Genomic DNA, 276,777 nt, shown 5'->3' on the forward strand with positions numbered 1-276,777 from the left:
CAGAGCGAAGCTAACACCAGGGTATTTCCCAGCAAAAACCTCGATTTCAAGGTGAGTTAAGCTTACTTTACACATTTATTATTATTATTGCTTGTTTATTCTCACCTTATAAAATGTACATACATGTTAAAGAACAGTTTGTCGACTCTTTACCCTGGAGGGCAGAGCCGCAATTGGCTTGGTCAGGAGGGTAATTGAGCTGCACTAGAAACACGCACTCACATATACGCCTTGCACTTGGAAGGACACTGTGACGCCGAACGGTCTTTCAATGCGGGTGGTGCAGCATTTCAAAAGACGACGACTCGAAAGTCGAGTTCGGGGCGCGCTGGTGGCTGATGCAACCGCGGATGCAGCGGGTCGTCGCCGCGGTGCACGCGGCCCTCGGTGATGCCCGCCATTTTGTCGTTATCTCAGTAGACAAGTTGGGCCGGCACGGACACCCATGCTCTGCTTCTCTGGTGGCAACCGTGGGGTTTTGGGTTCTAGCCATCTTCCCGATGTTTATCGTGGTCCAGGGGTGCCACGCCGGAGTCCCGTAAAACAGCTTGGGCTTCACGAGGGTCTGATACGCAATCCTTTCCACTCTCTGCGTGCAGCCACGCAAATTTTGCGGGCCGCGAAGCTGAGAGTACGCGCCGCATTCTTACGCTGGACGTCGAAATGGTGGTTCCAGCGCAGATCTCTAGAGATGTGGACGCCAAGGAGGCACTGAGTGCCGCCGATCGTAAACTTGGGCATCCACGGCTGGCGCGCTCGCGAGATGTCCATTGCGACGCATTTCTTGGCGTTCAGCTGCATGCCGTTGTTGGTGCACCAGATGTCGACGAGGGCGAGGTCTTCTTGCAGTTCGTCGACGTCGTATTGGCTGCTCAGCACCGTGAACACGGTGCAGTCGTCGGCGTGCTGCACCAGGTTGGTTTTCAGGGCTGCGGGCAGGTCGGACACGTAGATGTTGAAGAGCAGCGGCCCCAGCACGCTGCCCTGGAGGACGCCGCTCGTGACCTCGCATGGTTTGCTCCGTGCGTCGCCGAAACGCACGACCCTGCTGCGGCCAACGAGGTAGTTTTTAAACCAACCGAGGCCCTCGCCGTCGGTGCTGAGGTGCTGCAGCTTTTGGACACCAGCCGCTGATGTGCAACCCTGTCGAATACTTTCGCCCAGTTTAGGAAAACTGTGTGCACTTGTTGCCCGCTGTTGCTTTCGAGGGCCGCAGTCCAGTTGTCCAGGGGTTTCAGCAGCATTGTCGTGCGTGAGCGTAGCTCTCAGCAGCGCCGTCTCAGTACTTCAGTCGACGTAATTGTGCTGCTGCTCGGCGGGCATCGAAAACCTCCTGAAAGAAAATATAGAGAGTAATTAAAGTGAAAAATGCCTTCAAACCACCGATGCAAGCAACTTTTAAAGAATATATTTAAACTCAATGTTATTTAGTATAATTTATCGTACACCTTTATTGTTTTTGATTCGTGTTAAATCCCGAAATATTATTAAACAAGGCATTGGCATTTCGTTTGCAAGTGTAATTTAGCCGTTCTTTGCATCTATTAATAACGTACGAAAATTAAAATCATTCTCAACAGGTCGGACTCATGATGGAAGACGCCACTCTTCTACAAAAAACCAGAAGCCGGTTGCTGGGTTTACGGAAATTGAAGGATTTGGCAATGGAACTTATCCTGCGTAACTTGGATGCACTTTCTCAAATGAAAGGAAAAACTTCCATCCAAAAAGTATTGTGTATGTATAAAACTTTCGGACAATTCGATTTAGAGGTAAATATTTTAACTATTTCAGCACCAGAGATGACGGAAAACGTGCTGCAGAAGTTGTTGAGGACAAGGCGACCTGAACAAGTAAAAACCATCGAAGAGTTCAACAGCATGAAGCAGTCTGTGTTGGTTTTGCTGAACACCAAGACCCATAAACTCGATTTGGATAGCCTCATGTCATTTTATCCAGAGGGTTTAAATTCCAAGGATGAGTTCTACGAGGTAAAACACCAAATAATCCATGATTCTACTTAATTAATATATATTCCATAGATTCTAATGATGATCTCACTTGTTGCTCCCAACATGAGGCATTTGAAAATGAACATAAAGGACCTCAACGATGGTTTCGCCTGCATTACAATAAAAGTCGCGTGTATGCGATATCTAAGTTTCCTGAAGGAATTGAAAATCTTAGAGATCGTCGGAAGCTCTTCTAACAAAGTGGACTTTGCGCAATTGTGCAAGGATCTCCCCGATTTGCGCGTACTTTCCGCGAAAGAGATAAGTTTGGACTTCAGCAATATGTCCGAGGAAAAAATCAGAAAATCATTTGGAAACCTTACTCTGCTCGAATATGGCTCCTTGTCAACGGCCGGAAAAAAGCAGATTCGGAACGTGCTGCCCAATCTGGACATCGAACATGACGTCGGAGGAAACGGTCTTACTCTCGAAGATTTTATTTTAGACGAAAACTTGCAAATAAGAGAGCGAAAATATCAAAGTTCAGAAGATTACCGCCACGATTCAGATGCCTCTTTAATATTCCCTACCATCAAACACTTCAAGGTAATTTAATAATTATTTATGTAAATTTATATTACTAATTTGATGAATTTCAGTTGGATAGTAATCCGAAAGAGTGGACTGCGTTCTTTAAGACCTTGGAGGGGCCAAACTCGCTTGAGACTCTCAACCTGACCTTAAGGAGTTATTCAGAATCAGCTGAACCCATTTTGCTCAAACTTGGAGCGAACCTTCGATGGCTCTCCATAACAGGAGCTGGTAATCCACGTGTGCAGCTCAACCGCATTTCCGAACTGTGTCCTAAGCTAGAAGTACTCCATCTGAGCAAAGTAGTTGTCAAAGCAAGTGCTTCCAAGCCTGCCAAATTTGTCCATTTGGAAGAAATAGTTTGGATGGATACAGATATGTGAGTAGATTTTTTTAAACGGTGTGTTCAATGTTATTAAAAAATTATAAATTTTGCAGCTGGGATGGTGAGAGTCTTACCACCGTTTTGTCCTCTGCCCCAAACCTGCAAAAGGTGACTGTCGACACTCGCAAATTCAACTTCTGGGATCTTAAGCAAGTGAAGAATTTGATGATTGAGAACAAGATCCTTGGCTCGTTGAGGTCTCTCCAATGGGGGATAAGAGCAACTGCATATGACCGCGTCTACAAGGAAATTGCGGCCATAGTGAAGTATGCGGCCGCACATCTCCCTGAATTCAGGGATTTAAAATTTTGTTACCATCACAACTTCTTCAACGCAGAGAGCTATGAGGAAACTTCTCCCTCGAATTATTTTGGAAAGTTTCTCAAAAACACTCGCTTGCATAAAGCCTTATGTGATGACATATGCTTCATCGAGATTTTAAAATCTTTTGAATGAAAGGATTTTAATACTCTTTCGAGAAGGACATGGTCATGAGGTAAACAAATTGAGGAATTTCTTAAATACAGATTATTGGACGTCGTGTCTTCTTTGATAAAGTTGTTTGCAATAAACTTATGGTCTTATGAATAAATTAATAAATTGCTTTATTTGCCGTAAAAGCATTTTAGGTTGGCAGTTAGAAAACAAACAATTTTTTCTGGATATCAATGATTGTCTTCGTCTCCGAATCTACAAAAGCTAGTACTAAAAGGACATTCATCCAGTCTTTTTGATCTTAAGCACGTCAAGAAATTGATCATCGAAAAGATAGAGCATAATTTTCATATAATACGTAGAAAAAATTAACCATCTTCTTAGTAAACGATGTAGATTTGCTTTACTTGTGCTAATTGTGTTCCGATGGGCCGCTAAGTAACCATCAGCACTTGACGTCGAATTATATTTTAGTCAGAAAATCTAAAAAAATAAAATTGAATCATATGTTTCCGTGTAGCCACAGGTCTTTTTCTAACATTTCAAATGGTTTTTAAAGCAGCCACCGTGCACAGAGTGGCGCTGATCTTATTATTTTAAGAGCCAAATAGAGCAGAGGCCAAGACGCCGCCATGTTTTTAATTCAAATAATAGTGACGTCATGTAAGCTTTTAGATTTCCACAGGTCGCTGAGGGCGTGGCCAGTAATTTTGAAATACATGGCGACGATAGCCTATCCTTTTTTACCAAAAGTAAAGACCCTGTGATTGATTACTCTAAAATACATCAGAACACCGAGTGGAAGGGTATCCAAACACCAGCGTGTTTTTTCAGCAAAAAAACTTGAAACCAAGGTGAGTAATGCTGACTTCAGCTTTATTTTGGAAATATACAGGGATACTAAAGTTGGAAATGCCTCGAAACCGCTAATGCACGCAAGCTTTGAATCAATTTCGTTTCAAGCGTATTTTCTTCTGGGTTCACAAGAATTTACCAAGTGGAATTTAACGGTAAATACCACTAAGTTTTTACTAGGTATTTTGGAATTTACCTGGAAAGTGAAATTTTTATCATTTATTACTATACGTAAGTAGTATATTTTATCTTTGGAGCTAGCCTAAACTGCCACATGAATAGGTGGATGATATTTTGTAAGAAAAAATCACTTGTTAATTACCGCTGATAGTTATCTTCTAGTATTGTAAGATTCTGGTAAATTCCGCTGTTCATGTAGCCTTAATTTGCATCTTATTTACGTACGAGTTTTTAGTAACAGATAAAATAAATCCACTCATCACGGGACGAGCACTAGAATGTACGACGCCATTCTCTTAGAGAAAACCAAATCCCGGTTGCGGGGATTGAAGAAATTGAAGAATTTGACAATTAAAACTATCCTGATTAACCTGGATGCACTAACTCAAAAACAAAGTGGAAATTACATCCAAAAGAAATTGTGTATGTATTTAAAACGTTGCGTAAAATGGATTAAGAGGAAAATGTTGTCAATTTCAGCCCCTGAGTTGAGGGAGGTCGTGCTTCAGGAGCTGCTAATTAACCGGTGCCCTGTTGAAACAAATACCACGGACGTGTACTTCAACAAGAAGCGCTCTTTGTGTGTTTTGATGAACACCAGGACCAAAAAACTCGATTTGGATCACCTCATGTCTTTTTATCCAGCAGACTCGAATTCTAGGGACGAGCTGTACGAGGTAAATTTGACAATAAACCTTTATTCTGACTAATATCAAATTTCTCTATATTCTCTATAGGTTCTAATGGTGATCACAATTGCTGCTCCAAACGTTCGGCACCTGAAAATAAACATGATAAACCTCGACGATTGCTTCAGCAGCGATTTCAACCGAGACTCGTGTATTCGTTTTCTAAGTTTCCTGAAGGAACTGAGAATCTTGGAGATCGTCGGAAAATTGTACGCTCATGAAGTAGACTTTGCGCTGTTGTGCGGGGAACTTCCCAATTTGCGTGTGCTCAGCGCGAAAGCTTTCACTTTCGACGGCAGCAAGATGTCTGAGGAGGAAATCAGAAATTCTTTTGGACGCCTAACAATGCTTGAATTCGGTTTATTGTCGTGGGAAACAAAGTGCCAGATTTGGAAAGTGCTGCCTAATCTGGATATCGTGATCGACGGCGGAAGAAAAGGTTTTCATTTGGAAGATTTCGTTGAAGATGAAAATATCCAAGCAAGAGGGAAAATATATCTTGATTTTGATGATTATTCAACGAATTCAAATGTCTCTGCTGCCGATGTAGATTTCTCCAGCATCAGACACTTGAAGGTAATCAATCATTTTTCGTGTCTCTATTAAATTATTCTCCAATAAATTTCAGGTTACTTGTGACGAGGAAAAGTGGAACATGTTTGAGAAGATCCTGAAATGGCCAACCGCCCTGGAGAGTTTGAACCTTTTCTTAATGAACACTAAAATTAAGGTTGAAGAAATTTTACTCCAATTTGGAGCAAGCCTGCGATGGCTTTTTGTTGGAGGATCTGCAGACGTTGCTCTTCAAAGTGTCCAACTCAACCGTCTATCTGAAGCATGTCCCAATCTGGAAGTACTACACCTGAGTGAAGTAAATGTCAGCGGAAATTCCTCCCAACCTTCCAAATTTTTCCATCTGGAGGAATTAGTTTTTGAAGAAACAGAGTTGTAAGTTTAGTTTTTTTTTAAGAATTAAATGAATTGAAATGAAATCTGCAACAACAGGACTGGAGAGTGCCTTACCACCGTTTTTTCCTCTGCTCCAAATCTGCAGAAGGTGATGATCGACACCTTGACATACAACCTCGAGGATCTTCAGCATGTGAAGAATTTGATAGTCAACAGCAAGATCCTTGGCTCGTTGAGGTCTCTCCATTGGGGGATAAGAGCAACTTCATCTGAAAGCGTCTACAAGAAAATTGCGGACATAGTGAAGAGAGCGGCTGCACTTCTCCCTGAATTTAGAGATTTAAAATTTTCTTACCATCATACCTTATTCAATGCAGAGAGCTATGAGGAAACTTCGTCCTCGAATTATTTTACAATGTTTCGTAGAAACCCCAGATTGTATAAAGCCATAATGGACGATACGAATCTTTTCGACGTTTTAAAATCTTTTGAATGAAACAAATTTTGAACATTTACATTTTAGTGTGTCGATAAGAACTAGAATACAAAGTATTTCAATATGGATCACGGGACCAGATAATAAAATTAGTAGCAATATAAATGTGTAATCATAAAAGAAATTTATTGAATGCTTTTACTGCCGTCAAACCCTTAATAACTGCGATGGTCTTTGGCAGGAGAAGCGATTGATTTTTCAAAAGATATCCCAATTCCTTGACTGAAATTTACTTATTTTTGGCAAGATAAAAATTAAAAATCAGAATTTGTACCTTCACAAGGATCCACACTCTGAGAATTGGCCTTAAAATTGTTTAATTAATATTCGATTGAATAACTGACTGGTTTAAACGGAGTCGCTTTCTCCATAATTTGCGGCGCGCGCGGCCGCGGAAGGTCAGTGTCAAGACGCGAAGAGAGGCAGCTCGCGCGCGCGGCCTCTAAACTGGTCTGCATTGACGCGAGAAAATAAGAGTTGCGGCGGAAAACACAAATAATAATCAATGGTCAGTCTGGAAAATGACGTCGGCTCGGCTGGCTGGTGCGCTGCTCGCTGCCCTCGCGTGGGCCCTGTGCGGCCCCAGAGTGTGGGCCCTCGAGCCCCTGCTCTCGTTCGACGACGCCGCCGACCAAAATTGCCGTCACGACGCCGCCCTCTACCGCAGCCAACTGCAAAACTTCACCCTTTGGGCCGTCAAAAGTGAGTCAAGAGAAATTTGGGGATTTCAACGCTTGCAATTATTGAGGATTTAAAATTTAAATAAATTAATAATATTTGCGTAATTTGGGGATTTATTTTTTAATTTAATTTCGTGCAGTGTCAATAACGCGAGTGATGTGATGTAATTTTGGAAAGAGGAAATAATTAAATCTCGTCGACTTGTTTGCACTGATTTATTTGCCGCGAGAGCGTATTTTGCTGGCCGTGCCGTAATAAACGAAGGAAAGCGTCCGCATGGCCAGCGAGAAAACCAGTTTTGCCGCGAGATTATTGCATCTCGGCCGCGAGAATCGCGAATGCATGCCGCTGTTTTGCAAACAACTCGATCGCAAAGGCCAGCAACCCGTTCTCAGCTGCCGCGAGTTTAAAAGGAAACAAAATTAATTTTTTTCAGTGTACGATGCGAGTGCGAAGGCGCCCGTGGGGATTTTGGCCGGCGCCACCTTCCAGCTGGGCCACTTCGACGAGTGCCTGCAGGTCGGCTCGGAAGAGGCCCCGACGCCCGTGGTGGCGCTGCCGGCGCCGCTCAGGGCCCAGTACTGCGTGGCGCGCATCCGGCTGGAACCTGAGCAGGCCACCTACCCTGGCTTCCACCGGCTCGACCGCCCGCACGCCTTCTCCCTGCAGTACGACCCCCGCGACTCCGCCTGGGAAAAACTCATGGTGCAGGACTCTAATTATTTTATTTAATTAAATGTCAAATTGTTTTTGATCAGGTGCCCTTGGACCCGTCGAAGAAGCCGCGCAACTCGTTCCACTGGGCCACCTGCATTCCCGCCAGCTGCTCGCCGGCCGACCTGAAGGTGGCTTTGGACGCCGCCCTGCAGCCCCTGCGCCAACGCCACGAAGTCCAGCTCAGCGTGGACGTCGATGAAAAACTCTGCACCGTCGCCCAAAGAATGCCGCTCTCCACTGCGGACATCGCAGTCTTGTAAGATAATTTTTAATTTAAATTACAAAACTTATCTTAAAGGCCATCTTTGATGAAATTCTCGTGTACACCAATTGATTCCTCCCAGCATGAAATTGGATATCCTTTCGATATTCAAAAGATATCCTTGGATATTCAAAGGATTTCCTTAAGATATTCATAGGATAGCCTTGGATTTTCAAAGGAAATCCTTGGATATTTAAAAGATATCCTTGGATATTCAAAGGAGAGACTTGGATATTCAAAAGTTTGCCTTAGGTTTTCAAAGGATATCCTTGGATATTCAAAGTATATCTGCGTATCCAAAGGTAAACTTTTGAACAAAATATGTCAATAGATGGATATCCTCGGATATACAACTTCTAGCTGGGCAAATTCCTCCCGAATTTCGTCAAAGATCTCCGCAAGAAATCTTTTTCAACTGCGAATTCATCCTGATTAACCTTGAAATTTTCCTTCAGAACTGTCATCCTGCTGGTTTTCGGCATAGTGGTTGCTGCCACTTTCTTCGACATGGCCATCTACAGGCAAAGACCCTCTGGCGACGAAAGACCACTCAGTGAGCCCAAAATAAAAAAATTAAAACAAAAAATACAATTAGAAATTAATAGCGAGAGGCCAGGAAATTCTGATGGCGTTTTCGGCTTGCACAAATCTGGAGAAGCTGAACAAGCCTGACCCGACAGACGACCTGGGCATCCTGCACGGCCTGCGCCTCTTCTCCATGGTGTTCATCATCCTGGGCCACCGCTGCCTCTTTTCCTACGGCGGGCCCTTCTTCAACCCGGAATTCCTCGAGGAGGTGCGCGTTCCTTGCCTGGCATAATCCCGTTCTAATCCGAATTCCTAAACAGAGGTACCGCAAGATCGAGGACATGTTCCTGCTGAACGGCACGCTGCTGGTGGACACGTTCTTCGTGCTGTCCGGCTTCCTCACCTGCTTCGGCATCCTGCTCGAGATCCACAAGCGCAAGACGCTCAACGTGCCCATGCTCTACCTCTACCGCTGGATGAGGTCAATCTGAAACCACACCCTGACTTTCCTCAATTCTAAATATATCATAAAATCTCAGGTTGACTCCGGTCTACATGATGGTGGTGGCGTTCTACGCGACCCTCTTCTCCAAGGTGGACTCTGGCCCTCTGTGGAAGGCCAGGGTTGGCCTCGAGCAGGAGCGCTGCGTGCAGAACTGGTGGACAAACCTTCTCTACGTCAACAACTACGTCAACGCTGACCAGCTGGTATGAAGACCTGGCTCTTTACATGGAGTATAAACTCAGCACCTGATTCCGTTTTGCAGTGCATGTTCCAGTCGTGGTACATCGCGTGCGACATGCACTACTTCCTGCTGGCCCCGCTGATCGTGATTCCACTCTACAAGAGCCCCAAGCTGGGATTGGCGCTGCTGGCCGGCGTCACTTCCCTTTCGATTGTCATTCCCTTCGCCGTCACCTACGTCGGCGAGTACAGCGGCGTGCTCAGGGTCTACATGAGGTACTTGAACTTCATCCTGATGGAATTTATAATATTCTTGGTTACTTGCAGCCTGCTGGAGGACCCACCTTCGAACGAGGACTACTACGCGGTGTACATCAAGAGCCACAACCGGGCGGCGCCCTACTTCATCGGCATGGCGGCCGCCTACCTGTACGGCATCCTCAAACTCTCCGACATCAAGATCCCCAAGGTGATATTGAATTTCCAACCATGCAAGTAACTGACCTCCTGTCCTGCGCAGGGGGTGATGTGGGGCTGCTCTCTGGCGGCGACGGTGGTGGGGCTGACGTCCATGTTCGGCGCCTGGGTGTTCTACATTCCTGGCCGCGAGTACTTCGCCGGCGAGAACGCGGCGTACGCGTCGCTGCACCGCGTCGGCTGGGCGCTGACCGTGGCGTGGGTGGTGCTCGGCGGCTGCACCACCCGCTTCGGGGTGCTGCAACCCCTGCTGCAGCTCAACGCCTTCCTGCCCCTCAGCAGACTCACCTACTGCGCCTTCCTCACGCACGGCGCCGTCCAGCTCTACACCCTCGCCACCCTCCGACAACCCGAGTTCATGAGTTTCCCCAAACTGGTCAGTGCGCCACGCCCCCTTTTAATTTAATTTAATTTTTTCATTTTCCGCAGTTCTGGATGGCGTCGGGGGACATCACGATTTCGTTCATCGTGGCGCTGTTCGTTCACCTCTTTTTCGAGGCGCCCCTCGGAGCAATCCAGAAAATGCTTCTGCGCAAGAGTAAGAATTCAAAATAACCAAGCCCTTGGTGAAAAGGTAAAAAATAAATTTATTTGCTTGCAGAGCGAGCTAACAGACCAAGGAACGAGAACGCACCGGCGGCGGTACACATGGCAGACGCTCCTCCACCACCCCCTGTGGCCTCAACCCCTCCACCTCCGGAAATCTCATCGCCTCCAGCTCCGAGGGACACAACTCCTGAGATCCCTGAAACCCTGACGAACAGCAAAGCAGTGTCTGAAGTCTGAATTCTTTCCTGATTGATATAATTATTTATTTGTTACCTCCTTGCGATATTTTTGTGTGTTATGCAATTTTAATCGTTTGACATACAATTTTTATTTTTTATTTTTATTGAATAAAACGACATATAATGCAGAAAGCTCAACATTTAATTACGTATTATTCTGCTCCTTTGATTATACCCCCGCGCCGTTGCGCCCGATCACCAAAGTTGCCGGCCAGCGCTGCGCAGCTTGCTGAGACCCAATTTTAATAATTATCTTTATGTATGTAAGATTTAGAGGATGCGGAAAAATAATGCAGTTAAAAAAATTGCTATTTTAGAGTACCGAAACACCAACTATATTTATTGGATTTCAAGACCAAATTTTAATGTTAACAAATTATTTCCCGATTCATTTAATTAAAAAGCACTTAATACTCCAACGGTTTTGTTTTCTTGATGGTCGAGCACTGGTTCACCACATATTCCGGGAAGCGGCAGAAGACGTCGGTTTGGTACATGAGCTCGTCACTAGGGGGAACGGCGTGCAGATTTGGCGTCGCACCCGGCAGCGAGACGAGCATCACAAAATCCTGTTTGGTCGTCGCGTTCACGGCGACAGGAATCGGAATATTTTCCCCAGGTCCGACGGGGATGAAGTCGCTGCTGCACCACATGAATTTATCGTTCAGCTTGTCGTAAAAGCCTTGGCCCCAGATTATCGTCAGCGTCGGAGCCACACCTTCAATCTAATTTAGCGTTTTGTCTTATTCCTTAGAATTTCTCACCTCTGATAAAATTGTAGATCATTTCAAACTCCTGCTTGGTTTCCGCGTAAGGAAGCGAGCCATTCCTCTCCAAACACGCGGTGAAAGATGACGTGTTAAACTAGAGAAATTTATATGAAAAACTGAAATGCTAAGATAGTGCAACAAAACCATTTTCATTTTGATCGGTTCCAAGGTTAGAAAAGTTACTGGAACCAAGTCATCCGCTTTTAAAAGAAAATTTAAAAAATGAAAATATTTAGAGAGGAAATCGTACGTGGAATGCATAAAGATGCATTAAATTTCAAAAAATTGTCAAACATCATGCACGGCGAGTTTAGATCGCGGTCCGCGGGAATCATGCTGCGTTGCTTATGTATCGGTTGAAAAATAAATTTAAAGGTTCACGTTTGCAATAAAAGGTTGAGTGAAATACTTCATGGTTGAAATTGTAATATTTCCAGAAGCGGTCCACCGCCTTCGACTGAAGGAGACACACCAGGAAGTCAAACGCGAACGTTTCCTCGTTCGTTAATACTTTAAAAATAATACTTTATAAAATTTGAAAAGCCAGTAGTAGATGGCACCACAGTTCATATGTAATAGTGATCCTACAAAACAAAGAGTTATCGAATTCCCCGAAGATTTGAAACCTATACCAATGCGCTTTTCAAGATCTTGAGCCCCGCCCCCTTTTAACAGTTCCTCATATTACGCGACGTCCGCACAAGAACATCGACGAGTGAGTAATATTGGTTGTTAGAAGAACGGAACATAAATTAACTATAAAGATTTATTCATCCTAAACCACGAAATTTTAAATGGCGCCATCTGCTACCGTTTTTTTACCATAGATGACGTCAGCATGAATATAATGTACTTTTGTTTCTTCTGCATTCGTAGAGATTGTTCATCATTTCGGTGGAAAAATCAAAGTGGGGCGAGTAATGGTCGTCCATCACGTCACTTATTATGGTACGAAAGAAATAAGTGTTTTCCAAAATGTTGAACTGGGCTGATTTGAACGACGAACGAAACTGATCTTGGTTGTCCATCGCGTTGTTCAATGAAACGAAGTCACTTTAGAATAGTTGAATTTCTGATTCATTAACAATTAAGTTTTTATTTACAAGGAATGGGCCATTCTGGACATCATTTTAAGGTAATTGCGCACGTTGATTTTGGTCGAGTTGTACACCTGGGTTTTTATTATTTAAACTATTAATTAATCCCAATAACGATTCATAGACTTAACCAGTCCTATGTGCTCTGCTAGGCATTGAATCATTTTCTGGAATACGGATTTAAGCATTATATCAAATTTGTAAATATTTTGTGCTTTCACTTTGGCTGCGTAGCTGGTTCTGCTCAAATCGCCAGTGTTCCAAATTTTCTTGGCTTCCTCTTTGTAACACATAAAGAGTTGGAGAGGTTGGAAAAAATACAAAATAAAGATATACTTTCTTTAACATTGAAATTTCTCCTGCAAGGGTGATAATGCATCTTCGATTTGAAGCCGAATCCCATGGGCGCCTTTTTGTAAAAACAAATTTAACTATAATCCCAATATTCTTGGTACAATAAACCTCGCAGATGATCTGTTTCTTTTCCGAGCAGTCTGCCAGCGCCAAGCTATAGGCACATCTGGATCGCCAAAATCGATGTAGACGCACGAGTTGTTCGCAAATCTCGGATCATGGCCCTTTTTCCAGGTCAGGTCACTTTTCAGGTAGTCGTTCAGGTAGCCGGTGCACCATCGCAATTGTCCGCGGCAAGATTCGATATCTCGCCCTGCCGTCCAGGCTTCTGTCCGAAAAGGCAGATACCCTTTCTCATTTGGGTTCCTATTTTCTGGGAGTTTATTTTAAATTTTATTTTCTGAAAAGAACTTTTAAAATCGTTTAACTGTAAGGATTTCCCAAGCAGTATTGCTTGGCTGGATTGTGGACTGAAAGGAGGTCCATTCCAAGGGAGCAGCACCGCTTGTAGGCCTCGTTCCAAGTGCCCTGATGTGATATTTCGTAAATTCAAACGTTTTCTTTTTGGCAATTCCATACATATTCATCGTGCAACTCAAGGATCTTGTTGTCGCAACATGAATGCCAATTCCCGAAACGCCAGGGAACTTTCAATTTAAATTAAATTTTCCTTTTAAGAAATGGAATTCCGAACTCACAAAGCAAAACTCGGAAGGGTTTCTTGAGGAAAAATTCTTTCTGCAGATATTTCTCATTAATTTTGTACAATATTTTCTTGTTTAACATTTGTACTTCCTTAACGCAATCGGGAAGTCCTGTGCACTCTGGCAGATCACATTTACTTGTTGTATCATCCTAATGCCAGACACATTTTTAATCATTAATAAGTTTTAAAATTTTCGTAACCCTGATTTCGAAGGTCTTTTCCGTTCCTTGGCAGCCCAACAGCAGTTTGGAGGCGCAGATTGTGGTTTTTACTGCCAGATTCATGAGATTGCTGGACCACGTGCCTGGGATCGAAACAGCCACGCAAGCCCCTCCTTTTCGAATTCCAAAGATGTCGTATTCGATCGAGTCCGATTCCGATGCGTTATGCAGGCAGTTTTCGAAATATAGAGGACAACTATCTCGAGTCATTGCCGTCCAGTAAGACACACTCTGCATGGCTGCAAAAAGTGTTTTTCGATAGTGCCAATTGATACACATGGTTTGGAAGCCAAGTCAATCAGTCGACGTGCCGAAAAACAGTGAAAACGTTAAACTCTTTGGCGATATTTAGTTTCTTGATCAATAAAAAAGCGATACAAGATTAATGTAAATGAAAATGGTTATTCTTAACCAACGCTTTTTTGTAAAGAAATAAATGTCGAAAGTATGGAAATGTTTAATATTATATAGAATGTTTGGTTAGGAACCGATCAATTATTGCTCCTCAAATACCGATTAATTGGTAGATTAATTATTTGTCTATACGACTATTTTTGCACATCCCTAGAGAGTGGAATGTCGTGCGACGACCAATCAGAGAAGCGAGTGGCCCTCTACCCTGTTTGAGAGAGCAGCAGAAGTTATCATAAGCAAAGCTGCTGGTTTTCGCTCAGTTCTCTGATTGATCGCTGACGTTTTGTGGCGCTTTTGTCAGAAGATATCCACCAAAGTAACGGTTTTACATTTACACCAACTGAATAACCAACATTTAGTCTAAGGAATTGATTGGCACCGTGAAAGAAACTCTAGTGCTATTATGCCAAGTTATTTTAAGGATTTTTACGGGAATTCGGCCTGTCAAAATGGTCCGAAAAAGACATAGTCAGTGCTAAAGGTTTGAGGCCCAGACTGCAGCATGTCATCCAATTTTCCTTCCAGTCCACCTTCGAGAATATATTTTTAATTTGCTTGGGAAATATCTATGAAAAATACCAAATTCTCTCCAAGGAAATAAAAGCCAAATTTGGTTTGCTCCCACGTGCCGTGGATTTCCTTTTCTGCTTTAAAATAAAGAAATGTTTCAACGGAGAATTCTAAAGGGACCTTTTTTGAGGCACGTTTTCCCGCCAATTATTTCAAATAAGGACTCCTGCCAAAATTTAATTGTTACCGCAATCATAGAAATCTAAATTAATTTCTCCTTTACATCTTTTTGGCAATGATTCAGTGACGGACACTTTGGCCTCGAGCATGCCGACTAAATTCGAGAATTAAATAATAATTAATTAAATGATTGGTTAAAGAAGCTCCGATTTTAATTACCTCGCACGTATAAATAGATTCAAAGGAGCAATCCATTGGTTCGAATTTCTTCTTCCGAATTCTGTAAATAATGCAGTAGGGCGGAGAAAATTTTGCCAAATTCAACGTGTAGTTTAGTCGAGTTTCCACGTTGTTTGGGCACCAGGTGAGACTGGAGCACGACTTCGTAGCTCTATTCAGCGGATCGCTCTTCGAACACGGCGCTGCACTTGTCCACAAAAACTCTACGTCAACTGAAGCAAGGATATATTTTTTAATAATTAATCGTATCTCGACCTGTTTTACCATTTGATATCATCCTTAAAGGATCGTTGATTTCGTCCGGCGTGTCGAGCGCTTGCAGGTGCAGTTTCCGGTACAAACACGCCTCCACTGCTCTGCCGTACTCGACCTATTTGAAGTGAAAATACATATGTATAAGAGTTATTACTAAGATCCGGCATACTGATTACTTTATCAAAGCTTTCAAAGATGTGTCTGAATCCAATTTTTTTGTATGCTCCGAACGGCCGGACGCGAACGTCAAATAATTCGGTCATGCCGGCTTTGACGCAAATTGATTATGAAATATATTGTCTAAATTATTATTCACCACGCATTCCTATGATGAAATCTTGAAAAAAGAATACAAATGTTAAAACTGTCAAATTAAGGACAATTGTTGCTAAACCTTCACTTATTGCCGTGTCATGAACGTTCTAATTAAAATTAAACATTTAACAAGGAATAGCGATAAAATAATATCCAACCTTTTTTATTCGATTGTAATTTCTGCAAAATTGATATGGACCCTCGTTTTTTGGACTGGTGGTCATCGTAGGCTTGACTGTAGTTCTAGTTGTCCTTTTTTTCGGGGTTTTGGTGGTTGATTTCTGCCTTTGAGTAGTCGCACCCCAAACCTCTTTAGAAAATATTATAATTATCCAGTCTTGCTTTAGACATTCTAAACAAACCTGCAACAATTACGAGGAGCGAGAGCAGAAACAGGACTTGAATAAAGAGCCTCTTCGTTACAACCACCCTGCAAGAAAAATGATGTCAGTGACGTGAAAATGACGAAAAATTTTGTATTTTCAAAAGGCTTTAAATTTTGATTTTGAACAACTAAAAACAAGTTTTGTTGGTTTTCCATTGAATTTTGAGCAAATTTGGAAAATTTCCTCATCCCTCCAATGACGTCACTGAGACATCACTGTGATATCACTCACGTCACGATTGCACTTCCGAAGACACGAGGAATGAAAATGATGTCAAAATGATATCATATTGATATACCCACGGTGACCAAACGTTTTAATATTTTTCCGTTGATATTCTAAAGAAATCAATATAATATCTCTAAGTTTTTCCAATTTTTGAAAAAATTCAAAAAATTTAAAAATTAAAAATTTTTTTTTGTCATTTTTTCATACTTTTTTAAATTATATTATTGCAAATGGGGCCTACAATTCAGGTGTGCCGGGTCACGATTCGATGTGATGTCAAAGTGATGTCAAAGTGACGTCAAAGTGACGTCAAAGTGATATCAATATGACATCAATGTGATGTCCCAAAAGAATTTGAAACAAAAAAATTATGAAATTAATTAATTAATTTAAATGTTAATGATCAGCAAAGATTTCAATTTTTTTTTTGTTTCAAATTCTTTTGGGACATCACATTGATGTCACATTGATATCACGCGCATCCCCAGAATTTCAAAAAATCATCACGCTGAGCATGTCATATTGATATCACTTTGACGTCACTTTGACGTCACTTTGACATCACTTTGACATCACATCGAATCGTGACCCGGCACACCTGAATTGTAGGCCCCATATGCTATGAAATATAAAAAATATGAAAATATGACAAAAAAATATTTTGATTTTTTTTTAATTTTTCAAATTTTTTCCAAAATTGGAAAATTTTAGAGATATTATATTGATTTCTTTAGAATATCAACGGAAAAATATTAAAACGTTTGGTCACCGTGAGTATGTCGATATGATATCATTTTGACATCATTTTCATTCCTCGTGTCTTCGGAAGTGCAATCGTGACGTGAGTGATATCACAGTGATGTCTCAGTGACGTCATTGGAGGGATGAGGAAATTTTCCGAATTTACTCAAAATTCAATGGAAAACCAACAAAACTTGTTTTTAGTTGTTAAAAATAAAAATCGTGACGTGAGTGATATCACAGTGACGTCACAGTGACGTCATTAAAGGAATGGGAAACTTTCCAAATTTGCTCAAATTTCAATGAAAAACCAACAAAACTTGTTTTTAGTTGTTCAAAATCAAAATTTAAAGCCTTTTGAAAATACAATTTTTTGTCATTTTTCTTGCACTTAAGTGCAATTGTGACGCGAGTGATATCAAAGTGATGTCACAGTGACGTCATTGCAGGGATGGAAAATTTAATGCATGAACATGGAAATCAGTAAATATTTTTATTTTATAAATTGGATAAAACTCCATGTTTTTTATTGGGTTGAAACGCAAATAATTTGCGATGGCTGGGAGATTAAGATTATTAAAATAAAAGTGACAAGCGTGACGGGGCTACTTTTCCGCTGATGCTCTTAACGGTGGAGATTCCTTACACTCAGAATTATATTGTGTGCGATGTATGTGACAATAAAATATAATTCATATGCGTTTTCTTCGTTCCTAATCAAAAAATTTATTGAATTTTCCAGGAAAAAATATTACTGTGATGTCATATTGATATCACCAGGGTGACGTCAAATTGACGTCACTAAATGTCCGTCACAATGGGATCATATTGATATCATTATGATATCACGACCAAAAAATTTTTCTCAGAAAATTATTTTTATTGCATTTTTACAACTTGAGGTTGAAAATGCTATTAAAATAATTTAAAGAGAATTTACTGGGGAAAATTTTTTGGTCAAGACATCACCTCAAGTGACGTCAATATGACGTCATATTGACGTCACTCCAGGTTGGAGCTCGGAATACGGATCCAAAAACTGTCAGTTTTGAAAATGCTATTAAAATAATAGCATTTGGGGAAAATTTTTTGGTCGTGATATCATAATGATATCAATATGATCCAATTGTGACGGACATTAAGTGACGTCAATATGACGTCACCCGGGTGATATCAGGTGACATCAATATGACGTCACAGTGATATTTTTTTTCTTGCAGGGCATGTTTCGTTTTCGCACTGTTCACAATGATTTTCAACGCCGCAGAGACCAGAGCGATTGTTTCCTGTCTGCTTGTGCTTTTGCTGAAATGGGGCGAGAGCAGCGTTTTTACGGAAGTGCTCGTGTTACGCTTCGTGTTGCCGTTGTGCGCGCACACCATGATGCACATCGGACTCATAAAATCACCTCCACTACAAAAACAGGTTTCGAAACAGGACAAATGGTTATGGAGACCATGATTCCATGCAAAGGAAAAATAATTACGCACCCCCTGAGAAAACAAATAGAGGCTTCTCGCCCCTCGTTTCTCTCCCTTTCCAAGAGAATCCTGCCCACCCTTATTTTCCTGCTAGGCAAGTATATAATTCTTAAATTATTTTGAATACAATCTATATTCCGTACAAATATTTAAATCTGCACGAGGCTCTGGAAGTCTGTTTGAAACCATTTTGTGGTGGACGTGATTTTATACGAGTCCGGATGTGCATAAAGGCAACGAAGCGAAACAAGAGCATCCGGTAAAACTGCTGTCGCCCCCATTATTTCAGCAAAAGCACAAGCAGACAGAAAACAGACTCTCTGCTCTCTGGTGTTGAACATCAATTTAAACAGTGTAAAATCGAAACATGTTCGTGGCGATCAGGCTCCTTTTTCAGGTCCTGTTTCTGCTCTCGCTCCTCGTAATTGTTGCAGGTTTGTTTATTCATTCTATTGCAGGACTGAACTTCTTACTCTATTTTCTATAGAGGTTTGGGGTGCGACCACTCGCAGGCAGGAATCAACCACCAAAACCCTAAATAATAAGATCAGGGAATTGACAACTATAACTACAGTCGAGCAAACGACCAACAGTCCAAAAATCGAGACTCAATATCGATTTTGCAAAAAGTATAATAAAATAAAAAAGGTTGGTTCACAATTTTATTGCAATTCCTCTATAGAATGTTTACTTTTTTAATAAGAACTTACTGGACACGGCACTAAGTGAAGGTTTGGCAACATTTATCTTGACTTTGACAGCTTTTGAATTTTTGTACACCCCTTACGCTTATTCAAGATTTCATCTTAGGAGATCGTGGTAAATAATATTTTGGACAAAAATAAATGATATAATCATAATTAATTTTCATTTTCGTCAAAGATGGCATAACCGAATTACTTGACGATCGAGACGGGCCGTTTGGATCCTTCTTCAAAAAAGGCATAAAAGGATTGAGATATACCTTTGACAGCTATGACGAAGTCAACTACACGCCTAAACATACATATAGGGTTAACTCAATATTTGCTTCAAATAGTTCGAGTATGGCAGAGCAGTGGAGGCGTGTTTGTACCGAAGACTGCAACTGCTGGCACTCGACACGCCTGAAAAAATCGACGATTCGTATTTTGACATGAGGATGAAGGGATATGGTAACGTCTACGTTAATTTGAAACTATTAATCAATTGAAAATTATTAATTTCATTCAGGAGTGGGGGATTTTTTGTGGACGAGTGCAGCGCCGTGTTCGAAAAGCGATCCGTTGAACAATGCCACGAATTCCTGCTCGAGCGTCACCTGGTGTCCAAACAATGTGGAAACTCGACTAAACTACACGTTGAATTTGGGAAACTTTCCTCTGCCCTACTGCCTGATTTACAGAAGGTCGACCCAGACACTCGTACCAATGGATTGCTCCTTTGAAGCTCATTTTACGTGCGAGGTAATTCAAATCGGAGCTTCTTTAATTAATTACATATTTTATTTTAATTTAGTCGCCATGCTGGAGGCCTATTTTCCCGTCGCAGAATGAGTGCCTAAAGGAAGTAAATGGAAAATATTGAAAGTTTAAAAGGAATCAATGAAATTTTTGCAGGAGTCCATGTTTGAAGTAATTGGCGGGAACACGTATCTCAAAAAAGGTTATTCTTTAATTCTAAGTAGAAACATTTATTAATTTAAAGGCAGATCATGAGATCCGCGGCACGTGGGAGAAAACCGATTTCGGCTTTTATTTCCTTGGAAGGAAATTGGTATTTTTCATAGAGATTTCCAAAAACAAATAAAAACATATTCTCTGAAGGTTAATTGGAAGGAGAATTGGATGACGTGCTGCAGTCTGGGCCTCAAACCTATAGCTGTGACTGACTCTCTTTGGAAACATTATGACAGTAAAAACATCTTCATTACCACTGATTTCAGTAAAACTATTAAAAATTCATCCCAAACCTGGCGTAGCACTAGAGTTTGATTTTTTACATGGCCAATCAATTCCAGAAGGTCAATTTTGGTTTTTCAGCCGAATATTCCGGGACCCAGTGCATGAAATTAATCACAATTTTTATTCTTTTGAAATTTTAGCTGAAAATGTTTGCGTATTTCGAAATATGGTTTTGATTTTAGAAAATCTACACACGGGTAGACGTTTATTACTGAAGGATATTTGCAGGTAGAGCATCACCGGACTTCAACCCACAGAGCGCTTCCCTCAACCCAAAATCAGAATTATTTAGTAAGTCACAAACCCACTTTTTCCAGCTTTCAAAACTTCATATAGTCACTCCTAATTAAGGCCGTGGAGTGAAAACCAATAGTTTTCGTTGTTCTCGCCGTAAAACTCTGCGTGTTAGGCTCCATCACCATCCCTTTTGCCTCCAAACCAGCGCTAAAAGACACATTTTTTTTGTAGTTTCCCACGTTACGTTTCCACCGATTATTGTGGCATGATGAATGAGTGACAATTGGCTTTTATCTTCTAAAGGTGTGGTTTGCTGGTCGGCCTTAACTCGATTTGGGTGTCCACTTCACTTCGAAAACTTCCTCCACAACGCATCGGAAACGATCGGCGAACATATAAATATCCTTGGGATCCGAAAAGGAGGCTCTTGCGTGGCCGTTTCGATCCGAGAAAAATGGAAAGGAAAGTATAAAGACACGACTCTGACGGTGAAAACCACCCTCTGCGACTCGAAACTGCTGTTGGGCTGCCAAGGAACGGAAAAGACCTTCGAAATCAGAGTTGCAAAAAATATACCTATCTATTATATATTTTGATTCAAAATTTATCTGGTAAGGATGATGAAAGCAACTGCGATCTGCCAGAGTGCACAGGGCTACCCGATTGCGTTATGAAAGTATGATATTGTGAAACGTAGAAACATTGGAAAATATTATTGAGAATCATCCACAGGATGAATGGTTCCTGAAGCAACCCTTCCGAGTCCTGCTTTGTGAGTTGCGAATTAAAATCTTCAAACGGTAATTTAAATTAAATTAAAAGCACCCTGGCGTTTCGGGAATTGGCATTCATGTTGCGACAACAACATCCTTAAGCTGCAAAATGAATATGTAACAAAATCACAGAGATAACCATCGGATTTTTATAAATCTGAAATCAGGGCACTTGGGACGAGGCGTACAAACGGTGCTGCTCCCTTGGAATGGACCTCCTTTCTGTCCACAATCCGGCCAAGCAATACTGCTTGGGCAATCCTTACAGTTAAACGTTTTTAAAAATTCTTTTCAGATACTAATACAAAAAATCAGAAAATAGGAACCCAAATGAGAAGGGGTATCTGCCTTTTCGGACGGAGGGCTGGACGGCAGGGCGGGATATCGAGTCTTGCCGCGGAAAATTGCGATGGTGCACAGGCTACCTGAACGACTACCTGAAAAGTGACCTGACCTGGAAAAAGGGCCATGATCCGAGATTTGCAAACAACTCATGCGTCTACATCGATTTTTGGGATCCAGTTGTGCCTAGTCTGGCGCTGGCAGACTGCTCGGAAAAGAAACAGATCATCTGCGAGGTTTATTGTCAGAATAATGGGATTGGGATTAAATTTTGTAAAAAGGCGCCAATGGGAGTCGGCTTCAAATCACAGATGCATTATCAACCTTGCAGGAGAAATAACAATGTTAAAGAAAGTATATCTTTATTTAGTATTTTTTCTGCTCCAACTCTTTATGTGTTACTAAGAGGAAGCCGAGAAAATTTGGAACACCGGCGATTTGAGCCGCATCAGTTACGCAGTTAAAGTAAGAACAGAAATTTTAATCAATTGGATATTCCTCTCCCGTGTTCCAGAAAATGATTCAATGCCTAGCAGAGCACATAGGACTGGTTAAGTCGAGGAAAAGTAATAAAGAGATAAATTAATAATTGAAACTATATGTTACCCAGGTGTACAACTCGACAAAAATCAACTTGCACGTTTATATGAAAATGGTGTCCAGAACGCTGGATTCCATGTAAATTAAATTCAAATTGTTGAATTTAAAATTTAATTTTCCAAAATTGAAAGTGCCTTAAAGAACAAATCGAAGTCGTACAATACGTCGTTGCCCTTGTCGATCCAAGCCCGTTATGGTGGGAAGAAGAGTAAAATATTCGAGGATGACTTGATTGCTGTTGGGGCGGACCTATTCTTCTCAAGCCACTTTGATTTTGCCACCGAAATGATGAACAAACTCGACGAATGCAGAGCAGTCAAAAGTATTTTTAGTTTTACTTAAGTCAATGGAAAAAACCGTACCAAATGGCACTATTTTTGCTAGAATGCAAAACTGGTTCAGCAAAAACATTGAAACGAATTTTTAAGAAAAATGCTAGCTATTCTGGCTTTCGATTCTCAAGGAAGATTTGCTTTGGTTTCAATGTTACTTTTTATTATGCCAATATATTTTCGGTAAAACTATAACAAAATTTAGAAATTGGTCAGATATTGTAAATAAACGGTGGTGCTCTCTACTGCTGGCTCCGCAAACAATAAATCATTCACTTTAAAGACAAAAACGAGGAAACATTCGCGTTTGACTTCCTGGCGTGTCTCCTTCAGTCCAAAGAGTTGGAACGCTTCTGGAAATTTTATGATTTCAACCTTGAAGTATTTTACTTGACCTATTTTGTCATCGAGACCTTTAAATTTATTTTGCTCCGATTTTTAAGCAAAGCAGTGTGATTCCCGTGGACCACGATCTAAACTCACCGTGCATGACGTTTGATCATTTTTTTATATATAAACCGGACTTATGCATTCCAGGTACGATTTTCTCTTCATTTTTTCTCTATTTTAAATTCTCTTTTTAAAAGCCGATGATTTGCTTCCGCTGACTGAAACTGGGCCTTTTATTACCCTGAAACCGATCAACATAAAATTTGTTTTTATTGCACAAATTTAGCATTTCAATCTTTTATATTAATTTCTGTAGCTCAAAACGTCATCTTTCACCGCGTGTTTGGAGCGGAATGGCTCGCTTCCCTACGCGGAAACCAAGCAGGAGTTTGAAATGATCTACATTTATATCAGAAGTGAGAAATTTGAAGAAATAAGAACAAAACTATAAATTAAATTAAAGGAGTGGCTCCGAAGCTGACGATAATCTGGGACCAAGGCTTTTACGACAAACTGAACAAGAAATTCATGTGGTGCCGCAGCGACTTCATCCCCTTCGGACCTGGGGCGAAAATTCCGATCCCTGTCGCCGTGAACGCGACGACCAATCAGGACTCCGTGATGCTCGTCTCGCTACCTGGTGCGACGCCAAATCTGCACGCCGTCCCCGCCACCGAGCAGCTCAAGTACCAAACCTCAGTCTTTTGCCGCTTCCCAGATTACGCCGTGAACGAGTGCACGGCTAACATCCCATTCGAAACGTTTTGGGACTAAATGCTTTTAAATTATCCGATTTGGGAATTCAATTGTTATAGCATTAAGTTTTTTCCGGCAATCCAAATATGTCTTTTGAATACTTCTCTTTAATCATTTGCACAATTTTGGATCCTAAAACCGTGGTTATTAATCAAAATTCACGAGTAAACATCTGATGTAAATTCACTATTCAAAATAGTAATAACTAATCTAGAAAAAAATGGTTTCACGGATAATGTGATTTGCCTCTGATTGTTATTAAAATAAAATGATTTTCAAAATGCATTCTGCCTTTTCTGATATCTACAATTTGCTGAGCACGGTCTCTCCTGCTCTCTTTTAACAGGAAGCCTGTTTGAAACCATTTTGTGGTGGACGTGATGTTATACGAGTCCGAAGCCTAAAGATCCGAGAGCACATCCGTGAAAACTGCTCTCGCCACATTATTTCACAAGCATAGGCTGACAGGAAACAGTCTCTCTGGCCGCTGGCGTTGAAAGTCACTTTGAACAGAGCGAAACGCAACATGGTTGTGGCGATCAGGCTCATTTTTCAGGTTCTCTTTCTGCTCTCACTCCTCGTAATTGTTGCAGGTTTGTTTATTGATTCTTATGCAGGGCTGGATTCATACCATTTTCCTTAGAGGTTTGGGGTGCAACTACTCGCAGGCAGAACAGAACGAACCATAAAAATCGCAACACCCCACGCATATTTAGGGTCGCGGATTTCAGGGTTGATACATGTTATTACCACAATTAAATTGAAAATAATATTATTAAATATATATAGAGTATACCGCCGTCTCCAATATTTCAAAAATGAAAACATATTTTTTAATATTCTCCTATAGGAAATGCAATAACATTACAACAATATTATCAAAAATTAATTATTTTTGAAAAATATTTAAACCAAGCAATTGTTTCCAAATAATTTTCATTACACATTATAGCGTACACCAAAGCTGGTCTAGAGTAGCTCCAACTACATTTAAAAGTGAGTTTGCTTCATCGTTTTACTTGAGAGCACGCACCATGGCTGAGAGTAAGAAGACAATGGTCTCGAAGAAGCTGAAGGCCCTGAAAGAAGGGCTTGTGACCGACGTGGTCTTCCTCGTCGGTGCGACTGATGCCACTGCGAAGGTATTTAACGGGATAGTTTTAATTTTATCTAAAACCTCATTAATATTTTCAGGAATTTCGAGCCATTCGGTCAGACCTCGTGGTGAGCAGCGAGTTCTTCGTGAGCCTGCTGGACAGCCCTCTGACCTTGAAACGCGACGGGAAAATCAGGCTGAAGAACATTGAGCCAAAGGTCTTTGAACTGATCATCGAGTAAGTGTGATGCGTGACCAATTAACTTGTAAATGTATTTCCTTAAAATTCAAGGTTTACGCATTTGTGTGGACAGCTCGTGTCCGAAGTGGACAGTATGGACACTTGCGTGAAGTTGGCATCGGCCGCTGATGAATACATGATTGACGACCTTGGAACTGTGTGCTCCAAGCTGCTCGAGGACCAGTTCCTCGCCGTGGACAACGTATGGACAGTGCTGAGCCAGCATATCATGGTGGAATCTGTGTCCTCCGTGTGTCTGAAGGTACAAATATAAATTGAATACCTGATTGGTTCTGACGAATGCGATTGTGTAGTTTCTAGGCTCAAAGGCGAACGTCTGTTTGAAGCATCCGAGTTTTCTCAAGGCCAGTGAAGAAGCAGTGAAGCTCTTCTTCAATTTGGATGAGATGAGCATCGAATCTGAGTCGGAACTTCTGAGTGCTTGTCTTAGATACATCAAGACCAAAGGGAATCAAAGGTAAATTATATCTTTATTTAATAATTTAATCAAAGCTGAATCTTTTTTGTCCTCAACAGACAAGTGTTTCGCCAAAGCTGTCTTCCTGGCCTTCGAGTTCTGGCTCTTGACTCTGCTGACCTCGCCAAGGTGTTTCCCATGCTCACCCCCGAGGAGAAGACCAGCATTGTGGTCTGTAAAAGCCCTCTGATGGCTGCAGAGAATCCTCAGCTCGCGTCTGGCCTCTGTCCGATTTCAAAAGGGAGATCGGAAATTATGAAAGTTCACCAACCACGTTTCTCTGATGGTGTAGCCTATAACATAACCGACTCTGTATTCTATGTGTATGAACCTTACTGCTAGGCTTCACATGCACTTTTTCCGAAAAGAAGCGTCACAATCACTGGCTTTGAGCTCATAAACACCAAGGAAGCTGCGGAGTACATACATTGTCTAATTTTAATTTATAACTGATTAATCACCGCATGGTTAAAATTTAAAATGCAGCGTTTTAAAATGAGAAAGTTGTAGATATTTCCTTTTCTTTTACTTCTGTTCCTTATGAATTCTACAAAGGTAATATAAAATTTTTATACCACTGCTTAAAACGAAATTTTAAAATACTACAATTTTTATTTGCATCTAAATAATATTTTTAGTTTAGAAAAGAGATAAATTAGTTATTCAAAGGGAGTTTCGGATAGTTTTGAATGTATTTTTAAGCTTTTTAGACTAAGCTTATGATTGGCCGCCATTATTTCGACGCCATATTGACTTCTGACCGGCGGGAAACCTACACAGATCCCAACCTGGCCCCCGGTGGGAATTACGACTGCGCAGAAGGTTTAAACTTGGGTCACGCATGCGCAAAGATGAGTTTCAGACTTCCTGTGAGATTTAGAAGCGATCTGATCATACTGCGCATGCTTAAAATTCGCACAAGTTTACTGCGCAGCTTCTAAATGGGCGATTAATATTCAAACAACTATGGATTTCGACGCCATATTGGCTTTTGACCGGCGGGAATCTACACAGATCCGCCGGTGAGAAAAATAAAATTTAAAATGCGTATATGCAACCTGTTTCTCATTGAAGTCCTGCCGGTTGCATATATTTCTTTTCTTTTAGCTTAATGTAAATCATTCAATAAAAATTCAAATTGATTATTGCAAAATTTATCGATATATTTAGGCCCTATTCGATTTCTAAAGAAATTGGATGCAATTAAAATATAATTTAGGCATGGAAATTCAAATAGAATGATTCAAATGCACAAAATTCGCGTTGTCTTTTCGCTTTTTTGCTAGGATTTAAAACCGAGATCGTTTCTCTTTCTCTTTAAGCGCAAAATTTGTGGATTTATTTTCGTAACAATTCGGCGGTGGCAAATGACGCTTATTATTATTGAAATAATTAGGGTTTAAAGCGTTTAAAGAATAAAACGTAAATTTATATGAGTCTTTTAATGAAAATTTGTTAATTTTTTTGTCTCGGTCTCAATAATTTGCAAGATAATTAATTATTTTTTCTTTTGAACTAAATATTTGCCCAACAGACACCTCTCAGGCTTTTGGTAGGCTGGCACATCAAACGAACCCTGCATGGGGAAACCACCTCTGTGTCCCAGGTAGACTTAAAGGACGTGGCTGCGCCCTCCGGCTCTCTCACACTGGCGACAAAAAACCAGGTTTTGTCCATCGGTTGGATTGCTTCCCAGTTTTCACAGCATTTATTTTACTCGCATGTTTCTGCAGCTGCGATTAAATGATTTCCTTTAAGCGGCACTTTATCTGCGCTCGAATATCCTGCTCTGCATTATTTTCGAAAAGCGGTGGGGAAGGGAAGGGACACGGGTGCGTGCTGCCAACTAGAGTGATTATAACGAGAGTGAGATGCGTAGGCCGACCGACGCGACTGTGTCCTGCGCACTGCCGCTTCCCTATCTCTCCCCATGTTAAAATGCGCGCACGCGGTTGGCGCTACAGCTAAATTCATGAAGCCACCCGCGGACTGATTGGTGTCAATCGAACGCGCACGAGTCGTTTTATCACATAACTCGGAACCGAGCCTGAAAACAAAAGCGCTTTCGAGAATTCCACCGCTGAAATCTGCCCATTTCGCTGCGAGCTCCGACAGCGACGATCGCACCCGAGCGCCAGCGGCTGTCGGCGAAGCACGCATCACCATGGCAACCAGACAACAAGTGACGTCACCGAGCGATTTCATTGGTCCGCCGTCAGGCACGTTTTAAGAATGTGCAAACGCGGCCTGCAAATAATGCAGACTGCAGAGTAGAATTATGGATGTATTTAAAGTGTCAAAAGATAAAGTTACATAAATGAAAGTAAATAAGGAGATAATGTTTTTTACTCCAATTTTCCCCTCAATGCGTTTTATGCTTTGCACTCAAAGAAATCATGTAATAGAATTTTTAAAATCCTTTTAAATATTAATTTTGATTGATGGGTGAGACAAAAGACATTCAAACTTAAACATGTTGAAGCATGTCAACACATTTCAAATAAAACATCTGAGAAAATGAACAGTAGTTGACTGAAGGCCACGCTGAAGTTAATTCTCATAAATTCTCTTAATGTAAAGTCTTTACAAAATGTTCAGACTGTGTTCTTTTTATGGGTGTGACAGAAGGGCAAACGATGGTGCTTTTTTCCCAGTCAAAGATTCAGCCCTTTGTTCAATTTGGATTAAGAGATCGAAGAGGGCTAATTTTACCCCGACACGGTTCAGCTATGTTTGTGGAGTAAGATTTGAACATATTATACTACAATTATTCAGTATACTAACCATTAGAAATAACATTTAGTAATAATTTAAAATTTATGTATAATAAAAATTAATAAATATTAATGATGTTAATTATTCAACACATGAAAGAAAATTTTCATATCAATATTTTGGTGCAAATTTTAATGATTAAAATATTATATTTAAAAAAAATGGAAAAAATTGATTGAATAAAATAACCAACAAATTGCAATGTATATCATGTATAATTTATTGAGCTGAGTAAAAATATTTTCTTTTTAAAATTTTTTAGTAGCTTACCTGAAATTTTTTAAAAAGAAAATTATACAATTTTCAAAAATCTATACACTTAAAATTATTTAAGGCCCACTTCTCACCCACTGACTGGACTAGTGGCTCAAAGCCTAAACTTAAGTTGGGTACGGTACCTGCTCCTGCAAATGCAAAGGGTTACACACCTGAAGCGCAAGCCAAAGAACAGAAAAGCCTGGCCAGGAGCAAACGAGCTAAAGCTCGCAGGGACGAAGCACAACATCAAAATGCAGACCAGCAACGATGCAAGAGGTTTTGTCCAGAGCAAGAAATGGACTTTGACTCGCCAATTCCCTTGGGGGAAATTCCTGTAGTGTGTCAATCCAAAGCCATGTCAGGTCAAGCGCTTCCATGGGAAATTGAGCTATCAACAGGTAATATAGATTAAATCTGTATCAAAGATATATTGAGTAATTTCACATTAAAATAAGGAATAATCAATGAACCCCCAAAAGAAAGAATGGAAAGTAAGCTGAATCCCCAAGAAGGAATTTACAACAAAATAGAGGTCATTAATTGGCTTGCCGAAGGAGATTCGAAGGACACCAGAGAGCGATGGGAGCTCCTGGCCAAGTGCCAAGCCTTGGAAAATCAAGTCAAGGAACTCAAGGAGAGCAGCACGGCTGCAGCTGTTCTCGAAAAAAACTTGAGCAAAATTTACTCAAAGGAACAACTGGATTTGCTGAGTGAGCCCATTTTCCGCAATTTAAGAAACAATAATGAACATTGATGTCTTACAGAAAAGCAGAATAAAAGTGGTGGAAGGGCAGCTGTCAGTGCCTGGTCTGACTCAGCAATACTCGAAGGTCTAGAGAAAAAGTTTATTTTCGGAACATCAGGATATCAGCACTACTATGATTGTGGCCATCCTACACCAGCGATTAAGACAATCCAGGAGCGGACAAAAGATTTCACCCTTCCTCCTGGTGTAGAATCTGGCGCCATCACTGTTCTGAAAAATCGCATGGGGCATGAGACCTCTGCTGACAAAGTGATGATTTTGATGTACGATGAGATGAGCCTAACCATGGGAAGGCAGTACGACAAGTCACTGAACTGTACAACCGGAGAGAGTACTCTGCCTCTTCACACTGGTCCTGCAACAAAAGGTTATAACCAAAATTAATTTAGTTTCCAGCAAAATTGTGGTCGCAAAGTTTTTCGTTTTTTAAACGGTTCAACAAAGGTTGAATTCTTTACTCAATTCATTTAAATAAAAAAAAATTAAGTAATACTTGATAAATAAATGACAATAAATAGCAATGCCATAATTGAAAAAATATTAATTTTAATAAGGCATGGTTTGGCTTGTGGCTGGACTCCGAAAGCGAATCAAGCAGCCAGTTGCCTACCATCTTACGCCAAACTCTGTCCATGGAAGTGCCATTCGCGCCGTAAACGAAGAATTGATCAAACTGATTGAAAGTGAAACTGGTGCAAGAATCGAAGCATGTGTGAGCGACATGTGCGGCTCCAATTTGCATGTTTGGAAGCACTATGGTATTAATGCAACGCGGTAAGCTTTAGTCAAATTACAATTGAACTCTGCTTCATGATAAACACTATTAATTGATTTCAGTGTTGGAGAGGTGAAATTCGATTGCACACATCCTTTTGATCAAAATCGAAGGCTTGCACTTCTGCCGGATGTGGCCCATCTATTAAAAAACATCAAAAGCTCTCTCACAAACAATGGAGAATTTACGCTGTCGCAAGAACTAGTTAAAAAACACAAATTGGAGAGCAATGTGATTTCATACAAGTATGAATTATAAAAAAATAAGTTTTTTTGATTAAAATATTTGATTTTTACCCCAGGCACATCCTTTATGCTGCAGAGGTCGAGAGAGACGACGAGCTAAAAATGGCTCCGAAGCTTGCAAAGGCCAAGTTAAATCCAAACACATTCCAGAAAATGCGTGTGACAAACAGTGTGTGGGTGTTAAATACAACCACTGCAGCCTCTTTGGAATTTCTGGCCAGCGAGAAAAACGAGAAAGGTATGCTTACCACCGCCTGGTTCTGCAGAAAAATCGACAGGTGGTGGCAGCTCCTCATGTCCAGAGGTGGTGTGGCCTTCAGTCACAAGAACATGGAGAAATTCAATGAAGCCTGCCAGAACCTGGAAGAGTTCATGGAGATTGTAAGAGGTGAATTAAAAATTTAAAAGAGAGAATTCATGTTATTCAATATTGTGTTTTTTTTTCAGGAATTTACGTAAAAGGAGGCTGGAAACCTTGGCAAAGGGGTGTGCTCATCGCTACAACAGGAATCCTCAGCATTGCCAAAAAGCTAATTGACTCTCAAGAATTTGATTATGTTTATGGGAAAAGGTTCTCCTCGAACCCAATCGAGAACCTTTTTTCATTGATTCGTGCGAGGTACCCCATTCCTACGGCCATTGAATTTAAGCTTGCTTTGAAAAGCATTATTCTCACACAATATGCAAAGACTATCAGAACCTCCAACTACGAGGAAGACCTGACAGAAACGTTTGCAAAGGATGGCTTTGGCAGAGAATTGGATTTTCTGAGAGCAGGTAAAAAATTATTAAAGGATATCTTACAGAACATAACTAAATTTGGATGAAGATGCCAAGAAAAAGCAGACAATGCAAGTTGTTCCTTTAAGAACTGACTGGGCTTCTACCAAGCCACAGGACCTTTCAATGAAGAACAAGAACGTCCTATACTATGTGGCAGGCTACCTACTGGACTCGATCATGGTGAACGTTTTTTTTAAATATTTTTAGTAAAAGTTCTCTAATTAAATAAGGATATTTTAGGGGAGTTACAAGACATGTGAAAAATGCTTTGAAGGGGTGACGGTGTCAGCGTTTGACGCTCCTTTCACTGCTTACACTAAAAGCAGGCAGTTTACTGAGGGCCTATTGCTTTTTATCTCCGTCTCATCGTTCGAGTGGATCATCGAGGTGGAGAAACTTTATCAAGCAGCTGCAGCTTCCTTAGGTTCAACCTTGAATTCAAAATCAATCATTGCCATGATTTCTGGAGAGCTCACTGATAAAAACCCATTTGGAAAGTGTCATGATCTAAAACAAAAATTCCTCTCGAGGTATGTCGTGTTTAGAATAAAAATCCATTGCGCTCACATGACACGAGCTATACAAGAGAAAAAGAGCAATCCTAAGGCGAAGGGAAGTGCCACGGCAGGAGGCCATCAGTTCGCCCTTGGCGACTCTTAGTCTTGCGTTTGCAAACATTGAAATGATGGAAAAACCAATTTTGATTTTGTTCTTTGTTTCATTAAACATATTTCTAAGCAAACCTTATTTAATTTTAAAATTAAACAAAAATACCTCTTTCGAGCTCGGGCATCTCGTCGTCGGTCGACTCGGAGGTGGAGAAGTGGTTCTTCTTGCACTGCTTGAATGCTTGCGCGGGCCACGGCGGCCGCCTGCATCGCCGCTGGTGTCGGCGGCACCGGCCCACCGGCGCCTGCTTCTATAAAATAATAATATATAGGTCATAATCTTACTTTTCTAACAATAAGATCAGGACCAACCAACACAAGGCACGAAACGATGGGTTACAAAAACAAGAAGAGCAAGAAGAGATTGTTATGTTTTGGTGTTCTCACTATTGTTTTCTTTCCCAAGCAGTTGTGACACACGGCGGACCAATGAAATCGCTCGGTGACGTCACTTGTTGTCTGGTTGCCATGGTGATGCGTGCTTCGCCGACAGCCGCTGGCGCTCGGGTGCGATCGTCGCTGTCGGAGCTCGCAGCGAAATGGGCAGATTTCAGCGGTGGAATTCTCGAAAGCGCTTTTGTTTTCAGGCTCGGTTCCGAGTTATGTGATAAAACGACTCGTGCGCGTTCGATTGACACCAATCAGTCCGCGGGTGGCTTCATGAATTTAGCTGTAGCGCCAACCGCGTGCGCGCATTTTAACATGGGGAGAGATAGGGAAGCGGCAGTGCGCAGGACACAGTCGCGTCGGTCGGCCTACGCATCTCACTCTCGTTATAATCACTCTACTGCCAACTGGCGGTTAAGTGGTCAAGCTTTTCGAGGCTCTGACTTATAGTGCTTACTCAGAATTTGTGGCGCCATCTTCCGGTTGAAAACTCAATCAGTTCGCAGCTCTTTTTTTAACCGACTGATTGTGATCGTGCGCATTCACTTTACTCATTTCCTTCGGCACTTTTTAGGTTACACAAAAAAATGTATAGCAGGTTAAAATTTAAATATCTATCCTTCCCTTCGAAAATTGGTTAATGCTTGACAATTAGATTAAATTGAGAAATTCAGTGAATAAACGCGCGCTGGAAAGAAAGCAGTTTCCTCGTTTTGTGCACGCAGAAAGAGCTTGGAGCCGATAAGCCACCATTCATTTGAGCAAACAGCCAGAAGGAGGCGCCACGATTCAGAATTACAGCAACGCCTCGGAGGTAACCGACTCTTCCACCGCGTCGCAGCTTCCCCACCATAGTCACAATTATTTACCAACCGCGATAGAAATTCGATTTTAAGCAGGAATTCTTCCGCCGTTTTGCATTTGTTTTTCTTGGACTGGATAAGAGGTTACCAAAAAAGAAATGAGACCTTTTTAGGAAAATAAAAAGCGCTCATTACATGGTCTTCTTTAAAACAGCGTATTTACGGTGGATAAAGTTATCTAAAATCGCTAGCAAGACGAAAAACGCGAGCAGAAAAGCGAGTGTGCGGATGCGGAGCGACAATCACTGATCCAACGGAAGTATTTTAAATACCGCACAGCCTCTCGCTCCGTATCGCTGAATAAAAAGCATCTAAGTGGGTCAAGGGTCACTTGAGGCCATTAAATGGAAGGCAGGAAGGGAAAATTCCAATATTTCAATAATCGTGATTAAATTTCCCTTTCTGCCTTCTCGCTGTGGATGTGGAGCGCAAGAAGCACACGGACGCATGCGCCTCACGAATCTACGGGTTAAATCAAATGGGAAATTGGGACCAATCAGCGATCTCCAATGAGCAATTGAGTAGCCAGAGTCACGAAAAAGTGGTGGGGTTTTTCTCGTGAGTGGGAGTGACGTCATTTTTACTTTTTGCGCTGCAATAATTGTCTCAAAATCAGCTGCGAATAAACGAAAAAAGGCTGTCCCAATGCTAAGAGAATTTAAAATGCAAAATAAATCCTTTCTTTTGAAAATAAAAATTTAAAACGTTAAATTACTACGGCATTGGCCACTGCTAACATTAATAAAGAGGTCTCAGCGAGCAGGAAAGTTTTTTGTTGCGTGGGCAGCCACCAATCGCCGGTGAAATTGGGTCAAAAATTAAAAATTGCAGGAGAAAAATGTCTTTAAAAGGACTATGACATAAACTCGACATTTGAAATATTGGTAACCGCACCGCAGCCGCCACCGAGCCAAAAATGTGGCCATTATCTATGCGGTCGCCTCTGTTTTCCTGCTATTCTCGCCGCACAACTCTTGCATTTATCAAGCGAAAAACCCAAAGGCGCTGAAAATTTTCCGGGTTCAAACGTAAAACGCAATTTCTTTATTCGTGCTTGTGGATTTTCAAAATTTATGACGCATATACTTGCAGAGGCAAAAATCGTATTTTAATTAATACGAATCCATTTAAGCTGCAAAATTGAATTATTTTTCATGGATTTTCACCTGTTCATGGAGAAAATGGCAGAGGAGGAATCAATTTTTGGCAATTTTCACTCTCTGAAAGCCAAAGAGGGCGGTCAGGGACACCTCCGCACCTCCAGGAAAACATAAATAAGAAAGACCAAAGCGTAATTATGGAGAGGGTGCACACCCCGCGTCCAGAGGGGTGCCCAAGCCCGGCATCCGCCGACAAAAGAAAGGATCGAAAGGCTGCGGAGAGAGAGCGAAAAAGGCAGAGAGTGAACTTTTTATCGACGGCCGGAAGCAACTCGCCGCCGGTCCGCCAGCGAAACATTCATTCTCAATAAAAAAAAGATTTAAAAAAAGACCTGAATAATTATTAAAAATTATTTGAACCCGTTCCTGCGGCCGCCCCTGCCCCACAGCGACATAAATCAGGGTCGAAAAACCTGTGCTCAAAGACCTAAGGGTTAAATTTAAAATTCAAAATGGCGCATTGCGATGACTACGGTCTGTTGCATCAATTTTTCGCTTTCATTTTGGGTTTTTATTGAAAAAATTTATTTTTTTCCTTTGCTTAATTTCTGTTCGATTTTTTCCTTAGGGAGCGGCTCGGCGGCTTGAAAAGCGAATTTGAGTCGGCCAGCCTGCGTCGCAGGCTGACAATCAGACCGCAATTTCCTTTGTTTGCCAGATTGCGATTTATTTCCAATCGAGCCGAGCGACCCCGATTCAGTTTTTCAATAATTTCTGCAGCCGGCCGACTGTGGTTTCTTATCGAACCTCTGACGCAAATCAAACATCCTGCTCTCGGTGATAAAATGTATTTCTACTAGTTTTTCATGCACTAAATACTTTTTTAAAATTTCCCACAAAGGTTTCATATAATTTCAATAATTTTTTTCCATTTTTTCAACGCATTGGTGGCGCGCTTTTTCAACTTTCGCTCTGTGTTTTGCAGGGCTGGAGGAGGAGTCCGAATGCCGGAGCTTTTTGTCCGCGGCCCCGTAAGGGCCCGCTTAATTCTATGTTTCAATGTTAAATTTCCGCCAACAATGCGTTTTTCGCCAACAAACAGGCCCGATTATTTCTCTCGGTGCCAAAAGAAGGGAAATCGAGTCCCAAAAAGCCTCAGGCTAATATAGGAAAATTAATAAAAATTAAAATGGGGCTTTTTGCGAGGGTTTTGGGGCTTTTGGGTTTGATGGGGAGGGCCATGTAGCCCAACATTCGCAAAATTTTACCACGAGTTTAACGAACATTGGTGTTTGGCTGTGCGACCCAGACGAGCCGAGTTGTGAACTTTTTGTTGCAGAAAACGCGTTGAGCAGCACTTCAAAATTTTGGTTTTCGGGGGTCCACCGCACCCCCGGAGGGCGGAGGCGGGTTGGTTTAGGAACCGTTCGACTCCCCTCGGCAGGACGCGTCCCGCCGTGTGCAGTTTTTAACAATTGGGACAATTTTCGAACTTCTACGAATTTTTTAATGTTTGAATTTTGGAAAAGTTGAAATTTTCACATCTCCGCATTCGGAGAAATCAATTTGAGACCAGTTACAAGCTGATTGGATCAAAATTAAGTTTTAAAAACGTGATTTTTTGCACTATTTGACCATAAGAAAAAAATGCGAAATGGAAAATTCGCCAATTTTTCCGCGAATTGACCCGGATCACGATCATTGCTGTTCCACCACACGCGCAGGCCCCTCGCCGGTCTGGCGACTGATTTTGAGGCTACTTCCGGACATGGAAAAATTAATTTTCGATTTTTTTTCGCCTTTGGCAAAAATGTGCGCTGACAAGAATTTTTTAAAATTTGACGGATTGATGGATTTCAACTCACGAGGTCTTGATTGAAAGGTCTTGCCGAGCCCTACTACCCGACCCGCCCTGAGGACCTTTTTCAGGGCGCCCCACCCTGGGATCCGTTCCAACGCCGCTTTTGACGGTTTTTCCGACGCAGCCGCCCCTTTGGAGCTCCGCGGTCACGCTTGTTCTCATTAAATAAAACCAACACACGCATGGATGATAATTAAATATGACCTTTTGTAATTGGAAACGCCAGACTAGCAATTTTATTATTTCTTGCGTTAGCGATTGAGTTGGTCAGGAAATGTGCGCCACGCAGCGATAAAAAAAACTATTTCGAGCTTTATGCGCGCGATAAGCCAGTATAAACGCGTGTCGCTCTTGTTAAAACTTTAAATCTCACCGTTTATATCGACTCTTTCGATTGATTAAAATAATAATAATAATTAACGATGTCTAATGAGAGGAAAAAAGTCGACTGTGTCGGATTTATCTTAAAAAAAATCCATACATTGAATTTTAAAATGGTGTTTTTTTAGTTCTCGTGATTGTTTGACGATAATTTTTCATTTATTTTCGTTTTATCTGATCAACGAGAAACATTGGCCTGTGTAAACGAGCAGTTTCTATTGCTTTCTCCGCCTTTTGATTTAAAATTTCAGCAAGAATTTGGAATGTAAGCCAAGGGGAATTATTGTCATTTTTAATTTTCCTTTTATTCTTTGTGTGCATTTCTAATTTCGTGCAGACCGTCGATTTCAAATCTGATCAAAATAGTAGACAATTGCGTAAAAAATCAGAACAAACGCGATTACCCTAGAAAAAACAAAAACAGTTGCTGCTCGTCATTTGTGAAGAATTTTTTCCCACACAAGTGGAAAAACTCTCATTTTTACTGATGAAATTCTCTCGCGACTGACGAAAAGAGCGAAATTGGGTTTGGAGCAAGAAATCGAGCCACTCTCTCGCATCAAAAGATAAAAAACTCGCACCTTCCTCAACAAACGGAAAAAAATGAGTCATTCACGCGGAGTTTCTTTCATTTTAATTCTTCGCCGCGCGCTTTTAAATATTTTCCCTCGACTTCTATTACTTGAAATTTAACCTTTTTTAATTCATGCGCATGCACCTCTGCCCGACTTTTCTTTTTCTCCGATCGCAATCTACTGATTGTGTTTATCAAATTCCAAAAGTTCCGGGTTGTTTGGCGTAAAAAGCGGGGTGATTGTTCGATCCAACGCCTTTCGACTCTCTCGCTGTGCGTCTCGTTCGTCGCTCCGTTCACAATTTTCTCGAAAAGGCAATTGCGCTTTTTGCTCTCGTGCTATTTTTCAACAGTTGAAAAAGTTGCAAGCATGAATCCGTTCTCGTGCGCCATTTTCTTGCTCGGCCTTTCGTCCCTGGCCACTGCCGCCAACTTCACTCAAGTCTTTGGCTGGAATGAATTGGACTACGAGTGGCCGTCGGAGGAAAGCAGGACACAGGCCTTGAAAGATGGAACTTTCATACCAGAGAACATTTATCCTGGTTACATGGCTGTCTACGGATCAAGGATTTTCCTCAGCCTTTATATATATCATGGCATTCCGGTGACTTTGGTGTCCTTGCCGACGAGCAACGCGTCTTCCGCACCCCCGAAACTCACCCCATTCCCTTCGTTCGACATGCATGTAAGTAACAAAAATAAATGCTATTCGTTGCATATTTTAATTTGGGGAAAGTTTGTGCTCGTGCAAGTAGGCAAATTTTGCAATTTGCGCAATTCACTAATTATCAGCAGGATGATGATCAAAAATACAAAATGCAAATCGCTTTTCTCGGCAATTATTTTCCGCGCGGGGCTTGCTTTTCAACCGCGGATTCTGTGCAGCCCCTTCACTTATAAAAGATTTTCCTTCTTATTAAAATATTATTGCTAGGCGCTGTTGGTTGTTCTCAGCCGTGTTAAAATTGGCGGCCTGTCCAGATTTTGGTTATAGCAAAACGGCCAAAAGTTAAGTTAGTTCTAATTTCTTATCATCACGCGCAGAATTCGCAAATATCCACATTTAACCGGAAAAAAACCCAATGCAATGGAAAAACTTTTACGCGGTTATTCCGAAACACATGCATTTTTATTGAAAATTCTCACGATGGATGACCAGAAATTGGGATTTTAAAAAATCAGCATTAATGGCATTTTCCTAAGTTTTTGTCTTTTTGGCGCTAAATATCATTTTTTTTCTGAATAAATTCGGGAAAAATACGATAAAAAATAGAATGGTGGGTTTTTCCAGCTGATTATTTGCTAAAAAGAATAGTGGTGCAGTTTTTTGCGGATTGAAAAATTGGTGAACCCTGATCACGCGTGATTTTCTCCTCTGCCTGTTTTTGCAATATATTTTGTCGTTGCATGCAGTGAAATAATTGGACAATAGAAAGCCGATTTGCCTTTGAATTAATTTTCTGTTGTATTTCTGAAACGCCGTCAGAATCTGTGACCCTTCGTTACACGCTTCGCTTAACCGCATAAATTAAAAACGGCTCGGAATATTGGCTTCGAAAGAAATTGACAAAAATTCCCTTTTGTAAAGGTAGCAAATTAAACAAAACTGAAAAGAGATTCGAAACGCATTTGAATGAGTCGCGCGCAGGAGTTTTGATTCATTTTCACGTTTTTGCCCTGCGAAATTTTCTGCACATTTGAAGAGTTTGAATGTGTTTTTGTGATTTTTCGTTTAGAAAAAATAGATGCGTAGAGAGTGAAGCAAAAAATTAATTTTTAATTCCTTTTTGCTGCCAGAGCGGCCAAGCCACACGGAAGTTTCACTCGTGATTGCGCGCTTCATTAATAATCCATAACTTTGCGTTGGCTCCAAATTTTCAGTTAAAAATAAAGTCAAACATTATGAAGGGATTAGTTAGGAGCCAGCGAGGCCGATTTGCTTTTCACCGCACGAGTGAGGCCCGTATTTTGACCCAATTTCACCTCATCAAAGTCCCTTTTTTGTCTTCGTTTTAAAATGACGCTTGAAAAATGCTCAAATTTCTTTAAATATTTCAAGAAAATTTATTGTAAAAATTCTGCCAAGTGTCGACTAGCCGCTAATTTCTTTATAATTTTGCTCAGATTTTCGTGCTGAAAATTAGTTGCTAATTTAATCAGAAAACTGAAGGCTGGTCTGCATATTGCTGCGAGCACTTTTAAATTCTTGTGAATGCGAAGCGCGTTTAATTTATGATTACCTCTTTGGCCGCTGCACCAAATTCTATGCGGCGAATCAAAAATTTTGTGGTACTCTTCTAGTTTAGAAGGAATATTGCAAAATAATGCGTTTTTCTTCGCCATAAATTCTCTTTTCTGTTGATAATCTTATTTTAAAATCGGATTATTGGATAGAACGCGATCGAACGTCGAAGGAAACCCTTTTTTGTTGAGTTGTAGTCGGAAGTCAGGACACGAATTTAAATTTCAGTTGCAGAAAGCAGAAAATGGTTAGCGCGTCGGAATAAAAAAATTTTCCGTTTGACTCGACTTTAAAAGAGCCAATCAATTCCTCTTTTTGCAGGAATATGAAAACTCCCTGCGAAAAATCTTCATTAGCCAATAATACCAATGATAATTTAATCATAAGCATTATTGGAATAATGTTAATAAATGATGAATAAAAAATGATTGCAACACAATGTTGCGCTAATATTAAAAAAATAATGAAAAACAAATGTAAATAAGTTATTATCTTAAGCTTGTTTTAATATTACACCAATGTTAATTCAATGATATCAGTGCGCATGCGTGAATGCGTGCGCATCCATGAGTCGCACACTCTGCTACTCCGTCCGCCATCACCGCATCAAGAAACAAACACTGAACGGCTAACGGCTACGCTTCATGCAATTTTCGTTTTGTTCTTCGTTCTGCGAGTCGTTTGTCTGCTCTTAAGAGTTTAAAATACACCCATGTAAGGATCCTTGATGTTATCAACACACGCACCGTTCAGCAAATATTACAGGTAATGAGAATTATTCGTTTTTTACTTTGTTTTCATTCCAATTCGCGGTTACAAATTTTTACTGCTGCACGCAGTGAGAAAACGAGCCGTAACTTTGATACAACATCGAATTTTGATGCAATTTTTCGTTGACAGGCCGGGCGAGGATGGCTTCGACCCTGTGGAGCAGACGATGAACGAGCTGGAAGAGGGACAAGGACAATGCGCGGCTGGACAAGAAGATGGCGAAGTTCGTCGGCTTTGAGCCGGGCCACTTTTCACGTCGCCACCTAGTGCCCAAGGACATCCACGACCCGCACCCGTTTACCTTGTGGACTTTCTCCTCATGTTGCTGCCCTAATCGTCTTTTCTGATCGAGAACTACCCTAGCTCCATGAACATCCACCTTCCACGAAAGTGGCCCCACGTACCGCCACACCAAACTACTTTGGAACTCAAAATAATTAATTTTATGTCCTTGCGTCATGCGTTCGTGCAGAATTGCATTTGTATTCACCCGGTATTTTTCTCCACTGGTTTTTAATTGCTGTTTGAGCAACTCAATTTTTACCAATTTATTGCGCATTAAATTGACTTTTGTCATTTCCTCCTAGGTATTAATATTATATAAAATTAGAGGTCGGAGTGGTCAAAATTTACAAGTAGATATTTCCTTTTAAATTTTCATTTGCCTCAATTTCTCAATAAATTTATCTCAGACAATTTTTCTAGTCGCATGAGCAATTTAGAAAAATATTGAAAACTTAAGTGAAAACATGGCCTGCAAGAAACTGGTGAAAATTGATAAAAAAAAACCTTATTGCTACCACTTCACTGCATTTTTTTTTAATTTGGGCGTTTTGGAACCTTTGGTCCTTGACTTAAAAAATATTAATGACTTTTATGAGCACTGGCACCAAAAAGGGCGGTCAGAAATTGATGAGGTACTTGTCATGTGTGCTAATGGCCTGAACTTTATATTATACAGAGCCGCCATTATTGTTTCCCATTTTTGTCACTGTCAATGCGGCCCGTCGGGCCGAACGATTTGAGAAAATCAAAAGTGGCACTCTAATTAAAATTAATTTTGCATTTAAATTTTTCAAAATTCGTTAATAACAATGCTAGAACTGACAGTTATTATTAAATGCCAAATTAATTTTAATTAGTGTGTCACTTTTGATTTTGTCGAATCGTTCGGCCCGACGGGCCGCATTGACAGTGACAAAAATGGGAAACAATAATAGCCGCTCTGTATAATATAAAGTTCAGGCCATCAGCACACATGACAAGTCCCTCATCAATTTCTGACCACCCCTTATTCATGCCAGTGTCGACGTCGCTCTGTGTCCCGACAGGACGACGATTTGACTAAGTGGCCAACATGTATTATGTAGTGCTGATTTTAAGTATTTCCCTCTTTAAACCCAACGACTTTGTCTCAATCCCTGCTGTGCACTTCAATGTACATTGTAAAACTAGAATGCTGTGACTAGAGAGAAACTGTTTTATGTGAAATGACGTATAAATAATTTTTTATAAGTTATATAACTCTTGTGTGACTTACAAGTGTTACAATAATTTGTCTAGATATAATAAAAATATAAAATAATTAAATAAAACTATGTATCTCATTCAGAAAACCCCTAATTACCAATATTCTACGGAAATTAGGACATCATTTAATTTCCATTTGAAATTAATAATAACGCAATGATAGCGGCCAATATTGGTGCCAATATTAGAACAATATTGAAAAAAGTCACATTTTCACATTGATATAACATTAGACGCCAATATTAAAACAATAATGGTTATTGGGAAATAATGTTACCCTAATATTAAAACAATGAAGATTTTTCGCAGGGCTGCGACAAAATTGAAGATGCAAGAGGGCTGCAAATAGACTCGGTTGGAAGGCTGTGGGTGCTGGACAGCGGTAGCGACAAATGCAATTCAAAAATATGGACGATTGACTTGATCAAAAACGATCACATCAAACTAATTCACCGGTTTTCTTTTCAAAAACATATGCACGATTTGGTGATTGATGAAACTCCCAACGAAACCTTTGCCTACATCTCGCGATGGAGCGAACGACACATTGTCGTGTTTAGTTTGGAGAGAAATCAATCTTGGATAGTGGACACGCCAGGAATCAAGGTTTATTCCATTGCCCTGTCCTCTAAGGTTGAGAAACCGAGACAGCTCTACCTCAGCAAATACGACTCCAAAGAACTGTATTCAATTCCTGTCGCCGCACTAAACAACGGAACTCGGATTGCAAATCCGAAAGCAATCGGAAACTGGACTGCAATTAATTCGAATAGAATGCTGATGGACAACCACGGGACCTTGTACGCCGCCTTCAGGCAGCAAAATTACATTTCCTTGTGGAACACTTCCCAGCCATTTGAGGAGCAACGATTTCACGAGGTAGGTGACCAATTTAAATAACTTTGGAAAGAGCATAATTTTGAAGCTCGGATTTTTTGTGACGGCGGGTGTTTGGATCCTCGTTAAATTTTTATCCGTCGCAAATTATTTAGCGCTCTCACAGTTCAAATGAGAAAAAATTCGTTGCTTTTGTGAGCCAGTGAGAGCGTGTGCTCAGCCTTAAAGAAAACTCGTCTCGTTCGAGGCGGATTGGCAAAGAATGCGCTTTTGTTGTTGTCGATTTCATTTATTGGAACTCTGGCCCCGTCGTTTCTACTTTGTGAAATTTGTGAAATCGATATTGGTTATTGCCAGATGAAAATTAAATATGTAACTAACGACGAGCAGAATAAATGATTGTACTCTCAAGATTATTATTATTTTGGCAATACTTCAATTTAAAATGCAATAATTTCATATTCTGATCGGAATTCAGCGAAGTGATTCAAAATTAAATGTATCCATTTTTCTGCACAAACCCTAGGGTAAAATATATTAATCCATAGGTGAACATGTTCATTTTTTAAATTTTAAAATTTTTCTTGATTCAAAATTATTTGTAGATATTTGATATGCTTCAAAATAACTTTCTTCAATTAGCCAATTGAATATAATAGTTAAGAATTAACTAATTTTTTAAATTCAAAGAAGGAAAAAAAGAAAAATTCAATGGTCTATGGCGGAAATATTTTGCTTTAAGAGTCCGCGAGTAAAAATTAAAAATTGCGCGAGGAGGAAACAGAATTTTTGGCAGAGAAATTGAGATTTCGTTCGTTTTGAATAAATAAACTTTCTCAAACTTTTTCTCGCTCTCGTGAAATTTTCAAAAACGATCAAAAATTTAACCCTGCTGCATTTTAATTAAAATTTTATCAATTTCACTAAAAGCTCTCACTAAGAATTCTAAATCATCGAGTCGGTACGTTGCTTGGTTTTAGGTCGCTGGACTGGGTTCTTTCTGGCCCTTTACTTTTGCCTTGGACCAAAGTCGTAATTTTTGGACGACTGTCTATGATAGGGACAGAAAGCCAAAATACAGACTTCTAAAGGCTGAAGTTGGTGTTAAATCCTACATGTTCGAGGCATCGCCAGGTAAGTTTGCTCTGAACACACACAACTTTTTAATTCCTTCCAAAATGAATGAAAAAATCTCACTTTTCTTCGCGAGTATTTAAAGCCATGCAGCCGAACAGCACTTTGCAACGAGTTCGTTGCTGAAATCTACGAATCAAAAAGGGCTCGCTTTCAATTTTTTATTTCTAGCTGCCAATTTCCATTTTCACCTTTTCAAATTTCACGCAGTTGGTAATGTCAATCGAATTTTACTTATAACAATAATGAGGCATATTTCTATGGGACTTTTTACAAAAATGACACAGATATTAGAGAATCTTTGTTTTTATTTTCAAAATTTAAACTCCGTGCTTTTTTATTTTTCTTTACTTTAAGGTTGGAAAACAAAGAAATAAACGTGCTTATTATTGCATTAATATTTACATAAAAAAGAGCTTCTGGTTTTATCAAAACGTCGCGGGACCGGAATAGCTCGCATTTTTAACTGTAGAAAATTTCAAAAAATTTATAATGGTCGGCTTTGCTGAAATCTCTAGTTTGGGAAATCCCATTTAATGTGACACTTAATACTTTTTCTTTATTTGCTGAAAACCCAACTCGGTTAAGTCAATCTCAATAAAATCGTGGAAATCTTTTTTATGAATCTAAAAATTTCCGACGTTTTTATGGCAAATGCAACTTTTTAGCACGTCAAAGGAAATAATTCTAGAAGCAGCAGGATATTGAGTCAGAATTATTGTTGTTTCAGTTACGCCCACCATTCCAACCACCACTACCCTTTCCCCAAAGACCAAACCAACGCCTGTCATCGTTACAGAACGAACCAGCTCATCTAATCCAACCACAACAAAACCTCCGACGTCCACAACCGAGATTCAGGAGTGCAGCATCCTGACCGAAAAATTACACCAATATCGGCTGTTTATCATCATTCTTATCTGCTCCTACATATTTACCGTCATCCTGTCGGGTTTGGTCATTCTTTGGCTCGTTTTGAAACTGAAGAGAAAGCATTCGATTCCGCCAACTACCAACGAGGCACAGCAAATGTCCGTTTTCCCCGACGAGCCGGCCGAATACCACGAAGTTCAAGATTCGAGAATTGCCGCCGCAGCTTCCGTTCCGGAAGAGTACGATGACGTCGGCGCGGCGGAAGTGCCGCTGTACGAGGAAGTCAAATACGATGGTGCCACGCCCCCTTCGCCTGTTCTCTACGAGCGGCCGATTATTCTCAGCCCGCGATCGGCGAGGAGAGTGAAAGCGATGCCTGCCAGGCAGAGGACTTTCGAGAAATTTGGAGAGGCGCCTCTTGCTCCAGTCGAGTACGACGACGTCGGCCCTCCTGACCCCGAACCTTTCTACGATCAAGTTGCGCCGGAACCTTCCAGGTCGCCCCAACGCGAAGACACCACTTCCGACGCGGCGCAATACCTCAAAATCATACCGTGAGCACCAACAAGTAGTAATTCTTATTTTTCATTTTATCCTTAACATAGTCGTGTGTTGCTTTTGCAAAAGATGAGACGTTAATTTATCATGAATATAACGTAGCCATTTTTAAAATTAAAAAATGCAAGTCAAGTGTTCAGTGTGATGTGAAATCCCTCAATTTTTGCTTTTACTTTGCTCTCTAATTTTTGAACAAATTATGGAAAGAGAGAAAAAGCAGCGTGCTGTTGCGGTCGGTCGGAAATGAGTCGAGTGGCGATAAGAAATTTTATTCGCAGCGATAAATTTGTATTGCTTTCCTTCAGCAAATTAAATAAAGTTTATTTAGTGGTTCATTGTTAATAGACGCTTATCCTTTCTATGCACTTCATATCAATTATTGATGTAATTAGTCAGCATGAGCAATAAATAATATTATGTGTATCGTTATCGATTTTTAAAAAATAAAAATAACAAAAAAACTTGTAATTTCTTAGTATTTTATGTTGTAACATTCCCTTGTTCATTTTTCAACGCATAAAATTTTAAAGAACAATAAAATTCATAATTTAAAATTAAACCTTGATTATTTTGTGAAAATGAATGAGAGAAAGCAGTTAAGCTGTTGGTCGGTTGAGGAAATGAAGTCAAGCGATAACAAATTTTACACCCAGCAGCAATAAATTTCTTCATGCGTTCCTTTCGTCAGCAGGTGTTTTAAAATGTTTAAAAAATAAGCCTTGAAAAGATAAGAGCAAATTATCTCACGCGTAGAGCGGATGAAATAGTTCTGAAATTGACCTTCGAACCAAATAAAATTAAATAATCAAAATTTAAAAAGTAACCAGTTCACCGTAATTCCAGTCCCTCAAATTTAATTTAAAGCTTGAAAAGGCCGAAAACGGCGCAGCCTGCTCTGCTTTTTCATCATTTCCTTCCCCTCGTTGCATTCTCTTCACGAGCCACCGCGCCTCCTCTTCCCCTCCCGCGCCGTTGCCGCTGACGTCACCAGCCAGCCCAGTCTGATTCTCTGATTGCGAGGCCAACGATTCTGAATCAACAAATCGCAGGTAAAAAAACTCAAAATCTGCTCAAAAGTCGAGGGACCTTTTCCTCCAGGGTGCCAAGCACCGATTCAGGGCTGAGACCCTTTTCTTTTAATAAAAATCATCTGCGCGGCGATCAGATTTCCAATTATTTTATCAAAGTTAATTTCATCCAAAGGGAACCTTGTCTCACTTTCTGTTTTATTTAAATTAGAAGCCATTTAAACTGGATAAACAATAGCAAAATAAATTTCAGACGACGCCATTTTGGCCACACGTTTTTCTGTGAGGATCGCGAGGAATTAAATTCGAAATCGGCAGAAAGGAGATAAAAAAGCGGCGCGGTGGACACTTTATCTCGCGGCTCTGGGTCGGCGTGTGCGGCAGCGAAATGCGACAAGGAAAAAGCCGACGAGACCCGAGAGCTGCAAAAAGAGCTCAGATTGTTTCACGCACGCTTTCGTCACTTGAATTTATTAAATTAATTGTTGCTTCAAGCCGGGATGAAGTTGGATTTCTATTGGATCAAATGGTCACACAGCTAATTATATTTTTATTTCTTGAGTTTTCTTATTTTTTACAATTCTACGAACAGAGGATTTTTTAATACAAGCCCAAAAACAGCCTGGCCAATAATAAGGAAACAATGCTCCCAGGATTTTATTTAAAACTTAGCTATCAGATCATTTTTTCAGTGTTTCTTTGCTAACTTCGTCACTCATTTTGGCCTTTGTCTATATAAAAATTCAAAAATTCCGTGTTAAAAGTGAATTTCGCAGTTTTCATCGGCCTCTCTCTAAAAATTAAATAATTGTTAAATATTTATGACGCATGGCAGTGACTGCCAAAAACCCTGCAAGCAGTCTATTCAGGTTTTTGCCACAAATTTCGATGCTTTTCTTTGCTGAATTTTGCATCATTTTCTTCCTTTGGGCGCGGCTCGGCGGCTTGAAAAGCGAATTTGAGTCGGCCAGCCTGCGTCAGAGGCTCGCAATCAGACCGCAATTTCCTTTGTTTGCCGCAGATTGCGAGTTATTTCCATTCGAGTCGAGCGAGCGATTGACTTTTCAATTATTTCTGTGGTTTCTTATCGAGCCTCTGACGCAAATCAACACATGTTCCAAAATTGGAGTTGCAGCCGGTGCTTTTGTAAATTTATTAAGTTAATAAAAAACGTTTGGCCTTTTTGCGTGCTTATTTCGGGGGTTGGGGCTGCCGGGGGCGAATGGGGTTGGCAAAAATGTGCACCGACCCTCCTCAGGTCGCGCTACCTGACGACTGTTATTAAGCGCTACTTTTCGGTTCCTTCGTGATTATTAGCGTTCATCTTACGCGGATTTCTCGCTCGCGGAAATGTGCAGCGTGCTTTCGGCCGGCTCGCACACACTTTTGTTGATTTTTTGTTTAAAATTCGTGCGTTCGTCGGATCGTCAACCACGACCCCTCATCTGACGCGTCTTGGGAAGGGCTTTCACCTGACACACCCGACAAACCTTTTTCAGGGTACCCCGACCTGATACCCTTTCCTAGGCCGAATTTTAATTATTTTTCCGCAGTTTCGAGCTTATTTGCACATACTTGGAGACGATATATATTTCACCCTCGACTGTCAACGACCTTCCTCAGGTCAAGCAACCTTCAAGTTGAGATTGCGCGGTGAAATAGCTTAAATTCGGCGGTGCTGACGCTCATTTTTGGCTTTTTTGAAGTTGCGATCTTGCACTCGCGGAGACCTGCAAAGTGCACACGGGCGCTGTACGGCAAAGCGCCGCGCGGCGCCCGAACGACTCCTTTATAATTTATGCAGATCGGCATTTTTGTTTGATAATTTTTTTAAGCCATTTACCTATCGGCGAACGGGGACAATCGGTTTTTATTTACTGATAATTCGAGGGGTAGAGGGATGAAAGGTGACGCGACCCTCCCTCGCCGAGCCCCACCCTGGCAATCGGTCCCCGAGTGGGATTGGGCCATTTTTTCGTCGCCGCGGCTCCGCCCAGCCCCCGCGCTGCCTGGTCATGGTCGAACGTGCGCCCGATTCGGCGCGCAAGAGCAAAGCACTCGTCAATGCTATCTATTTTATTATTGGTCTCTCTAATTTCTAAGATAATGAGAATAATTAAAAATCAGATGCGTCCGTCTTTGGATTCCTTAAGAATTGTCTGCAGTTTCTTTCTTTTCCAGTTTTCTCAGCATTAATTTCACTCGCATTTTTCTGCGGCTGAGATTAAATTATTTCCTTTCTGCGGCACTTTATCAACGCTCGAATATCCTGCTCTGAATTATTTTCGAAAAGCAGTGGGATATAGGGACACGCGTGCTGCCACATGGTGGTAAAAGAGTCAAGCTTTTCGAGGCTCTGATTAATAGTGCGTACTCGAAATTTGTGGCACCATCTTCCGGTTGAAAACTGAAACAATTGTGAGCAATTATTTCACAGCTCGATTTAACTGAATGATTGTGAGCGTACGAGATTTAATTGAGTTTATTTATTGAATTAATATTTTATTCTTCATACATTTAGTGCCTAAAAAGACCTTCGAAAATTGGTTAAAACTTAACAGTTAGAGGAAATTCAGAAGTTTAGTGAATACACGCGCGCTGCGAAAAGCCCATCTTGGTCTACTTTGTAGCAGCTTAATTACGGTGGATATTATTATTATTTGTTATCTAAAATCGGTAGCAAGACGGAAAACGCGAGCAGAGGCGAGTGAGCGGATGCGGAGCGACGCAATCACTGATCCGACGGAAGTATTTTCAGAGCCGCAAGGCTGTCTCGCTCCGTATCGCTGAATAAAAATTGGAGAGGGCAGAGAATTGGCGATCGGTGCATCTAAGTGGGTCAAGGGTCACTTAAGGTCGTCAAAGAAGGCAGCAAGGGATAATTCCTAAATTTCAATAATCGTGGTTAAATTTCCCTTTCTGCTTGCTCGCTTTGGAGCGCAAGAAACACACGGACGCATGCGCCTCACGAATCTACGGGTAAAATCAAATGGGAAATTGGGACCAATCAGCGATCTCCAATGAGCAATTGAGTAACCAGAGTCACGAAAAAGTGGTGGGGGTTTTCTCGTGAGTGGGAGAGTGACGTCATTGTTACTTGTCGCGCTGCAATGATTGACTCAAAATCAGCTGCGAATAAACAAAAGAAAGCTGACTCAATGCTAAAGAGAATATATTCTACCAAATAAATCCTTTTTTTTTTTGAAATAAAAATTAAAAACGTTAAATTACTAAGGTGTTGGTCATTGCTAATATTAATATAGAGGTCTCAGCCAGCTGGGAAATTTTTTGTTACGTGGGCAGCCGCAAGCCGCTGGTGAAATTGGGTCAAAAATTAAAAATTTAAGGAGAAAAATGTTTTTAAAAACACTATCAAAGCCGCGCCAGCCGCCACCGAGCCTAAAAAATGGCAAAGCCGGTCCCGACTTAAATTTCGTGGCTGAGACCTCTTAAAGGTGAATCAAAATCCACCGATGGCCTCTGGGGCGGATAAAAGCGTTGTTTTCCTGCCACTGTCGATCGACACAACTCTTGCGCATTTATCAAGCGAAAAATTTCCGGGTTCAAAGTAAAACGCAGTTTCTTTATCTGTGCTAGCGAATTTATGACGCATATACTTGCAGAGGCAAAAAATAAATTTTTCGTAAAGAGAAACCCTTTATGCTGGAAAATAGAATTATTGTAGTTGGATGTACGTCTGTTTGTGGGGAAAATAGAGGAAAAGGAAAGTTTTTGGCAATTTTCACTCTCTGAAAGCCAAAGAGGGCGGTCAGGGACACCTCCGCACGTCCAAGAAAATATAAATAAGTGAAAGAGCAAAGCGTAATTATGGAGAGGGTGCACACCCCGCGTCAAGAGGGGTGTCCAAGCCCTGCACCCGCCAACAAAAGAAAGGATCGAGAGGCTGCGGAGAGAGAGCGAAAAAGGCAGAGAGTGAACTTTTTATCGACGGCCGGAAGCAACCCGCCGCCGGTCCGCCAGCGAAACATTCTTTGCGCCTTTCCAAATGCTGATTTCAAACAAAAACGACCTGAACTTTTTCAAAAAGTTTGCCATCTGGAGCAACTGACCCCAAACCCGCAGAGTTTTCATTCAGGGTCGTAAAAACCCTGGAACGAATTGCCACCTGTGCTCAAAAACCATACAGGGTGAAGTTGAATATTCAAAAGGGCGCATCGCGATGACTACGGTCTGTTGCATCGATTTTTCGCTTTCGTTTCGGGTTTTTATAAAAAAAAATTTTCTTTGCTGAATTTCAGTTCGATTTGTTCCTTAGGGAGCGGCTCGGCGTCTTGAAAAGCGAATTTGAGTCGGCCAGCCTGCGTCAAAGGCTCGCAATCAGACCGCAATTTCCTTTGTTTGCCAGATTGCGAGTTATTTCCAGTCGAGCCGAGCGAGCGATTGACTTTTCGATTATTTCTGTGGTTTCTTATCGAGCCTCTGACGCAAATCAACATGTTCCAAAGTGTTGCCGGGGGCGAATGGGTTAGCTAATGTGCCTAAAACACGTGGAATTTTACGGCGAGTTTTGCCAACTTCAGTTTTTGAACGTGCGACCCATAGGAACCGAGATTTCAAATTTTTAAATTAAAAAAAACGTGGTTTGGACAGCAATTATTATTTTTTCATGCGGGCCCTGTTCGCGCCCACCAACGCGCCGCTTTTTCTCAAGCGAAGGAGGGTAGAACGCACTGCAACTGCATTCCCGATTTCGATTTTCGCGTAATTAGCACCTGAGCATTTCAGGGTCGAAGGGTGAAAACTGAAAAAAAGCAACGCTCCCTGATTATACTTCCGGCGTCGGCCCTCGGCAACAATTAAAACATCTGGGAGTGTTTTGAGACCAAATTCGACCCGATTGAATCAAAATCCTGGGACGCAATTGATTTGGCGCGCGGCGCGAAATTAATTTTGTTCCTCTCCCAAAAAGATTATTCGGTAAATTAAAATTAGAGTTTTAATTAGTAAAAAAATTATTTCGGCCACGATTACCACACTATACTCTATCTAAAAATTCTGATTTTGCACAGACGGCAATGAGGGCCGTCGCAAATGCGCACACGGGCGCGGCGGAGCCCCTGGGCAATTTCTTTTGATTTCGGCGATCGGATCAGTACGAGCAAGTGGAAAGAAGCCCAAATCTCGATTTACATCATTTTGGCTTTACTAAAATTGATTTTATACGGGTTTTTGGGTTTAACACACGCGTGTGTCATATTTCCTGTTGGCCGGCGTTGACGAAAGTGGTTTTATTATTTTTTTTTAAATTCGACCTTTAGTCGGAGAGTCGTCCACGACCCCTCATTTGACAGGTCTCGGATAGGCTTCGACCTGGCATGCCCAAACGACCTTTCTCATGGTACCGCGACCTGACATCCTTGCCCAAACAGAATTTTAATGCTTTTTCCGCGTTTTGGTGTGGTGATTTTTCACCCTCGTCCGTCACCGACCCTCCTAAGGTCGAGCTTCTTGATGAATGTTATTACGCGCTACTTTTCCGTTCCTCCGTGATTATTAGTGTTCATCTTACGCGGATTTCTCGCTCGCGGAGCTGCGCAGCGTGCTTTTGGCCGGCTCGCACACACTTTAGTTGATTTTTTGTTTAAAATTCGTGCGTTCGTCGGATCGTCAACCACGACCTCTCATCAGACGCGTCTTACAAAGGGCTTTCACCTGACTAACCCGACAAACCTTTTTCAGGGTACCCTGACCTGAAATCCTTTCCTAAGCCGAATTTTAATTATTTTTCTGCAGTTTCGAGCTTATTTGCACATACTTGGAGACGATATATATTTCACCCTCGGCTGTCAACGACCTTCCTCAGGTCAATCGACCTTTAAAGCGGCAAAATAGCTTATATTTAGCGGTGCTGCCGCTCATTTTTGGCTTTTTTGAAGTTGCGATCTTTCACTCGCGGAGACCTGCAAAGTGCACACGGGCGCTGTTCGGCAAAGCGCCGCGCGGCGCCGCGCGGCGCCCGAACGACTCCTTTATAATTTATGCAGATCGGCATTTTTGTTTGATAATTTTTTAAGCCATTTACCTATTGGCAAACGGGGACAATCGGTTTTTATTGTCTAGTAAATTGACGGGTAGAGGGATGAAAGGTGACGCGACCCTCCCTCACCGAACCCCGCCACCCAACCCACCCTGGCGATCAGTCCCCGAGCGCGATTGGGCTTTTTTCGGCGCCGCGACTCCGCCGACCCCCGCGCTGCCTGGTCATGGTGGAACGTGCGCCCGATTCGGCGCGCAAGAGCAAAGCGCTCGTCAATGATATCCATTTTATTATTGGTCTCTCTAATTTCTAAGATAATGAGAATAATTAAAAATCAGTCGCGTCCGTCGTTGTCTGCAGTTTATTTCTTTTCCAGTTTTTTTTTACATTAATTTCACTCGCATGTTTCTGCGGTTGAGATTAAATTATTTCCTTTCAGCGGCACTTTATCAACGCTCGAATATCCGGCTCCGATTTATTTTCGAAAAGCGGTGTGGAAGGGACACGCGTGCTGCTACATGGTGGTAAAAGAGTCAAGCTTTTAGAGGCTGTCATTTACAGTGCCTACTCGACATTTATTGCGCCATCTTCCTGTTGAAAACTGAAACTGTTGTGGCCAATCAGTTCACAGCTCTTTTTGACCGACGGATTTTAGTACCTTTTTAATATGGGAAAATATTAACCTTTACCCTTTTATGATGAGTAAAGTACGTGATCGAATTTTTGGAAAATATACAACGCTCTTCATCTTGGTCAACTTTATAACAGAGCGTAATTACGATGTTATCAGAAAACGACGAATAACGAGCAGAGCAGACTGCGGATGGGCTGCGGCGGAAGTATTTTCAGAGCCGCCGCACTGCCGTCTCGCTCCTTTCGCTGCTGCTTACAAAACGAAGAGCGCAGATAAAAGCGTTCTTTTCCTTCTATTGTCAATCGACACAACGCCTGATGCATTTATCAAGCGAAAAGCCGAAAGGCGCTGAAAAATTTCCGGACTGAAAGTAAAACGCAGTTCTTTTATTTGTGCTTGAGGATTTTCAAAATTAATGACGTAATAGTTGTAGAGCCAAAATATTTTATTAATACAAATCCTTTCCTGATTATTCCTCTCGCTTCCAAACGAAGGGAAATCGAGCCGCAAGCAGCATCTGGCTCATAGGAGAATTTAAAAATAAATAAAAACGGGAATTTTGCGCGGCTTTTGGGGTTGAGAACGAGGGTGGGGGTGGCGATGGTGCCCAACGGACGCATAACTTCACCACGAGTCCAGAAAATTCGCCAATTTCGCTCGATTGGACCCGGAGAGCGTTCATTGCCGGTCCACCGCACACGCAGGCCAGACGACGGTCTTGCGACAAATTTGGAGGCAACTGTGTTCGACGCTTCTGATTGGCCGCTGGACCATCTCCTGATTGACCTCCGTTATTTCGACGCAATTATTGACTTTCCGACCGGCAAATAACCAACATAGATCGCAACTCAGTCCCCGGTGGGAATTACGACTGCGCAGAAGGTTTCGATTTGCGTCACGCATGCGCGGTGATGAGTTTCAGCCTTCCTGTGAGATTAAGAAGCGATCTGAACATACTGCGCATGCTTGAGATGCGCACAAGTCTACTGCGCAGCTTCAGAATGGGCTCAGTGAAAAATCCTAATGTTTTCGAACATCTGGTTAGCCCGATAATTGGTGAATAGACCGTTAGATGGCAAATCAGGCTTATGGAAATGCAACAAACTACGCGGGAGTGAAATTATTAGGTCGGCACGCCTCTTTTGCGACGCTTCTGATTGGCGTCCATTATTTCGACGCCATTTTCACTTCTGACCGGCGGGAAAACCAACACAGATCACAACCCGGACCCCGGTGGGAAAAATAAAATTTAAAATGCGTATATGCAACCTGTTTCTCTTTGAAGTTCTGCAGGTTGCATATATATTTTTAATTTGTTAGGTCTCTTTCAATATTAATTCAAAGCGATGAATGTAAAATTTTTTGATAATTTGGGGCTTTAATTTCTAAAGAAATGTGACGCAGTTAAAAATTAATTTAGGCATGGAAATTCAAACAGAATGTTTCAAAAGCAAAACATTCGCGTTGTCTGTCGCTTATTTGCTAGGATTTAAAATCGAGATCGTTCCACTTTTCTCTTTAGGCGCAAAATTTGTGGATCAATTTTCGTAACAATGCGGCGGTGGCACATGACGCTAATTATTATTTTAAAAATAAATTGACAAAGATTTATTTAGATTAAAATTTTATCTTTCGATAATTTTATTAAATTTATTTGTCTCGGTCTCAGTAATTTGCAAGAAAATTATTTATTTTTTCTTTTGAACTGAAAATTGTCCCATCAGACACCTCAGGTCCTGGGTAGGCTGGCACATCAAACGACCCCTGCCTGGGGAATCCACCGTCCCAGGTCCCAGGTCGACTCGCCGAGGTCCTCCGGTTCTCTCAGAATTGCAATAAAAACCAGGTTTTGTCCATCGGTTGCATTCCCTTCCAGTTTCTGCTGCATTAATTTCACTCGCATGTTTCTGCAGCAGAGATTAAATTATTTCCTTTCAGCGCCACTTTATCTGCGCTCGAATATCCTGCTCTGAATTAATTTCGAAAAGCAGTGGGATAAAGGGACATGCGTGCTGCCACATGGTGGTAAAGTGGTCGAGCTTTGATTTATAGAGCCTACTCGAAATTTATTGCGCCATCTTCCGGTTGAAAAATCAAGCAGTTGTGGCCAATCAGTTCACAACTCTTTTGAACCGACTGATTGTGAACTTTTTACTCTGACATATTTTTTTCTGGTTTAACACTGGCAATTAGAGGAAATTCAGAATAATTAAAAGAAGCGTTGTGTGTTTTTCAAAGTTGATCTCTTATACAGAAGAGAGAACGCACCACGATTCAGATTTGTGTTCACGCTTTTTAGAGATTGGCGACACTCTTCCACCGCTTATTTTTTCCTTTTTGACGAGTGAAAAGTAAACTAATCGAATTTTAGCAAAATTAAATAACGCGCTGGTTAAAATGCCCCTCACTTGGCGCATAATTAAGCGATTGCGGTGGAAATGGAAAGCACACAACGCTGTTATCAAAAACCGCGAGCAGAGGCGAGAGTGCGGATGCGGAGCGGCAATCGCCGACGCCGACGAGCGCGAGAAGTGCCGCACAATCATTCGTCTCGTCTGGATAAAAAGCGGTGAGCAGAACATTTGTTTGCCTAATCGAGTTACTTTTTGGCTCTTGGGAACGCTCAAAAATTTCCTGGTAAAGGAAAATGTCGTTCAAATTCTTCTAGATTTAAATATGTGGATTTTTCAAATTTAAAAATAAATATGTATTTTATTCCTAAGGATGCAGATGGAGAGGATAGTTTTTTCGGTCGACGCATGAAATGAAGTGTAATTTTAAATTTTCCTCTTATTCTTAGTATTTATTTTTTATTTCACTTACACGAATAAATGATTCGAGGCCTTTATTAACTGCTCTCATTCCTTTATGAAGAAAAGGCAGCGCGGTTCAACAATGATTAAATGAACAAAAATAAATTGCGTAAATTAAATACTCGGTAAAACAATAAAATAGTAGCTGCTCGTCAATTATTAAATTCTCATCCATCATTTCATTTAGCACTGCTTTTATGTGCGTGTCTGATAAAATTATCTCGCGACTGTCGCATCCGCTCGTTTACGAAAATGAATTTAAAGCCACTAACTCGCATTAAAAGCTAATCAACTCGCGGCTTCCTCTGCGCCAACGGAAATGGTTTTTTAATTGCACTCTCCACCCTGCTATTTCAGAACATAAAATAAGGTTCGCTTTTTTGTTGTTTTCGTGCCTTTTATGAACAGTTTGAAGAAGCTGGAAGGATGACTCCGTTCCTCGTCGCCATTTTCTTGCTCGCCCTTTCATCCCTGACCACCGCAGCCGAATTCAAACAAGTCTTTGAGTGGGATGAAATGGATTACGAGTGGCCGTCGGAGGAAAGCAGGGCACGGGCCTTGGAAGATGGAACTTTCAAACCTGAGGGCATCCTTCCTCTTTACATGGCTGTGCACGGAACAAAGATCTTCCTCGCCCTTTCAATAAGGTTTGGCATTCCGGTGAGTCTGGTGTCTTTGCCGACGAGCAGCGCGTCCTCCGAAAACGCACCCCCGAAACTCACTCCATTCCCCTCGTGGGACATGAATGTAAGTAGCAAAAAATTAATATTCGTTATGCTTTTAATTGGGAAAAATATCCATATTTATTAATGAATCGCCCAATCACTAAAATTCGAGGCTAAAAAATTAAAACTCTGTCAGCATCTGCAGCGATTCAACTCTTGAAAATTCGAAACGCGTTTCAAAGTGACAATCAATTCCTCTTTTTGCAGGGAAAAAATGGAGATTGCACCAAAATCGAGGAAGCATGTGGCTTGGAAGTGGACTCCATTGGCAGGCTGTGGATGCTCGACAGCGGTAGCGTGAAATGCAACGCCAAACTATGGACCGTCGACTTGTCCAATTACGATCGAACCAGACTAATTCACCGTTTTTCTTTTCGCGATAACGTGCACGACTTGGTGCTCGACGAAACGCCCGACGGAACCTTTGCCTACATCTCGCGTCAGAGTAAACCACACATTGTCGTGTTTAGTTTGGAAAGAAATCAATCTTGGACGGTGGACACGCCAGGAATCAAGGCTTTTTCCACTGCCCTGTCCCCAAAGAATCAGGAACCGAGACAGCTCTACCTCAGCAAATACGACTCCGATGAACTGTATTCAATTTCCGTTGCCGCACTCCGCAGTGGTACTGGAGCTGCAACTGCGAAACTAATCGGAAAGTGGTCTGCAAAACCTTACAGAATGCTGATGGACAACCACGGGACAATCTATGCCGCCTTTTGGGGCAAGAATTACACATCCTCTTGGAACTCTTCCCTGCCATTTCAGGAGCAGCGTTTTCATGAGGTAATTTGAATAAGAAATTTGTTCTTATTTACATTTTCGCCATTTTAAATTTTCAGGTTGCCAAACTAACTGCTGTATGGCCGTTTACTTTTGCCTTGGACTCGATGGGAACCTTTTGGATGACTGTATTTATAAATTATACAGGGAGCAAGCCAAGGTGCAGGCTACTCAAGGCTGCAGTCGGTGCGGAGCCAAACATCAATGACTCTCCGACGACAGGTAATTTTTTTCTTATCACTCAAAACACTCTAATGCCAAAAAATATAATTTATGCCAGCCAATGAGCAATTTGTAACAAAAGTGTTGTTCACTGACTAGTCTAGGAATATCTTTTCATGCTTGAATAAACGATTAATCCTTATTTCAGTTCCCTACAAACCATTAACCAAAAGATCTGTTTTCTTTACAGAACGCTCCAGCTCATCTTCTCCGACACTTGATCCAACTCCCGAAACCTCAACTCAAATTCAAACAAGGACCGAAACAGTTGAAGAACTTACCCATGAGCACGCAATTGCCAGAATTTAACCACTAAGAGCGATGAGAGAGGAGTTCAACGTAATACCTGAGACTCCTCTGCCATAAACATGAATAATATAAAATAATCATAAACCTTTTTTGTGGTTAAATCTTTCTTTAATATGTTAATCGTAATTATTCTTGGTAAAAGTAAAAATTGTACCTTTTGTTAATTTAAAAAAAATACATTCGCAATTACTCCGTAGATTTCTCATCAATTTGCTTGTCTTTTAAAAGCTAAATAAAATTGATATTTAAAAACATCTTAGTCCTTTATTTTCTTTATTCTGTCCTCTAATTTTTATGACAGAGAAAGAGGGATCGTCGGCGAGGGGACGAGGCGAGAATTAATTTTAATTCGTCTGCTATTCAGGAGACTCCATTTTAGCCCCAACGACAATATTTTCACTGATTTTTCAGTAAGGAGTGCGAGGAATCAAACAAAATGTGAAAGGAGATTAAAAAGCGCGTAGCACAGGCCGATAATAATTGATTTTGCTCGCATGTTTCTGCGGCTACACTCCCATCCAGCTATCAAACTCTGGAACATCCTGCCTTGATAAAAAATGGTTTCCGTAAGCGGCGGGAAAAGGGCACGGGTGCTGCCACCTGGCGGTATCGTGGCCAGGCACTAGAGCAAAGCTGAAACTGTATTTGTGGCGCCATCCTCTGGCGCTTAATGAGAGTCGCGGCGGAAAACACAAAAAAACAAATGGTCAGTCTGGGAAATGACGTCGGCTCGGCTGGCTGGTGCGCTGCTCGCTGCTCTCGCGTGGGCCCTGTGCGGCCCCAGCGAGTGGGCCCTCGAGCCCCTGCTCTCGTTTGACGACGCCGGCGACCAAAAATGCCGCCTCGACGCCGCCCTCTACCGCAGCCAACTGCAAAACTTCACCCTCTGGGCCGTCATAAGTGAGTCGAGATATTTGGAGATTTCGACGCTTGCAATTATGGATTTTTTTCTTTTAATTAAAAAATAACTAATTTATATTTTAATTAAATTTCGAAGCCAAAATAATGATGCCGTAAACATATTTTTAAAGAAGCAGTGCAATCAATGATGTGAATTCTCAATTTCTGTATGAGAGGAAATAATTATAGTAGCGATTAAATTGTTATGAATTCTGATTTATTTGTTGCTGAGCTGATTGCTTGCTATTGACGACTCTTACGTGCGCATGCGGTAATGAGATTTAGCGAGGGACCAGCTGTGGCCGCGCGCGGCCGTGAAAGCCAGTTTCGTTCCGAGATTATTGCCAAGAATCGCGAATGCAAACGACTCAAACGCTCTCAGCGAGTTTCAAACTCAATGATTATATTCTTAATATATGGAAGTTTTTGTAATTCACACAATTACCATGAATTTTAGAAAAAATTAAATTAAAAAATCGATCTTTCGGTGTAGGACTTGAGTGCGAAGGCCTTTTTTGGAATGCTGCTGCGCCAAGAGCAACAATTTATAAAATATCCGAGGCCTTTGATGAAATCAATTATTTTTGTTTGGAGAGCCAGCGAACAGAGCAAGAGGAAGGACGCACCAGACGCTCTCCGCCGCCCCTTGTGGCTTCAAACTTCAAACTCTTCGCCTCGAACCCCGAGGGACGCCACTCCCGAGATCCCTGACAACCCTGACGAACAGCAAAGCCATGTCTGAAGTCTGCATTCTGCTCTAACTGATGATATAATTGTTACTAAATTTTCAAATAATTAATTATAAAGCGGAAATTTAAACCAAATGCGTTTGACTTTCATTTTATGAAATTTTGTAACATTTCAAATAATTTTAATTTTTCACAAATTTAAAAACCACATTCAAAAAGAAAAAACCTTCTCCGGTTCTTCCACGTCCTGTTTGGAAAGGCTGGAAAATAATCGATACACAATTTCCTTTTTAAACAACAGGTGGCAGCAAAATCTCAGGCACATCCTGATTCGTCGTGGTGGGAATAATTCTGACACCCTGGCAAAGGTGCGTACCGTTGGTTGCCGGCTCGCCGACGGGCATGCAAACGCGGATGGCAAATAATATTAATTACACCCTCTTACAATTGTAAAACAAAAAAGGCTTCTCGATTTCTCCCTTTCTCTTCCTGACCGGCCATCATCCTACCAGGAATCAGGTCTAAAAACGCAGGTGTAATTATTAAAATATTGTTGAAGCATTCTGGTCTCTCTGAAAATTTTTAAATCTACTATAGCGGTGCTTTTGCGTTCTTTTACATTTTTGCTGTCTGTTAACATAAAAGTGTCTGTTCTGTGCGGTGGACGGGATTTTATGTGACCGGATGTGTCTGTCTGTCAGGCATCGGCATAACGACGAGTCGCAAAAGCACTACCGTGGGAACATTTCAGCAAAATAACAAGCGCCAACAGGAAACAGTTTCTCTGGTCTGAAATCAGGTGTGCCGTGGTGGGAATCATTAAAACTGTGACTCGAGGATTTGGTAACGCAAAGTAGTAAATTACACCGTCTAATAGTAAACTCTTGCTTTTCGATCTCTTTTCATTTCTCTCCCTTCCTAAGGGAAATCTGCTCTCTCTGAGAGTATCCTGCCAGGTGACAATAATAACACAAAGAATAGTTTTTAAATTAATCCAAAGACATTCAGGACTCTCTGAAAATTTTAAAAACATGCAATAGCGGTGTTTTATACGTTCTTTACAGTTTTGCTCTCTTTTGAACATAAAAGTGTCTGTTCTGTGCGGTGGACGTTGGACGTGATTTTATGAGTCCGGATGTGCATCAAGTATACACATATTTATGTACATGCAAAGCGACATCGAATCGAAACCAGAGCACTTCCAGCGAAACTGCGCTCCGTGAGAACGGAACTGCTCTCGCCACATACTCGCAAAATATCGCAAGCAGACAGGAAACAGTCTCTCTCGTCTCCCTGGTCGCTGGTGTTGAACATCACTTTTAACAGTGCGAAAAGGCAACATGGTTGTGGCGAAAAGGCTCCTTTTTCGAGTCCTCTTTCTGCTCTCACTCCTCGTGATTGTTGCAGGTTTGTTTACAATTTTTAATATCCAGGACTGGACGTAACCTATTTTCTTTAGAGGTTTGGGGTGCGACTACGCGCAAGAAGAAATCAACCACCACAACCCCGAAAAAAAGGGTTAGGAAATCGACGACTACAACTACAATCAAGCCGACGACCACCAGTCCGAAAACCGAACCCCCATATGCATATTGCAGAAACTACAACAAATTAAAAAAGGTTTTTCATAAGTTTAATATAATTCCTATATAAAGTTTTTAATTTTTAATAAGAACTTAGTAGACACGGCACTAAGTGAAGGTTTGGCAACATTTGTCTTTAATTTTATAATTTATACACCTATTTCTAAGATTTTGTCGAATTATCACTTGGTAAATATTTGGAGGAAACCTGAAAAACAATAATTAATTTGCATAAAAGACAGCAAGGCTGAATTACTTGATGTTCGAGACCGGCCGATCGGAAAGTTCATCAAAAGGGGATTCAAAGTTTCTCTTGAAAGCGTTGACAAGGTAAACTCTGCGTGCCGAAACTTAGAATGAACTCGACTTTTCCCATCAAATAGGTCAACTTTGGCAAAGCAGTGGAGGCGTGTTTGTACAGGAAACTGCAGCTGCTGGCCATTGACCAACTCGACGATTGGAATTTTAATGATAATTTTCATGAAAAAATAATCAATTCTATGTTGGAAATTCAAAAAGGTAAAAAAACCCGATTGATAAAATGAAAAATATAACCTTCCTTCAGAGCCCATTGAAAATTTGTGGACGAGTGCGGCGCCGTGTTCGAAAAGCGATCCGTTGAACAAAACCACGAATTCGTGCTCGAGTGTCACCTGGTGTTCGAACAATGTGGAAACTCGTCTTAACTACACGTTGAATTTGGCAAAATTTTCTCGGCCCTACTGCCTGATTTACAGCATGTCGATCCAGCAACTCGTACCTGTGGACTGTTCCTTTGAAGCTAATTTTATATGCGAGGTAATTTAAATCGGAGATTCTTTAATGAATTATGTACTCTTCTTGAATTTAGTCGGCGTGCTCGAAGCCAAAGTGTCCGTCACCGAATGAGTGCCTAAAAGATGTAAAGGCAAATTATTGTGATTTGAATAATTAAGGAAACAATGCATTATTTGGCAGGAGTCCTTATTTGAAGTAATTGGCGGGAAAACATACCTCAAAAAAGGTTCCATGTGTATTCTCCGTTGAAGCATATCTTAACTTTAAAGCAGAACATGAGATCCGTGGCAAGTGGGAGCAAACGAAATTCGGCTTTTATTTCTTCGGAGAAAAATTGGTATATCTCATAGATATTCCTCAAACTGATTATACTTATATTCTCGTAGGTGAACTGGAAGGAAAATTGGATGACATGCTGCAGTCTGGGACTCAAACCTTTAGCCCTGACTAAAGCTCTATTCGACCATAATAATGAAAATCCAAATATCCGTAAAACTCTAAATGTGACAAAAATAGCACATAGGTTCAATTTTGACAGTGTCAATTAAGTTGACAGGGTCAATTTAGGTCATTCAGCTGAAAATCAGTGAAAACCGTTAAATAGTCGATCATTTTCCGACCCTTGGTCATTAAGAAAAGTACACTGCAAGTCAGGGGTGAGAAAATGTCACCCCACCGAATGTCAAAGCTGTGTGGTGCGAAAAACTCACCTCTGACACCCCAGACATAGTGACCTACGGCGCAGTGTCATTTTCTCACCCCTGACCTGCAGTGTAAGCGATTAACACACGTTTTGATTTGTCCAGACCTTAAATACCACCGATTTTCGACTGAGTGACTTGGCATCTATATCCAATTCGAGCTATATAGGAATCGATTGGAAACTGTCTAAAAAAAACTCACATTGCAGCCACTCAGGGTGTGGTTTACTGGTCGGCAATGACTCGAGATGGATGTCCTCTCCACTTTGAAAACTGCCTCCACAACACATCATCGGAATTGCTCGACACCATTATCTGTGGAATCCGAAAAGGAGGGTCTTCTTGTGTGGCCGTTTCGAACCGAGACCAATCACTCAGAGTAATCATAGGCACGAGTCTGCTAGTAAAAGCTACCGTTTGCTACTCCAAACTGCTGTTGGGCTGCGAAGGAACGGCACAGACCTTCGAAATCAGGGTGAAACATTTAAATCTCTTTTTTTATTTAAAATTAATCTGTTCTCAGGTGGACACAAGCAACTGCGATCTGCCAGAGTGCACAGGGCTACCCAATTGCGTTGTGAAAGTGAAATTGAGAATCCTAAAAATATTCGAAATAATAATTGAGAATTATCTGCAGGATGAATTGTCCATCGCCCAAAGATCTTTGGTTGGTGAGTTGGAAATAAAAACCTTCAAAAGAAAATATTAATTCAATTAAAAGCACCCTGGCGCTTCAGGAATTGGCATTCATGTTGCGACAACAACATCCTCGAGCTGCATGATGAATATGTAACGAAATCAATCAAAAGAACCTTTTGATTTAACAAAATCTGAAATTAGGGCACTTGGGACGAGGCCTACAAACGGTGCTGCTCCCTTGGAATGGACCTCCTTAGTGTCCACAATCCAGGAAAACAAGACTGCTTGGGCTATCCTTACAGTTAAGCTTTCAATGAATTTCATTTAAGAATTTAAAATAAAATAAAATCAGAAAATAGCAACCCGAATGAGAGAGGGTATCTGTCTTTTCGGACAGAGGTCTGGACGGCAGGGCGGGATATCGAGTCTTGCCGCGGACAATTGCGGTGGTGCACCGGCTACCTGAACGACTACCTGAAAAACGACCTTACGTGGAAAAAGGGCCACGATCCGAGATTTGCAAACAACTCTTGTGTCTTCATTGATTTTGGGGATCCAGTTGTGCCTAGTCTGGCGCTGGCAGACTGCTCGGAAAAGAAACAGATCATCTGCGAGGCATTTTGTCAGAATAATGAGATTAAAGTTTAAAGTAATTTTTTGAAAAGGCACCCATGGGAGTTGACGTTAAATTGAAGATGCATTATCAACCTTGCAGGAGAAATTTTAAAGTTAAAGAAAGTATTTCAAATATTTTCAATATTTGCTGTTCAAATTCTTCATTATTTGTTACTAAGGCGAAGCCGAGAAAATCTGGACCACTGGTGATTTGAGCCGCACTAGTTACGCAGCCAAAGTAGACCCAATAGTAAACCCAAATTCGATATAATGCTTAATTGCGTCTTCCAGAAAATGATTCAATGCCTAGCAGAGCACATAGGACTGGTTAAGTCTCTGAATCGTTATTGAGATTAATTAATATATAGTTTATATAATAACACCCAGGTGTACAACTCGACCAAAATCAATGGGCACGTTTACTTGAAAATGATGTCCAGGATGTTTTATCCCCTGTAAATAATTATAACACTTTTGAATCAGAAATTCAACTTTTCAAAAGTGACTTCTATTCGATGTACAGTTCAATTCGTCAACAACAAACCAAGTACTCACGGTTCAAAGACATTTACGGAGAAAATAAGATCAACACTTTCTTATTCAACGTGGTTTATGACTTGACAAACGAATATTACTCGGCCCACTTTGATCTTGCCGCCGAAATAATCATCAAACTCTACGAAAGCAGAGAAATGAAAAGTATATACTTGCAAAAGACAATTGGAAAAAACCATTATACCATTTTTTTGTATTACAAACCTACTAATAACGAAAATTGATATTTAAAGTAGTAAACGAGGAAACGTTTGCGTTTGACTTCCTTGTGTTTCTCCTTCAGGCTAATAAGAAGGTGGACAGTTTCTGGAAATTGTACGATTTCACCTTGGAAGTATTTCACAAACCTTATTTTGCCAAAAAGACCTTTAAATTCTTTTTCCACCGATTTATAAGCAACGTAGTTGGATGCCCGTGGACCAAGATCTAACCTCACCGTGCATGACGTTTGACGATTTTGTAAAAAATAGCTCTTCGTGCATTGACGGTATACGTTTTTCTCTTTTTCATAATTTTCGGCATCTAATTTTGTTTTAAAAGTGGATGGCTTGATTCCGCTGACTGAATCTAAACCTTTTCCCACCATGAGACCGATCGACACAAAATGGGTATAATTTTGGCACGAACTTAGCATTTCAATATATTAATTCCCGCAGTACGGCATGACTTCTTTCACCACGTGTTTGGAGAAGAGAGGCTCGCTGCCTTTCGCGGAAACAAAGAAGGAGTTTGAAATGATGTACAATTTAATCAGAGGTGAAAAATTCCAAGAAAAAAAACCAAACGTTAAATTAAATCGAAGGAGTGAATCTGACGATGACGATAATCTGGGGCCAAGGCTTTTACGACAAGCGGAATAGAAATTTCATGTGGTGCCGCAGCGACGTCGGTCCCTTCCAACCCTGGGCAAAAATTCCGGTCCCTGTCTCCTTGAATGCGTCGGACGCTACGAAGAAACAGGATTTCGTGGTGATGCTGGTCTCGCTGCCGGGTGCCAAGCCAAATCTGCACGCCGTTCCCCCTACTGACGAGCTCATCTACAAAACCGAAGTCTTCTGCCGCTTCCCAAATTACGTTTTGAACGAGTGCTCGAGAGCGAAGCAAGCCGAGATGGAGGAGGACAACTAAATTCTTTCAAATTTGAATTGGAAATTAATTTGTCAACATTAAATATTATCTGGAAATCCAAAAAATTGAAGTCTGTTTGTCACATTTACAATATATTTATTCTGACTACTGTATTTCCGAATGTTATAAATCAAAGGCACAATTTAAGTGCTGCTTATGAAAATTTAATTTTGTTCGAAGTTATATCAAATGCACTTGTTGCTGCTCCACCTTTGCTGGCGACAGTTTTCGCTCGAAATGACGTCTGTTGGTTCTATTCCTTCCGGTTGGCGAGTGTCCATCCACTCCATTTGCGTCAGCGAGAAATGTTCGCATCAGATTTTATTCGCCAGTGCTGCCTGCTTCTGTGTACCAACTTCCGGCGTATAGTCGGCGGTTCGTCATTGTTGCTGACGTCAGTGGCAGCGCTACTTCCTTTCCCAGCGATAAGAGTCGGGCCCAGGAGGGCAGCGCGAAGTGTCTACCTAACCGGTCCTCAAGGCAAGACACTTCGTCCCTGGACTCGATTATCACAGAGAAATCCAAATTTTATTTCCGGTGAATACGCTGTATTCCTGCTATAATCTGGCATGCGAGCGACGGGCCATTAGGCGATTGCTGAAATTTCGGACATGCTTTGCGATCCACCTGCATAAAACCGGCCGGAGTGGACGGGATTTTATTTGTCCGGACGTGTACGTGTACGCGTCGTGCATCGGCAACGACGAGTCGCAAAAGCACTACCGTGGGAACATTTCAGCAAAATAACAAGCGCCAACAGGAAACAGTCCCTTCTGGTCTGCGGTGTTGAACGTCATTGTGAACAGAGGGAAAACGCAACAGGCTCATTTCTCAATTCCTGTTTTTCCTCTCAATCCTTGAACCCAAAGGGGCCCCACAAAGGGCCCATTAAGTAATCCGCTTCCCTATGCTTGCTGCAGGTTAAAAAAACTGCACCAAACCCGGTTAGTCGACGGGCGGGACTCTAGGAAAAACAGGACCGGATCTATGAATTTTTAAGGGTCAAAAAACCAGTTTGCGACATTTGGAAATTTTGGTTTTCGGGCCGGTCGGACGGTTTTATGCTCGACGGTCCCGTTCTATTTGTGTTTCCTTACATTTTTGCTCTCTTTTAACAGAAAAGCCTGCTCTGTGGTGGACGAGATTTTATGAGTCCGGATGTGCAACGTGTACGTGCGAAGCGGCATCGAATAGAAACCAGAGCACTTCCGGGAAAAGAGCGCTCCGTGAGAACGGAACTGCTCTCACCACATACTGGGAAAATATCGCAAGCAGACAGGAAACAGTCTCTCTGGCCGCTCGCGTCGAAAGTCACTTTGAACAGAGCGAAACGCAACATGGTTGTGGTGAAAAGGCTCCTTTTTCGAATCCTGTTTGTGCTCTCACTCCTCGTGATTGTTGCAGGTTTGTTTAGAATTTTTAATATGAAGAACTGGACATACCCTATTTTCTTTAGAGGTTTGGGGTGCGACACCTCGCAAGAAAAAATCAACCACCAAACCCTTGAAAAAAGGGATTAGGAAATCTACCACTAGAACTACCATCAAGTCTAAGACCACCAGTCCGAAAACCGAGGGTCCTAATGAATTTTGCAGAAACTACAATAAAATAAAAAAGGTTAGTTCATAATTTTATTTCAATTCTTCTATAAAACGTTTTATTTTTAATTAGAACTTACTAGACACGGCACTAAGTGAAGGTTTTAGCCACATTTGTCTTTAATTTTAAAATTTTTTAAAATTCTTTACCTTTTTTTAAAGATTTTGTCGAATTTACTCGTGGTAAATATTTGGAAGGAACCTGAAAAACAATTATTAATCTGCATAAAAGACAGCAAGGCCGAATTACTTGATGTTCGAGACCGGCCGATCGGAAAATTCATCAAAAGAGGATACAAAATTACCTTTGACAGCGTTGACAAAGTAAACTCTGCATGCCGAAACTTAGAATGATCTCGATTTATTCCCTTCAAATAGGTCAACTTTGGCAAAGCAGTCGAGGCGTGTTTGTACAGGAAACTGCAGCTGCTGGCAATTGACCAGTTCGGCGATTCGAATTTTATCGACTCTTTTCATGAAAAACTCGTCAATTCTCTTTTGAATACTAAAAAAGGTCAAAAAGCTGGATTTATGATATGAAAAAAATAACCTTGCTTCAGAGCCCATAGAGTTCTTGTGGACGAGTGCGGAGCCGTGTTCGAAGAGCGATCCGTTGAACAAAACCACGAATTCGTGCTCGAGCGTCACCTGGTGTTCAAACAACGTGGAAACTCGACTTGACTACACGTTGAATTTGGGAAAATTATCTCGGCCCTACTGCCTGATTTACAAAAAGTCGACTCAGAGGCTCGTACCCGTTGACTGTTCCTTTGAAGCTAATTTTATATGCGAGGTATTTCAAAACGAACATTCTTTAATGAATTATGTAATCTTCTTGAATTTAGTCGGCGTGTTCGAAGCCAAATTGTCCGTCTCCGAATGAGTGCCTAAAAGATGTAAAGGGAAATTATTGTGATTTGAATGAATAAGGAAATAATGCAACATTTGGCAGGAGTCCTTATTTGAAGTAATTGGCGGGAAAACATACCTAAAAAAAGGTTCCATGTGAATTCTCCGTTGAAGCATATCTTAACTTTAAAGCAGAACATGAGATCCGTGGCACTTGGGAGGAAACCAATTTCGGCTTTTATTTCTTTGGAGAGAAATTGGTATTTTACATAGAAATAAGTTCTAACATTTATTAAAATTAAAATCTCGAAGGTTAACTGGAAGGAAAATTGGATGACCTGTTGCAGTCTGGGCCTCAAACCTTTAGCCCTGACTAAAGCTCTATTCGACCATAATGATGAAAATCCAAATATCCGTAAAACTCTAAATGTGACAAAAATAGCACATAGGTTTAATTTTGAAAGTGTTAATCACATCCAGAGGGTTAATTTTTATTCATTTACCTGAAAATCAGTGAAACCCGTTTATTAGTCGGTCATTTTCCGACACTAGGTCAATCAGAAAAGTTCACTGCAAGTCAGGGGTGAGAAAATCTTACCCCACCGAATGTCAATGCTGTGTGGTGCGAAAAACTCACCTCTGACACCCCAGACACAGTGACAGACGGCGCAGTGACATTTTCTCACCCCTGACCTGCAGTGTAAGCGAGTAACACACGTTTTGATTGGTCCAGACCGTAAATACCACTGAATTTCGACCGAGTGACTTGGCATCTAAATCTAATTCGAGCTATATAGGAATCGATTGGAAACTGTCTAAAAAACTCACATTGCAGCCACTCAGGGTTTGGTTTACTGGTTGGCAATGACTCGAGATGGATGTCCTCTTCACTTCGAAAACTGCCTCCACAACACATCATCGGAATTGCTCGACACCATTATCTGTGGAATCCGAAAAGGAGGCTCTTGTGTGGCCGTGGCGAACCGAGACTACTCAATTAAAAAATACATCGGCACGAGTCTGATAGTGAAATCCACCGCTTGTTCCTCCAAACTGCTGCTGGGCTGCGAAGGATCGGCACAGACCTTCGAAATCAGGGTTAAAAATTTTTAAAACTTATTTTTTGTTTATTCTTGCCAAAGTCATACAAATATAAAAATTATTGCATGAAATGGCATATATTGCTAGCAGACTGCAAAAACGATCAGATACATATATAAAATCGCGCCGCACTGAGTTCCTTGCCAACGTGACTGTTGTTTACCTGTCGCTTAGCCCCTCTCTAAGATATTTAAAATTAATCTGTTATAAGGTGGACACAAACAATTGCGATCTGCCAGAGTGCACAGAGCTACCCAATTGCGTAATGAAAGTAAAATTGAGAATCCCAAAATATTCGAAACAATTATTGAGAATTATATCTGCAGGATGAATTGTCCATCGCCCAAAGATCCTTGGTTGGTGAGTTGGAAATAAAAACCTTCAAAAGAAAATATTAATTCAATTAAAAGCACCCTGGCGTCACGGGAATTGGCATTCATGTTGCGACAACAACATCCTCGAGCTGCATAATGAATATGTAACAAAATAACTGAGAGAATCATCGGATTTTTATAAATCTGAAATCAGGGCACTTGGAACCAGGCTTACAAGCGGTGCTGCTCCCTTGGAATGGACCTCCTTTCAGTCCACAATCCAGCCAAGCAATACTGCTTGAGAAATCCTTACAGTTGAACTATATACAAGTTATTTTCAGAAATTAAAAATAAAATTAAACTCCCAGAAAATAGGAACCCAAATGAGAAAGGGTATCTTCCTTTTCGGTCAGAGGCCTGGACGGCGGGGCGGGATGTCGATTCTTGCCGCGGACAATTGCGATGGTGCACAGGCTACTTGAACGACTACCTGAAAAACGACCTGACGTGGAAAAAGGGCCAAGATCCGAGATTTGCGAACAACTCTTGTGTCTTCATTGATTTTGGCGATCCAGTTGTGCCTAGTCTGGCGCTGGCAGACTGCTCGGAAAAGAAACAGATCATCTGCGAGGTATTTTGTCAGAATAACGGGATTATAATTAAATTTAATTTTGTAAAAAGGCGCCAATGGGAGTGGGCTTCAAATCGCAGATGCATTATCAACCTTGCAGTAGAAATTTCAAAGTTAAAGAAGGTATTTATCATATTTTCATATATTTGCTGTTCCAATTCTTCATTTGTTAATAACAATAAGGCAAAGCCGACATAATTTGGTACGGTGGTGATTTGAGCCGCACCGGTTACGCTGCTAAAGTATATCCAATAATAAACCCCAATTCGAAATAATGCTGAATTGCGTCTTCTAGCAAATGGTTCAATGCCTAGCAGAGCACATAGGACTGGTTAAGTCTCTGAATCGTTATTAAGATTAATTAATAGTTTAAATAAAAACACCCAGGTGTACAACTCGACCAAAATCAATGGGCGCGAGTACTTGAAAATGATGTCCAGGCTGATTTATCCCCTGTAAATATTTATAGCACTTTTGAATCAGAAATTCAACTTTTCAAAAGGGACTTCTCTACTATGGGAAAAGAGATTAAAAAACAACAAGTCAAGTACTCGAAGTCCAATGATCTTTACGGAGAGAAGAAGATCAAAAACTTCTTATTTAACGTGGCTTATGACTTGACGAACGAATATTACTCGGCCCACTTTGATCTTGCCGCCGAAATAATCATCAAACTCTACAATAGCAGAGAAATGAAAAGTATACTTGCAAAGGACAATTGGAAAAAAAACATTATATCTATATTTTTTCGGTGAAACTGAAATTTAATAATAACGAATGTTAATATTTAAAGTTGTAAACGAGGAAACGTATGCGTTTGACTTCCTAGTGTTTCTCCTTCAGTCTAAGGCGGTGAACCGCTTCTGGAAGTTCTACGATTTTACCTTGGAAGTATTTCACAATCCTTTTTTCTTTCAAAGAAATCTTTAAATTCTTTTTCCACCGATTTATAAGCAACGTAGTTGGATGCCCGTGGACCAAGATCTAACCTCACCGTGCATGACGTTTGACGATTTTGTAAAAAATAGCTCTTCGTGCATTGACGGTATACGTTTTTCTCTTTTTCATAATTTTCGGCATCTAATTTTGTTTTAAAAGTGGATGGCTTGATTCCGCTGACTGAATCTAAACCTTTTCCCACCATGAGACCGATCGACACAAAATGGGTATAATTTTGGCACAAACTTAGCATTTCAATATATTAATTTCCGCAGTACGGCATGACTTCTTTCACCACGTGTTTGGAGAAGAGGGGCTCGCTGCCTTTCGCGGAAACAAAGGCGGAGTTTGAAATGATCTACAATTTAATCAGAGGTGAAAAATTCCAAGAAAATAAACCAAACGCTAAATTAAATCGAAGGAGTGAATCCAACGGTGACGATAATCTGGGGCCAAGTCTTTTCTTACAACAAGCTGAACAAAAATTTCATGTGGTGCCGCAGCGACGTCGGTCCCTTCCAACCCTGGGCAAAAATTCCGGTCCCTGTCTTCGTGAACTCGTCGGACGCGACGGCCCAACATGATTTCGTGATGCTGGTCTCGCTGCCGGGTGCCAAGCCAAATCTGCACGCCGTTCCCCCTAGTGACGAGCTCTTGAACAAAACCGAAGTCTTCTGCCGCTTCCCAGATTACGTCGTGAACGAGTGCTCGAGAGCGAAGCAAGCCGAGAGGGAGGAAAACTAAATTCTTAGAAATTTGAATTGGAAATTAATTTGTCAACATTAAATTTTGTCTTGAAAAAAACGAAGTCTGTTTGTCACATATACCATATATTTTTTCCTGGCTACTGTTTTTCCGAATCTTAAAAATCAAAGTCATAGGTGAAATGCAGCTTATGAAAATTTTGATCTTCGTCAAAGTAATATCAAACGTAATTTGTTGGTGCTTCATCTTTGCTGGCGTCAGTTTTCGCATGAAATGACGTCTGTTGGTTCCGATCCTTCCGGTTGGCGAGTGTCCATCCACTCCATTTGCGTCAGCGAGAAATATTCGCATCAGATTTTATTCTGCTTCTGTGTACCAACTTCCGGCGTACAGTCGGCGGTTCGTCATTGTTACTGACGTCAGCGGCAGCGGTGCTTCTTTTCGCAGTAGAATAAAAGTAGACCATTCGGCCTGGTAAAAGGTCATATTTTTATTTGCCACGATATAAAGATAATACCGTTAAAAAAAATCAAAAGCTTTAAAGTATTTTTAAAATAATATTGTTCATTAAATACAACACATTATTTCATATTAACTTCCACCAGTAGAAAACTCTTTGCTGACATTTTTATGCTCAATAAGAAATTATAAGTTGACTGGCACCAATGCCGATCGTTGCTCACGATTGTCCTTCGAAATTTGCCTCAAAGAGGTTTGCTTTCTTCTCATCCTCACAAGGTTAACCACACACTGACAAGAGCCGCACAAGAATAAGCAACACACGAGCAACGAAATCACAATTACTGTCGGCGTTTGCGTGATTTTCATGTCATCCGAAGTTTCTCCTCCACTCACGTAGGCTTGAGGCGCAGTCATGGCTGTGAAATGGACAGGAATGGAAGAGTGATTAGACTCTTTGGACAAGGTTTCTTTCTTTAAGAAGTTAAATTTGATTCTATTTACCTGTGGACGGCTTGAATAAATACGATCTTGCGCCGACTGCAGCCTTGATTATTTTATGCCTTTTCTCACTGCCAGTTGCATTTCTTTCCGTCAACCATAAAGTTCCGTTCGTGTCCAAGGCAAAGGTAAATGGCTGTTCAGCATCTAGTCTTTCGACCTAAAAGATTAAAGTGATTTGTTGATATTTGCAGATTGTACAATAAATTTAGATTTTTACCTCGTAAAATCGCTGATCTCGAAAGGGCTCCGAAATATTCTTCCATTTGGAGAGGTAACTCTGGTATTTAAAGGCGGCATACAAGACATTGGCACTGTCGATTAACATTCTGCAAGGAATATTAAACCATTCGCCGACCAATTTGACAGCAGCTCTTCCGCCTTCGTTCTTCAGCTCAGAAACAGACACTGAATAGAGTTCATTGGAAAAATATCTTGCAAGGTACAACTGCGTCGCTTCCCCGTCAGGAGAGAGGGCCAACGAATTCCATTTCCTCCCTGGTGTCGTAACCGTCCAGGATTTGTCCATTTTTCGGCTGTAAACTACGATTTTGTCAGAAAAAGAGTCCGTGATGTACGCAAGGTAATCTTCTGGCGTTTTGTCGAGCACCATGTCACGCAGCTCCCTTTTAAAATATCTATGAGAGACGACTGAATCCGGGAATTGGTGGACAAGCTCGGTTGTGTCGTTGTTGAGCAGGTCGAAGATCCAAAGTTTGCTTGAACATTTGCTGCTACCTTGATCAAGCACCCACAACCGACCGTCAGTGTCAATTTCCATTCCTTTGGCCGCCTGAATAGTGTCGCAGTTGTCCTTCATCTGGCAAGAGAAATAAATCTAGTTAATATTTTATCCAGATAATATTAAATTTTATGATACCCAGTTTATTATAAAAGAAATCATGAAAATTAAATATCATTTTTGTTGCTCTAAAATGTGAAATATAGTTCTATTTTTACCGAATCACTTCCAAATTTTCCCAGACTTACATGTAAATTCCAAGATGGAAAAGGAGCAAGCTTTGGAGGGACAGTCGACGAGCCGCTCGTTGGCAGCCACACCAAAGTGGCGGGAATTCCGGAATACGAATCCAGGCTTAGAAACAGCCTTTCTCCAAACACAGCCATGTATTGAAAATAAACTTGATCTTGATGAAAATGTTGTCCAATTTGTCCATTTGAAGTGTCCACTCCTGACGGCCGGACGAAATCAAATTTATTCCACTCGTAGACGGTTGTGAAGTCGATGGCGTTGGCCAGACACAGGCCAAGCAAAAAGATGGCAGCAAAAAAGGAAGACATTTTCTCTTCGAGCTGAAAGCATAAAAATGTAATTTAAAGCCATTTATTAACTAGTTTTAGTACCGATTAAAATGCATCAATTTAAATTTAAAAAAAGCTTTATGGTCCTGTTTTGTTTCATTGTCAATTTTTTTCGGTTTTTACCAAATTAGTAAAATTAAATTTTATTGAAAAATAAAGGCTTGAAATTTTAGAGTTAAATAAATAAAATAAATTCTCTTTGCTGTAGTTGCAAGTAAAAATGCTTTTATGTAGTACTGTTCCCTTAAGAAATTTGTGAATTTGACTAAACTATTAATTATTAAGAGTCTGGATCCGCGGATAAAATCCAAAATAAATTTCGCAAGAGAGCAAACTCACCGCGGACGTGCCTCTCGCGCGGCGCCTCTCCTCGTTGTGTGCTGTTTCTGCGAGCGGATTGTTGGCCTCCGCCTCGCGAATCGAGTCACGTGACGGGCCAAAAAATAGAGAATTCGTGCGGCGGCTCTCCCGAAAGAAAAGAGCCTTGAAAAGATCTGCGTGCGCCGAACAAGTTCCGTTAAAGAGTGCGCGATGAGAGTACTCTCGAGAGCAAAAGTAAAGCACCGCCTTCCTCTCGCCCCGTCTAATTAGCTTTTCGAGCCAAATAAAAATTATTTTAACTCGCAAAATTGATTATTTATTGGGCCTTTCACGGCCTTATCAGAAAAGGAATGAAGATTCGATATAAAAGAAGAAAAACGGATTGCTTTGAGTGCATTTAATATTCTTTCAATAATTTTTTACTAAATGTTTACAACCACGAAACTTTAAAACATGATAATTTATTAACTGTTACAGAGAATGTTTATCGAACTGAATCGGAAAAACGGTCAATTATGGTTGCTGAGTGACATGACCCTTCACAAGCTTTCTTCTTTTCATTCATTAATATGCATAGTAAAGAAACCACACTTTTTAATTAATCACAAAATTCCCGCACCTCTTCAATTCAACTGACGATGTTGAACTACGAAATTGCCATGGCCAAGAGGAAAACGAAGAACACACTCGAGCCGATCAGCATTCTGCTTTGGGCCTCTGCGCCACTTGCATCATCTAATTCAAAATGATGGGAGTTAAAAAATGCTTGTGTTCGTTCAATGAGTCTTAAATAAAAAGGTTTTGAAGCGGGGAGTTAAGTTACCTGGCAAGTATTTTTCTCCGGCTGCAGCCTTCAAAAGCCTGCATCTTGGCTCTTCGTTATAATAGAACACCGTCATCCAAAGAGTTCCGCTTTGGTCCAAGGAAAAAGTAAATGGCCAAAAATAGGGATTTAGATCAACGACCTACAAACAAACAATTTACAGAATCGATGATTATAACATTTGTTTATTGTGGAAAATTTGTGAATTGCTGGAAGGATAATTTATGATCGTGATTTAAAAAGTGTGTTTTATCTTGCTTAATTTTTCCTGGTTCTTCAAGCAAGAATAAAAATTTCCTTCTCCTACTAAAGAATTTTCTTAAATTTCCCTCATTTGTTTTCTAATATTTAAATTATAAACTCATAATTTGAACAATTAAACCACAAAATATTGCAGTGGTAAAAAATCGATAATCTAAATACTCTTTAGATAAAATCCCGAGCTAGATTTTCGGAAAACTAGATCGAAATGGAGCCATACCTTATGAAAACGCTGCTCCTGAAACGGTTGGGAAGAGTTCCAAGCAGATATGTAGTTCTCCCACCGAAAGGCGACGTACATGTTCCCGTTGTCCATAAGCATTCTAAATGGTTTTGTCCTCTCGGTCCATTTTCCGATTAGTTTCGGCTTTGCGCTTCGAGTTCGGTTGCGAAGTGTGGCGACGGAAATCGAATAAAGTTCATTGGATCGGTGGTTGCTGAGGTAAAGCTGACTCGGTTCCTGATCCTTAGGAGACAGGGCAAGCGAAAAAACCTTGACATCGGGCGTTTTCACAATCCAAGATTGATTTCTTTCCAAATTAAACACGACAATTTGCTCTTGATACCAACGCGAGATGTAGGCAAAGGTTCCGTCCGGTGTTTCGTCGAGCGCCAAGTCGTGCGTCAATTTTTGAAAGGAAAACCGATGAATTAGTTTGGTTTGATCATTCTTGTTCAAGTCGATGGTCCAAAGTTTTGCATTGCAATCGTCGCTACCCTGATCGAGCACCCACAGCCTTCCAACCGAGTCCACTTCCAACCCTGTTGCTTCTTCAATTTTGTTGCAGTCTCCTCTTCCCTGCAAAAATTGGAATCGATTATAGCACTTTTAAACTGAGCCAACTGAAAATGTTGGATTTCGACACAGCTTCCGACTTTCAACAGCTCAGTAAATAATTTAAGGATTTATCCTTCAACAATCCGGTTTTAAAATAAATTAATTTTCTTCGAAAAAAGGAAAACAATATTTCTTAGTAAGAACCGTTAAATTATATAAATTCAGAACAGGCCCGGGAAATCATTTTTGTCATTCCTACGCTTCTGTTTGAAAATTTATAACATCTTGTACATCGAATATCAATTAATAATATTGCTACTTACATGCATGTCCCACGAAGGGACTGGAGTGAGCTTCGGGGACGTAGAGGACGCGTTGTTGGTTGGCAAGGACACCAGAGTCACCGGAATGGTACTATATTTATCAAGGCTGAGGAAGATCCTTGTCCCGTAGACAGCCATGTAATGAGGTTTAATATACTCTGGATCGAACGTCCCGTCTTCCAAGGCCTGTGCCCTTCTCGCCCCTGATGACCAACTCAAATCCAATTCATTCCATTCGAAAACTTGAGTGAATTTTGCGGCGGTTGCCAGGGATGAAAGGTTGAGAAAGAAAATGGCGATGAGGAACGGAGTCATGCTTCCAACTGTCCATAAAAAATGGAATTGTTATTTAGAGAAAATTCAGAACGGAGAAAAACTACACACCCAGATTTTAAACGCCAAAAACAACCCGGAAAGTTTAAATTTTTTGAAAAATCAGTAGATCGCAATTATTGAAGTAAATTAAAAACACAAAGGTTTGAAACTAAACTATAGCTTTTATAAGCTTGGAAATTTCTAATTTACTGTTTATACAAACAATTTTCGGATTTAATTAAATAAAAATAAATGCTTGACATAAAAAATACAAATTTATTATTACTCTTTGCTATGGTTGCAAGTAAAAACTGATTTTGTTCTTGTTTTTTGTGAATTTTCCTATACCTTTAAGAGATCCGTAGATAAAAACCAAAATAAATGCCGCGAGAGAGCGAAGAGCGAACTCACCACAGGCGTGCCTCTCGCGCGGCGCCTCTCCTCGTTGTGTGCTGTGCTCTGATGTGTGGTGGCCGCCGCCTCGCGAATCCAGTCACGTGACGTGTGACGTGTAATTACTGACGTTTCGGGCGCGGCGTCTGTTTGGCGCCAGAAATGGTTGCCAGCTCGCTTCCGTTTTTCGCTCTCACGTCAAAATACATGCGAGCCGTCGGAGAGGAGATAAAAAAGTCCAACAGCAGCGGTCACGAAAAAGGGCCTTGAAAAGCTGCACTGCATTCGCCGAATATGATTACTCGCTGTTATATAGAAACGTGCTCTCGTTGCGTGCGGTGATACGGGCCCCATATATGTATTAACTCGCAAAACGATTGAGTACTCTCGAGAGCAAAAGACAAAAGCATTTCATTCTCTAAAATTCCAAAATTAAAATATTCTTTACAGGCTTTGATTAAGATCAAAGGAAAAATACTTTAAATCATTCAAAGAATAAATACAAACCAGGAAATTTTGAAACGTGGAAATTTATTTTCGGTTACAAAACTACGAAAAGGCCATGGTCACGAGGAAAGCGAAGAATACGCTTAAGTTGATCAGCTTTCTATTTTGGGCCTCTCCACTTGCACTGGCAGCGTATAATTCTGAAAAGCGAACCCTTTTTTATTTACCGGACAACCGAGTTGTCGAGAAAACTGTTTTCAGAGGAAATTTACCTGGCGCTGTAGCTTTTAGTAGCCTGAACCTCGTCTTGGGTGCTGATTTATCAAACTCAGTCATCCAAAATGTTCCCGAAGAGTCCAAGGCAAAAGTAAACGGCCAGAAAGTATACAGTTCAGCGACCTTAAATCGAAAATAAATTATTTATAATTATTGTGAGGAAGATTGATGCGAAAATTCGATTGAAATGCAACTTTAAGACTTTGTGGCGAACGATAGTTCCATTTCCTGCCACAAATAACTGCCCGATATTGAATATCGTAAAATTAGATCGAAATCGATTATTGTTGACTTTGCCTCGTGAAAACGCTGCTCCTCAAACGGTTGGGAAGTGTTCCAAGAGGAAATGTAATACCGTCCCTCAAAGGCGGCATACAATGTCCCGTGGTTGTCCATCAGCATTCTGTATGAACTAGGTTTAGTCCAGATTCCGACTGGTTTCGGATTTGAAGTTCCAGTTCCGTTGCGGAGTGCGGCGGCAGAAATCGAATACAATTCATCGGAGTAGGATTTGCCAAAGTAGAGCTGTCTCTGTTCCTGATCTTTTCGAGGGGACAGGACAATGGAGTAAACGTCGATTCCTGGCGTGTCCACAATCCAAGATTCATTTCTTTCCAAACTAAACACGACGATGTACTGTTCTCCGAAAATCCCTCCACGCGAGATGTAGGCAAAGGTTCCGTCGGGCGTTTCGTCGAGCACCAAGTCGTGCATAATAGAGCGAGAAGAAAACTGATGAGTCAGTTTGATTTGATCGTTGTTAATCAAGTCAATCGTCCACAGTTTGGGTTTGCATTCCCTGCTACTCTGATCGAGCACCCACAACCTTCCAACCGAGTCCACGTCAAGTGTTCTGGCGTTTTCAATTTTGTTGCAGTCTTCCTTTGCCTACAAAAAGAGCAATGCCATAATTACAGAACAGCGCTTTCCCCATTAATATTTTATTTATTTTTACTTCTTACATGCATGTCCCACGAAGGGAATGGAGTGAGTTTTGGAGGTGCGGAGGACGCGCTGCTCTTTGGCACAGACACCAGAGTCACTGAAATGCCGTCCCTTTCTGAAATGGTGAAAAAGATCCTTGATCCGTAGACAGCCATGTGAAGAGGATCAAAGTTCTCCGGCTTGTAAGTTCCATCTCGCAAGGCCTGTGTCCTTTTCGCTTCTGACGGCCACTCGAAATCCAATTCATTCCACTCGAAGACTTTATTGAAGTTGGCGGCCGTGGCCAGGGACGAAAGGCCGAGCAAGAAAATGGCGACGAAAAACGGAGTCATGCTTCCAGCTTCTTCAAAAGCTGTACACAAAAAAGGAGAAAATTCGGAATGGAGTAATTAAATAATCGGAGATTCAAGTGGCGTTAGAATAATAAACATCCGGATTTTGTTCTCAAAACAATTCAGAACTTTTTGAATTTGATAAAAAAAAAATCAGTCGGTGTCGAATGAAGAAAAATAACTTTTGCACTAAAATGTAAGACTGTATATACATTTTAAGCGAATGGTTGAGGTTTGAAACAAATCTAAAAAGCCTTTAACATTTCTAAAGTCTTGCTTTTCAATACATAAACAATTGAAACGAAAAATAAATAGCAAAGCAGGCAAAAATGCTGGCATTCGTACTACACTTATGTCTCTGAATAAATTTTAACAATATGTAAGTTGATTTGTTCGTTTGAAACCCATTTTAAACGGATAAAATTAATTGAAAGCGAGTATCTCACTTTACCTTCCTTCAACGTTAAATAATTATGAAAATAGATCTAAAGAAAAGTGAAGGTTTTTAAAAATAATACACCAAAATGTGTGCATGACTTGTTATTAAAAAGCATTTGATTCTATTTTTACTTGAATTAATATTAAATTTAATTTAAAAATAAAGGTTTTGACATGGAATAGAGTTAAATAAATACACAATTTAATTTTCTTTGCTATTTGGTTGCAAGTATTAAGTGCTTTTTAGTGAATTTAACTGTGTTTAAAGAGTCAGTGCGCCGATAAATACAAAACATTGCACAAAGAAGAGAGCGAACTCAACTCACCGCGGATGTGCCTCTCGCGCGGCTCCGCTTCTCGTTGTGTCGTGTGCTGTGTTTCGGCATCTGCCTCGCGAGTCGAGTCACGTGACACGTGATATAATTACTGACGTTTCGGCCGCTGACGCATTTGACCCCGCAGTTCTCTTTCGCTTTTTTAATTTCCCAATTTGATTATAAAAAAAAACACCAAAACGTTTTTATTTTATCTAATTAGCGTATCAATTTCTGCAAAACAATAATAATTTATTCTTGGTAAAAAGGTGCCTCTGTATTAAACACATTAAGAATAAAGTGCGCGCCGCCGGAGGGGAGAGGAAATTGTTTTAACAGCAGCGAGAGCCACACGAAAAAGGGCCTTGAAAAGCTGCTCTGCGCGTGCCGAATAAAGTATTCTTTTACAGAAACGCGCGTACTTGTTGCGTGTTGGGAGGCGGGCCGAGAATTAACTCGCAAAACACGAGTACTCTCGAGAGCAAAAGACAAGCTCTGCCTTAATTGCTCCCTCTTGTCTCGCTCCCATCAATCCAGCGACTAAAAATTTATTTTATTCCTCTATTAGATCGATATATTCACTAATTTGATTTTGGGCCATTCGCGGTTTCACCAGAAAGGTGAAGGGCTGCCGACTGAATATGCTAAATCAAGAAACAACATTTTTCAGCAAATCACAAAATTTAATGCACCAATTGGACTGACAGTGTAAAACTAAAAAAGAGCCAAGAGGAAAACGAAGAACAGGCTCGAGTTCATCAGTATTCTGCTCTGGACACCTCCACTTGCAGCAGTTGCAACATGCAATTCTGAAATTGGAATGCAATTCGTGAGTTAAAATTAGCTCACGTCATTTTAAAAGAATGCTCAAAGTAATATGATTATTTAGTTAAAGTAATTACTATTTGAAATATAGATTTTTTTATTTAAAAGTTGTCTGCGTTCAGAGGAAACTTACCTGGCGTGGGCGTGGCCTGCAAGGATTGTTCACCGACCGCAGCCTTCAAAAGCCTGTATTTTGGTTCTCTTACTGCATCAAACACCGTCATCCAAAGGGTTCCATTTTGGTCCAAGGCAAAGGTAAACGATTTACCAGAATTCAGAACATCGACCTAAAACCAAGCAATGCACAAATTCATTGATTAAAATTTGTAATTAACATTTTTATCGTGATAAGAGCAAAAATTTATCGTTTTCAAGTTCAAATTGCGATCAAAAATTTATGTAATTTTAAATTGTTGGCGCGTATACCTCATGAAACCGCTTTTCCGCAAACGACTGTGAAGTGTTCCAAGAGGATATGTAGTTTACGCTGAAAAAGGCGGCTAACATGTTCCCGTTGTTTTCCACCAGAATTCTGTATGGATGGGCAGTCAATGTTCCGATTTTTTCCGTATTTGCAGTTCCAGTTCCTTCGCGGAGAACGGCGACGGAATTAATTGAATGCAAATAACTCGAGCTCCACTCTCCAAGGTAGAGCTGTCTCGGTTCCTGATTCTTCAAAGGGGACAGGGCAATGCAGAAAACCTTGATTCCTGGCGTTTGCACAATCCAAGATTCATTTCTTTCCAAACTGAACACGACGATTTGTTCTTCATAAAAAAGACCTCCACGCGAGATGTAGACGAAGGTTTCGTTGGCCGTTTCGTCGACCACCAAGTCGTGCATCAAAGAGTGAAAAGGAAACTGGTGAACGAGTTTGGTTTGATCATTGTTGGCCAAGTCGATGGTCCACAGTTTGATAATATTGCATTTGAGGCAACCCATGTCCAGCAGCCACAACCTTCCGACCGAGTCCACGTCAATCCCTTTTGCCCTTTCAATTTTGTCGCAGTCTCCTTCCTTTCCCTGAAAAATGAGAAAAATTGTTTGAAAACTAAGGAAATTCATTAGTGTCCTGGTTTATGATTTCTTTTGTATTCAATATCTTGTCAGCGTGCAAAGATCGGGAAAAAGGAATCATTAGATATTTAGATCTTAGCATTTTCTACTTACATGCATGTCCCACGAAGGGACTGGAGTGAGCTTTGGGGACGCAGAGAACGCGCTGCTCATCGGCAAAGACACCAGAGACACCGGATTGGCATATGAATGATACGTGCTGAGGAAGATCCTTGTTCCGTAGACCGCCATGTAACGAGGATAGATATTCTCTAGTTTGAAAGTTTCATTTTTCAAGGCCTGCGCCCTGCTTTCCTCCGACGGCCACTCGAAATCCAATTCATTCCACTGGTAGACTTGATTGAAGTTGGCGGCGGTGGCCAGGGACGAAAAGCCGAGCAGGAAAATGGCGACCAAGGACGGGGTCATGCTTCCAACTGTTCACAAAAGCACGGAAACAAAAATTGCAATCGTTATTTTGAGAAAATTCGGAACGGAGTGGAAAGGTTAAACAAAACAGTTTCTCAATTTTAATATTCTTTTTTTGAGGTTAAATTATTTATTAAAAATAAAGGCTAGACAGAGTTGAATAATTGTTACCCATATCTCATTGTCTTATGGTTGCGCGTTGCAAGTAAAAAGAACTGTTCATAGAGAATTTTACTGCGCTTTTAAGAGTGTGCGCCGATACCGCGACTAAATATTGCGAGAGAGCGAACTCACCGCGGACGTGCCTCTCGCGCGGCGCCTCTCCTCGTTGTGTGCTGCTGCTCTGATGTGCGTGTTTGCCTCCGCCTCGCGAGTCGAGTCACGTGACTGGCGGCAAAATAGACGTGCGCGGCGACTCCTTTCGGCCCCTCATAAAAATCGCAGTCGCTGTTCGCTCTCGTGTCAGTCGCCGCAGTAAAAAAGCTCATGCTGCACAGGTTTCCGTTGAATTTTGGGTTGACGTAATAAAAAAGCCATCTCTTAAATTTATTTCCCAATATAGATGAAATTTGATTATCAAAAAACCATCAAAATGTTTTATTTTAGCGTATCAATTTCTGCAATTTATCCGACAGTTATTTATTTGTGATAAAACGTTGCCTGTATTAAGGTTCAATAAAGTTCGCGCCGCCGGAGGGGAAAATGTTTTAACAGCAGCAATCACTCGCTCTTTCAAAAGCCTTGAAAACATCCGCGTGCGCCGAATAACAAGTATTATGTTAGAGAGATATTCGCACTTGTTGTGTGCGGAGAGGCGGGCCAAGAATTAATTCGCAGAACGAATACTCTCCAGAGCAAAAGACAAGCACCGCGTTAATTCTTCTCTCCTTCCCACTAAGCTATTTTGAGCCGACTAAAAATAAATTTTATTCCTAATAAATAAAATCAACTGGAAAATTAAGTGGTGGAAGAAGCACTCTCGTTACTTTGATTTTCCTTAAAACAATGAAAGAAGTTTTTGATTTAAATAAATAACAAAAGTTAAAAGCAGTAAAATTTATTAACTGTTACAAAGAATCTTTTGAACTTAATCATAAAGAGGTAATTTGTGGACATTCCCTTGACGCTCAACAATGGCTGCTGACTGACAAGCTTTCGTGAATTTTCATCATTGAAAAACTACAATTCTCTGCAAATCACAAAATTTAATTCACCATTTGAACTGACGGTGATTTTTAACCTGCTATAGTGTAAAACTACAAAATAAACAAAGCCAAGAGGAAAACGAAGAATACGCTCGAGCTCATCAGTGTTCTTCCTTGAGTCCCTCCAGTTGCACTTGCGACATCTAAATCTGAAAGTGGAATGCAAATCGTGAGTTATAATTTCTAATGATAAGAGTTCGCAAAGATATGATTACTTGGTTACTGTAAAAAATATTTTAAATATACATTTTTTATTTAAAAGTTGTCTGTGTTCTGTGGAAACGTACCTGGCGAGGCCTCGAAGGACTGTTCACCGAGCGCAGCCTTCAAAAGCCTGTATTTTGGCTTCCTTTCGTTATCAAACACCGTCATCCAAAGAATTCCACTTTCGTCCGAGGCAAAGGTAAAATACATTCCAGTAGTCAGTTCAGCGAACTAAAACCAAGCAATGCACCGAATAATTACAAAAACGGATTGGAGGTTTCGACAAACGAGTGGTTTATTATAAATCATCGACGGCGTGTACCTCATGAAAACGCTGCTCCGCAAATGGGTGGGAGGTTTTCCAATAATTGATGTAATTCGCCCTCGAAAAGGCGGCAAACATGATCCCGCGGTTGTCCACCAGCATTCTATACGGCACTGCAGTCCATTTTCCGATTAGTTTCGGATTTGCAGTTCCAGCTCCGTTGCGAAGTGCGACAACGGAAATTGAATACAGATCTTTCGAGTCCCACTTGCCAATGTAGAGCTGTTCCTGATTCTTAGAGGACAAGGAAATAGAATAAACCTCTATTTCTGGCGTGTCCACGATCCAAGATTCGTTTCTTTCCAAACTAAACACGACAACGTTATCTTCAATACCCCGCGAGATGTAGGCAAAGGTTCCGTTGGCCGTTTCGTCGAGCACCAAGTCATGCGTCAATGTTTGAAAAGGAAACCGGTGAATGATTTTGGTGTGATCGTTGTTGTTCAAGTCGAAAATCCAAAGTTTGGTATTGCAATTGTCGCTTCCGCTGTCCAGCACCCACAATCTTCCAACGGAATCCACATCCAACCCTGTTGCTTCTTCAATTTTGTTGCAATCTCCCTTTCCCTGCAAAAATATGAATTGATTAGTTCTTTTAAAACGAAACTGAAAATTGTCACTTACGTGCAAGTCCCAGGAAGGGAATGGGGTGAGCTTTGGGGGTGCAACGTACTTGCTGCTCGTCGGCACCGACACCAGGCTCACCGGAATTCCATCACTATTCTCCAGGCTGAAGAAGAGCCGTGTTCCGTAGACAGCCATGAAACGAGGATCAATATTCGCTGCTTTGAACGTTTTATCTTCCAAGGTCTTTGTCCTGATCGCGTCCGACGGCCACTTGAAATTCAATACATTCCATTGGTAGACCTGAGTGAAGTTGGCGCCGGTGGCCAGCGATGAAAGGTTGAAAAAGAAAATGGCGATCAAGAACGGAGTCATGTTTCCATCCTCTTCCAACTGTTTTTGCAAAGGAAAACAAATTTTCAGTCGTTATTTTGAGAAAATTCGGACGGGAGTGACGAACCGCAGAGATTTTCATATTTTTTTTCTCATCCCGGAAGCAATTAAATTTCTTTTGTAAAGAATAGGGCGTTAACCAAGTAAAATTCGAAAAATTGGATTTTGGGGCGCACGTTTGGTCGCTTTAATTTGATAAAAAAATCTGTGCTAACAATTGTTAGGCTGTTTTACACTTTTTATTTTTGTTTTTTCGGTTAATAATTAATTTCATTGAAAAAATAGTCTTGAAATGGCCGAGTTAAATAGAATATTTATTTCTCACTGTAAAACATGTAAATTTTACTGTATTATTAATAGTGTCTGCGGGCCGATAAAAACAAAATATCGCAGGAGAGCGAACTCACCGCGGGCGTGCGTCTCGCGCGGCTTCTCTCCTCGTTGTGTGCTGAGCGGTGCGATGTTTTGGCCTCGGCCACGCGAATCGAGTCACGTGACATGACGTAATTTTATTGACGTTTCGGGCGCGCGCCTATTTGGCGCCGGAAGGGTTGCCAGCTCGCTTTCGCTTTTCGCTTCTCATGTCAGTCGCCGCAGTAAAAAAGCTCATTCTGCACACGCTTCCGTTCAACTTTAATTTACTTCCCGACAAAGATTAAATTCGATTATCAGAACGCTGTTTAATGAATCTAATTAGCAATGCAATGAATGTAAAACTATGACGGCAAAAAAACTTCTTTCCCTTGTAAACATTAAAAAACTTGAAAACTCGCGTGTAGGTGGCAGGAGCGAGCAGTCGAGAAACAGGTGTTGCATTTTAGCGGCAAATAGAGCGTGAGTGTAAAGAAGAGAGTTAGATCTGTTGCACCAAAACCTCAGATTTTTTTAACTTTATTCTAAATAATTAGGATACCTGTTTATTTTAATGACAAAGAATTCAATAAAAGTTACAATAGAATCTCATTTATGTCAATAATATCACGTCTTTAAATATCAGGCGTCTTAACTCCTTTTCTCACACTTCTTATCCTGGCAGCTGGCAGACGCCTCTACCTTCTAAAACTCAGGTCATATTCACGGCAGTAATCGTCATGGCTGGTTTGATTCTGATGACAGTGGCCTCCAAGAAGCTGAAGGCCCTGCAAGAAGGGCTTCTAACCGACGTTGTCTTCCTTGTCGGAGAAAACGACGAAACGGCGATGGTATATCATTTTTTCTTTAAATAAAATCGAAATTTAATGAATTTTAAAAATTCAAGGAAATTCCGGCTTTTAAAATCGAGCTCATTGTGAGCAGCAAGTATTTCGCCAACCTATTCAACAACAATCTGACCCTGAAATCTGATGAGAAAGTCAGGTTGAAGAACATCGAGCCTCAAGTCTTCCTTTTCATTGTCGAGTGAGAGATGATTATAATAATTAATTTTGTCCATAATATTTTCCTTTTAAATTTTGAGGTTTACTCACCTGAGTGGACGGCTGGTGTCCGACGTGGACAGCCTGGAGACGTGCCTGAAGCTGGCGTGTGCCGCTGAGGAGTTCATGATTGAAGACCTGGCTGCTTTGTGTTCCAAACTGCTCGAGGACAAGTTCCTCAGTTTTGAAAACGTGTGGGCCGTGCTCAGCGAGCACCTCATGGTCCAGAGCATCGCTTCGCCGTGTCTGCAAGTGAGTCATTGGATCTAAATTGCAGGGCGCACATATTATTCGTTTAAATTTCAGTTTCTATGTTTGGAGACAAGAGAGTGTTTGTTGAAGGAGAAAAGCTTCCTTGACGCCAGCGAGGAGGCCGTCAAGCTTTTCGTAACTCTGGAAAAGATGAATATTTCCGAGTCTGAACTGTTGGAAGCGTGTCTTGATTACGCATCAAACAAAGAGGATCAAAGGTGATTTATAATTAATTATTTAATTAAATTCCAAATAATTCCTGCAGGGATGTGTTTCGCCGATGTTTTCTGCGCGACCTTCGAATTCTCGCTCTCGACTCGGTTGACCTTATTAAATTGGCTCCTTTTCTCACTTCTGAGGAAAAAATCAGCATTGTCAGCTGCACGAGTCCTTTAACGAAGATGATCGGAGCAGCCCCGCAGCTTTCGCCTGGTCTCTGCCCAATTTCAGAGGAGAGATCAGAAAAGATCGTGATCGTTGGCGAGCAAACGCTGACTTTGATTCCAGACTGCCACATCCTGAGCCCTAAAGAGATTTACCTAAAAATGGACAATATAGCGAATTATATCTTTGGTCCAGATGTCCACGATACTTTCGTTTTAACTCTACAGTCTAGAAAAAGCATCAAGATTTTGGGCGTTGAAATCGTCAACGGCTTGGACTTTCACGACGTAGCCTTTGGAGGTGGCGGCGAAAGGTAATTCCCTAATACAGGCGTTTAAAACCATCTTGACCCTTTTGTTTTCAGTGTTTCTCGAAAAACACTACAATTTGAATTGATCGAGTTCTCCGTCACGAGTCCTTTGGAGTACGACGGCTTGCGAGTTCATCATGAAGTCAAGCAGGATGAAAATTCTGTTACCGAATCTGGAGGTTGCACCTTTGTAAAGCTTTCTACTCTTGTTCCTGCTGGAGCGATTTTCGTTTTCAAGGCGAGGTTCAAAGAAAACACTTTCTTGAGAAAGTTGTCCTTCTACGCCGACGACCTGAAAAGATTCAACGAGGAAGCCACCATGAACGTGTTTAGTCGTGTAAATAACGGCGCATTCTTTGCGTTTCAAGATAGTAAATGCGAGAACAGAAAAACTCATGCAGACACTTTCTGTATTTTCAAATCAATTCAATTTGCTGACATGGATTATAAATAGAAAGAAATGTATTTGTCTCTTCAAATGAATAAAAATTCATCAGTGCATTCCAATCTAGTTTTTTTTTAATACCAAGTGTCTAATCCGTTTCTTCTTTCATTTTTAGAAGGAGACGGAATTGACAGAATTGCCTCTATAATATTATATAGGCTACAAATAAGTATGAGGATACAAACAATATATTTTATGTCAATAAGGCAGTAGCGGTTGAGACAATTGACACTATAAAATGTTTTTAAATTCGCTGTTTTCACTTTCGTTAGCCTCCGTGGGTCAAACAATATTTTTAACGTCATAAACACTACAAACTAAAAATCAAAATATATTTATAGATTGTTCCACACCTCAGTTGTAAATTTTATGGGTGGTATATCAGTAGTCTTCACGGCGCATGACAATTCATTTCAATTCAATATATAAAGAAAGCATTTAGAAATCATTTCAAATTAAAGTTTTATTTTATTCGGTCGAGTGTACATAAGTGAAGGAGTTTGGTCAAAATGGGATTCGTAACGTGTGGCCCAAATGAAGTTCTCGTCGTTGCAGGTGAATCAAGAGCATGCAGACCTTTTCTCAGTTAATAACGCTCAAATTCGGAAATTCTGAATGTCTTAGGTGTTGGCCACAGGAAACCAAAGCTCGTTCCTGGAGGGGTCGTCTTCGTGTGGCCGTGCATCCAGCAAGTTAACAAGTTTGTATAATTTTTACGTTTCTTTTAGGATAAGCTTCGTATCGACGACTCTGAACCAGCGGGGGTCAGATTCGTCCGGTGGAGTATAGCGCGAAAAAACGGTCACGTGAAAATCTACGAAAAACATTATTGTGACATAAATTGCATTACTCTTAACTAATTGTGTCTTTTGGATCGTAAAAACAAACTCTTGACACTCGAACGGCAATCCAAACGAGAGCTTTTTGCTTCCCACTATCAGACGCCATCTTGGATCTGCGCAGTGCGAATTAATTTTATCGCACATCCGGCTCCCGCTGCTCTGAACTTGAATTAGTTGTTATTTCATAACTCTTGCCATAACATTTTGTTTTCCGAGAAATTTAACAAACATTTCCAAATGTTTTCAGGCTCAACCTGAACACAATGACGATTCAAATAACGAGCAACAAAGTGTACTCGATTCAGGGTGTGCCCGTCTCCGTGACAGGAATCGCTCAGGTCAGTAATTGTTTCAAGAAAGCCAACCAAATTGAGAACAAAACCGTGGTTACAATTTCAGGTCAAGATCCAGAGCCAGCACGAAGAGATGCTGGAGAGAGCTTGCGAGCAGTTCCTGGGCAAAGGGCAGGACGAGATCAAGAACATCGCCCACGAAACCATGGAGGGCCACCAGCGGGCCATCATCGGTTCGATGACCGTCGAGGAGATCTTCCAGGACCGCAAGAAGTTCAGCCAACATGTGTTCGACGTCGCGTCCTCCGACCTGATCAACATGGGCATCTCAGTCGTCTCCTACACCCTGAAGGACGTCCATGATGAAGAGGTAGGCTCTGATTTGCCCTTGGACTGGTGTAAAAATGAGTTTTTAGGGCTACCTGATTGCCCTGGGCATGGCCAGGACGGCCGAGGTGAAGCGAGACGCGCGGATCGGTGAAGCAGAGGCGCGCAAGGACGCCAGCGTCCAGCAGGCCAAGGCTGAGGAGGAGCGGATGGCCGCCCGCTTCGTCAACGACACGGAGATCGCCAAGGCCAAGAGGGACTTCGAAATCAAGAAGGCGGCCTACGACGCCGAGGTCAACGCCAAGAAAGCCGAAGCGGAACTCGCCTACGAGCTGCAGGCCGCCAAGACCAGGCAGCAGATCCAGGAGGAAAACATGCAGATTAAGGTATTTTACGGTTGACCCCCTCTCTCAGACTGGAGGGCAAGAACAGTAAAAAACGTTTGATTTGTCCAGGTTGTGGAGCGAACTCAGGCGGTGGCGGTTCAGGAGCAGGAGATCGTGCGTCGGGAACAGGTCCTGGAGGCGACGGTGCGCAAGCCGGCCGAGGCTTCCAAGTTCCAGTTGGAGACCCTGGCCGCCGCAAACCGCAACAAGGTCATCCTGGAAGCGGAAGCAGAAGCCGAGGCGTTGAGGGTGCGCGGCGAGGCCGAGGCCGCTGCCTTGCAGGCCAAGGCGGCCGCAGAGGCCGAGCAGATGGCCAAGAAGGCCGAGGCGCTCAACGAGTACCAGGAGGCGGCCAGGGTGGCAATGATGCTCGACGCCCTGCCAAAGGTAATTTCTTCTCAGGGCTTTCTCGAGGGTCATTAACTCGTTTGTTTCCACGCAGATCACGGCCGAGGTGGCCAAGCCGCTGACCCAGGCCAAGAAGGTGACCATGGTGTCCACCGGCGACGGCCAAATTGGAGCCGCCAAACTGACCGGAGAGGTGCTCGACATGGTCACACGCATGCCACAACTCGTCAAACAGCTCACTGGAGTCGATATTTCATCCAATGTAAAAGCGATTTAGACGCATTTTTCGGTCCTAATGGTCCTGTCTCGTTTCAGTCTGCTATGGTGCCTATGGCGTAGTCAAGAACAAGAAAATATTGATTCAAGATTCTAGAAAAAATGTTATGATTTTCTTTAAAAGTTAATAAATGACTAAATAAAGTCTGTGATTTTTTCTCTCGCTCCTCTGCGTGAAGTTACTGTGAAAAATTGGAATATGAAATTTTATGGTGCTCAAAACTAACACTGAGAGGCTTGTATTGCTCAATTGTGGACTGATTCTTGCATTTTTGCAAGTTTTGTCCACCCGCAGTTAAAAATCAGCTGTTGCTTTTAAGCGGTAAATTGTGAGTGGGTGTGAGGAAGAGAGTTAGATCTGTAGGGCGAAAACTTCGGCTTTGTGAACTTTATTCTAATAATTTTATGCACCTATTACAATTAGGATTAAAAAATATCAAATATTTTAATTGATATAGACGCATTAATTACGATAATATCAAGTATTTAAAAATCAGATTCCTAGCTCCTTTTCTCACACTTCTTATCTCGGAAGCTGGACGCAGCCTACCTCTTTTTCTAATGAATCCTAGGTAAGTAATAGTGTAAGCCTTAGAAATGTTCTAATCAAAAATGTAAACTGAACTAAAACGAAAAATAATTGTTTTCAAAGAGTTGTATTATTATAAATAAACTTTTTCCTCCTTCGGTAGTCTCATTTTGTTTTTTTGTAGAATCGACAACGACACGTAAGACCTAGAAACCGTAAATATCACAAATATATTTAACGCAGGGAAGTGAAAAAATCACTTATATTAAAACAACATGTTTGGAAGAGTTATAAAAAGAATAACAAAAGCCTACAAATAATATATCACGTGATGAAATTTCCGGGAGGGTTAGCAATGACTTATTTGAAGTTATACTTGTTTAAGACCGTCATTGAAATTGGGGGAGAATTGATTTAATTTTTTAAAACACAAAGCATGAGAGCAATTTGCAATTTTGGTAGTTATGCAACGCGCGGAACTCAGCAGTGCGGCGAAATGCCTACATTCTGGTTTTGCTGGCGACTTTGCTTCTGCGAATTATTGAACGCGACAGTGCAAATAGTTTTCAGTGATAATCTCTGAACACTTTTAGATAGCAAGTGGAGAGGCAGTAGTAATACCTTTACATACCCTGCGAACGAGATGGGAATCTGGTCTGAATCGAAATACAGTTTTTTAATTAATTAAATTACGCTAAAAAGCGAGGAAACTCCAGATATCTTTTTTATATCAAATATTATTCCATACCGTGAATGATTCCATTTTTTTAAACTTTTTTATCTCTCCAATGGACAACGCAGAATTTATCTAGGATCGTTTTAAGACCAATTATGAGCAAATACAATAAACATTCTACGAAATAATACATTTTTAATGTGATTTTTGCACTTTTTGTCTGTAAAATTAGCATGGGAAAGGGTTAATTCCCAATTTTTTTCTGAATGGGGACCCAAAATGGGTTCTCACCTGTTTCATCGCATGCGTAGTACCAACGCCGGTCTGAAACCAGATTTTGAGATTTTTCCCGCCCATACACAAATTAAAATTGATTTTTTCCATTTTTTTCTTTGCCACAGCGCGAAAATGGTTTTATTTTTGTTAAAATTCGGCCGTGTGTCCGATCGTCGACCACGACCCCTCATCGGACAAGTCTTGGTCTGCGCTTTGACCTGGCATACCCTGGTGACCTTTTTCAGGGTACCCCGACCTGAGATCCTCTACGAGGCCTGTTTTTCATGATTTTTCAGCGATTTCAAGCACATTTGGCGATAATCTTGCCACTCACCAACCTTCTTCAGGTCATGCGACCTGAGATCAGGCCCCAGACGGTTTCTCTGCGGTTTTAACGCCGCCTAAACGGACTTTAAGAGCTGGCGCGGAGTATCAGCGTCGGCCAAAAGATTCACATTTCCATTTCTTAGCGTTGAACGGCCAGGTAAATAATTTTTTCCTTCTGCTGACCAAGCATATCAAAATAGAAACGATTATTTTCTATAACAATTTAACTGCCACGTACAGAAAAAATCAAAGTGTCAATGTAATGTCTTAAACGTGCGGTGAATAATAAAATAATCTTATCTATCTCGAGGAGATCGGTTGCTATGCCGCGACTGTTGAACTGATAGTAAAACGAGAGCGAAGCTGCAGTGATTCACTTTATTGATAACTCGCGAGAGGTGAATATCGCCGACAACCAGTCGATCCGCACGTCTACCACATCGTGAAGCAGCTGGTGCGAGTCGCAGGTGTGCACGTCCTCGCGCGAGTTGCCCTCTCTGAAAACTTGGAAGGCCGCTGCCCTGGAAAATTTCTTCACTTCCCTGGCAATGTGAGATCAACTAAAAGGTAGGTGAAATGTTTTTAGCTCTGCAGTTTATTAAATTCGTGCTGACCGTTTGGTAGCATCGAGGTTAAATTACAAAAGAGTGCGAACTATAATGTATTTTACATCGAATTATTTAACAGAGAAAACAGAGCACGAATTAAATATTATTCTTGTGCTTGAGTCAATTACAGTAAAATACTTATTATGGAGAGCAAGAAAGGGCAAACAGTTCTAAAAAGATCCATCACTGAGTAATTTCACGCCGCACTGAGCTGCATATTACATTTTCTATCCCTAATCACGTTCACTGTAACCTTGCTCTTCGTAGAGGGTGGGAAATTCTGCTTTAGGGTGCAGATTCCTTGAGCTCTGGTGGGAAATCGTCCCACGGTTGTACCACCCTAAAGGAAAAAACAAACACTGATGGCGACTGCAGCCTCACGGCGATGCGCATGCGCGCACGGCTGTTGAATGGAATTCATGTTTTATTTTCCATGCAAAAATTACGGAATTTTTGTCTAAAATTTAGCCAACTTGCCTGCGGTTTAAAGTAATAAGTTTGTCGTGTGTGCTGAGTTGCTGACTGATGCGATAAGATAAGATTAACTGAGCAGCCTCTTGAGACAGTTTTCGTGCGCGTGTTGCCCTTTCTTCTCCCCAACCGCTGACCCGCCGCGTTGTTTGATGGTCGGAAAATAAATTAAATAAAATTTATTCCAGTTTAAATAGTAGTTCTTGCACCTCAAATTATTAATTAGCCAGTCTGTTTGCTGCCATTATTAAGTCATATTAAGGAGTGTCAAAGCAGTGCGAGATATTTGAGCAGTTCGGGGATCTAATACCAATGTCAGAGATGGCAAAAAGATGGTTAGTTAAGTGACTCGAAATACTCAAATTGCTCGACGGACTGGTAGAATGCGCCCCTTGCTGATTTTCGCACCCTTCCAGCGGCTTTAGGGACAAATATCCGTCATTTCAATAAAAAGACGTGGTGCAGAGAGGCGAAAAGCTGGCCACTCGGGCCACTTTGTTCTAAGCTTGGCGGTGCTTTTGGGACCCCGTGAGCTCATACGATCATAGCCCACGAAATGTGCTAAGCAGTTGAGGTTCGAAAAATAACTTCATAGACTGTTAAGCTATTCTTTAACGTCTTGCATTAAAAAAGTGTCCTTTTATTTGCGGAGTGTTCAGAAATATGAATTGAGAAAACACAGCAAGATAAACGGAAATTAAATTACATTTTTCATGCATTTTGCTGATTTTCTTAAAGTTTAGCCAAAGAGCTTGCCGTCCACTGCATGACTGTAGTGATAAGTGATTAGATAAGATTAATCGAGTGACCATAAGAGTGGTTCTTAGACTTTTCGTGCACGTGTTGCTTTTTCCTCTCCAGCCGCGTGACTGACCAACGGATATGTTAAATAAAATTCATTCCACTTTAAATAGGTGTTTTTTAGGAGAGCTCTCAGTAAAATGAATAGAGGAAACACATGAAGAATTAATGGAATTCGCCAGTTGCATAAGCCTTTACTGTTCGAAGCCGCCAACTGATGGAGCCACCGTATACTTTCGTAATAAATTTAACTTTAAGGAGCTTCCGCTACGATTTCACAATCAATCCTGCTACTGGTGCATTCCTCACATAGTTTGCTTTCTTTTGACGTGCTGAAAGCCAAGATCATTTCAACCATTCACCGCAGAAAATTTGGAAAATATTTTATTTTTCAAAAATATATTTTCACGGTTCTATGGCGATTGGTTTTCAGCATGTCAAAAGAAAGAATATTAAAAGTAGAGAATGCACAATAGCAGGATTGAGTCTGAAATCACAGCAGAAGTGCCTTAAAATTTTATTTTTTATTCAAGTATACGGTGGCGCTATCTGTTGGCGGCTTCGAACACTAAAAGCTTATGCAACTGGTTTATTTTTCATAGCACATTGTACAATTTTTAATCTTAAATTGAGCCAACGACACGCGTGATAAAACAAAGTTTGACATTTGCTGCGATTAAGGGCGGTCAAAGTACCGTCCTTAGCTGCGCGATAAGATTGCGAGTGGCCTTGAGAGCGGTTCTTAAGACTTTTCGTGCGCGTGATTCCAGATTCCCCTCGTCATCAGCGGACCTGCCGCGCAGCTGATTGACGAAAATATTATCTTGCCGTATCGATTAAAAAAAATAAGCTTTGGGATCGACACCCGAATTAAATGGGGCAGATTACGGCCAACGCAACCTTGAATGAAAGTGGACACGCTGGGAATAAGGATAGCATTGTACAGTGTTTCAAGGTCAAGCTAAAAAACAGTGCCGTGCTCTGCACCCTTTAGTAGAGTTGGGCACTCTTCATCTTAAAGTGGTTATCAAATTTTGATATGATATTTTAAATATCAGCGATGGGAGCGTTAATACGGCACTCTGTATTTTAGCTTGACCTTGAACCACTGTAGAGCGTTGCTATTTTCTTTCAAGTTTGCGTTGCCGTAATCCACCCCAATGTAAATTAAATTAATCTAAATTCATAAAATATCGAGACACTCATTTAGCTTCAGGGGGCGAATTAAGGCACCGTTTTTTAACTCGACCTTGACAGAAAATGGCAACGCTGGGCATAAGGCTTTCATTGTACAGTGTTTCAAGGTCAAACTAAGAAAGCTTGTCATAATCCGCTCCCTGAATAAATAAAAATATAAATATCAATCGATACTTTTAAGACGATAATATCAAAATGAATATTGTTTTTCAAAAATACTTGAACATTTTCTAGGGGTGGATTTTATGGCAACGCAGCCTTGAAAGAAACTGGCAACGCTGTGCACAAGGAAAGCGTTGTATTTTTTCTAGGCCAGGCTAAAAAAGAGTGCCATAATCCACCCCTAGGTTGCCTTTTTTACCGTGTCGAGATTTTTATGCTCTTTATAATTTTCTTGGTAAAAATTGGAGAGATTTTATTTTTGACTTTTTTGAGCCTCAGCTCAGCAGGCTAGCAGCTTACCGGGTTCCAGGTCTTAACATTTCCTCTGAGCGGATAACATGGGACCCGAGTGGTCGCAGAGGAGCTTCGGCCTTATGCGGCCATCTTTTGCCTCCTCACACCATGGCCCAAGGCCATTTATTAAATCGCTAGACATACTTCCATAAAGCCGCTGGAACGACGTAGTGAAAGGAATAAATCTTGTCAAAGCGCGATGTTAAAACTTGTTTCAATGAGAGGTTTTATCCCCGTCGAAGGGTGAAAGTATGCAAACCGGCACCCTCGCGTGAACTTCAAATCTCAGAAAAAAGAACAACCAACCGTCAACGATATCCATATAAAGAAATGAACTCCATCATTGAAGATCTGCGGTGTGTTTTATTCGAGAAATTTTCGTGCGATCCATTGAAATATTTGATGCGTAAAATCCGTTCATGCTTGGTTGCATTGAGGAATACGCACATTTAATGTTCGATTAAGTCACGTGCAGCAAAATTTATTGTACGTTGATTGGAAAGCCGGTGCTAGATTAAGCAAAAAGCCAAAAAAGGTAAGAAAAAGGTAAGACATGATCTTGCCGATGGATGTATTAGTATAAGTTTTTAAATATTTATGATATGTTGCGGCCAGCACCAGAGTTGTCGTGCGGATGGACCCGGATAGGACTTGTCAAAAATTTCATTTTAAATACAGTGTGGGCGTTCTTGTTCTTGCACGTTCAAAAGAACTTCTAGCATTTTATATTGAATGTCATGCGCATTATATGCAGAATTAAACTTCCTATAACCATCACACCCCTTGCAAGTTATGACCCAAAGGTGCCAGCCGCCTCACTAGTAACCAGGTTAAAATTTTACCCCAGTCGAGAACTGGACACCAATCATTTATCCACCACCTTTGAGGTAATTAGTGGTTTTCACTGAATTTTTTCAGAGGGGAAAATGCCTGACGGGCCAGCCAAATTAGGATATTTCGTGTCGAAAGACCAAACTAAACAAAACGCAGACAAGTATTATAATCGTGGAAATTATCCGACATAATTAATTACCAACCCTAATTGTCAGTGTTTGCGTGCTCGTCGTTCACTACAACTTTGAAAAAACCAAGAACGAAACCTGGATTCGGAGAGGGGATGATCAGGACGTAAATAATCTGAAACGGACCTTCGGAGAGAAACGTAACTGCAACTTCCACGATGTGTTATCGCCGAAAAAGGAGCAGTTGCTTGAAATTCTCTCCGATCAAGATAAACTATTAGGATTATTCGGCTGTTCAGGTAAAACAAACCACTTTACGATAAATCATATATTTTATCGTATTGATTTTACAGAAGTTCCATCAGTGTTTGTGCTTTACATTCTTTCTCACGGCTTCAGAGATGGAATAATCTTCACAGACCACTTCAAGGACGATGTTCCCGCGAGCGCAGAACAGCGTGCCAGCAGTAGGGACCCGAAAGAGTTGTTTGTTTCCTTCACTACAACCGAGATATTCGAGTCTCTAAAAAAGCTTACTGTTTTCGAGCAATGTCTCAAATTTATAAACTTTGGTGTAAGTTTCCGCTAAGTTAAGATCATCAAGACTTTTTAATAAATTGAATTTTTAGCCATGTAGAGGCGAACTGGTGGACGAAATTTTTGTCCCAAATGACGAACATTTTGAAAACGAAAATTCTTGCCGAATTACCTACAGCCCTCTGACGAGAAACACGGTTGTGTTCTTCTCAACGGTTGAAAGTGAGCCTATCGACAATACGAATATTATTCACTAATGTTTGCAATTATTTTCTTAGCGACCAGGGCCAAACGAAACCAGTCAGGATCAACTTTCGCCTTGCTTACGTGCCAGGTCTTTAATTCGCTTGAGAAGGACGAGAGTCTCCTAAATGTCCTGACAACTATTCAATATGAGAGTCACAAAAATGTGGACATCGTGGAAAACAAATACACTGGACAGACTCCAGAAGTGAAGATGTTTTCTCAGGACAGAGGTTTTGTCATCTCAAAGTGAGTTTTTATAAATTAGTTTATAATTTTTCTCACATAGGCTACAGGCAAACAGCTTAATGGCGACAAATTGTATGACAAAATTAATTATTCTAGAAGTCCTTCAAATTGCTCGGCTTCCTCGAAATCTGACGGAATTGGCATTATGATGAAAAAGGAACTCGAGTTTTATACTTGGAAATCAAACAAAAAGGAAAACTTGCGACGCCGCCTCGCGATCCTTTTTTCCGAAGAGCAAAATGATCGATTAAAAGAAATAAAAAAAGTGCTGTCCCTAAACCTAGATTTTGAGACCAGCGAAAGGATGCTGAGAGGAAAGCCGTGGATGTCCATAAATGAAGGTTTGACGACTTATTTATGTTAATATGATGTAATTTGTGCAATTCATATTTCAGCCTCGTGGAGTGACTCTAACATTGGCTGCATTTTCCTGATTTTCTTTGGCCGATTAAGTGAAAACAAGGTCACGAATGAGGTTTGCGTTCAGGTGGACGGTCAAGAAATTGCGGTATCTGAAATACTGCGCGAGTTTATCGGGCCAAAAAATGACCAGTGGATTGGAAAACCGAAAGTATTATTCCTTGTGAATCAGGAAACGAGCTCATCTGACTACGTAAGTGATTAATATTTAGTTAAACTTTCAAAATGATTCCAAAATAAATTTTCAAAATTAAAAAGAATCATATCAAAGTAAGAAACTGACGATTTCTTTGTCCTTAAGATCGGATCAACGCAGCCCAAGATGAAAATATCAGCAACAAACCACAGTGGATGGTTAGTCCAAGTTTTGCACAACGAAGGTTAGATTTTGTTCTTCAATTTTGGGAATTAGTAAAAAATTTCATCTATATAGATAAACTTCAAAAGCTGATCGAAATCTTCAAGGGGCAAGAGATGAAAAAGGAGAAAAGTCTTCAAGAACTGCTCGCAAGTCTTCTAATTTCCGAATCAAAAGAAAATAGGAATTTGCTTAACTCGACGCTCCAGTATCCACTCAATTTTCCTGACTGGCCCAGTTCTTTTGTTCAACTTAGCTTTTCAGTGACAAAATCACAAAACAGTGCAGTAAAATACGTCAGTTTCGACAGCTTAGTGAAGGAATCAGCAACAGAAAAACAAATTTGGCTCTTGAGTTCAGTTGCAGGAACAGGAAAGACGACAATCCTCAGGGAAATGGCTTTTCAACTCGGGAAACTAAATCCAGAATTAAAAATTTTACGCGTTTCTCTCCCGAGAGTTCCGTTCAGTTCTCTAGACCGGAACGTGACTGAGATTGAATTTCTCGTGAAAGCCACTAAGAATTCGAAAGAGGAAATCATAAAAAGCATAGAAAACAAGCAGTGTGTTGTGATTCTTGATGGGTTCGATGAAATCATCCGTCCTGATAACCAAGAAAAAACATTGAGAGTAATCAAATCTCTAGAAGAGAAGCAGTTATCCGTGTGGATCGGAACGAGACCTAACGCAGCAGAAGCAATCCAAAAGCGGACATCAAAAGCTGTTATAGTAAAGATTGATCCCTTGGATGAAGAGCAGCAAATCGAGTTTTTAAAGCTGGAGACTGGCAAGAGTCGAGAAGAAAGTGAGCAATTCATCAAGAACTTTAAATCAAAGGACATCTTGAGAAATCCTCTGCACCTTTCTTTGGTTGCCAAGTACGGGGCCGAAGGAAACTTGTACCAAATCTACGACAAGGTTGTGCGACACAAAGTGGAACTCTCTCTTCGAGACAAGGAAGGATATGACGAGAGCAAAAGGATCGAGTTTAATGAAAAAATTGCCAATGCCGTGGGAGATCTACAGAAGTTAGCAAGTTGCCACATCAGAGGAGTTGAACTTACTGATTACACGAAAGACGACCTAGAAAAAAACAATTACTATGGCATTGCCTCGTTTCAAAACAACGAGGTTATTTTCATTCATCAGACTTTCGCCGAATTTCTCGCAGCCCAACATTTCGTATGTGAAATCGAGAATAGTAGCGATTGCGACATCCAAACCAGCACTGAAGATATTGCAAATTTATTTTTAGGAAAATCGTTTTCGTGGTGCAGAAAGTTTCTTGATCTTGTCTATTCCACAGTTTTGAATGACAAGGAAAAGATCGAAGTGCACAAAGCATTCATTCTTTCAGTCATGAAGTTGGATCCAGATATATTTTTGGGTTTGATTGCTTCCGATGGCTGCATAAATATTTTCAAAATGGTTTACCCAATTATCAGCTTCAGTGAAAACCAAGAGGGAAACCGTATTGCTGTTGCAAAGGATAGGAATCTTTTGCTCAAAGCAATCGAAGGAGCGGAAGAAATTGCAATCATGCTGCTCGACATGGGCTTGATCGAAAGTGATGAAGAGTTGCTTATAATTTTACCTCACCTGTTATATTTAGTAGCTGAAACAAACGCATGTCTCTTCTTTGAAAAATTGGAAACAAAATTTCCTACATTGCCAGATATGATCCACTCTAGAAGATCTATAATAGAAGCTGGAGTGGTTGCTGCAAGTAATGATCACTGCGAAATTCTTCATCTGCTGCTGCAAAATGGTGTCGATAAATATTTTCAAGATGATGAAGATAACGCCCTATATTGTGCTATTCGCTTTCGAGCTATAAAATGCGTAGAAGTTTTGCTTAAGCATGGTGCGAAATTAGCCATTGATGAAGATGGTGAAAGTTGGGACCCTTTGATGCTGGCTGTAGAAGTAAATAATCTAGACCTGGTCAAGTTCTTATTAGAGGAAAACATCAGTGGACTGCAACGTAACAAAGAAACTTTCGAAATCAATGAAGTAAAATCTCATTTGAATGCTTTACATTCTGCTATTTGCAAAGGGCACAATGAAATCGCGAAAATTATAATAGAAAAGTGCCCAAATTTGAAAAACGCGGAATATGGTGATGATGAAAGTCTTCTACAATTTTCGGCTAAAAATGGAAATTATAAAATGTGTCAATGGCTTATTGACGAAGAAGGGGTTGACGTGAACACCTTACGACGTAGTGGAGAACCACGAGATTGGTCCAGGAATGACGAGGGCACAAGCGATGGGTCCTCAGATGTCGAGGACACAAGCGATGGGTCCTCGGATGACGAGGACGACAAAGTATGCATGGATTATTTCTTAATGCTGCAGAAGATCGACATTAACATGACGGATAAAAGAGGAAAAACTGCTCTTCACTGCGCTGCGGAACGTGCATATCTTGAACGTGTCAAAGAGTTGATCAATGCTGGCGCAAATATTCGAGCTGTAGACGAAAATGGATGGAATGCTTTTCATTTTGCTTGCAGCAATTGGGGTTACCTTGAAAAAGACGTGATTCGATTGTTGCACAGCACTGATAGTCAACTGGCCAAGGAGAAAACTGGAAGTGGTCAAACAGGGCTGCATATTCTAGTGGAATCCAGCTATTGGTTTGTTGAGGATATGCGTTTTCTTGTCGAAGAGATTGGAGTTGACGTAAGAGCAAAGGACAACAATGGCTGCACTGCGTTGCATATTGCAGTTGACAAAGAAAAGGATTCCGTTGACTATTTGATGGAAAAAGATATCGACCTGGAAGTAAAAAACGAAGAGGGGCGAACGTCCCTTCATTTAGCCGCTGGAAGGGGTGATTTAGAGGCTCTGCCAACTTGGATACATCTGGGTGGAGACTTGGATGTGGTTGACGAAAAAGGGATGACTGCGTTGCATATTGCTGCTGAAAGCGGACATTTGCAATTTGTGAAAAAGTTTTTAGCCTGCGCGACCGAGGAAGTCCAAAATCAAGATATTGGCGAGGGTTGTGTTGGATCTAAACTGAAAGAAAGATTAAACAGATGTGACGAATATGGAAGGACAGCACTCCACCTTGCTGCTGAGTCAGGAAATGTTGATTTGGTGGAAATGTTGCTTGAAAACAGTGCAGATTTAACTCAAACGGATCTGGAAGGAAAGAATGCAATGCACTACGCTATCGAAAACGAAAGAATGTTACGATTCCTCAATGAGAAGAACGGAGATCTTTTGAAGCAGCGTACAAAATATGGAGACACTACTCTACATCTGGCAATTGAATGGAAATCAAAAGTAACGGAAGAGGACGAACACATTGCTCTGTGGATTATAGGAAAAGTAGACGACACCGTTTTAAACGCGAAAAATGCTTCTGGCGACACACCACTCTTACTGGCTTGCAGAAGAGAGAGGTGGAGGACCGCCGAATTGCTGCTGACCAGAAATGTTGAGATTAATGTATCGGACAGGTGGGGAAGAACTGCAATGCACCACGCCGCAGAAAAAGGAAACTTGTCGTTAGTGAAGCTTTTGCACGAGAAAGGTGCGGATTTGACTCTAACAGACAACGAGGGAATGAACGCATTGCACCACGCAATACGTCACTTGGAGCTAATTTCATTTCTTCACGAGAAAAACAATAAGTTGTTGGGACAGCGTTCTAAAGACGGAGACACAACCCTCCATTTGGCATTAAAAACGAGGCACATAATTGACACTGACACAATTCGTTGGCTCGTTGAGCAATTCAAAAATGACGTGAATGTAACAAACAGCGAGGGTGAGACATCGCTTCTGCTGGCTTGCAAGAAGAGTAAATGGATTATTGCTAAAAATTTGCTGGCAAAAGATGCAGATATTTATGTGAAGGATAAAAATGGAAGAACGGCTCTGCACTACGCCGTTCAATTGAATGCATTTGAAAGGCTAGAAGATTCACATGCTTTTGATTTGGTGCAAGAGTTGTGCAAAAGGGGCGCAGATTTGGCTTTGACGGACAACGAAGGGATGAACGCATTTCACCATGCGATGAAAAACTTTCACATGGCTCTAGTCATTCACAAATTAAATGGTAATTTGGTTAAACAACGTTTTAACAATGGAGACACCACTCTGCATCTGGCAATCAAATTAGACAGGGATGATAACATTCTTATTTGGCTTGTGGAGCAATGCGAAAATGACTTGAATGTAAAAAACAACGATGGTGAGACACCACTCCTGCTGGCTTTCAAGAAGAGAAAGTTGATTATTGCTAAAATTTTGCTCGCAAAAACCGTTGATATAAACGCGAAAGATAAAAAAGGAAGAACGGCCCTGCACTACGCCGTTAAATTGTATAAAGACGATGATCTAGACGATTCAGCACCTGCTTTTGATTTGGTGCAAGAGTTGCTCAAAAGAGGCTTAGATTTGGCTTTGACAGACAACGACGGGAAGAATGCATTTCACCATGCGATACCAAATTATGACATGGCGTTATTCATTCATGAGTTGAAAGGTGATTTGGTTAAACAGCGTTTGAACAATGGAGATACCTCTCTGCATCTGGCAATCAAATTATTCAGAAACAGTCCCTGGTGGAATGACAATGAAATTCTTATGTGGCTTTTGGAGCAAGGCGACATTGATTTGAACGCGAGAAATGCTTTGAACGAAACCCCGTTGATTCTGGCTTGCAAGGAAGAGCTCTGGGATGAGAAATTTTTTGAAACACTTTTGTCCAAAAATGTAGATGTCAGTATAAAAGACATTGAGGGGAAATCTGCTCGTGACTACATTGACGAATCTTTTCCAACTCATTTACTTGAAAGGTTTGATGAACTCGAAGAAGCTTGACCCAGAAAAAAATGCGAATGAGTTAAATTCACTTTTTCTTGCTCAGAATTCTGACCTATTTGCTTTTTGTTTCTTCAATTTTAATTTAAGTTTGCAATTTCCAGATGAAGCTAATATCGTTGTTTTCATGGTGTTTTCTGAAATGGTGTCATATTTTTTTAAAATATCACTTAATTTTAATGATTTTACATTTAACATACCAGCATTTTAACTATGTTTCAAGAATAAGAGTTTTGGAGAACTTTGTATTTTATTTAGACATTATTTTTTATTTAGTAAAATAAGTATTAAATATGCATAGTATCGGTTTTTATGTAAATGTTGCTTACAAAATTTTAGTTTCTGTACTATACTGGCGGTAAGGAATATAATGAAAGCGTTATTGAATAAAATTTAAAACACTTTTTGAATGATTCATGTGTTTTATTCCAAAACATAGAGAATAATCTTCGTGGTACTTGTGCATTTAATAGGAGTTAATTAAGAGTCATTGTGTGGCATTGATTTCATTTTTTAAACGATATGAAACTGCGAAAGTGCGAAATCATACTTGCAGCAATATCCCTATGCACTAATAAATCTTTCTTAAATTAAAGCTACCGCATGTGGAATGATCTCCCACCAAATTTTTGTCTCAACGAAAACTTAAGTGCATTCAATGAACTCTTAAAAGAACAATTTTTTCAAGAAATATTGAATTAATGTCTGACTTCTCTAATAATTATGTTTCTATTATTGAATTTATTTGACTGTATGTGGCAATTTATGAGGCAAAATAGCCCTGCAGAACCATAATAAAGATCATTTGAAAATAAATTAATAAATTTCTGTGAAAATCAATCACTCGAAAACTTAACACAGGGTAAGAGAGTCAACTTCTTTTTATTATGACCACTTTTAAGAAGATTAGTTTGATCTTAATCTTCCGGTTGCAGATTTTCTGCGGCAATATCAAAATCCTTGTTAAATAAAACACTTTCAGAGTAAAAACATCGTGTTAACCTTCTTGATGATCGATTGTTACAGACCGAAAAAGATATTTCCCTCTACGAAGTACACCCTCTGTAATAACTTCAATAGAAACATTTTTCTTTTTCATGTATTTCTAATTGTATCTTGTCTATTTCGATAAACTTTTAATTTTACTTCAAATATAGCATGTTTTCTGACGAATTTATTATGTTAGCTCTGCTTTTCATGCGAAAACAGCTGTTTCTACATTCTCATCTAGTCTCGATTTCCCTGAAGGTGGTGCAACGATTTCGCAGAGAATCCAAGTTTAACGTAGGTCTTTTGAATTTCCATTCAGCATCTGATTGCAAGCGCGTAACAAGAAGCTGTTTCCACACTCCCAGCTGGACGGACGTTTTTGATTGCCCTGAAGGTGGCAGGGAAGTGCGGAAGGCAATCAGGCTTTAATCACGAACACTCAAACACCTCTGGATCTGGATGAATCCTAGACGCGACAAGTCGACATTTTTTTGGTAATTATAAATTATAATGGTACCTGCGAAATTAATTAATTTTTGAACTTTTCCTTTGTTTTTCAAATTTAGTTAATCAAATTTTCCAAATTTTGAAGCGTCTTACTCCTTGCCCACAGCTGCTTAACGTCGAGAACACCTCTGGATCTGGATGAATCCTAGACGCCACAACTCGACACTTTCTTCCAAATTTTAAAGGTATCTGAGTAGCTCATTAATTTTTTCTTTTATTTTCCTCGGTGATTAAAATTAAGTTTTAGATTTTTTAAATCTTCTACACTGACATTGTCTGCAATGAATGCTTCGACAGCCATGGATTAGAGCTTAAAAATGCTCCAGTTTAGATTTATGTATTTTTTATCAAGATTTTTATTTTTTCAAAATCTCCGTAAAAATCAAACAACCTGTTCATCAATGAAAGACTACAAAATTAATTGGCATGAAAATTTATCATTTTTATTAGACATATTGCTGAGAAGAAACGATTGAATCAATTAAATTTGAAAGTATGGTTTAAGGTGTCAAATTTTTGAATATATCTTACCTTCTGGAAATACTGCGGATTTTCTAAAACTTGCTTAAAATCGCTTACGTTTCTTTGCCAACCCAGACGATAATTAGAGACCGCGAACCTTTTCAGACTCTGCAATTTTTCATTTTGAGCCAACTTCCACCAGTGAAAAGGCTAAGAGGGGAACATAGATGGCCCTGAAGAAGGAGAGAATCTGTGCTTTCAAGGACCAAACTAAATGATTCATAAATCTCGCAAGAAACTGGGTTTTTCTTTCTAGGTAATAAATACACTTTCGTCATATATAAAATTTTAATACGCATAATTGAAGGGAGGTGTCGTGACTCTTGACGGCCTGAATCTTCCCCAACTGGCGCCTGCAGACCCAAGTCTTCGAAACAAGAACCACCGTTTTATGTATAAAATTGGCTTTTCCTTTTTTGCCTTTAACGTCGAGCGAGCACTGTTTAATTTAACGTAGTTTTGGCATCTTGCACGCCCAAAAATGTATATTTTCCAATCACTGACTGGCTCGAGACACCCCAAAAATTGGCGTCCCAACCTCCTCCAAGCCTTAGAGCTTAGCATCGCATCATTATTCTGCCTACTATTTGCCCCTTTTTTGAATTTCCAGTCACAGTAGGAATGCATTTATATTTCCAAAGTCTCGTCTACGTTATCTTTGTATCTTCCGTAGCTTAATTTCTGGCCAATTTCGCGATCCAAAGTATTTTTCTCTCTGTTAGAGTCACTTTGAGCAATAAACCAAAACCAACACAATTTCTAAGCTCAATCCTCTTTGTTTTTTTCCTTCTTCCTGACCAGCAGCATAATTGAAGGAGCGATAAAGTAATCTGAACATTCATCCATTAATTAAGGGCTCACTGTGGAGCAGCCCTTTTCAATTTCAAAGCTCATTGAATATTATTTAAAGTGACATTACTTCTGGATTCCCTTGGTTGTTCTCGGATTGCGGCCCCGCCTCCGGGATTGATCAATTGTTTGCGAGAAACCTTATAGTCAAACTGATCTTGCTTGGGCCCTTTCTTTCTGGCCGTTGAAGATATCAGAGAGCAATAATAATAACATAAAGAGACGATTGGCCAGGAGCAGGGGGCTACCACTCTTATGGGCCGAACTCGTTCCCGCTAAGAGCTTTCCCCCCAACCGTTGGTGTCGCGTCGGTCGCTTTAAAACAGGGTTATGGCCGCCATATGCGGTGTTTTGGGGGGCGTAACTTTATGACGTCACAAAGTTACGCCCACAAAACACCGTATATGGCCGCCATAAGACCTGTTTTAAAGCGACCGACGCGACACCAACGGTTGGGGGGGAAAGCTCTTAGCGGGAACGAGTTCGGCCCATAAGAGTGGTAGCCCCCTGGCCAGGAGAGGCAGCCACCGCGACGCCGAGTTTGAGGGACGGATCAGCGACACCGAGCTCTCCTTGAGTTCTCGCTCTAGTTCTTCGAGCTGTATGTAAGTTAAAATTTGTCATATAATGATATTTTCCGTTTTCGTTCTGTTTCAGAAACTTCACAACGCTAAGATTTTTAGGCCAAGATGAAATATATATTATTTCTTTTTTAGGAGAAAGATATCTTCTCGTTTTTTAATTTGCTTGTAAAAACATCTCGAAATTCTTTAAAATTTGCAATAGACCCAGTGCGATAGACATGCTTTCTCTGTTGGTGTGAAGAGTCTGCTAAAAACTATACAAATTTCAATCATTGATAAGAGTCTATAATTAAGAATCTGCGTAGACAAACGTAATATATGAATAGGTTCAAAATGCGGAGCTCTAAATTTTGTGCATCTATCTATCTCAAAAGATGAAACCTGAGGACGATGTAGTCCTGGCTGAATATAGATTTAAAAAGAGGAAAACATTTTAATTTTGATGTTGCTTGAAATATGCATTTCAGATCATGGCTCTCTATGGAAATCTTTTCAAACAGAAGAAAGCAAATAAAAAATTGTTGCCGCGGAAAAAATTATTTTTAAGTTCTTTGTTACTGAATTTTCAAAATGTAGGAAATTTTTGCAGTAGGTCCTCGTCCGATGGCTGCATGGAAAAATGGATCCAATAGCCGCAGCTTCTCAAGGTAAGTGGTGGCGATTGGCAATCTGAGAAACGACCTGATTCCGTGAGCCAGGATGACCAAATATTGTGCCGCACAAAAACCAAGCTGAAAAATTAAGCGAGAGAACGGTTAGCAGTCTGTCTGGCCGCAATTCACAACCAAGAACAAGAAACGCACATATTTTACGAAATTTTAGCTCCACTGTTTATGAGAATTCGGATATCTCGCGGTGATGGATGTTGAAAAACTAAAACGCCCTTTTACATGGCGTCCCGCATGTCCCATTAGGTCGCCATTTAACAGCAACCTGAAATTCAGCTTACAATTAGTACCAGCGAATACGCAACAAAAATGTCCTGAACCTTTTTCTGGACAGAACAACACAAGGTAAGTCAGCGATTTTTGCAGCATAAATTCGTCCGCAGCATCTCCCTTCCTCGGCAACACATTCTTAATCCTTTTCGCATTCATCTCGAGTCAAAATGTTAGAGCAACTGCTGCAGAAGTGGGCGTGGCTCTTTCCTTGATTATTTTTGAAGTGCAAATATGTTTAGATCGCATATGTCATTCGATTTGAAAAAAGTGAATTGTTTGTTAAAACTCTGATATTTAATGTAACAACAGCAAGAAAAATATTATTTTCAAGTTTATTTCAAAGATCCTTCATTAAATAAGTTCTTTTTAGGAGACACGTTGGTTCAATTAATCTAGTTGGGCCCTTCTGGCCGCTGAATATGAATTAGAGAGAAATGGCAATAAATAAATAAGAGAGAGAGAGAGAGAGAGAGAGAGAGAGAGAGAGAGAGAGAGAGAGAGACGAATTATCCTGCGAGGCAGCCGCCGCAACAGCGAGCTCTCGTTTGGCGTAAAAGTCGAGAGAGCGGTAAGTTCAACGAGTCTCGAGCTGCTTTCACGCGATTTAAGCCGGTGATCGTGTTGTGTGTCACTCTTTTAAACACAAATTCCAACTTTCACCAGCTTGCTTTAAATATTTTGCACGCGTTTTGGAATTTAACCTAGGAGAATTCACATTTTTTAATTTTCCTATTCTTTAGAACAATTAATTCTACTTGAATTCAAAAAGGGATAAATGATTGAAAGCCTTAATCTTCTGCTCGCTCAAATTCTTACCAAGAAAAAAGGCAGAACAGTGGAAAGAATGACTCCGTTCTTCATTTTGTTGCTAAGCCTTTCTTCCCTGGCCAGTGGCCACCGCAGCACAGCACTAATTGATCCGTTAATTTTGAGGAAAAAGTAAATATACAAATGGAAGAGTTATAATTGCAGTTTTTTTTTAAAATTTAGTCAAAACGTTAGTACGAATTTATTAAATTGCAGACCAGGGAACAAAAAACCTAATAACGTTTGACCTACATTTAGTTAGAGGCAACAATTTAATATGCCCACACAATTTGAAGACAGAGAGCAACTCGCTGGTCGCCCGCCGGTCGTGCACACTCGCGACTCGCGGCAGCTGCTTGTCGCTTATCGCTCATGTGTCGCCTCTCGCGAGTCGCGGGTTACATTTTTGTGCAGCAAGTGGGCCACCGCGGTTTGGCTCTCCTCGCTGTTAGTTCAACTCTCGCCCGCACTGAGGCAGCAGCAACCGCGATCTCGTGTCTTGTCCAGGAAATAAAATCATCTATTATTTCCACCGCACATTTTATATTTTTTATACGCGAAAACTGTGAATTAAATTCTTATAAAATTTAATTGTTTCCATTTTTACATGCTTGCCAAAAAATATTATAGACATCGACTCGTAGTGGTGAAAATGCGGTGCTGCTGGCGGCGAGTCGCCTCTCGTGACTCGACACGCTTTCACTTTATTTTGAATAAATTTTGTATTATGATTTTCTTGTTGCATTGTGAAGATCATATCTGAAAGTTCGAGTGTGGCCTCGGAATATTTAAAAATAAGAAATTAATTAGCACATCAAGGGTCAATTTTATAAAAAAGAGGCCGTATTGAAAGTAAGTATACTTTTGAAACTGACGGACCAAGCTGCCAGCTGTCAGCGACGCGGGGCAGGGCCGCCGAATGGGCGCAATCGGCCCTGCCGGCGCGCCTTCTCCCTATCACGAGGTCAGAGTCTTTTCTTCTGTGGCCAAAGTAGACTTTACAGGGTGCAGGGTGGACAAGAAGGGAAAATGCCCAGTTACTATACCATACCAGTTTATTGTAGTTAGCGGCGACAGTACACAGCGTGGCTACCCAGAGGGACGAGCGGGGGAGCGTGAGAGTTACCCTCTTGCTCGTGTGCCGTCAGGAGAGCGAATGCGTTGGTGCGAGCGGGTCGTGTGCTAGCGAGGGGGAGGCGCTTGCGTTGCCTTTATTGATACCTGAGTTTCTCCCTCCGCTCTCCCTTGTGGGCGCCCGAAAGTTAACGTAAATTACATATCGGTGCTGAACAACTATTAATGCGATCGTAATATCGTCAGGTAAAACCCTGACACCAGCCAACCAGCGGCCATGTCTCAATTATGCGCAAAGAGCGGATTTTCTGTTAAAAAATATTTAATTTTAAGATGGAATTTGTATTTAGGCAATCTGCACTGCACTCAAGTTTAGCCGGTTGCATAGCTACCAGATTCTGATCCGGCAGTTTGAGAAAAATTTCCGCACAACTATATCTCATCTCAAAAGAGCCCAAAATTGTAGATCCTTGCTTTTTAGGGTGGGAATGATTTTTGATAAAATGGCGGCACATTCCTGACTTTCAAATGACGGTTTTTCATAATTTCTCCGTGGGACAGACCAGAAATTAATTATGTTTCTTGGAGCTAATGAATATTCTGCGTCCTTTTTTGGTCCAAAGTGCATGCTTTTGCAAATAAAATAGCAACAATCGAAAAGGGAAAACCATTCAAATCACATGCGGTGTTATGAATAAAGCACGAGAATTCTGTTTTTTAATTTAAATATTGTCTAATAAAAGTGACAGATTTTTTTTGAATCGATTTCAAAGTTTAAAATAATAAATATCCGGTTTCTTATTCTTGTGCAAGTAGCCGTCGACTGCGTCAGGTAGAATCACGTGCTTTGCAACGTGCTGAACTCAAGAGCAGAGCAGGTTGCGCTTTTTTATTTTTTAAATGCCTCCACCGTGCGCTGGAATCCTGAATCTCTGCGGCTTTACACTGGGACGCAGCCTTTTCGTGCGTGTGTTTGCTCTCTCCTCTCTTCATCCGCCGACCAGCCGCGCGGCTCTTCGATGGATGTTAAATAAAACTCTTACTTTAAAAAAATGATATTTTTCGTATTTCACGCTGCGTTAAAAAGAACTTGTTGCATCGCAAAGGTTTCCTTGCACGCTAAATAGGTGTTTTTTGCGCAGTGCTCAATAGAGAAAACACTGCAACAATTAACAAAATTTTTTTCAGCAATATTTTTTGTCCAAAATTGAAGCACAGAGCTCGCGTATTAAAATAATGTTTGCCATCTGCTGATTGTGAGTTTCCGAGTGTGAGCGCGATTTAACGAGCGGCCTTGAGAGCACTTGTTAGACTCTTCGCGTGCGCGTTGCTCTTTCCTCTCTTCTTCATCCGCCGAGCAGCCGCGCTGCTCATCGACGTACAAATACATCTGGCCATCATAACAAAATAGTTAATTAAAATTTTAATTAAATTATTATGTCAACTCGGCGGTTGCCGCGCGGACGTGCACACTCGCGACTCGCGGCCGCCGCTTATCTCTGATGTGTGGTGAAGGAGCGGTGCTGCTGGCTGGCTGCCGTGTCGCCTCTCGCGAGTCGCGAATTAAATTTTTTTCAGCAAGTGGGCCACCGCGGTTTGGCTCTCCTCGCTGTAAGGAACAAAAGGAACCAAACCTGCTACTCTTCTCCGTCGCTAGAAACAATAGGAAAATGGTCCAAATAAATGACGCAATTGGTCCTGAGCTGATCAAACATTGAGAGACAAGCAGCTCAGTAATTGTTGCGTCCACCTTGCGGCACAATTTGCAGACCTCGGCGTCGTGTATCTTAAGACAACGAGTGCAAAGGAATCGACCGTTCCGGCGGCGGTGGGCGTTGGCGGGAACACAAAGCTGCTTAAAATATGACAAATTTGACGGACACTCTGAAAGAGTTTAATTTTCCACTCTACGGCCATAGGGGCAGAGTTTTTAATTTTTAGGTCCAAAAAACACGATTTGTTACATATTGAATCTTTTGTTTTTGTATCCCAGGTGGGACTGTGTGGGCCGGACGGCGCATATTTTGGCTCCAGTCGATGCCCCTCGGTGGGCCACATCCGCCCGTGTGCGAATTTTGCAAATTGAACCATTTTTCGAAATACTACGAATTTTTTCCAGCCATATTTCGGAAGAACAGAAATTTTCAAATATGTTTTTCACCGTTATTTATGCCACCTTGACGTCTGCGCTAGGCATTGCACAAAAATCCTTTTAGAAAACTTTATTAACTTTTTGTAGTCTCAGTATCTTTCATTCAAAATGTTGGAAATTTTACCGCACACCTTCGACTTCTGGTCACCTTTTGTCTCAGGAGCAGGGAAATAATTCCAAAAATGGCTTCTGGACAGCGCAGAATTTATCTATGATCATTTTAGGACCAATTACGAGCCGTTCCAATCAAATTTCTAGGAAATAATTCATTTTTAACACTGCAGAAATTTAATTTTTCACATTTTGTCTGCAAAAATATCATGGGAAAGGGAAATATTCACAATTTATTTCCGAACGAGGACCAATAATGGGTTATTACCTATTTCAACGCATGCGTAGTGCCAATTCCCGTCTGGAAACCAATTATCAGATTTTTCCCGCCCAAAACAAAATTAATATTAATTTTTTTTCCTTTTTTCTCTTTTGGCACGCGCGAAATCGGTTTTATTTTTGTTAAAATTCGGCCGTTCTTCCGATCGTCGACCACGACCCCTCATCGGACAGGTCTTGATCTCCGCTTTCACCTGGTATACCCTGATGAACTTTTTCAGGGTATACCGACCTGAGATCCTCTGCGAAAGTGCGAAGCCAGTTTTTCAAGGTTTTTCAGAGATTTCGAGCACATTTGGCAGCGCTCGGCCACGATTTTTCACCCTCTCACCTTGCAACTACCTTCCTCAGGTCGCTTTACCTGAGATCCGGTGCCGGACTGTTTCGCTTTGCTGTTTTTCCAGGCGCGACGTAGGCATTATATCCGCCGGGCGTTCCATCCAGCAGCAGATCGTGTAGATTAAAGTCATGAGAAATTTGGGACCGCAAAGGTCGAATATCCTGCCATTTTCCTGTGTCGGGAAATTGTTGAATTACATTTTCTTTCAACCAACATGATTTCCAAACATTAGCTTTTTAATTCAACGGACCAAGCATATTGAAATGGAAACAAATGAATTTTAAAATAATTTAATTTAAGTTTGTAGCGTATGAAAAAATCAAAATGTCCATGAAATGTCATATATAAGCGTGGTGATTAATAGTGTCGTTCGCTGGATGAAACACGAGCCTGCCTGCTGCTGCCTTCTCGCGGGCAATCGAGGAACTGACAGTGGGCGAAAACACGTGCGAATCACATTTTTAAAAATAGAAAGTCTAGCGAAAAGTCTTACTCTCGCGGGAGGCGAATCGCCAAGCAGCTGCTCCGCACGCACGACACTTCACATATCGCTGCCGCGAGACGCGAGTTTGCTCCTCCGCGCGACGACCGGCCAGTTTCTCTCTCTTCAAATTGGGAGGGCAAGGGCAGCTGCCCTGAACATTTTCCCGAGTTGTCCGACTAGATGGCAGCAGATCAACAATAAGGTAAGTCAATTGTTTCCAGGGTAAATTTTCAATTTAATACTGTATATTCGTCGCTTGAAAAGAATTATTATAATTACTGCGTCAACGGGTTTTGATGGCAACGGGGTTTAATTAAATACCTTCCCCATTTAAATTGACTGGCGGCCTTAAAATTCATTTATTAACTTTTTGTAAAGTGTTCATTGTCAGAAAAAATATCAAAAATAATCGAATTCACATTTTATTTGCCACGCAAAATTTTTTCCTCTTTAATTTTTATTTTTTCCCTGAACCTTTGCTCAGCATATCGAGTTTGGGTCCCAATAAAACGGATTATGTATGGGGCCCAAGGGGCCGCAGGGGAGCTAGGGCCCAATCGTGGCCATTTTTTACTTCCCGCACCGAGATATTTTTCTGAAACGGCACAAATTTCTCCGAAAGCCGCTGGAAAGGTGCGAAAAAATTGAGCATTTCGAGAAGCGGTCTGAGCCGCCCAATTTTTTTCCAGCTGCTGGCTAATACACCGGCTTAGCCGTCTAAGTCTGGCGGCTGCGGCGGCTTGCCGAATATACGGAATAAACGGCATTTATGCAATTGTATACGCAGTATTAAAATAGTATCCAGCGGCTCGCAAAATCTGTCGGCAGCAGCTGGTTCAAAAATTGAGCAAAAAAGGCTCACTCATTGTCAGATCAGAAATAGAAATAGACCCGAGCTGATACCTCCCTCTGCTTCGCCACTCGCGAGGATGCCGTCGTTTTTGCGAAATAAAAAAATGTTTGTCCTCCGCTGTTATTAATTAAAATTAACGGGAGGCCGTGAAATCGGTTCTTAGACTTTTCTTGCACGTGCGTTGCTCCCCATCGGCCGACCCGCCGCGTGTGTGAATATGGGACAGAAATAAAACTTCTTGCACGCCACTTCAACAAGGCGGTATTCTTTTTGCGGGGGTTGGGGGCGACGGGGGTGGCGAATGCGTCTATAACACGCAGAATGTAACAGCGATTTCGTTACGGCCAAATTAAAGTTTTTAATTAGTTTAATCATTATTCTGTCGCGATTCTCTTCTGATACTATTCTGATGAAAAGTGACTGTAAACCGAATTTGAAAATTTTCGGGCCTATAAGCGAATTACGGCGGAATTTTAAAATATTTGGATTTCGCCCTGACGGCAATGAGGGCCGTCGCAAATGCGCGCACGGGCGCCGCGAAGCCCCTGGGCAAATGCTTACGATTTTGGCCATTGAATCGGTACGAGGAAGTCGAAAGAAGCCCGCATCTCGATTTACAGCAATTTTGCTTTGCTGAAATTAATTTTTTTGCGTGTTTTTGGGGTTCGCACATGAGTGTGCGTGCCGTTCCGCGTGCCGTGCGCGACGAAAATGGTTTTATTTTTGGGAAAATTCGACCGTTCATCACAGAGTCGACCACGAGCCCTCATTCGACAGAGCTCGCAAAGGGCTACGACCTGGCTTTCCCAAACGACCTTTTTCAGGGTCCCGCGACCTGAGAAACTTGTCCAGGCTGAATTTTAATGCTCCTTAGGCCAATTTGAGCATATTTGAAGGGTCTCGGAGCCGCCACCAACGACATTCCTAAGGTTGTATACCCTGAAAACTGTCATTTCGCGGTTTTGCCTCTGCCGGCGCCTCTTTTCGGTTAGTTCGTGGTTATTATTGCTTGTTTTAAGCGGATTTCGCACTCGCGTGCCCCTGGCCGGCTGGCAAACATTTTTTTTTAATTCGACCGTTCATAGTATCGTCGACTACGACCCTCCTTCAGACGCGTCTCGCAGAGATCTTTAACCTGGAATACCGAAACGACCTTTTTCAGGGTTCCGCGACCTGAGATCCTTACCGAGGCCAAATAAGAGAGTTTTTTTGGCGTTTTCTGGCAAAATTCAAACGGCGATGATTTTTCAACCCCACCTGTTCTCGCCCTTCCTCAGGTTGCACCACCTGATGACTGTTTTTATTCGGTCCTGACGGTGCATTTGCTCATTTTTGGATGTTTTCATGTTCCTGGATGCGGATTTTGCACTCGCGATGCAACGCGCGCACGGATGAAGAGCGGCGCCGCCTAAACTTTTTCCAATTTCACTGTGCGGAAAAGAGCTTGGCAGCGAGGCGCTTTTCAGCGGCGCGTCAAAGCGCTTCTCGGCGCTGCGAGATATGGCACAAACGATCCTTAATTCAAATTGCGCCGTTTATTTAGAACCGCATCATTGGCAAGGAAGCGAACTCGATGATCATATTTTTAATTTGCAAAGCATTTACCAATGTCTCAACGGGGGCACCTAGGTTTTTTGTCTAATAACTCGATAGTGCGAGGGATAATCGGTCACGAACTTTCCCTGAAAATTCCTCGCCGTGCCCCGTAACCCGCCCCACCCTGGCGACCTTTTTCAGGGTTGCCCAACTAGAGATCACTATCCAAGCGGGTTTTTTTCGATTTTTCCGGTGTCACCGGCTCCGCCGAACTCCCGCGGTGCTTGGGCTGGTTCAAACCTGCTATGAAAACGGCGCGCAAATGTAAAGAGGGGCGGATTACGGCACGGAATTTTAGCTCGACCTTGAAACACTATACAACGTCATCCTTATGCCCAGCGTTGCCATTTTCTTTCAAGGTCGAGTTAAAAAATGGTGCCGTAAATCGACCCCAAGTGCTTGTTAATTTTAATATTATTATGCTTACTGATAAAAATGGCAAATTTTAAAAGTTAAGTCAAAATTAGAAAAAATAATGAATCTGTTAATGTTAAGAGGTCGAGGGGGGACTTAACAGGGACAGGGACGAACCCGAGAGAAAAAATGGGACAGGGACGGGATAAAAAAACGGTCCCGATTCCCCTCTCAGGAATTCTGAGAAGTGTCACAGCAAATTGGGGGATCTAATACAATGGCTGCCCAGAAATGGCAAAATTTGGTTAATTTATTGACTCGAAATGATCAAATAGCTAAACGGGCTGGGAGGACTTGCCACTTGCTGGATTTGCACCTTTCTACCGGCTTTTTAGGGACAGATTTCTTGGCGTTTAAATAAAAGACCTCACTGTGAGGAGGCGAAAAGATGGCCAAATTTGGCAAAAGCTCCTCTGCGGCCTCTAGGGCCACTTGTTATACACTTGGAAATGTTAGTATGGCACCCGCGGTGAGCTCATAGCTCACGGAAAGTATACTGAGCAGGGTTTTTTTTTGCTCATTTTATCCCTTTCCGAAGACCGGAGGACCGGGAAGGGCGCGCACTGCACTAGCACGAATGCTGAAACCCGGGTCCCAATAACACCGCGAACGGATAACATGGGCGCACCGAGGACTGCATTGAAACGCTAGACATTTGTCCCGTGAAGCCAAATCACGCATGCTGGAAAGGTGCAAACCAGCCCGTTGAGCAATTTGAGCATTTCGAGTCACTATAACTAGGGATGTGCAAAAATAGTCGATTATTATAGTCGGAAATTCAGAGACAAATAATCGGTTTTATAATCGGTTTCTAGTCAAATAATCTATCAAATAATCGGTTTCATATGTGGTTTCCTGTTCCTATATAGGCGATAGATTGTATATTTTTCTATGCTAAAATTTTTATTGGAAAAGCAAAAGAAGTTCGTTAAGGATATTAAAATTTGTAACATTTTGCCGAAAACAATTTTAAAATTTCATATCACTATTAGCTCTTGTGGAATGTTTTAATCGTGTTGAAGTATTTTTAGACAATTAAAATTTAATTAAAGTCGCAGTGATAGGTTAAAATACTTAAAAAAATAATTGTTTGAGTGAAAAAGTTAAAGTAGGACTTACAATTAACAGTCCGCTAAAGATTAAAAATATTTTGCATTTGTTGGCTTTAGCAAGTTGTTCATTTTGTTAATTGTTTTTTGAATTAAGCAACTTCTAGAATGAGCAATAATGAAATCAGGTCTGTCAAACAATTAAAGTTCAGATATTGCCTAACTGCTTGACAAATTATAGAGTTTGTCAAAGAGTTTTTCGCTTAAAGAGGAATGATACCGCAAACGCCTGCAAATTGTTTGTTGCCAATGCATAAACTTATCCCTTAGGATTCAGTTAAAGCCTAAATTGACCTAGGAAGCACTGTAATTTTACGAGAAAATTGGCTGGAAAGTTACCGTGCTTTTCAAATGAAATCCGATTAATTTTAAAAACCAAGAGTTTGCCCAATAAGTGGCATACACCGTTGGACAGATCTCAACGAGAGGAATCGAAATTTGGCATGAAAATATGTTCAAGCACTGTAAATTTTGGAGAAAATTGGCAAAATTTGAATTTTAATGTAGGAAGGTCAATTTTTTATTATTGCAAATTGTTGAACAAATTGTTAATCGATCAATTGTTTATGGCATCCAACAATTTAAATAATTTTCAATTGTTGCCCCGTATCATTCCACTTTAATTTTGATCCCTTTCGTCACGATATGTCCAATTAATGGTATGTGATTTATGATCTAAATTTCCCTTCTGGTGAAATAAACTATGATTTCAAATCAAAATATTGATTAGACAATTTAGGCATTTAGGCAATATGACTAAAATGCAAGCTTATAAGCCGATTTTCTCGCAAATTTGGAAAAAAATTTAAGCTTTTCTCTAATTTCGGGTAAATTTAAAAATATTTTTAATTATACTTTAAGTAACAACAACTTTCTGCAACTGGTTACCTCATGCGGTCCTCACAAATTATTACATTGCAAATCAATCATTGCTCATGTACATTACTGTTAAAAGATAAAAATGTTAAAATTTGAGCTATTAAAGTAATAACTACTGTATATTTAAATTATTCATTGTTTAAAAATTATCTGTTTTGTAAGATTCCTTTAAAAAATTGGCTTTGGCAACCTCTCTGATGCTTAAAACACTGTTGCACGTTCGCGGATAGCGTGGTTTTCGACAAAATATAGTGGAAAATAACCCCTTTTTAAGAAATCAGACAATAAACGCTTTTTTTATGGGAGATAATCGAAAAATAGTCGGTTTGGATGAAATAATCGAAAATAATCGATTTGTAAAATCTGTCAAAATACTTAAAAATTGATGATTCGTACTCATTTGATAGTCCCGACATCATACAGGCAAAAGAAAAAATAATCGATAATCGGTTTTGCACATCCCTAACTATAACCTAACCACCTTTTGCCATCTCTGACATTGGGCAGCCAGCATTAGATCTCCCAACTGCACAAATACCTCACATTGCTTTGACACTCCTGAGAATGTCTTAACAATGCGAGCCAACGGGCTTTTTAAAAAAAATAAATAACTTCATGCACATTCATAGCAAAAAAATGCGACCTTGCATGTTAAATAGGTGATTTTTGTGGAGTACTCAGTAAAATGAGTAGAGAAATCCCAGCAAGAATCAATAGAATTTATATATATTTTTCCATACGCATTGTTGCAGATTTTTTCGTTCTCAAATTTAGCCACCAAACTCGCGTCTTTCGAAATCAAATAATGCAGTTTGCCATATGCTACGATTAAGGACGGTATAAGTACCGCTAAAAGTGCGAGTGCGATTAACCGAACGGCCTTGAGATTTGAGATCAGTTCTTGGACTTTTCGTGCGCGTGTTGCTCTTCCAACCGTCAACGGCAATCCTTAAATAATTGAAATCCATCATTTACCATCTGCGGTGTTTTTTTTTTTTTTTGCTTTTTTCGAGAACTTTGTGCGATCCGTTGAAAAATAATGTACGTAATCCGCTCATGCTTCGTTGCATTGAGGAATATGCACATTAAATATTAGATTCAGTCGAGAGTGAAGCGAAATTTGGTTTTCGTTGATTTGAAAGCCGGTGCTAGATTATACCAAAATAGGTATTATACGAACTTCAAACCATGCTTTGCCAATGGATATATTGTGATATATACATATTTAAAAAGTAATTTGATTTTATGTTGCGGCCAGGACCAGAGGAGCCTTATGGTGGGACATGGACAAAACTTGTCAAAAAAACTAATTTGAAATGCAATGTTGGCCTTCTTGCACGATAAAAAGAACTTCTTGCTTGTTAATTTGAATGTCTTGCGCATAATGTGCGAAATTAAAATTCCTGTAACCATCACACCCCCCACAAGTTATAACCCAAAGGTGCAAGCCCCCTACCTGAAAACCAGGTAGAAATTTTAGACCGAGTCCAGAACTGGAAACCAATCATTTATCCACGACCTTTGAGGTAATTAGTGGATTTCAATTATTTTTTTTCAGGGGAGAAAATGCCTAAAGAACCAGCCAAATTAGGATACTTCGTATCGAAAGACAAAACTATACAAAACGCAGACAAGTATGAAAATCGTGGAGATTATCCGACACATTTTATTGAAACCCCTGATTCTCAGTATTTGTGTGCTCGTCATCCACTACGACTTTAAGGAAGCCAAGGCCCAGCTAGCAGAATTACCTCAAGTAACGCAGGTAGTACGAAATGTCACCCAAACATCACTGTCATGTCTGAATTTATCACATTGAAATAAAAAAAATTCAAATGTACGTTTATCCAACAGATGGCGCCACAACTTATACTATAATTTTGATTAAAAGGCACTTCCGCTACGGTTTCTGACTCAATTGTGCATTCTTCTCTTAATATCATTTAATATGTCCCCTTTTACGTGCTGGAAAACAAAATCGGATAAGCAAATCGCCATAGAATCGTAAAAAACTGTTTTTTGAAATACAAAATCATTTGAGTCGTTTCTACGGCAGATAGCTGGACTGATTTTTTTACAGCATGCCAAAAAAATTATTCTAAATGCAGAATGCACAGCAGCAGGATTAAGTCTGATATCACAGCGGCCATTCATCTAAACGAAAATTCATAGGATATAAAAAAAAATTTAAGTAATATAATTAAATCGGAAAATCCCCACTACTTGTTTTTAAAACGTCGCATTTTCCTGTGACAGAAGCATTCCACTTCAATGTATAACAAACATCAGCGGAATATTCTATAACATAATATCAACACAAAATATTGCTAGGATGAGATCGATGAGATGGGCGAGTGGAACCGGGAAGGTGATGCTAAGGACCTAGAGAATCTGAAAGAAACCTTCAGAGAGAACCGTAACTGCAACTTCCACAGTATTTTGTCGCCGAAAAAAGAGGATTTGAAAGAACTTCTCTCCAAACAAGAAATACTATTGGAAAAATTTGGCTGTTCAGGTTAAACGAATTTATTTTCGATAAATTTTGTTCTATCGTATTGGTTTTACAGATGTTCCATCAGTGTTTGTGCTTTACATTCTTTCTCACGGTGACAGAGATGGAGAAATCTACACAGACCACTTCAAGGACAATGCTCGCCATATTGTGGAAAAAAAAGGTGCCAGCAGAGGGGACGACACCCTAAAGCTGAGAGAGTTGTTTGTTTCCTTCACAACCACGGAAATATTCGAGAATCTGAAAAAGCTGACCGGATTCGATGACTGTCTTAAATGTATAAACTTTGGTGTAAGTCCCTGTTTATGAATCAACAAGACTAGCATTAAAATATTTATTTTATAGCCATGTAGAGGGGAACTCATAGACGTAAAGATTACCGAAAACGACACAATAAATCCTTACAACAACGAAAATTCTTGCCGAATCACCTACAGCCCTCAGATGAGGAACACGGTTGTGTTCTTTTCAACGGTTGAAAGTAAGACTCTCGTCAAAAAAATTATTTTTTTTAACTTGCAATAATTTTTGCAGCGACAAAATCCAAACGAAGCACGTCAAAAGGGTCAAATTTCGTCCGCCTTACTTGCGAGGTCTTTAATTCGCTAAAAGAGGACGAGAATCTCATAAATGTCCTAACAACTATTCAAAATGAGAGCCACAAGGAAAATGACATAATTGATAACATATTCGCTGGTCAGACTCCAGAAGTAAAAATGTTTTCCCAGGACAGAAGTTTTGTCATCTCAAAGTGAGTTTTCGTCGTATTTGACATGGCTTACCATGCTGACGTATGATCAAATTATGTATTTCAGGAGTCCTTCAAATAACTCGACTTCCTCAACATCTGACGTCGTGGGCACCAAAATTAAAAAGAAACGTGAGTTTTACTCATGGAAATCAAGCTCAGGGGAAGACCTGCGACACCGCCTTGCGTTCCTATATTCCGCTGAGCAAAATAATCAGTTGAATGAATTAAAAAGAGTGTTGTCCGAAAACCTTCATTTTCAGACCAGCGAGCCACGTAATAAACAGCTCTATAGATATGCTGGAAATTATGTAATTCATATTTCAGCCTCGAAGCTTGACTCAGACTTTGGCTGCATTTTCTTGATTTTTCTTGGCATTGTGAGTGAAGACAAGAAAACGAACGAGGTTTGCCTGCAGGTGAACAGGAAAGAAAATGCAATATCTAAACAACTGCTAAGGTTAATCGGGCCAAAACACGACCAGTGGATTGGAAAACCTAAAATATTATTCATTGTCAATCAGGAAAAAAGCGCATCTGACGATGTAAGTGATTTTGTCAAATTGAAACAAAAATATTAGGGCTGTGAATTTTAGACGGTTATTTTTGGGAAAATGTTCGACTAAGTTAGATGGACTAGGTCGATTTTTATAATTTATACGGTTTTAGATGAATTTCTTTATTATTGTCTCAATAATTAATTTAATTTTCGTAAATTATGGTGGAATTTGATCTGTAACCCCACATGTTATGCATGTATGATTCTATTGCAAAAGACACATGGAGTCGTGCGTTAAATTTTTTTACCACTAAAATTCTTAATAATACGCACGCAGAAAAAATTTCAAATCTATCGTTTTAAACAATCTCAAAATTGTACGATTCATGCTCATTTGATGGTACCGCTTCCCGCCATGATTTGGAGCTCACAATCAGACAAAAGTAGTCAATCGTCTAAAATTCAGAGCCCTCATATATTAAAGTAATTCTCACCGTATTTCTTCTAGATCGGACTAAAAGAAACCAAGGATAAAATAACAGTACCAACAAACCACAGTGGTTGGTTGGTCCTAGTTTTGCACAACAAAGGTATTTTTTATGTTCTCCAAATTTGAAAGGGTTTAAAACATTTGTCTCTATTTAGACGAACTTCAAAAGCTGATCGAAATCTTCAAAGGGCAAGAGCTGAAGAGGGAAAAAAGTCTGCAAGAACTGCTTGAAAGTCTGCTCATTTCCGAATCAAGCGAAAACAGGGATTTTCTAAACTCGACGCTTCAGTATCTCCTCAATTTTCCCGACCCTTTTGTTGAACTCACCTTTTCACTGACAATGCCTAATAAAACTCGAAAAAATGACGTCAGCTTCGGCTGCTTGGTGAAGGAATCAGCATCAAAAAAACAAATTTGGCTCTTGAGTTCAGTCGCAGGGACAGGAAAGACGACAATCCTCAGGGAAATGGCCTTTCAACTTGGGAAACTAAATCCAGAATTACAAATTTTACACGTTTCACTGCCGAGAGTTTCGTTTAGCTCTCTAAAGTGGAACGTGACTGAAACAGAATTTCTCGTGAAAGCCACTCACAATTCGCAAGAGGAAATCAAAAAAACAATAGAAAACAAGCAATGTGTTGTGATACTTGATGGGTTTGATGAAATTACCCGTCCTGATAACCAAAAAAAAAACACTGAAAGTGATCAAAACTCTAGAAGAGAAGCAAGTATCCGTTTGGATCGGAACGAGACCAAACGCTGCAGAAGCAATAAAAAATATGATATCAAAAGCTGTTATAGTAGAGATTGATCCCTTGGATGAAGAACAGCAAATCGAGTTGTTTCAACTGGAGACGGGCAAGAGTCAAGAAGATAGTGAATTATTCATCAAAAACTTCGCATCAAAGGACATCTTGGAAAATCCTTTGCACCTTTCTTTGGTTGCGAAGTACGGAGCCGAAGGAAACTTGTACCAAATTTACGACAAGGTAGTGCGACACAAAGTGGAAGACTCATTGAACAGGAAAGCAGTTGACAAGAAAAGATTCGAGTTTGGTGAAATATTTGCAGATGGTTTGAAAGATCTCCAAAAGTTAGCAATTAACCACATCAGAGGAGTTGAACTTAATGATTACACGAAAGACGACCTAGAAAAAAACAATTACTATGGCATTGCCTCGTTTCAAAACAACCATGTTATTTTCATTCACCAGACATTGGCCGAATTCCTTGCAGCCCAACATTTCCTACGTGAAATCGAGAATAGTGGCGATTGCGACATCCAAACCAGCACTGAAGATATTGCAAATTTATTTTTAGGAGAATCGTTTTCGTGGTGCAGAACGTTTGTCGATCTGTTCTATTCCACAGTTTTGAATGACGCGGAAAAGATTGAATTGCACAAAGCATCCTATCTTCCAGTCATGAAGTTGAATCCAGATAGATTTTTGCAATTGATTGTTTCTGGTGGTTGTATCAATATCTTCAAAATGATTTATCAAAACATCACTTTCAGTAACAACCCAGAGGGAAATTGTATTACTGTTGCAAAGGATAGGACTCTTTTGGTCAAAGCAATCGAAGGAGCGGAAGAAATAGCAGTCATGCTACTCGACATAGACTTAATCAACAGTGATGATGAGTTGCTTATAATTTTACCTCCCCTGTTGAAGACAGTAGCTGAATCACACGCATGTCTCTTCTTTGAAAATCTGGAAACAAAATTTCCTAGATTGCCAGAGATGATCCACTCTCGAAGATCTATAATAGAAGCTGGAGTGGTTGCCGCAAGTAATAATCACGACGAAATTCTTCATCTGCTGCTGCAAAATGGTGTCGACAAAGATTTTCAAAATGATGAAGGTAACGCCCTATATTGGGCTATTATCGATGGATATATAAAATGCGTGGAAGTTTTGCTTAAGCATGGCGCGAAATTAGCCATATCTGATGATGGTGACAGTTCGGACCCATTGACTCTGGCTGTAGAAGTAAATAACCTAGACCTGGTTAAATTCTTATTGGAGGAAGATATCAGTGCACTGCAGTGCAACAAAAAAACTCTCGAAATCAATGTAGTTAAATCATGCTTGAATTCTGCTATTCGTCATGGGCACAAAGAAGTGGCGAAATTATTAATAGAAAAGTGCCCAAGTTTTAAAAACGCGAAATATGGTGATGATGAAAGTCTTCTACAATTTTCGGCTAAAAATAGTAATTTAGAAATGTGTCAATGGCTTGTTGACGAAGAAGGGGAAGACGTGAACACTTTGCGACCAAGTGGAGAACCAAGAGATTGGTCCCGAAAAGACAAATTATGCATGGACCATTACTTAATTCTGCAGAATGTGACGGACGAAAGAGGAAAAACTGCTCTTCACTGCGCTGCGGAACATGGATATCTTGAACGTGTCCAGGAGTTGATCAATTCTGGCGCAAATGTTCGAGCTGTAGACAAAAATGGATGGAATGCATTGCACTTTGCTTGCAAAAGTAACAGTGAAGAAAAAGAGGACGTGATTCGATTGTTGCACAGCACTGATAGTCAGCTGTCCATGGAGAAAACCAAAAGTGGCAAAACAGGGCTGCATATTCATCTTCTGAAATCCAGCCATTGGTTGGATTGGCAAAAAGTGCGTTTTCTTGTCGAAGAGATTGGAGTTGACGTTAAAGCAAAGGACAACAATGGCTGCACTGCGTTGCGTATTGCATTTGACAAAGGACGTCATTTCTTGGACTATTTGATGGAAAAAGATATCGACCTGGAAGTAAAAACCAAACAGGGGCGAACGTGCCTGCATTTTGCCGCTGAAAGGGGTGATTTAGAGGCTCTGCAAACTTGGATAGAACTGGGTGGAGACTTCAATGTGGTTGATGAAAAAGGGATGACTGCGTTGCATATTGCTGCTGAACGCGGACATTTGCAATTTGTGAAAAAGATTTTAGACTGCGCGACCGAGGAAGTCCAAAATCAAGATCTTGGCGAGGGTTGTGTTGGATCTAAACTGAAAGAGAGATTAAGCAGATGTGACAGTAAAGGAAGGACAGCACTGCACCTTGCTGCTGAGTCAGGAAATGTTGATTTGGTGAAAATATTGCTTGAAAATGCCGCAGATTTAACTCTAACGGACCTGGAAGGAAAGAATGCAATCCACTTCGCTATCAGAAATGAAAGAATGTTACGATTCCTCAATGAGAAGAACGGAGATCTTGTAAAGCAGTGTACAAAATATGGAGACACAACTCTACATCTGGCATTGGATTTTCATTTCAATAAAACGGAAGATGACGAACAAATTGCTCTGTGGATTATAGGACAAGTAGACGACACTGTTTTAAACGCGAAAAATGCTTCTGGCAAAACACCACTCTTACTGGCTTGCAATTACGAGTGGTGGATGGTCGCCAAATTGCTGCTGACCAGAAATGTTGAGGTCAATGTCTCGAACTGGTGTGGAAAAACTGCAATGCACTACGCCGCAGCAGAAGGAAACTTGGATTTAGTGAAGCTTTTGCTTGAGAAAGGTGCGGATTTGACTCTAACAAACGACGAAGGAATGAACGCATTGCACCACGCAATAAATAATATGGAGGTATTTTTATTTCTTCAAGAGAAAAACAATGCTTTGTTGAAACAGCGTTTGAAAAACGGAAATACAATCCTTCATAGGGCAGTCATGGAATTATCCGATGGAACTAAAGTAATTCCTTTGATTCTTGAACAAAGCGAAAATGACTTGAATGCAACAAACAGCGAGGGTGAGACACCGCTTCTGCTGGCTTGCAAGAGGAGAAAATGGATTATTGCTAAAATTTTGCTAGCAAAAACCATTGATATAGATACGAAAGATAAATATGGAAGAACGGCCTTGCACTACGCAGTTAACTGGTGGAGTAACTCTGATATAAAAGAATTACATGCTTTTTATCTTGTGGAAGAGTTGCTAGGGAGAGGCGCAGATTTGGCTTTGACCGACAACGACGGGAAGAACGCATTTCACCATGCGATTAAAAACTTTCATATGGCCTTATTCATTCATGAGTTGAATGGTGATTTGGTTAAACAGCGTTTGAACAATGGAGATACCTCTCTGCAACTGGCAATCAATTTACACGGATATGACATCAATGATAACATTCTTATTTGGCATATTGAGCAATACTTGAATGTAACAAACAGCAAGGGTACGACACCGCTTATATTGGCTTGCAAGAATGGAATGTGGATTATTGCCAAAATTTTGGTGGCTAAAAGCGCTGATATAAACGCGAAAGATAAAAAAGGAAGATCAGCCCTGCACTACGCCGTTAATTTGGATGGAATCCATCGACTCGAAGATTTATCTGCTTTTGATTTGGTGCAAGAGTTATGCAAAAGAGGCGCAGATTTGGCTCAGACAGACAACGAAGGGATGAACGCATTTCACCATGCGATGAAAAATTATGACATGGCGTTATTCATTCACGAGTTGAATGGTGACTTGGTCAAACAGCGTTTGAACAATGGAGACACCACTCTGCATCTGGCAATTAAATTGAACGAAGACAACTGGAATGACAAGTTTGTTATATGGCTTGTTGAGCAAGGCGTCGTTGATTTGAACGCGACAAATGCTTTGAACGAAACCCCATTAATCCTGGCTTGCAAAAATTGGAACGAGAATAGGAACATTGTTGATTTATTTATATCTAAAAATGTGGATGTCTTAGTAAAAGACAATGAGGGGAAACGTGCTCTTGACTACATTAACAAATTATGTCAAACTCATTTACGTGGAAGTTTTGTTGATATCGAAGACGCGTCACCCAGCAAAAAAATGCGAATGAGTTAAATTCACTTTTTGTTTCCCAGAATTCGGACCTCTTTGCTTTTTGTTGCTCTAACACTTCAAGCATTGCCACCAACGTAGATTATGACAGAGGATGAATGATTAACTTTTAAATTAAGTTTGCAAGTACCAGATGAGCGAATATCATTGTTTTCATGGTATTTCCTAAAATAGTGTCATATTTGTAAAGTATCAATTATTTTTAATGCCTTGTATTTATACCAAGATTTTAATTACGTTTAAAGAATAAGATTTTCAAAGAACTTTGTATTTTATTTAGACGTAATACATATTTTATAATTTATATGGTAATAAGTATGAAATATGCATAGTATCGGTGTTTATGAAAAAAAACTGCTTGCAAAAATTTAGTTTCTATACTATATATACTGGTAGTAAGGAATATACAATATACTGAAAGCGTTATTCAATAAAATTTAAATTTTTTTTGAATGATTAATGGATTTTATTTCAAAAAATAGAGCCTGATCTTTGTGCTATTTTTGCATTTATTATGAATTAATTTAAAATAATTATGTTGTATTAATTTCAATTTTTAAACAATATGAAACTGCGAAAGCGCAAAACCATATATCCTTGCAGCAATATCTGTATCCACTAATAAATCTTAAAAATTATTAAATTTCTTTGAAAATCCAATCCTTTGAAATTTTAATTCAACTTGTTTTTACTATGACCGCCTTTAAGAAGATTAGTTGAATATTAATCTTCCAGATTTTAATATTCCGATGCAGTATATCAATATCTTCGTTAAAAATATATTCAGAGTAAAAATATCTTGTTAACCTTCCTGAAAATTGATTGTTCAAGATAGAAAAACTTTTCCCTGCACGAAGTACACCCTCTGTAATAAAGGTTGTTGATTAAGCCATTGCCATTGGAAATGCAGTCAATGAGCTTGAAAATTCTCCTGTCTTCAATTATTTTTATTTTTATGAGGGTTTTTTTCAGTTTCTTCCGTGAAAATTAAATAGTGAAGACTGCAAATTTTTATGGTTTGAAAATTTTAAATTTTCATTACTCGAATTTCATAATTAAATTATAATTCTTGTCACAAATTTCAAATGTTACTTGCTCTCTGGAAATATTGCGCTTTTTCTAAAAATTTATTAAAAATCACTTACCTTTTTTCTTTGCGAACCCGTACGATAAACAAATACCTTGGACCTTTCCAGGTTTCCAGACGCATTTTCACGGTGATTGATGTATTAACTTCCACCAGAACGAGACACAAGGTGTCAAGAGGAGAACAGATGGCCCTGAAGAAGGAGAGAATCTGTGGTTTCCAGCACCAACCAAATGAAGCCAAATCCACTAAACTCGCAAGAAACCGATCTTTCATTTGGTTATAAATAAATTTTTATCGTTGATAATATTTTAACACGCTCCATTGAAGGGAAGTGTCATGTGTCATGTGACACTCGACGGCCCTATTTGCCCCAACGCGCGCCTTCAGACCCCAGTCTTCGAAACAAGATAACCACAGTTTATGTGTAAAATTGGCTTTTCCTTTTTTTGCCTTTGACGTCGAGCGAGCACTGTTTAAGTTAAAGTATTTTTGGCATCTTGCACGCCCAAAAATGTATTTATTACAATCACGGACCAGCTCGTGACACCCGAAAAAGTGAGATCACATCCACCCTCAAGCCTTCGAGGTTGATTCACATCGCATCATCATTCCTGCGCCTCTGCCTACTCGTTTCCCCTCTTTTGCCTGTCCAATCACAGTAGGAATTTATTTTCTAAGTCTCGTCCGCGTTATCTTTATTCCATCTCCAACGTAAATGGCCAATTTCGCGATAAAAAGTCTTTTTGTCTTTGTTAGAGTCACTTTTAGTAATAAACTAAAATCAACACAATTTTTTAGCTCAATCCTCATTGTTTTTGTTCTTCTTCCTGACAAGCAGCATGATTTTTTGAAGGAACTATACAGTATTCTGAATATTTCATAGTAAATTAAAGGCTCACTGAGGAGAAGCCGAGTTCCAATTTAAAGATCATTGAATATTTTTTATTCAAGTTTACCGCTGCACATCCTGATTATTCTAGTGCCCTCACATGGCACTTGACATTGAATAATTATAAGAATGGCACCTAGACTTCTCATAATTTATACGAGAAACCTTAGTTCAATTGATCTTATTTGGGCCCTTCTGGCTTCTGAAGTAATTATAAAAAAAATAGTAGGAACTAAATAATATCTGAGAGACGATTACCGTGAGAGGCAGCCGCCGCGACGACGAGCCAGAAGCTCTAGCTGATCAGCACTTCGGGAGCCGTTCCAGTTCTGCGAGCTGTAAGTCAAGGGATCGAAGGGTACTTATCATATTTTTCGGTTGAGCTGTGTTGCAGAAATCGGCAACTAATGTGAATTTCACAGAAGAAAGACTAGAGCACAAAAGGAACGAGATGCTTTCCTACTTTCGTACGCTGCTTGGCTCGGGCGACGCCTCCTTTTCCTGGCAGAAGGGCGTTGACGAATTGGTCCAGGATAAGATTGACCTGAGCATCTTTCTCCCCGACACCAGCTTAATCCAAAGCCTCAGCAGCATGCAACTTTTGTAAGCAAAATAAAAAAGACAATTAACAATTAATTAGAATTTTGTATGTAAGTTATGGGCCATAAAATATTTATATTTTCCGGTTTTGTTCTGTTGCAGAATGTCCTCAACATTAAGATTTTTTAGGCCAAGATGAAAATTTGGAGACAGATGTCTCTTATTCTCATTTTCGACTTTGCTTTCCATTGCGAGTTCGTAAACGCTTCGAATTTCATTTAAAGTGTGCAATAGTTTAATCAAGAATCTATTTGGACTAATATAAATTTGTTCTAATGAGTAGCAAGAATTTAATCTCTAAATTTTGTAAATCTATCTCAAAAGATGAATCCTGCGGACGATGCAGTCCTGGAATAAAGGTTTTAAAAAGAAGAAAACATTTCAATGTTGGTGCTTGAGACCATGGTTCTCTTTGGAGGCTGGAAAATAATTTTTTCAAACAGAAGAAAGCAAAAAAATCTTGTTGCCGTGGAAACATTTTTTTTAATTTTTCAAAATATTGGAAATTTTTACAGCATAGGTTTTCATCCGATGGCTTCATGGAAAAATGGATCCAATCGCCAGTTTCTACAGGTAAGTGGTGGTGGCAATGACCAAAAAGGATCACGTACGGATAAAAAAATCTATTGGTAATTTGCCTCGAAGTTAGCATTGTTTTAAAAGGAGAATTTTCAAAGGAATTTTTTAATCGCGATTTTCCCTGAATTTCCGCATTTCCCCAAAGAAAGAGTCACGCTGTCAGACAGATCTCGATCGGAGGATTCCAAAATCATGGTCAAGCGCTCCAAATATCGAAGAAAACTGGCAGAAACAATTTTTATTGGTCGAAAGAGGGGGCGTGTCACGCACTTTCCCGCAATTTTTCCAGAAGCCAACCTAATTTCACTTCATTTATCATTTAAATTACGTATTTTTATTTTTCCTGGAAAAAATTAAGGGCTCTCTAACGGCTAGTTGAAATTTTCAGATGAATTTTGTGCGAAAATAGTAAAATTCACTTTCAAAATCGAATCAGCTTTCCGAATTTAGGCGGTTTTTATCGCTACTATCAACTGCTGAATTTTAATCAGGCCAAACACTCACCCCTTTCGAAAGTATGTAATTTAAAAAAAAATAAGAAAATACTTTTCAAGACAAGAAATTAAATTTTAATGATTTTTCTCACCCCGGAAGCAATTAATTTTCTTTGCTAAAAAAAGAGGGCGTAACCGGCTAAATTAAAAAAAGGGTTATGGCGCACTTTTGGTATGTTAAAAATTAGGTCGGTTTGCGTCAAATCTCAAATTTTTTTTTTTTTTTTGTTTTTATGCCCAGAACTGTTGGGTTGCCGTGCGGAAATTCACACACTCGCGACTCGCGGCAGCTGCGTGTCGTTGGTGGGCGGGGAACGCGCGGAGCTGCGTGCAGGCTGGCCTCTCGCCTCTCGCGGGTTGAATTTTTGTAGCAAGTGGGCCCTCGGGGTTTCGCTCTCCTCGTTCTAAGTTCAACTCTCGCCCGCACAGAGGCAGCAGCAACCAGTCTCGAAACAAAAATATCTCTATTAAATCCACCGCACATCTTAATTCTTTTAACGCAGCAATTATTGCAAGTTAAATTCTTATAAAAATACGATTGTTTCCATTTTTATATGCTTGTAGAGCCCGTGTATTCAAGAACAGATTTTCCCATCCCGCCATTCTAGTTCCGGAAAAAATGATCAGGTTTGAAAGTTCGAGTGTGGCCTCTAAATAATTAAAAATGAGACAATATAATTAGCACACCATCAAGGGTGGTTTTTATCAAACAAAAGAGGCCGCGGGGAAATGAGTTTACTTTGGAAGCCACCAGGAGGGCAGCACTTGCACTGGCCGAGAAATTGTGCATCGCTTTTCAATAACCAAATTGATCGTCAGCCTTTTCTATAATTTTATTTTCAAAACTGTGGGACGAGCGGCCATGTTTGAATTGATGCGCAAAGAGCACAAATTAAGGGGATATTCTGTTGAAAAGATTAAATTTAAAGACGGAGTTTGTATTTAGGCAATCTGCACTGCAGTCAAGTTTCGCCGGTTGCAAAGCTACTAGATTCTGTTCAAATTTATCTCTTGTCAGCAGAGCTTAAAATATTTGCGTTTCCTTTTTGTTTAGGGTGGCAGTAATTTTTTTTGCTGAAACGGTGGATGGTTCCTGACTTTCAAAAGACGTTTTTCATGTTTTCCCCGTCGGAAAGACCAGAAAATAAACTCGTTTCTTTGAGTTAATAAATATTCTGCGTCCCTAACGATACAAAGTGAATGCTTTTGCAGATAAAATAGCAACAATTTGAAAGGGATAACCGTTGAAATCTCATGCGGTGACTCGAATAAAGCACGAGTCAACTGTTTTTTAAGGTAAATGGAGTGTTGATAATAGTGACAGATACATTATCCGGAATTTAACCGATTTCAGACTCAAAAATAATAATTATCTCGATTTTAACGGACGACACGGACGATAATTTTCACTCCAGCAAGTCCGTCAAATAAAAAATCTCTAGTTCGTAGCATGAAAATATTGAGAGTATTAAATAGAACCAGTTTGGATTGCACGTGTGCTTTGCAACGTGCTGAGCAGCAGAGCAAAGCAGGTTGCGTTTTTTATTTTGTTTTTTAAATGGCTTCACCGTGCGTTGAAATCCGGGATGTCTGCATCTTTGCAGTGCGACGCAGCCAGCCAAAATGCTCTTTCTATTTTGGATTAATTTGCTGAAAGTGCTGAAATATTATCCTTGGCCTACTTTTCTTTTTATTTTGCTAGCCGATGATCGTATCTGCTCAAAGATGAAAGCAGACACGCATTAATTTAACAAAGGAACGTTTATTTTGCATCACGTTTCGCGTGAGGAATTTTGAACAGAAATGCGAGCAAGAGGCCCAACAGTTGTGCTGCGTTTTCTTTTATTTATTGATTCGTTTCAATGATTTCAAGAGTGTTGTTTCGCCGGCGAGCGACAGAACCGGGTCCAGAGCAAGCTGAACGGTGGCCACGCCCCCTTGTTGGCCACGTCGGCCACGTGGCGCTCCATTTTGAATTTTTAAATTAATTCTTGATTGAAATTCACTCTGAAAAGCGCAAAAATTTGAATGATTACTAATTTTAATTAGGTTATTGCTGTCATTTGACGCTTAATATTAGTGTAAAAATTTCTAGAAATTTGGTGTCGGTTTTTTGCGTTTATTAATCACTACGTGACGCAGGGAATTCGTTAAATGTCGCGATAAAATAAGCGTTTCAAATCCCAGAAAATGACAAGGAATTTCCGGAATTTGCGTCAAGGCCCGAAAGCAAAAAAAAAACATTTGCGGGTTGAAGTTTCGGCCAGCGCTCGTGGATGTGGACGCCGAAGTTTCTGTTGGCCGCTGACCTGGCCCTGAACCTGCACCGGCTTGCCAGAAAGCAGGACGCATCGAGTTCACCACCACACCCTGAGACCTGGCCGGCGACGTCACCAGGGCGGTTGCCCGACGCTCCTGATTTGCAAAATTAAAACAGAAATTAAATTTAAAATTGGCCGGGGAATAAAATCAGGAGAAGCGACTTAGTTCATGTCTAGCTTCTTTCAAAAATTAAAATATATCGCAAATTCTGATGGCAGTGTGTTTAATTCATGTGTCGAAACACAAAAATTTCCTGAAGTTCTGTTGGTATTTTTAATTTTTTAATTTGCATAAGTTCAGAAAATTGTAGTAAAAACGTCAGCAGAGGTTTTTTTTATAAAAATTAAATTATTTTAATGTTTTTGTGTCAAATCGCTGGACCGAGCCTTTTTCAAACTCTTAAATAATAAAATATTTGGAGAATGAACTCAGGATGGAGTCTGAAATCACACCGAAAGAGACTTCCAAATCATAAACACACGGTGGCGCCATCTAACAGCGGCTTCAAACACTTCTGGTTTGCATAAAATTAACGGGAAGAGTGGATTTAATTTTTTCAAACAAAAAGCATTAGAGCAATTTGCAGTTTTGGTTTTTATGCAACGCGCGGGACTCTTCAGTCTTGCAAAATGCCTACATTCCGGTTTTGCAGGCGATTTCGCTTGTGCGAATTATTCAAAGCGACAGAGCAAATAAATATTTCTTTCAGTGCAGACGAATGGGGCCGCTGTTGCAGCGGGGAATTAAAACGTCCTAAAATACGCAAAAGTTCATGGCGAGGCTGAAAAAAGTTTGATTTCCACTCGACAGCCAACGGCAGCCGAGTTATTAATTTTTTAGATCCAAAAAACACGAATTGGGACATTTACAACTTTCGTTTTTGCGGCCCAGGCGGGGCTCTGTGGGACGGATGGCGCTTATTTTGACACCAGTCGATGCCCCTCGGAGGGACACATCCGCCCGTGTGTAGGTTTTCAAAATCAAAACATTTCTCGAGTTACTGCGAATTTTTTTCAGTTAAATTTGAGAAAAAAATCATCTTTTAAAAATATTTTAACACCATTTATGATGCAGATTTTTTTTTCTGGATATGCCTCATAGACATCTGAGCTAGGCAATGCACAAATCAACTTTTGGGAAGGTTTTATTAGCTTTTTAATCTTTTTTTTTAAATTTTCCAAATTTTTCTGGCTTTTAGTCACTAAATTATCTCGGGTGCAAGCAAAAAACTCGAAAAAATGTCTCCTAAACAACGCAGAATTTATCTAGGATCGTTTTAAGACTGATTTCGAGCCAGTCCAATCAAAATCTTAGGAAATGATTGATTTTGAAGTTTCAAAAACGCAATTTTTGTATTTTCTCCATAAAATTATCATGGAAAATGGAAAATTCCCAATTTATTTCCGAACTGGTAATAATAATGTGTTCCCATCTGTTGCAACACATGTGTAGTTGTGACGCCGGTCTGGAAACTGATTTTCAGATTTTTCCCGCCCAAAACAAAATTAAAATTAAGGTTTTTCCGTTTATTTTCAGCACGCGCGAAATTGGTTTTATTTTTGTTAAAATTCAGCCATTTGTCCGATCCTTGACCACGACCCCTCATCGGACAGGTCTTGGTCTGCGCTTTTACCTGGTATACCATGATTACCTTTTTCAGGGTACCCCAACCTGATTTTCTATTCAAAGCCAGTTTTTAAACGTTTTTTTAGCAATTTCGAGCGACAATTTGCCACCCATTCCTGTCACCGACCTTCCTCAGGTCACGTTACCTGAGATACGGCCCAGGATTGTTTCTTTTTCCTGTTTAGCCAGCGCCGTCGCTTTAAAAACGAGTCTTTAATTGGTCAATTCCGCCGCCGCCCCTTCGACGGACCCTAAAGGGCATGCGCGATGTGGGCAAAAAGTCCCCTGGTGTTTCGTCCAGCAACAGGTCGTGAAGAGTGAAGTGATAAGAAAACCGGGACCGCAAAAGTCGAGCGTCTTGCCGTTTTACCTGTCAATCAGTGGACTCTCCTCTTGAAATTTTATCGATTAGCTCGTTGAGATAAGACGAGATTGACAGCTGCCGCCTCTGAGCGGGCGAGAGAAAAGTGGGAGAGCGAAACTGCGGTCACTCTCGCGAGAGGCTAATCGCCAACCAGTCGTACCCGCAGGAACACCTCAACGAGAAGCCGCGGTCGCGAGTCGCGGGTGTGCAGGTCCGCGCGGAGAGTTGCTCTCTCTGCAAATTGTGAGGGAACGGAAGCTGGCCTGAAGATTGTCTCCTCTTCTCTGCCTGATGTGAGATCAACTAAAAGGTAGGTGAATTTTTTAGCTCTGCAATTTATTAAATTCGTGCTGACCGTTTGGTAGCATCGAGGTTAAATTACAAATGATCGCGAATAATAACTAGGTATTTTACATCGACTTATTTAACGGAGAAAACAGAGCACGAATTAAATATTATTCTCGCTCTAGTCAATAACAATAAGGTACATTATATTAAAAAAGGGCGAACAGATCTAGCGAAAAAAATGCTGAGTAAAATCACGCCGCACTGAGCTGCAAATAAGATTAAAATATCAAGAATCACGTTCGCTGTTCACTGTAACCTTGCCATAAGAGCTTCTTGTCGAGGGTGCGAAATTCTGCTTTAGGGTGCAGAGTCCTTGAGCTCTGGTGGCAGATCGTCCCACGGTTGTACCAGCCTAAAGGAAAAAACAAACACTGATGGCGGCTGCAGCCTCACTGCGATGCGCATGCGCGCACGGCTGTTGAATGCAATTCATGTTTTATTTTCCATGCAAAAATTACGGAATTTTTGTCTAAAATTTAGCAAAATTGCCTGCGGTTTAAAGTAATAAGTTTGTCGTGTGTGCTGAGTTGCTGACTGATGCGATAAGATAAGATAAACTGAGCAGCCTCTTGAGAGAGTTTTCGTGCGCGTGTTGCCCTTTCCTCTCCCCAACCGCTGACCCGCCGCGTTGTTTGATGGTCGGAAAATAAATTAAATATAATTTATTCCAGTTTAAATAGTAGTTCTTGCACCTCAAATTAATAATTAACCAGTCTGTTTGCTGGCATGATATTTAAGGCGTCCTCAGGAGTGTCAAAGCAGTGCGAGATATTTGAGTAGTTCGGGGATCTAATACCAATGTCAGAGATGGCAAAGGTGGTTAGTTTAGTGACTCGAAATGCTCAATTGCTCAACGGACTGCGGTAGAATGCGCCCCTTGCTGATTTTCGCACCCTTCCAGCGGCTTTAGGGACAAATTTGTGCCGTTTCAATAAAAAGACTTGGTGCAGAGAGGCGAAAAGCTGGCCACTCGGGCCACTTTGTTCTAAACTTGGCGGTGCTATTGGGACCCCGTGAGCTCATACGATCATAGCCCACGAAATGTGCTAAGCAGTCGAGGTTCGAAAAAAAACTTCATAGACTATTAAGCTATTCTTTAACGTCTTGCATTAAAAAAGTGTCCTTTTATTTGCGGAGTGTTCAGAAATATGAATAAAAGAACACAGCAAGATAAATGGAAATTAAATTACATTTTTCATGCATTTTGCTGATTTTTTTTTCTAAAATTTAGCCAAAGAGCTTGCCGTCTGCTGCATGACTGTAGTGATAAGATAAGATTAACCGAGCGACCATAAGAGTGTTTCTTATTGTTAGACTTTTCGTGCACGCGTGTTGCTTTTCCTCTCCAGCCGCGTGACTGATCGACGGATATGCAAAATTAAAGCTTCCTCCACTTTTAATAGGTGTTCTTTAAAAATCTTTTTTCTTGTATAATATAAGTTTCATTTGGTTGCCCCTTTTTTGCAACAAGGAAATTAGCGTCTGTCTTTGAAAAAAATTTTCCACTTCCAAGACAGATATTAGAGAAAACACAGCAATAATTAATGTAATTCATATTTTACTAGTTTTGCAATCTTGCTGCGATTTTTCATTCTAAAATTTAGCCACAGAGCTTGCGTAGTAAAATAACGTTTGCTGTCTGCTGACTGCAAAGAAGTAAGATAAGATAAGATAACCGAACTGCAGGCCCGGACTGGCACCAAATTTTTTACCGGGGACTGTTGATTTTCGCGGCCCACCGAGCCACCGCGGCCCGTTACCCCCCCTCCCCCCCGAAATGTTATAATTTTCGATTGAAATTTAAGGCAGCTGCCTTTAATTTCGGTGGATAGAGAGCAGGGTTGCAAAAGACCCGCATTTAAAAAAAACGCAGTGAAGTGGTATAAACGTTTTTTTTTCAATTTTTTACCAGTTTCTTGCTGGCAATGTTTGCATCTCAGTTTCCAATAATTTTCTAATTATTAGCTCATGACCTCGACTTCAAATTTTTTAGATAGGTTTTTGGATAAATTGAAATAGCAATTTAAAAACAAAAAATTCGTACAGTAGAGAAAATTTTGACCACTTCCGACTAAAATTCTTGGATTTTCACAGGGGGAAAATGGAATAAATTCATTCCTTGCATTTCTTGCGCAAGAAATTTGTAAAAATTCAGTGGTAGAAACTAGAAACCGTTAAAAACCAGTGGTGAAAAAATCGGGTGGTATTAATAAAGCAAATGCAAAGCGAGCTGTTTGTTTTTCCGCGTTTCTACATAAATAATGTCCTGCTCAGCCCCTAGTCGGGACAGGAAGCTCATGAATTAGGACTACAACCTTTAGCCGAAACTAGTTGAGCAGGATATTTCTGTAAATTTACGGAAAAAGATCAAGCTCGCTATTCACCGAGGAAGCTGTTATTTCAACTGATTTTTTACTGTACGGATTATACGTATTTTAGTATAGTGCAGTACAAATACATATATGTCATCTGAAATGGATAGAGTGACGTTCAATACATCAATAATCGACCTACTCTGGCCTAATTATTTTGGAAAACTGGGAAAACTTGACAGTTGAATAAGGTTGCGTTGCTAAATCTGTGTGTTGCTCAAAATTCACTCTTGTCAGAGGTTCGGAGCAATAAATATTTTTGTCAGATTAATATAAACTTTTTTACCTTTCGTTCAAATAAGTAGGACATTAATTTTTCTTGAATTTTTTTAAATATTCGACTTCCAAATAAAAATAGAAACGCACTCACATTAGCCAGCCTGGCAAAATGATTTGGTTTTAGCTCGCCAGCCACGCCTGCCACCGGTCAAAATTTCGAAAATGGAAAAAAGGAGTTTCAGCTCCTTGGACCGTTTGTTGGCCTATTCTCATCCAAATCTAATAAAAACGCAGCCCAAATAATGCATTCAATAGTTTCCAGTTTCCACGCTAGTTTGAAACACGCAAAGCGAATTTTTCACTCTCGAAGCGGGGGCCGCCGAGTCCTAGTACCTGATCAAGCTCTCGGTTTAATTTTTATTCCTGTGTGCAAAGACGGAAAAATCAAGGATACGATAGTTTTTCCCGTTTGCTTACTCCCCAACATAAATAAGAAATGAGGAGCGGGCCGAACGGCCAAAGCGGTGGGCTTGCAACAAGCGAAAACGAAAATGAAACTTTATTTTTCGATTTTTTTTATTCAAAAATTTTCCTTTAATTTTGACAAAAATCTTTAGCCAAAACAAAGAATTGAGTATAATAGGAACTTGTGTTGCCTCCAGCCCCAGTCCCAACACGGAAAAGCCACTAAAAAAATATGGGCCGCGACAGCCACAAACGCGGGCCGCTTGACAGTCTTGAAAATATTGGGCGGTCCGGGCGGCCCACTTGGGCCGCGGCCCACCGGTGTTTCGCCCGGTGCGCCCGATTACCAGTCCGGGCCTGCCGAACTGTCATAAGAGCGATTCTTAGACTTTTCAGGCACGTGCTGTGTGGCTCTTTACTCTCCCCATTCGCTGACCTACTACAGCGCAGCTCATTGACGGATATGTTAAATAAAGTTCCTTCCACCTTACACAGGGGATTTGAGGCGTGCTTGACAAACTTAAAAGATAAAATGGCAATGCTTTGGCATAAGGATTATATTGACAAGTGTTTCAAAGGTCAAGCTACAAAAACAGTGCCGTGATCCAACCTCTATGGATTTTTAAGTGCTATCAAATTTTGATATGATATTTTAAATATCAGCAATGGGAGCGTTAATACAGCACTGTATTTTAGCTTGACCTCGAAACACTGTACAATGCTATCCTGATGCCCAGCGATGCCATTTTCTTTCAAGATTGAGTGGCCGTGTTTCGCCCAGTGATGTTTGGGAAATCAAATCAAGATCGACTTTTCAAGTTTGATAATATGCCCAATCCTACCTCTTATTTAACAGGGAGCGGATTACGGCAACGCAACCTTTGGAATCAGGATAGCATTGTGTAGTCTTTCAAGGTCAAGTCCGTAATCTGCCCCCAGGTTGCCAATATATTACCGTGTTGAGAATTTTTAGCTCTTTAATATTTTCTGAGTAAAAAGTGAAGATTAGAGATTTCATATTTTTTAGCCTCTGCTAATTACTTCCCGTGAGCTATGAGCTCACAGGGTCCCAGGTCCCAATAACACCACTGAGCGGAAAACATGGGGCCCAAGTGGATGCGCAGGAGCTTGGGCCCTATATACGGTGGCCATCTTTTCGAGAACCAGCAAGTGGAGAGTTTTTCCAGCTCGTTAAGCTATTTCAGCTTTTCTAATCACTATATGCACTAACCACATTTGGACGTCTCTGACATTACAAAGCCGTATATTATTAGATCCACGAACTGCTAAAAATACTTTCCATTTTGCTTTGACACACCAATGCCTTATTAACAATGCGAGCGATCGGGCTTGTTAACAACAAAGAGGTTCCCCAAACGGTTTCATAAGCTGTTGGACAGATATCGACTATCACATCCCCCCACAAGTCAAAAACCAGATGTGTGCGCCTCCATAAATGGGGCCCCCTACCTAAAAACCAGGTTAACATAATTATAACCCAGTCGAGAAGCAGACACCAATAATTTATCCAAGACCTTTTGGAGGTAATAAGCTTAATTAGTGGTTTTCACGGATTTTTTCAGAGGAGAAAATGCCTAAAGGGCCAGCCAAATTGGGATATTTCGTGTCGAAAGACCAAACTATACAAAACGCAGACAAGTATGAACATCGTGGAAATTAACCGACATAATTAATTACCAACCCTAATTGTCAGTGTTTGCGTGCTCGTTGTTCACTACAACTTTGAAAAAACCAAGAACGAAACCTGGATTCGGATAGGAGATGATCAGGACGTAAATAATCTGAAACGGACATTCGGAGAGAACCGTAACTGCAACTTCCACGATGTGTTATCGCCGGAAAAAGAGGAATTGCTTGAACTTCTCTCCGATCAAGAAAAACTGTTGCAATTATTTGGCAGTTCAGGTAAAACTAGTAACTTTTCGATAAATTATGTTACTTCATATTGACTTTGCAGATGTTCCATCAGTGTTTGTGCTTTACATTCTTTCTCACGGCTTCAGAGATGGAAAAATCTTCACAGACCACTTCAAGGACGATGTTCCCGCGAGCGCAGAAGAGCGTGCCAGAAGTACGGACCCGAAAAAGTTGTTTGTTTCCTTCACAACAACCGAGATATTCGAGTCTCTGAAAAAGCTGACTAATTTCGAGGAATGTCTCAAATTTATAAACTTTGGTGTAAGTCTATGCTAATATAAACAAGAATTGTATTACACTAATTAATTTGTAGCCATGTAGAGGAGAACTGGATGACGTATTATTTTCTGAAATAGACGAAGAAATCCCTTACAACAACAAAAATTCCTGCCGAATCACCTACAGCCCTCTGATGAGAAACACGGTTGTGTTCTTCTCAACAGTTGAAAGTGAGATTATTGACATTATAAATTTTATTCTTTGTCGTTTGCAAAAATATATTCAGCGACCAGGGCCAAAAGAAACCAGTCAGGATCAACTTTCGCCTCTCTTACGTGCCAGGTCTTTAATTTCCTTGAGAAGGACGAGAGTTTCATAAATGTCCTCACAACTATTCAAAATGAGAGTCACAAAAATGTTGACTTCAAGAATTCTGTTGGACAGACTCCAGAAGTGAAGATGTTTTCTCAGGACAGAAGTTTTGTCATCTCAAAGTGAGTTTTTTATAAATTATTTTATAGTTTTCCTCACATAGGCTACAGGCAAACAGCTTTTAATGGCGACAAAATGTATGGTAAAATTATTTATTTTAGAAGTCCTTCAAATTGCTCGGCTTTCTCGACATCTGACGGAATTGGCATCAGGAAAAAAAAGGAACTCGAGTTTTACTCTTGGAAATCAAACAAAAAGGAAAACTTGCGACGCCGCGTTGCGATTCTTTTTTCCAAAGAGCAAAACGATCAGTTAAAAGAAATTAAAAAAGTGCTGTCCCTAAACCTAGATTTTGAGACCAGCGAAAGGTTGCTGAGAGGAAAGCCGTGGATGTCCATAAACGAAGGTTTTGCGACTTATTTATGTTAATATGATGTAATTTGTGCAATTCATATTTCAGCCTCGTGGAGTGATTCCAACATAGGCTGCATTTTCCTGCTTTTCTTTGGCATTTTGAGTGAAGACAAGAACACGAATGAGGTTTGCGTGCAGGTGGACGGTCAAGAAACTGCGGTATCTGAAATACTGCGCGAGTTTATCGGGCCAAAAAACGAGCAGTGGATTGGAAAACCGAAAATATTATTCCTTGTGAATCAGGAAACGAGCTCATCTGACTACGTAAGTGACTAATATTTAGTTAAACTTTCGAAATATTTCCAAAATAAATAGAGAAAATGAAAAAGAGTCTTATCAAAGTAAGAAACTGACAGTATCTTTCTCCTATAAAGCTCGGATCAACGCAGCCTAAGATGAAAATATCAGCAACAAACCACAGTGGATGGTTAGTCCTAGTTTTGCACAGTAAAGGTTAGTTTTTAACTTCCTCAAATTTGTGAATTAGTAAAAAATTCATTGATATAGATAAAATTAAAAAGCTGATCGAAATCTTCAAGGGACAAGAGCTGAAAAAGGAGAAAAGTCTTCAAGAACTGCTCGCAACTCTTCTCATCTCCGAATCAAAGGAAAATAAGGATTTACTTAACTCGACGCTCCAGTATCCTCTCAATTTTCCAGAATGGCCAAAGTCTTTTGTTAAACTTAACTTTTCGGTAACAAAGCTTAAAACTCTAGAAAAGCGCATCAGCTTTGACAGTCTTGTGAAGGAATCAGCAGGAAAAAATCAAATTTGGCTCTTGAGTTCAGTCGCAGGAACAGGAAAGACAACTATCCTCAGGGAAATGGCTTTTCAACTCGGGAAACTAAATCCTGAAATACAAATTTTACGCGTTTTTCTCCCGAGAGTTTCGTTTAGCTCTCTAATGCGAAACATGACTGATATTGAATTTCTCCAAAAAATCACGCTCATTTCACACGAAGAAATCATAAGAAGTATAAAAAACAAGAAATGTGTTGTGATTCTTGATGGGTTCGATGAAATCCCACGACCTGAAAACCGAGAAAAAATACTAAAAGTAATCAAAGCTCTAGAAAAGAAGCAGATATCCGTATGGGTTGGAACGAGACCTCACGCAGCAGAAGCAATCCAAAAGCGGATATCAAATGCCGTTTTAGTACAGATTGAACCCTTGAATAAAAAGCAGCAAATCGAGTTGTTTCAGCTGGAGACGGGCAAGAGTCGAGAAGAATGTAAATCATTCATCGAGAACTTTGCGTCAAAGGATATCTTGGAAAATCCTTTGCACCTTTCTTTGGTTGCCAAGTACGGGGCCAAAGGAAACTTGTACCAGATCTACGACCAGGTTGTGCGACACAAAGTGGAAATCCATCTTCAAGACAGGGAAGGATATGACAAAAACAACTTTTCCAAGTTTCAAGAGCAATTAGACTATGCCTTGGAAAGTCTTCAACAGTTAGCAAGTTGCCACATCAGAGGAGTTGCACTTCCTGATTACACGAAAGACGACCTAGAAAAAAACAATTACTATGGCATTGCCTCGTTTCAAGACAACAAGGTTATTTTCATTCATCAGACTTTTGCCGAATTTCTCGCAGCCCAATATTTTTTATGTAAAATAGATGATTTCCTCATTGACACTGCAAAATTATTTTTCGGGCCATCATTTTCGTGGTGCAGAAAGTTTGTCGATTTATTCTATTCCACATACGAGGAAAAGATTGAAGAGCACAAAGCATCAATTCTTAGAGTCATGAAGTTGGATCCAGATATTTTTTTGGGATTGATTGCTTCCGATGGCTGCATAAATATTTTCAAAATGATTTTTCAAAGTATCACCTTCAGTAGCAACCGAGAGGGTAATTGTATTACTGTTGCAAAGGACAAGACTCTTTTGTTCAAAGCAATCGAAGGAGCGGAAGAAATTGCAATCATGCTGCTCGACATGGGCTTGATCGAAAGTGATGAAGAGTTGCTTATAATTTTACCATACCTGTTGAATTCAGTAGCTGAGTCAAACGCATGTCTCTTCTTTGAAAAAATAAAAGCAAAATTTCCTAAAATGACAGAGATGATCCACTCTAGAAGATCTATAATAGAAGCTGGAGTGTTAGCAGCAAAAAAGAGTAACGGCGAAATTCTTCATCTACTGCTGCAAAGTGGTGTCGACAAAGATTTTCAAGGTGATGAAGAAGGAAACGCCCTAAATTGTGCTATTTGGAATGGAGATATAAAATGTGTGGAAGTTTTGCTTAAACATGGCGCAAAATTGACAGTATATGAAAATGGTGAAAGTTGGGAACTTATGGTGCATGCTGTAGAAACAAATAACCTAGACTTGGTCAAATTCTTATTGGAGGAAAATATCAGTGGACTGCAACGCAACAATGAAACTTTAAAAATCAATGAAATGATATCAGAAATTGATGCTTTTAAAGTTGCTATTCAAGTAGGGAACAAAAAAATCGCGAAATTTTTAATAGAAAAGTACCCAAGTTTGAAAAACACGAAATATGGTGAAGATGAAAGTGTTCTACAATTTTCGGCTACAAATAGTAATTTAGAAATGTGTCAATGGCTTGTTGACGAAGAAGGGGTTGACGTGAACACCTTACGACGTAGTGGAGAACCACGAGATTGGTCCAGGAATGACGAGGGCACAAGCGATGGGTCCTCGGATGACGAGGACGACAAAGTATGCATGGATTATTTCTTAATGCTGCAGAAGATCGACATTAACATGACGGATAAAAGAGGAAAAACTGCTCTTCACTGCGCTGCGGAACATGCATATCTTGAACGTGTCAAAGAGTTGATCCATTCTGGCGCAAATGTTCGAGCTGTAGACGAAAATGGATGGAATGCTTTTCATTTTGCTTGCAGCAGTCGGCGTTACCTTAAAGAAGGCGTGATTCGATTGTGGCACAGCACTGATAGTCAGCTTGCCAAGGAGAAATCCAACAGTGGTCAAACAGGGCTGCATATTTTAATGGAATCCAGCAAATATTGCTCGGATAATGAAGCGCGTTTTCTGGTCGAAGAGATTGGAGTCGACGCAAGAGCAAAGGACAATAATGGCTGCACTGCGTTACGTATAGCAGTTAACAAAGGAGTTGAAAAATGCGTTGACTATTTGATGACAAAAGATATCGACCTGGAAGTAAAAAACAAACGGGGGCGAACGTGCCTGCATTTTGCCGCTGGAAGGGGTGATTTAGAGGATCTGCAAACTTGGATAGAACTGGGTGGAGACTTGAATGTGGTTGACGAAAAAGGGATGACTGCGTTGCATTTAGCTTCAGAAAAAGGACATTTGCAGTTTGTGGAAAAGCTTTTAGCCTGCGCTGCCGAGGAAGCTTATAATCCAGATATTGGTGAGGGTTGTGTTGGATCTAAACTGAAAAAGAACGAGATATTAAACAGATGTGACAATGGAGGAAGAACAGCTCTGCATTTTGCTGCTAAATCAGGAAATGTTGATTTGGTGAAATGGTTGATTGAAAACAACGCAGATTTAACTCAAACGGACCCGGAAGGAAAGAATGCAATCCACTTCGCTATAAGAAACGAAAGAATGTTACGATTCCTCAATGAGAAGAACAGAGATCTTGTGAAGCAGCGTACAAAATATGGAGACACAACTCTACATCTGGCAATTAAAAGGAAATCAAAAGTAACGGAAGAGGACGAACAAATTTCTGTGTGGATTATTGGACAAGTAGACGACACCGTTTTAAACGCGAAAAATTATTATCGCCAAACACCACTCTTACTGGCTTGCGAAGAAGAGTGGTGGAAGGTCGCCGAACTGCTGCTGACCAGAAATGTTGAGGTCAATGTCTCGGACAGAAGTGGAAAAACTGTAATACACTACGCCGCAGAAAAAGGAAACTTGTCTTTAGTGAAGCTTTTGCTTGAGAAAGGTGCGGATTTGACTCTAAGAGACAACAAGGGAAAGAACGCGTTGCACCACGCAATAGATCACTTGGAGGTAATTTCATTTCTTCACGAGAAAAACAATGAGTTGTTGGGACAGCGTCTTAAAGACGGAGACACAACCCTCCATTTGGCATTAAAAACGTGGGACATTGACACTGACACAATTCGTTGGCTCGTTGAGCATTGCGAAAATGACTTGAATGTAACAAACAGCGAGGGTGATACACCGCTTATGTTGGCTTGCAAGAGGAGAGAATGGATTATTGCTAAAATTTTGCTAGCAAAAACCATTGATATAGACACGAAAGATGAAAATGGAAGAACGGCCTTTCACTACGCAGTTAACTGGTGGAGTAATTCTGATATAAAAGAATTACATGCTTTTTATCTGGTGCAAGAGTTGTGCAAAAGAGGCGCAGATTTGGCTTTGACAGACAACGACGGGATGAACGCATTTCACCATGCTATACCAAACTTTCACATGGCGTTATTCATTCATAATTTGAATGGTGATTTGGTTAAACAGCGTTTGAACAATGGAGACACATCTCTACATCTGGCAATCAAATTAGAACAAGACATCAGGGACATTATTTTTCCTTGGCTTGTGGAGCAATGCGAAAATGACTTGAATGTAACAAACAGCGAGGGCGATACACCGCTTCTGCTGGCTTTCAAGAAGAGAAAGTTGATTATTGCTAAATTTTTGCTGGCAAAAACCGTTGATATAGACACGAAAGATAAAAATGGAAGAACAGCTCTGCACTATGCCATCGCTACTCATTGTTGGAGTGGAAATTCAGATGCTCTTGATTTGGTGCAAGAGTTGTGCAAAAGAGGTGCAGATTTGGCTTCGACAGACAACGACGGGATGAACGCATTTCACCATGCGATGGAAAACTTTAACATGGCTATATTCATTCATGAGATGAATGGTGATTTGGTTAAACAGCGTTTGAACAATGGAGATACCTCTCTGCATCTGGCAATCAAATTATGCAGCCCAAATAACATTCTTATTTGGCTTGTGGAGCAAGGCGACATTGATTTGAACGCGACAAATGCTTTGAACGAAACCCCATTAATCCTGGCTTGCAAATATTGGAACGAGAATAGGAACTTTGTTGATTTACTTATGTCTAAAAATGTGGATGTCTTAGTAAAAGACAATCAGGGGAAGTGTGCTCTTCACTACTTTAACAAATTTTGTCCAACTCATTTACGTGGAAGCTATGTTGATATCGAAGAAGCGTCACCCAGCAAAAAAATGCGAATGAGTTAAATTGGATTTTTCCTTCCCAGAATTCGGACCTATTTGCTTTTTGTTGCTCCAACGCTTGATGACTTCAAGCATTGCCACCAACGTAGATGATGACAGAGGAGGAATAATTCGCTCTTAAATTAAGTTTGCAAGTACCAGATGAGCGAATATCATTGTTTTCATGGTATTTTCTGAAATAGTGTCATATTTGTAAACTATCAATTAATTTTAATGCCTTGTATTTATACCAAGATTTTAATTACAATTAAAGAATAAGATTTTCAAAGAACTTTGTATTTTATTTAGACATAATACATATTTTATATGGTAATAAGTATGAAATATGAATAGTATCGGTCTCTATGAAAAAAAATGCTTGCCAAAAATTTAGTTTCTATACTATATATACTGGTAGTAAGGAATGTACTGAAAGCGTTATTCATTAAAATTAAATTTTTTTTAATGATAAATGGATTTTATTCCAAAAAATTGATCCTTATCTTTGTGCTATTTGTGCATTTTTTATTCGTGTACAAGTAGCCGTGGACTGCGTCAGGTAGAATCACGAACCTTGCAATCTGCTGAGCACCAGAGCAGAACGGGTGGCGTTTTTTTATTATTTTAAATGGCTTCACCGTGCATTAAAATCCGAGATCTCTGCGGCTTTGCAGTGCGACGCAGCCAGTCAAAATGTTCTTTCAATCTCGGATTAATTTGCTAAAAATTCCAAAACTTTAAATTTCTTTCTTGATGCATTTCTCATTTTATTTTGCCAAAAATTTAAATGAATTCAATTTAAATAAATGAAGTTTGAGAATGATGAAAGCATATAGGCACACATTTATTTAAACTGAATTTTAACAAGGAAACGATTATTTCGCATCAGACAGAGTAATTTTGAATAGGATTAAATGCAACCGGCCGAACAGAAGTGCAGCGCAGGTTGCGTTTTCTCGTTCGCAGGAGAAAGTAGTTTCGTTTGAAAAGTGTCAAATTAATATGCAACCATCGCGACTTTTTTTCTACGCAGGTTGCATACAATAAAGTCTAGCAACAAAACTAAAATGCTTTTTAATTTGCACCACTCCAGAATTAATTTCTATTGGTCAGTTGTTTAAATTAATTACTTTAGACCCATTCGCTTGGATAAAGTCGTGTATCCAGGCAGCATATCAGGATAGGAAGTGGACACCGGTTCAGCGGCTATTGCTCTTGAACAATGGGAACGACGTTTTTGTCCGTCCAAACTGAGCAGGATGTAATTTGTAAGAAAGTTTTATTTGTTAATTTTACATACAAGTGAAGTGTTCACTCAAATATGCTCTTTGGAATGCAAATATTTTCTATCGGGTGTCACTATATAAGCAAGAACTGATAGCCCTACTCAAGTCACTTTAGAATTATAATTTCTCGCGTTAACAACAGGCAAGTTTCGAGCTCCGCAGACTTATCTTCGCAGTTTTGGTAAGTGGTATGAAACAATATTTCGCTTAGCATATTTCCTCACTTTTGTGAACAGCTGTAAAAGAGGTCAGAAGCATGTCTCCGTTTTTGTGCGCCATTTTCTTGCTCGGCCTTTCGTCGCTGGCCACTGCCGCCAACTTCACCTTAGTCTACGAGTGGCCCGATGGATTGGACTACGAGTGGCCGTCGGGGGAAAGCAGGACGCAAGCCTTAAAAGATGGAACTTTTGATCCAAAGGCGGGTGTTAAACCTCTTATGGCAGTGTACGGAACGAGGCTCTTCCTCAGTCTGTCTCCATATAATCACAATTATAAGGTGACTCTCGTGTCTCTACCGACGAACAGGACGTCCTTCGCACCTCCGAAGCTCACTCCGTTTCCTTCGTGGGACATGCATCTTCATGTAAGTAACAAAAGTGTATGCTATTTGTTCTAAATACATTTTAATGGGAAGGCATTTTTAATGTTATCAAGGATTTCAGCTTTGCTAAAAGGAAATGTTTGTTTACGTCGATATTGCAAACAATTCTTTTATTTGCAGGGAAATAAATACTGCAACAAAATTAAAGAAGCAAAATGGACTGGAAGTGGATTCCGCCGGAAGGTTGTGGGTGTTGGACAGAGGCAACAACTTTTGCAAATCAAAAATATGGATCATCGATTTGAACAAGAACGATCACACCGAGATAATTCATCAGTTTTCTTTTCACGACTGGATGCACGACTTGGTGCTTGACGAAATGCCAAATAATGGAACGTTCGCCTACATCTCGCGGTGGGAAGAACAAAATATTGTCGTGTTTAGTTTGGAAAGAAACGAATCTTGGATTGTGAAAACGCCAGATGTCAAGGTTTTTTCCATCGCCCTTTCCCCCAAGGATCAGGAACCGAGACAGCTCTACCTTGGCAGCTACCACTCCAATGAACTGTATTCAATTCCCGTTGTCGCTCTCCGCAGTCGAGTTCAAAGTGCAAATCCGAAACTAATCGGAAGATGGACTGCAGAGCAACCCTATAGAATGCTAATAGACAACCACGGGACCATGTATACCGCATTTTTGTGGGCACACCAAATACTTTCTTGGGATACTTCCCAGCCATTTCAGGAAAAGCATTTTCGTGAGGTAGGTCATCAATTTAAAATATCATTTGAGTTCGTTCTAATTTTCCTTTGGAATTTTCTAACGAGTATTTGCAGATCCTCGTTAAACATCGTTGCCAACTTAACAATCTTTCGTTTAAGTGAATATTTAAAACTTTTCCTAGCTCACGCGCAGTAAAAATATTCAACACCTCTTCCTAAAATCCTATAAATTTCTTCTTATGAATTCTATATGATCGAGATGGTGATTTGCTTGGTTTCAGGTCGCAGGACTGTATACTAATATACTATTTACATTTGCCTTGGACCAAAATGGAACTCTTTGGATGACGGAGATTGATGAAGAAATAAGGCCTAGATATACGCTAAGGCTTTTGCAAGGTAAGATTCCTATATTTAATATTTTTCAATAGCAGGGAGGGGAAATAAACTGAACTTTTAATCAGCCCTATTATATTTACTTGAACTATATATTTATAATTTGCTAAATTTTGTTGATTTCACTTTGATTAATATCTTTTGATGTTAAAATAAAAATTATCACGTTGTTTTATTCTTGTTTCAGTTACGCCTACCATTCCAACCACCACTACCAAGGTGAAGACTGAAAAACCGCACCTATATTGGCCTTTCAAATTCATTCTTATCTACACCATCGTGATTAACTTGATCCTGCGGGGTATATGATCGTTTGATCATTCTGAGACAGAAGAAGGTCGATTCCCAATTCCCTTTCGCAAAACACCTAAAAGAGCCATCAAATGACCTTTTTCTGTGACAACCACGATGACGTCTATTCGAGGTCCCGTTCTTCTGATCTAAAAGCAGCCGAAAAGTCCCAGAGTGCGACCGGTGGTGAGGAAAGTGAAAGTGATATCCGGGAAACCGAGGGGTTTTGAACAATTTGGACAAACACCTCTTGATCTAAATCCAATATTTTAAAAACATTCGATTATTTTTAAAAATGTTTCATTTTTATCTGAAACAAATAGTGTTTTGCCCTACTATTTTTCTTTTACAACTTGCCATTTAAAAAAAAATAGGGATAAAAAGCAGTTGTTGTTTTGTTCTGCAGTAATTATTCACAGAAAGCGATACAAATATTAATCAAAAGCAGACATGAGTCTTTTTTCAGAAAAACAAATTATTTTAAGGCAGTTCAATTTTCGTTTAAAAATTAATCTTGAGAATGAATGGTTTTTCAATAAAATCAAGCTCCTATTGTGCAATAATTAAAAAAAAACAATTAACTGAATTTTTATTAAACCTTGTTCTTCCCACAGTATTATGATTGAAAAGAAACTTCTATTGGCTCACGCATTGCTCTTTGGAATGTTATTTGTTTTCTATCGGGCGACAATTTTTTATATATGCATGGGCTGAATTGAATTTTGCAGGAAAAAGATCAGATCAACGCTTTATAAAATTAATTCCAGCAATTCCGTTTAATTGCAAGTTCAAATCTAGTTCACATCAGGACGCTCTAGAGTGTGAACCAATTTAGATTGCGCGTGCCTAGCAACTTGCCGATCACTAGAGCTAAGCAGGTTGTGTTTTTTTTTATATTTTAGGCTTCAACCTGCGTTGAAATTCGGGATCTCTTAGTGGGTCTTTAGAAATTGGATGATTTTGTCTGTCCAAACCGAGCAGAGGGTGTAGCTTGTAAGGAAGTTTTATTTTTTCTTTGTACATATTTAGCACAGTTAAATTATTGATCACTCAAATTCAACATGCTCTTTGGAATATAAATATTATCCAATCGGTGACTGTTATTTGTCACTATATAAGCAAGAACTGAGAGCCCTGCTCGAGTCACTCGAGAGTTATTCTTCCAAGCGTTAACATCAGGCAAGTGTGGACTAAGCAGACATATCTTCACAATTTTGGCAGAGAAAGTGTTGAGAAACATTTAGCTTGTTTTGTTACTTCTCTAAGAATTAATTTTGAAGAAAAATCCATTTCAATTCTGTGTGTAAACAGTTGGAAAAGCCCGCCGGAAGCATGTCTCCATTTGTGTGCGCCATTTTCTTGCTCCATATTTCATTGCTGTCCACCGCCGCCAACCTCACCGTAGTCTACGAGTGGCCCGGTGGATTAGAATACGAGTGGCCAACATTTCAACCAGTGGATATTGAACCTCGATACATGGCTGTCTACGGTTCAAGGATCTTTCTCAGTCTTGAGTATAAGATTAATCGCGTTCCGCCGGCTACTCTGGTGTCTTTGCCAACGAGCAGCGAGTCTTCTGCGTCCCCGAAAATAACTCCATTTCCTTCGTGGGACATGCATGTAAGTAGAAAAAGCTATTGCCATATTTTTTATAATTTAATTCGGAAAGTTGTTCCGAATCTGCGAAAAGAAGAATCTTGGAAATTCGTGATAATTCGGCAGGAATTTCGAAAGCGTTGTGAATCACTTTTCTTGGCCAAATTTTTCAGTACAGGAATCATAACTTCATTATTTAAATTTTTCCTGTGTGAAATCTTCAGGATATTTTTAAAAAGTTTGACACTGTTTACGACAAATTTTGTCCGGAAGAAAACATAAAAAACAGTTCCGAATAAATTTTCTTTTTCAGGGAATAGGAAACTGCAACAAGATTGAATATGCATCAGGGCTGGATGTGGACACGGTTGGCAGGCTCTGGGTTCTGGACAGCGGTAGCTCCCAATGCAAATCCAAAATATGGATTATCGATTTGATGAACAACAATGAAATCAATCACATTCCTTCGTTTTCTTCTGACGGCTCGATGCATGATTTGGTGCTGGACGAAACTGCCAACGAAACCTTTGCCTACATCTCGCTGTGGGGTGAAGAATACATTGTCGTGTATTGTTTGGAAAGAAATGAATTTTGGATTGTGCTAACGCCAGATGTCAAGGTTTTTTCCATTGCCCTGTCCCCTAAAAAGGATCAGGAACCGAGACAGCTCTACCTTGGCAAACGAAACTCCACTGAACTGTATTCAATTTCCGTCGCCGTAATCCACAAAGTAACTGGAAAAGCAGAACCGGAACTAGTCGGAAAATGGACTGCAAAGCAATCGTATAGAATGCTGATGGACAACCACGGGACCTTGTATTCCGCTTTTGAATTCTATTACTCCATTCTTTCTTGGAACGCATCCCAGCCATTCAAGGAGCAGCTTTTTCATGAGGTAGGTCATGAATTTAAAATTGGATTTGAGGACAGAATAATTAATTTGGTTCAAATTTTCTTTGGACTTTTGTAACGAGTATTTGAAGATTTGTGGAGGCAAATATTTATGCTGACAAATTTAACTATCGTTCGCCAATCTAAGATTTTTCATAGCTCTCACGCAATTAAAACTTTCAACACGTAACAAATTTAACCCTTTTCCTAATATTCAATATTATTAAATTTCTTATAAATTCTTAATCATCGAAATGGGCTCTATCCTTAGCTTCAGGAGTCAGGACGGCATTTATCTATATGTCCGTTTACTTTTGCCTTGGACGAAAATGGAACTTTTTGGATGACAGAAAGAAATCCGAGATACAGGCTTTTCAAGGCTACACTCGAAGAAAAATCCTCCGAGGCCTTGCCAGGTAAGATTCCTTGGGTGTAATTTTTCATCAATCCACCGCAGAAACTGTTATAAAACGAACCTTATATTTTCTTTCCATACTTTTGTAAAATAATTATTGATATCAATTAGATTTAATGACGGCTAGAATAAGAAACATCATGTTTGATTTATTCTTTTTTCAGCTACGCCCGCCATTACAACCACCAGCGGTACTACTACCACACCTCAAAAGACCAAACCAACGCCTCCTACCCCTACAGAACGATCTTGTGTGTGCAGTCCATCCACAACAACATCCTCTACGCTTGCTGAGGTGCAGGAGAACAGCGTCCTGAAAGAAAAATTGCAATATCATCAGCTGTTTAGCATCAGTCTTATCTGCTCCAATGTATTTGCCGCAATCCTATTGGGTTATATCATCCTGAGAAAAAGGAGGAACAATTTTTTTTCACCAAACACCATTGAGGCCCACCAAATGACCTTTTTCCGTAACAATCATGCCGAATAGCATGAATTCCAAATTGACGATATTTCAAGGCCCCATTCTACTTATCTATAAACTGCCGAAAATTCCAAGTTCGCTATATACTGGCGAAGAACAAGAAAGCGATACCTGCAAGGTCGTGGAGTTTAGAAAATTTCTATGAACACCTCAATAATTTAAAAATGTTACATTTAGATTTAAATAATAAATAGAGTTTCACCCTAATAATTTTATTTTATTAAAATTTTCCTTGTACAACAGAACATTTTACAGTAGAATAAATTTAATAATTAGAAAAGGCTTCCCTTAAAATGAAAGAAAGAAAGCAGCGTGTTGTTTTGTTCTGCAGTAAATATACACAGAACACGATAAAATATAATCAAGAAAGTTGAATGGCTTAGTGAATGGCTTATAGTGAACAATGAACAAATAAAACTGTATACAGTCGTTCCCATTGGCCAAGACCTAAGCCGCAACCGAATACTATATTCAAATATTCTGTCAATTCTGTTCTCACAGGGTGTGGTAAATTTTTAGCCCATCCTATGTATCAAATTCATTTTACAGCAAAATCCTCTGTTTTACAAGAAAAATAGGTAGAAGGGTTTGAATAAAAATATAATATTCGTAAGGAAAAACACTATTTATTTTTCCAATACAAACGAAACGCGATAAACAATGATCAAACTGGACAGGAACATGGAGATTAAGATGGAGCAGCTCAGGGTGTTGGCAAACAGGTGCTGGTGCAACGAGCTGGAAGCCTGGATCGTTCTGTAATGGTAACAGGCGGTGGTTTGGTCTTTTGGAAGAGGGTGGTAGGGATTGTAATAAATGTTATATATGATTTCTTTTATTTCAACTTCGAAAGATTATCCAAACGTCATTTATTCAAAGTGAAATTTTAGCAAAAGTTTTAATTGAAAATGAAAATTCCGTTAGCAGTTTCTGCAGTGGATTGAATGGAATTGATAAATAATTATTTGGCATAAATCTAAAACAACATTGAGGAACTGTATAATATTTCATTCTATATAATTAAGAGAGACGTTCAGGGCAAGAATATTTCCCAAGCCATTTTGACACGAAATATTTTTAGGTGATTTTAAATAGGACTGATTTAGTTTACCCGAAAAATAAAAAAATACAATAAGGTAACTTACCTGGTGAAGCCTTAAAGATGTATGATTTTCCGCCGACTGAAGCCTTCATAATTCTGTGTCTTGACTCTCCCGTGTGATCAAACTCTAACAGCCAGAAAGTTCCTTTTTGGTCCAGTGCAAAAGTAACTGGCCTAAAATAAAGCGGAGGAGAGACCTAAAACCAAACCATGCACCAACTCGATAAATAAGAATTTTTGACTAAAAATTTTGATATTTTCATGTTGGAAATTTTAATGTTCAAGTATTTTCCTTTTTTCCCTCCAATTGTTTTAAAATAAATAATTTATATCCTTTTTTATTCGATTGGTATAGATTAAAGTGAAATAATTTTATAGTGTTATTTTAAAATGGTGACTTGCCTCATAAAAACGCTGCTCCTCAAATAACGGTAAAGATGTGTCTAAAGATGAAATGTAGTTTTTGATCCTAAAGGCCGCAAACATGGTCCCGCGGTTGTCAATCAGCATTCTATACGTGCTATAAGCAGTCCAGGTCCCGATTAATTTCGGATTTGAATATCGCAGAGATTCGTTGCGAAGGGCGGCAACGGAAATTGAATACAATTGTTTGGAGAATAAGTGGCTAAGGTAGAACTGTCTCGGTTCCTCCTTTGGGGACAAGGCAATGGAAATAATCTGAACTCCTGGCGTGCCAACAGTCCAAGATCGGTGTGTTTCCAAACTAAACACGACAGTGTATTCTCTTCTCCAAAGTGAAATGTAGGCAAAGATTCCATTGGGTGACTCGTCGAGCACCAAGTCGTGTAACGGGTCGTGAACTGAAAGCCAGTGAATGACTCTGGTGTTATCCCTGTTGGCCAAGTCGATAATCCAGAGTTTGGAGCTGCAGGGAAAACTACCCTGATCGAGCACCCACAGCCTTCCAACCGAGTCTACTTCGAGCCCTTTTGCTTCTTCCATTTTGGCGCAGTTTCCCTTTCCCTGCAAAAAGAGGAATAGGATTTTTGATTCTTTTAAAACTAAGTCAAACTAAAGATTTGCAGTTTCTATAGAAAATTTATGATCCATTATTTTCTTCCAAAATCTTTTTTTATCATACTCTTAATAGTAGACTTGCACTTTTGTTTTACTGAAGATCAATAAGGACATTTAACAATAATTCATTTTCGTAGTATATGATAATAAAACCTGGCCCTTAAAATGGACAGCCTATAGATTTTCTTTAACTTACGTGTATCTTCCACGATGGGAATGGTTTGAGCTTGGGAGACGCTGAGGACGCGCTTCTCATCGGCAAAGACACCAGAGTCACGGGAATTTTTTTGCTATCGTATTTCTCAAGGCTGAGGAAGATTCTTCTTCCGTAGACAGCCATGTAACTAGGTCGAACATTCTTTTGTCCGAAAGTTCCATTCCCCAAGGTCTGTGTCTTGATTTCCTCGGACGGCCACTCGAAGTCCCATTCATCGTGCCATTCGAAAACTAGGGTGAAGTTTGGGAAAGTGGCCAGAGACGAAAGGCACATCAAGAATGTAGCGACGAGATACGGAGCCATGCTTTTATTAACTGTTAACAAAAGGGTAACGTTAGACACGATTCAACCTACCCTGACAAGCTGAAGAGTTTAGCCTAATCAGTGAAACATTGTTTCTTACCACTTTAACTGCCAAAACTGTGAAGATAAGTCTGTCAAGTTCAACAACGCGAAAAAGAACAACTAACTCTTAACTGACTCGAGTAGAGGGCGCTATATCAGTTCTTGCTTATGTATAGTGCCCGATAGAAAATATTTGCATTGCAAAGAGAATTTTAATACTTGTATGTACAATGATTAATTAAACATTCTTACAATTAACATCCTGCACAGTTTTGTATTGTCCAAGACCCAGCCGGTGTCTTCTTCCAATCCTGATGCTGCCAGGATGCTGCTACAATTTCTCGTTCGTTGCTGCATTTAAATGGAAAATATGTTGCACAATCTTTTTAATCATATTATATAGCATGAACAACAAGGACAATTTGGGAATAACACATAACAAAAATATTGAATCTTAACAAAGAGAAGTACACGATTTGATTGAAAAGCCTCATAAAATGGTATTTATACCAGAATTAATTTTTATACGAAAATATATGCAATGAGAATTAACCGACGCTCAGATGGGACCTTTCTCCTTGCGAATACGGCCGGGAATTCGTCTTCAGGTTGCAAAAAGGGCAGCTCCGCTGAGACGAACAGCACGTGCTCGCTGCCCATGTAGCCACGAAAATGACGGAAACTTCCCCTCAACCTGTCTGAGAGAACCTGACGACAAAGACCGCTTAAGACATGTTCCTGATTTTCGCAGTTATATCTACTCCCTTTGACACTGCACGTGTGAAAAGGTGAAAGGTGCTTGTTGTTGCTACTCACGTTGATTGCTGGAAAAATATTTACTTTTTTATTTAATTCAGGTTAAGTAAACCTGAGTTATTTTTTTTGTGTAATTTTCAATAAAAAAAGAAAACATCCATACATATTAATTAATTTTCCCGATTTCACACACCCAGAAAGAGTTTCTTTCTGTTCTGATACTTAATATCAAAATAAACTATAAAAATTGTGGAAGTAATCTATTTTATTCAATAACTGGAGCTGGACAAGAATTTTAGTTATTTCTGGAAAATTTCAACTGCTTCTTGATCAGGAGAAAAAGATAACGAATTGACGCTATCGTGGAATTTTTAGTAATTGACAGACTTGTCTTGAAAAATTGTTGTTTGGTGGGCCACGTTGGCGTTATTTGGAAGGGCATTGTTCCTCTTCTGTCTCAAGATGATCAAACCCAACAGGATCACGACGGAGCAGACAAGAATAACGATAAACAGCCGTTGGTGCAATATTTTCGTCAGGATGCCGGTTGTTGCAGTTTCATCAGCAAGCGTCGAAGATATTGTTGTGGTTGAAATTAAAAGGCTGGATTGTTCTGTAGAGGTGGTTTGATTTGCAGGCGTAACTGAAAAAGAATAAAGATAAATATTCTAGAATGAAGATATTCCAAACGTCTTGTAATCAAAATGCAGTCATTATAATTAAACAAAAGTTTACTCAAAACAGAGTTCGTAAAATGTTTGTGCCATGAAATGAAATGATTTTTGAAATAAATTAATAAATAACGGTCTGAACAGCACAGAAAAACTAAGTTAATGTATTTAATGACAAAAAATATTTGGCATATTTAACCTAAAAAAAAGGAAGAACATAGTGCTTCAATATTTCCCAGGATGAAAAGAAAAAAGAGCAGTGAGAGATGTTTGAGCATTTTGGGGGTCTAATACTGGTTGCTAATGTAAAAGATGGCAAAAAGGTTGTAAATTAAGTGACTCGAGATACTAAATTTGCATAAAATTTCACACCTTTCCAGCGGCTTTAGGAACATAAATAAATGACTGGTGTTTGAATTAAAAGGCCTTGGTGAGGGAAGTAAAAAAGATGGCCATATTAGGCCCACGCCCCACAGCGGCCACTCGGGCGCCATGATATTAGATTGACGGTCTAATCGGGTCCTGGGGCAAGGTAAGCTCATAGCCCACGGGAAATGCTGAGCAGAGAAGGTCCAAAAAGAATATTTTTTAAGTAAATTTAAAGGTGGCAGAGTTGTTGAATTTGTTTTACCCTAATAATAGAAAAAAATCACTTAAAGAAGCTTACCTTACGAGTCCTCGAAGGATGGTTCTCCGACCGCAGCCTTGAAAAGCCTGTATCTTGGCTTTCTTTCGTAATCAAACACTGTCATCCAAAGAGTGCCATTTTGGTCCAAGGCAATAGTAAACGGATAATAAGTATCCAGTCCGTCGACCTAAAAGCAAGCAAGGCACAGTCTCGGTGATTCATGATTCCAATTACTCGTTACAAAATTAATTATTCTTTTTATTTTAATTGGCGACCTACTTCAAAAAATTGCTGCTCAAGAAATGGCTGGGAGCTGTTCCAAGAATGTATGAAGTTTTTCTTCAAAAAGGCGGTGTACATGGTCCCGTGCTCGTCTATCAGCATTCTGTATGGTCTTGCAGACCAATTTCCGATTAATTTTGGATTTGCAGTTCGAGTTCCACTGCGAAGTACGTCAACAGGAATTGAATACAGTTCAGTGGAGTTCCATTGGCCAAGATAGAGCTGCCTCGGTTCCTGATCCTTAGGGGACAGGGCAAGAGATAAAACATCAATTCCTGGCGTGACCACTGTCCAAGATTCATTTCTTTCCAAACTAAACACGACAATGTTTTGTTCATACTGCCGCGAGATGTAGGCAAAGGTTTCGTTTGGCGTTTCGTCAAGCACCAACTCGTGCAACTCGCCGTAAAAAGAAAACTGATGAATTATTTCGGCGCAATCGTTGTTGTTCAAGTCAATGGTCCATATTTTTGAATTGCATTTCTTGCTACCGACGTCCAGCACCCACAGCTGTCCAACGGAGTCCACTTCCAGCCCTTTTGGACTTTCAATGTGGTTGCAGATTTCATATTCCTGCAAAAATAAAAATTGATGTGCTCTTTTAAAAGAATTCAAAATCTTATTTTAGATTTTGACGTCGCATTACGTTTTTTTTACAAATCTTGTCCTGTTTTACGACACAAAATCTTTAAATGGGAGAGAAATTATTGAGACAAATAGAAATTATATTGGAAGCGTGGGAAACAAATGTGAAAAGAAGTACACAATAAGAGTAGCTGCGTCAGCAAAAGTCAAGACGAAACATTCGTCCAGGGCAAGCACACGGGCAAGAGGACGCCGAATGGACACCGGTAGCACAGTGGCTTCTCTTTGCATTTTCAGAGCTACTTCCCCAATTTAAAACTTCAACATTTAATTTTGCTACTCACATGCACGTCCCACGAAGGAAATGGGGTGATCTTTGGAGGTGCAGCGGACGCGCTGCTCGTCGGCAAAGACACCAGACCCACGGGAATGGCTTCATTTGGCACAAGCATGAAGAAGATTCTTGATCCGTAGACAGCCATGAATAGAGGCTCCGTGATAAATCGATAGTAACTTCCGTCCATTATTGCCCATTTCGCCTCGGACGGCCAGTCGAGGTCCCAATTATTGGGCCATTCGTAGACTTGAGTGAAGTTGGCTGCGGTGGCCAGCGATGAATGGCAGAGCAAGAAAATTGCGATGCAAAACGGAGTCATGCTTCTGGCCACTTGCAACTGCTCACAAAAGGAACGTCTGCTACGCTTGCCTAGTGTTAACGTGTGGAGAAATGACTCTCGAGTGATCCGAGGGATATTTCGTCACGGTTATATAGTGACAAGCGGGTGCGCAGAGAGTATGGGAATGAACGATTGTTTCACAACACTTTTACAATGAACAAATTAAACTGCTTACACAATGCATTCCAGGTATTCGAGGATCAAGTGCTTTAAATTTGGAAATTGTTTTGATGCCCAAAAAGATAACTTGCGTAATGGAGTACATTCTGACACAAAGAACGCAATTTGTACAATAATCAAAGGGATTCACAGTTGTGATTGAAGAAACAGTATCGCTTTCTGTGAAAATTTACTGGAGAGAATTTATTACAAATACAAATTAAACACGTTCAAGAAGGATTAAATGTTTTTAAATTATTGGATTTAGAGCACTTTACAAATTTATCGCAGGCATCACGCTTTCACTTCCATCGTTGGTTACGGTATTATTAATCATTTCAGCTGCTTGCAGGTCAGGAGAAGACGACCTCGAATTGAGCTTATCATAGTTTTTGGCCGACTTGTCGTGAACAATAGTCATTTGCAAAGCCTCGTTGGGGTTTGGCGAAATGGATTTGTTCCTCCTATGTCCGAGGTTGAGCCAAATAAGAATCACGGTGGATCAGATAAGAATGATGTTTTGAAGCCGAAATTGGAGCAATATTTCCGATAGGGTTGTGGCCGTTTCCTCAGCAGGCGTTGAAGGTTTTGTTATGGTTTGAATGAATGATCTGAATCGTTCAGTGCTGGTTACAGGAGTTGGCTTGGGCTTTTGGGAAAAAGTAGTTGTGGTTGGAGTAGTTTGCGTAACTGAAAACAGAATAAATCAAACATGATGTTGACTATTCCAAACCGTCATTTAAAAAAAATGCAATCTTTACAGTACAAAAATGAATTGTTTTGAAATTATATGATTCATTAAATGTATGTGCAATGCAATGAACGGATTTTGTTTAAAAATAATTTAATAATTTAGGCTTTAACATTTATTTGGCATTTAAGCTAAATAAGTTAAGAAAGAATATTTCCCACAACGAAAAGCAAGAATATATTTTCTAAGTAAATACGAAGGAGGCTGGGCTGTTGAATTTGATTTACCCTAATAATAAAAAAAAACAAAAGGAAATTTACCTGGTGAGTCCTCGAAGTATAGATCACTGTCTGAAGCCTTCAAAGTGTCATCTCTCAAGGCCTGCGTCCTGTTCGCCTCGGAGGGCAACTCGTAGTCCAATCCTTTGGGCCACTCGTAGACAGTGTTAAAGTTTGCAGCGGTTGCCAGAGATGAAAGGCCGAGCAAGAAAATTGCGATGAAAACCGGAGTCATGCTTCCAACTGTTCACAAAAGGAATAAAAATATAACTCTGCGGGCGTCTGCCACACCTGCCCGTTTGTTAACGTGTGGAGAAATAAATTTCAAGTGATCCCGAGTTATATTTCATCAAGCGGGTGCTCCGCCCGGTGGAATGCATTACAGAGTGTGTATGTGAATGAACGATAGTTTTCACAATGCATTCCAGGTAGTCGAGAACTTTTAGATTAGGGTCTTGTTTTAACCAAAAAAATGTATTGCGCAATGAAAAATATTCTTACACAATCAGCGTTGTAATGGTACAATTAAAGATTGACTTATTAATTAATTGAATTTTCGTAATTCCTTTCTTTGCGCAATTTTAAGTTTACTTACGCTCATGCCAGCTGATTTATTTCTCATGTGTTAACAAACGCGAACGTTGGCAAACGCCGCAGGAAGTGAAAGGAAGAAAATAATTACTTTATTCAGTGAGCAGTAGTGCTTTTGTTGTGCTTGGACAAAGAACGTTAATCGATCATTGAAGCTTCCAATAATCAGCGACAAAGGTAACGCTTTTCTTTTATAATTAAGCTGTTGAGTGTTAGACGGGTATTTTCTGGATAATATTCGACTATGTTTAGACAGGTTTTCGGATTTATTTCTATTTATAACTGATTAGAATAATAATAATTTCAAGTGTAAAAATTTGTATCCTAAGGATTCACCATGGTGTGGGAGATCAAAACGTGCATGACGTTTCTCTTTTTCCTTCTCGGTGAGTAATTATAACTCCGCCTGACAATATTATTATTTTTTAATTATTCAAACACGAAGCAGGGTTCAACTTTGCTTTTGGATACTTGGTCCAAGTTAAATCTCAGAACGGAATCAATGCCTGCATCACTGATGACCACCAACATGCGGTAGCTTTCGTCAAGTCCTGGAAACCATTGTCAGGTATTTAACGTGTTTTAGAAATATTAAGAAGGATGATTATGTCATATTTTCGTAAGAGCTTTCTATTAAATTAGTGGTTGTAAATTTGTTTTGTAAATTATTTTCAACGCCGTTAATTTTGTAAGACAGATGTTTGTTAAGCTTAATCTTCCAATACTTTTGTTACGTGCAACTACGTTTATTGAAATATTCTGTAAAGACAGCAACACCGATGTGGAAATCTTTGGCCTGGATGGAACTTCCACCGAACTGGGAAAATTTGATTGCAATTTGGTGAAAAAAGGCGGCTGCGAGCAGTGGCGAACAAAAAATTTCTCAAAGAAATCGAACAAATACGGAAATTACCCGCCCGTCACCGACTTTCGTTGGCACGGTACATTATCATAAGTTTTTCCAAATTAGTAGAAAATTATGTTGGTTTTTACAGACTTGCCAGTTTATTTCGGAAAAGACTCTACTTTCCTGCTGACGGAGGAAATGAGGAAGAACAAATCAATCAACTCACACTACTCAATGCTAACTGATAGAGACTACAAAGTGATCTTAGGCAGAAAGAGTTTGATGGATGCGTTTAACCTAACAAAACATCTCTCCGAGGACGAGTTCAATGAAATTCTTATTCGGAGCCTTCGCGATATTCCGAATTTTCATGATTTCATTTTGCAAAACTATAATTTTAACGTTCGGGTATGAAAAATTAACGCAGCAAAAATGTTTCTTACATCTGTTGAATCCTCCAAGCCCAAGCGAGATCTATGGCACATCATGACTCTTAATTACTCGGCAGACACTGCAAAAATAGAACTGCTCGTTCGTAAGGAAGGCCAGAGTCCGTTCATTGACAGTAGGCCAATGTAAGTAGAAATATTTGAATTTTCTTATAATTTATTCGAATGTAAAATATGCCTTTAGGGATGGGGATGGCGTCATCCCAACAATCTTGCTGATAGGATCTGGTCTGGTGAAGCATCATTCTTGTAAGTCCAAAATCCTAATTTGTGCATGCCTTTTAAAAGGAAAGCGCTAGTATATTGACGGCTAAACTCTGACTAGTCAGAAAGTGACTTTATAAAGTCTGTGACTGTTCTAAAAACTTCACCCCCTGCAGCGAATAACCCTCTCTTGCCAATCAGAGTAGATGCATGGTCTTGCACCTTAGCTTTAGCTTTTCTCATGATTAATAATTTAACTTTTGTTTCGCCTAAATTGGTGTCAAACGAAAACGCACGAGTTGAACTATAACAAAATTCGACAACATGACCGCGAGTAATGAAATAACCGAGAAATCCACGCTCGAAATATGCTCTATTTCGCCTGGGGGAAGAAAGCTACAGCAGGAGCAAAAGTGACAGTAGAGACATCTGCTCAAAGCAAGCCAGAGCAATGAAGCAGATCAGTCACGTGACTTAATCCCACGATCTCATTGGCCAAGAAAGCGGCAAATTTCCTCGTATTGATTAATTAAAATTATTTCCAGACAATCTTCTTGTGCCCGAAAATTCAAATAGTTGGATGGAGCGAGAAATCGACATCAAAGAAGCAAGCCCATTCTGCGTTGACGTTGTTTACCTTTTGAAAAACAAACTCAACAGTTCGGAAAGCCCTTTGAATATCACATTGACGATGCAGAACGGCCTAACGGAGCATTTCACTCATAATGAAGCTTCAAAGAAAGGTGCTGCCACCTGGCAAGTTGCTAGGTTTGAAAATCCGCAACCTCGATTCAAGGGAAACATGACGATCAGGTTGAACGTTGGATCGAAAGACCTGGAAATTGGCGGAGTTAAATTCTGCACAGGAGGTTTGTTTTAATATTTCTCACGGTATTTTTATTTTTCTCTATATTCAGGAGACTTGATGGTCATTCCCAAGGACCACGGTGAACAGTATAACTGTCAGATATTGTCTGATCAACCCCCAAAAACAATTATAGATGATATTAAAAAAGGTAATAATTTGTTAAAAGTTATAAAATCACGTACATGAATTCTCCTATTGTATCTTTTTACTTTTTGTAATGTTGCATGGATTTTGGATCGTCCAATAGTTATTTTTTAATTAGACGTTTTGTAATATTTAAATTTTAGTGGCTGTTAGTTGGAAAATTTGCGAACGACTCGGCAAAAAAGACTGTTCAGAGCTGAGAGCGGGACGGCATTGCTTTGGAGGCTATTCAGGCGAAAAATGCCAGACACGTAATATTAATAACGCCTAAAAAAACAGTTAATTAACCATATTTCCTCGCCAGGCTGTTCCGGAAATAGTTTTGGAATGGATTGTGCAGAAAATTACCCAGCCGGCCGATGTGTCAACGACGAATTCAGCCGGAAAGACGGATCGTGCAATCTTGCTTGTGGAAATAGGACGTTTAGCTTTCCTTTTTGCACCACTCGTAAAGAATATCTAAAATTTGTTTACCCTCTTAGTAATAAACTCTTAATGCACAGCAATTAGAAAGGTGGACCCTGTTGTTGTCAGCGTCTCGAGAACAGCCATTAAATTGAGGATGCCGGACAGCAGCCAGCTCACTGGTCACGACCACATCGCCGTGCAGTACAGAGAAGTAAAACCGTTAGGAACTATTACTTGAATATTTATAAAACCTCTACTTTTAGATTAACGGAGGACTGTTTTGGCACACCAAGGTTCATAAAGAGACGGACGGTGAATTTGTTGTACTGGATAATCTTACTCCCAACACGGACTACGAGATCGCTTTCGTTGTGTACGAACACAATTGGGAACTATACCTGCAAAGTTTGATTCCTAGCCAATTTGTCGCTGTTAGAACTTGCAGGCCGATTGGTGAGTTGCAAATTTAAAGATTTATTCTGTTATTTATCGGATTTCCCTAGATGGCTCCAATCTCGAGATCCAAATCGATGATTCAGGCGCAGCTCTGATTTCTGCTGCAATTGAAGAGGATCACTGCCAGCTGCACGCTTTATATCTATTCCGTACAACTGATATTGAAAAAAGAAGGGATCAGTTCCAGGAAAAGTTTTCCCTGAAGAACAAAACGAACTACCAGCATAAACTGAATTCATGCGAATCTGGTTCTTACTACGACGTGATGCTCTTGGATGTTAACGAAAACGAGGTTGACGCCAGACTCAACTGCACGTCTGAAGACCATTTCACAGTTTTATCACCGCCCAAAAGTAATCTAAGAATTATTAGTAATTTAAAATAAATAACTTCGTGTTATCATATTTTTGCAGATCCTCTGGTTCCTAACCGATGCAGACCGATCAGTAAGTTGAATGTTTAAAAATGGTATTTTATTTTAATACAATTTGTTTAGATGAGTCGTTGGTTCAAATCACCATCAAGGATCCATTTAAAGTGTTCATCGGCACTAACACAAGCGCCACGGACAGTAGAAAAGTATGCGCGCCCAAATTAATGAGAGTTTCACGATCAACGTCTAGAAAAATCCTTATCACAAAGCAAGTGGCCGCTTTCGGGTACGAAATAGATTTCGGAGATTGCAACATTGGCTCCAAATATGACGTCACGCTGGTTGACCAGAAAGAAAACGAGTTGACGGTCAAACATGCGTGCTGGACACTCGAGCACAGGGGTGAGTTTTCAGATTTTTGTTTTGGAGTTAATTTAATTTTGTCAATTAAGCCTTTCGAGAAGTTGCCCCAACGATCGGGAAAGTGGGAGCCAGGAAAATTGAGCTGGACATGGAGCAGAGTCTTAGTGGAATCGTCCATTACAAACAAATCCATGTCCACTTCCGTGAGAAGGTATTTTTTCTATTTTTCAAGAACGAGTAGGTTGAGAAAAATATTTCAGGAAAATATTGGCAAGTGGAAGAGCGTGACTTACAAGAAATCTATGGGTAGATATCTCACTGTGGATTCGCTCAAGCCTGGAACGTCTTACTTAATCCGTTTTGAGTGGAGTTCGCCAAACCACCCCTCAATCGAGGCCAAAACCATAGAGCAGGAGACGAGACCCTGCATCGCAATTGGTAAAAATATTTTTTAAGTTATATTTTTCTTATATCCAATTTCTTGCCGAGTACAAATACAGAAACCGTCATGTGCGTCATTAAACCAGCCAAATATAATTCATTTTTTACAGATAAAAACACGGTGGAGATGAAATTCGAGGCGCCATTAACCGCAGTGGCAAATTGGCGGCCGAATGCTCTGCATCAGCTGGAGGAGTTGTGCCACTGGCAGAGGATTACGGTGACCTCGGGTAAAAAGACCCTACTAAACATCAGGGTATTTGAACCGTCGCTCAGGTGGGACCTTTCTCCGTGCGAACCCGGCCGTGAATTCGTCTTCAGACTGCAAGACGAGCAGGGAAACTCAATTCAGACGAACGGCACGTGCTCGCTGCCCAGCCACGAAAGAGACGCGAAATTCTCCTCAACCTCCCGCTGGGCTAACCTGACGCCAAAGGCCGTTTTTGGCACGCTCCTGATTTTCGCATTTATCTATTCCCTCTTCTACTGCGCGCATAGAATGGCAATATGTGCTTCTTGCTGCTTCTCTCCTTGATTGCAAGAAAAATATTTTCATTTTTTTAATAATCGTGGAAGAAATCAGGTCATTTATATCCTTGAGTTTTTTTTAAGTATTTTTCAATAAAAAAAATGCCAATTTCATACAGTTAGAATGGGTTTCATTTTATTGTGACACAATAGCATTCGAATAAACTATTAAAATTGTGACAGTAAGCAATTCTATTTAATCGTCCAAGATCAACAGTCGTCGAACCGGTGTCCACTTCCAATTCTTCAGCTGCTCTCTCTTTCCCTCTCTCTCTCTCTTAATTTATTTTACTAGTTTTACAAGAAAATATAATTGGAATGATTTAGAAAAAAAAACGATTTTAGTAGTATGAAAGACGCCATTTATTTCCAATTCAAATGAAATACATGAAAGTGTGATAACATGTTTTTATATTAATGGATTTAGATCAAAAGGTGTCCGCTCAATTCTTTTTTTAAACTCTGCGGCATCGCGATCACTTTCTTTGCTGATCGTAGACTCAGACATTTGGGATGCTCCTAGAGTATTAGAAAAGGGGGCGTGACAGCGGCCTGATCGTCTTTTGCTTCCTCGTAAAGCCCTTCCGCGGTGTCGATGTCATCGTTCTCATCCGGAACGGAATGTGCGGCAGCACTTCTCAAATCCTCATTTTGGACTTCGGCTAGCTCTTCGCGGAAAACGGACATTTCCAGGGCCTCGTAGGAGTTTTGAGTAAGGGAGTTGTTTCTCTTCAGTCTCCAAACGAGCCAACCAATGATCGAACTCAACAAGATCACGGATAATACGATAGAGCGGATAAGAATGATGATACCCCACTGATATTGTTTCAAACGTTCTGTCGGGATGCAGATCACCTGCAGATCGGTTATGGCAGAAATATCAGTAGGTGTCGCAGATTTTGTCGTGGTTTTGGTCGAAATGGAAAGGCTGGTTCTGGTTCGTTCTGTAGTGGTGGTTGGAGGGTGTGTTGGAACTGGAATAAAATATAAATATCAATTCAATCGTCTATAAATTAAAAATGGTCCGTGAATTCCCACGGGATGTGCTGCTAATGAGCCAGAGGTTTAAAATAGTTAAAAACAATTTTAGTTAGGGAGTTTCTGGTTTAGTTATCTCCCCCTTTGACATATTGAAAAAGAATTATGGAAATTTACCAGGCAAGGGCTCGAAGAGGTACGATTTTGTTTCAACGCCAGTCTTCAGAAGCCTGAATGTTGGTTTTAAATACAATCCACTCCGCACGGTCGCCCAAAAAGTTCCATTTTGGTCCAAGGCAAATGTAAACGGCCATTTATAGGACATGTCATCCAGCTAAAAGCACAAGCAAATCATAAAAAACTCTCAGATAATTGTCATTGAAATACAGGATGGCTAGATTTGCTATCTAAGTTAAAAAATACATAGTATATATCACGTCAGCAAGCGACATTTGACATTTAAACCTACAGATCGCGAAATATTGCAATGGGCAAAACAACTAAAACTCGGTACAAATATCCGAGAAAAATTTAATTAATCTTCTCACAGATGTTTTTTTAAATTGGTGACCTACCTGTAGAAAAATCTTCTCCGCAAATACCTGATTGTAGGTGTCCCAATAGGTTATCCGTCTCCGCCAACTAAAGACGGACATCAAGTTCCCGTCGTTGTCCATCAACATTCTATACGATCCCGATGAAACCCACTCTACGGCTAGTTTCGGATTTGCAGTTCTAGTTCCGTTGCGGAGAGCATCAACGGAAATCGAATACAGTTCATTGGAGTTTAATTTGCCAAGGAAGAGCTGTCTCGGTTCCCTTTTAGGGGACAGTGCAATGGAAGAAACATTGATTCCTGCCGTGTCCACAATCCAGGATTCTTTTCTTTCCAAACTAAACACGACAATGTGCTGTCCAATACTCGGCGAGATGTAGGCAAACGTTCCATTGGGCGTTTCGTCGAGCACCAAGTCTTGTATTAGGTAATTTTCGGGAAACTGATGCACAAATACGGTTTCATCGTCGTTGTCCAAGTCGAATATCCATATTTTGGGACCGCAATTGTTGCTACCCTTATCAAGCACCCACAGTCTTCCGTCAGTGTCCACTTCCAGCCCTGATGCATCTACAATTTTGTCGCAGTCTCCCTTTTCCTGAAGAAGAGAAATGGTTTAGCCCATCTCAAGATTTTGGTTATAGACGTGATTTTTCTAACAGCAAGCATAGATTAAAATAACCAAGAAAAGTGATAAGCAGTAATCTTGAACATCCTGCCGATATGTTTAGCGAATTCCTTCTTTTCGCAGATTCGAAACAACTTTCCCATTAAAACGCACAAATATTAATTTTGCAACTTACATGCATGTCCCACGAAGGAAATGGAGTTAGTTTCGGGGACGTAGAGGAAGCGTTGGTCGTCGGCAAAGACGCCAGAGTCACTGGAAGGTCTTTGAAGCTATTCGTAAGGCTGAGGAAGATCCTTGTTCCGTAGGCAGCCATGTAATAAATTTGGACATTTGTATAGCCTCGTGGGAAAATCCAAAATCCAAAATCCTCTTTCCTGTCCGACTCGAATTGCAATGCATTCCACTGATAGACGTCAGTGAATTCAAAGGCGATGGCCAGCGATGAAAGGCCAAGCAAGAAAATGGTGACGTAAATCGGAGTCATGCTTCTATAGTCACTTTTATCTGTTCACAAAAGGCACAAATACAAATTTGGCAACAGAGAAAACTATGAACGAAACATCAAAATCAGAGGGTCATTCTATCGAACACACAGATAAAACAACGTTTCTTAAAAATAATTTCTTAGAGAAGTCAATATAAATGAGCTTAGTGAAATATTGATCCTCACCACTAACTCTGCTAAATTTTTGAAGAATTGTCTGCAGAGACCCGCACTTCCCCGTTGAAATCGAGGGAAAGAATAAAGAATGACTCGAGCAGGACTACCAGTCCATATGCTTATGTGTAGTAAATATGAATTACAAGTAGTATAATAGTGCCTGATAGAAAACATATACATTCCAAAGAGTATTTTTGTTTAAATATTGTTTTATTTACTTTGTGTATGTACAATGAACAAATAAAACATTCATAAAGGAACATCCTGCACAGTTTGGACGGACAAAAACATCGTTTGCATTGTTCATGTCAGTTCCTCATTATTATTTTTATCGCTTTCTTTGAATATTTACTGCATAATAAAACAACACACTGCTTTCTCTCTTTTTTATTTTGAAATTGATTGTACAGCTAAATGCCAAGTTTTAAAATAAAATATGAGGGTGAATGATTCATATTAGGATGAAACAATTTATTACCAAAACAAAAATACAAATGAAACACGTTTAAGGGACAATAAATGTTCAGCATCGGCTATTTTACTTTCTTCGCTGAACGCGGAGCTAGAAATTTCAGCTGCTCCTCGAGATTTCGAGAAGGGGGCGTGTTGCAGTGGGCTGGTTTTTTATTTCCTCCTAAACCCCTCCGTGGGGCTGACGTCATCGTGGTTGTAACGAACATCAGACATTCGCTTGGAATCGTTGGAGTTTTTTAATTGGGATTTTTCCTCTTCTGTCTCAGAATGAGCCAATTTTACCTCAGCAGGCGTCGAAGATTTATTTTGTTGTGGTCGAAATAGTCATGCTGGATCGTTAATTCTGAGCTGGTAAGAAGCGTTGGTTTGGTCTTTAAAGATATTTTAGTCGTAGTTCGGATGGCTATGGCGTAACTGAAACAAAATAAAGCAACTTATATGGTGTTGCATAGACATTCCAACCGTCATGAAATCAAAGTGAAATCAACTAACAAAAATTGAGTGCTGCAATACATTTCCCACCGCATTATTGATAAAACCAAAAGAGTGAGAAGTGAGGGAGATTTTAGCCCTTCTGGGATGTAACGCTATGGTTGCCCGATGTCAGAGATGGACAAAGGTTTTTCGTTGAGCGACTTCAAATGCTCAGTTGGCACCTATGGAACCCGGTGAGCTAATAGCCCATGGAAAATATTGACCAGAGGTTAAGAAAATATTAATATGGATTTGTTTTCTCCCTAATTTAAACAAAAATACGTTAAATAAAACTTACCTGGCAAAACCTCGAAGAATTTTACACATCGACTGCAATCTTTAAAAGCCTGTATCTCGGATTTTGGCTTCTACAATTTACTGTCATCCAAATGGTTTCATTTTGGTCCAAGGCAAAAGTATATGGCCAAGAATGAAACATATGAGCGATCTAAAAACAAGCAAAGCAAATGTTATTTTAATAGATTTGACTATTTAGAGTGATATATTTTATATTTAATCATTTGAACGGTCAGATTGCGAAAAATTGGTGTGGGGAAACAATTAAAAAAGGGAACCGAATAACCATTCAAAAAAATTAGAACAAAAATAATTATTCTGTTCTAAAATATAATTTTAAATTAGTGATCTACCTGATGAAAACGCTGCTCCTGAATTGGCTGGGAAGTGTTCCACGAAAGTATGTAGTTTGTGAAGAAAAAAGAGGTATATAAGGTCCCGTGGTCGTCCATCAGCATCCTATATGAATCAATTCTAATCGAGTTTCCGATTAGTTTCGGATTTGCAATTCCAGTTCCGTTGCGAAGTGGGCCGACGGGAATTGAATACACTTCATTGGATCGCTGTTTGCCAAAGTAGATCTGTCTCGGTTCCTGATCCTTAGGAGACATCGCAATGGAAAAACCATCTACTTGTGGCGTGTGCACAATCCAAGATTGGTTTTTTTCCAAACTAAAGACGACAATGTGCTCTTCTTCCCACCGCATGATGTACGCGAAGGTGTCGTTTGGCGTTTCGTCAAGCACAAAGTCGTGCATGAAATAATGAAAAGGAAACTTATGAATTAGTTTGGTTTCATTATTGTTGTTCAAGTCGATAATCCATAATTTGGAATTGCAAGCATCGCTGCCGTTGTCTAGCACCCACAGCCTTCCAACCGAGTCCACTTGCAGCCCTCTTGCATCTTCAATTTTGCTGCAGTTTCCCTACAAAATGAGAAATTGATTGGCTGCTTAAAAACAGAGTCAAACTTAAACTTTTGGATTTTGTTGAGTTCGCAACCAGTGGCTTCAACCACACATAGAGAAAGATTTACGAGAGCAAAAGAGATTTGGAATATTTTAGAACATGCTGCAGAGATTTCGTGAATTACGTTTAAATTTCTTCATAGTTAATGCAGATTATAAAAAATTTCCTATGCAAAAAGGAACATGTATATATTTTTGATTCTTACATAAAAATGCATGTCCCACGATGGGAATGGAGTGAGCTTCGGAAATGCAGAGGACGCACTGGCCGTCGGCAAGGACACCAGACTAACCGGAATTCCATAATTTTTATGCAGGCTGAGAAAGATTCTTGAACCGTAGACAGCCATGTAACGAGGAGAAATATTCTCGGGTTCGAAAGTCCCATCTTTCAAGGCCTGTGTCCTGTTCGCCTCTGCCGGCCACTCGTAGTCCAAATTATTCAACTGGAAGACCTGAGTGAAGTTGGCGGCATTGGCCAGGGATGAAATGCCGAGCAACAAAATGGCGCACAAAAGCGGAGACATGCTTCTGGCCGCTTTCAACTGTTCATAAAAGGTAGAAAAATAAAAATAAAGAAGCAACAGATGTTTTGAGAGTTTTAAACGAGACGTGCAACCAGAAAGTCAAATTTACCCAGTTAGGAACAATGTTTCTTACCGTTTACTTGTGAAGTTAAGTCTGCGGAGATGGACACTTGACTGATGTTAACGCGTGGAAGAATAACACTGAAGTGAATCTATGCTATTCAGTCCATGTTTATACAATCAAGTGTCGCGGATTAAAAACACTTGCATTTTAAAAAACAATAATATTTTCGAACTTTACTTGGGCGTAGAATGAACAAATATAACACTTTCTTACAAGTAATAACAGTTTGGGTGGACAAAAACATTACGTTACGATTGTGCAAGAACCACAGCTTTCCCAGCAACCGGTGTAATCTTTAAATCCTAATATGCTGCTTTAAGGGCTTTTACAATTTCTGTTTTGTTGCAGCATGTTATTATTAAATTGGTTTAAAAATCATTTCAATCATAATAATTATGTGGGAAGAACAAGGCAACTAATATACATATATTCCGAATATTGTTTATAAAAATATTGAATTATACAAAATAGGAGAACGATTTTATTGAAAAACATCACAACAAGTTCTTTCTCAGGGTTAATTTTTAATCGAAAATTGAACTATACCTTAGAATAATTTGTCATTCTGAGAATAACTCATGTTTGCTCCTGATTTATATTTCTATCGCTGCAGAACAAAACAAAAAACTTCATTCTTACTTCATGTTTTGGGGTAACCTTTTCTAATCATATGAAACTTATTTAACTGAAAATGCCAATGTACAAGTAGGAAATTAAGGGGAATGATTTTACTAAAAATAAAATAAGAAGGGTGAAACTCTATTTATTTCAAATACAAAGGTAACATTTTTAATTTATTGGATTTAGATCAACAGGTTTTCTGTCAAAATTTTTGAAACCCCAACGGCTTTACCGGCATCACTCAAACTTTCTTCACCAGTTGCGAACTTAGGAATATTCAGCAGCTTAGAGCAGGATAAGGAGATCTCGAATTATCGTCATTTTGGAATTCATAAGGTATTCAGCCGGATTGTTAAGGAAAAAGGTCATTTTTTGGTGAAAGAGAATTGTTCATCCTTTTTAACAGTACGAACTTAAGAAGAATCACGGTAATTACACTGGAGAATATAAGAATAACGCTAAACAGCTGATGATCTATCAGGATTCTGTTCTCCTGCATCGGTCGTGGCAGATGTTTCCTCAGCTGGTGTGGAAGGTTTTGTAGTGGTGGTAGGAATGGCGGGCGTAACTGAAACAAGAATACGTCAACTATGTTACTGATTCAAGCATGAAGATATTCCAACCTTCATTTAACCAAATTGAAATTCACAAATGTTATCGAAAGTATGAATAAAAAAAGGATCGTCAAGAGTTTCTGGGGTGGATCGAATGGAGTTAATGATGAAAAATTACACCAAAGAAATCTTACCTGGCAAGGCCTCGGAGGATTTTCCTTCGAGTGTAGCCTTCAAAAGCCTGTATCTTGGCTTATTTTCTTCATTAAACTCTGTCATCCAAAAAGTTCCATTTTCGTCCAAGGCAAAAGTAAACGGCCATTCAGAACGAAGTCCTGCGACCTACAACCAAACAAAGCACCAACTAAATAATTCAGAATTTATGAGAAAAATTTTATTGAAATTAAATATTCGAATTTTATGAAGTGTTAAATTTTTAGGTTATGTTAAATTGAGGCGAATGGTAAATACTTATATATTTGTCACCACAAATATTTAACGAGGATCAGCAAATACAAAAATTAGAGCGAAATTAATTATTCTGTTCTCAACTGCCATTTTAAATTGATGACGAACCTCATGAAAACGCTGCTCCTCGAATGGTTGGGATCCGTTCCAAGAGCGTATGTAGTTCTTCCCCAAAAAAGCGGCGTACATGGTCCCGTGATTGTCCATCAGCATTCTATACGATTGTCCTGCAGTCCAGTTTCCGATTAGTTCCGGCTCTGCAGTTCGAGCTCCGCTGCGGAGAGCGGCGACGGGAATCGAATACAGTTCTTTGGATTCCCATTTGCTGCGGTAGAGCTGTCTCGGTTCCTGATTATTCTTAGGGGAAAGGGCGATGGAATAAACTTTAATTCTTGGCGTTTCCACTGTCCAAGACTTGTTTCTTTCCAAAGAAAACACGCCAATGTGTTCTTCCTCCCACCACGAGAAGTAGGCAAAGGTTCCGTTGGGCGTTTCGTCCAGCACCAAATCGTGCATCAAGTAATTTTCGGGAAACTGTTGAATTAGTTTTGTTTGATCGTTGTTGATCAGGTCGATCATCCATATTTTGGAATTGCAATGCGAGCTACCCCCATCGAGCACCCACAGCCTTCCAACCGAGTCCACTTGCAGCCCTGTCGCATATTCAATCATGTTGCAGTTTCTCATGCTCTGAAAAGGATAAATTATTTGGAATTGTTTTTAATGTTGACATGATGAACCAGTGAAAATTTGCAAAACTAAAATTCATATTATCCTCTGTTTTACGCACTCATTTGTTCAGAGCAAAATCTCAGGTAAACAGAATCAAACTCTAATCTTTTCATAAAAATACTTTCGAAATCCCTGCCGAGTTTTCATGAGTTGCCAAGATGTTTCACTTTGCAGATTCAGAACAAACCCTCCCCATTTAAATGTAAAAACAATATTTTCCGATTTCGCATCTTACGTGCATGTCCCACGAAGGGAATGGAGTGAGCTTCGGGGGTGCAGAAGAGGCGCTGCTCGTCGGCAACGACACCAGACTCACCGGAATTCCAGCATAGATTCTATAAAGACTGAGGAAGAGCCTTGAACCGTAGACAGCCATGTAAATAGGTTCAATTTCGTCTGGTTCGAATGTTCTATCTCTCAAGGCCTGTGTCCTGCTCGCCTCCGACGGCCACTCGTAGTCCATTTCATCATGCCACTCGTAAACTAGGGTCAAGTTGGCGGTGGTGGCCAGCGATGAAAGATGGAGAAAGAAAACGGCGCTCAAAAATGGAGACATGCTTCTGGCAACTTCCAACTGTTCCAAAAGGCACGGAAAACGGAATCAAAAAATGTAAAAATTACTATGAGAAAATTCTGTTCGGAGCAACGAAAGAGACGCGCACCCATAAATGTCGAGAGAATTTATATTTACATCGGATTAAATATCAATATTTGATTTGCTAATAGAATTTCAAATTCTATTGTTATAATACAATATAATATGAACTTTAAGCAAGCAGCTTCTCCGCAAGTTGCATTGATTCTTTAAAAACTGTAGACTGAATGAAAGAGTTTGTTTTTCTACTTGATCTTAACACATAAATTCAACGATTTGACATTAATCATTTTCACTAATGCATTTACTCTCGTAAAAGCAAACACTATTTAATTAATTAAAGAATAGCTAGGCGGAATGGAATTCAAGAATTGAAATTTACTTTTCCTCAAAATTAATACTTATAAGGGGAAAAAAGAAATAGACTATGTGAAATATTGTTTCTCACCACTTTTTCTGCCAAAATTGTGAATAAAAACTTGCAGAGTCCGACACTTGCTCGATGTTAACGAGTGGAAGAAGAACTCTCAAGTGACAAGAGCAGGGCTTTCGGTTCATGCTTTTATAGTGCCAAGTAGTTGCCCTATGGTAAACACACATTCATTCCAAAGAGCATATTTGATTTAACAATATATTCACCAAAATATGACAAAGTCCAATAAGAATGAGGTTCCTAAGTGACAAGGTGAATCTCAGGGCTTTGCCCTTTGTCGAGGTGAAGTACGTTATTGACGAGGTTCTCAATTTGTGTTTCGTGTGCAGATATGACGAGGTTTATTTAGGGACTTCCACTTATACATCAGTGATAAAATGATAATCAGGAAGTGATGTAAATTTTGGAGAAAATCGGCATTGTTTGAAATGAAGGATTCTCTGAGGAATTTTGCAATGGTGATTTTAAATTAATTTTTGCACTTTCCTAAAGAAAGACTCGATCTGGCAGACAGATCTCGATTAGAGGATTCCAAATCATGGAAGTTCTGGAAATTTCGATGAAAACTGGCAGAAACCATCTGAAGGGGGACAACAGAGGGGGGCGTGTCACGTACTTTCCCGCATTGTTTCAGAAGCCGGCCCAATTTAACTCAATTATCATTTTAATTACGCATTGTTATTTTTCCCCAAAAATTTTAAAGGTCCGCTAACGGCTCCTTGAAATTTTCAGACGAATTTCGTGCGAAAAAAGCAAATTTGCTCAACAGGAAAAAAACTGGAAAATAGGTAGTTTTTGACGCTACTATCAAATGGTGAATTTTGATCAGGCCATTTTGTAAATCTGCAATTTTAGAAAAAATTAAAAATAACTTTCAAGACTCAAAAGTACAATTTTTTATCTTCTCACTATTAAATTTTCATAATTTTTCTCACCCCGGAAACTAATATCCGAAATCGAATCGAATTTAAATTGCAAAATAATAATTATCTGGATGTTCTCAGACGAAAATTTTACTTGCGATTATTATTTTCACTCCAACAATAAGTCTGTTTAATTGCAAGTTCAAATCTAATTCACATACAGGACGCTCTCGAGGCTTATTGAACCAATTTTGATTGCACGTGCTTTGCAACCTGCTAAGCACCAGAGCAGAGCAGGTTGCGTTTAATGTTTTTTTTAAATGGCTTCACCGTGCGTTGAGATCCGGGATCTCTGCGGCTTGGCTGTGGACGCAGCCAGCCATAAAATGCTCTCTCAATCTTGGATTAATTTAATTTAATTCGGAGATCGCACTTTCTGCGTCGATTCAAAATTTTATGATTTTTATGTGCACAAGAGATTGAAAAAAACACGGGTTTGGTTTTTAAGATGAACCACTGAGTGAAATTATGGTACATATATGCCTCTTTTTCATTATTGCTAATTTTGTTCCTCATTTTGTGTTTCAACTGCACCATTTTCAAATTAATAAACAAAGTAATGCAGGCAAAGCAAAGTTTTTTATTTAAAGTCAACTCTTTAACTTTTGTCTGCGTTGATTTATCAGAATTTGTTGGGAACTTTAAATCTGGAAGTTCCCCATCATTAACAAAAGTATATACTTAAGGCGAATCCAATTTTAATTATAATCTAAAAAGTTGCGCCCAATCAACCTCCGAATTCATGAAGAACTACGCTTCTTTTTTAATGAAATCACATAGCACTGCCTCTGACTGTTTCTTAAATGGAAACTGTGAATCCCTTTTTGTACCAAAACAACGTTCTTTCAGTGTCAGAATATTCTTCATTGCAGTAGTAATCTTTTTTGGGCAACAAAACAAGACCAAAAAATCTAAAAGCACTTTACTCTCGACTGCCTGGAATGCGTTGTGAAAGGATGTTTTATTTTTTCATTGTAAAAGTGTGGTGACACCATTGTTTTACTCACGAACTTACTCTCCGAGAGTTATTTCTCCACACGTAATCAACGGGCAAGCGCGTGGGAGACGCCCGCCAGACTTATGTTTTTGTTCCTTTTGTGAGCAGTTGGAAGTTGGAAATAGCCAGCAGCATGACTCCGTTCTTCGTCGCCGTTTTCTTGCTCGGCCTTTCTTCGCTGGCCACCGCCGCAAACTTCACCCTAGTCTACGAATGGCCCCATGGATTGGACTTCGAGTGGCCGTCCGAGGCGAACAGCAGGACAACAAGACCCTTGATTGACGGAACTTTCAAACCAGGGAATATTTATCCTCTTTACATGGCTGTCTACAAATCGAGGATCTTCCTTGTCCTTGAGAAACGTAATGGCATTCCGGCGACTTTGGTGTCTTTGCCGACGAGCAGCGCGTCCTCTGAACCTCCAAATCTCACTCCGTTTCCGTCGTGGGACATGCATGTAAGTAGCAAAATTAAATGCTATTCGTTGAACGTTTTAGAGGGGAGAATTATTGTCTTGCCTTTTTTGTTTTTCTCATTTAATTTTGTGACACAAAAAAATACAAAATTTCAATCAAAGGATTTAATATAAATTAAATTATAAGAATTCGGTGAAACGCTCGGTGTTTAATTGCTCATTTTATTAAAATATTGCATGGATATTCGGTGCTAAAATTAGGAAAGTGAGTGTGCCATTCTGCTCTGCGAACCCCATATAAATTCTTGTGCAAAGTGGCAATCATGAGAAATCTTCAATTTGTCTGGAACTTTGAATATTATTTAGCGGTCGAGAACTGATAATAAATAGTCCGGCAATCATCTCTAGGAACTAACAAAATAAATTCGGTATAAAACTCTGGTTAATTGTTTTTAATAGAGCACGTGAATTGTTTTTTGCAGGAATTTGGAAACTGCAACAAAATTGAAGAAGCAAGAGGACTGGAAGTGGACTCGGTTGGAAGACTGTGGGTGCTGGACAAGGGTAGCTCCAATTGCAAATCCAAATTATTGACTATTGACTTGTCAAACAACAATCAAACCAAAATCATTCATTGGTTACCTCCTTACAAACACTTGAATGACTTGGCGCTCGACGAAACGCCGAGCGACACAATTGTTTATATCCCTGTTTGGAATGAACAATTGATCGTCATCTATAGTTTGAAAAGAAACGATACGACTCAGATTCGGTTGCAAAGAATCAACGTTTTGTCCGTTGCCCTGTCCCCTAAGGGTCAGGAACCGAGAAAGCTCTACCTTGGCAGCGACTTCAATCTTCTGAATTCAATATCTGTCACCGAAATATATCTGTCACCACAATATAGACAATTATATACGAAACCAATTGGAAGATGGAGTGCAACACCTTATAGAATGGTGATGGACAACCACGGGACCTTGTATTCCGCTTTTTTCTCGAAAAACTACATACATTCTTGGAGTACTTCCCAGCCATTGCAGGAGCAGTGTTTTTATGAGGTAGGTCGTCAGTTTTAAATATCATTTGAGAACAGAACAATTAATTTTGTTCCAATTTTGTAAAGAACATTTAAAATTATTTGTCAACTCTGTAATATCTTGAGCGCTCAAGAAGAAATATTTCGGTAACGTGTGAGCCAGTTAAGAGTGTGTGCTCATGCTCAGCCCAACTCTCCATATTTTTACATGGAATTTCTTAATCATCGAGACCGTACTTTGCTTGGTTTTAGGTCGCTGGGCCGAATAATAATATTTCTCGGCCGTTTACCATTGCCTTGGACCAAATTGGAACTATTTGGATGACGGCGATCGATACAAATGAAGGAAAGCCAAGATACAGGCTTTTGAAGACTTCAGACGGTGAACCATCTTTGGAGGAATCTCCAGGTAAGATATTATCCCATTAATATAAAAAAATCCATTCATTGCATTGCGCAAACATTTCACGAACCTTGTTTTGAGATTTGATTTATTTTTTCAGTTACGCCCGCCCCTCCGACCACCACAACCACATCCCTAAAGACCAATCCAACGTCTGTCACCACTACAGAAAAATCCAGTCTTCTAAATTCGACCGCAACAACATCTTCGACGCCTGCTGAGGAAACGGCTGCAACCGCCATCCTGACGCAAATGTCGCAAATATTGCGCCAATTTCGGCTTTTTAACTACATTCTTTTCTTATTCGTCGTAGTTAACGTGATCCTGTTGACTTTGCTCATCCTGAGAAAGAATAAGAACAATTCCCTTCCACCAAACACCAAGGAGGAAAACAAAATGACCATTTTTCATGACAAGTCGGTCAAATACCAAAAATTCCATAATAGCGTCAATTCGTTATCCCCTTCTCCTGATCAAGAAGCAGTCGAAATATCCTAGAAATAACAGTGATTCTTTTCCAGCTCAAGTAAGCAAATATAAATGCATTATTCCACAATTTTTATAGTTTATTCGAATATCAGTGTAGGAATTGAAATAAATTAACTCTTTCCACATATATCGTAGGATTGGAAAAACAGTTCAAAGTGTATTGATGATGTCATGTAAAATACATAAAAAAATAAACTCAGGGATATAAATGACCTGATTGCTTCCCCGATTCTACAAAATGAAAATATTTTTCTTGCAACGAAGGAGCGAAGCAGCAGATTACATTCTGCAATTCTATACGCGCAGTAGCAGAGGATGAAGATAAAGGTAAAAATCAGGAACTTACCTAAAACAGTCTTTGGCATCAGGTGCTCCCAGGGGGAGGTTGAGGAGAAGTTTTCGTCTTTTTCGTGGTTGGGCAGCGAGCACGTGCCGTTCATCTCAACGGAGTTTCCCTGCTTGTCTTGCATCCTGAAGACGAATTCAGGGCCGGGTTCGCACGGAGAAAGGTCCCACCTGAGCTTCGGTTCAAGCACCCTGGTGTTTAGTAGGGTCTTTTCACCCGAGGTCACCGTAAAATTATTTTTGGAATCAGAAAAGGACTTTCTAAAAAATGTATTCAATGTGAATGTAAATATTTAGAAAACATAGATTCATAGGAGTCTGAATATAGAAACCCAACTTTTGTTAAAAAAAAAACTTTAAAAGAGAGAAAGCAGAGTTTTTCTGCAGTATATTTGCACTGAAAGCAATAATAATTCTTATTTCTGTCCGAGGAACGGGAAGAAGCGCAATTTCCATATAATTCATTTCAATTCTTATTCAATATTTTCTGATACCGCAGTCAAGAGTTATAGGTCACTTTTCATTAACAGGATTTGATGGGAACTTTAAATCTGGAAATTCCCCAGAACCGAATCCAATTTTAATTATAATCGAAAATGTTGCGTCGAATCAACCTCCGAATTCATGAAGAACTATGCTTTTTTCGCTTTTTTTATTAAATAACATAGCTCTGCCCAACTGTTTCTTAAATGGAAACTGTGAATCCCTTTTTGTACCAAAACAACGTTCTTTCAGTGTCAGAATATTCTTCATTTCAGTAGTAATCCTTTTTAGATAACAAAACAAGACCAAAAAATATAAAACCACTTAACTCTCGACTTCCTGGAATGCGTTGTGAAAGGATGTTTTATTTTTTCATTGTAAAAGTGTTGTGACACTATTGTTTACTCACGAACTTACTCCCCGAGAGTTATTTCTCCACACGTAAACAACGGGCAAGCGCGTGGGAGACGCCCGCCAGACTTATGTTTTTGTTCCTTTTGTAAGCAGTTGGAAGTGGCCAGCAGCATGACTCCGTTTTTCGTCGCTATTTTCTTGCTCGGCCTTTCATCCTTGGCCACCGCCGTCCATTTCTCTCAGGTCTTCGATTGGTCCAATGGATTCGACTACGAGTGGCCGTCCGAGGCGAACAGGACAAGAGCCCTGAGTGACGGAACTTTCGATCCAGAGACCATCGAGCCTATATTCATGGCTTTCTTTGGTTCAGTGATCTTCTTCGCCCTTGAGAAACGTGATGGCATTCCAGTGACTCTTGTGTCTTTGCCGACGAACAGCGCGTCCTCTGAACCTCCGAAGCTCACTCCGTTTCCTTCGTGGGACATGCATGTAAGTAGAAAAATTAAATGCTATTCATTTAAATTTTAATTGAGAGAGTTAATTGTCTCGCTTGCCTCTTTTGTTTTTCATTTCATTTTGTGATGTAAAAAATTTACAAAAATTCATTTTAGATTAATTGATATTTAATAAATTGTAAGAATTCAGTGAACCGCTCAGTGTTCAATTGCCCATTTTCTAAAAATATTGCATAGTATGACTATTGGATAGTCGCGCGGTGCTAAAATTAGGAAATTTTAATGTTATTTATAGCAGTCGAGAACTGATATTAAATAGTTCGGCAATCGCATCTCTCGGAATTGACAAAATAAATTCTGTATAAAACCCTGGTTTAGTTTTTAAAAGAGCACATGAATTTTTATTCTTGCAGGAATTTGGAAACTGCAACAAAATAGAAGAAGCAAGAGGACTGCAAGTGGACTCGGTTGGAAGACTGTGCACAGCCTGCAGACGAATTCACGGCCGGGTTCGCACGGAGAAAGGTCCCACCTGAGCGACGGTTCAAACACCCTGGTGTTTAGTAGGGTCTTTTCACCCGAGGTCACCGTAATCCTCTGCCAGTGCATGGCACAACTCCTCCAGCTGATGCAGAGCATTCGGCCGCCAATTTGCCACTGCGGTTAATGGCGTCTCGAATTTCATCTCCACCGTGTTTTCATCTGTAATTTGATGTTTGTTTATTGAGATTTGATGGCACCTATGTTGGTCTTTGTATTAGTACCCGTCAAGAAATTGGATATCCGCCGACATCCGCCTGTTCAAACTTTCAGATATCCTGAAGGATATCCAATTTCTCCAAATCCCAGACAAACACACATTGAGTAGGAATTTTTAAACAATAACATTTTTACCTATAGCGATGCAGGGGCTCGTCTCCTGCTCTATGGTTTTTGCCTCGATTGAGGGGTGGTTTTTTGAACTCCACACAAAACGGATTAAGTAAAACGTGTTAGGCTCGAGCGAATTCACAGTTAGAAATCTACCCATAGATTTCTTGTAAGTCACTCAGACATTCAGTCAAATGGTAATAGAAAAATCGACTAAAAGCCCGTCTAAATGTAGTCAACTATATTCCCGAAAATACCCGTCTAAAACTCACAGGGTTAATTATGACAGAAAAGCGTTACCTTTGTCGCCGATTATTAGAGGCTTCAACGATCGATCAACCTTCTTTGTCCGAGCGAAAGCACTACTGCTCACTTTGAAAAAGTAATGATGACTTGTGGGCATTTGCCAACGCTCGAACGCTCGCGTTTGTTAATACTTGAAAAATAATCGTGCCGCAATTAGCTTGAGTGTAAATAAACATGCGTCTAAATTACGCAAAGAAATTAATCACAATTTTGGGGGTAATTTTGAAATTATGATCATTTCACAAATCACTTTCTGGTTTCAATGTGTTTTTATAAAATCAATCTTAGCGTTACGAAAAAAATTATTTAAAAATCAATAATTTCATATATACGTATAACTACGCTAGGACTATTTTTATATTTATTTCTAGGTGAAAAATTTCCCATAGGGGCCCCCTGAGTAAATCGCTTCCCTATCCTTGGATATGCGCAGACCCCGCTCGTTTTTTTCCATTTCCCTGTTGCCTAATAGGTGGAATAATTGTATCTAAAATAGAATTAGTAGGTTGAAACACTTTTTATTTCAAATACAAACAAATATAACATTTTTAAATTATTGGACATAGATCAAGAGGTGTTTATACAAGGTTCCGAAACTCCACACTTTCTTCGCCGGTCATGAACTGGAAATTTTCGGCTGCTCGTAGATCAGAAGAAGGGGACCTCGAATTATCGTCATTTTGGAATTCATGGTAATCTGCCGGCTTTTTACGGATAAAGGTAATTTGGTGGGCCTCAATGGTGTTTGGTGAAAGAGAATTAATCCTCTTTTTTCTCAGGATGAACCAAAACAGAATCACGGTAAACACATTGGAACAGATCAGAATGATGTTAAACAGCTGATGAAGGTGCACTTTTTCGGTCAGGATGCTGTTCTCCTGAACCTCAGGAGGCTTTGTAGATGGAATGGGCGCACAAGATCGTTCTGTAGAGGTAGGAGGCGTTGGTTCGGACTTTTGAGAAACGGTAGTAGTGCTGCTGGTGGTTGGAATGGCGGGCGTAACTGAAACAAGAATACGTCAACATTATGTTACTGATTCAAGCATGAAGATATTCCAACCTTCATTTAGTCAAATTGAAATTCACAAATTGTATCGAAAGTATGAATAAAAAAAGGATCGTCAAGAGTTTCTCATGGGGTGTATCGAATGGAATTAATGATGAAAAATTACACCAAAGAAATCTTACCCGGCGAGGCCTCGGAGGATTTTTCTTCGAGTGTGGTCTTCAAAAGCCTGTATCTTGGATTATTTTCTTCATCAAACTCTGTCATCCAAAAAGTTCCATTTTCGTCCAAGGCAAAAGTAAACGGCCATTCAGATTCCAGTCCTGCGACCTTCAACCAAGGAAAGCACCAACTCGATAATTTAGAATTTATGAGAAGAAACTGATTGAAATATATAACTGAAATTTAGGAGGCTTAAATTTTTACCGCGTTGAAAATTTTAATTTTGCGAGAGCTAGGAGAGGTTAAAGATTGTCTTTAATTGAGGCGAATGGTAAATACTTATATTTGTCACCACAAATAGTTAACGACAGGATCAGCAAATATATGTTACAAAAGTCCAAGGAAAATTAGAACGAAATTAATTATTCTATTCTCAAATAATGCCATTTTATATTGATGACCTACCTCATGAAAACGCTGCTCCTTGAATGGCTGGAAAGTATTCCAAGAAATTATGTAGTTTGTGGATAAAGAAGAGATATACAAGGTCCCGTGGTTGTCCATCAACATTCTAGCTGGTTCTGTAATCTTCTTGTCGATCCAATTTCCAATATGTTTCGGATTTGCAGTTCGTGTTTTGTTGTTGCGAAGTGCTGCGACGGAAATTGAACGCAGACCATCGGAGTTCCAACTGGCAAGGTAGAGCAATCTCGGTTCCTGATTCTTAGGGGAAAGGGCGATGGAGGAAACATCCATTCCTGGCGTTTCCACTGTCCAAGACTGGTTTCTTTCCAAACAAAACACGCAAATGAGTTCTTCCTCCCACCACGAGAAGTAGGCAAAGGTTTCGTTGGCCGTTTCGTCGAGCACTAACTCGTGCAACTCGTCGCCGTAAAAAGAAAACTGATGAATAAGTTTGGTTTGATCGTTGTTCATCAAGTCGAAAATCCATAATTTGGCTTCGCATTTTTCGCTACCGCTGTCCAGCACCCACAGCCTGCCAACGGAATCCACTTCCAGCCCTGCTGCACTTTCAATTATGCTGCAGTTTCCCATGCTCTGAAAAAGAAAAATTATTTGGAATTGTTGTTTATGTTGACATGAACAACGAGTTACCTAATGAAAAACTAAAATAAAAGTTCATATCCTTAATTTGTTTTATGAACTCATTTGTTTCGAGCAAAATCTCATGTAAACAGTGTCAACATCTAATAATTTTCAGTAAATTTCACACAGGCAAAAAATCAACAAAGAATAAATAAAAATTTCTGCACGGAAAGATTTTGCCAAGAAAAGTGAATCACAATACTTTCAAAATTCCTGAGAAGTTACCATAAATTGCCAAAAGTAGCTTCTTTACGCCGAATCGGAACAACTTTTCTAATTAAAACGTACAAAAAATAGCATTTAATTTTGCAACTTACGTGCATGTCCCTCGAAGGGAATGGAGTGAGCTTCGGGGGTGCAGAGGACGCACTGCTCGTCGGCAAAGACACCAGAGTCGCCGGAAAATTCGATATTAGGTTTTTCATGAGGCTGAGGAAGATCCTTGATCCATACACGGCCATGTAACGAGGCTCAATATTCCACGGTTTGAAAAATCTATGTATCTTCAAGACCTGCGTTCTGATCGCCTCCGAGGGCCACTCGGACTCATTTTCATCTTGCCATTCGTAGACCAGGGTGAAGTTGGCGGCGGTGGCTAGCGATGAAATGCCGAGCAAGAAAATTGAGCACAAAAATGGAGACATGCTCCTGGCCTCTTCCAACTGTTCAGAAAAAGTCAAGCAAAGCGAATATAAATAACACAATATTGATCTTGAGCTTGAGATAACTCAAATAATGGAGCGACGAACAAGACATATGCAAACAGAAAGTTGAAAAGGAGTTGGATCGAACACGCGACCTTCTTTTTTACACCAAACAACACAGAACTCTTATAAATTCGAAAAAAATGAACGGCCGAAAAGAGATTTAATTAAAAAGGAATATTAAATTGTGTTTGCACAGGAACAGGATCTCATACAGAGTTACATAAATATTTTCTGACTCTTAGTTAGAGAAGAAGAGGAATAAGCTCAGTTTCTTACCACTTTCTCTGCCAAAATTGTGAAGAAAAGTTTGCGGAGTCCGACACTTGCTTGATGTTAACGCGTCGAAGAACAACTCTCAACTGACTCGAGCAGGGCTCTATATTAATTCATGTTTATATAGTGACTCGAGAAATAGTTGCCCGATGGAAAACACATACATTCCAAAGAGCATATTTGATTAAACAATAGATTCATCATACTTGTACGTGCAAATGACAAATATATATAACATCCTACAGTTCGGATGGACAAACGTCGTTATCATTGTCCAAGACCCACAGCCACCCATCGGTGTCCAAATTTCCTAACCTCTGCTGCTAAAATTTCTCGCTTGATACAGCACATAATAGGAAGATTCGTTTTTACATCTGTTCAATCATTTAGTGGCATGAATATTAATCCGAAAACTATATTTAAATGAAAATAAATTAAATCCAAAGATTAAGAAGAACAATTTGATTGAAACCCCTCATAAATAACGAGAACATTCAGGATGAATTTTTATATTATTATTGCGAAAAACCTGTAAACATTTTGTAAACTTAACTTAATGTCAGCTCTTGATTAAATTATCATCGTGCTCTGTAAATATTTGTAGCATAACAACACAATACTCTCTCTAATAATCTAACACACTCTTTCTTTTAGGGAAAACTTTCCTGCTTACTAAACATTTTCGCAGCAAATTGTCCAGTTTTACAAGAAAAAATAGGCAGAATGAATTTATTAAAAAGAGAAAAATATGGATGAAACATTATATATTTATTTGCAATACAAAGGAATTGATTACATGTTTTTTAAAATATTGGTTTTTGGTCAACAGGCTGATTTAGTTTCTTCTCAAATACATTTAAAAATTCACTAAAGGATTCTTACCTGGCAAGGCCTCGGAGGCACCGACTGAAGCCTTTAAAAGCCTGTATCTAATATGCTTTCTTTCTTCTTGAAATACTGCTACCCAAAAAGTTCCATATTGGTCGGAGGCAAAAGTAAATGGCCAAAAAGAATCCAGTCCAACGGCCTAAAACCAAGCAAAGCAGTCAAGATTATTAACAATTTATAATAAAAGTTATTTTAAATCGGTGACCTATACCTGGTGAAAACGCTGCGCCTGAAATTTCTGGGTTGTGTTCCAAGATTGTATGTTGTTTGCGGAAAGAAAAGCGGAATATATTGTCCCATGGTTGTCCATCAGCATTCTATACGAATCAATGGTATTCCACTTTGCAATTGGTTTCGGATTTGCAGTTTCGGCTCCGCTTTGAAGTGTGGCGACGGGAATTGAATACAGTTCTCTGGAGTCGTATTTGCCAAGGTAGAGTTGTCTCGGTTTCTCCTTAGGGGAAAGAGCAAGGGAAATAACCTGTGTTCGTGGTGTTTCCACAATCCAAGATTCATTTCTTTCCAAACTAAACACGACAATGTGTAGTTCAAGCCACCGCGTGATGTAGGCAAAGGTTCCTTCGGGTGTTTCGTCGATCGCCAAGTCGTGCATCCAGCCGTGAAAAGAAAACCGGTGAATAATTTTGGTTTGATCGTTGTTGATCAGGTCGATCGTCCAAAGTTTGGCATTGCAATAATTGTCGCTGCCGCTGTCGAGCACCCACAGCCTTCCAACGGAGTCCACTTGCAGCCCTACTGCCCATTCTATTTTGGTGCAGCTTCCAAAATCCTGCGAAAAGAGGAATTCATTGGCTCTTTTTAAAACAGTGTCCTGTTTAACGAATGACGCTCAGTAAATAAGTTTTTCTTCGAAAGTCAATTGCATTCAACCCAATCAATTCGGATTTAAGACAAAATTTATGAAAAAATCTCAAGAATTGCGTATTAATTAATCTCTTTGCAGAATTATAACGAAAACATTCAAATGGACAAAGAACATTTTAATTTAATTTACTTACACGAAGATGCAAGTCCCACGAAGGAAATGGAGTGAGTTTTGGAGGTGCAGAGGACGCGCTGTTCGTGGGCAAGGACACCAGGGTCGCCGGAATGCCACTCATTTTCTCAAGGCTGAGGAAAATCCTTTCTCCGTAGACAGCCATGTAACGAGGTTCAATTTTCTCTGGTTTGTAAGTTCCATCTTCCAAAGCCTGTGTCCTTCTCGCTTCCGAAGGCCACTCGAAGTCCATTTCATGCCACTTGTAGACCTGAGTGAATTTTACGGCGGCGGACAGCAATGAAAGATGGAGCAAGAAAATGGCGCACACAAATGGAGACATGCTTTCCGGGCTTTTCCAACTGTTCACACAGAATTGAAATTGACTTTTCTTCAAAATTAATTCTTAGAAAAGTAACGAAACAATAAGCTAAATGTTTCTCAACACTTTAACTATCAAAATTGTGAAGATATGTCTGCGGAGTCCACACTTGCCCGATGTTAACGCTTGGAAGAATAACTCTCGAGTGAATCGAGCAGGTCTCTCAGCTCATGCTTATATAGTGACAAATAACAGTCACCGATTGGATAATATTTATATTCCAAACAGCATGTTAAATTTGAGTGATCAATAATTTAACTGTGCTAATATGTACAAGGAAAAAATAAAACTTTCTTACAAGTTACACCCTCTGCTCGGTTTGGACGGACAAAATCATCGTTACGATTGTCCAAGACCTACTTGCAATGCAGCAGAGATCCTGATTTTCAACGCAGGGAAGCCTAAAAAGAAATAATAATTTTTGCAATTCGACCTATGAAAAAATTTGATGGGCCTATAAGATATTTATGAATTAGAAAATTCTTCCCTAAAAAATGTGGCGTTAATAGAAATTTCTATTAAAGAGATTTATAAAAAGTTTGAACATCTGTGAATCCTATATGGTAAATACATCGAAGGAAATTTCCGAACATCTAATTTTCGCCAATATTTCTAAACCGCGTTAAGGTAATTGTGTTTGTTTTCCCTTTATTAATTATATTTTTATCTCAATCATTTCCACCTATTTTTCTTGTAGAACTGAGCAGTTTTCAGTAAGATCAATTTAGTATTCCCTGCAGTGTTTTGTGTTGTTCACAGAAAGCGATAAAAAATTAATCAGGAGCTATGAAATGCATGCATTGGATTTCCATCTATGGACACGAATGAATGAGCCTCTTTCAAGTTGACAAATAAATAAATAAGGAAGTTCAATTCTTCCTCGAACTCGTGTCGTGCAGAGGAAATGAAAATGAGCTAGGCGAAACCAGTCAAAATATGCCGTCTTTTCTGAATGAATTTTCGAAACAATGCGAGTGCAACCTGCGTTACTCTATTGTCCGGCAGGTTGCATACTAATCTCCAATTCAAGCAGAGAATAATATTATTGGTTTTTTTACCGGATAAGGGACTACTTATTTTTTTAGAAAATGAAAAATAGTTTGAAAATTCCGATCTCGATTTTATTGAAGCATCTGCTATACATTATTATTTCCGTTATTTGCAGCGTTTGGATTTTTCTGTTGTTGGATACCGCTGAGCACTGTCACAACTATAACTAGAACAAATAGAATTGGGTGTTATCGTTAGAATAACTTGATTATTGGGAAAACACTTACTCATCAAAATTAAATAATAATACACAAGTACAATGGGTGAATAGAGTAAAAATGCAATCGGCCACACAACTACGCCAAAACCCGCAGCCCAAAGGTCCAGGTTGGATATGTTGGTGAGCGCACAGAAGACCAGCAAGCCAAAAATGTTGAAAATCGAGCAGACTAAATCGTCAAAAATTAAAATCAATCAGGTATAAGGTATATATTTTCAAACGTACTTATGAATACGAAGCAAACACGGATATATTTAAACACCGATGAATCGCTTTCGATTGCGGCATCCTAAAAAATCTTTTATTTGCAAACAATACAATAACTTGAGAAATTAAGAACTCACCTCAACAACGAGGGGATCGAATTTAAGCTCTATTTTGGTAGCAAGTTCCGTAGATTCAGGCCTTGGCTCCGATTCTGGAGTGTTAGGAATTACCTTAGGCTCCTGTTTAAAAAAAAAATAAATATTGAGAATATTTTTGTTCTGAATACAAACCATTGGAATGACGCAAGTTGCAATTTTCGTTTGAGATTGCTCCATATTTTTCCTGATCAGCAAAATAGAAACGATTCAGTGAAGGAACGAAATAGTTGTGACTAAAATATTATTACTTTATTACACTAGTGCTAATACATTTCAAAAATAGTGGGGGCTGTTTATTTTTATTTCGTTTGAGTTTTTAATGTTATTGAGTTCCTCTATTTCATAACATTTATTTTCCAAATTATGAGTAACGTGTTATACAATGTTAAAAATATGCTTTTATTGAATGTAATTTCATGTTTGTTATTTTGATAACCATGAGAATTTATAATAAAATTTATTATTCTTACAGAAGTGAGCGACAGTTTATCACGCTTCTCAATATTATAATTTTGAAACAAGAAGACAGAAAACGAATGGACTCTTAATCCAAATGGACGTGGAGAAATTAGCCGAACTATAGGTTTTTAACCAAAATAATAGTTTTCTAAATAATCAATCCAAAAAAGGAGCATCGTAATAAAAATAGCGACATTAGAGAACTCTGTGCGACGTAACATCGTTGGCCTTTTTTCAAACTTCTACGCCATGCTATTAGGTAGTCAAACGATGGTCCAAACCAATTTACTCATTCATTACTGTTTAAATACTGGACAGTATCTGCTGCGAATGTGAAATCATTCAAGAAGGGCAAAACATTGGAATGAAGAATAAAACTGCCGTTATAAAAATCTGAATGTTTTTATTTCTTTTTTTCAATAACACCCAGCATGAAAATACAGACATTGGAGGAGTTATATAGATATTTTGAATGATAGTCCATGAAGTTTATTCAAATTAAAATACAATGTTTAATTTCCCAAGATCCGCTGAGATTTCACTCTAAAGAACAAAATAAACATAAAAATGCTGATATTATTTGCTCAAACAATGATCTAAAGTTACATCTCAGCGAATGTAATTGATTTGATCATGCATATAACTTTTGGTGTTTTTGCTGGAAACTTTTTCTGCAAGTGTTCGGCCCTTTTGGCATTGTGAGATATTTCTATATCTTATTGAAACATCAAAGACAACGCTTTTGAATTGATGCTTTCCACCAGGTCCTCGGTGAACTGCTGTATTTTGTATTTTCTAAGCAATTCAAGTGAAACCTGCGTCCGGCATGTTGAATACAATTCTCCTATTTGAGTGAAGATTATTAAAAAGACGCGAACTAATTTATTTTCTTGTACCGGATGAGAACGAAACTTCAAAACATTTTTTGCATAAGCCTACATATTTTCTAGAAAATGAAAAATTAGTTTCAACTTCTGATCTAGATTTTATTGAAGCAACTGCGAAACACTATTATTTCCGTTATTTGCATCATTTCGATTGTTCTGTTGTTCGATATCATTTTCTGCACTTCCACCATGAAGATGCCAGATCATTAGCAACAATCCAACTAAAAACAAATAGCATGTTAGTTATCGTTAGAGTAGACGCACTTAAGTATAGGAAAAACACTTACTCGCAAGAACACAAAAGTAAAATAAACTATAATAGGGACAATCATTGATAATCATAAAGGTGACCACTGCAAACCACACAAGCAAAGAAATGATTACGCCGAATAATGCAGCCGAAAGGTACAGGTCAGACTTTCTGATGTAATTGTAGATGACCAGAAACCCATAAATGCCGAAAATCGAGCAGACTAAATAATCAAAAATTAAAATCAATTAGGTAAAGGGTATTTTCAAATGTACTTATGAACACGAAGCAAACACGGATATTTTTAAACACCGATGAATCGCTTTCGATTGCGGCATCCTAAAAATCTTTTATTAGCAAACACTGCAATAACATGTGAAATTCAGAACTCACCTCAAGAACGAGGGGATTGAATTTGAGCTGTATTTTCGTAGCAAATATCGTAGATTCAGGCCTTCGAATTAGCTTCGATTCTGAAGAGTGTGGAATAACCTTTGGCTCCTGTTTCAATTAAGAAAAATAAATACTGATAATATTTTTGCTCTGAATACAAACCATCTGAACGACGCAAGTTGCAGTGTTCGTTCGAGGTTGCTCCAACCTTGCCTGATCAAAAACTAGAAACGATTCAGTGAAGGAACGAAATAGTTGTGACTCAATTGTTTTCAATTTATTTCACTAGTGCTAATGGCTTTTTATTTTTCTTCCGTAAGAATTTTGAATGTTATTGAATTCCTTTGTTTCCTGTAGTCAGAAAAATAGTTTCGAATTATGAGAAACATGTTGTGCAATGTTAAAAACTTGCTTTTATTGTATGTGATGTTAAATATTCCGTTAATCTATGAGAATTTATTGTTTAGAAGCATTAAGTGGTAGTTTATCACTTGATTGAACGCGTTTTTTGGAAATAAATTGAATCTAGTTTTATCCTAATCACTCCACCTATATTTTTTGCGCATCTGTAAGGTCAGATCGCTTCTTTTATTATCTCACTGAGAGGCGGAAACTCATCACTGCGCATGCGTGACCCAATTTAAAACCTTCTGCACAGTCGAAATTCCCACCGGGGGGCTGGCTTGCATTTTTTGTGGTTTCCCGCCGGTCAGAAATAAATAAAGCGTTGAAATTATGAAGGCCAATCAGCAGAAAGTACAGCGACCGATCAGAAGTGTAAAAAAAGAGGCGTGTCGACCAAATGATTTCATTCCGTTTTCCCGATGAGCCATCTAACGGTCGATTCACCAATTACCAGGCTAATCATTTGTTAGTAAAGAAATAGCAACAAAGATATTCATTTTCTAGAAAATATGTATATTTTCTAGAAAATGAAAAATAGTTTGAAAATTGTGATCTAGATTTTATTGAAGCAACTCTGCTACACATTTTATTATTTCCGTTAATTGCAGCGTTTGGATTGTTCGTCTATTGTTGGCTACCATTTTCTGAACTGTAAAGACTGCTGAGAATTCTCAAAACTACAACTAGAAACAAATAGCACGGGTGTTATCGTTAGAGTAACTATATAATTATTGGGAAAACACTTACGCATCAAAGAGATCCAATAATACGCAAATATATCGGGGAAAAAGATGAACCATGCAATCGGCCAGACAACCAAACTAGAAATTGCTACGCCAAAACACGCAGCCAAAAGGTCCAGGTCGGACATGCTGATAAACGCGTAGAGGACCGACAAGCCAAAAATGTTGAAAAACGAGCAGACTAAATAACCGAAAATTAAAATCAACTAAGTTTAAGATACAATTCAAAAGTACTTATCAACACGAAGAGGAAAACACAGATTGTTTTAAACATCGATGAATCGCTTTCGATTGTGGCATGCTGCGGGCTATCCTAAAAAATATTTTATTAGCAAACACCGCTGTTTATTGAGGTATGTAGAACTCACCTCAACATCGAAGAAATTGAATTCGAGCTGTATTTTCGTAGCAAATACCGTTGGCTTCGAATCTGCAGATTGTGGAATCACGTTGGGCTCCTGTTTAAATTCAGAAATAAAAATCTTGTGGATATTTTTGCTCTGAATACAAACCACTGGAATGACGTTATTTGCAGTGTTCGTCGTTTGAGGTTGCTCCATATTTGTCCCGATCAAAAAAATGAAACGATATTCAGTGAAGGAACAAAATAGTTGTGACTCAAATGTTTTCAATTTAACACATTAGTGCTATTGATTTTAAAAACAGTAGGGGCTTTTTATTTTTCTTTCCTCTGTTTTATGAAATCAGAAAAATAAAGTCCGCGCATAACTTTTCGAATTATGAGAAACATGTCAATAATAACAGTATTCAAATAACCGGATTTCAAACTGAATGCAGCATTAAATGAAATATGATTTCCAAAATTGAATTTAAGACCGAAAATAAAGAAGCTCAATTAGATATTGATTTGTCACCACTAACTCTGCCAAGTCTTAGGAAGTTTCTCCCACACTTGCCCGAAGTCAACGCATGGATGAAAAACTCTCAAATGACCAGAGAGTTATTTTCTCGAACGTTATTTATTTTATAGAGGCAAAGTGGGAGTGTCTCCTAATGGAACATAATGCGAGGTGAGGGTGAGGGAGAAATAGTTTCACAACACTAACTTGCGACCAAAATACATAACATCCAGGTGCTCGAGGGTTAAAGTGCTTTAGATTGCAAAACAACCAAAAAAGATTGCGTCACTATTTAGAAATCTACTGTCCCATAGGAGGATGTGGAATTTCGATATAATAAACATGTTTTGGTCCTCTAGGAGATTACTTAGTTAATGCAGGTTAACAAATATCCTTAAGAATATCGCGTTCGGCAAATTGGAATGAAAACCATTGTGGTTCCATGGAGGATTACTTTGACGCAGTTTGAGCAATATATTCTCGTGAAAGAGTGTCTGGAAATACCACAAAAGGATTCACAAGGCGCTTAAATTGACGTGTTTTTATGGTTGTTTGATATTCGCCCATTTTGAAGCTGCGCAGTAAACTCGTGCGCATCTTTAACATGCGCAGAATATATGTTCAAATCGCTTCTTAAACTCACAGGGAGGTTGAAACTCATCACTGCGCATGCGTGACCCAAATTAAAACCTTCTGCGCAGTCGTAATTCCACCAGGGGCTGGGTTGCGATCTGTGTTGGTTTCCCGCCGGTCAGAAGTCAAAATGGCGTCGAAATTAAAGGAGACAGTCCAGCGGCCAATCAGAAGAGGCGTGCTGACCGAGTAATTTCATTCCCGCGTATTTTGTTACATTTCCATGGCCTGATGTGCCATCTAACGGTTGATTCACCAATTACCGGGCGAATCAGCTGTTTGTAAAGAAAAATATCCATTGTGCTGAAGCTATTGTCATGATTAATTTCATTTTACGATTGGAGCTATATTCCACCGTACTCTACCAGACGCCATATATCTGACCGTCGTTTTAATCTTGGTATTTTTGAAACTTTGCGAGTGCATCCTGCGTTACTCTATTGTCCTGCAGGTTGCTTATTGTTCTCATATATTCGAGCACAGAATAATAAATAGCGCGAGCAAAATTAATCTCCTTTTTCCGGATAAGAAAGAAACTTCAAATGTGTGCATAATCTTACATATGTTTTTTTTCTATAAAATGAAAAATGGTTTGAAAATTCTGATCTAGATTTTATTGAAGCAAATGCTAAACATTTTTATTTCCGTTATTTGCATCATTTAGAGATTGTTCTGTTGTTGGACACCATTTCTCGTTCCTTCAGACTTTACCATTGCCGAGGTCACTTCAGTAAGTCCATCTATAAACAAATAGCATGGTTGTAACCGTTAGAGTAGACGCAATAATTAATTATTGGGAAAACACTTACATATCAAAAACACCCACCAAAGTAGATGATATATAACAAAATCGGGAAAGACATTAGATATAAATAAGCCCAAACCCGCAGCCAAAAGGTACAGGGGGGAATTTTTGATGAACACGAAGATGACCAGAAACCCAAAATAGCTGAATAAAGAGCAGACTAAATAACAAAAAATCAAAATTAAAATCAATTAGGTACAAGATATTTTCAAATGTACTTATGAACACGATGAAAACACAGATTCGGTTATACACCGAATCGCATTCGCCTGCGGCTTTTTGCGGGATATCCTGTGGCGTTAAAAAATATTTCATTAGAAAACACCGCAATTTATTAAGGTATTATAGGAACTCACCGCAACAACGAGGGGATCGAATTTAAGTGGTATTTTCGTGGCAAATACCGTAGATTCAGGGTTTGGCTTCGATTCTGGACTGTTGGAGACCTCGGACTCCTGTTTAAATTAAGAAAATAAGTCTTGTGGATATTTCTGCTCTGAATACAAACCATTGGAATGACGCAAGTTGCAGTGTTCGTTCGAGGTTGTTCTATCCTTGCCTGATAAAAAACTAGAAACGATTCAGTGAGGGGACGAAATACTAGTTGGGTCTAAGATGTTTTCGGTTTGATATATTTTAAAAATAGTGAGGGCACTTTACATTTTTACTTTTCGAATTATGAGAAACATATATATTATGCAATGTCTAGGTAAAAATATGTTTTATGTATGTATTAATCGTATTATAATGTTTGTTATGCCACTAACCGCTGAGAAAATGACTCATTGTTATACAGTTGCGTCAATTGCAATGTGTCGAACAAGGGCAAAACTTGGAACGATGAATAAAATTGTAATAATAAAAAGCTGAGTTATTTTCTTTTTATTATTGAAACACCCAGCATGAAATATCCGAAATATCCGGCAATTTCTTGCCGGGCAGATCTTCTTCCTCAAGGGTAGGATTATAGGACAATATATTCGGATTTTTTCACTGTTAATCATGCGAAAAATGATTAAAAATATTTTAGAACACAATTTTTTAATTAAATGCCGCAGCAGCAGGATTGGAAATTGACAGTTGGGTGGCTGTGAGTTTTGGACGACGGAAACAACGTTTCTCCGTCCAAACTTGTAAGAATGAATGTTTTTATTTGTTCATTTTACATACCACTTATTGTTTAGTCAAATAAGATCTTTGGAATGTTTTCTGTTGGGCGCTTATAAACATGGACTGAACGCAGCTCTATCTGGAGTCACTTCAGAGTTAGTCTTCCAAGCGATAACATCGCGATCAAGCGTCATACTCCGCAGACTAAACTCCACAAATCGGTAAGTGATTATGAGCTTATTTCTTAGCTCCTCCTAAACCCTAAACCCTTCAGCTTGTCAGGGTAGGTGGAGACCTGTCTAACAATGCATTTTTTTGAACAGTTTACAGAATTAGCTAGAAGCATGTCTCCCGCGTATTTCGTCGCCATTTTCTTGCTCCACCTTGCCGCGTGCCTGACCTCCGCCGTCAACTTCGCTCAAGTCTACGAGTGGCCTGAAATGGACTACGAGTGGCCTTCGGAGGAAAGCAGGGCACAGGCCCTAGAAGATGAAACATTCATGCAAGAGTATATTGAGCCTATTTACATGGCTGTCGACGGAACAAGGATCTTCCTCAGCCTTAAGAAATATCCAGGCATTCCTGTGAGTCTGGTGTCCTTGCCGAGCAGCGCAGCGTCATCTGCGTCCCCGAAGATGACACCAATCTCTTCGTGGGACACGAATGTAAGTTTTATTAAGAACAAATTTTATTCTGCTTAATTTGTTTTAAAATACAAAGTTGGAAAACTGCGACAAAATTGATAAGGCAAAAGGACTGCAAGTGGACTCGGTCGGCAGGCTGTGGGTGCTCGACGAGACAAGCTACGATTCCAAATGTTCTGCCAAACTGTTTATTTTGAACTTGACAAACGATCAAACCGAACTCATTCATCATTTCCCATTTCGCTATTTTCTGGACGACTTGATGCTCGACGAAACACCCGACGGAACCTTTGCCTACATCTCGCGGTGGAATTATCCACACATTGTCGTGTTTAATTTGGAAAGAAAGCAGTCTTGGTTTGTGCACACGCCAGGAATCGAGGCTTCGTCCATCGCCCTGTCTCCTAAGGTCCAGGAACCGAGACAGCTTTTCCTTAGCAATTTTTACAAAAATGAGCTGTATTCCATTTCGGTCGCCGAACTTCGCAATGGAATTAAAACTTCAGATCCGGTACTAATTGGACAGTGGTCTGGACGCGCAGAAAGAATGCTGATGGACAACCAATGGATACTATATGCCGCCTTTTGGAGCACCAATTACTTATCCTTTTATGACTCATATTACCCGCTATTTGAGGAGGAGCGTTTTTATGAGGTAACAGTTACAAATTTTGAAATAACTCACATGAAATTAGTTCACTCCAAATAAGAATAGAATTAATTTGATTTATAAGAAATAGAGAGTCAAATTGGTGATAGAGTCAGAGGTGAAAATTATTTTATTGAGCCCGAGAGCATGTTTTGCTTGGTTTCAGGTCGCTAGCTTCGATTTTCCTTGGTATTTTACTTTTGCGCTGGACAAAAATGAAACTCTTTGGATGACAATGTACAATTGGGAAAATCAGCCAAGATACTCGCTTTTGAAGGCTGCGCTCGGAGAAAGGTCGGACATGTTTGAGAACTATAGCTAGGTAAGTATTTCCACCAAGTATACGATAGCTCCAATTCTCTCTCCTGATTTACAAGCAGAAGAAAAATTTTCAGCCCCCAACCGACGAAGAACATGCATGAAAATGAGATGCCTCCGACAAATTTGCTCAAAACCCAATCATTGTTAAACATGTTTCATTTGTATTAAAAATAAAAAGCGTTCGATCCTCCTAAAATGATTTTCATCTGAATCATTCCATTCCCATCCCCGGCTGCTGGCGCCTCTGCGCGGCCGAGTGTTGAACTGCCAGAGAGGAGAGCGAAACCGCGTTGACACACTTCCTGCTAAAAGTCTAAGCCGCAGAGTCGAAATAACGCCAATCACTCACACCACGACGGGACGGGAAGCCGGTGCCGCGAGTCGCGAGTTTGCACATCCGCGGCGAGTTGCGCTCTCTTAAAATTGTGATCAAAAACCGCGCGAGAAAGACGAGAGCGCGGACGCGGCGCTGCATTCACTGATCCGGCGAGCGCAAGAGAAGTGCTGCACTTCCGCAGCTCGCAATATTTCGCCACTTAAAAGACGGTAAGTAAAAAAAACTGTTGACATGGGTCACTTTAAAATCTTTTGGGAAAACCTCGAGTACACTGTAAAATTTCTAGTAGTTTTCTTTGAGCTAATCTCCATAGCTGTACTTGCGGGTTTTTAAAAATTAATGACACATGGTTTCAAAGGAAAAAAATAATTTTATTTTTAAGAATAAAAAAACCTCTTTGCTTGTGAATTTGCAGCTGACCATGGGACAATTAGCAGAAGACGAATAATTTTTTATAAACAATTTTCATTCTTTCGGAGCCATTATAGGAATTCAGTAGACCTTTATAGGAATGCATAAACTTTTTTGCCATCTTTTTCGCGGCAGAAAATACCCCTCTCTTGGCGTATTTGCGGTGGATATGGAAAACAACACTCGATTTGTTTAGAAACACGCGAGCAAAGGCGAGTGTGCGATCCGTCGAGAGCATTCAGTGTCGCACATCCGTCTATACTTTCACATCGCTTTGCAGCCGCTATCATTATCTTCGCCAGACGAAACCGCTTGCCCTTTCCTCACCCTTGGCTTGTTTGATAAAAAAAGGCGCTCTTGAATTCGATCAGTAAAAACAGCAGCGCAACATCACTATACTGACAATTCTCGAATTAGATTCAAATTTGGTTTATTACGGATCAGCAGGGCAACTGTGCCCCATACATCCACATCCAGAACTTAACAAAAATATAACAAAGCATTTTTTTGTATTTGATAACAGAGGGAATAGTAAAATCAGTCTATCATATCAGTATTTGGCAAGAAATGTTTGGCTCAGTTTTTGTTTGAATGCACTTGAGTTCCCATTCATACACAGATTCGGCGACAGGTTGTTCCACAGGCGATAACAAATGACTTGGAAGCACTGCTCAGGCACTGTTACACTGACAAAGGGGGCCCGAAGTCGCATTCGATGCGCCCGTGACCTACCCAAAAAATCGACATCATGCGAATTAAGTAACCGTGCATTTGGCGTTTTCTATTTGTGAATTGCAACCTGCGAGTGAGTGTCATTTCGTCTTATTTATATTTTAGATTATGCTTGTTTCTACATTTCGCATAATTTTATGCATTATATAATTGGTTTACTTTGTCGGCAGTTAAAAAAGCTGGAAGCATGACTTCGTTCTTCCTTGCCATTTTCTTTCTCCCCCTTTCATCCCTGGCCGCCGCAGCCAACTTCACTCAGGTCTTCGTGTGGCCTGATAATTTGGACTACGAGTGGCCGTCCGAAGCAGTCAAGAAACAGGTCTTGAAAGATGGAACTTTCAAACTTGAGAATATCCATCCTCGTTACATGGCTGTACACGGATCAAGACTCTTTCTCAGCCTTCATAAAAATGATGGAATTCCGGTGACTTTGGTGACTTTGCCGACGAGCAGCGCTTCCTCCGAGCCTCCGAAGCTCACTCCATTCCCTTCCTGACACAAGAGAAAAAATTGTCTTCTACCTAACCGCAGCGAGGCCCACCAAATGATCATACTCAATAACGTCGATTCGAGGTCCCTTTCTCCTGATTTTTAAAGCATCCGAAAATTGCCAGCCCAAAACGAGCAAATAAATTGAAAGCGGGATGCAATTTAAAAGTCAACGCCCTCTTTAATTTTCTGTACATTTTATCTTGTAACTGTTTGAGCGTGCAATAGAGAGTGTGCCGTGCCCAGGAGGATAATCAGCGCTCTCCGTTTTTTTTTGCAACAAAAGGTCCGCGTCCGGGTGAGCATGGCGCTGGGTATGTGCTTTTTTAACAATAATAAAAAAAACGCGGAAAATTGATTATTTCTTTGTGATTAGTTGAGTTGATTGTTTGCCTGATTTTAAAAATTCTGGAAATTTTTAACTTGCGTATTTCTGACAAGTTACACCAAGACTTGCGAGGGTTTATCGAGGCATAAAAATATTGTTTTTTTTCCTTAAATACGAGTATATAGAACTTGCTTTTGGCATGTTTTTCTCGGTTTAAAATATCCCTAACTCGGCATATTTGCGGAGGATATAGAAAAAAACACTCGATCTGTTTTCAAAAACAGATCAGAAAAAGACGACACGTGCGAGCAGAGGCGAGTATGCGATCCGTTGAGACGCTCGAGAGCATTCAGTGCCGCGCCGCCGTCACGCACGTCTCGCCACATGAAAAACAGTAAGTAAAAATGTGTTTGCCTCAATTTACTGTCGACACATTCTTCTTTTTTAACTTTTGAAAATAACCCGAAGGCGCTGAAAGTTAAAAGAAATGTTCCTGTTTTCTTTTTTCTAATTTAGATTATACTTACTTGTTTCTACATGTTTTATTATTTGTTTTAAAAAAGGCTGGAAGCATGACGCCATTCTTCGTCACCATGTTCTTTCTCCCCCTTTCATCCCTCGCCACCGCCGCCAACTTCACTGAAGTCTTCGAGTGGCCCAATAAATTGGACTTTGAGTGGCCGTCGGAAGCGAGAAGGACACAGGCCTTGAGAGATGGAACTTTCGAACAACAGAAAATTGAGCCTGTTTACATGGCTGTCTACGGTTCAAGGATCTTCCTAAGCCTTGAAAAATATAGTTACATTCCGGTGAGTCTGGTGTCTTTGCCGACGAACAGCGCGTCCTCCGCACCCCCGAATCTCACTCCATTCCCTTCGTGGGACATGCATGTAAGTACGATTTCCAGGAAACAGCATGAAATGTTGCTTCCTGTTTCCATTTACTGTCTTGCAATACATTGTAGAAAGAGTCAATTCATTTCTCATTTTGCAGGAATATGAAAACTGCGACAAAATTGAAAAAGCAAGAGGGCTGGAAGTGGACTCGGTTGGAAGGCTGTGGCTGCTCGATGAGGGCAGCCCCAAATGCTATTCCAAATTATGGATTATCGACTTGTCCAACGACGATAAAACCAAAATCATTCACCGGTTTCCTTTTCTCTCTTCATCCATGCACGACTTGGTGCTTGAAGAAGCGGCCAACGGAACTTTTGCCTACATCTCACGGTGGGGTGAACAAAGCATTGTCGTGTTTAGTTTGGAAAGGAAACAGTCTTGGATTGTGGACACGCCAAGAATGGAGGTGTATTCCATTGCCCTGTCCCCCAAGGATGAGGAACCGAGAAAGCTCTACCTTGGCAATTGGAGTTCCAATGGACTCTATTCAATTTCCGTCGCCACTCTCCGCAACGGAACTCGAACTGCAAAACCAAAGCTAATCGGAAAATGGACTTCAAATAAATCGTACAGAATGCTGATGGACAACAACGGTACAATTTATGCCGCCTTTAAGTGGAAAAACTACATATCCTCGCTTAACACTTCCCAGCCTTTCGAGGAGCAGCGTTTTCATGAGGTAAATTCAAATAACAGAATAAATATTTTTGTTGTAATTTTGGATCGTCGTTAAATTATTTTATCTGCCTGCTCCTGCTGTAATTCTTTATCGTCGAGTCGGTGCATTGCTTGGTTTCAGGTCGCTGGACAGGATAGTTATTGGCCGTTCACTTTTGTCTTGGATCAAAATGGAACTTTTTGGATGACAGTGTTTGATTTCCAAAGAAAGCCAAGATGCAGGCTTCTGGAGGCTGCAATCGGAGCCAAATCGTACATCATTGATGCCTCCCCAGGTATTAGTTTACTAGAAACATAGAGACAACTTTTTAATGCCAAAAAATAATGAATAATCACATTTCCTAAGACCAAAGAGCACTTTGCAAAAAATTAATAAAAATGGTCTCGCTGCTGGGCTTGAATACATAACATTTTTTTATTTCTAGCTGCCAATTTCCGCTTTCAATCCAATGTAAAATTGCAAATTCATCCTTGTTTCAGTTACGCCCGCCACTGCGACCAACCCTACCCTTTCCCGAGACACCAAACTTACGCCGCTGACCAACTTGTTGCACCTTTTTATCATCGTCGTGATCTGCTCCTTCGTATTGATCATTCTCTGGCTCATCCTGAGACAGAAGATGAAAATTATCTGTGTGCTAGAGAACAACGGGGTAGTCATGGTCAAATAAAAAGATCCATGACGAGGAATTTTTTGTGTTGATTGACTGAGAATGGAATAAAAAGGCCTGCTCTGTCATTATATAGACTTGAAATTTGTTTTGCTCTTCTTCTAGCACGTGCCAAGACCGACGGGAAGGTATTCCGATACCTCAGTGATTTAATTTCAGCCATGAATAATAATGGAAAATGAGATTGCTCAAATTTTTGCCGCCGAGCAGGAAAGAGGGGTGTATCCTGTTCACTTGCCATCTCCAGTTTCTCACGCAGCGTCACCAGAGAATTATTTTGATCTGCATATCACTCTTTTCAAAGCGTAGAAATAGCAATTTTCTGATCGAAAATAATAGGAGTTTTTTTAAGTAGATAAAAATGCAAATTCGATGCCCCTCTACTAATTCTACAAGGTTGAGTCTTTTTTTAAATCGTATTATTTTTCCGGATTTTAGCAATTTTTTTATTGTTGAAAAATTATGAGAATCAAAATATCGCCGACCCAATTTCAAAGTCAAAATGGTAAATATTTGGATAAATCAGTTTAAATTTTGAAATAAGTGCGAATTCTCATATTTGAAATAACCGCGGTTATTTAGACTGATTCAAGTAAGCAATCTGTAAAGACCAGCCCTGGCCCTGGACCAGCCACAACCGGTTTTCCCGCACCAAAAGCAAACAACAAATCGGTTTTCCCAGAATTCTCGTGCGAAGACCAGCATGACCGCCATGTTGAATTCGCTGCTGCGGTCTTCCTGCCGCCTGTGACGTCACTTAAGATGGCGGCGCAGTCGGTTCCAGTCGGCTCTCGCCCTTAGCATAAGGAGAGTAAAGGTAGGAGATGCGAATAAACAGCCAGAGTCACCAAAAGAGGGGAAGGGGTGGGGGCGAACAACCAGCGAGCAAGCGACGTTTACCTTTACCTTTACTCTCCTTACCTTAGCAGCAGCTGTGTCGAAGCCAGCATTTCACTCACTCACACATTACATCAGCGTCTGTTATAATTCCGAATTTTGTCCTCTGCGCTTTGCCTGCTGACAGGAATCAATCATTATGGCTGATGGGAATCTGGTGACAGTGGCCTCCAAGAAGCTGAAGGCCCTGCAAGAGGGGCTCCTTACGGACGTTGTCTTCCTCGTTGGTGAAAATGACGAAACGGCCGAGGTAGTATATATCATTTATTTTTTAAAAAGCATCGCAATGTAATGAATTCGAAAAATGTAGGAAATTTGGGCCGTCAAGTTTGATTTAACTGTGAGCAGCATGTTTTTCGCCAACCTTTTCAACAGCCCTCTGACCCTGAAATGTGACGGAAAAATCAGGTTGAAGAACATCGAGCCTCAAGTCTTCAAATTGATCGTCGAGTAAGACAATTTTAATCATTATAATTTTTATAGGCTTTTAATATAAGCCACAGAGACCTCTCTAATTTTGGCCTGGTCTTTATTTCCCAGGTTTACTCACCTGAGTGGACATCTGTTGTCCGAAGTGGACAGTTTGGACACTTGCCTCAAGTTGGCAGCGGCCGCTGATGAATACATGATTGACGATCTGACTGCTCTGTGCTCCAAACTGCTCGAGGACAAGTTCCTCGCCGTGGACAACGTGTGGACAGTGCTGAGCAAGAATTTCAGGGTGGACACCATATCTTCCGCTTGTCTCAAGGTACAATTAAATTGATTACCTGATTGGTTCTGACGAATGCGATTGTGTAGTTTCTAGGCTCAAAGGCGAACGTCTGTTTGAAGCATCCGAGTTTCCTCGAGGCCAGTGAAGAAGCAGTGAAGCTTTTCTACAATTTGGACGAGATGAGCATCGAATCCGAGTCGGAACTTCTGAGTGCTTGTCTTAGATACATCAAGACCAAAGAGAATCAAAGGTAAATTATATCTTTATTTATTAATTTAATCAAAGCTCTGAATCTTTTTTGTCCTCAACAGAGAAGTGTTTCGCCAATGCTGTCTTCCTGGCCTGCGACTTCTGGCTCTTGACTCTGCTGACCTCGTCAAGGTGTTTCCCATGCTCACTCTCGAGGAGAAGACCAGCATTGTGACCTGGAAAAGCCCTCTGATGGCTGCAGAGAAGCCTCAGCTCGCGGCTGGCCTCTGTCCGATTTCAAAAAGGAGATCGGAAATTATGAAAATCACCGGAGAGCAGACGCTGATTTTGGTTCCAGACAGTCATGTCCTTGGCGTCAGAGATGTTTTCTTGACTAAAAGCTTCATTAAATCGACTTGTAATGGTGGCTTGGCTTCACTTGCGCTTTTCCCGAAAAGAAACATCAGAATCTGTGGCTTTGAGCTCTTCAATGCGCTGAACATCAACGAGGAAATTTTCCAAGACAGTGCAGAGTAAGTTTTCTCAATATTATTTTCTAAATTTCATACTTGCAACCTGATGCTGCCACTAGTCGGTCCTTGAAATTTCTTTGATCTGTGTTGTAATCTTGGGAAAAAACGATTCAAATTACTTCAGATATCTTTTACCTTGTTGCCAGCACAGAATAATTGCAGTTATCAAAAACCTGAACTAAACTGGTTGAAATTTTCAGAACAAACAAAGACGAAGGCATAGCTAAAATCACCGCAAATGTCAACAACTGCTCTAGCATGCCATATCCACTCTCTACAGACGTGAAAGTTCCAGAAAATCTTCCATTAAATGGCTGGTCTTTCGTCAATCACTCTGCTCTGGTTCCTGCTGGTGGATCTTTCACTTTGTGGGTATATTTCAAGTGTGGTAGCGTCTTCAGGACTCAGCAGTTCACTGAGCATCTGGTAAAAAGCGTCAATTCGAGCGCTGCCTTTGATGTCTTCAGTAAGATTGGAATTGCAAACAGTGCCGAACTGTCTGAACACTTGGAGACAAAATTTCCAGCTGACACCAAGTTGTGCATCATCAAATCAATTCAATTCACCGAGATCTAACTCGAGATTATTTTTTGAATAAACAAATTCACCATTTATTTTTTAATTGAGATGAAAAGTTTGCTCATTCTAGAGTGGATCTTGGCAAATGAAATATTTTGTAATTTGTTTTTCGAATAAAATTCAAAATTAAATAAAATTCATAAAAATAAAAATTACCTCTTCGATTTATTTTATTCCTTATTTTAATTTGGTCACGATTACTGCCCTATCGTCTTCTAATTGACGTAATATGATGTTGAACCAAATTTGAGATGTTTCTGACTCGCAGGCGAATTATAGCGATTTTTCAAAAGTTTCCTTTTGCACTCTCGGCACCGAAATGAGCAGCGTAAATAGAGGCGCCGCTGATCTCCTGGGCCATTTATTATGTTTTTACGATTTAATCACACCGGGGAAGCTAAAACAAGGCCAAATCTCGAGTTTGGACCCGATCCGGTCATCAGGACCCTGAAATACGACCCTTCGAGCTGCCATGCTAATCTTTTGGGAGCGGATTGTGAAGGGGCGCCTGTTGCTCAGTGTGCGCAAAAGAACAACGCGTCGGGGGCGGAGCTTGTTAACAAATACCGAGCTTTTACCGGTACTTTTTGGGAGAAAAACTTCTACCGTATACATCAATAATAAGAAATCTATGAATGCTAGCAAATTTATTTTATTAAAAATGGTAAATATTTTGATAAGTAAGTTAAAATTTTGGAATAAGTGCGAATTTTCATATAAAAAATAACCGGTTATTTAGACTGACTCAGGCAAGCAATCTGTTAGGACCAGCCGCAACCGGTTTTCCTTCACCAGAAGCAAACAACAAATCGGTTTTCCCAGAATTCTCGTGCGAGGACCAGCATGACCGCCATGTTTTATTAGCTGCCCCGCACTTCCTGCCGCCTGTGACGTCACTTAAGATGGCGGCGCAGTCGGCTCTCGCCCTTCGCAGCAGCTGTGATGCCCTTGACGCGAGCGACTTGCTTTGTTTTGATTCGGATCGCGCTGGTTTCGCGATGCCTACGTGAGTTTCGACACCTGAATTATTAATCCTGCGCAGCGGACCGGCGGAGACGTCACGCAACCGAGTCATTATATAAATCGCTGGAAATGCTGTCGAGCGTCACGAGAGTGGTGGGCCGACTCCTGCCGTCTGCAACTGCAACTGCGTCCAGAGCCATGGCCACCAAGACGATCCCTTTGTCCGACGACTTCCTCTTCAGACAGGTGAAAATCCGGAAAAGCTGGCCAATAGGGGCCACGCTTGGGCCCCTCGACTGAATCCGTTCCCTATCTTTCAATGTTAAAAAATCAGCAAAGTTGCGAATTTCAGCGCCAAACCCGAGCAATCGATGCGTTTAATCGCGGGGAGGCATAAAATTAAGTCAGAAACTAAATCCAGCCCATAGGTAAATTTAAAAAAATTAAAACCCTTCACTTAAAAAACATTGCAGACTTTAGGGGGCGTGGGCTGAGGGGGCGGGAGGGTGCAGTTTTTGATTTCATTCGACGCGGAATATTACGGCGAGTATAAAAAACTTTGGTTTTTTTGTTCTACGACCCATAGGAGCCGAGTTATTAATTTTTACAAGTCGAAAAAAAATTGCAACATTTCAAAATTTTTGTTTTCTGGGCCCTATTGGCCTGACGGCGCTGATTCAAGTATCAATCGACGCCCCTTGGTGAGGCGCGTCTGCCCGTGTGCAATTTGTCAAAATCGGAACATTTTTCGAATTTTAAAAAACTAATTTCTGCCAAATTTTTGGAAAAGTCAAAAATTTTAATGCAAAATTTTGGACCAGGCCAAAAATTTTAAACATAAATCCCTCAATCGACGCGAAATTTAGCAAGGATAATTTTGACACCAAATACAAGCCGAACCGATCAAAATTATGAAAAAAACTTGTTTTTTTGCATTTTTTCCGGACGGACAACATAGAAAATCGAAAATTTGCGATTTTTTTTATAACGGGGCAAATTTAAAGGGTTTTATTGACTCCATCGAACGCGTAAAGCTACTGCTGGTCTGGAAACCGATTTTGAGATTTTTCGCGCCCATAGAAAAATTAAAATTAATTTTTTTCTGTTTTTTCGACTTCGCGATGTTCTCGGTCAAAATGGTTTTATTTTTGTTTAAATTCGGCCGTTCGTCCGATCGTCGACCACGACCCCTCATTGGACAGGTCTCAGACAGGGCTTTAACCTGCGGTACCCTGACGACCTTTTTCAGGGTACCTCGACCTGATATATGCTCCTAAGCCTTTTTTTCATGCCTTTTCACTAATTTCAAGCACATTTTTACCCTAACTCTTCACTGACCTTCCTCAGGTCGCGTGACCTGTTGATTTTTTGTGATTTTCCGGCTCGGTTGCCTATATTTGAGTCTTTAGGTCAATTTCACAGTTGCCCGAAGGTCTCAAAAGACGAAATTTTTAATATTTTTTTTTATAATTTTCAGGTTTGACCGAGACGACGGTTGGCGAGGAGAAAAAGTTCAACGCGCGGCTGACGAAGCCTCTGAAGGAGTTCGTGGACATCATGGACAACCTGAACCTGCCGTACCCCAAGATGATTGGTTAGTTTTTTACCGTTCCGGCTCGAGTGGCCTCTTACTTAATTGTTTTTTTCTTAATTCGCAGATAAGGCCGTGCCCGCCAACCGCGTCTGCGGCCTTCAGTTCTGATAACAACGCACGCAGAGTCTATTTTACGCCTGTTATCGCATCAAATGCGCCTCCTGTTCAAATTAGGCCACTGAAGTGTGATTTCTCGCACTAAACTTGTGATAAGCAGTATTTTACTTGGTTTTTAAAACCAGATTATATTTTAATAAATTATTGAGATATTTTTATTATATTTATTATCAGACTTTAATTTACAGTTGTCGATGTATATAAACCGAGTATTAAACAAAAAAGTCACAGTGTCAATGTAATTTTTATTCGCGCCGTGCATTTTGCTGCCTCTGGGCTCTGCTGATCTGCTCCTGCACCAATTTGGTTTCCATCGACGGCTGCTGGCGTTCCGTACGCATTTTCACTGGAGCGCGGCAATTAATTCTCGTTTATCTCGACGAGTTTGGCTGCTGGCGCCTCTGCGCGGCCGAGTGTTGAACTGCCAGAGAGAGGAGAGCGAAACCGCGGCGACTCACTCCCTGTTAAAAAGTCTAAATCGAGAGAGTCGAAATAACACCCAGCCGCTCGGCACTCACACCACGACGAGAAGCCGGTGCCGCGAGTTTGCACATCCACGGGCGCGGCGCACGGAGAATTTCGCTCTCTTCAAATTTTGAGGGCAGCTGCCCTGAAAATGTTCCGACTAAACGTGAGCTCAACTATTTGGTAAGTCTAATTTTGTGTAATTTTTTGGGGGGGTAAATATCATCTGATGGCATGAGTCATTAAATTAAAAAAAAATAATAATGCGCGAATGATAATTCCGCTATTTGCATTGATTTTTTTTAATTTATAAATATTACTTGCGAATTAACCAAATATTTATCGTGTGCCGACTGCTGGGGCCAGAGCGGCCTTGAAGCTGGTTCCAGCCCCTGCTCACTCATATGGCGCGAAAATGCGCCAGCTAAGAAGTTCTGCAGCCACACACAGGTGGCAGGTCGATAGCTTTTTAAGCCAATCAGAGGCCGTCTCGGAGTTTGTTGCCGGTTACGCCCACGGGCAGAGGGAGGCGAAGAGGGGCGTATGTGCGGAGTTTTTAGTGGGCGTAACAGGCAACAAACTCCGAGACGGCCTCTGATTGGCTTAAAAAGCTATCGACCTGCCACCTGTGTGTGGCTGCAGAACTTCTTAGCTGGCGCATTTTCGCGCCATATGAGTGAGCAGGGGCTGGCTGGTTCTTAGACTTTTCGTGCGCATGTTGCTATTTTTTCTCCCCTCCACATCCGCCGACCAGCCACGCGGCAGACCCACAGAGAAGCTTAAAGTGGAATGATTGCGATTTTTATGATTTTTATTTTATAAACTGATGTTAAATGGACCAATTTTGACCTAAAGTGGCCCAAAATCAAAATTTTTCGAATTTCACTGGTTTCGCCCTCCTTTTTTGAGCAACGCAAATTAATTGCTTGCGGGGTGAGAAAAATTATGAAAATTTAATTGTGAGAAGACAAAAAATAGTACTTTCGGGTCTTGAAAGTATTTATTTATTCAGAAATTACCGATTTTTGAAAGGAGTGTGCGTTTGGCTTCATTAAAATTCAGCAGTTGACAGTAGCGACAAAAAACTATTTCTTAACTTTTCACTCAAAATTCGTCAAAGGTTTTCAACTGGCCATTAGAGAACCTTTAAAGTTGTTTAGAAAAAAATCAAAATTCCCAAAAATTAAGTTAATTTTTTCGCGAACCCTCTATGAAAAATTATTTATTATTTATTTAAATTCCGGACCATTTTGGCTATCAGAGACTCGGCGGAACACAGAAATTGTTAAATGATTTAAATAGACAGAATCATTGCGTACTACGTGCGTTAGACTTTTCGTGTTTGTGTTGCTCTTTCGTCTCCTCATTCGCCGAATTTTCGCCGAATTTTTTTCGTCTAAAATTTAGTCAAAGAGCAAGCGTAGTGATAAAAAAGGTGTGCCGTGTTTGCAGACTGCTGCGATTCGAGCCGCCTTGACAGGCTTTTCGTGAGCGCGCACTGTCCTTTTCTCTCCTTTCCTCATACACAGACAAGCCGCTCCTTATATCTTGGAGTCAGCTGGCTGTAGAGCTCTGCAGGGGTGGATTTTTTCTCTGGCACTCACCCACGGAATTCTAAGTTTGAACCCGCACACGCGGGTTTTTAACCCACACACGATGCATATTATAAATTTTTCTAATAATTATTTGTAATTATTCAATTGCTATGAAGTAAAACTATTTTTTACAAAAATGCTTCTAACAAAATTTAAATGGGCTAGTAGCTTAATTAGTGCAAAAATACAGTTAAAAACGTTAAATTCTTTTTAATTTTTTGTCTGGCGTTACACTGGCAATCTCTTTGTCAATGTGAAATCAAAAAGTCAATCATTTATTTCATTTCCGATATTATTTTGTAAATTTCATGAATTGCACTAAAGTATTTCACGTTTTTTTAACATGAAACCGCATCCGCAACGCACCCACCAACAATTACAAAATATTAAACACCAACCCACCCCGCGGTGCAATTAACCGCACTTTTACACCCGTGCAGGGCTCTACGTGTGCAGCGCGCCGCTCACGTAGGTCGGTGGCTCTCAGGTGTCTCGGGGGCGGATCGCGGCAACGCAACCTTGAGAGGAAATGGCAACGCTGGGCATAAGGCAAGCATTGTACAGTGTTTTTTCAAGGTCGAGCTAAAAAAAAGGGCCGGGATCCGCCCCCGGCAAGCTTATTAAAAAAGTATCGGTCGATACTCTGGGCGACACTTCGATATTGTACCGTGAGGTGGGGTGGATTACGTCATTGTTTTTTTTTAGCTCGACCTTGAAACACTGTACAATGCTTGCCTTATGTCCAGCGTTGCCATTTTCTTTCAAGATTGCGCGGCCGTAACATTTTAGAAATAAATATTTAGAGAAATTATTTTTATCTGGGCTACTTCAATAAGTTTTTGTTTCAATATTATGATTTCATAGAACCATCAACGATGAGATAAATGCTCAATTAATAAATTGGCTACATCAGCTCTACACGAGAAAATTTCCTACCTTCAAATATGGAAGATATCAAAAGGAATGTTGCGGAAGGTAGGCACGCCAAAAGGGTTTGACCTTGCACTTTCCTGAGCCTGCTTTAGCTTATTCCCTTTCGTGCCCTAATCGTTAAAAAAGTTAAATTTTACCTTCTTGCGTTAGTGCATGTTTGATTGAATAATGTATTGATATTCCTAGAACCTTCCAGCCCCTCCCCCCCCCAACAAAAAATACAACTCAAAAATTCGCGCCTCCTTGGGGCCTGGCGCATTCCTGCCTAAAATCTCGTAATCCCGTTTACAATTTTGACCCAGTCCCGAACTGGACACCACAAGTGCTACCCAAGGGATGAGCAGGGGGACAGAGAGCGAGAGGTGGCACGTCTTGGCCGGTCCGCCGCAAGCAGGAGAGTCACGACGTCACGTTGCGAGTGTGTGTGTGTGCGATCTTTCCCCTCCGTGAGAGGTGATTCTGACAGTCTCCCTCCACTCTCCCCTTTGGTTGCGTCCAAATATTTTACTTCGGTTACATCAGTACTAATATTATTGATCGTAAAACGTCAGATAAACCCCTGACGGCCCTGACATTGTTTTTATTTTTTCCCAGAGAAGAAAATGCCTGATAGGCCAGCCAATGTAGGATATTTTCTGTCGAAAAACCAACCCAAACAAGACGCAGACAAGTATAACTATCGTAGAAAATATCCGACAAAATTAAATCAAAACCTTAATTATCAGTGTTTGTGTCCTCGTCGTTCATTACAACTTTGAAGAAACAAAGATCGAAACCTGGATTCGGAGAGGTGATGGTCAGGACGTGAAGAATCTGAAACGGACCTTCGAAGAGAATCGTAACTGCAACTTCCACAGTATTTTGTCACCAGAAAAAGGTGAGTTGCTCGAACTTCTCTCCGATCAAGAAAAACTGCTAGGATTATTTGGCTGTTCAGGTAAAACGAATCACTGTTCGATAAATTGTGTTCCATCATAGTGATTTTACAGATGTTCCATCAGTGTTTGTGCTTTACATTCTTTCTCACGGCCACAGAGATGGAATAATCTTCACAGACCACTTCAAGGACGATGTTCGCGTTGAAGATCTGGCCAGCAGTAGGGACCCGAAAGAGTTGTTCGTTTCCTTCACAACAACCGAGATATTCGAGTCTCTGAACAAGCTGACCGGTTTTGAGGAATGTCTGAAACTAATTAACTTTGGTGTAAGTCCTTGATTAAATCTCCGAAACTTGTATCGAATTAATTTATTTATATATAGCCATGTAGAGGAGAACTGGCAGACAAAATTTTCGACCCGAATGAAAAATACATCGAATACAACAACGAAAATTCTTGCCGAATAACCTACATCCCTTGGATGAAGAACACGGTTGTGTTCTTCTCAACGGTCGAAAGTAAAACTTTTGTCAATATAAATTTTATTAATTAATTTGCAATACCATCCTCAGCGACCTTGGCCAACAGAGACCCGTCAGCAGGAACACCTTTTGTCCACCATTCTTGCGATGTTTTTAATTCGCTTGAGAAGGACGAGAGTCTCGTTAATGTCCTGACAACTATTCAATATGAGATTCACGCAAGTTACACAGGACAAACACCAGAATTCAAGATGTCTTCGCAGGACAGAAGTTTCGTCTTCTCAAAGTGAGTTTTCGTGATTTTACAAGATTTCCCTTGGGTTTTAGGACCTATATAGGCTATCAGGGTTCGCAAAAACCCGCATTTTTCCGAAAACACTCACTGCATTGCAAAATACTGTTTTGTGCTGGTTTTCCTGCAATTTTGCGCATTTTTCCGAAACACATGCATTCTTATGGAAAATAAAAAATTCTTATGATGGATGACCAAAAATAGATTTTCAAAATTACTAAAATCAGTATTAGAGCCAATGGTCCCACCAAGAGACTGAAAATTTTAACTCTCAACGTAATTTTCTGAAATTGCAGACTCTTTTCGAGCGAAAATTGACTATTTTCGGGTTAAATTTTGAAAAATTCGAAAAACCCAAAACTGGTGGGTTTTTCCAGCCGGTTTTTTGCGCAAAAAACCAGAGGTGTATTTTTGGCGCATTGGAAAATTGGCGAACCCTGTAGGCCATCAGCTAAGTGATGAAAAATTTTGTTTTTCAGAAGTTTTACTGACTCATCTGCCTCAACATTCGACGCTAAAAGCAACAAAATGGATAAGAAACGCGGTTTTTACTCTTGGAAGTCAAGCTCTGGGGAACACTTGCGACACCGCCTTGCGTTCTTATTTTCCGCAGAGCCAAATAAGCAGTTGGAAGAAATTAGAACATCGCTGTCCGAAAACTTAAATTTTGAGACCAGCGAAATGAAGCTGAGTGGAACGCCGTGGACGTCCATTAATAAAGGTTGAACGACTTAATTTAATTGAAAATCTGGTAATTATGCAATGCATATTTCAGCCTCGTGGCGAGACCTCGACATTGGCTGCATTTTCCTGATATTTTTTGGCCTTTTGAGTAAAAACAAAGACACGAATGAGGTTTGCGTGCAGGTGGACGGTCAAGAAACTGCGGTATCTGAAATACTGCGCGAGTTTATCGGGCCAACGAACGAACAGTGGATTGGAAAACCGAAAGTATTAATCCTTGTGAATCAGGAAACGAGCTCATTCGACGCAGTAAGTGTTTGGTTTATAGTCAATCTCGAAATATTTCTAGACAAATTAAAAAATGTCTTATTAAGTAAGAAACTCATAATATTTCTGTTTTAAAGATGGCATCAAAAAGAGCCAGGATGGATATTCCAGCCACAAACCACAGTGGATGGTTAGTCTTTGTCTTGCACAACAAAGGTTAATTTTTAAATTTATCCAAATTTGTGAGTTAGTACATGAATTTTCATTAATTTAGCTACACTTCAAAAGCTGATAGAAATCTTCAACGGACAAGATTTGAAAAGAGAGAAAACTTTGCAAGAACTGCTCACAAGTCATCTTCTTTCCGAATCAAAAGAAAATAGGGATTTTCTTAACTCGACACTTCAGTATCTCCTCAATTTTCCCGACCCTTTTGTTAAACCCACCTTCTCAGTTACCAAGCCTAAAAAATCTCGAGAAAAACACATAAGCTTCGACATCTTGATTAAGGAATCGGCAAGAGAAAATAAGATTTTTATCATGAGTTCAGTCGCAGGAACAGGAAAGACGACAATCCTTAGGGAAATGGCTTTTCAGCTTGGAAAACTAAAACCAGAATCACAAATTTTACTCGTTTCCCTGCCGGAAGTTTCGTTCAGCTCTCTAAAGCGGAACGTGAACGAAACTGAATTTCTCGCGAAAGCCACACATAACCCACCAGAGAAAATAGCCAAGAGCATAGAAAACAAGCTGTGTGTTGTGTTGCTTGATGGGTTCGATGAAATCATTCGTCCTGAAAACCAAGAAACAACACTGAAAGTAATACAAGCTCTAGAAGAGAAGCAGATATCCGTGTGGATCGGAACGAGACCTCACGCAGCAGAAGCAATCCAAAAGCGGGCATCAAACGCTGTTCTAGTGCAGATTGGTCCCTTGGATGAAGAGCAGCAAATCGAGTTATTTCAGCTGGAGACGGGCAAGAGTAAAGACGAAAGTGAATTGTTCATCAAGAACTTCGCATCAAAGGACATCTTGAGAAATCCTTTGCACCTTTCTTTGGTTGCCAAGTACGGGGCAGAAGGTAACTTGTACCAAATCTACGACAAGGTTGTGCGACACAAAGTGGAACTCTCTCTTCGAGACAAGGAAGGATATGACGAGAGCAAAAGGATCGAGTTTAATGAAAAAATTGCCAATGCCATGGGAGATCTCCAAAAGTTAGCAAGTTGCCACATCAGAGGAGTTAAACTTGCTGATTACACGAAAGACGACCTACAAAAAAACAATTACTATGGCATTGCAACGTTTGAAAACAACAAGGCGAATTTCATTCATCAAACTTTCGCCGAATTTCTTGCAGCCCAGTATTTTGTAAGTAATATAGATGATTTCATCACCGACACTGCAAAATTATTTTTCGGGACATCATTTTCGTGGTGCAGAAAGTTTGTCGATCTGTTCTATTCCACGGTTTTGAATGACAATGAAATAATTAAAGAGCATAGAGCATCAATTCTTAGAGTCATGAAGTTGAATCCAGATGCATTTTTGGGATTGATTGCTAAAGATGGTTGTATTAATATTTTCAAAATGATATATCCATTTATCACCTTCCGTAAAAACGAAGAGAGTAATTGCAATTCTGTTGCAAATGATAAGACTCTCTTGGTCAGAGCAATCGAAGGCGAAGCGGAAGAAATTGCTATCATGCTGCTACATTCAGACTTGATCAACAGTGATGATGAGATCCTTACAACTTTACCTTTCCTGTTGAGGTCAGTAGCAGAATCAAACGCAACTCTCTTCTTCGAGAAGCTCAGGACAAAATATCCTAAATTGCCAGATATGATCGGCTCTAGAAGATTTTGTATAGACGCTGGAGTGATAGCAGCAAGAAAGAATCACGGCGAAATCCTTGATCTTCTGCTCGAAAGCGGTGTCGACAAAGATTTCGTACATCCTGAGGAAGGAAACGCTCTACATTGTGCTGTCAGTTATGGAGCTTTGAAATGCGTGGAAGTTTTGCTTAAGCATGGCGTGAAATTAGCAAAATGTGGATTTAGAGAAGAATACTGCAACCCATTGGAAGAGGCTGTTTTAAAAGAAGATGTGAATCAGGTCAAGTTCTTGTTGGAGAAAAATGTCAATGGACTGCCACGCTACATAGAAATATTCGGAACCAATGAAGATGATACATTTTCGCATGCTCTAAAAAGATATGTTTGTGAGGGGGGAAGAAACTTTGAATTCATAAAATGTTTATTAAAAGAGGGTCCAAGTTTGAATTACGTGGGAAATGGCTATGAAAATGGTCTTCTACAATTTTTTGCTGAAAGGGATATTTTTGAAATGTGTGAATGGCTTATTGACGTAGCAGGGCTCGACGTGAACACTTTACGACCAAGTGGAGAACCAAGATTTAGATTGGAAGAAAAGCGCGTCAATTTATGCATGGAATATTTTCTAATGCTGCAGAAGAGTGACATTAACACGACGGATAAAAGAGGAAAAACTGCTCTTCACTGCGCTGCGGAACGTGGATATTTTGTACGTGTCCAAAAATTGATCGATTCTAAAGCAAACGTTCGAGCTGTAGACGAAAATGGATGGAATGCATTTCATTTTGCATGCAAAAGTAACACTGACCAAACAGTAAAAGTCATTCGATTGTTGCTCAACAATGATCGTGAGCTGGCCAAAGTGAAAACCAAAAGTGGTCAAACAGGGCTGCATATTCTTCTGAAATTCAGCGAGATCAGCGATGAGTCCTTGGTAGAGGGAGCACGTTTTCTGATCCAAGAGATTGGATTAGATGTCAGAGCAAAGGACGAAGATGGATGGAATGCATTTCATTTTGCTTGCTATAAATACAGTCAACATAAAAAAGAAGTGATTCGATTCTTGCACAGCACTGATAGTCAGCTGGCTAAGGAGAAAACCGGAAGTGGACAAACAGGGCTGCATATTTTTCTGAAATGCAGCGATGACCACTTGGTTGAGGAACTGTTTTTTATGGTCGAAGAGATTGGAGTTGACGTAAGAGCAAAGGACAACAATGGCTGCACAGCGTTGCATATTGCATTTGACAAAGGAAATAATTGCGTTTACTATTTGATGACAAAAGATATCGACCTGGAAGTAAAAACCAAACGGGGGAGAACGTGCCTTCATGCAGCCGCTCTAAGGGGTGATTTAGAGGCTCTGCAAAATTGGATAGAACTGGGAGGAAACTTGGATGTGGTAGATGAAGATGGATCGACTGCGTTGCATTTGGCTTCAGAAAAAGGACATTTGCAATTTGCGAAAAAGCTTTTAGAACGCGCGGCAGAGGAAGTTAATAATCCAGAAAATGCTAAGGGATCTGTTGGATCCACACTGAAGGAGATCGTGGTGGTAAACAGATGTAACAAAAAAGGAAGGACAGCTCTGCACCTTGCTGCTGAATCAGGAAATGTTGATTTGGTGGACATTTTGCTTGAAAATAACGCAGATTTAACCCATACGGACCTTGAGGGAAAGAATGCAATCCACTTCGCTATCAAAAACGAAAGAATGTTACGGTTCCTCAATGAGAAGAACGGAGATCTTGTGAATCAGCGTACATTAGATGGAAACACAACTCTACATTTGGCAATAAACCTCTTTAATAAAGATGACATGAACATCATTCGGTGGATTGTAAATAAAGTAGGCAACAACTGCTTGAACGCAAAAAATGCTTATGGCGACATACCACTCTTACTTGCTTGCAAAAACGGGGTGTGGAATGTCGCCGAATTGCTGCTGACCAGAAATGTTGAGGTCAATGTCTCGAACAGGTGGGGAGAAACTGCAATGCACTACGCCGCAAGAAAAGGAAACTTGGAATTAATGAGACTTTTGCTTAAGAAAGGTGCGGATTTGACTCGAAGAGACAACAAGGGAAAGAACGCATTGCATCTCTCCGCAGAAAATGGAAACTTGTCTTTAGTGAAGCTGATGCTTGAGAGCGGTGCGGATTTGACTCAAAGAGACAACAAGGGAATGAATGCCTTGCACCACGCAACGAGACACTTTGAGATATTGTTATTTCTTCACGAGAAAAACGATGGATTGTTGAAACAGCGTCTTAAAGACGGAGACACAACCCTCCATTTGGCATTAAAAACGTGGGACATTGACACTGACACAATTCTTTGGCTTCATGAACAATGCAAAATTTATATGAATTCAAAAAATAGCGAGGGTGAGACACCGCTTCTGCTGGCTTGCAAGTATAGAAGGTGGAATGTTGCTAAAATATTGATGGATAAATGCGTCGATATAAACGTGAAAGATAAAAATGGAAGAACGGCCCTGCACTACGCCGTTAGTTTGGATAGATTAGATCGACTTGAAGATTTATTTGCTTTTGATTTGGTGCAAGAGTTGCTCAAAAGAGGCGCAGATTTAGCGTTGACAGACAACGATGGGATGAACGCATTTCACCATGCGATAACAAACTTTCGCATGGCTTTATTCATTCATGAGTTGAATGGTGATTTGGTAAAACAGCGTTTGAACAATGGAGATACCACTTTGCATATGGCAATCAAAATACGCGGATGGAATAGGAATGATGAGTTTCTTGTTTGGCTTGTGGAGCAAGACGTCGTTGATTTAAACGCAAGAAATGCTTTGAAAGAAACTCCGCTGATTCTGGCTTGCAAGGAGAGGCTCTGGGAATGGCAATGGAAATGCAAATTTTTTGAAATACTTTTGTCAAAAAATGTGGATGTGAACATAAGAGACATTTGGGGGAAATCTGCTCGTGACTACATAGACGAAACTTGTCCATTTCATTTACTTAAAAGGTTTGATGAACTTGCAGAAGCTTCACCCAGTAAAAAAATGGGAATGAGTTAAATTCACTTTTTCTTGCCCAGATTTCTGACCTGTTTACTTTTTCTTACTCCAACGCTTGATGACTTCAAGCATCGCCACCAACGTAAATGAGGACAGAGAAGGAATAATTAACTCTAATTTAAGTTGGAAAGTGTCAGATGAGTTAATATTATTGTATGCATGACGTTTTCAGATTATATATATAGTTTCATAATTTTACTTTATTTTAATTTTAATGCCTGTTTTATACAAAGATTTTAATCAATTTTATAGAAAATGAGCTTTGTATAACTTTGTTTCATATTTCGAAATAACGAATTTTATATGTTACTTAGGAGTGCAAACATTCTGTATAGATTTTTATGTTAATAGAGTGTTTTTTAGGGTTATTGGCAGTAGCAATTAATTCTTAAAGAAAAGCGACGGTTAGGAAATTTTTGTGCTTAGAAGAAAATAATTGTATATCATGTGTAAATAATAAGAATGGTCTGCTAAATGCTTTTTACAATAAATTGAAATAACTTGTAAAATAAAATTTTGTTAAATTCCTAAAACAGCAATATTTTTATAATTCCTTTCTATTTTTTTTAAATCATGTACAAAATCTATTTGATTCCCTGCATGTAAATACGTTTCTTACCTGGTGCCGCCCCTTTGGAAGGTCGGCTGATTTTCCTCCTTCAAATCTATTCCTGAATCATGAAATTATTTCCTTTGGTTCAATAAACGCGGACGCGTTTGGTTTACTTGAGTAATATTTATTGTTGTAAATTTTATTTTAAATGCATGGAACAATATCAATTAATTCTTGCACGAGACAAAAGTTTGCTGAGCAATCAGAGTCAATTTTTTCGATTCGAGAATAACAAAAAATCCTGAATTTTCTTCTCGTGGAGAGTGAATCTTTATTGTTTTTGGTGCATTGGCACGGAAATATTTAGCGGAGCGGGAAAATTATCGTCCGGAAAAAGGAACGCTCGAAATTGTTCGATTTTACTGCAAACGTGAAAGATTAGCTATTCTGGCAAATTAACTGGCCAAAAATTGCAATCGTTCTGAAAATATTAATTTCTAGCTGCTAAAGTTTATGACGGAAGGTGGCAACGGAATTATCAGGAACGACCTGATTTGTTGAGCCGCAGGATATGACGAAACGATCGAGATAATTTTTAGCCGTCTGTCCGGCCGAAATTGGCGGCCAAGAAACGCACATCTTTTACGAAATTTTGGCTCCGTGCTGGCAAACGCAGCGGAATGTCCGGAAATAAAGCAGGTACCTTTTTCAGGACAGATCCACACACGGTAAGTCGGAGATTCTGGCGACAATTTCATGTTTAGTACCGCGTCCACTTCGTCCGCAGCATCCAGCATCTATACACTCAGCACTCGCGTGCTGCCATTCTAATCTTATGGGAGATGAAGTGGCGCTTGTTGCTCTAGGGGCGGGGCTTGTTAATTTACACCGAGCTTATACCGGTACTTTTTGGGAGAACCACTACTTCCGACTTCACCATTACTAAGAAATCTTTGAATAAAAGCATATCAATTTTATTAGCAATCGTAAATATTCTGATAAATCAGTTGAAGTTTTGAAATAAGTGCAAATTTTCATATTTTAAATAACCGGTTATTTAAACTAACTCAAGCCAAGACCAGCCGCAACCGGTTTTCCTTCACCAGAAACAAACAACAAATCGGTTTTCCCAGAAGCGAGGACCAGCTTGACCGCCATGTTGAATTCGCTGCTCCGCTCTTCCTGCCGCCTGTGACGTCACTTAAGATGGCGGCGCAGTCGGCTCTCGCCCTTAGCAGCAGCTGTGATGCCCTTGACGCGAGCGGCTTGCTTTGTTTTGATTCGGATCGCGCTGGTTTCGCGATGCCTACGTGAGTTTCGACACCTGAATTAATAATCCTGCGCAGCGGACCGGCGGAGACGTCACGCAACCGAGTCATTATATAAATCGCTGGAAATGCTGTCGAGCGTCACGAGAGTGGTCGGCCGACTCCTGCCGTCTGCAACTGCAATTAGTGCGACCAGAGCCATGGCCACCAAGACGATCCCTCTGTCCGACGACTTCCTCTTCAGACAGGTGAAAATCCGGAAAATTCATTTCTGAAAGGGCTAGCCGTCTGTCAACGGACCCTTTGCCGCGTCCTGAAGGACGAAAAGGCCGCAGAGAGCGTTTTATTCGTTGGGAGGCGCCTGGTGAAAGTGGTTCTGATCTGTAATTTAGCCAATTTTCACTTTAAAATCGCTAAAATTCACGAATGTACCTCGCTCTAATCTGTAATTTCGCTCTTCCATGCACAAATATCGTGGTTCTGTACTGTAATGAGACCAATTTTTCGATTGTGGCAGCTGTTCGACCGGGAGAGCTGCACCTACACGTACCTGCTGGCCGACCTGGGCAGCAAAGAGGCCGTTTTGATCGACCCTGTGCTGGAACTGGCCGAAAGGGATGCGCAACTCATCTCGCAACTCGGGCTCAGCCTGAAATACGCGAGTAAGGCTTGGAATAAAAGGCGAATTCGGGCCGATTAAATGGATTTTCTGGTTGCAGTGAACACGCACATGCACGCCGACCACGTGACGGGCTCGGGAAAGCTGAAGGAGCTGCTTGCCGGCTGCCAGAGCGTCATTTCCAAGGCGAGCGGCGCGCAGGCCGACGTGCACGTGGGTGACGCCGAGCTCGTCGAGTTCGGACGGCACCAACTCGAGTGCCGCGCCACGCCCGGACACACCAACGGTGCGATTTCATTGAAATTGGCCGCCTTTGCAACTGATTTCTTTATTTATGGGTGCCAGGGTGCGTGACGTACGTGTGCAAGGAGCAGGGCGTGGCGTTCACCGGCGACGCGCTGCTCATCCGAGGCTGCGGCCGCACCGACTTCCAGGAAGGCAGTCCCGCCACCCTCTTCCACTCGGTCCACACCAAAATCTTCTCGCTGCCAGACGAGTTCAAACTCTACCCGGCACACGACTACAAAGGTTTTTAATTAATTTATTAACAAAAAACCCAAAGCTGGCCAATAGGGGCCGCGCTTGGGCCTCTCGACCGAATCCGTTCCCTATCTTTCAATGTTAAAAAATCAGCAAAGTTGCGAATTTCAGCGCCAAACCCGAGCAATCGATGCGTTTAATCGCGGGGAGGCATAAAATTAAGTCAGAAACTAAATCCAGCCCATAGGTAAATTAAAAAAAATTAAAACCCTTCACTTAAAAAACATTGCAGACTTTAGGGGGCGTGGGCTGAGGGGGCGGGAGGGTGCAGTTTTTGATTTCATTCGACGCGGAATATTACGGCGAGTATAAAAAACTTTGGTTTTTTTGTTCTACGACCCATAGGAGCCGAGTTATTAATTTTTACAAGTCGAAAACAATTTGTGACATTTCAAAATTTTTGTTTTCTGGGCCCTATTGGCCTGACGGCGCTGATTCAAGTATCAATCGACGCCCCTTGGTGAGGCGCGTCTGCCCATGTGCAATTTGTCAAAATCGGAACATTTTTCGAATTTTAATAAAAATATTTCTGCCAAATTTTTGGAAAAGTCAAAAATTTTAATGTAAAATTTTGGGCCAGGCTGAAAATTTTAAACCATAACCCCTCAATCGACGCGAAATTTAGCAAAGATAATTTTGACACCAAATACAAGCAGATCCGATCAAAATTAAGAAATAAACGTGATTTTTTGCATTTTTACCGTACGGACAATATAGAAAATTGAAAATTCGCGATTTTTTTCCTAACAGAGCAAATTCAAAGGGTTTTATTGACTCCATCGAACGCGCAGAACTACTGCTGCTCTGGAAACCGATTTTGAGATTTTTCGCGTCCATAGAAAAATTAAAATTAATTTTTTTTTCTGTTTTTTCGACTTCGCGATGTTCCCGGTCAAAATGGTTTTATTTTTGTTAAAATTCGGCCGTTCGTCCGATCGGCGACCACGACCCCTCATTGGACAGGTCTAAGGCAGGGCTTTAACCTGCGGTACCCTGACGACCTTTTTCAGGGTACCTCGACCTGATATATGCTCCTAAGCCTGTTTTTAAAGCTTTTTCACTTATTTCAAGCACATTTTTACCCTTGCTCTTCACCGACCTTCCTCAGGTCGCGTGACCTGTTGATTTTTTGTGATTTTCCGGCTCCGTTGCCTATATTTGAGTCTATAGGTCAATTTCGCAGATGCGCGAAGGTCACAAAAGACGCAATTTTTAATATTTTTTTTATAATTTTCAGGTTTTACCGTGACGACGGTTGGCGAGGAGAAAAAGTTCAACGCGCGGCTGACGAAGCCTCTGAAGGAGTTCGTGGACATCATGGACAACCTGAACCTGCCGTACCCCAAGATGATTGGTTAGTTTTTCACCGTTCCGGCTCGAGTGGCCTCTTATTTAATTGTTTTTCTTAATTCGCAGATAAGGCCGTGCCCGCCAACCGCGTCTGCGGCCTTCAGTTCTGACAACAACGCACGCAGAGTCTGTTTTTACGCCTGTTATCGCATCTAATGCACCTCTTGTTCAATTTAGGCCACTGAAATGTGATTTCTCATACTAAACTTGTGATAAGCAATATTTTGTTTGGTTTTTTAAAAACCAGATTATATTATAATATTATTGAGATAGTTTACCATATTTTTGAGGGCAAATTTATTGTTTGAAAAGGTGTTGTAAAGGTTTGCAATGAATTTAAAACAAATAAATCTGTAACATTTTGCCACCATTTGTGGTAACAATAATTTTTTGACTTTGATTCTAATTGTTTTCCCCGTCAAGAAACAAATAATTAGTATAAATTGTTAATTTAAAAAGTAATGCACGCATACATATTATTTATTTCCTGGAAGAGCTCAAATTTGAAAGCAATGATCAGGATTGTTTCATATCAAGTAGAAGAAAGAAAAGGAAAATGGAAAATCCATCGTTGAAGTCTCCAACGTCCCCGCGCGTTGAATGTTTCCTGAAAATTGATCGTTTTTTTAGAATAACAGAATAGAGACTGCGAAACCCTTGAAATCTAATTTTATTTCTCAACAAAGAGTTTCTCTCGAATATTTTATATGCTGTTGGAATCGACATCTGACAAGAAAATGTGCTCGAGCGCTGGAAATTTTGGAATAAAATTGATTTTTTTCTCTTTTTCATTAATTGCAAATTGCGGAACAATTTTTTTACCGACAAACTGCTCATTGCATCGAATAATTTTCATTTGCAACCCTCTGCATCCACGCACTGAAATTTATAATAATTTTTGAGTGCCATTTTTCGCATTCTGAAACTGGAGATTTGAACGCCTGCACCTGCGCCGCTTTTACAATTTACAGCGTAATTTTTCTTACCTGTGTCACGCGCCGCGATCTTGCAGCGACTGCAGTCCAGCCCTTTTTCTCCTTTTTTGTTTAGTGTGCTTCAGCCGAGAGGAGGAGCGTCACGGAAGAAATACTCTCGAAAGAGGAAATCCAACCAATGCGCAGAGCGCAAGCGCAGCAGCTGCCAAGCAATTATTTTTACTAACGCGCGCACCTGCAAGCTTTTTAATGTCAAAACTGGAGTTTCTTATTCTTCATAATCAAAAAATCAAAAATTGAGGGATAAGATTAAGATTGGTAATGGAAAATTCGCCTATTTTCCGCAATTTATGGGTTCGCACCTGTTCCGTTGCATCCGTAGGTATAATTCCGGTCTCTTGGAGACCTTTGGCGCCTGTAAAAAATTTAATTTAATTCTTTTACGGTTTTTTTGCGACGCAAGCAAAGTGCACAATCGCAAAAATACTTTTCTTTCTTTTAAAATTCAGCCGCTAATAATTGCAAACGTCAAACCCGACCCCTCGTCGGATTTGATTCGGAGTACCCTGCTGACGACATTTTCAGGGTAACACGTGGTCGTTCACCAGTGGCAAGCGCTTGAATTGATATTAATTTGAGATGTTTTGCGGCCGCACATGCAACAAAATTCTTTGTGTTGTTGCGATTACCACTAAAAATAAAGTGAGTCTGGAGAATTAATTAATTCTATTTTAATGGTGACGTGTTTTTCAGCAATCAATATTGTAAATCACTGTTCGAGATGGACAGAGGTCAAGACCAAAATTTCTGAGAAGCGGATGAAATTGACCAAGCGGAAGAATTACAAAAAAAAATTGTGGCATCAGATTGAACAATATTTTTCTGTTATTTGAAACTAATGTTCTTAAAATATGCCAGAAATGTGAGTCTAACCAACTGACGAGAATTGAATAAGAAAACAAAATTGCTTACCGCAAAAATTATTGCTCTGCTTTTTTAAATTTTAGTAAATGCATAGAAAATGCATAAAACTGAACGTGGAGCGGATCCTTATCAATATTTGGCACTCTCTCAGAAGGACGACGCTCGCGTGATAAATAAATGACCTTTGCCATTTTCCCGTCCGGTCCCAACGCAAAGAGATTATGAGTGTCATTCGGGGCTTTTAATCACGCATGTCCATCAAAATTTATTGATTATTCGCAGTCGATGAAATACTTGATGAAATGGGATTGTTTTTCGTGTTGTTAAATAAGTTAAAATCAAATGATACCTTTTTGAATTAATTCACTGCACTCGCGCCGCATTTTTCCGTTCATATGTATTTCTATATTGAAATATTTATCACATTTAGAGATGGAGACGAGAGGTTAAGATCAAAGTGCCAAAGCAGCCTTTTTGACCTCTTGTGTGCGATGCTTAATTTTTCGAATTTTTCTTGCGTTACGTAACAAAATCATTATAATAAATAAAATTATGCAGCAATTTCATAAAAATAAACAATAGGATTTTACAGTTGATGATCTTTAGCCGCATAAAATATTTAAGAAATCATATTTTCCTCGCCCCGTCAGCATTGAATTGTTACAATTGGGACTGCTTGGCAACAGCAGTTTGACTCGACACCCTTGAGACGAAATCGTTTGCCCTTTCCTCTGCGGATCTCCTCTGATATAAAAAGGCGCTCTTGAATAATTCGATCAGTCTAAAACAGCAGCGGAGACCATCTCTCTTCTGGTAAGAAATTCCTTTTTCTCGTCAGTCTAATTAGCTCCGTGAAAATTGCAAGGAAATTGTTTCGAATATGTTCAAATTTGTTGTTAAATGTGTTGGGAAATTATTATAAAATAATAAATCACTCACGGAGAGACAACAAAATCACATTTCCCTGAATACTCTTGCCTGCACTCACGATCTTTATCAAGTATAAGATTGAAACCAAACAAAGATGAAAAATCCCTGTTTTGAATTGTTAAAATAATATAATTTAAAATATACTTGGCCTATTAACCACTCAAATTAAGTTATTTATCGTTCGCTGGACGATTTTAATTATTTCATTCGAGTCTGCATCGTGCCTTTCATAGCATATTCCTTTTTATTTTATTAATCTTATCGTTCTTTTCGTCAAAAGTTTAAAAACGTTAGAAGGATGACGCCATTCTTCGTCGCCATTTTCTTGCTCGGCGTTTCATCCCTGGCCACTGGCGTAAACTTCACTCAGGTCTTCGAGTGGCCCGAAGCATGGGACTACGAGTGGCCGTCGGAGGAAAGCAGGGCACAGGCCTTGAGAGACGGAACTTTCAAACCAGAGGAATTTAATCCTCGTCACATGGCTGTCTACGGAACAAGGATCTTCATCAGCCTGTCTAAAGAATTTGGTGACGTTCCGGTGACTCTGGTGACCTTGCCGACGAGCAGTGCGTCCTCCGCACCCCCGAAGCTCACTCCATTTCCTTCGTGGGACATGCATCTTAATGTAAGTTGCAAAAATAAACGCTACATGGTTCTTTAGCTTGAATCGCATTTCAGAAATGCCAACAAAATTCGATTTGTCATTTTTTTTGCAGGGATCGGAAAACTGCGACAAGATCCAAACGGCAGTAGGGCTGCAAGTGGACTCGGTTGGCAGGCTGTGGCTGCTCGATGAGGGGAACGAGACTTGCAATTGCAGTGCCAAACTATGGATTTTTGACTTAAACAACAATACAACAGAACTCATTCATCGATTTCCTTTTCACTTCTATATTCACGACTTGGTGATCGACGAAACGGCCAACGGAACCTTCGCATACATCGCGCGCTGGATGGTTAGCCACTTTGTTGTCTTTAGTTTGGAAAGAAAGCAGTCTTGGTTTGTGGACACGTCAGGAATCGATGTTTCGTCCATCGCCCTTTCCCCTAAGGACCAGGAACCGAGGCAGCTCTACATTGGCGAATTGCACTCCAATCAACTGCATTCAATTTCCGTCACCGTTCTCCGCAACGGGACTCGAACTGCCAAACCAAAGCTCATCGGAAACTGGAGTGGACAAAGTGCGTATAGAATGGTGATGGACAACCACGGAACCTTGCACGCCGCCTTCATGTTTGAGAATTTCATGTCCGCTTGGAACACTTCCCATTCTTTTCAAGAGCAACGTTTTTATCAGGTATTAAACCAAATTCAAAGTAAAAGTGTACGCATCCCAGGTTCCCAAATTTTAATTCAATACCGAATAATAATTCTAATTGGCGTGCAATTGGATGATTTTTAATAGCTCCATGTTCAATTTCAAAAGTTTTTAACTGTTAAATTCGTTCACTGCTTAATTGTTTCAGTTGGCTGCACTGAAATCAGCTTGGCCGTTTATTTTTTCCTTGGACCAAAATGGAACTTTTTGGATGACAGTGTTTGATGACTCAAGAATTCCAAGATCCTGGAAATATAACGCTGCAGTCGATGCAAAATCTTATATCTTCCCCAGGTAAATTTCCTCTGGATGTAATATTGGAAAATTTGTGATTTCTTGCTCTCGTATCATTAAATATAATTTACACAGTTAAATGAAAAAATTTAAATTGATTAGTTAATCTGCTAGCTTGCTCACTCTGAAATGTTCACGGAAATTGGTCAATTATATTAAAACATTTCACGTTAATATATTTCAATTAATTTTCTATGCTTCTAGATTGCTCCGGTACGTGTCACAAGGGTGATACTGCCTAAGGTCAAAAGGTTGGATGGAAGGGCGAGAACTGCGTCCCACCCACGGCACCTGCGGCCAACCCTGTGGGAGTGCATCTGCCTGTCCGACTTCCACGCAAAGCTCTGCGACCTCAAAAACGATTGTAGACTCGCGTAGAGATTTTATAGTTTTGGTTATTAAATGTTTTGAAGGGTATATATTTCCGAGATTTCTTTTTACCAACAACCTAAACATCATCAGCTTTTCGCAATTGTTTTGCGAAATGTCAATATAGTGGAGAGTTGTGGTCACACACTCTTTAGCCTGATCTCAAGTCACCTGTTAAATCAAATCCCTATAGGTTAGACACCAAAGAAATTGGTCAGTGTCTTGTCTAGTCAAAGATTAGGTGCATAGTTTTCGAATAATCACGTAATCGCTTATTTTGTCATGGATTGTGAGGACTGACTGTCCAGCACCCACAGCCTGCCAACCGAGTCCACTTGCAGCCCTGCTGTCGCCTCTTCAATTTTGTTGCACTGTCCCTTTCCCTGAAAAAAAAAAGTAATTCATTAGCATTTTTTAATACACAGAATCAAACTGAAGATTTTGGATTTAACTGCATTTTATTTACTTACATGCATGTCCCACGAAGGGAAAGGAGTGAGCTTCGGGGACGAAGAGGACGCGCTGCTCGTCGGCAAAGTCACCAGAGTCACCAGAGTATCTATAAAGGCTGAGGAAGATCCTGGATTTGTAAACAGTCATAAAGAGAGGCTCAATGTCATTTTAGATCTGAAAGTTCCATCTTCAAAGGCCTGTGTCCTACTCTCCGCGGAAGGCCACTCGTAGTCGAATTCATCGGGCCACTCGAAGACCTGAGTGAAGTTGGCAGCCGTGGCAGCGATGAAAAGCCGAGCAAGAAAATGGCGCCCGAGAACGGAGACACATTCTTCCAACTCCTTCAAACTGTTCACAAAAGGCACGAAAAAATAAAATCTACCGTTATTCTGAGTATGTTCTGAAAGGAGCGACAATAAATGAACACGCATCACTTTAAAACCATATATTTAAAAAAAAACTAAAATCGTGTATATTGGCTGTATCTTTGGCCTGAGTGTCTCACGAAACCGTCTAAATCTTGCTAATATCCGTGTAAATTTAGTATTTGGTCAAATTATCCATCTTTAATGACGACTTTTTCCTTAGAGTTCAGAGAATGGTGTTGGATTGGAAACACACCCGGCTTTTCTACACCCGGCAACTCGAATAATTCTGAATTTCATAAAAAAAATCGTAAGGTTTCAATCAAAGAGCTGAAAAATCCACAAGGACAGTTACGGAGATAAAGCGAGAAGAATTTAAACGGCATTCTACTTTGAACTAGGGAATTTTTCATTTGGCTTTTCCTTGTTCTGTGTCGTGACGAGTAGCTCGAGCAGGAAAACAAATTTTCAGCTTACCGCTTCGCTTTATATGCAGCGATGAAACGGCTGTTGCTCTCGTCAGATATGATTGCCTCTTCTCGCGGTTTCTGATAATATAGTGTTGTGATGTGTGGTTTCCTTTTCCACCACAATCACGTGATTATGCCAAGCGAGGGGCATTTTAAGCATTGATAAAGAGAGACTATGTTCGCAATATTAAAATAAGAGTTGCTCCATGTCGTGCTGGGTCTGCTGGCGCGCGTTGTGCCAAATTGGAGATCGATATAGTTCAAAATACAAAATATGAACCCCTTATGTTCAGGTTGTTTGGTTCAAAATAAAACTCGTAAATAAATTCCCAAAAACATTTAATATCAAACTAAAATCGCTACTCGACTCTACTTTTTTGATGTCACAGAGCTTTGCACGGAAGTCGGGCAGGCAGGTACTCTATCTCCCAGGGTTGGTCGCAGCTATAGGTGCCGTGACTGCAGCCAGGCTGGGTTCTTCCAACCGTCCTTGCAAAGGCACTCTTCAGACCTTAGGCAGCATCATTCTTGGTACTCAAAGTGCTGCATTCTAAAAAAAAATAACGTGACATTTTTGTAGATCTTATTGTAAGCATCGATCAAAATCTTTGTTGATTGATTTCCGTTAACTTTCAACTTCCTTATGGGAGCATGAAAAATATTGAAAATGACAAAAAGATAGTATTATTGGCAACGTCAAGATGGCTACGCGTAAAAATTTTTTATATAATTGAATTTTCAAAGGATCCCCTATTCTGAAAACCTTTTTATAGCTGAATCAATTAAAAAAAACTTACCTGGCGAGCCCTCAAATGATTTTGCAGCCTTCAAAAGCTTTGGCTTCCTTTCATCAAAAGGCACCATCACCCAAAAAGTTCCATTTTGGTCCAAGGAAAGAGTAAATGGCCAAACAAAGTCCAATCCGGGGACCTAAATCAAAGCAATGAGCACCGAGTTAATTTAAAATAAGGAATTTCCAAAAACATTCAGGTCTCAAACGTAATTGGTTTCCTACCTGATAAAAACGCTGCTGCTGAAATGGCTGACAAGTGTTCCACGAGGAAATGTAATCCATCCACATAAAGGTGGCATACATGGTCCTGTGCATGTCCATCAGCATCCTATACGCACTAATTTCGGTCCAGTTTCCGATTAGTTCCGGATTTGAAGTTCCAGTTCCGTTGCGGAGTGTGGCGACGGGAATTGAATACAATTCATTGGAGTGGAATGTGCTGAAGTAGAGCTGTCTCAGTTCACATTTAGGGGACAAGGCGATGGAACAAACGTCTTTTTCTTCCGTGTCAACGATCCGAGATTCATTTTTCTCCAAACTAAACACGATAATTGTTGTATCCCATCCTCGTCGCCACTTGAAATGTATGTTGTTGCGGGGTGGCCGGGAAGGAGAAAGGAAAGAACTGCTCAGTTTGACTGCTAGAGATAGACTATAATTTATTTCATACTTCGCACTCTCTGCGTGCTCACATTCATGAAATGCCTGAGTAGATATTTGGGATATAACAATAATGTTTTCTTCAGTCCACCGCGTGATGTAAGCAAAGGTTTCATTGGGTGTTTCGTCGATCACCAAGTCGTGCAACGTGCCGTATAAAGAAAACGGATGGATGAGTTCGATTTAATTGGTTTTTAAGTTGAAAATCCACAGTTTGCCATTGCAATTGGAGTTCCCCACGTTGAGCACCCACAGCCGTCCAACCGAGTCCACTTGCATCCCTGCTGCCCGGTCGATCTTGTCGCAGTTTCCCGATTCCTGCAAAAAGATGAATCAATAATTTTTAGAACAACCTTTTACTGATATATATAAACTGAATAACATTTAATTTTGCGACTTACATTAAGATACATGTCCCACGAAGGGAACGGAGTGAGCTTCGGCGGTGCAGAGGACGCGGTGCTCGTCGGGAAAGACACCAGAGTTGCCGGAACGCCATATCTATAAAGGCTGAGGAAGATCCTTTCGCCGTAGACAGCCATGAAACGAGGTTTGATGTTCTCTGGTTTGAACGTTTCACCACCCAAGGCCTGTGTCTTGATTTTCTCCGAGGGCCAGTCGTAATCGAATCCATCCGGCCACTCGAAGACCTGAGTGAGGTTTGCGGAGGTTGCCAGGGATGAAAGGCCGAGCAACAAATTGGCGACGAAGAATGCAGTCATGCTTCCAGCCTTTTTCAACTGTTCGCAGAAGGAATGAAACCATAAAAAAATACGCAGCCACGATAAGGAAATACATGAAGTAAACTCGACGAATGACATTCGCACACTCGGCACAACACAGATTGGAATTTTAAAATAGAAAACATCTTTTGCAAAATGCTGCTGTTTTAGACTTATCATTACTGTTTGAGAGCGCCTTTTTATATCAGAGAAGATCCGCAGAGCAAAGGGCAAACGACGAGTTCAAACTGCGTAAAGATATAATGATTGCTGTTGCTAAAAGCAGCGATAATAAACTACCAAATTCTAAAAATTCTATGCTGACGGGGGGGGGGGGGGGGCAGATGGAATGATTTTTAAAATATAACAGTGGCTTCAATTCGTCGTCATCGACTGTAAAATTTTATTGATTATTTTCAAAAACATTCTGCTAAATTTTACTAAAATTTCTGTTACGTGCCGCAAGAGAGATTTGCGTCACAAAGAGGTCAAAGAGGCTAATGTGCCACATTTCGGTCTTGAACTCTCTCCCCATCTGTAACAGTGATAAACAATATTGAATGCTGAAAAACACGTACCAGCAGCAAGTTACATATTTTTTTTTTAATTTTGCAGCGATTTTCTTGAAAACATTAATTAAAATTGAACGCAGTTGATAATATATAAATAAAAATCATTTTCGTTGCTCCAGTCAGCATTGAATAAAATAAATAAATAAAATAATTGAATAAAAAAGATTAAGTCAAAATGCCGAACTAGGCCATGCACATTATTATTATTATTATTTATTCTCACACTTTGTCATAATACATTCATGTTATCACAAGTCAAATACAAATAGAAATCATGTGAGAAGGGGCGACACTTCAGGAAAACACGTTACTAAGACCCTGCCCTTGCGGACAAAGCCGAAGTGAGCCCAGACTAGTATTCGTAACACATCACAAAAAATCACACATTAAAATCTTGCAATCACATACGCCTTGCACATGGTAGGAAGCATATAGCTGCTTGGCAACAGCAACCGCATATTTTCTCTCAATCAGTTTGACACTTCGCCCGCCTGACGAAATCACTTTTGCCCTTCCCTCTACGTTGTTTGATATAAATAGGCGCTCTTGAATTCAGAAGTCTAAACAGCAGCAGACCATCACTTTGTGGTAAGAAATTCCTTTTTGAACTGTTTATAAAAATTCTATTGCACCACAGATTGTCATCCATCGTATTTGCTATGTTTTTCTCCTTTAAGCTAAACAAATAATATGTATTTGTTCCTTTTGTCAACAGTTGAAAAAGGCTGGAAGCATGACTCCGTTCTTCGGCGCCATTTTCATGCTCGGCCTTCCATCCCTGATGGCCGCCGCCGCCAACTTCACTCAGGTCTTTGAGTGGCCCTATGTATTGGACTACGAGTGGCCTTCGGAAGCGAGAAGGGCTCAAGCCTTGGAAGATGGAACTTTCAACCCAGCGAAAATTCATCCTCGTTACATGGCTGTCTACGGAACAAGGCTTTTCCTTACTCTGTATAAAGAAGATGGCGTTCCGGCGACTTTGGTGTCTTTGCAAACGAGCAGCGAGTCCTCTGAGCCCCCGAAGCTCACTCCATTCCCTTCTTGGGACATGCATCTTAATGTAAGTAGCAAAAGTAAATGATATTCTGCTGTCCACATTAATGGGGAACGTTTCTATGAATCTGCAGCCATTTGCGCAATATTCATGAATTTTTCAGCTAACAACTCGATTTATCATTTTGCAGGGTTCAGGAAACTGCAACAAGATTCAGGGGGCACAAGGGCTGGAAGTGGACTCCGTCGGCAGGCTGTGGGTGCTCGACCAGGAAAGCTCCAATTCCAATTGCAGTCCCAAACTATGGATTTACAACTTAAACAATAATGAAACAGAACTCATTCATCCATTTTCTTTTCACGACCATTTTTTGCACGACTTGGTTATCGACGAAACGGCCAATAACGAAACCTTTGCCTACATCGCATTGTGGTTGAGAAAACACATTGTCGTGTTTAGTTTGGAAAGAAACCAGTCTTGGATAGTGGACATGATAGAAGTCAAGGTGAATTCCATTGCCCTGTCCCCTAAAAAGGATCAGGAACCGAGACAGCTCTACCTTGGCAGATCGGGCTTCAAAGAACTGTATTCGATCCCCGTCGCCGAACTCCACAACGGAACTACAACTGCAGAACCGGAACTAATCGCAAACTGGACTGCATATAATTCGTATAGGATGCTGATGGACAACCACGGCACCTTGTACTCCGGCTTTATGTATGAGAATTTCACTTCCACTTGGAACACTTCCCAGCCATTTATGGAGCAACCTTTTCATCAGGTATGAAAACAAAGAATTTATGGGAAAAACTAATTTCGTTCAATAAGATTTATTGTAGCTATGTTTAATTATATTTTCGCGTTGAACAAGTAAAAGTGCACTCAGCCCGGTCTCCTGAATTCTTATTCAACATCGAAAACTAATTTAAATCACTCTTTTTCATAATTCTGCTTAACTTCATTGATTTTTATCAATTAAGTTTGTTCATTGATTTGTTTTAGGTGGCTGGACTGAGATCTTCCTGGCCGCTTACTTTTGCCTTGGACCAAAATGGAACTTTTTGGATGGCAGCGTTTAATAACGTGAGAATTCCAAAATTCAGGCTTTTGAAGGCTCCAGTTGGTGCAAAATCGTACATCTACGAGGTCTCACCGCAGGTAAATTACATCTTGACTAAAATTTGAAAATGTTTTGCTCCCATATATCTTTAAACATAATTTAACGTCAAATTTATCAACAATTGTTTTCGAATTGCTGCTTTTATTAGTTGAAGTAATATTTTATTCACCTTGAAATGTTATCGGTAATAGGTCATAAGATAGCAAATCTCAGAAATTCTATATTTAAACTCACCCTTCATTAATTTTAATCAAATTTCTATACCTTTAGAATCACGAGAGTGATACTGCCTAAGGTCGGGAAAGCGGATGGAAGGGAGACCCACCCTGACTGCGTCCACGGCACCTGCGACCAACCCTGGGAGGGCACCTGGCCACCCGCCTTCTTCCGTGCAAAAAACCTCAAAAACGATTGTAGACTTGGGTAGAGATTTTAGTTGGATATTAAAAGTTTTCTGGGAAATTATTTGCGAGTTTTACTTTTCAGCAACAACCTTGAAGTCATTTAGCAGCTTTGTTTATTAATAAATACACTCAACCTGCCTTAAAGTTTTTTCCAGGAAAATATAAGAAACCCCTAATCCGTAAAATATAGGCATTCACATTTATTTCACCCCAGTAAACCATAGAAGTGCACAGATTGGCTTAAAAAACCATTCATGGCCGGGCGAGAGTAAGTGAAACCGCGCGTGTTTAGCTGCTTTTCACGAACCGAAAACGTACCCTCCGTGGATTGTTATTGATGTTCCTCCTCTCTTACCAAAAAGAAAATTCCCGTTCGGCCAGAAGGCCATAATTGTATAAAAATACTACTCGGCAACAAAAATGTTAAAATAAAAAATGCAACTGGCAACTACACGGCATTCAGGGATCAGGGGTTTTGTTCACTAGTGTCCACCATAATTCATTAAATGATTATTCGCTGTCGACGAAATATTTGATGAAAAGGGAATTGTTTTTCGCGTTGCTTAAAATCAATTAAGACCTTTTTGAATAAATCTAAAGCACTCGCGACGCATTTTATATTTTTTTTGGTACATTGTTTATCGCAGTTAAGCGAAAGAGGGCAAGATCAAGTAAGTGACAGCCATTTCGACCTCTTGTTATGCTTAAAAATCTTGCAGCACGTAACTTAATTATTTTAATTATAAAACAATGCAGCAAAAATATAATAAATAAATCTGTACAGTCTTATTCTTAATCTGCTTATATATTTTTATTATTATGTTTTCCACGAATCCGTCAGCATTGAATTTATTTAATTTGGCCATGCGGCCTTAGCAACAACGAATCATTCCATTATCTTCTCGCATTTTGACTCGTCGCCCTTGAGACGAAATCGTTTGCCCTTTGCTCTGCGGATCTTCTCTGATATAAAAAGGCGCTCTTGAATAATTCGATCAGTCTAAAACAGCAGCGGAGACCATCTCTCTTCTGGTAAGAAATTCCTTTTTCTTATTCTAATTATCGCGTCAGTAAGTGTTAAATGTGCTATCACAAAACTATAACACGTTCTGCGTGGGGAATTATTTTCAAAATATTCATCCAAAGGTGCGATTACTCAGGTTCATTTCGCATATTGAGCAGGATATGTTTTTAATTTTAAAAATTACAATCTACGTTGATTCATTCATCACGTTTACTTCATATTTTTCATTTTTAAATTTCCTCCGTGTTTTTTAATGGTTTCGTTCCTTATTTGTGTACAGTTGGACGAGGCTGGAAGCATGACCCCGTTTTTCGTAGCCATTTTCTTGCTGGGCCTTTCGTCCCTGGCCAGCGCCGTCAACTTCACTCAGGTCTTCGAGTGGCCGGATGGATTCGACTACGAGTGGCCGTCGGAGGAAAGGAAGGCACAAGCCTTGGAAAATGTGACTTTCAATCCACGGCACATCAGTCCTAGTTACTTGGCTGTCTACGGAGAAAGAATCTTCCTCAGTCTGTACAAAAACGACGATGGCATTCCGGCGACTCTGGTGACTTTGCCCAAGAGCGGCGCGTCCTCCGCGTCCCCGAAACTCAATCCATTCCCGTCGTGGGACATGTATCTTAATGTAAGTTGCAACTTACTTTTCGGAAAATGCAACAACTCGATTCCACGTTTTTTTTTCAGGAATCGGCTGCAAACTGCAGCATCATCGACTGGGCGCAGGGGCTCCAAGTGGACTCGGTTGGAAGGCTCTGGGTGCTCAACATTGGTAGCGAAAATTGCGATGGCAAACTTTGGATTTTCGACTTGAACAACAACAATGAAATCGTTCTCATTCATTCTTTTTCTTTTGACGGCTGGATGCACGATTTGGTGCTGGACGAAACGCCCAACGGAACGTTCGCCTACATCTCGCAGTCGGGTGAACGACGCATTGCCGTGTTTAGTTTGGAGAGAAATGAATCCTGGCTTGTGGACACTGAAATAAAGGTTTTCTCCATTACGTTGTCCCCTAAGCAGCAGGAACCGAGACAGCTCTACCTTGGCAAATACGACTCCACAGAACTGTATTCACTTTCCGTCACCCCGCTCCGCAACGGAACTGATTATGTAGATCCGGAACTTTTCGGAACATGGTCTGCATCGCCATATCGCATGCAGGTGGACAACCAAGGGACCTTGTACGCCGGCTTAACCTGGCAGCATTACATTTCCTCTTTGAACTCTACCCAGCCTTCAGAGGAACAACGTATTTATGAGGTATGAAACCGATTTTTAAATAATAACACATTTGAGGCCTAACATTTCGCTTTCAATTCTTCTTTTTGTTAATTCAATCGGTACATTTGTTTTGTTATAGGTAGAAAAATCGGGCTTGCTTAGGTCGTTTACCTTCTCCTTGGACCAAAATGGAACCTTTTGGATGTTTGTATTTGATCATCTAGGAAGGCCAAGATACAGGCTTTTGAATGCTGCGGTCGGTGCAAGATCATTTGGGGGCACGCCAGGTGAGTTATAATTTGGTAATTTGCTTCTATAATTATATGCAATATACGTCTTTTTGCCTGCGTCACGTCACATTTTGTTCTAAAAATAATACAACAATCACAAGCCATTATGATTTCGCCAGGAAAATTAACTTTATTCGTTCTTATATTAAATTTAAATTATTGACAAACTGTTTTTCAACAATCTTTTCAAACGTTCCACGTTTTTTTTAGAATGCTCCGGTTCGTGTCACAAGAATGATGCTGCCTAAGGTCAAGAGAGTGTCTTTGCAAGGAAGGGCGAAAACTGCAGCCAACCCTGGCTGCGTCCACGACACCTGCGACCTACCCTGGGAGTGCACCTATGCCCGCCCGACTCCATGCAAAGCTCTGCGACCTCGAAAACGATTGTAGACTTGAGTAGTGATTTTAGTTGTTAGTTGGGATATTAAATGTTTTTCTTGGAATTTATTTGCGAGTTTTTCTTTTCACCAAAAACCTGAACTTCAAGTTTTTATAAATTTAAGTTTGTTGATTCGCACGCCAGTCAATGCGCCTTGGAGGGCCGTGTCCGCCCGTGTCCAGTTTTTCAAAATCAGAGACTAGTTTTGGAAATACCACGATTTGTTTTGGAGGAAATTGACTCGAGGTTTTCCCGGATTTAACAATCTACTCCATCTCGGCTAGGCATCGATTGAAGAAGATTTTATTCCCTTACGAGTGTCAAGAATTTGTTTTAAAAATCCAAAAGACACAATTAGGTCTCAGGACGGGTTCCTTCATTTACTTTTGCATTGGATGAACCTGAAATATATTGGGACAGAAAGGCATGGTGCAGGCTTTTGAATGTCGGGGAACAATCCTTCGAGGACTCTTTATTTTAGGTAAGTCTTCTTTATTAATTTGTTTAATATTAAAAAGGCACGAACATAATATATTATTGGTTTTCCGCGGATAAGATAAAGAAACTTCGAAACATTTTTGTGCATAATGCTACATATTTTACTAGAAAATGAAAAATTATTTCAAAATTGTGATCTAGATTTTATTAAAGCAACTGCTACACATTATTATTATTTCCGTTATTTGCATCATTTGGATTGATCTGTTGTCGGGCAGCATTTAAGAATGAGTAAAGCACTACCAAACCTCCAACTAAAAACAAATAGCATGGGTGTTATCGTTACTATATTTAATTATTGGAAAAACACTTACTCAAGAAGAAAAGCAAATAAATTAAAAAAAAATCGGGAAAGTAGAAGTACACTGCAATCGGCCACACAGCATAATTAGAAATTAATGCGCCTCCAATAGCTGCAACCCAAAGGTACAGGGGGAACTCTCTGATGAACACGTAGATGACCAGAAGCCCAAAAAAGTTGAAAATCGAGCAGGCTAAATCACCGAAAATTAAAAGTAAAATCAATTTAGGTATAACATATTTTCAAATTCACTTATGAACGCGACGAGAGCACAGATTTTTTTAGACACCGAATCGCATTCGATTGCGGCATGCTGCGGGATAAAAAATAATCTTTTATTAGAAAACACCGCAATTTATTGAGGTATTAAGAACTCACCTCAACAACGAGGGGATCGAATTTAAGCTGTATTTTCGTAGCAAATTCCGTAGATTCAGAGTTTGGAGTGTTTAGAACCTCCGATCCCTGTTTAAAATAAAAAATAAATCTTTTGGATATTAGTTCTGAATACAAACCATTGGAATGACGCACGTTGCAGAGTTCGTTCGAGGTTGCTCCATACTTTGCCTGTTCAAAAAATCGAAACGATTCAGTGAAGGAAAGAAATAGTTGAGACCAAAATGTTATCAATTCAATACACTATAGAGCTATTATAGATTTTAAAAATAGTGACTGCTATTTATTTTTATTTCGTTTGAATTTTTAACGTTCCTCTGTTTCCTGAAATCAGAAAAATAAGATTTCACGCATACCATTTTTTTGTTTTTTAATTATGAGAAACATGTTTAGCAGTGTTATGTTGTGAATCACTTGATTGCACGCGTCTCAACATTAATTTTGAAACATGAAAACGGGAAAATGCATAGTGAGTAATTTTGAATTGTGCAGATTCCATTAAATAATTTATTAACTTTATCCGGACAAGAAAGAATCTTCAAAACATTTTGTGTATATAACTATCTACTTTATTTCTAACAATTTTAAAAACTATTATTGAAAATTCTGATCTAGAATTTATTCATGCAACTGATACACCAAATGACTAGCAAATTGTCCTGTTCTTGGATAGCATTTTCCGCACTTTTAATTTTGCGGATCCATCGTATGAGGGGGAAGAGCAGTCCCACCAATCCACCTATCAACAAATAATCGTTAGTAGACTAACTATATTGGAAAAACACTTACTGTACAGAATAAAATTAAAAAATAAAGAATATTCTTCGCCGGACAAGTTGCTAATTGCAAACGGCCACACAAACAACTCGGAAATTATTACGCCAAGACATGCAGCACAAATGTATAGGTTGGACCAGCTGATAAACATGTAGATGTCCAGAAATCCTAAAGCGTTGTAAAACGAGCAAACTAAAAAACAATTAAATTATATTCGAGAAGATTTAAGATATAGTTTGAAAAGTACTTATCAACACGAAGAGGAAAACACAGATTTTTTTCATCACCGAATCGCTTTCCAATGCGGCATGCTGCGAGTTATCCTAAAAATTCGTATTTAGCAATAGATAATGCTATTTCTTGAGATATTAAGAACTCACCGCAACAACCAGTGGATCCAATTTGAGTGGTATTTTCGTGGCAAATTCCAAAGATTCAGGGTTTGGCTTCGATTCTGGAGCGTTTGGAATAACCTCGGACTCCTGTTTAAATTTAGAAAAAAATTAATCTTGTTGACGTTTTTCATTGAATACAAATTACAAACCACTGGAATGACGTAAGTTGCAGTGTTCGTTCGAGGTTGCTCCATATTTTGCCTGATCAGCAAAATAGAAACGCTTCAGTGAAGGAACGAAATAGTTGTGACTAAAATGTTTTCGATTTAATACACTAGCGCTGTAGATTTTAAAAAACAGTGGGGGCTGTTTATTTTTATTTCGATTGCATTTTTATTGTTATGGAGTTCCTCTGTTTTCTGAAATCAGAAAAATAGAGTTTCGAATTATGAGAAATATGTTTTATGCAATGTTAAAAATATGCTTTTATTGTATGTTGTGTTTGTTATATCGGTAACCTTTGAGAATTTATAATAAGTCATTGCTATAGAAGTAGTGAGAGCGACAGCTTATCACTTGATCGAACGCGTCTCAACTCTCAACATTAATTTTGAAACAAGGAAACAGGAAAAGATGGACGCTACGAAGATAGATCTCCAAATTGACGCGAAGATACTAGCTCAAGTGAGTTTTTAACCAAAATATAGGTTTTTCTAACTAATTCAATCCAAATTAATAGGAGTATCGTAATAAAAATAGCGACATTAGAGAACTGCGCGACATAACATCGTTGGCCTTTTCAGACTTCTTCACCATGCTCTTAGGTATATGAAAACGATAGTACAAACAAATTTACTCTAAATATTGTTTTTCTTTAGTCTGTGTTGCGTGGAACGTTGCCGGAGGGATTTTTCTCATCTGGGTCTGCTCGTGGTCGGCGCTTCTCGGCGCAATCGTCGGTTCTGCTATTTCCTGCGTGATTTGGGGCCTGCTCTCTCTTATTTTGAGCCACGCTGTCTGGATTTACGCTTTTTATACCCTTTGGTGGTGTAAGAAATTTTGAATTAATTTTTGCTGAATTCAGTAAAATTGTTAATGTGTTCTTGATTTTCAGTAACGGGCATCCTCTTCGCATCCATAATTGCTATTATAGTTTTAATTCTAATACCGTACGTTATTTACTCCGAAAATCGATAATTGGCATAATATGTGGAATGAAGAATAAACTTTGTAACGATAAAAAGCTGAGTTATTTTTTTTTAAATCCAGCATGAAAATAGATATCTAGCAATTTTTTCCTCAAGAGAAATAATGCATGTAGATACAGACAAGTGCCATTGGCCACTCTGAAAGTCAAAACAAAATTTAGTTGTATAATCTATTTTATAAAAGTAGTGAAACTTGCCGTAATATTTCTCGGCTTGAATGAGCCAATCAATAATATCAAATCCAATTATGAATCCAAGCAAAGGCCAAAGAGTTAAGTAAAGAATAGAGCCGATTATTGCACCCCATCGTGACTCCGTGGATTTGAAAACGCTGGTGACGCCATATCCGAAAACAAACCAGGTCAAAGTCGCTAAAAATAAACAAACAAACAAATGCAGAGATTTCAAAAAGATTTTTCAGTTGTTCGTCTCCCACCTGCCATCGATGCGAAGAAGTGGAGCCATTTTATTCGGTGAGTCCTCGCATCAGGAGCGATTTCCTGCTAATTGAGAGAATTCTATTACGTTTAGATTTGTAAAATTGAATAAATACCTCTTCAGTGCACCGCAAATTATTAAAAGGATCGAATTTGAGTTTGATCTTCGTCGCGTACTCAACGGCTACCGCCGGGGGCTCATTTCCAACCTCCATCCCTCTTTTTCGTGGATAATGAAAGAAAACGAGTGTAAAGTTAAAAACATTGTTATATTTTCAACACCCAATAAATTGTTATTTTAAAAGTAAAAACAAGATAACTTCCTAATTGAAAGGAATGACCCAACGTCCGTATCTGATCTTGCGCATGACGTAACACACTCCGATGGCAGGAACTACGAAAACACAGCCGTCTTTGCGGGAAACAAAATATTATTCCTAATAGCAATTTGTATAAATTTTACTTACTGCCTTTGAGTAAATAGTTTGAGGCGGTGGTGGCAGTCTGCTGGCCGAGAAGAAAATTGAGACAAGTCCACACGACGACGTGCACGAACAGGCCGACGAACGCTCCGCACAGCGCTTCCGTCGACACGAGGAAGAGACACGCTACCACCCCGGAAATGCTCCAAATCGTTGTGACTTTGACAGTAAAAAATAATTAAATTTTGATTGCGTAATCAATAGAAATTTGATTCCTGACTTATCATGCCGCCGAAGAAGTCGAGCCACATGAAAGTACGCTCTTCTTCGTAAAGGTTTAACTGATTAAGATAAATTAAAAATTAAATTATTATGATGCTGTCAATTGTATACCGCGGCTGGCTCAAATTTCAACTGTATCTTCGTGGCTTCCTCTGCAATCAAAGGCTGATCTTGCTCTGCTCTCATCTCTGACATAATTACCAAAGATGCAGGAAAACAGCTATTTAAAAATCAAAATTAATATGAAAATTGTGAAATTACGACATAACTTTGCAGGACTGGAAATAACGACGAGGCATCTTACTGGAACAACATTAGTTTTCGAAAAAATAAAGCTAATGAACTGTTTTCCATTCTCGAAATAATTTAAACGGTTCCTTAATTCTTGGAAAACTTAATTGTGTCGCTTTCGATGACAGACCTGGAACACCGAAGCCTTTCAATCTTGAACAGCCAGCAAGGAACTCCTGATGGTAAATTTTTTGCAGCGTGTGTGGATAAGGGTTTAAATTTGTATATTTAGGGTTCACCGGGGGAGACGCTGCCCCAGAAGGCAGAGCCCAAATGGGAAAATGCTACGAAAATTGAAGTGATTTTGAATCCGTTGCAGCTGGCCCAAAATTCAGTAAATAAAATCAAATTTTTTGATAAGATAAAAAAACTACAATTAAATTCACAGGGAATTCGTATCTACGATGAAGAAACCCCATTTGTGCAAAAGTTTTTGCCTTGTGCAAAAAGCGCTTTAGGCGACTTCTTCGCCTTGTTTCTCGGTAATTTGATATTTTTAAATAATCCTATGTTGATGGTTCGTAATTGTTTCAGTGTGCTTATTGTGGAACTTCGCTGGAATGATTGTGTTGCTGTTGATTCGGTCCCGAGCGGCCGTTTTCGGAGCGTCAGTCGGAATCGTCGCGTCCATCATCATGTGGACCTCAGTCGCACATATGATCACGGTTCGAATTCCTGATCTCATGCCTGACTGATCGGAACAAGGTTGAGAGGAAAGAGGATGACAATTAACATCTTTTCTCGTGTTTTTATTAAAATGGAGCACATTGAAGAACATTAAAATATGATTTGGTGATAATTATTCCTTTTAATTAACGTTTTTATTTTTTTTATAACCAAACAATGTTTTTTTCGTGAATTTCTTAAAAGAAAGGTGCACCGCTTCCAATATAAAATTCATTAAATTAGACGAAAATTTCCTTAGGAGAAAATACGTCATTTTTTTGGTTTCGGAGACTCTCCTCTGTTTCATAAATATAATACGAATCATAAAATTGCCGATGTTATCCAGTTATTTTCTTCAATCAGCAAAAAATCTTGGTGAATTCGGAAAGCTGTTGAAATTTGTGGTTTAATATAATTTCCTCTCCTCAAGTACCCGGAGAAGCCGTTTTAAACGTTGTCTAGCAAGTTCTGCGACCCGAAAAGAATTATAAAAGACGAGTCCCTTTCTGTTCCCGCCCGCCAGAGTTCTGTTAGGTTGGCGCGCTGTATAAAGGCCACAGCTGGATGCTCACGAACCAATCAGAGCGCGCTACGCGATTCGCGCCAGAACGCCAGAAGCATATGTTGTCTCCCACCACTCCCACCAGCTATTGATGTGACGCGGGTGCAAGTCGTCAGTTTCATATTTTGCTCCTGGAATTTTGAGCGATGGAGGTCCCAGGATTCCTTAAAAACTGCCATCAGGTGAAAGGTACGTAGGTAAGCGATTATATTGTTCTGGTTTTGAGCGAATCTCCGGCGAAAACGGCCGCACAAGTCGTATAATGATTAATTATTTGGCGTGTATTTTTGTATTTTGAGTTTCTTCTTGATGGGCGTTTCCCTCGATGACAGAAAGCGATTTTTATTGAGCAAAAGACAGAATCTTTCCTAAAGCCGCGTATTTAAAAGCGGTTTTAACGTGAAAATCGTTCAGCGTGCTTTATGGACTCGTTGCTTTTCGGTCGATTTCGTGAGGGTGGATTTGAAATTTGATTAACTAATTACTATAGCTTACTGCTCCTCCGTACTGATTTATTTTATAATCTTAGAAAGAAACAAAAATATAGTTCTGGCCGGCTGACTCATTTTTTTCATAATCTGAATTTTCCTGTAACGGAAAATTGAAGTCAATTTTGCGTCTAAATTTATAGTTGTTTGAATATTCGTCCATTTTTAAGCTGCGCAGTAGACTTGTGCGCATCTTAAGCATGCGCAGTATGTTCAGATAGCTTGTTCATCTCACATGGAGGCTGAAATTTATCACTGCGCATGCGTGACCAAAATCAAAACCTTCTGCGCAGTCGCAATTCCCACCTCAATTTCCAAGTTGCGATCTATGTTGGTTTCCGCCGGTAAGAAGTCAATGTAGCGTCAAAATAATGGAGGCCAATCATGAGACAGTCCACCGGCCAATCAGAGGTGTCGAAAAAGGGGCGTGCCGACCCAATAATTTCACTCTTGGGTATTTTGTTACATTTCCACTAGGAAAACGGGTAAGACTTCCGGTCTGCTGTTAGTACTGTTAACATTCGCGATTGAAAACTTGACAAAATTTGAAATATAAACAAAAAACTAGAAATTCTTAAAAATATTGGTGGTTTTCTTGGCTATTTTTAGAATAAATTTAATAATAAACCATATCTAATAATTTGCATATTTATTATCAGGTGCTCATAATAATTTACATCTTAAAACTTCAATAACGCCAATAGGCCCATTCTGGAAGGCTGTTGTTTGCGGTGCACTCGGTGACAACGGGCTGAGGGAAGCGGCAGAAGACGTCGGTTTGATAGAGCAGCTCCTCGGTCGCGGATACGGCGCGAAGGTTGGGCTTGGGCCCTGGCAGAGAGATCAGCATCAAAGGCTCTTTCGTGGTGGCAGCCCCTTTCACGGCAATTGGCACTGCAACCCTGTCCGAGGGGTTGAAGGGGTTGAGGCCGCTGCGGCACCACGCGAGAACACGGTCGTTGGACGAAAAGAAGGCTTGGTCCCAGATGATCGTCAGGTTCGGAGCCACGCCTGAAAAAAATGTAGATTTTGTTTCTTAAATTAGTGAAATGTTTACTTCTGAAAAATGAGTAAAGTTGGAAAAACATCTCTTTGGTTTCTGCGTAGGGAAGCGAGCCCCTTCTTTCCAAGCACGCGGTGTATGAAGATGTGTTTAACTGAAATCACAATAAAATTTAAAGACCGTCTCTGACGAAGTTTCTGAGCCCACTAATCGATTCCTGAGGGTCGAATTAGGTAAAGTGCATATTTTTACCTCCAAAAAGGCAAATGCGACGTAAGAACTTTTTTCCCGCCAAAACTTAATGAACCTATTTGCGAGAAGTGCGCATGCGTGAGAGCTTAATTGAGCACTTGCAGAGAGACCAGCTGTACGAATGACTTCTTTGTCACATCCAGCCCCCTCTCACGCATGCGCACTTCTCGCTTTTATATTATTTTGGCGGGAAAAAACGTTCGCACGTCACGCTGCACTTTTTGGCCGGGAAAAATATCAATTTTACCTAATTCGACCTTCAGAAATTGATTGGTGGGCTCAGAAACTTCGTCAAAAAGTCGGATTTTAAATTAATCCTACTTTTTGAACATTAATCGGCACTCCGGAGATGAACGGTCCAGAATCACCAAGTTGAGCCAAAATAGCAGCTTTTCCAATAAAATAATTACTTATTTAATTCTTTAAATAAATAATACACACGCGGAATGCACAGAAAAGTGTTTTGCAAATAGTTTTGTAACTTGAGGCAAGGCGAGGAAATCTCATCCTGCGCGGGAATCACGCTGAATTGCTTTAATTAAAAATTTAAATAAATTTGAGAGGAAAATCTTGAATAAATTACGTCTGATTGGTAACTGTAAGCCTTCCAGAAGCGTTGCAGCTCCTTGGACTGGAGGAGGCACTGCACAAAACCGAATGCGAACGTTGCCTCGCCGGATTCTCCAATGAAAAAAATTCGATAAACAATTAAAGAAAAATTAAATTAAACCTGGTATGGCACTGCAGTCATCGAGTTTGTTGATTAACTCGGTGCCGAGTTGAAAAGGTTCCAAGTAAAAATCTTCCATCGTGTTCTTGGACATGTCTTCGATCATATTTTGAACCTTTTGCTCTCCGTATGTCTCCTTGTAGGCCCGAAACCAATCTCTTTTGTTTGTCATGATGGTGAACATTTTTTGTAAGTCACTGAAAACAATATTTAAATTATTAATTCTGCTATTTTAATTGCCTTATACATGGTCGAAGTAATAATTTTGGAGACCATGTTCAGGTAGGTCTGCTTGTTTAGCTTTGTCGAGCTGTAAAACTGAGAGAAAAACACTAAAATTTTCTACGAGAGGCGTTTGAAAATACCAGTCCGGCGAATTCCGCCAAGCATTGAATCATTTTCTGAAATTAATTGCTCACAAGGAGTTATAAATCTGTCATGTTATACTTTTGCTCCACTTCCAGCTCGACTCAAATCACCAGAGTTCCAAAGTGTATAAGCCTCGGCTGAATTAACCAAAAGAAAAATCAATTTTAAATTTTAAAAAATTCCAATTAATTACCCTCTTTGACCATGTATATTTTTCTGCAAAATAACGCGGGCACTTGCAATTTGTAGCCTACTCCTGCAGGCGCCTGTTCGTTTATTTTAAATAAAAACCATTTCAAATTAATTAATTAATTAATAATACTTCGCATAAAATCTGTTTCTTCTCGGAACATTCGGCCAACGCCAAGCTGGACATTTTGGGTTTGCTCAGGTCGATGAAGACGCACGAATTGTTGGCCGAGTCAGGGTCCTCTCCTGCCTTCCAAATCAGGTCTTTTTTCAGGAAGTCGTTCAGGTAGCCGGTGCACCAGCGCAATTTTCCGCGACAGGCGTTTAAATCCCTTCCGGACGTCCAGAATTGTCCCTCGGGCGGCTTGAGGGCTTCTTTAATTTCGATTAAATTGAATTTTGATCAGAAATTCGTGTTTAACTTGGAGGATTGGCCAAGCAGTGTTGCTTGATCGGATTTTGAAATGATAAAAGGTCCATTCCGAGGGAGCAGCACCGCGTGTACGCCTCGTCCCAAGTGCCCTGTTATTTTTAGGTAGTGATAAATTGGAATTTAAAGCTACATAGCTCAACATATTCATTCGGCAGCTCGAGGAAACTGTGGCTGCATGAGATCGTCCAGTTTCCGAAACGTTGGGGGACTAGATTCGGAATTAATTAAAAAGAGTCGTTATTTTTATAATTTCACCAAGCAAAACTCTGAATGGTTGGGTCAGGAAGTTAGAGTCCTGAAAATAAACTTTAATTATTTTTAAAGAATTAAAATTAATGAAAATATACATCCATGACGCATTCAGCGATTCCTGTACAGTCTGGTACTTTACAGTTGGTCTTCTTTTTCTTCTAAAATTCTCTTAAAAGAATCGGAAACATTTAAAAGATGAAATTTACCTTCATTCTAAAAGTCTGAACCGGGCCTTCGCAGGCCAACAGCAGTTTTGAAATGCAAGGGGTAGTTTTTACTGCAATTCTATATCCCAAATAGAGTTTCGCGGAAGGATCACGGACCGTGACAGCCACGCAAGACCCTTCTTGAAACACTCCGTGGATCGTAGGAATAGAGAACGGCTCCGTGGCATTCGAGTGGAAGCAATTTTCGAATTCGTAGGGACAGTCGGCACGAGTCATGGCCGTCCAGTAGACTAGGCCTTGCATTGCTGATAGTACCAAGTGAATTTTAAAATTAATTATGCATTTTGTTTGATTTTAAACTCACGAGAGTCTTCTCTGTCGAATTGGTTAGTCAAATTGTCAGTCAGAGCTATTGGTTTGAGGCCGAGACTGCAACAAGTCTTCCAGTTCTCGCTCCAATCAACCTTTTGAGGTTTAAAAATTAAATTTTCTTCCTGGAATATTGTTTTAAAGTACTTGTTTCTCTCCCAGAAAGTAGGAAATGTTGTTATTTGATCGTATCCACTTGCCTCCAAATTTGTTTCCTATCAAATTTCGAAAATTAAAAGTGAAACTAATTAAAAAGATCCCCTACCTGATTTCAGATAGGACTTCCCTTTAGTTACTGTGAATAGAGAATCCTGTAAATGCCATTATTAATTGAAAGACCGTCCTTGACAAATTTCTGAGCACACCAATCGATTCCTGAGGATCGAATTAAGTAAAAAGTATATTTTTTCCGTTAAAAACGTCCAGCGCGATGTTTGAACTTTTTTCCCGCCAAAACAATTTGAACGTATTTGTGAGGATTGCGCATGCGTGAGAGCTGGCTGGATGTGACAAAGATGTCATTCGTACAGCTGCGGTCTCTCTGCAAGTGCTCAAACCAGCTCTCACGCATGCGCACTCCTCGCATTCATTTTGTTTTGGCGGGAAAAAATGTCCGCACGTCGCGCTGCACTTTTTGGTCAGAAAAAACATGCACTTTACCTAATTTGACCCTCAGGAATTGATTGGTGTGCTCAGAAACTTCGTAAAAATGTTCTTTAAGGAAGAAAACCAATTTTTAACTTACATCTTTGATGCATTCGTCCGGCAAGGGACACTTCGGCTTCGAGCAAGGCGTCTATTCGTTTTCTTATTGAAATTCTACAATTTTCTACAATAAGCAATTTATTACCTCGCAAAAAAATGACGCTTCCAAAGTGCAGTTTGTAGGTTCGAGTTGCCTGCTGGACCTTCTGTAAATCATGCAGTAGGGCGGGGAAAATCGACCTAGATAGAGCGTGTAGTCGAGGCGAGTGGCGACGTCATTCGAACACCACGTGACGCTCGAACAGGATTTGGTTTTTGCGTCCAGCGGATCGCTTTTCGAGCACGGAGCCGCGCTCGTCCACAAAAACTCCAAGTCTTCATCTGGAATTTATTATTTAGACCAACTAAATTCGCGAGAAATATTATTCTTCAACGTGATTCATCGGCGTTGCTTTTGTAAATGCTGCTGAGATAAATTTCGTTTATTTCTTCTGGTCTTTCGAGCGCCAACAGTTGCATGTTTCGATACACGCAGGTTTTCACGGCTTTGTCGTATTTCGCCTTGTTTAAATGCGGTCAGGGAATAATTTTCTTAGGAATAATTAACATACCTTTTCGAGAGAGCTGAATAAAATTTTGTATCCCTTTTTGACGAAAGTTCCAACCGCTCTGTCTCGATTGTCAAGCAATTCCACTTCACTGTCTTAATTCAGAAAAGGTAATGATTTAATATTATGAAAGGTTGCGGCAACCATACCTCGTTTCCCAATTATAAAATCTAGAATGTTTTTAAAATAATTAATTACATAAAAAATGATGAGCTGAACTCACCAGCAGCAGTTGCACTATCTAACAAATTCTACGGAAAACATTTTTTATACCTTTTCCTATATTAAAATAAATTATAACCTTTTTAACCAGGTTGTAATTTCGACAGTAGAGCCAATAATTTAGTCTCTTTGATTCCGTCGAGCCGGTTGCTTGAGATTTCCCTGGAATTTGTTTTAAAATAAAGAAAACAAAATTATCGTCAAACCCGTGGAGATGAGAAGCGCAGAGAAGACGAGAATTTTTAAAATTTCCATTTCATGCCGATTTCATGCCGATGGTCGATCCAACTGCGTTTGTGAGGACTCTCGCCCGCACAACCGAGCTGACTCACTTCCGGAGACGCACGCAGCCCACTTTCCGTTTCGCTGGAAATTGGGTTGCTGGTGAAGCCGTATCTATCACGCCACAAAACAGCAAAAAACCATTGCTTCACGCTGCACTTGGACAAATTAAATTAAAATATTGAATTCACTCACAAAAATCGGTAATTTATTGATAGCATAAAACCAAGTATAAGAATTGCAAACAAACGATTCAAAGGGTTAATAGTTCCATGTAGAGGTATAAAGGTTGTTTTCGCAACTTTTTTTAACGGATGGTGAGAAGCGGCAGAAGACGTCGGTGTCGTACTTGAGCGTTTCGGTCACAGGGACAGCGTGGAGGTTCGGCTCCTTTCCAGGCCGCGAGACCAGCATCAGGGGGATTTTATTTGAGGTTGCGGTCACTGGGACGGGAACCGGGATCCTGGCGGAAGGGTTCAAAGGGTCGACGTCGCTGCGGCACCACACGAAACCCTTTCCGTTTGCTGCTGCGTATCCGTGGTCCCAGATAATCGTCAGGTTTGGTGCCACGCCTTTATGATTAATTATCAATTTTTGGCATTTTTTTAAATAAAAAAGCACCTACTCCTGAAGTAATTATAAAGACCTACAAAAATTTCCTTGGTTTCCGCGTATGGCAGCGATCCATTTCTCTCCAAGCACGCGATAAACGATGACGAACCAACCTTAATTACAAAGTATTAATCGCAATTTTTAATTATTAAATAAAACCTTAGTAACATTGATCGGGATGAGAGAAACAAAAGGCCCCGTGCGAGTCAATCCATACAAAAAATTTTTAGCTAACGATTTAAATCATTTTCAAAGTCATCCGTTTTGAAATTCTATGAAAAAACCTACGTATGCACATATAGGAGTTTCTCAAAAGTCCCTGGAATTTGAAACAAGGCGAGCTGATCTCTTCATACATCGGGACCAGGCTGTTTTCCTATTTTTCACGAAGGGGAATTAATCAATTCAACAGACCAAATTCATACCTCAAGCTCGAAATCGTAATTATTCCAAAAATTAGCCATTCCTGGAGACTTAAGGAGGCACCGCAGAAAGTCAAAAGCGAACGTAGCATCGTTCGAGTCTTTCAAGATTTTTTCATAATTTTTAAAACTAATCTAGAAAGGTAAAACCTGGAGTATTTTTGCACTCGTAGAATTGAATGATCAAATCGGCAGAAACTTGAAAGTGAGCCGAGTAGAATTGTTCCATCACTTCAAAAGTAGACAGAAGCAGGAATATCTTGTATTTTATAAGATTTGTCATTCCATACGACGTCACGAGGTCACTTTTTTCATTTAAAACTCTTTGCATCGCATCCGTATCTCTAAAAAATATAAGCAATTTTAATTTTGTTTATAACTTAATTTAAAAGTTTTTGAATACACAGGATATAACATTCTGGAAACCATTTGAAAGTACGCGTGCTCGTTTATTTTGGTTGAGTTATACACCTGCAATTATTGGGAATTTATTTCATACAGAATTAAAGTTTAAAAAAAATACCAGTCCCATGTATTCAGCTAAGCATTGGACCATATTCTACTCAAAACCTTTATAAATATTTAATACGAGGGTTTTAATAAGAAATTTTACTTTTGCTCCGTATCCGGCCTTGCTTAAATCGCTGGTGTTCCAGATTTGGATTGCTTCACCTAGATGAGAAATTGCTAAATTATTAAAATATCCCGGAACAGTCTGATAAAAATTACTCTCTTTCACGTTGAAACTTCTTCTGCAAAACGTTGCGTGCATCTGCGATTTGTAACCTACTCCCGAAGGCGCCTGGATCGGAATTTAAGTTTAAACCGTTTGAATAATGTAAACTCACTTCGCAGAAAAACTGTTTCCTTTCCGAGCAGTCGGCCAAAGCCAAACTGGGCAAAATCGGGTCGTCGAAATCTATGTAGACGCAAGAATTGTTGGCAAAACTAAGATCTTCCTTGGCTTTCCAAACAAGGTCTGTTTTGAGGAAGTCATTCAGGTAGAATGTGCACCAGCGTAGTTTTCCAGGGCAAGAGCCGATGTCCCTTCCAGATGTCCAGAATTGTCCGGAGAACGGCAGCTGATTCCCAATTTTTTGCTTTTTACTTGAAGAGCTAGCCAAGCATATCTGCTCTGCTGGATTTTGAATTGATAAGAGGTCCATTCCTACAAAGCAGCACCGTTTGTAAGCCTCGTCCCAAGTTCCCTGAAAACGGTTTCAGAGTAACATATAATACATCAAAAGATAAGCTTACAGAAGGATTTGGAAGTTGAAGAAAACTATGGTCACAGGCAGACAGCCATTTTCCCAGACGTTGGGGTGCTTGATAAGGAACAGTTTTTTCATACGTAGAAAGTTTATTAATTTTATCTAGATCTCACCGAGCAAAACTGGAAAAGGTCGCAGGAGGAAATTCGAGCTCTAGACAAAAAATTTCTAGTTAAACAAATTTTAAAATTTTAAATAAAATTACATCAGTGTAGCAATTATCAGCGATTCCTCTGCACTCTGGCAGATCACAGTTAAGCGAGTCCTCAATCTATTTCGAAATTTACTTAAAGAAAAAATTGTAACAATTTTTACCTTGACTTGGAAGGTCTGCTCCGGGCCTTGGCATCCAAGCAAAAGTTTCGAGCTGCAAACAAACGTTTTCACTGCAAGACCCATGCCCCATTTTTTCTTGGTAGCTGAGTCGCGCATCGAAATGGCAATGCAAGATCCCCCGGTCGTCATTCCATTCACGGTCAGCTGAGAAAATGGCTCATTGACATCAGGGTGGAAGCAATTCTCGAACTGATAGGGGCAGTTGGCGCGCGTCATGGCCGTCCAGTACACGAGACCCTGCATGGCTGAAAGGGAGTTAACAATAATATTTAGCTTTGGAATTGTATACGAGAATTTGCTCTGTCAAAGTGAAGTGTCAAATCATTCATGGCAATGGGCTTGAGTCCCAGACTGCAGCACGTCTTCCAGTTCTCGCTCCAAGAGACCTAGGGGAGAAATAGTTTAAATTGGAACATTGACAAATTGTTCACCAGTTTTTCTCCAAGAAAATAGAACAATGACACGTTTAATCTTGAACGTTCCCACTTGCCCGGAATCTCTAAAGACAAAATATTTAAATAGCTCGAATGATTATGAGGTTGCAACCGTTTTTGAGAAAAGTCCTTCCCTCATCCACTTGGAACAACGAGTCCTGTAAAATTCTTTATTATACCTAATTTCAATTTCAAAAATTGAATACAAACATCTTTCTTGCATAGATTCGAAGATGGACAGTTTGGCTTCGAGCAAGACAGCTTATTTGTTGAATAATTAACATTTCCATATTTATAGTTGGCTAACATTTCTTTACCTCGCACAAAAACAGTGCCTCAAAGGAACAGTTCATAGGTGCGAGTTGCTTGGTTGACCTTCTGTAAATCATGCAGTAGGGCCGAGCAAAGTTTCCCAAATTCAACGTGTAGTTTAGTCGAGTTTCCACATTGCTGGAACACCAGGTGACGCTCGAGCACGAATTCGTGGCTTTGTTCAGCGGATCGCTTTTCGAACACGGCACCGCACTCGTCCACAAAAACTCCATGTCCGCGTCTTGAGTGTGAGGACAGCCACGAATTATGAAAGTTATTAAAATAATGGATTAATGACCTGTGTCATTGAAGTGAATAATGTCAAGCGTCCGGAAATCGGAACCAAAATACGGATCGTTTAATTCTTCGGCTGTATCCAGCGCCAATAACTCCATTTTTCGAAACAAACACGTTTCAATAGATTTTTTGTGCTCGACCTGTATCAGTATCATTTTTTAACCATCCGGATAATTTATTAGATTATAGGAACTTTTTCCAGGCTGTCGAAATATATTTTAAATCCTCTTTTAGCAAAGGTGCCGAGCGCCCGGTCCCGAACATCAAGCATTTCGGCTAAAATTCCTTTTGGAACAATTAAATTATTATCGATATTTCTCTACTTTAGGTTACTTCTCTCCCCAATAATGAAGTCTACACGAGTGAATAATTTAACAGTTATAACTCCGTATTTTTCAAATTAAATTGCTCACCATCCGGCATAGTAACATCGAGGAAATTCTTTGAAATAAGAAATTTAAACAATGAACTCTTACATTTCAAAATTACCAACCTTTTTGATTTTATTGAAGTTTCGGCAAAAGGGATAAGGAGGTTGGGTGGTTGTCGTAGGCCTCGCCGTGCTAGTAGTAGGTGTTGTCAAAAGCGGCTTTTTTGTTGTAGATTTTGTGGAAGATCTTGTGCACTCAATCTCTGGATTTTGGTATGCAATTGACTATCAGTTGAAGATTTTTGGTCAAACCTGTGGCAACGAGAAGCACGAACAGAATCCTTCTAATGGCTGGGATTCCCATTGTGCAAAACACGGGATGCACCTGCAATCACTACTTTCGCTCTACTGGCTTTAATGCCTATGCCACCGTCATACACTGGGGTTTTCCCTTTCCCGACGTGTTACTTTTTAATCATATTAGAAGAGCTTAGCAATATTGCATGCATGGTTTCCATCATTGTTTCAGTAAATGACATATACAGCGATTTATGTTTTCATTTCGTAGTGTATTATTAAATGGAAGTGTGTAATGAGTTTTACATCAAAGATATACCTAAAATATTTTAAATGGAAATAAATTTTCAATTCAAAATCAGACTGCATGCAGATTTCAAACTGTTCTTTAATTAGTTTTTTTAAGTTTGTAAATTGAAAAGCAATGTGCAGCTCAATAACTTTTGGTATTATTTTGTTATTAATACAAGCTATTTCTTGCTTTGAAATAGAATATTTAGTTTATAAGACCCGAGGATAAATAATTGCTTTCTCATTGTTTTAATTCATCAGATGTAACAGTACATAATTTTTAAACCTTTTCCGACGCAATACATGAGAGTGTCGATTCTCTCGTTGAAGCATGCATTTCCTTTCCTGCCGGTGTTGCCACTCGCAGCCGGTTGACAATCTATATGGAAGCTCAATTCTTTTCAAAATTCTGTTCAACCCCTCTGCAATGATAAATAACGATTGGGCAAGGTCCGTTCTTTCTTAAAGAGATTTTTTTAATTCTTCATAATTGCAGTTAGTTTTACGCCAATGGCTTGAATAAATTTGTGAGAATACCAATATTCCGTCGAAATAATCATCATAACAGATAAATCATTCAACAGACACAACAAGTTATTCACAGTGGCCTCGCGTTTCCCATTTTAATTGAAATCTAGAATATTTCCAACCTCTTTCATTATAAATCATAAAAATATATACTATGAAGTCATCATCAGCACACGCACTATATATCAAATTCTACGGAAAAAAACGTAATCATATCTTTTCTTATTTTAAAATAAGTTCCAAATTTCTTAATCGCAGAGGGTGGTAATTTTGGCAGCAGAGCCAACAAAAGTAAAAAAAACGACATCAAAATTATCGTCAAACCCGTGGTTATGAGAAGCGTAGAAAAGACGAGAATTTTTATAATTTCCATTTCATGCCGATGGTCGATCTGCGTTTGTGAGGACTCTCGTCCGCGCAACCGAGCTGACTCACTTCCGGAGAAGCTCGCAGCACACTCTCCGTTTCGCTGGAAACTAGGTTGCTGATGAAGCCGTATCTATCACGCTACAAAATAGTGAAAAATCGTCGCTTCACGTACTGCAGCTGGTGAAATAAATAAAAGTATCGAATTCACTCACAAGCCGAAATTTATTGATAAAATCAAGCATGAAAATCGCAAACAAATTAATTATCAATAGTCCCAAATTCCGGTATTAAAGTTGCCTTTGCAAAGCACCACGAAGGATAGCGGAAAGCGCCAGAAGACATCCGTGTCATACTTGAGCGTTTCGGTCACCGGGACAGCGTGGAGGTTCGGCTCCTTTCCAGGCAGCGAGACCAGCATCAAAGGCAATTTATTTGAGATTACGGCCACTGGAACGGGAACCGGGATCCTGGCGGAAGGGTTCAAAGGGTCGACGTCGCTGCGGCACCACATGAAACCCGTTCCGTTTGCTGCTGCGTATCCGTGGTTGTTCAACGGATCGCTTTTCGAACACGGCGCCGCACTCGTCCACAAAAACTCCGTCCTCGTCTGGGAAAACTGCCGCGAAGTAGAAAAATAATCCAAATAATGATTCACTGACTTGTTTCTTTGAAGTGCAAAATGTCAAGTTTTCTGAAATCGGAACCAAAATAAGGGTCGTTTGATTCTTTGGTTGAATCCAGCGCCAATAGCTCCATTTTTCGCAACAAACAAGTGTTGATGGCTTTTTTGTAGTTGACCTGTTTAAATTTGTAACATTCATTTGTTCGAATAATGTAAAATCGTGACTTTTTCTATGCTGTCGTAATAAATTTTATATCCTCTTTTAGCTAAGGTGCCAAGCGCACGATCCCGATCATCAAGCATTTCGGCTAAGATTCCTTTTGGAACAATTATGATATCATCGACATTTCTTAGTGTTCATTTTAGGTTACCTCGCTCCCCAACAATAAAATCTACAACGATTGAATTAATAAACAGATATCACTTGAAACTTTCAAATTAATTTACTCACCATCCGGCATAGTAACATTAAGGAAATTCTTTTAAATGGGAAACTTATATAATTAATGAACAATATTTCCTTATTACTAACCTTTTTAATTTTATTGTAGATTCGGCAAAAGGGATAGGGAGTTTGGGTGGTTGTCGTAGGCCTCACTGTGCTCGTAGTAGTTGTTGATTGTATGGAAGATCTTGCGCACCAAATTCCTGGATTTTTTAATGTATTCAAGTAATAGTTAAAGGACTTTGGTCAAACCTGTGACAACGAGTAGCACGAAAAGAATTTGTCTTAAGGTTAGAAGAGCCATTTTACTAAACACGGGCTGCAGCACCTGCAACCTCTTTCTCTCTACTGAATTTAACGCCAGCGTCAAAAACAACTGGGGTTTTCCATTCCCTGACGTGTTGTTTTTTTAATTACTCTAGAAGCACTTTGGAAAATTGGTTTCCATCAAAGTTTCGGTAAAATACATGGACGGCTTTTAATTTTGTCATTTTGTAGAGCAGGCTCATTTAATAAATTAGTTTTTCATATTCATATATGAGATCTTATTGTTGATGAAATAAATTTTTAAAACAAAGTCAGAATGTATGTTCTTTAATTAATCAATTTTTTCAGTATTTTAATTAAAACCTTCCATATCAATCAAGCCTTAAAACAGCAAAAAACCATTGCTTCACGCTGCAGTTGGACAAATTAAATTAAAATATTGAATTCACTCACAAAAATCAGTAATTTATTGATAGCATAAAACCAAGTAAAAGAATTGCAAACAAATGATTCAAAGGGTTAATAGTTCCATGTAGAGGTATAAAGGTTGTTTTCGCAACTTTTTTTAACGGACGGCAAAAAGCGGCAGAAGACGTCGGTGTCGTACTTGAGCGCTTCGGTCACAGAGACAGCGTAAAGATTCGGCTCCTTTCCAGGCAGCGAGACCAGCATCAAAGGCATTTTATTTGAGATTACGGCCACTGGAACGGGAACCGGGATCCTGGCGGAAGGGTTCAAAGGGTCGACGTCGCTGCGGCACCACATGAAACTGCTTCCGTTCACTGAGTATCCGTGGTCCCAGATAATCATCAGGTTTGGCGCCACACCTAGTGATAATAACTTTTAAAATTATATCTTTTTTTTAACAAACACTTACTTCGGAAGTAATTGTAAAGTTTTACGAAAATTTCCTTGGTTTCCGCGTATGGCAGCGATCCATTTCTTTCCAAGCACGCGATAAACGATGATGAACCAACCTTAATTTCTAAGTTTTATTTGTGAATTTTAATTGATAACTATACAACCCTTTTAACATTTATCGGGACGTGAGAAACAAAAGGTCCGGTAAAAGTCAATCCATATAAAAAATTTTTAGCTAACGATTTAAATCATTTTCAAAGTCATCAGTTTTGAAATTCTATGAAAAAACCTACGTATGCACTTATAGGAGTTTCTCAAAAGTCCCTGGAATTTGAAACAAGGAGAGCTGGTCTCTTCAAACATTGGGACCAGGCTGTTTTCCTATTTTTCACGAAGAGGAATTAATCAACTGAAAAGACCAAATTCATACTTCAAGCTCGAAATTGTAAGATTTCCAAAATGTTGCCAATCCTGGAGACTCTAGAAGACACCGCAGAAAGTCAAATGCGAACGTAGCATCATTTGATTCTTTAAACGTATAGAGTTTATCAATTTTATTATAAAAACTATGAAAATTACCCGAAATATTTTTGCACTTGTAGAGGTTATTAATCGAATCGGCAGAAACTTGAAAGTGGGCTGAGTAAAATTGTTCTATCACTTCGAAAGTAGACAAAAGTAGTAATTTCTTGTATTTTAAAGGATTTGAAATTTCAAATGACTTCATGAAGCTGTTTTTTGCACTTAAAGCTTCCTGCACCGCATACAAATCTCTAAATATTAGAAGCAATTTATAGTATTTACCAATACACTAAGGTTACTAAGCATTACATAGAAGATATCATTCTGGAAACCATTTGAATGTACATGTGCTCGTTTATTTTGGTTGAATTATACACCTGCGATTGAGAATTGATTAATTTCTGAAATTTAAGTGATTTGCTAATATACCAGTCCCACGTATTCCGCTAAGCATTGCATCATTTTCTACTCAAACTCTTGATAAATATTGATTTGAGGTTTTAATTAAAATTAAATACTTTTACTCCGTATCCGGCCTGCCTTAAATCGCCTGTATTCCAAATTTGGATTGCTTCTCCTAGATGAGAAATTATACAAAATTATTAAAATATCCCAGTACAGCTTTGTTTAATTACTCTCTCTCACGTTGAAACTTCTTCTGCAAAACGTTGCGTGCACCTCCGATTTGTAGCCCGCTCCCGACGGCGCCTGTATCAAAATTTTTCAGTTTGAAGCTTTTTAATTAAATGTAACCGTACCTCGCAGAAAAACTGTTTCCTTTCCGAGCAGTCTGCCAAACCCAAACTGGGCAAAATCGGGTCGTCGAAATCGATGTAGACGCAAGAGTTGTTGGCAAAACTAAGATCTTGCCCGGCTTTCCAAACAAGGTCTTTTTTGAGGAAGTCGTTCAGGTAGTTTGTGCACCAGCGAAGTTTTCCAGGACAAGAGCTAATGTCCCTTCCAGCCGTCCAGAATTGTCCTGAGAACGGCAGCTGAGTCTCTTTCATTTTAGGAATAAACCATATCGTTGGTATTAATATTTTATTTTTATTTTACTCGAAGAACTGGCCAAGCATATCTGCTTTGCTGGATTTTGAATCGATAAAAGGTCCATCCCTACAGTGCAGCACCGTTTGTAAGCCTCGTCCCAGGTTCCCTTGAAGAGGTTTATATGTAAAATACAAAATTTCAAAGGGAAAAGCTTACAGAAGGATTTGGAAGTTGAAGAAAACTGTGGTCACAGGCAGACAGCCACTTTCCAAAACGTTGAGGTGCTTAATTAGAAATAGTTTTATCAAATTTAGTTGCTATCCAAGGTCTCACCAAGCAAAACTGGAAAAGGTCGTAAGAGGAAATTCGAACTCTAAATTAATTTATTTTATGCAGGACTGATCAATAATTAAAAGAGAGGCAATTACATCAATGTAGCAATTTGCGATTCCTCTGCACTTTGGTAGATCACAGTTTTGTGAATCCACGATCTATTTCGTAATTTAACTTTAAGAAATAAAAGTTTAATCAATTTTTACCTTGACTTGGAAGGTCTGCTCCGGGCCTTGGCACCCAAGCAAGAGTTTCGAGCTGCAGACAATCGTTTTTACCCCCAGACCAATGCGAACAAATTTCCTGATGACCGAATCGCGCATTGAAACAGCAACGCAAGATCCTCCGGTCGCTATTCCATTTACGGCCAACTGAGAAAATGGCTCATTGACATCAGGGTGAAAGCAATTCTCGAACTGATATGGGCAGTTGGCACGCGTCATGGCCGACCAGTACACTAAACCCTGCATTGCTGAGAAGGGCTTAAGATTTTTTTTATTTTTTATTATATAGATACGATTATTTTCTCTGTCAAAGTGGAACGTCAATAAATTATTCATGGCCAAGGGCTTGAGTCCCAGACTGCAGCACGTCTTCCAGTTTTCACTCCAAGAAACCTAGGAGAGAAATAGAAGAGTTTTAAACTTGGACAATTTTGAGACAATTCACCAATTTTTCTCCAAGAAAATAACTAATATTAAATGTTGAACGTTCCCACTTGCCCGTAATTTCTAAATATTTAAAATATTTATACAACTTGAATTTTGTTTGATGTTGCAACCTTTTTTGAGAAAAGTCCTCCCATCAATAACTTGGAACAACGAGTCCTGAAAAATTCGATATTTTAACTATTTTTAATTTTATTTCATGTAATACATCTTTCTTGCATAGATTTGAAGATGGACAGTTTGGCTTCGAGCAAGACAGCTTTGTCAAATAATTAACATTTCCATATTTATAGTTGGCTAACATTTCTTTACCTCGCACAAAAAGAGTGCTTCAAAGGAACAGTCCGTGGGTGCGAGTTGCTTGGTTGACCTTTTATAAATCATGCAGAAGGGTCGAGGAATTTGGCCCAAATTCAACGTGTAGTCGAGGTTGGTTTCGACTTTGCTCGAACACCAGGTGACACTCGAGCAGGAATTGGTGGCTTTGTTGAACGGATCGCTTTTCGAACACGGCACCGCACTCGTCCACAAAAACTCCATGTCCGCGTCTGGAAAATGCGGCGACAGCCACGGAATAGAAAAATATGACGAATAATCGTTTACTGACTTGTGTCATTGACGTGAATGATGTCTAGCTGTCTGAAATTGGAACCAAAATACGGATCGTTTAGTTCTTTGGTTGTATCCAGCGCCAATAACTCCATTTTTCGCAGCAAACAAGTTTCCATAGCTTTTTTGTAGTTGACCTGTTAAAATTTGTTACATTCATTTATTCGATTAAAGTAAAATCGTGACCTTTTCTATGCTGTCGTAATAGATTTGATATCCCCTTTTAGCAAAGATGCCAAGCGCCCGGTCCCGATCATCAAGAATTTCGGCTAAGATTCCTATTGCACGATGAAAATATGTTACCGACATTTCTGAACTTTTTTTCTTAGTTTAGGTTACCTCGCTCCCCAATAATGAAGTCTACACGAGTGAATAATTTAACAGTTATAACTCCGTATTTTTCAAATTAAATTACTCACCATCCGGCATAGTAACATCGAGGAAATTCTTCGAAATATCAAATTTAAATAATGAACTCTTATATTTTAAAATGATCAACCTTTTTAATTTGATTGAAATTTCTGCAAAATGGATAAGGAGGTCGGGTGGTTGTCGTAGGCCTCGCCGTGCTCGTAGTAGTTGTTTTCAGACGCGGCTTTTTTGTTGTTGACTTTGCGGAGGATCTTGTGCACCGAATCTCTGGATTTTTGTATGCAATTGATTATCAGTTGAAGATTTTAGGTCAAACCTGTGTCCGCGAGAAGCAAGAAAAGATATAATCCTAAGGCTAGAATTTTCATTTTGCAAAACACTGGCTGTCGCGCAATGCGACCTCTTTCTCTCTGCTGAATGTAATGCATAGCCACCGTCAGACTACTCTGGGGTTTTCCATTCCCTGACGTACTACTTTTTAATTACATAAGTAGCACTTTGGGAAATTGGTATCCATCATTGTTTCAGTAAAATGCGGGACAGCTTTTAATTTTGTCATTTTGTAGAGCAGCCTCATTTTATAAAGAGAAATTTAATGAGTTTTTCATGGAAGATTTACCCGATATTTCTACAACATCAGATTTTAAAGATGTACCTCAACAGAAAAAAGTCAATGCATGTTCTTTCATTAATAGTTTTTGCTAAATAGATGGGATATATTTGTTTTGTGATGGATCGCTTTAGAATTTTTTCACCAGCAGTGCTTTATCCCTTTCTTGCTTTGAGTTCTTATCTTAAAAATGTATTTGGAAGAATGAACAAGTTTACATTGTCTTCTCGTAGTTTTATTCATCAATCATGAAACACAGCTGGTAGTAGAGTTGCTGCTTTTTTATTTAGTTTTAGGTATTCCGAATGGTCAAAGTGGTTCAAGATTAATTATATTCTTTAATATAAATCATGGATATATCTCGACGCTCTTATAACTTCTGTTGCCGGATACAATTCGTCTATTTCTTCTGATGTTTCTATTGCCATAATCGGATTGCAACTTCGGCAATGATTCCAGTCATTTCTATTATTTCTGCAATCCAGTCACTTGAATTTTAAATTTATAAATAAAGACAACAAAATCCTTCTCAAACCAGTAGAGATGAGAAGCGCAGAGCAGACGAGAATTTTTATAATTTCCATTTCATGCCGACGGTCGATCTGCATTTGTGAGGACTCTCGCCCGCGCAACCGAGCTGACTCTCACTTCCGGAGACGAACGCAGCCCACTTTCCGTTTCGCTGGAAATTGGGTTGCTGATGAAGCCGTATCTATCACGCCACAAAATAGTGAAAAATCGTCGCTTCACGTGTACTGCAGATGGTGAAATAAATAAAAATATTGAATTCACTCACAAAAATCAGTAATTTATTGGTACCATAAAACCAAGAATAAGAATTGCAAACAAATGACTCAAAGGGTTAATAGTTCCATGTGGTGGTGTAAAGGTTGTTTTCGCAACTTTTTTTAACGGACGGCGAAAAGCGGCAGAAGACGTCGGTGTCGTACTTGAGCGTTTCGGTCACAGAGACAGCGTAAAGATTCGGCTCCTTTCCAGGCAGCGAGACCAGCATCAGGGGGATTTTATTTGAGATTACGGCCACTGGAACGGGAACCGGGATCCTGGCGGAAGGGTTCAAATGGTCGACATCGCTGCGGCACCACATGAAACTGCTTCCGTTCACTGAGTATCCGTGGTCCCAGATAATCATCAGGTTTGGCGCCACACCTAGTGATAATAACTTTTAAAATTATATCTTTTTTTTTAACAAACACTTACTCCGGAAGTAATTGTAAAGTTTTACGAAAATTTCCTTGGTTTCCTCGTATGGCAGCGATCCATTTCTTTCCAAGCACGCGATAAACGATGATGAACCGACCTTAATTTCTAAGTTTTATTTGTGAATTTTAATTGATAACTATATACAACCCTTTTAACATTTATCGGTACGTGAGAAACAAAAGGTCCGGTAAAAGTCAATCCATATAAAAAAATTTTAGCTAACGATTTAAATCATTTTCAAAGTTATCCATTTTAAAATTCTATGAAAAAACCTACGTATGCACTTATAGGAGTTTCTCAAAAGTCCCTGGAATTTGAAACAAGGTGAGCTGGTCTCCTCAAACCTCGGAACCACGCTGGTACGCTATTTTTACGAATCAGACTCGATCATTTGAAGTCTAGAAACACATACTTCAAGCTCGAAATTGTACGCTTTCCAAAATGTTGCCAATCCTGGACTCTTTAGGAGACACCGCAGAAAGTCAAAAGCGAACTTATCCTCATTCGATTCTTTCAAAGTATAGAGTTAATAAATTTTACGAAAAAACTATGAAAATACCTGAAATATTTTTGCACTCGTAGAGATTATTAATCATATCGGCAGAAACTTGAAAGTGGGCTGAGTAAAATTGTTCCATCACTTGGAAAGTAGACAAAAGTAATAATTTCTTGTATTTTAAAGGATTTGTTTTTTCAATTGACTTGATGAAGCTGTTTTTTGCACTTAAAGCTTCCTGCACCGCATACATATCTCTAAATATTAGAAGCAATTTATAGTAGTATTTACCAATATACACTAAGGTTATTAAGCATTACATAGAAGATAACATTCTGGAAACCATTTGAAAGTACACGTGCTCGTTTATTTTGGTCGAGTTGTACACCTGCGATTCAGAATTAGTTAATAAATAATTAAAGTTTAAAAAATTACCAATCCCACGTATTCAGCTAAGCACTGGATCATTTTCTACTCAAAAACCGTGATAGATATTGAATTGGAGAATTTTCATACAAAATTATACTTTTGCTCCGTATCCGGCCTGGCTTAAATCGCCTGTATCCCAAATTTGGATTGCTTCACCTAGATGAGAAATTATACAAAATTATTAAAATATCCCAGTACAGCTTTGTTTAATTACTCTCTCTCACGTTGAAACTTCTTCTGCAAAACGTTGCGTGCACCTCCGATTTGTAGCCCGCTCCCGACGGCGCCTGAATGAACATTTTTCAGTTTGAACCTTTTTAATAAAATGTAACCGTACCTCGCAGAAAAACTGTTTCCTTTCCGAGCAGTCGGCCAAACCCAAACTGGGCAAAATCGGGTCGTCGAAATCGATGTAGACGCAAGAGTTTTTGGCAAAACTAAGATCTTGCCCGGCTTTCCAAACAAGGTCTTTTTTTAGGAAGTCGTTCAGGTAGTTTGTGCACCAGCGAAGTTTTCCGGGACAAGAGCCAATGTCTCTTCCGGACGTCCAGAATTGTCCTGAGAACGGCAGCCGAGTTCCTTTTATTTCATAAATATAACAATTCTTTATTTATTATCCAATTTTTAAATTTTACTCGAAGAACTGGCCAAGCATATCTGCTTTGCTGGATTTTGAATTGATAAAAGGTCCATTCCTACAGAGCAGCACCGTTTGTAAGCCTCGTCCCAGGTTCCCTTGAAGAGGTTTATATGTTAACTATATTTTTTCAAAGGGAAAAGCTTACAGAAGGATTTGGCGGTTGAAGAAAACTGTGATCACAGGCAGACAGCCACTTTCCAAAACGTTGGGGTGCTTAATTAAGAATAGTTTTATTAAATTTAGTTGCTATCCAAGGCCTCACCGAGCAAAACTGGAAAAGGTGAAAAGAGGATGTTCGAACGCTATTGTAAATTATTTTATGTAGGACAAATCAAGAATTAAAAGAGAGGCAATTACATCAATGTAGCAATTTGGGATTCCTTTGCACTTTGGTAGATCACAGTTTTGTGAATCCACGATCTATTTCGTAATTTAACTTTAAGAAATAAAAGTTTAATTAATTTTCACCTTGACTTGAAAGGTCTGCTCCGGGCCTTGGCATCCAAGCAAGAGTCTCGAGCCACAGACAGTCGTTTTTACCGCCAGGCTATGGCCCAATAATTTCCTGGTGGCTGAGTCGCGTATCGAAATGGCAATGCAAGATCCCCCGGTCGTCATTCCATTCACGGTCGGCTGAGAAAATGGCTCATTGACATCAGGGTGAAAGCAATTCTCGAACTGATAGGGGCAGTTGGCGCGCGTCATGGCCGTCCAGTACACTAATCCCTGCATGGCTGAAGGGGTCTTTAAAATACGATTTTATTTTGGAATTATTGAGATACGAGAATTTTCTCTGTCAAAGTGGAACGCCCAATCATTCATGGCCAAGGGCTTGAGTCCCAGACTGCAGCACGTCTTCCAGTTTTCGCTCCAAGAGACCTAGGTGAGAAATAGTTTAAATTGATATATTGAGAAATAGTTCACCAGTTTTTCTCCAAGAAAATAATTCATATTAAATGTTGAACGTTCCCACACCCCTGGAATTTCTAAATATTTAAAATATTTATACAAGCTGAATTTTGTTTTATGTTGCAACCTTTTTTGAGAAAAATCCTTCCATCGACCACTTGGAACAACGAGTCCTGAGACAAATTCATTATTCTAGCTATTTTTAATTTAAATATTTGAATACAAACATCTTTCTTGCATCGATTCGAAGGTGGACAGTTTGGCTTCGAGCAAGTCAGCTTATTTGTTGAATAATTAACATTTCAATATTTATAGTTGGCTAACATTTCTATACCTCGCACAAAAAGAGTGCTTCAAAGGAACAGTCCGTGGGTGCGAGTTGCTTGGTTGACCTTTTATAAATCATGCAGAAGGGTCGAGGAAGTTGGCCCAAATTCAACGTGTAGTCGAGGTTGGTTTCGACTTTGCTCGAACACCAGGTGACGCTCGAGCACGAATTGGTGGCTTTGTTCAGCGGATCGCTTTTCGAACACGGCGCCGCACTCGTCCACAAAAACTCCATGTCCGCGTCTGGAAGCAGTGACGAAATAGAAAAATACGACAATTAATCGTTTACTGACTTGTTTCATTGATGTGCATGATGTCTAGCCGTCTGAAATTGGAACCAAAATACAAATGGTTCAATTCTTTTGGTGTATCCAGCGCAAATAGCTCCATTTTACGCAGCATACAAGTTTCCATAGCTTTTTTGTAGTTGACCTGTTTAAATTTGTTACATTCATTTGTTCGATTAAAGTAAAATCGTTACCTTTTCTATGCTGTCGTAATAGATTTGATATCCCCTTTTAGCAAAGATGCCAAGCGCCCGATCCCGATCATCAAGCATTTCGGCTAAGATTCCTATTGCACGATGAATATATGTTACCGACATTTCTGAACTTTTTTTCTTAGTTTAGGTTACCTCGCTCCCCAATAATGAAATCTACACGAGTGAATAATTTAACAGTTATAACTCCGTATTTTTCAAATTAAATTGCTCACCATCCGGCATAGTAACATCGAGGAAATTCTTCGAAATATCAAATTTGAACAATGAACTCTTATATTATAAAATGATCAACCTTTTTAATTTTATTGAAGCTTCGGCAAAATGGATAAGGAGGTCGGGTGGTTGTCGTAGGCCTCACTGTGCTCGTAGTAGTTGTTGATTGTATGGAAGATCTTGCGCACCAAATTCCTGGATTTTTTAATGTATTAAAGTAATAGTTAAAGAATTATGGTCAAACCTGTGACAACGAGTAGCACAAAAGGAGAGTTTCTTAAGGCTAGAAGCGCCATTTCACTAAACACGGGCTGCAGCACCTGCAACCTCTTTCTCTCTACTGAATTTAACGCCAGCGTCAAAAACAACTGGGGTTTTCCATTCCCTGACGTGTTGCTTTTTTTAATTGCTTTAGAAGCACTTTGGAAAATTGGTTTCCATCAAAGTTTCGGTAAAATGCATGGACGGCTTTTAATTTTGTCATTTTGTAGAGCAGGCTCATTTAATAAATGAGTTTTTCATATTCATATATGAGATCTTATTGTTGATGAAATAAATTTTTAAAACAAAGTCAGAATGTATGTTCTTTAATTAATCAATTTTTTCAGTATTTTAATTAAAACCTTCCATATCAATCAAGCCTTAAAACAGCAAAAACCCATTGCTTCACGCTGCAGTTTGACAAATTAAATTAAAATATCGTATTCACTCACAGAAATCAGTAATTTATTGATATCGAAAAACCAAGTATAAGAATTGCAAACAAATAAATGATTCAAAGGGTTAATAGTCCCAGGTTGCGGTATTTACGTCCTCTTCGCAACGCACCACGACGGATGGCGAAAAGCGGCAGAAGACGTCGGTGTCGTACTTGAGCGTTTCGGTCACAGGGACAGCGTGGAGGTTCGGCTCCTTTCCAGGCAGCGAGACCAGCATCAGGGGGATTTTATTTGTGGATGCGGTCACTGGGACGGGAACCGGGACCCTGGCGGAAGGGTTCAAAGGGTCGACGTCGCTGCGGCACCACATGAAACTGCTTCCGTTCACTGAGTATCCGTGGTCCCAGATAATTATCAGGTTGGGCGCCACAACTAATAATTAATTGTCAATTTTTTTGTATTTTTTAAGAAGAACTTACTCCGGAAGTAATTATAAAGAGCTACGAAAATTTCCTTGGTTTCTGCGTATGGCAGCGATCCATTTCTCTCCAAGCACGTGATAAACGATGATGAACCAACCTTGATGCATCAAAGTTTTGTTTTATGTGATATTTAATTATTAATTATAACCTTTTTAACATTAATCGGGATGTGAGAAACGAAAGGTCCGGTACGAGTCATTCCCATTATAAAATATTCAGCTAACGATTAAAATAATTTTGAAGGTCTTCTGTTTTAAAATAAAATAAATATCTTACGAATGCACGAATTAGAATTTCTCAAAAGTCCCTGGAATTTGAAACAAGGCGAGCTGATCTCTTCAAACATCGGAATCACGCTTTTACCCTATTTTTACGAAACAGAATTAGTCAATTTAAGAGAAAACATTCATACTTCACGCTCGAAATCGTAAGTTTTCCAAAATTTAGCCATTTCTTGAGACTTAAGGAGACACCGCAGAAAGTCAAAAGCGAACGTAGCCTCATTCGATTCTTTCAAAGTATAGAGTTAATAAATTTTACGAAAAAACTATGAAAATACCTGAAATATTTTTGCACTCGTAGAGATTATTAATCATATCGGCAGAAACTTGAAAGTGGGATGAGAAATATTGTTCCATCACTTCAAAAGTGGACAAAATTAGAAATTTCTTGTATTTTATAGGATTTGTCAGTCTAATTGACGTCACGAATAAGCTATTTTTTTCTTGTAAAGCATCCTGCATCGAGTTCATGTCACTAAAAAAAATGCAATCGTTTTTATAGAACTAACGAAATTTAAAGTTTTTTTTACAAAGGAGTTATCATTCTAGAAACCATTTGAAAGTACACGTGCTCGTTTATTTTGGTTGCGTTGTACACCTGCGATTGAGCATAATTTAAAATTTGTATTAAATAATTTTTATAATATACCAGTCCCAAGTATTCAGCTAAGCATTGGATCATTTTCTGTTTCAAATCCTTGATAAATATTCAATTCGAGATTTTTAAAAAGAAATTGTACTTTTGCTCCGTAACCGGCCTGGCTTAAATCGCTTGTGTTCCAGATTTTGATTGCTTCATCTAGATGATAAATTTTTAAAATTACTAAATGCACAGGAGCATAATCTTTAAAGACATCATTCGAAACAGTTGTGTTAATTTAATTACTCTCTTTCACGTTGAAACTCCTTCTACAAAATTTTGCATGCATCTCCGATTTGAAGCCCGCTCCCGACGGCGCCTGAAACAAAATTTTTCAGTTTGATCCTTTTTAATAAAGTCTAACCGTACCTCGCAGAAAAACTGTTTCCTTTCCGAGCAGTCTGCCAAACCCAAACTTGGCAAAATCGGGTCGTCGAAATCTATGTAGACGCAAGAATTGTTGGCAAAACTAAGATCTTGCCCGGCTTTCCAAACAAGGTCTTTTTTGAGGAAGTCGTTCAGGTAGTTTGTGCACCAGCGAAGTTTTCCGGGACAAGAGCCAATGTCCCGTCCAGCCGTCCAGAATTGTCCGGAGAACGGCAGCTTACTCCCTTATATTTTAGGAATAAACCATATCATTGGTAGGAATATTTTATTTTTATTTTACTCGAAGAACTGGCCAAGCATATCTGCTTTGCTGGATTTTGAATCGATAAAAGGTCCATTCCTACAGTGCAGCACCGTTTGTAAGCCTCGTCCCAAGTTCCCTTATAAACGGTCCTGATGTAAAATATACGGATATATCAAATGGATAATATGTTACATAATGATTTGGCAGTTGAAGAAAACTGTGATCACAAGCAGACAGCCATTTTCCCAAACGTTGGGGTGCTTGATACGGAATAGTTTTTATCAAATTTAGAAAATTTAGTTTCAATCCAGATCTCACAAAGCAAAACTGGAAAGGGTCGCAAGAGGAAATTCGAGATCTATAAGTTATTTCATGCTGAACAAATTAAAAATTAAAATAGAGAATAAATACGTCAATGAAGCAATTTCCGATCCCTCTGCACTTTGGTATATCGTCACAGTTGAGTGAATCCTCTATCTATTTCGCAATTGCACCAAAAGAAATACAAAAGTGTTAACAATCTTTACCTTGACTTCAAAGGTCTGCTCCGGGCCTTGGCATCCTAGCAAGAGTTTTGTGCTACAAACAGTCGTTTTCACAGCGACACCATTGCCCAAAATATTCTTGGTGATCGAGTCGCGCATCGAAATGGCCACGCAAGATCCTCCGGTCGCCATTCCATTTATGTTCAGTTGAGAAAATGGCTCATTGAAGTCATCGTGGAAGCAATTCTCGAATTGATAGGGACAGTTGGCACGCGTCATGGCCGTCCAGTACACGATGCCCTTCATTGCTAAAAGAGGTTTAAGAATCATATTTTATCGAATTTTGGAATTATCGAGATACGAGAATTTTCTCTGTCAAAGTGGAACGTCAATAAATCATTCATGGCCAAGGGCTTGAGTCCCAGACTGCAGCACATCTTCCAGTTCTCGCTCCAAGAGACCTTAGGGAAAAAGAAGTGTTTAACTTGCAATATTGATAAATTATTCACCAGTTTTTCTCCGAGAAAATAGAAGATGTTATCTTTTGAACGTTCCCACGTGCCCAGAATATAATTTTCTAAATAGAAATAGATAAAACACGTTGAATAATTTCGATGTTGCTACCTTTTTTGAGAAAATTCCTTCCATCAACCACTTGGAACAAAGAGTCCTGCCAGATTCATTATTATATTTCTATTTTTAATTTAAAATAATTGAATACGTCTTTCTTGCATAGATTCGAAGGTGGACAGTTTGGCTTCGAGCAAGAATGCTTATTTGTTGAATAAATATTATTTCAATTCATGATAGTCGGCTAACATTTCTATACCTCGCACAAAAACAGTGCTTCAAAGGAGCAATCCATGGGTGCGAGTTGCTGGGTCGACCTCTTGTAAATCATGCAGTAGGGCCGAGCAAAGTTGCTCAAATTCAACGTGTAGTTCAGCCGAGTTTCCACATTGTTGGAACACCAGGTGACGCTCGAGCAGGAATTGGTGGCTTTGTTCAGCGGATCGCTTTTCGAACACGGCGCCGCACTCGTCCACAAAAACTCCATGTCCTCGTCTGGAAAGTGCGGCGACAGTCGCTAGGTAAAAATATGACAAATAATAGTTGACTGACCTGTGTCATTGAAGTGCACAATGTCAAGACTTCGGAAATCGGAACCAAAATACGGGTCGTTTAATTCTTCGTCTGTTTCCAGCGCCAACAGCTCCATTTTTCGAAACAAACAAGTGTTGATGGCTTTTTCGTAATTGACCTGTTTACATTTGTGACATTTATTCGTTCGATTCAAGTAAAAGCGTCACCTTTTCAATGCTGTCATAATATATTTTATATCCTTTTTTAGCTAAGGTGCCAAGTGCCAGGTCCCGATCATCAAGCATTTCGGTTAAAATTCCTTTAGAAACATTGAATATATTATCGACATCCAATTTCTGATTTCATTTCAGGTTACCTCGATTGCCAATAATAAAATCTATGACGAGTGAATATAATTACAAAGTCATAGTTCAAATGTTTGAAATGATTTATTGATTACCTTCCGGCATAGTAACATCGAGGAAGTTCTTAGAAATAGGAAATTTATTAAACAATTAACTATTAATATTTCAAAATTACTTACCCTTTTGATTTTATTCAAGTTTCGGCAAAAGGGGTAAGGAGGTTGGGTGGTTGTCGTAGGCCTCGCCGTGCTAGTAGTAGTTGTTGTCCAAGGTTGCTTTTTAGTTGTTGATCTTGCGAACTGAATCTCTAGATTTATGAATGTGATTAACTATAAATCTGTAGATTTTTGGTCAAACCCGTGGCAACGAGAAGCACGAAAAGAGAGTTTCTTAAGGCTAGAAGCGCCATTTGACTTAACACGGGCTGCAGCACCTGCAACCTGCTCTTTCTCTCTACTGAATTTAACGCCAGCGTCAAAAGCAACTGGGGTTTTCCATTCCCTGACGTGTTGCTTTTTAATTACTTTAGAAGCACTTTGGTAAATTTGTTTTCATCACATTTCCTGTAAAATTCGTGGACAGCTTTTAGTTTCGACATTTTGTAGAGTGGCCAGCCGCTCAATTTAATAAATGGAAATTTAATGACATTTTCCTGATCAAAATATAAGATCATCAGGGGGATTTTACTTGAGGTTAAGGTCGCCGGGATCCTGACGGAAGGGTTCAAGGGTTGACGTCACTGCGGTAATGTATTTTGTCGTATCCAGCGCCAATAGCTTCATTTTTCGATAAAAGACATCTTTAAATATGAGGCACTTATTTTTAGAGAAAGCAAAGAGATTTTTCGTCACTTGCTCCAAATGCAGTCGAAATATATTTTTCGTCCACTTTGAGCCAGGATGCCAAGCGGCCGATCCCGTTCATCAAGCATCTCGGCTAAGATTCCTATGTTCTTTTGAAAAAAGGGATGAAAATATGAATATTTGTGAATTCAAAAGTATTGATTTCTTGTTGCTTCAATCAACCAGTTCGTGATGTGTGAATCACCACAACATGACGACTCACTAACGAGGTTCGTTCGAGCGTGAATAAAACTTCCTGTCGATTTCAATATTCCTGCCAGCACGTAGTCTTTCGCAAAATGATGAAATCATAGAAGTAACAATGTTTAAATTTACTTCTGAACAGCCGAAAAGCGAGTCAAGAATTCAAATTTTTACCCTCTTAATTAAAATTTGTGACTGGTCTCGATAAAAAGAAAATGCTGTTCAAGTGCAATATATTTGGTGCTCTACCAAATATTTTTCTCTTCAAAATTTTGTTTTGCAATAAAGCCGGAAGCTTGGCCCCCATAGCAGATGGACCAGGAAGCGAAACACGGCACGAGGCAAGAGTTTTCGTTGAAATTGAGGCAGAGGAAACACAAACAGCTCCACATCGGAGACTCGTTAGCATTTTCGATTCGGATTTTGGTTCGGAATGATCAAAACTCAATTTGCTCTTCTTTTCGCTCTCCTCGCAATTTACTTTGCAACAAGTTAAAAAAATTTAACTAATTTTTTAAAAATACACCATCCCGTTTTTAACCAGATGTTTGGAGTACGACTACTCGAAGGCCGAGGGCGACCACGACCACGACGGTTGCTAAACCAATTCGAAGAATGACAACCACGAAAAGGCGTCCAACTAAGAGAACGACTCCTCCTCCGAACACGGACAGTTCATATCCCTTTTGCAGGAATTACAATCGAATAAAAAGGTGACATTTAAAAAAATATAAATCACAAATTCCGTTTTAAACCTTCAAAATAATCAGATTTTCCTGGAAACTACTTACTCCGATGGTATGACTAAAACGTATTTCAACATCGATGATTATTATTCCAATTTGCTATTATAGATTTTATCGTGGGGAAACGAAATATGATGATAAAATATCCTACAAAAATTCGCACGAACAATCAAATTTTTAGGCTTGCTGGCGGAGTTGCTCGACCCGAAACCAATACCTCAAGGGTCTTTCAGCAAAAGAGGAAATAGAATATTTTTCGGCAGCATTGAAAAGGTTGCCACCCAAACGCAATTTTTAGCGTTTTCTAAATTGTAAATTTTAAAAGGTCATAATTTGTGAACCTTCTTGGGGAACATTTTAAAATATTACTAGTATCCATAACAATTTGAGGACAGATCTTTTACGAGTGTTTCTTTATTAAAAATTTATTTCATTTGAGAAAAAATCGAAAAGCTGTTTTTAACGAATTCAATCCTACCAATCAAAGATTTTCGGTTTTCACTTGGGAGGCTCATTCAATACAAGCCAGGAAGCGAATGACGCAACATCTCTGCAATAACAAAGCAGACAGGAAGTTCACGCAGCAGTTGCTGCTAAAGATCAAATCAGTTTGACACCTCGTCGATATCAATTTTCTCCACGGTAGACCAAAACTACAGCAATATAAATATTCGCAGTTTTCAAATTTTAAAAATATATAATCAAATTTTCCCCAAACCATTCAGAAGCTGCTTGAGGTTGCGTTTGATGACGCTACACTTATAAATTAATATCTTTCTCACACCTTAACATTTATTTTTCGTCCTGACATATTGAAAAATTTGATCACCAAAAGCGACCAACGATCTGCTTTCCCCCTCAGTTCACAAAATATTAAAAATTCCCCCAAGTGGATTTTGTGTTTGTTTCACTTCCGTGGACGCCATGAAAGCGACCTGATTATTTTCTCTTGAATGATAATTGTCAGCAGAAAAATTCTGATATCTTTTAAATAAGGGCAAAAAATACTTCAAAAATTAATCATAGACAAGCAAGACATGCAGGTGTTGGGAGATTAATTTAATTTAATTCATCAAGTGTTTGACAAACAAAAATCAGGTTTTAATTTCGGAAGTGGAGCCAATAACTTTTATTCAGTATTTTTAAATTTCTGCATAAAGAAAACGAAATCGCCCTCAGACTCGTGGAGACGTGGAGCGCAGAGATGAAGACGAGAATTTTCATGATTTCCATTTCATGCCGATGGTCGATCTGCGTTTGTGAGGACTCTCTCGCCCGCGCAACCGAGCTGACTCACTTCCGGAGACGCTCGCAGCACACTTTCCGTTTCGCTGGAAATTGGGTTGCTGGTGAAGCCCGCGTATCTATCACGCCACAAAATAGTGAAAAATAGTTGCTGCACACTGCAGTCGTCAAACAAAATTAAAATATTTGCATTCACTCACAAGCCACGATTTATTGTAAAAATAAAACCAAATATAAGAATTGCGAACATATTATTCAAAGGGTTAATAGTTCCATGAAGTGGTATAAACGTCGCCTTCGCAACTTTTTATAACGGATGGCGAAAAGCGGCAGAAAACGTCGGTGTCGTACTTGAGCGTTTCGGTCACAGGGACAGCGTGGAGGTTCGGCTCCTTTCCAGGCAGCGAGACCAGCATCAGGGGGATTTTATTTGTGGTTGCGGTCACTGGAACGGGAACCGGGATCCTGGCGGAAGGGTTCAAAGGGTCGACGTCGCTGCGGCACCACACGAAACCCTTTCCGTTTGCTGCTGCGTATCCGTGGTCCCAGATAATCGTCAGGTTTGGCGCCACACCTAGTGATAACAACTTTTAAAATTACATTTCTTTTAACAAACACTTACTCCTGAAGTAATTGTAAAGTTTTACGAAAATTTCCTTGGTTTCCGCGTATGGCAGCGATCCCTTTCTTTCCAAGCACGTGATAAACGATGACGAACCAACCTTAATTACAAAGTTTTAATCGCAATTTTTAATTATTATTTAAAACCTTAGTAACATTGATCGGGATGCGGGAAACGAAAGGTCCGGCACGAGTCATTCCATATAAAAAATATTCAGCTAATGATTTTCATCATTATTAAATTTTTCCGTTTAAAATTAAAAATCGTACGTATGCACGAATTAGAGAGTCTCAAAAGTCCCTGGAATTTGAAACAAGGAGAGCTGATCTCTTCAAACATCGGGACCACGCTGTTTTGCTATTTTTACGAATCAAAATTAATCATTTAAAGTGAAGAAATGCATACTTCAAGCTCGAAATCGTAAGCTTTCCAAAATGTAGCCATTCCTGGTGACTTAAGGAGACATCGCAGAAAGTCAAAAGCGAACGTAGCATCATTTGATTCTTTAAACGTATAGAGTTTATCAATTTTACTATAAAAACTATGAAAATTACCCGAAATATTTTTGCACTCGTAGAGACTGTTAATCATATTGGCAGAAACTTGAAAGTGGGCTGAAAAAAATTGTTCCATCCCTTCAAAAGTGGATAAAAGCAATAATTTTTTGTATTTTAATGGATTTGTCAATCCAAATGACTTCATGAAGCTATTTTTATCACGTAAAGCATCCTGCATCGCATTCATATCCCTAAAAAAACCGGCAAAGGTATTTATAGAAACAACTATACTGAAAGTTTTGGTTTACAGAGGAGATAACATTCTGGAAACCATTTTAAAGTACACGTGCTCGTTTATTTCGGTCGAGTTGTACACCTGCGATTGAGAATTGATTAATTTATGAAATTTAAGTTACTTGTTAATACCAGTCCCACGTATTCAGCTAAGCATTGCATCATTTTCTACGCAAACTCTTGATAAATATTGATTTGAGGTTTTAATTAAAATTTAATACTTTTACTCCGTATCCAGCCTGCCTTAAATCGCCTGTATTCCAAATTTGGATTGCTTCACCTAGATGGGAAATTATACAAAATTATTAAAATATCCCGGCACAGTCGTGTTTATATTTACTCTCTTTCACGTTGAAACTTCTTCTGCAAAACGTTGCGTGCATCTGCGATTTGTAGCCCGCTCCCGACGGCGCCTGAATCAAAATTTTTCAGTTTGAACCTTTTTAATAAAGTGTAACCGTACCTCGCAGAAAAACTGTTTCCTTTCCGAGCAGTCTGCCAAAGCCAAACTGGGCAAAATTGGGTCGTCGAAATCGATGTAGACGCAAGAGTTTTTGGCAAAACTAAGATCTTGCCCGGCTTTCCAAACAAGGTATTTTTTGAGGAAGTCTTTCAGGTAGTTTGTGCACCAGCGAAGCTTTCCGGGACAAGAGCCAATGTCCCTTCCGGACGTCCAAAATTGTCCTGAGAACGGCAGCCGAGTTCCTTTTATTTCATAAGTATAACAATTCTGTATTTATTATCCAATTTTTCAATTTTACTCGAAGAACTGGCCAAGCATATCTGCTTTGCTGGATTTTGAATTGATAAGAGGTCCATTCCTACAGAGCAGCACCGTTTGTAAGCCTCGTCCCACGTTCCCTTAAAACAGTTATGTTAATGTATAAAATGTATATTAAAGGGACAAGCATACATCTGGATTTGGAAGTTGAAGAAAACTGTGGTCACAGGCAGACAGCCATTTTCCCAGACGTTGGGGTGCTTGATAAGGAACAGTTTTTTCATGCTTAGAAAGTTCATTAATTTATATCTAGATCTCACCGAGCAAAACTGGAAAAGGCCGCAGGAGGAAATTCGATCTCTAGACAAACCTTTCTAGTTAAACAAATTTTAAAATTTAAAATAAAATTACATCAATGTAGCAATTATTAGCGATCCCTCTGCACTCTGGTAGATCACAGTTTATCGAGTCCTCAATCTATTTCGGAATATTAAATAAAGAATTAAAATTGTAACAATTTTTACCTTGACTTCGAAGGTCTGCTCCGGGCCTTGGCATCCGAGCAAGAGTTTCGAGCTGCAAACAAACGTTTTCACCGACTGACTATTGCCCAATGTCTTCTTGGTGGCTGAGTCACGCATCGAAATGGCAATGCAAGATCCTCCCTTCAACATTCCGTTTATATTCGGCTGAGAAAATGGCTCTTTGACATCAGGGTGAAAGCAATTCTCGAATTGATAGGGACAGTTGGCACGCGTCATGGCCGTCCAGTACACTAAACCCTGCATGGCTGAAGGGGTCTTTAAAATACGATTTTATTTTGGAATTATTGAGATACGAGAAATTTCTCTGTCAAAGTGGTGCGTCAATAAATCGTTCAAGGCCAAGGGCTTGAGTCCCAGGCTGCAGCACGTCTTCCAGTTCTCGCTCCAAGAGACCTTGGAGAAATGCAGAAAAGGTTTTGACATAAAAAACATTGAGAAATTATACTCACCATTTTTTCTCCGAGAAAATAGGACAGGTTAAATTTTGAACGTTCCCACTCGCCCGGAATTTCTAAATGTTAAAAAATATAAACGAGCATATTTTTGTTTGACGTTTCAACCTTTTTTAAGAAAAGTCCTTCCATCGACCACTTGAAACAACGAGTCCTGAGACAAATTCATTATTCTATCAATTTTTAATTTAAATAATTGAATACAAACATCTTTCTTGCATAGATTCGAAGGTGGACAGTTTGGCTTCGAGCAAGACAGCTTATTTGTTGAATAATTAACATTTCCATATTTATAGTGGGCTAACATTTCTATACCTCGCACAAAAAGAGTGCTTCAAAGGAACAGTCCATGGGTGCGAGTTGCTTGGTTGACCTTTTATAAATCATGCAGAAGGGTCGAGGAAGTTGGCCCAAATTCAGTGAATAGCCTAGGACAGTTTCCACATTACTGGAACACCAGGTGACGCTCGAGCAGGAATTGGTGGCTTTGCTCAGCGGATCGCTTTTCGAACACGGCACCGCACTCGTCCACAAAAACTCCAAGTCCGCGTCTGGAATAGCCACTAGAAAAAAATAAGACAATAATTGTTTACTGACCTGTATCACTGAAGTGCACAATGTCAGGTTTTCTAATATTTTTCCCAAAATACGGATCGATCAATTCTTCGGTTGAATCCAGCGCCAATAGCTCCATTTTTCGCAACAAACAAGTGTCGATAGCTTTTTTGTAATTGACCTGTTTACATTTGTAACATTCATTTATTCGACTAATGTGAAATCGTGACCTTTTCAATGCTGTCGTAATAGATTTTATATCCTCTTTTA

The 276,777-nt window shown here is 39.9% G+C and overlaps 29 protein-coding genes and 9 long non-coding RNA genes across 46 annotated transcripts; 28 read left to right on the forward strand and 10 right to left on the reverse strand.

Annotated features, from left to right (window-relative positions):
- Positions 1-7,013: 7,013 nt before the first annotated feature.
- Positions 7,014-10,628, forward strand: LOC135935829 (nose resistant to fluoxetine protein 6-like). The gene is made up of 12 exons (XM_065478393.1): positions 7,014-7,194; positions 7,610-7,878; positions 7,932-8,146; positions 8,608-8,705; positions 8,758-8,948; positions 9,001-9,161; positions 9,220-9,388; positions 9,448-9,641; positions 9,693-9,834; positions 9,886-10,218; positions 10,272-10,380; positions 10,444-10,628. The coding sequence occupies exons 1-12, from the start codon at positions 7,014-7,016 to the stop codon at positions 10,626-10,628; spliced, it is 2,247 nt and encodes a 748-aa protein (XP_065334465.1).
- Positions 10,629-19,431: 8,803 nt separating this feature from the next.
- LOC135935999 (uncharacterized) lies at positions 19,432-21,796 on the forward strand. The gene is made up of 12 exons (XM_065478662.1): positions 19,432-19,682; positions 19,741-19,973; positions 20,026-20,076; positions 20,127-20,172; positions 20,219-20,283; positions 20,334-20,421; positions 20,700-20,762; positions 21,012-21,268; positions 21,325-21,384; positions 21,441-21,480; positions 21,531-21,598; positions 21,649-21,796. The coding sequence occupies exons 1-12, from the start codon at positions 19,664-19,666 to the stop codon at positions 21,751-21,753; spliced, it is 1,095 nt and encodes a 364-aa protein (XP_065334734.1). The 5' UTR covers positions 19,432-19,663; the 3' UTR covers positions 21,754-21,796.
- A 9-nt stretch (positions 21,797-21,805) lies between these two features.
- Positions 21,806-65,196, forward strand: LOC135935831 (uncharacterized). The gene is made up of 11 exons (XM_065478395.1): positions 21,806-22,059; positions 63,564-63,636; positions 63,693-63,751; positions 63,805-63,840; positions 63,901-63,968; positions 64,016-64,212; positions 64,302-64,402; positions 64,465-64,555; positions 64,609-64,676; positions 64,725-64,824; positions 64,871-65,196. The coding sequence occupies exons 2-11, from the start codon at positions 63,570-63,572 to the stop codon at positions 65,194-65,196; spliced, it is 1,113 nt and encodes a 370-aa protein (XP_065334467.1). The 5' UTR covers positions 21,806-22,059; positions 63,564-63,569.
- LOC135936000 (uncharacterized) lies at positions 22,636-24,012 on the forward strand. Its single transcript, XM_065478663.1, has 5 exons — positions 22,636-23,136; positions 23,199-23,292; positions 23,343-23,410; positions 23,462-23,561; positions 23,609-24,012. Exons 2-5 carry the CDS (start codon positions 23,244-23,246, stop codon positions 23,917-23,919), a joined length of 528 nt encoding a protein of 175 aa, XP_065334735.1. The 5' UTR covers positions 22,636-23,136; positions 23,199-23,243; the 3' UTR covers positions 23,920-24,012.
- Positions 28,729-32,767, reverse strand: LOC135936053 (uncharacterized). 3 transcript variants are annotated; one of them, XR_010574278.1, is made up of 5 exons: positions 32,299-32,767; positions 32,093-32,237; positions 30,784-30,895; positions 29,512-29,870; positions 28,729-29,137 (listed from the first exon to the last, which is right to left on the reverse strand). It is a non-coding gene; the product is annotated as an uncharacterized LOC135936053 (long non-coding RNA). The 3 variants fall into 3 exon arrangements; XR_010574279.1 differs by lacking the exon at positions 28,729-29,137 and adding an exon at positions 31,634-31,749 and having other exon boundaries at positions 29,153-29,870; XR_010574277.1 differs by lacking the exon at positions 28,729-29,137 and having other exon boundaries at positions 29,153-29,870.
- Positions 39,910-41,187, forward strand: LOC135936445 (uncharacterized). The gene is made up of 2 exons (XR_010574335.1): positions 39,910-40,159; positions 40,295-41,187. It is a non-coding gene; the product is annotated as an uncharacterized LOC135936445 (long non-coding RNA).
- Positions 55,985-57,788, forward strand: LOC135937293 (protein yellow-like). The gene is made up of 4 exons (XM_065480437.1): positions 55,985-56,317; positions 56,503-57,081; positions 57,138-57,300; positions 57,491-57,788. The coding sequence occupies exons 1-4, from the start codon at positions 55,997-55,999 to the stop codon at positions 57,607-57,609; spliced, it is 1,182 nt and encodes a 393-aa protein (XP_065336509.1). The 5' UTR covers positions 55,985-55,996; the 3' UTR covers positions 57,610-57,788.
- LOC135937674 (uncharacterized) lies at positions 61,597-62,851 on the forward strand. The gene is made up of 6 exons (XR_010574509.1): positions 61,597-61,682; positions 61,739-61,784; positions 61,831-61,895; positions 61,945-62,047; positions 62,469-62,734; positions 62,783-62,851. It is a non-coding gene; the product is annotated as an uncharacterized LOC135937674 (long non-coding RNA).
- Positions 65,197-67,025: 1,829 nt separating the features above from the next.
- On the forward strand, positions 67,026-67,581 carry LOC135935304 (uncharacterized). Its single transcript, XR_010574197.1, has 3 exons — positions 67,026-67,118; positions 67,173-67,308; positions 67,355-67,581. It is a non-coding gene; the product is annotated as an uncharacterized LOC135935304 (long non-coding RNA).
- Positions 67,582-67,746: 165 nt separating this feature from the next.
- On the forward strand, positions 67,747-68,126 carry LOC135935169 (uncharacterized). The gene is made up of 3 exons (XR_010574179.1): positions 67,747-67,792; positions 67,839-67,903; positions 67,956-68,126. It is a non-coding gene; the product is annotated as an uncharacterized LOC135935169 (long non-coding RNA).
- A 316-nt stretch (positions 68,127-68,442) lies between these two features.
- LOC135938193 (uncharacterized) lies at positions 68,443-69,223 on the forward strand. The gene is made up of 4 exons (XR_010574616.1): positions 68,443-68,741; positions 68,956-69,015; positions 69,071-69,104; positions 69,155-69,223. It is a non-coding gene; the product is annotated as an uncharacterized LOC135938193 (long non-coding RNA).
- Positions 69,224-69,314: 91 nt separating this feature from the next.
- On the forward strand, positions 69,315-70,619 carry LOC135935832 (uncharacterized). Its single transcript, XM_065478396.1, has 8 exons — positions 69,315-69,372; positions 69,427-69,689; positions 69,740-69,812; positions 69,873-69,931; positions 69,985-70,020; positions 70,077-70,144; positions 70,192-70,388; positions 70,483-70,619. The coding sequence occupies exons 1-8, from the start codon at positions 69,315-69,317 to the stop codon at positions 70,617-70,619; spliced, it is 891 nt and encodes a 296-aa protein (XP_065334468.1).
- Positions 70,620-70,629: 10 nt separating this feature from the next.
- Positions 70,630-71,426, forward strand: LOC135936754 (uncharacterized). The gene is made up of 4 exons (XM_065479692.1): positions 70,630-70,734; positions 70,788-70,855; positions 70,904-71,003; positions 71,050-71,426. The coding sequence occupies exons 1-4, from the start codon at positions 70,656-70,658 to the stop codon at positions 71,370-71,372; spliced, it is 570 nt and encodes a 189-aa protein (XP_065335764.1). The 5' UTR covers positions 70,630-70,655; the 3' UTR covers positions 71,373-71,426.
- Positions 71,427-71,794: 368 nt separating this feature from the next.
- LOC135936201 (major royal jelly protein 1-like) lies at positions 71,795-74,188 on the reverse strand. Its single transcript, XM_065478942.1, has 5 exons — positions 73,956-74,188; positions 73,284-73,607; positions 72,514-73,113; positions 72,297-72,453; positions 71,795-72,211 (listed from the first exon to the last, which is right to left on the reverse strand). The coding sequence occupies exons 2-5, from the start codon at positions 73,593-73,595 to the stop codon at positions 71,979-71,981; spliced, it is 1,302 nt and encodes a 433-aa protein (XP_065335014.1). The 5' UTR covers positions 73,596-73,607; positions 73,956-74,188; the 3' UTR covers positions 71,795-71,978.
- Positions 74,189-74,319: 131 nt separating this feature from the next.
- On the reverse strand, positions 74,320-76,897 carry LOC135936102 (protein yellow-like). The gene is made up of 5 exons (XM_065478792.1): positions 76,849-76,897; positions 76,123-76,445; positions 75,242-75,820; positions 74,761-74,902; positions 74,320-74,672 (listed from the first exon to the last, which is right to left on the reverse strand). Exons 2-5 carry the CDS (start codon positions 76,435-76,437, stop codon positions 74,584-74,586), a joined length of 1,125 nt encoding a protein of 374 aa, XP_065334864.1. The 5' UTR covers positions 76,438-76,445; positions 76,849-76,897; the 3' UTR covers positions 74,320-74,583.
- Positions 76,898-77,344: 447 nt separating this feature from the next.
- LOC135936507 (protein yellow-like) lies at positions 77,345-79,054 on the reverse strand. Its single transcript, XM_065479337.1, has 4 exons — positions 78,516-79,054; positions 77,851-78,441; positions 77,550-77,676; positions 77,345-77,477 (listed from the first exon to the last, which is right to left on the reverse strand). The coding sequence occupies exons 1-4, from the start codon at positions 78,828-78,830 to the stop codon at positions 77,380-77,382; spliced, it is 1,131 nt and encodes a 376-aa protein (XP_065335409.1). The 5' UTR covers positions 78,831-79,054; the 3' UTR covers positions 77,345-77,379.
- A 1,190-nt stretch (positions 79,055-80,244) lies between these two features.
- On the reverse strand, positions 80,245-82,179 carry LOC135936968 (protein yellow-like). Of its 2 annotated transcripts, none has more exons than XM_065479996.1 (5): positions 82,064-82,179; positions 81,578-81,900; positions 80,834-81,430; positions 80,549-80,694; positions 80,245-80,393 (listed from the first exon to the last, which is right to left on the reverse strand). In XM_065479996.1, the coding sequence occupies exons 1-5, from the start codon at positions 82,065-82,067 to the stop codon at positions 80,297-80,299; spliced, it is 1,167 nt and encodes a 388-aa protein (XP_065336068.1). In that variant the 5' UTR covers positions 82,068-82,179; the 3' UTR covers positions 80,245-80,296. The 2 variants fall into 2 exon arrangements, with proteins under 2 accessions (XP_065336068.1, XP_065336067.1); XM_065479995.1 differs by having other exon boundaries at positions 80,245-80,391; positions 80,541-80,694.
- A 754-nt stretch (positions 82,180-82,933) lies between these two features.
- On the reverse strand, positions 82,934-85,047 carry LOC135936969 (major royal jelly protein 5-like). Its single transcript, XM_065479997.1, has 5 exons — positions 84,991-85,047; positions 84,251-84,583; positions 83,624-84,193; positions 83,385-83,532; positions 82,934-83,246 (listed from the first exon to the last, which is right to left on the reverse strand). The coding sequence occupies exons 2-5, from the start codon at positions 84,563-84,565 to the stop codon at positions 83,149-83,151; spliced, it is 1,131 nt and encodes a 376-aa protein (XP_065336069.1). The 5' UTR covers positions 84,566-84,583; positions 84,991-85,047; the 3' UTR covers positions 82,934-83,148.
- A 627-nt stretch (positions 85,048-85,674) lies between these two features.
- LOC135935833 (uncharacterized) lies at positions 85,675-89,924 on the forward strand. Its single transcript, XM_065478397.1, is given in 14 exon segments — positions 85,675-85,785; positions 85,842-85,981; positions 86,040-86,250; positions 86,305-86,468; positions 86,516-86,947; positions 86,999-87,271; positions 87,886-87,944; positions 88,014-88,089; positions 88,479-88,569; positions 88,631-88,905; positions 88,907-89,237; positions 89,307-89,624; positions 89,680-89,847; positions 89,901-89,924. Coding segments are annotated over 14 exon segments (2,673 nt in total).
- A 7,033-nt stretch (positions 89,925-96,957) lies between these two features.
- Positions 96,958-98,664, forward strand: LOC135935834 (uncharacterized). Its single transcript, XM_065478398.1, has 4 exons — positions 96,958-97,193; positions 97,290-97,534; positions 97,589-97,806; positions 97,915-98,664. The coding sequence occupies exons 1-4, from the start codon at positions 96,958-96,960 to the stop codon at positions 97,996-97,998; spliced, it is 783 nt and encodes a 260-aa protein (XP_065334470.1). The 3' UTR covers positions 97,999-98,664.
- Positions 98,665-120,157: 21,493 nt separating this feature from the next.
- LOC135936831 (uncharacterized) lies at positions 120,158-120,830 on the forward strand. The gene is made up of 3 exons (XR_010574398.1): positions 120,158-120,293; positions 120,347-120,563; positions 120,628-120,830. It is a non-coding gene; the product is annotated as an uncharacterized LOC135936831 (long non-coding RNA).
- A 1,498-nt stretch (positions 120,831-122,328) lies between these two features.
- On the forward strand, positions 122,329-132,462 carry LOC135935836 (serine/threonine-protein phosphatase 6 regulatory ankyrin repeat subunit B-like). Its single transcript, XM_065478401.1, has 2 exons — positions 122,329-126,110; positions 132,288-132,462. Exons 1-2 carry the CDS (start codon positions 122,329-122,331, stop codon positions 132,460-132,462), a joined length of 3,957 nt encoding a protein of 1,318 aa, XP_065334473.1.
- A 6,849-nt stretch (positions 132,463-139,311) lies between these two features.
- On the forward strand, positions 139,312-146,239 carry LOC135935839 (uncharacterized). Its single transcript, XM_065478403.1, has 9 exons — positions 139,312-139,405; positions 139,461-139,672; positions 140,190-140,397; positions 140,497-140,741; positions 140,796-141,013; positions 141,124-141,202; positions 141,257-141,492; positions 141,955-142,433; positions 143,397-146,239. The coding sequence occupies exons 1-9, from the start codon at positions 139,338-139,340 to the stop codon at positions 145,969-145,971; spliced, it is 4,320 nt and encodes a 1,439-aa protein (XP_065334475.1). The 5' UTR covers positions 139,312-139,337; the 3' UTR covers positions 145,972-146,239.
- A 1,800-nt stretch (positions 146,240-148,039) lies between these two features.
- LOC135937732 (uncharacterized) lies at positions 148,040-149,761 on the forward strand. The gene is made up of 3 exons (XR_010574541.1): positions 148,040-148,537; positions 148,779-148,896; positions 149,081-149,761. It is a non-coding gene; the product is annotated as an uncharacterized LOC135937732 (long non-coding RNA).
- A 755-nt stretch (positions 149,762-150,516) lies between these two features.
- On the forward strand, positions 150,517-152,380 carry LOC135935843 (protein yellow-like). Its single transcript, XM_065478407.1, has 3 exons — positions 150,517-150,804; positions 151,094-151,596; positions 152,251-152,380. Exons 1-3 carry the CDS (start codon positions 150,517-150,519, stop codon positions 152,378-152,380), a joined length of 921 nt encoding a protein of 306 aa, XP_065334479.1.
- Positions 152,381-157,367: 4,987 nt separating this feature from the next.
- LOC135935844 (protein yellow-like) lies at positions 157,368-160,234 on the reverse strand. The gene is made up of 5 exons (XM_065478408.1): positions 160,042-160,234; positions 159,665-159,720; positions 158,539-158,868; positions 157,607-158,182; positions 157,368-157,514 (listed from the first exon to the last, which is right to left on the reverse strand). The coding sequence occupies exons 1-5, from the start codon at positions 160,232-160,234 to the stop codon at positions 157,368-157,370; spliced, it is 1,302 nt and encodes a 433-aa protein (XP_065334480.1).
- Positions 160,235-162,712: 2,478 nt separating this feature from the next.
- On the forward strand, positions 162,713-165,720 carry LOC135936374 (uncharacterized). 2 transcript variants are annotated; one of them, XM_065479168.1, is made up of 12 exons: positions 162,713-162,959; positions 163,008-163,106; positions 163,246-163,353; positions 163,407-163,550; positions 163,606-163,721; positions 163,774-163,963; positions 164,014-164,319; positions 164,380-164,412; positions 164,463-164,741; positions 164,792-165,140; positions 165,254-165,373; positions 165,420-165,720. In XM_065479168.1, the coding sequence occupies exons 1-10, from the start codon at positions 162,782-162,784 to the stop codon at positions 164,941-164,943; spliced, it is 1,605 nt and encodes a 534-aa protein (XP_065335240.1). In that variant the 5' UTR covers positions 162,713-162,781; the 3' UTR covers positions 164,944-165,140; positions 165,254-165,373; positions 165,420-165,720. The 2 variants fall into 2 exon arrangements, with proteins under 2 accessions (XP_065335240.1, XP_065335239.1); XM_065479167.1 differs by having other exon boundaries at positions 165,254-165,720.
- Positions 165,721-172,440: 6,720 nt separating this feature from the next.
- Positions 172,441-174,292, reverse strand: LOC135935845 (protein yellow-like). Its single transcript, XM_065478409.1, has 4 exons — positions 173,972-174,292; positions 173,113-173,694; positions 172,731-172,878; positions 172,441-172,550 (listed from the first exon to the last, which is right to left on the reverse strand). Exons 1-4 carry the CDS (start codon positions 174,290-174,292, stop codon positions 172,441-172,443), a joined length of 1,161 nt encoding a protein of 386 aa, XP_065334481.1.
- Positions 174,293-180,383: 6,091 nt separating this feature from the next.
- On the forward strand, positions 180,384-181,203 carry LOC135935847 (protein yellow-like). Its single transcript, XM_065478412.1, has 2 exons — positions 180,384-180,701; positions 181,081-181,203. Exons 1-2 carry the CDS (start codon positions 180,384-180,386, stop codon positions 181,201-181,203), a joined length of 441 nt encoding a protein of 146 aa, XP_065334484.1.
- Positions 181,204-200,028: 18,825 nt separating this feature from the next.
- LOC135935850 (major royal jelly protein 3-like) lies at positions 200,029-201,701 on the forward strand. The gene is made up of 4 exons (XM_065478417.1): positions 200,029-200,346; positions 200,450-201,031; positions 201,152-201,305; positions 201,511-201,701. The coding sequence occupies exons 1-4, from the start codon at positions 200,029-200,031 to the stop codon at positions 201,699-201,701; spliced, it is 1,245 nt and encodes a 414-aa protein (XP_065334489.1).
- A 492-nt stretch (positions 201,702-202,193) lies between these two features.
- LOC135936325 (uncharacterized) lies at positions 202,194-204,672 on the forward strand. Its single transcript, XM_065479089.1, has 6 exons — positions 202,194-202,848; positions 202,909-203,048; positions 203,139-203,349; positions 203,400-203,563; positions 203,625-204,035; positions 204,236-204,672. Exons 1-6 carry the CDS (start codon positions 202,738-202,740, stop codon positions 204,609-204,611), a joined length of 1,413 nt encoding a protein of 470 aa, XP_065335161.1. The 5' UTR covers positions 202,194-202,737; the 3' UTR covers positions 204,612-204,672.
- An 838-nt stretch (positions 204,673-205,510) lies between these two features.
- LOC135936385 (persulfide dioxygenase ETHE1, mitochondrial-like) lies at positions 205,511-222,484 on the forward strand. Of its 4 annotated transcripts, XR_010574325.1 has the most exons (12): positions 207,823-207,936; positions 210,213-210,323; positions 210,876-210,951; positions 211,007-211,218; positions 211,271-211,485; positions 211,542-211,677; positions 211,732-211,927; positions 212,413-212,654; positions 212,709-212,926; positions 213,022-213,100; positions 213,159-219,837; positions 220,107-220,245. XR_010574325.1 is itself a non-coding variant. In XM_065479179.1 (6 exons), the coding sequence occupies exons 1-6, from the start codon at positions 205,707-205,709 to the stop codon at positions 222,206-222,208; spliced, it is 792 nt and encodes a 263-aa protein (XP_065335251.1). In that variant the 5' UTR covers positions 205,511-205,706; the 3' UTR covers positions 222,209-222,484. The 4 variants fall into 4 exon arrangements, 2 of the variants coding, with proteins under 2 accessions (XP_065335251.1, XP_065335250.1); XR_010574326.1 differs by lacking the exon at positions 210,213-210,323 and having other exon boundaries at positions 207,833-207,936; XM_065479179.1 differs by lacking the exons at positions 207,823-207,936; positions 210,213-210,323; positions 210,876-210,951; ... (6 more) ...; positions 213,022-213,100; positions 213,159-219,837 and adding exons at positions 205,511-205,823; positions 220,309-220,494; positions 220,554-220,736; positions 221,986-222,102; positions 222,165-222,484 and having other exon boundaries at positions 220,107-220,251.
- Positions 206,117-207,455, forward strand: LOC135936218 (uncharacterized). The gene is made up of 2 exons (XR_010574295.1): positions 206,117-207,171; positions 207,236-207,455. It is a non-coding gene; the product is annotated as an uncharacterized LOC135936218 (long non-coding RNA).
- A 2,262-nt stretch (positions 222,485-224,746) lies between the features above and the next one.
- Positions 224,747-226,917, forward strand: LOC135936447 (protein yellow-like). The gene is made up of 5 exons (XM_065479256.1): positions 224,747-224,770; positions 225,168-225,512; positions 225,604-226,185; positions 226,355-226,500; positions 226,705-226,917. Exons 2-5 carry the CDS (start codon positions 225,186-225,188, stop codon positions 226,730-226,732), a joined length of 1,083 nt encoding a protein of 360 aa, XP_065335328.1. The 5' UTR covers positions 224,747-224,770; positions 225,168-225,185; the 3' UTR covers positions 226,733-226,917.
- Positions 226,918-228,485: 1,568 nt separating this feature from the next.
- On the reverse strand, positions 228,486-230,332 carry LOC135935851 (uncharacterized). The gene is made up of 5 exons (XM_065478418.1): positions 230,012-230,332; positions 229,822-229,928; positions 229,173-229,488; positions 228,955-229,087; positions 228,486-228,707 (listed from the first exon to the last, which is right to left on the reverse strand). Exons 1-5 carry the CDS (start codon positions 230,330-230,332, stop codon positions 228,670-228,672), a joined length of 915 nt encoding a protein of 304 aa, XP_065334490.1. The 3' UTR covers positions 228,486-228,669.
- A 1,125-nt stretch (positions 230,333-231,457) lies between these two features.
- Positions 231,458-233,483, forward strand: LOC135936510 (protein yellow-like). The gene is made up of 5 exons (XM_065479339.1): positions 231,458-231,492; positions 231,620-231,964; positions 232,089-232,679; positions 232,901-233,056; positions 233,289-233,483. The coding sequence occupies exons 2-5, from the start codon at positions 231,638-231,640 to the stop codon at positions 233,310-233,312; spliced, it is 1,098 nt and encodes a 365-aa protein (XP_065335411.1). The 5' UTR covers positions 231,458-231,492; positions 231,620-231,637; the 3' UTR covers positions 233,313-233,483.
- A 939-nt stretch (positions 233,484-234,422) lies between these two features.
- Positions 234,423-236,404, forward strand: LOC135936151 (protein yellow-like). The gene is made up of 5 exons (XM_065478862.1): positions 234,423-234,454; positions 234,727-235,071; positions 235,131-235,706; positions 235,807-235,954; positions 236,168-236,404. The coding sequence occupies exons 2-5, from the start codon at positions 234,745-234,747 to the stop codon at positions 236,203-236,205; spliced, it is 1,089 nt and encodes a 362-aa protein (XP_065334934.1). The 5' UTR covers positions 234,423-234,454; positions 234,727-234,744; the 3' UTR covers positions 236,206-236,404.
- A 7,244-nt stretch (positions 236,405-243,648) lies between these two features.
- On the reverse strand, positions 243,649-248,602 carry LOC135937298 (uncharacterized). Of its 2 annotated transcripts, none has more exons than XM_065480441.1 (27): positions 248,505-248,602; positions 248,378-248,460; positions 248,300-248,327; positions 248,226-248,246; positions 248,080-248,171; positions 247,903-248,029; positions 247,614-247,849; positions 247,509-247,559; positions 247,029-247,074; positions 246,911-246,978; positions 246,759-246,858; positions 246,434-246,699; positions 246,323-246,385; positions 246,231-246,270; positions 246,116-246,183; positions 245,965-246,064; positions 245,676-245,917; positions 245,547-245,619; positions 245,432-245,490; positions 245,350-245,385; positions 245,232-245,302; positions 244,985-245,181; positions 244,838-244,935; positions 244,696-244,786; positions 244,576-244,643; positions 244,057-244,156; positions 243,649-244,010 (listed from the first exon to the last, which is right to left on the reverse strand). In XM_065480441.1, exons 1-27 carry the CDS (start codon positions 248,551-248,553, stop codon positions 243,688-243,690), a joined length of 2,796 nt encoding a protein of 931 aa, XP_065336513.1. In that variant the 5' UTR covers positions 248,554-248,602; the 3' UTR covers positions 243,649-243,687. The 2 variants fall into 2 exon arrangements, with proteins under 2 accessions (XP_065336513.1, XP_065336514.1); XM_065480442.1 differs by having other exon boundaries at positions 248,378-248,448; positions 248,505-248,586.
- Between the last annotated feature and the right edge of the window lie 28,175 nt (positions 248,603-276,777).

Source organism: Cloeon dipterum, chromosome 2 (genome assembly GCF_949628265.1).
Source record: "Cloeon dipterum chromosome 2, ieCloDipt1.1, whole genome shotgun sequence".
Classification (NCBI taxonomy): Eukaryota; Metazoa; Arthropoda; class Insecta; order Ephemeroptera; family Baetidae; genus Cloeon; species Cloeon dipterum.

Excerpts from the sequence above, each read along its gene's own strand:
- LOC135935829 (XM_065478393.1), top strand. The coding sequence starts at position 7,014 with ATGACGTCGGCTCGGCTGGCTGGTGCGCTGCTCGCTGCCCTCGCGTGG. Across the intron at positions 7,879-7,931 it reads CCGCCTGGGAAAAACTCATG|GTGCCCTTGGACCCGTCGAA; the intron begins GTGCAGGACTCT and ends GTTTTTGATCAG. Across the intron at positions 9,835-9,885 it reads CCGACATCAAGATCCCCAAG|GGGGTGATGTGGGGCTGCTC; the intron begins GTGATATTGAAT and ends TGTCCTGCGCAG.
- LOC135935999 (XM_065478662.1), top strand. Across the intron at positions 20,422-20,699 it reads TCTTTGGAAACATTATGACA|GTAGAGCATCACCGGACTTC; the intron begins GTAAAAACATCT and ends GGATATTTGCAG. Across the intron at positions 21,269-21,324 it reads AAAAGACCTTCGAAATCAGA|GATGATGAAAGCAACTGCGA; the intron begins GTTGCAAAAAAT and ends TTATCTGGTAAG.
- LOC135936000 (XM_065478663.1), top strand. The coding sequence starts at position 23,244 with ATGACGTTTGATCATTTTTTTATATATAAACCGGACTTATGCATTCCA. Across the intron at positions 23,293-23,342 it reads ACCGGACTTATGCATTCCAG|CCGATGATTTGCTTCCGCTG; the intron begins GTACGATTTTCT and ends TCTTTTTAAAAG. Across the intron at positions 23,411-23,461 it reads AACCGATCAACATAAAATTT|CTCAAAACGTCATCTTTCAC; the intron begins GTTTTTATTGCA and ends TAATTTCTGTAG.
- LOC135937293 (XM_065480437.1), top strand. The coding sequence starts at position 55,997 with ATGACTCCGTTCCTCGTCGCCATTTTCTTGCTCGCCCTTTCATCCCTG. Across the intron at positions 56,318-56,502 it reads TCCCCTCGTGGGACATGAAT|GGAAAAAATGGAGATTGCAC; the intron begins GTAAGTAGCAAA and ends CTCTTTTTGCAG. Across the intron at positions 57,082-57,137 it reads AGGAGCAGCGTTTTCATGAG|GTTGCCAAACTAACTGCTGT; the intron begins GTAATTTGAATA and ends TTAAATTTTCAG.
- LOC135935831 (XM_065478395.1), top strand. The coding sequence starts at position 63,570 with ATGGGAGTTGACGTTAAATTGAAGATGCATTATCAACCTTGCAGGAGA. Across the intron at positions 63,637-63,692 it reads AAATTTTAAAGTTAAAGAAA|GCGAAGCCGAGAAAATCTGG; the intron begins GTATTTCAAATA and ends TTTGTTACTAAG. Across the intron at positions 64,556-64,608 it reads TAGCTCTTCGTGCATTGACG|TGGATGGCTTGATTCCGCTG; the intron begins GTATACGTTTTT and ends TTGTTTTAAAAG.
- LOC135935832 (XM_065478396.1), top strand. The coding sequence starts at position 69,315 with ATGGACCTCCTTTCAGTCCACAATCCAGCCAAGCAATACTGCTTGAGA. Across the intron at positions 69,690-69,739 it reads AGAAACAGATCATCTGCGAG|GCGCCAATGGGAGTGGGCTT; the intron begins GTATTTTGTCAG and ends TTTTGTAAAAAG. Across the intron at positions 70,021-70,076 it reads TAGCAGAGCACATAGGACTG|GTGTACAACTCGACCAAAAT; the intron begins GTTAAGTCTCTG and ends AAAAACACCCAG.
- LOC135936754 (XM_065479692.1), top strand. The coding sequence starts at position 70,656 with ATGCCCGTGGACCAAGATCTAACCTCACCGTGCATGACGTTTGACGAT. Across the intron at positions 70,735-70,787 it reads TAGCTCTTCGTGCATTGACG|TGGATGGCTTGATTCCGCTG; the intron begins GTATACGTTTTT and ends TTGTTTTAAAAG. Across the intron at positions 70,856-70,903 it reads GACCGATCGACACAAAATGG|TACGGCATGACTTCTTTCAC; the intron begins GTATAATTTTGG and ends TAATTTCCGCAG.
- LOC135936201 (XM_065478942.1), bottom strand. The coding sequence starts at position 73,595 with ATGTCTTCCTTTTTTGCTGCCATCTTTTTGCTTGGCCTGTGTCTGGCC. Across the intron at positions 73,114-73,283 it reads TTCCATCTTGGAATTTACAT|ATGAAGGACAACTGCGACAC; the intron begins GTAAGTCTGGGA and ends TTCTCTTGCCAG. Across the intron at positions 72,454-72,513 it reads GAGATCAGCGATTTTACGAG|GTCGAAAGACTAGATGCTGA; the intron begins GTAAAAATCTAA and ends TTAATCTTTTAG.
- LOC135936102 (XM_065478792.1), bottom strand. The coding sequence starts at position 76,437 with ATGACTCCGTTCCTCATCGCCATTTTCTTTCTCAACCTTTCATCCCTG. Across the intron at positions 75,821-76,122 it reads TCCCTTCGTGGGACATGCAT|GGAAGAGGAGACTGCAACAA; the intron begins GTAAGTAGCAAT and ends CAATTTTTGCAG. Across the intron at positions 74,903-75,241 it reads AGGAGCAGCGTTTTCATAAG|GTCGTTGATCTAAATCCCTA; the intron begins GTATGGCTCCAT and ends GTTTGTTTGTAG.
- LOC135936507 (XM_065479337.1), bottom strand. The coding sequence starts at position 78,830 with ATGACTCCGTTTTTCGTCGCCATTTTCTTGCTCGGCCTTTCGTCCCTG. Across the intron at positions 77,677-77,850 it reads AGGAGCAGCGTTTTCACGAG|GTCGCTGAACTGTATACTTT; the intron begins GCAAAGTCAACA and ends TTTCGATTTAAG. Across the intron at positions 77,478-77,549 it reads ACTAAAAGCTACAGCGCCAG|AATTATACGCTGCCAGTGCA; the intron begins GTAAATTTCCTC and ends TTCGCTTTTCAG.
- LOC135936968 (XM_065479995.1), bottom strand. Across the intron at positions 81,431-81,577 it reads TCCCTTCGTGGGACATGCAT|GGAAAGGAAGGAGACTGCGA; the intron begins GTAAGTAGAAAA and ends CTCATTTTTCAG. Across the intron at positions 80,392-80,540 it reads GCAGGCCACGCCCACGCCAG|AATTGCATGTTGCAACTGCT; the intron begins GTAAGTTTCCTC and ends TTCCAATTTCAG.
- LOC135936969 (XM_065479997.1), bottom strand. The coding sequence starts at position 84,565 with ATGACTCCGTTCTTGATCGCCATTTTCTTTTTCAACCTTTCATCGCTG. Across the intron at positions 84,194-84,250 it reads TCCCTTCCTGGGACTTGCAC|GGAAAGGGAGATTGCAACAA; the intron begins GTAAGTGACAAT and ends ATATTTTTGCAG. Across the intron at positions 83,247-83,384 it reads GTCCTTCGAGGCCTCGCCAG|ATTTAGATGTCGCAAGTGCA; the intron begins GTACGTTTCCAC and ends TTCCACTTTCAG.
- LOC135935834 (XM_065478398.1), top strand. The coding sequence starts at position 96,958 with ATGTTTGCAATTATTTTCTTAGCGACCAGGGCCAAACGAAACCAGTCA. Across the intron at positions 97,194-97,289 it reads AGAGGTTTTGTCATCTCAAA|AAGTCCTTCAAATTGCTCGG; the intron begins GTGAGTTTTTAT and ends TAATTATTCTAG. Across the intron at positions 97,807-97,914 it reads AAACGAGCTCATCTGACTAC|ATCGGATCAACGCAGCCCAA; the intron begins GTAAGTGATTAA and ends TTTGTCCTTAAG.
- LOC135935836 (XM_065478401.1), top strand. The coding sequence starts at position 122,329 with ATGATATCAAAAGCTGTTATAGTAGAGATTGATCCCTTGGATGAAGAA. Across the intron at positions 126,111-132,287 it reads GAAGACAACTGGAATGACAA|TTTCGGCCAGCGCTCGTGGA; the intron begins GTTTGTTATATG and ends TGCGGGTTGAAG.
- LOC135935839 (XM_065478403.1), top strand. The coding sequence starts at position 139,338 with ATGCCTAAAGGGCCAGCCAAATTGGGATATTTCGTGTCGAAAGACCAA. Across the intron at positions 139,673-140,189 it reads GCAATTATTTGGCAGTTCAG|CGACCAGGGCCAAAAGAAAC; the intron begins GTAAAACTAGTA and ends AAATATATTCAG. Across the intron at positions 141,203-141,256 it reads CCTAGTTTTGCACAGTAAAG|ATAAAATTAAAAAGCTGATC; the intron begins GTTAGTTTTTAA and ends TCATTGATATAG.
- LOC135935843 (XM_065478407.1), top strand. The coding sequence starts at position 150,517 with ATGTCTCCATTTGTGTGCGCCATTTTCTTGCTCCATATTTCATTGCTG. Across the intron at positions 150,805-151,093 it reads TTCCTTCGTGGGACATGCAT|GGAATAGGAAACTGCAACAA; the intron begins GTAAGTAGAAAA and ends TTTCTTTTTCAG. Across the intron at positions 151,597-152,250 it reads ATGGACAACCACGGGACCTT|CTACGCCCGCCATTACAACC; the intron begins GTATTCCGCTTT and ends TTCTTTTTTCAG.
- LOC135935844 (XM_065478408.1), bottom strand. The coding sequence starts at position 160,234 with ATGACTCCGGTTTTCATCGCAATTTTCTTGCTCGGCCTTTCATCTCTG. Across the intron at positions 158,869-159,664 it reads AAAAGCCCAAGCCAACTCCT|TTGCAAGTGGCCAGAAGCAT; the intron begins GTAACCAGCACT and ends TTTTGTGAGCAG. Across the intron at positions 157,515-157,606 it reads TTGAGCAGCAATTTTTTGAA|GTCGACGGACTGGATACTTA; the intron begins GTAGGTCGCCAA and ends GCTTGCTTTTAG.
- LOC135936374 (XM_065479167.1), top strand. The coding sequence starts at position 162,782 with ATGCAGAACGGCCTAACGGAGCATTTCACTCATAATGAAGCTTCAAAG. Across the intron at positions 163,722-163,773 it reads TCGCCGTGCAGTACAGAGAA|ATTAACGGAGGACTGTTTTG; the intron begins GTAAAACCGTTA and ends CTCTACTTTTAG. Across the intron at positions 164,320-164,379 it reads AGTTTTATCACCGCCCAAAA|ATCCTCTGGTTCCTAACCGA; the intron begins GTAATCTAAGAA and ends ATATTTTTGCAG.
- LOC135935845 (XM_065478409.1), bottom strand. The coding sequence starts at position 174,292 with ATGTCTCCATTTTTGAGCGCCGTTTTCTTTCTCCATCTTTCATCGCTG. Across the intron at positions 173,695-173,971 it reads TCCCTTCGTGGGACATGCAC|AGCATGAGAAACTGCAACAT; the intron begins GTAAGATGCGAA and ends TATCCTTTTCAG. Across the intron at positions 172,879-173,112 it reads AGGAGCAGCGTTTTCATGAG|GTCGCAGGACTTCGTTCTGA; the intron begins GTTCGTCATCAA and ends GTTTGGTTGTAG.
- LOC135935847 (XM_065478412.1), top strand. The coding sequence starts at position 180,384 with ATGACTCCGTTTTTCGTCGCTATTTTCTTGCTCGGCCTTTCATCCTTG. Across the intron at positions 180,702-181,080 it reads TTCCTTCGTGGGACATGCAT|GAATTTGGAAACTGCAACAA; the intron begins GTAAGTAGAAAA and ends TTATTCTTGCAG.
- LOC135935850 (XM_065478417.1), top strand. The coding sequence starts at position 200,029 with ATGACGCCATTCTTCGTCACCATGTTCTTTCTCCCCCTTTCATCCCTC. Across the intron at positions 201,032-201,151 it reads AGGAGCAGCGTTTTCATGAG|GTCGCTGGACAGGATAGTTA; the intron begins GTAAATTCAAAT and ends GCTTGGTTTCAG. Across the intron at positions 201,306-201,510 it reads CATCATTGATGCCTCCCCAG|TTACGCCCGCCACTGCGACC; the intron begins GTATTAGTTTAC and ends TCCTTGTTTCAG.
- LOC135936325 (XM_065479089.1), top strand. The coding sequence starts at position 202,738 with ATGGCTGATGGGAATCTGGTGACAGTGGCCTCCAAGAAGCTGAAGGCC. Across the intron at positions 202,849-202,908 it reads AAAATGACGAAACGGCCGAG|GAAATTTGGGCCGTCAAGTT; the intron begins GTAGTATATATC and ends CGAAAAATGTAG. Across the intron at positions 203,564-203,624 it reads AAGACCAAAGAGAATCAAAG|AGAAGTGTTTCGCCAATGCT; the intron begins GTAAATTATATC and ends TGTCCTCAACAG.
- LOC135936385 (XM_065479178.1), top strand. The coding sequence starts at position 219,718 with ATGCTGTCGAGCGTCACGAGAGTGGTCGGCCGACTCCTGCCGTCTGCA. Across the intron at positions 219,838-220,106 it reads ACGACTTCCTCTTCAGACAG|CTGTTCGACCGGGAGAGCTG; the intron begins GTGAAAATCCGG and ends CGATTGTGGCAG. Across the intron at positions 220,495-220,553 it reads CACGCCCGGACACACCAACG|GGTGCGTGACGTACGTGTGC; the intron begins GTGCGATTTCAT and ends TATGGGTGCCAG.
- LOC135936447 (XM_065479256.1), top strand. The coding sequence starts at position 225,186 with ATGACGCCATTCTTCGTCGCCATTTTCTTGCTCGGCGTTTCATCCCTG. Across the intron at positions 225,513-225,603 it reads CGTGGGACATGCATCTTAAT|GGATCGGAAAACTGCGACAA; the intron begins GTAAGTTGCAAA and ends TTTTTTTTGCAG. Across the intron at positions 226,186-226,354 it reads AAGAGCAACGTTTTTATCAG|TTGGCTGCACTGAAATCAGC; the intron begins GTATTAAACCAA and ends TAATTGTTTCAG.
- LOC135935851 (XM_065478418.1), bottom strand. The coding sequence starts at position 230,332 with ATGACTGCATTCTTCGTCGCCAATTTGTTGCTCGGCCTTTCATCCCTG. Across the intron at positions 229,929-230,011 it reads CGTGGGACATGTATCTTAAT|GAATCGGGAAACTGCGACAA; the intron begins GTAAGTCGCAAA and ends ATCTTTTTGCAG. Across the intron at positions 228,708-228,954 it reads ATCATTTGAGGGCTCGCCAG|AATGCAGCACTTTGAGTACC; the intron begins GTAAGTTTTTTT and ends ATTTTTTTTTAG.
- LOC135936510 (XM_065479339.1), top strand. The coding sequence starts at position 231,638 with ATGACTCCGTTCTTCGGCGCCATTTTCATGCTCGGCCTTCCATCCCTG. Across the intron at positions 232,680-232,900 it reads TGGAGCAACCTTTTCATCAG|GTGGCTGGACTGAGATCTTC; the intron begins GTATGAAAACAA and ends GATTTGTTTTAG. Across the intron at positions 233,057-233,288 it reads TCTACGAGGTCTCACCGCAG|AATCACGAGAGTGATACTGC; the intron begins GTAAATTACATC and ends CTATACCTTTAG.
- LOC135936151 (XM_065478862.1), top strand. The coding sequence starts at position 234,745 with ATGACCCCGTTTTTCGTAGCCATTTTCTTGCTGGGCCTTTCGTCCCTG. Across the intron at positions 235,707-235,806 it reads AGGAACAACGTATTTATGAG|GTAGAAAAATCGGGCTTGCT; the intron begins GTATGAAACCGA and ends GTTTTGTTATAG. Across the intron at positions 235,955-236,167 it reads ATCATTTGGGGGCACGCCAG|AATGCTCCGGTTCGTGTCAC; the intron begins GTGAGTTATAAT and ends CGTTTTTTTTAG.
- LOC135937298 (XM_065480441.1), bottom strand. The coding sequence starts at position 248,553 with ATGGAAATTTTAAAAATTCTCGTCTTCTCTGCGCTTCTCATCTCCACG. Across the intron at positions 246,386-246,433 it reads TTCAGACTTTTAGAATGAAG|AAGAAAAAGAAGACCAACTG; the intron begins GTAAATTTCATC and ends AGAGAATTTTAG. Across the intron at positions 245,491-245,546 it reads AATATACATGGTCAAAGAGG|CCGAGGCTTATACACTTTGG; the intron begins GTAATTAATTGG and ends TGGTTAATTCAG.